The sequence below is a fragment of the Saccostrea cucullata genome, unplaced genomic scaffold (assembly GCF_032062105.1).
Source record: "Saccostrea cucullata isolate Sc308-1 unplaced genomic scaffold, CSIRO_AGI_Scuc_v1 ctg172, whole genome shotgun sequence".
Lineage (NCBI taxonomy): Eukaryota > Metazoa > Mollusca > Bivalvia > Ostreida > Ostreidae > Saccostrea > Saccostrea cuccullata.
The window spans coordinates 253,674-542,031 of NW_026932814.1; the positions used below are offsets into that span (position 1 = coordinate 253,674).

Below are 288,358 nucleotides of genomic sequence, written 5' to 3' on the forward strand. Positions count from 1 at the left end.
TTAGGGGTGGGACCCTAAAGCAAGGGGAGATGATCACGAAAATAAAACCAAAAGTACTGGTTGCTAAAAAATCTCCAGAGCCACCAGGCAGATTTTCACCAAACTTACAAACAAGGGTCGGGATATGTTGAAATTAAAAATTGTTCAAGGCATGACCCTGGGGCAAAGGGCGTGGTCTCAAGGTCACTTCAAAGTTGACCAAAAGAATGGAGGCATACAAGGCGAGGACAATCCCCCGCTCTGAAAAAAGACCTTTCTCAATTCTTAAAGTAGTTATAGTTTATATCATCTTTTACATATCAAATTCTGTACTTCATTGTTTTAATAATTTATTTTAATATATTTTTCACTCATGTTTTTAAGACATTTAAAAACAAAAAAGAAAAAGCTTCATGCATGATTCGAACTCTCTCCACAGCGCAGGTTTGGTCCAAGACCACTACGGTACGAAGTATATGCACTATTGACGTCTTTCAATGTGATTTAAATGAACGGGTTTTGAAGCGTAAATTTTTTCAGAAAAGTTCGATTTTCATATAGAATGGGTTCAGATTCCATTTTTTGGACAAATGAAATAGAATTCACATTTACATTTCCATCATTTAAGCGTTCACGAAGAATGGAGACTTGACCCATTCATGTTCAAAATTCGTTTTTTATAGCTCTATTAAACCAATTTTCCACTAAATATGCTTAACTGTCAACTTTGAAATAAAGATTATCAAATGATAAGTCGTTAAGTAAAATGAAATAATAAAATGTTTTGAAGATGACATTACTGAGAACACAATTTTAGAAAAATGTAACTTTTTGTGAATTTTAAAAATTGAGAAACATTTTGTATCAGAGCGGGGGATTGTACACGCCTTATACGCCCTCTTTCTTTACACTTATTAAAAACATTGATATTTTGCTTACTATAAAGACTAGGATCATCAAATCTTGTAACTTGATGCATCTCAGGACTTGACATCATGTTAAATTTTACGGGCTTTTGTTTTCAAATTGATTTGGAGGCATATTTTGGACACTTTAAGGCCTCTGATCAAAAAACTTTGTCAGTTGGTGCATCTTGGGTCCACAAACAACATCAACTTAAAATTAGGTCATTGTGACCTACTTTTTACATTTTAAGTACCAGTCCATATAAAAATCATGCAAAAGGTGATTCACTCAGGTTCTCAGAATTCAATGATTTTCCATACATAGATTTCTCTTGACCTATGATCCATGTATGTAAAATAAAAAATGTGTTGGATCATGGTTACTATGGAAACCTGATCAAAGTAATTTCCTTAGCAACCAGCCAATTTTTCTATTTGAAGGCACTGAAAATCACTGATCTTTAAAGCCTGAAATGATATATAAAAAACTTTTACAATAATTCTCATTTACTGGTATGATAAAGACACACACTTTATTTGTTGAAAACACACAAGACATTGCTATTTTATCTGAAGCTAGTACTATGGTAGACATTAGAATATGTGTATGTTTTTGCATTTTTGCTGATTCAGCATTTTCCTTGTTTTCGACAATATTCAAGGTCAATTTAAAAAAAATACCAAGCTAATACAGATTTTGCATGACTTTCACATAAAAGTAGAGAACTTTCTCTTTTACAGATTGACTTTGAAAGCGTAAGTTTTTTGAAAAATCCTATTCGTTGCCTAGCAACAAAATTGGATGTTTTGATAACTAAAAGTGAAAAATGGTAAAGGGTTGGGTCAAAAATCTTATAATTTTTTATCTTTTTGTGGCAGATACAATTTTTCAAGTGATAGAAAATAACTCTCATATAATTTTGAAATGAAAGAATAATTTATAATCATTTATCTCCATGGCAACAGGATTTTTTCCCTAGCAACAATGCAAAAACAGTTATTTTTTAGCCCTTTTAAAATATGTATTTTAAAATAAATCGACAATTATTCTCAAAATTGTAATTGGGCAAATTGTCAATTTAACATGGGTTTGAAATAAGTAAATTTTACTTTATTAACCCATGGCAACAATTCTGAATACCTAGCAACCAATTTTGTAACCACTTTACCTTTTTACATACAGTAATTTATTTTGTAAGTTTAAATGAAATTTTCCAAAAATGGCCTTCTGAATGAAAAATAAAAACAAATAGATACAAGTTATATATATAAAAATATCTCTGTTGATGAAAAGATTCCACAGAGTAACTAATTCTTGGGTTGCCATGGTAATAAGTTGTACACTGGCCAAAAAACAAACTTTTTGTTTGCAAAGTACACTACAGCTGTACCTGGCCCCCATCCAGTTTTTGCTTAATGGGCTAAACTAAATGGTTATTTAAGTACCTCTAGCATTTGTTTTTCTACAGAAATTATATTTTTTATGATTACCATGGGTATAATAAAGTGATATTGAATTATTGTAGCTTAGGTACTATTCTATTAGCTGCAGAACTGTAGCTCTCTGCTTGAGAAAATTCGGACAGATAAAGCAGAGAGCTATAACGTTGTAAAAGCCTTCGATTTACGCCGACGATTTTTTGTCGCTCACGTCGGGTATTTTTGCTTCTTTTTTATACTTCCCTCGGCTTTAAAATATAACTATGATTATAATCATACATTTAACTTAAATGCTTGATAGTTTACTTACCTCTCAACGCTAACAAATTGCTGTTTTTGGTTACGGACGTCAAAACGGAACTCTTTTAAACCGACAAACTATGAAACTACAAAACTATATACAGGACTGTTCGGACTGTTAAAAAGTAAATAAACTTTAATAAATTATTTTTTTAAAAAAATAAGAGTTAAAAATATACATGTAATTAATTATAGGATACAATTCTAAAAGCCAGAGAAAGTTTAAACTTCACAAAATAAATTACCTGAAGTAGCGACAAAAAAAAAGGCGCCGTAGAAAAGGTTTTTACAACGCTAGGATCAGTAGCTCTCTGCTTTATCAGTCCGACTCCGAATTTTCTCAAGCAGAGAGCTGCACTTCTGTAGCTACTATTCTATGTGAAAGATAAAGGCTCTCATAAAGCTTTGTTAAATTTTACAGGCAAGAACCTATAGGAATTTTTGTGAAACCCGTAAAGATTTCTCTAAAGGTTGAAACTTATTTAAGACATTTTTTGTGAAAAGGTCTATTGGTTTTGAAAGTATCTGGAAATCAATCGCTGTACTTTGAAATGGAAGATTGATTGATTGATTGTATGTTGTTTAACGTTCCTCTCGAGAATTTTTCATTTTTATGAAGACGCCACCACTTGCTGTCTGTTTGCCTGTTTGTCCGCAAAAACTTTAACCTTGCCCATAACGTTTGATTTAGTGGAGCTATGACTTTCATATTTCACAGGTGTGTTCCTTGTGATAAGACCTTTCTTTTTGAGTACCACCAAATTTGACCTTGGAGTTTGACCCGCTTTTACACAAAAATTTCAAACTTTTACTTTGGCCATATCTTTTGAACAATAGATACCAGAACTTTTATACTTCAAATATGTATTTTTTGTGGAAAAACCTTTCATTTCATTGGATACGAACACCTTGGCCTTTTGACCTTGATACTATACATTTCCATACTTATGAAAAAAACTTTTATATTTCACTACTGTAATACCCCTCTTTGGATACCAATATATTAAATTTGCATTTAAGAAAAGTTTAATCTTCGTTATGTTGCCATATGGGGGCATCAGTGTTTCACAAACACATCTTGTTGTACATGGTATAACAGGTAAGACAACAAAACAGGGAACTTCAGATAATATGTATTTTCTGATGATATAACAGAATTTACATAATACAGTTTATTGTAAAGTAGTATTATCAAAATGCAGTATTTTGATGCTGAGGATGTGTATCCTTTTAAAAAAGACTATTGTAATTGCTAGTGCTTGCTTGAGAGGGCTAGCAGCTGAAAAGATGGCTCTTTATATAGCGAGGCAATAGAAGTTCCTTGCTGCACATCTGTAGCTTGCTGGCCTGAAGAAAATTGGGATTGATGACTCCAGTTTTTTTTTATGCCCCCGTAAACAAAGTTTCGGGGATATATAGTTTTAGTTATGTCCGTCCGTCTGTCTAGCTGTCCCTCTGTCTAGCTGTTTATGTATTTGTCCACAAAACTTTAACCTTGCCCATAACTTTTGATTTAGTGGAGCTATGGCTTTCATATATCACATGTGTATTCCTTGTGACAAGACCTTTCTTTGGGTATCACCAAATTTGTCCTTTTGGCCTTGACCTTGGAGTTTGACCCACTTTTACCAAAAATTTTAAACTTTTACTTTGACCATATCTTTTGAACAGTAGGTACCAGGACTTTTATACTTTATTATTTGCATTTTTTGTGGCAAGACCTTTCAATGAGTACCAACAACTTTGACCTTTTGACTTTGACCATGGAGATTTCCGTACTTATGAAAAATCTTTATTCTTGGTCATAACATTTGAACAGTAAGAGATTTTATACTTCACATACATGTATGTTATCCTTGTGATAAGGCGCTTCATTGGATATCAAGAACTTTTGCCCTTTGACCTTGGAGTTTGACCTATTTTTCAAATACAACTTTAAACATAATTTTTGAAAGGTTAGAACAAAGGCTTTCATAATTCAAGTATTCAATCCTTGTGACAAGACCTATCTTTTGATATCAAGATTCTTGACCACTTTACCTTGGAGTTTGACCTTATTTTACACAAAAAATCCAAAATTTTACTTTGGCTGTAATTTTTAAACGGTAGTTACATGTACTAAGAATTTCATATTTCAAATATCAATTCTTTGTGGCAACACCTTTCATTTCAAACCAACAATTTTGACCTTGACCTTGGACATTTCCATACTTACGAAAAAACATTGGACATAACAATTGAACAGTAAGGGCTAGGTCTTTCATACTTTAAATATGTAATCCTTGTGGTAAGACCTTTTATTGGATACTAACAACTTTGACCCTTTGACCTTGGCCTTGGATTTTGACCTACTTTTTACAAACTTTAACCTTGGTCATAACTTTTGAACAGTGAGGGCTAGAGCTTTCATTCTTTACATATGTAATCCTTGTGACAAGACCCTTTGTCAAAAAGAAACAAATTTGACCTTGACCTTGGAGTTTGACCTACTTTTTACAAACTTTAACCTTGGCCATAACTTTTGAACGGTAAGGGCCAGCACTTGCATACTTACCATATATGTAATCTTTGGAACAAGGCCTTTCTTCAAAAACCAACAACCTTGACCCTTTGACCTTGACCCTGGATTTTGTCTTACCTTTAAAAATATTAACCTTGATCATAACCTTTGAACAGGTGGTGCTAGGGTTTTATATTTCACAATTGTATTTTTTTTAATATTTTACCTCAGAGAACTACATTAGCTCAATATGTACTAATTACTCTCTGTGCCTTGTAAAGGAAACATAGAAAGATATGTTTGATTATTTCTTAATTTGATAATTATATAAAATTAATTCGTCTAATCATTTGTGTGATTATTATTGAAAGCGATACTCAAGATATCTATTCATGCACTGTCATTTTCAATATGCATTTTGATTTCATATTAATTTCTTCATTTTTAGGAGAGAGAAGTGTGTTATTTTGTAGTAAAAGGAGCCAATAGGCCCACATTACTCACTTAAGCACATTGCCTTGAAAGAACAGAAATCAGATCAGTTTGAAATGTCTATGGGGGAGAATTTTGAATTTACACTACCTGAAGATGCTTCCATTTCAATATTACTAATCACAGTTTTGTTGTTCATGAGGGGAAGAATTTTCAAAATACTTTTTCCCAATATATTCTTTCGTAAACTTTCACCCCTTGTTGTGGCCCTGAACTACCCTCGGGTGTCATTAAATCTACACTACGTAAGGATACTTCTGTATTAATATGACTATTAATGGTTTTGCTGTTCTAAAGAAGAAATAAGATATTTCTTAGATATTCCTATGTAAAACTTTGGGCCCCTGTTGTGTCTGTGCCCAACCCCAGGGTCATGTTTTGAAGAAACTTGATTTTACACTACCTGATGATACTTCTCCAATTATGGCTTAGCGGTTCTTGAGAAGATTTTTTAAGATACATGTATTTCCTATATATTTCAATTATATACTTTAACCACCTGTTGTGGCCCTGCCCTACCCACAGGAGTCATGATTTGAATAACATTGAATATCAATAACCCGAGGATACTTCTATACCTAATCATGGTTTTGCTGTTCTCGAGAAGAAGAAGACTTAAAAAGACATTTTCTATACATTCATACGTTAAACTACCGTTCACGGTAGCTCAGTCGGTAGAGCGCTTGCTCCGTGATCGGGAGGTCGTGAGTTCGTATCTCGGCCACGACTGACCTAGTCGTTAAAAAGGGTAGCAACTGTTCCTTCGCCATGCACTCGGCACTTTGAAGTGAAAATTGCAGGTCCTTCGGATGAGACCTTAAAAACCGAGGCCCCATGTCAGCGGCAGGCGTTGGCACGATAAAGACCCTCAATGTTCAATGGCCCTGAGTGCCGAGTAAAGGTCAAAATTTGAAGCCCTTATCCGGCATACGGTGACGTCTCCATATGAGTGAAAAATTCTCGAGAGGGACGTTAAACAATATACAATCAATCAATCAATCATACGTTAAACATTGAACTCCTCTTGTGGAAAGTTATGATGAAATGGTTCTTAAGAAGTAACAAATGTAAAAAGTCTACAGACAAACAGACAGGCAGATACCAAACAAAATGTTAACAGAAAAGCATTTATACACTAATGAAATTTTTCTAGAATGTAAAGCTGTAGAATTTTTTAAATAAGAATTTTTAAATGATGAATTGATCTCAATGATAATAATTTTTTTAAACCTGAAACATTAGAAAATTTCAAAATTTGGTTTTATTACGCAGTTGCTAAGCAACACTAGCTTGTAAGCGTACTCATGGTAACCATAAAAATATACAGTTTCTTAAATTATGAATTTTAAAGCTTTTTGAGTGTTTGCTTATTGCAATGCTAGCAAAAGTATTACTAGTAATTATTTATAGAAGCTAAAATTTCAAATATTTTGACCACATATACTTTGCTTTCTGGTCATTGTGCATTAAGTTGCCATGGCAACCCAAGCATAATTTGATTATGGGATCTTGTCATCCATACAAATGTTTTGTTACATAATAATATTGTATCTGAAGTTATTTATTTTTCATTTATAACGTCTTTTGTGGAAGATCTCATTTCAGCCCTAAAAATTTACCGAAAAAATGCCTTAAAATGCTTGAATGAAAAAGTAAATTGTAGATACAAAGTGGTTGTTAAGTGTTCAGAATTGTACCCATGGGTTTATAAAGTACCAAAATAACTTTATCAGACCCATATTATATTGAAATTTATGCCCGATCGCATATTTAAGAAAAAATATCTATGCGTATCTATCAAATCTATACCAAAAAGGCCAAAAAATAACTGTTTTTGCATTGTTGCTGGGGAAAAAATCCTGTTGCCATGGAGATAAATGATTATAAATTATTCTTTCATTTCAAAATGATATGAGAGTTATTTTCTATTACTTGAAAAATTGTATCTGCCACAAAAAGATAAAAAATTATAAGATTTTTGACCCAACCCTTTACCATTTTTCACTTTTTAGTTATCAAAACATCCAATTTTGTTGCTAGGCAACGAATAGGATTTTTCAAAAAACCCACGCTTTCAAAGTCAATCTGTAAAAGAGAAAGTTCTCTATTTTTATGTGAAAGTCATGCAAAATCTGTATTAGCTTGGTATTTTTTTTTAAATTGACCTTGAATATTGTCGAAAACAAGGAAAATGCTGAATCAGCAAAAATGCAAAAACATACATATATTCTTATGTTTACCATAGTACTAGCTTCAGATAAAATAGCAATGTCTTGTGTGTTTTCAACAAATAATGTGTGTGTCTTTATCATACCAGTAAATGAGAATTATTGTAAAAGTTTTTATATATAATTTCAGGCTTTAAAGATCAGTGATTTTCAGTGCCTTCAAATAGAAAAATTGGCTGGTTGCTAAGGAAATTACTTTGATCAGGTTTCCATAGTAACCATGATCCAACACATTTTTTATTTTACATACATGGATCATAGGTCAAGAGAAATCTATGTGTGGAAAATCATTGAATTCTGAGAACCTGAGTGTATCACTCAAATATCACTTTTGCATGATTTTTACACGGACTGGTACTTATGACTAATCTGTTCTAAAACATATAATCCCATTATTTCATACACCAAGAGGTTTAGAATCACCAAATCTTGTAAGTTAATGCATCTAGAGGCCTTAAAACATATTTATCAAAAAGTAGGTCACTGTGACCTACTTTTTGAGCTTTGCAGGCATTTGTTTTCAAATTGTTTAAAAGGCATATTTTGAATACTATTAGACCTATGATCATCAAATTTTGTCAGTTGATGCATTTTTGGTCTTCAGAAAATGTCAACCAAAAAGTAGGTCACTGTGACCTACTTTCGACATTTTATGGCTAGATTTAAGTATCTCGAGTACTAATTGGCTTAGAATCATTAAAATTTGTCATTTGATGCATCTTGGGTTTTCGGAGATTAACGACCAAAAAGTGGGTCACAGTGACCTACTTTTGACATTTTATGGCTATATTTTAGTATCTCAGGTACTTTATTGGCTTAGAATCATCAAACTTTGTCATTCGATGCATCTTGGGTCTTTGGAGTATGTCTACCAAAAAGTAGGTCACAGTGACCTATTTTTGACATTTTATGGCTAGTTTTATGTATCTCAGGTACTAATTGGTTTAGAATCATCAAATTTTGTCATTTGATGCATCTTAGGTTTTCGGAGCATGTTGACCAAAAAGTAGGTCAAAAAGTAGGTCACAGTGACCTACTTTTGTCATTTTATGGCTATGTTTAGGTATTTCGGGTACTTATTGGTTTAAAATCATCAAACTTTGTCATTTGATGCATCTTGGGTTCTTGGAGAATGATGATCAAAATATAGGTCACAGTGACCTACTTGTGACATTTATGGCTATATTTAAGTATTCTAGGGTACTTTTTATGCCCCCCTTCGAAGAAGGGAGGGCATATTGCTTTGCTGCTGTCTGTCGGTCGCTCTGTTGGTCCATTTAGTTTCCGTTCATTTTCTTCATAACCGTTGCACATACTGAAATGAAATTTGGTATACAGGTATATCACATGAATATTTAGGTCAAGTTCTGTTTTGAGTAGGATCGCATCATAATTGACAGAGTTATGCCCCTTGGACTTATTAAAATTACAATTATTTGCAGTTTCCTTTCATTTTCTTTGGAGAGGTTGCACATATTGAAATGGAATTTAGTATACAGATTAGTCAGATAAATATCTAGGTCAAGTTCTGTTTTGGGTATGATCGCACCATAATTGATAGAGTTATGCCCCTTGGACTTAGAACAATTCCATATTTTTGCAGTTTCCGTTCATTTTCTTTGGAGAGGCTGCACATATTGAAATGGAATTTAGTATACAGATTAGTCAGATGAATATCTTGGTCAAGCTATGTTTTGGGTATGATCACACCATTTTTGACAGAGTTATGCCCTTTTGGACCTAGAAAAATTCCAATTTGTGGGGGAGGGGGGCATAAGTGTTTTACAAACATCTCTTGTTGGCTTAGAATTGTGAACTTTGTCAGTTTATGCACCTTGGGTTTTCGGAGAATGTTGACCAATAAGTAGGTCACTGTGACCCACTTTTGAATATCTCAAGTACTTATTGACTTAGAATCATCAATCTTTGTCAATTAATGCATCTTGTGTCCTCAGAAAATTTCAATCAAAAAAGTAGGTCATCATGACCTACTTATAGTATTTTATAGTTACATTTAAATATCTTCAGCCCTAACTGGCTAAGAATCATCAAACTTTGTCAGTTGATTCATCTTGGGTCTTAGGATAGATTGTATAATTTATCAGAAGAGCAAATCAAGGCCCTTGGGCCTCTTGTTATGCCCCGCTATGAATATTACTGGGGCATATAGTGTTTGTCCTCTCCGTCTCCCGTCCTTCTGTTGCACTCTGCATTTAGCTCAGTTTCAAAGAAACTATTCAAGATATTTTTATCAAATTTCATATGCTGATAGATATTGATGAGAGCTGTGTAACTGTAACAACATTTTTTGACCTTGACATTTCCTTTGACCTAGACCTCACTTTTCCTAAACTAGTGTTTAGCTCAGTTTTCAAGATACCATTCAAGATAGTGAAATCAAACTTCAGATGTTGATGCATACTGATGTAAACTTACATATTGTGACCTTGTCGTTTCCTTTGACCTTGACCTCACCTTTTTTAAATTATGAAAGTCAACCGAGTAAACAAAGTTACTCAGGTGAGCGATGTGGCCCATGGGTCTCTTGTTTGAATTAGTGTTTAAGTTTAAAATGAGGGTTGAATTCTCTCAAATGCATGTCAACCTTTGAAAGGTCAAGGTAAAAAATGTTGGTACCCAAAGAAAGGTCATGTTACAAGGATAACACCCGTGAACTAGAAAAGCCCTAGCTCCAACTGTTTAAAAGTTATGGCCAAGGTTAAAGTGTGGGGGTATTTTTGTAAAAGTTGGTCAAAATCCAATGTCAAGAGGTCAAATTTGATGGTGTCCAAAGAAAGGTCTTGACACAAGCAATACACCTGTGAAATAGGAAAGCCATAGCCCCACCCACTCAATAGTTATGGGCTAGGCTTAAGTTGACAACAGACAGCCAGAAAAATAGACAGGACAAAAACAATATACCCCCACCCCATATCTTTCGATTCAGGGGCATAAAAACATGATATTTTTATCGAATTTCATATAAGATACATACTGATGTAAGCTTTTCAACTACATCAACATTTTTTGACCTCAAGTTTTCCTTTGACCTTGACCTCTCTATTTAGGTCACCTGAGTAAACCATTAATACTAATGCAATCTTTAAATATCTTTACTCCTGTACATCAGTCAAACTGTTGGCATGAATATAATAAGCATTGAGTCTTCTACCAAAATTGTGAAATTCATGGCCCAAGGTCAGGTTCTAGTGCTAGAGCGGGGCTATATATATTATATAGTGAAAATGCATTTTTTCTGTAAAAATCTCCCAATCTGCTACTGGGTATTAAACAAACAAATTTAATATATAGTTGTGATGAATACGGATGCCTCTTCCAATATTGTGAATTTTATGGCCCCAGGGTCAGGGGTGTAAGGGTGAATATCAACTATTTATAGACATGTATCTATGATGAGCAATGGTTCTATTTGCAGAATTGTGAATTTCAAGGCCCCTGGGTCAGGGGTACAGTACGGGGTTCTGGTGTTAGGACGGGGCTCTAATAATATACTAAAAATGTCAGAATTAATGCTTTGAAATCTGCTCCTTGGTATTAATCAAAAATGTAAAATGTGAGAGGGTGAAATGGGCAATCTAATTAAAATTAGATGTTAGATCCACTCGTGTACTCGCTACACTTCCCATAGAGGGTCACGTCCAGAGTTCAAACTCTATCAACCAATCAAATCGTCGCCTGCAAAAGCATCCTTTGTTGTTGAAGCGAATAAGTCTAGAGTTGTTCCATCGAATTAGACCTCTGACGTGACCCTCCATGGGATGTTGTTAGGTGTTAGTGTAGCGAGTATGCAAGCGGATCTAACATCTAATTATACCCCCGCTTGAAAAGTGGGAGGGTATATAGTAATCGGTATGTCCGTCCGCCCGTCCGTCTGTTACGCTTTGGGGTACCCATCTCTTATCCGCAACTCCTCTCATACCACTGAAGGAAATTTAATGAACTTTCACAGAATCTTTATTACATATTGCCATTGTGCACCTCCTATTTCACTTTTTGATCTGACATATACTTTGGATTTTCCAGAGCAAAACATGGATACTGCCATTATATTCATATGGGAGGCGGGGGTATTATTTAGTGAGCTCATTGCTCACAGTGCCGCTAGTTTTAATTAGATTGGTGAAATGTGTTGCTCCAGGGTCAAGTGTCCCTGTGAAGTTGGGACACTACCGATTATTGCTGAATATTACTGATTAGTCCAAATGCATTTTTTGTTCCCCTTCTATGCCTATGGGTATTAAGTAACCAAACTAAGCATGCTAAGTGTCTAGTTATGATGAGCAATGGTTCCTCTGGTTTAAAGCATGAACCAAATTCAATGGTTGGAAAGTTGTTGCATGATGATCAGGTGACCTATAAGGCCCATAAGCCTCTCATATTCATATATTACCACAGAACCCTGGCTCGAATTATTGCAACAAACAGCGGCGGGGAAGGGATGGAGGGCAACCAGTCTTTCAATTCGTAATTATTTGAAAAAAGAAATGGGGGAGCCTCTGCCCCCTTGATATGACGTGTTTGCAAGCTTGACCGGGGTAGTGGCATTAATTTGCACGTAAATAAATTACATGTACAATATATCCGCCACTGAGTGTTGAGTGATCAAGATAAAAGGTATAATTTCATGCTTCAATTCATCTTTTGATCTTCTTTGGCCCATGCGTGATAGCTCAAACTTCCGGCATCGTGAATAGTGTTCTTAGTCGATCACACCTTTGATCCTATGGTCGGATGAATACTATTTTCCGCTATCTCAACGAATCTTCAAAAACTGAGTGTATCGTGAAAGGTAGTGTTTTCAAAGTATATTTAACAATATTTATTGTATTTATTGCTTATAAAACAATTGCTAACAACGCTGAAATGGGCTCAATGGTAACATCCTGCGAACAGTCAGACTCAGGTAGAGTTTAAGTTTAAGGGGGTTGGGTGGTTGTGGCCATTTTTAGACTATTTTGATCTCCTTTAGAAGAAGAGCTCCATATAAAGATATAACAAAATGATCAAATTTTAAAACTAAAATTTATGAATTTTTCTTTGCCAAATGATAGTTGACAGCTTAAGATATCATATCCCGAAATTTAAGTTATATCTGGTTGTTAATAAAAAAAAATAATTTGTTGACCCCCTAGCCTCCTTAAGATACTTTATACTCATCGAATTGTAAGATTTCTTTTTATCCTCTAATATCAAAATTTTCATTAACAATTTGTTAATATGAACCTATGATCACCTGGGATAGGGTAATATGGGCCCCAATGTGAGGTGGAAGTTTTATATTGGAATATATAAAGGGAAAAAAGGTCAAAAAAAGTAATGACGAGTCATTTTATTATGAAAGCATTCTCAGGAAACCTCACATGTGCTTATGGACAGGACCCCCCCCCCCCGAAAAATAACGTATAATTAATGTTTACTTAAAAATCTTACCACTTTAATGAATTTAATGAATACTTACATTTGGGGGGGAGGGGGGTTCGTATGGAATACATTGTAAATGTGTACTAAAAAAATTAATCTATGAAAGAAGACAAAAATATTTTTTGACTTGGGATGTATATTCGGGGGAGGGGGAGGGGGGGGGTCTTTCAACAAGGAACCGTTGCCTTCCCTGCCCCTTGGTAGGGTTCGTCAATTATAAGATATTTAGGAAAAATTCAATAGAAGAAAAATACAGCGGTCAACAAGCACTTAATTAGCAAGTTCAATCACCAGATATGCACAATCCCTTGCTTTAGATATACATTGTATATTTGCTTGAATTAACTCAATAGATTAATTTACAGTATTTGGTTGTTCAAAATACATGTACTTGATCAAATTCTTGGGTTAGGTTTCTACAAATGAGAAAGAGACAAGCAGTTAACCATTTTATGACTATATATATAATAGTCATTTTGTTGCTACTAATTAAATTGAACAGTTCTATGTATAAAAAAGATGTACATGTATTTCTATTGTTTTGTTACTGAATGCACAACTGTATGTGCAGTGAGACATGGCTAAATACTTTAAATTGTGCTGAAAAATTACCATTCAATTGTCATTGCTGACCACAATTGACCCCATTTAAAGTTTCATTAAAAAAGTAATCAGTTACAAAAAAACAAAAACTGCATCAAAGTGAAAGTGCAACTATTATTGCATGCTAAAGAAATGTTTAAATTAAGATACATAAATGAAGATACAATACATAGAGTGTTCCAATGTAAGATGTAAATGAGTGGTCAGACTATTTATTTTCAAAAGCTACAACCTTCGTATATGTGCTATTTGAGCTATTTATCACAGACCGTGCCTCGCAAAGTAAAAAGACATTAGGTCTAGTTAAATTAAACTGTCTGGAGTATATATTTTTTTCGCAAATTAGCTCAAAGGTCAAGGTCAATTGGACTGTGAATTCAAATCTATGTACATATCTTTAAAGTTTACCTATCCGACTATCTGTCCATCTTTCTATTCTCTACAAGGTCATTTTCCGGCCTACGATGAAATGATTTAAAAATGTGATTTTACGTAATTTTAATCTCTTTATTTTAAGATTTTGGTGTTTATTTTTCAACTTCGATCACATTAGTCATGTGATACATGTATAGAGATAAAATAAAACAATATTTCTGAGTGAAAATAGCATGGCTTATATTCATTCTCTTTTACACGTACCAAGTAGAAATAGAAGACATGCAGGCATTCTTAGTAACGCTTAGAAGAGCAAAGTATACACACTATCCATTACCCTCTACAAGTTTGTTATGCCGTGCCTTGAATATGGCCGGGGCATATAGTGTTTGACATGTCCATCTTCCGTCCTTCTGTCTGTCCTTCCGTCACGTTTTGCGTTTAGTTAGTTCAAAGCTAAGTTTCTAAGAAGCTATTCCAGATATTTTAAACGAACTTCATATGTTGAGAGATATTGATGAGAGCTATGCAAATGCATCCACATTTTTTGACCTTGACCTTCCCTTTCCCACTGACCTCATGATTCTTTAATTAGTGTTTAGTTCAGTTTCAAAGATATTATACTAGGAATTGTAATCAAACTTCATATGTTGATAGATACTGATGTAAGCTTTTTAACTGTATCGACATTTTGACCTTTGACCTTGACCTTTCCTTTGATGTCTCTTTTCTTAGATAGGTATTTAGAACAGTTTCAAACAAACCATTAAAGATATTTTTATCAAACATGATAAAATTTTGCTTATACGTATTAGTGGGAGCTATTCAACTGCATCAAATCTTTTGACCATGCAACTTCCCTGTAACTCCCTTTCTTTAAAATGTATTTTGCTCATTTAAAAAAAAAAAAAACTATAATCATTATCTAAAAATGCACTTATACATAATTTGGTGAGAATTTAGTTTTCAATTTCAATTTAAAGAAACTGTTCATTCAAGATATTTTTATCAAACATCGTATTGCTAATATACTAGTACACTCGGCGGGGCATTCATGTCATATGGACACATTTCTAGTTAATGCATTTTTAGCTCACCTCAACGAAGTTGATGATGGAGCTTATATAATACCGTCGGAGTCGGCGTCCCATGTTAAGGTTGAGTTTTTTAGAGCAGTTTTGTTTTTAAGTACTTCTATGTCCTATATTGATTATAGATGCATGGAAAATGTTTCTAGTGTGTTTCATTGTATCAGTCAAAGTTTCAGATGCTGCAATTTCAGCATACCAAGTTAATGTTTTTGGTGCAGGTTAACAGTTTTGGTGCAGTTTTTGGAGTAGGTCTCATTTCCGAGTAACTATAAGCCCTATGTTGACCAAACTTGCATGTATGATACATCTAAGAATGCACACTACCAGACTTGCTTCGGATGCTGAATCTGACCTACAATTTCCGCATGAGTGAACAGGTTTATGTTTTTGGTGCAGGCCTCATTTCCAAGTAACTATGAGCACTATAATGACCAAACTTTTATGGATAATACATCTAAGGATGCATACTACCAGACTTGCTTCGGATGCTGAATCTGACCTATATTTTCCGGATGAGTGAACATGTTAAAATTTTTGGTGCAGGATTCATTTTCAAGTTACTATGAGCCCTATGTTGAGCAACCTTGCATGGATGATAAATCTTAGAATGCATACTACCAGACTTGCTTCGGATGCTGAATCTGACCTATATTTTCCGTATGAGTGAACAGGTTAAAGTTTTTGGTGCAGGACTCATTTTCAAGTAACTGAGCTTTTTAATGACCAAACTTTTATGGATAATACATCTAAGGGTGCATTCCACCAGACTTGCTTCGGATGCTGAATCTGACCTACATTGTTTGGATTAGTGAAAAGGTTAGTTTTTATAAAGGTTTCATTTCCAAGTAACTATGAGCCCTATGTTGAGCAAACTTGCATGGATGATACATCTAAGGATGCACCCCAATGAACTTGCTTCAGATGCTGAATTCGATATACATTTTCCAGATAATGGACCTGGTAAAAGTTATGGGTGCAGGTCTATTACCAAAAAACTATGGGGCTTATATAAACCAATTTTGCACAAATGATGCAACAAGGGATGAAAACTCCCAGACTTGCTTCAGATGCTGGATTTTAATCATGTTTTCATGATAAAGAACAAGTTTGAAGTTTTTATATAGGTCTATTCCAAAATATCAGATCAAAATTGCATAAATGTTGCATTTTTGGATATACACTTTTTGTTGGTTAATTGTGTGACTGCTTACTCAACGACAACATTCGTTGAGGTGAGCTCTGTAATCTCTGATTACCTTTTTTTTATAAGGTACTAGAACCAAATAATTTTTACTTTAATTATAATTACAAAAAAAAGTGTATATTGAACATGTTTATCTTACTGACAATTGAAAATTTGAACTACCCATGAATAATAAAAAGAGATAATTAATTATTTACAGTGAAATAAATGTAAATTACTTAAAAACAAAATTGAATTAAAATTTTTGTTATGCTTGAATCGAAGTGGTTGGATGCATGCTTATGAAAATAGTTTCAACGTTTTAAGGGGAGACAGGGCACATGTCACATGAGTAAAAAGACATATTACGTCATAATCGGTGATGATATACATGTTAAACGTTGTTAAAATAAAAAGTTCTTGAGTAATTTTATTCTAAATACTAAAATTGTTTTTTAAACATTTAATTTTAGACATTTTTATTAATAAAGTTTTTAATGATCTTGCCATCATTTAGATATTGTGAAGTTGTCCAATCCACACATTTGTTTCTCTTTACCCTGTAGTCTGACGTCAGTGACGTCATAGACGTAGTGTTTGAATTCTCAGTGCAGCGAGATCAAGTACACACACCCGTCATGATCAGTTTTATTTCATAATAAACAGGTCACAGTCAATGTATCAAAATAAATTTTTGAAGCAGATTTTTAAAAAATATTTTTTCGTGTTTAGTAGCAGATGTTCTCTCTATTTAGATAATTTTGAATGTTTATATTTTCGTGTGACGTCACAATTGATTTCCCGCACTCGGAAAATACAAACGTGAAGCGTTTTTATCATGCTTACGTCTAATTCAACGATGTCCTGTGCGATATTGAGGTAAGCTTCACCCTGTGATATTTATGCAGTAAATAATTACGATGAAGGACTGACATTCAATCATAAATTTGGAAATATTTATTGACAGAATTTTTTCCAAATGAGGTTTTTGCCGTTGAAGCTGCCTTGAAAAATGCAGAAATTATCCCACCCAAATACTATATAAAATTAAAACAATTGCTTTCAAATAATTTAAACACATGAATATTCTGAATATTTGAGTATATAGTGTTATCTATCATATTTATCGTTTGTGCGTAAAAATTCGCATTATGGACTTCGTTATGGGCCCGTAAACATGAAGTATCTAAACTCCATAAAAACTCTAAAGAGGTCGGTATTTGTGGGGCGATATTTTCAAATTAGTCAAGAAATCCCATGACAGGACCGTTTTAAAATGTTAAGTATTGAATTAGTAATATAAAAAATACGAAAAAAATTCATTGACAGGAATTTTTTCAGCTAAAGGTCCTGTTCCTCCTTAAAGGGACCAACTGGAGTTTCTATTGCGCAATATTTCGTGCGTCATAGTAAACTAGAGTGTATTTACTATTTTAAATACCTTTTTTACTTGATTAATAAAATTCAATAAAATTAAGAAATAACAAGTTGAAATATTTTTAAACTTACAATTTTTATCATTGATTTTTAAAACGATTTTTCATCTTATATATTAGTAGATAGATTGACGTCGTAATAGTGTTTTTGATGTTTTGATTAACTGACACTATTTAAGACGGGTTAATAAAATTGTTATAAATTTTTTTTTGTATAAATCTTTTGTACATGTATCCGTCATAATTGTAGGTATCAAAACAAAAAAAACAAACCAAAAACAAAACAAACAAACAAATAAACACACACACAAAAAAAGAACAGGACAATTCCTCATACTAGCAAAAGTAATGGTAATGTAAAGCATTACTTTAAAAATTAGAGAAATGGTAATTAAATGCCCAATTCTTTGGAAGTAATTGTAAAGTGAGGCACTACTTTACAATCCTGTTTACAACCCAAGCCTGTTAAACATTTAGGTAAAAAAACAATAAGTGATATCAATGGGATCAGGGTAATCGTGGGATCAAGTCAATAATTATTTGGCCTTAATGAAGATTTGGTTTTTTTAGCAGTTTCTTCCATGATATTTGAAAACTTCTGTCTGATTGGACTTCATCGTTGGAGATGTATAGGACTGGAACACCACGCCAATAACGCTGGAATGCAGGTATTTCTTAGTCATTAAGAAAAAGCCAAGGTAAGATCGTTTCATTATTATTTTGGCACTCCTACTAAGTACTAACATTTCCCTCCCCTCCCCCACTCTCAACACATCTTTTGTAATAGTTTCTTTTGTATTGTTTTCTGTTATGTTGTTTTTTTTTCTTTGTCTTTTGTCTAATTTCCTCTGTTCTTTGTTTGCCGGGACTTCATCAATGGAGATGGTGGGATAAGGACTTGGAGGAGGCTGGGCATATTGGATTGGAACAGCATGCCAACAACGCTGGAATGCAGGTATTTCTTAGTCATTAAGAAAAAGCCAAGGTAAGATCGTTTCATTATTATTTTGGGACTCCTACTAAATGCTAACATTTCCCTCCCCTCCCCCACTCTCAGCACATCTTTTTTAATAGTTTCTTCTGTTTTGTTTTCTGTTGTGTTGTTTTTTTCTTTGTCTAATTTCCTCTGTTCTCTCTTTGCCGGGACTTCATCGTTGGAGATGGTGGACTTGGAAGCAGCTGGCAGTTCATCGTTGGAGATGGCGGAATAAGGACTTGGAGGAGGCTGGGCATATTGGATTGGAACAGCATGCCAACAACGCTGGAATGCAGGTATTTCTTAGTCATAAGAAAGAGCCCAGGTAAGATCGTTTCATTATTATTTTGGCACTCCTACTAAATACTAACATTTCCCTCCCCTTCCGCACTCTCAGCACATCTTTTGTAATAGTTTCTTTTGTTTTCTGTTGTGTAGATTTTTGTCTAATTTCCTCTGTTCTCTCTTTGCCGGGACTTCATCGTTGGAGATGGTGGACTTGGAGGCGGCTGGCATTTCATCGTTGGAGATGGTGGGATAAGGACTTTGAGGAGGCTGGGTATATTGGATTGGAACAGCATGCCAACAACGCTGGAATGCAGGTATTTCTTAGTCATAAGAAAGAGCCCAGGTAAGATCGTTTCATTATTATTTTGGCACTCCTAATAAATACTAACATTTCCCTCCCTTCCCCCACTCTCAGCACATCTTGTGTAATAGTTTCTGTTGTTTTGTTTTCTGTTGTGTAGTTTTTTTCTTTGTCTAATCTTCTCTGTTCTCTGTTTGCCAGGACTTCATCGTTGGAGATGGTGGACTTGGAAGCGGCTGGCACTTCATCGTTGGAGATGGTGGGATAAGGGCTTGGAGGAGGCTGGGCATATTGGATTGGAACAGCATGCCAACAACACTGGAATGCAGGTATTTCTTAGTCATTAAGAAAAAGCCAAGGTAAGATCGTTTCATTATTATTTTGGGACTCCTACTAAATACTAACATTTCCCTCCCCTCTCCCACTCTCAGCACATCTTTTGTAATAGTTTCTTCTGTTTTGTTTTCTGTTGTGTTGTTTTTTTCTTTGTCTAATTTCCTCTGTTCTCTCTTTGCCGGGACTTCATCGTTGGAGATGGTGGACTTGGAAGCAGCTGGCAGTTCATCGTTGGAGATGGCGGAATAAGGACTTGGAGGAGGCTGGGCATATTGGATTGGAACAGCATGCCAACAACGCTGGAATGCAGGTATTTCTTAGTCATTAAGAAAAAGCCCAGGTAAGATCGTTTCATTATTATTTTGGCACTCATACTAAATACTAACATTTCCCTCCCCTTCCCCACTCTCAGCACATCTTTTGTAATAGTTTCTTTTGTTTTCTGTTGTGTAGTTTTTTCTTTGTCTAATTTCCTCTGTTCTCTCTTTGCCGGGACTTCATCGTTGGAGATGGTGGACTTGGAGGCGGCTGGCATTTCATCGTTGGAGATGGTGGAATTAAGGACTTTGAGGAAGCTGGGTATATTGGATTGGAACAGCATGCCAACAACGCTGGAATGCAGGTATTTCTTAGTTATAAGAAAGAGCCCAGGTAAGATCGTTTCATTATTATTTTGGCACTCCTACTAAGTACTAACATTTCCCTCCCCTCCCTCACTCTCAGCACATTTTGTAATAGTTTCTGTTGTTTTGTTTTCTGTTGTGTTGTTTTTTTTTTCTTTGTCTAATCTTCTCTGTTCTCTCTTTGCCGGGACTTCATCGTTGGAGATGGTGGACTTGGACATGGAGGGGGCTGGGCATATTGGATTGGAACAGCATCCCAACAACGCTGGAATGCAGGTATTTCTTAGTCATAAGAAAGAGCCCAGGTAAGATCGTTTCATTATTATTTTGGCACTCCTTCTAAGTACTAACATTTCTCTGCTCCCCCACTCTCAGCACATCTTGTGTAATAGTTTCTGTTGTTTTTTTTTCTGTTGTGTTGGTTTTTCTTTGTCTAATCTTCTCTGTTCTCTGTTTGCCGGGACTTCATCGTTGGAGATGGTGGACTTGGACATGGAGGAGGCTGGGCATATTGGATTGGAACAGCATGCCAACAACGCTGGAATTCAGGTATTTCTTAGTCATAAGAAAGAGCCCAGGTAAGATCGTTTCATTATTATTTTGGCACTCCTACTAAGTACTAACATTTCCCTCCCCTCTTCATTCTCAGTACATCTTTTGTAATAGTTTCTTTTGTTTTGTTTTTTCTGTTGTGTTGTTTTTTCTTTGTCTAATCTTCCCTGTTCTTTGTTTTCCAGGACTTCATCGTTGGAGGTGGTGGACTTGGACATGGAGGAAGCTGGGCATATTGGATTGGAACAGCATGTCAACAACGCTGGAATGCAGGTATTTCTTAGTCATAAGAAAGAGCCAAGGTAAGATCGTTTCATTATTATTTTGGCACTCCTACTAAGTACTTACATTTCCCTCCCCTCCTTCATTCTCAGTACATCTTTTGTAATAGTTTCTTTTGTTTTGTTTTTTCTGTTGTGTTGTTTTTTCTTTGTCTAATCTTCCCTGTCCTTTGTTTTCCAGGACTTCATCGTTGGAGGTGGTGGACTTGCACATGGAGGAAGCTGGGCATATTGGATTGGAACAGCATGTCAACAACGCTGGAATGCAGGTATTTCTTAGTCATTAAGAAAAAGCCAAGGTAAGATCATTTCATTATTATTTTGGCACTCCTACTAAGTACTAACATTTCCCTCCCCTCTCCCACTCTCAGCACATCTTTTGTAATAGTTTATTTTGTTTTGTTTTCTGTTGTGTTGTTTTTTTCTATGTCTAATCTTCTCTGTTCTTTGTTTGCCGGGACTTCATCGTTGGAGTTGGTGGACTTGGACATGGAGGGGGCTGGGCATATTGGATTGGAACAGCATGCCAACAACGCTGGAATGCAGGTATTTCTTAGTCATAAGAAAGAGCCCAGGTAAGATCGTTTCATTATTATTTTGGCACTCCTTCTAAGTACTAACATTTCCCTCCCCTCCCCCACTCTCAGCATATCTTGTGTAATAGTTTCTTTTGTTTTTTTTCTGTTGTGTTGTTTTTTCTTTGTCTAATTTTCTCTGTTTTCTCTTTGCCGGGACTTCATCGTTGGAGATGGTGGACTTGGAGGCGACTGGCACTTCATTGTTGGAGATGGTGGGATAAAGACTTGGAGGAGGCTAGGCATATTGGATTGGAACAGCATCCCAACAACGCTGGAATGCAGGTATTTCTTAGTCATTAAGAAAAAGCCAAGGTAAGATCATTTCATTATTATTTTGGCACTCCTACTAAGTACAAACATTTCCCTCCCCTCTCCCACTCTCAGCACATCTTTTGTAATATTTTTCTTTTGTTTTGTTTTCTGTTGTGTTGTTTTTTCTTTGTCTAATTTTCTCTGTTTTCTCTTTGCCGGGACTTCGTCATTGGAATGGTGGAAAGAGCCCAGGTAAGATCGTTTCATAATTATTTTGGTACTCCTTCTAAGTACTAACATTTCCCTCCCCTTCCCCACTCTCAGCACATCTTTTGTAATAGTTTCTTTTGTCTTGTTTTCTGTTGTGTAGTTTTTTTCTTTGTCTAATTTCCTCTGTTCTCTCTTTGCCGGGACTTCATCGTTGGAGATGGTGGACTTGGAGGCGGCTGGAAGTTCATCGTTGGAGATGGTGGGATAAAGACTTGGAGGAGGCTAGGCATATTGGATTGGAACAGCATCCCAACAACGCTGGAATGCAGGTATTTCTTAGTCATTAAGAAAAAGCCAAGGTAAGATCATTTCATTATTATTTTGGCACTCCTACTAAGTACTAACATTTCCCTCCCCTCTCCCACTCTCAGCACATCTTTTGTAATATTTTCTTTTGTTTTGTTTTCTGTTGTGTTGTTTTTTCTTTTTCTAATCTTCTCTGTTTTCTCTTTGCCGGGACTTCGTCATTGGAGATGGTGGACTTGGACATGGAGGAGGCTGGGCATATTGGATTGGAACAGCATGCCAACAATGCTGGAATTCAGGTATTTCTTAGTCATAAGAAAGAGCCCAGGTAAGATCGTTTCATTATTATTTTGGCACTCCTACTAAGTATTAACATTTCCCTCCCTTCCCCCACTCTCAGCACATTTTGTGTAATAGTTTCTGTTGTTTTTTTTTTCTGTTGTGTTGGTTTTTCTTTGTCTAATTTCCTCTACTCTCTCTTTGCCGGGACTTCATCGTTGGAGATGGTGGACTTGGAGGCGGCTGGCACTTCATCGTTGGAGATGGTGGGATAAAGACTTGGAGGAGGCTAGGCATATTGGATTGGAACAGCATCCCAACAACGCTGGAATGCAGGTATTTCTTAGTCATTTAGAAAAAGCCAAGGTAAGATCATTTCATTATTATTTTGGCACTCCTACTAAGTACAAACATTTCCCTCCCCTCTCCCACTCTCAGCACATCTTTTGTAATATTTTCTTTTGTTTTGTTTTCTGTTGTGTTGTTTTTTCTTTGTCTAATCTTCTCTGTTTTCTCTTTGCCGGGACTTCGTCATTGGAGATGGTGGACTTGGACATGGAGGAGGCTAGGCATATTGGATTGGAACAGCATGCCAACAATGCTGGAATGCAGGTATTTCTTAGTCATAAGAAAGAGCCCAGGTAAGATCGTTTCATTATTATTTTGGCACTCCTACTAAGTACTAACATTTCCCTCCCTTCCCCCACTCTCAGCACATCTTGTGTAATAGTTTCTTTTGTTTTTTTTTCTGTTGTGTTGGTTTTTCTTTGTCTAATCTTCTCTGTTCTCTGTTTGCCGGGATTTCATCGTTGGAGATGGTGGACTTGGACATGGAGGAGGCTGGATTGGAACAGGCATATTGGATTAGTCATTAAGAAAAAGCCAAGGTAAGAGTTTCATTATTATACTCCTTCTAAACTAACATTTCCCTCCCCTCCCCCACTCTCAGCACATCTTGTGTAATATTCTAATCTTCTCTGTTCTCTGTTTGCCGGGACTTCATCATTGGAGATGATGGAAAGGAGCATATTGGATTGGAACAGCAAGGTAAGATCGTTTCATTATTATTTTGGTACTCCTTCTAAGTACTAACATTTCCCTCCCCTCCCCCACTCTCAGCACATCTTGTGTAATAGTTTCTTTTGTTTTGTTTTCTGTTGTGTAGTTTTTTTCTTTGTCTAATTTCCTCTGCTCTCTCTTTACCTGGACTTCATTGTTGGAGATGGTGGACTTGGAAGCGGCTGGCACTTCATTGTTGGAGATGGTGGGATAAAGACTTGGAGGAGGCTAGGCATATTGGATTGGAACAGCATGCCAACAATGCTGGAATGCAGGTATTTCTTAGTCATAAGAAAGAGCCCAGGTAAGATCGTTTCATTATTATTTTGGCACTCCTACTAAGTACTAACATTTCTCTCCCCTCCTTCATTCTCAGTACATCTTTTGTAATAGTTTCTTTTTTTTGTTTTTTCTGTTGTGTTGTTTTTTCTTTGTCTAATCTTCCCTGTTCTTTGTTTTCCAGGACTTCATCGTTGGAGGTGGTGGACTTGGACATGGAGGAAGCTGGGTATATTGGATTGGAACAGCATGTCAACAACGCTGGAATGCAGGTATTTCTTAGTCATTAAGAAAAAGCCAAGGTAAGATCATTTCATTATTATTTTGGCACTCCTACTAAGTACTAACATTTCCCTCCCCTCTCCCACTCTCAGCACATCTTGTGTAATAGTTTCTTTTGTTTTTTTTTCTGTTGTGTTGTTTTTTTCTTTGTCTAATCTTCTCTGTTCTTTGTTTGCCGGGACTTCATCGTTGGAGTTGGTGGACTTGGACGTGGAGGGGGCTGGGCATATTGGATTGGAACAGCATGCCAACAACGCTGGAATTCAGGTATTTCTTAGTCATTAAGAAAAAGCCAAGGTAAGATCGTTTCATTATTATTTTGGCACTCCTACTAAATACTAACATTTCCCTCCCCTCCCCCACTCTCAGCACAACTTTTGTAATATTTTCTTTTGTTTTGTTTTCTGTTGTTGTTTTTTCTTTGTCTAATCTTCTCTGTTCTCTGTTTGCTGGGACTTCATCGTTGGAGGTGTTGGACTTTGAGGCAGCTGGCACTTCATCGTTGGAGATGCATGGAGAAGGACTTGGAGGAGGCTGGGTATTGGATTGGAACAGCATGCCAACAACGCTGGAATGCAGGTATTAGTCATTAAGGAATAACAGAGGTAAGATCTAACAACTCTAACAAGTCTTTCTAACAGACTTCAAATAAATTACTCTTAAAAACTACTTACAACTCATCCTAATAAACTTACAAATCATCGTAACAAGATACTAAAACTACTAACAGTCTGCTTAATGTTGTGTGACGCGTCTAGTGTGTTGATGTTAGTGACTGTTTGCTTGTCACCTCTTGCTTTCAGCCAATCACCACTGGCTAGCAACAATGCGAAAAGGGAAGGCATTTTTTTTATGTCTTCCCCTGCCAGTGCATAGCCTCTCCACAACAAGTCCTATGTGATTCCTCCACATGGAAGCAGACGGATACTGGGCACCTTTCGGTCCCAGGCTAAGTTCGCAAGGGTGCACAGTAAAATGAGTCATGAAAGCCTTGGATGGCACTTAATTCATCTAGAGGAGAACATTGATAATAACCACAAGCAGGAGACTGGATTGATATAAATGATGGCTATCTATCTTTATTTAAATAGAAGTGAACCATTGTCCATTATCTGGCATCGTCATCTTTCCTTCAGCAGTATAAAAAATGAAATGATTGTGCTTTCATTTTTAAGCAAAAATGTTTCTGAGAGGTCGTATTCTGAAAGAACTGTTTGATAATGTCATCGACCGTGATTTGTATAGCAAATTCTTGGCTCCAAATTAAAATATAAACAAATTACTATGCAGTTAAAAGAGTACCGACTGGAGGAGTCAATTATGTCTTGTAAAGTCAAAATATCAGCCTTGCGATTTAGATTACATCTACATCATTATAAACTGTTTCAGTGTGGGTTTTTGTCGTATTTTTGTTGTGTTCTGGCAGACTTGAACAAGTAAAACTGGACAGTTTTTCAAAACTTTAATTCATAAAAAGGGATGTTCCGTTCTTTATCTCTGATTTGGCAGAACAAAAATGACGTACCGCTACATTGGTTGCCATACTGCAACAAAAAATATGGAAAGCCAGTAAGAACTTTCAAAGAAATTTTAAATTGACAACAAATATAAAAGCTTCTCAGAATATGCAAATTCCTCGCACTTTTGGTGTTTTTGTGGTTGAGATATCATTATTAATAGTATATTGTGTCAGATATGAACGCCATATCTTACGCTATTCAAGAGTTTATCACAAGATTTTTTTTGGGGGGGGGGGGGGGGGTAGGTCAAACATGAAGGTCAAGGGGTCAGAAATCATAGCATGCTCGGAAATATCTTGCCACAAGTAATGCACAAATATGAAAGCCCTATCTCTTCTAGATCAAGTTATAAGGAAGAAATAACATTTTTGAAAAGTAGACCAAACTTTAAGGTCAAGATCGCATGGTCAAAATCATAGTCACTGTGTATGGATTAAGGAAGGACTTGTTACAGGTAATACAGTGTACATATGTATATATGCAAATGCTATCTCTTTTCATTCAAAATTTATGACCAATTTAAAGTATTGTTTAACTTTTTAAAAAGAAGGTCAAACTTTAAGGTCAGGTTCACGGGGACAAAAATTATAGTGTGTTTAGAAAAGTCTTGTCACAAGTATACAAATGTATAATATGAAAGACCTAACCCTCTCCATTCAAAAGATACGACCAAGGTTAAAGTAGTGACAGGTCGACGGACAGACTAATTGACAGGGAGACGAGTGTGCTTTAATGTCCACTCGCTTTTGCGAAAGTGGGGGACAAGAAAGGAGAAAGGAGGCAGCCCCCTTCCCCTTGCCTAATGAAAGCAAAATTTGTATTATTGGAGGATATTGTCATGTTTCATACTTTATGATGTTTAATTCCATGAAAAACGTATTGCATCATAAATCATGGGAAAGAGGATGGATGGGTAAAATTTTCCTCACATGCCAAGAAAACTTGTGCGTTAAGATGGAGAAGAGTACTAAATGGGTAGACGTTACCTGATTGGCTATGTAAATATTTTCATTTTGAAGTAAAAATATTAATGATTGAGATAAACGATGGAATATAGGAATATTACAGAGAAAACAGAAATATCAGGAGAGATCGTAGGAATGGGGCTTGGTATTTTTTGGCAGTGTCATTTACTGCCGATCGCTACACTATACATTTTAAACTGCAATTTTGCCCTATAAACGCCATGGGACCCTATATTTTTTTCCTGTGCTGTTTTTTTTTATAGTGCTTAGAATAAAGTATTAAGGTATTGTACCGGTAATTGACCAAAGAAATCGAACTTAGGCAATTGTAGTCCCATACTTAAATTTTTTCCTTTTGATTTTTTTTTCAATTTCCTTCCAATCTAGTTTTAAAATTTTGGTAGCAGTACCTGGGATATTTTCTGTAATTTGTAAATCAATAAAGGTTTTTGCCGAACTTATCCAGATCCAGGAACTTTTCTCAGGGCAGAAAAGACTAGCTACCTCCTGGGGCCCGTTTTACGAAAGAACTTACAACTAAGACAAAAATTTATTCTGCATATTACTTTCATATTTGCAATGAATGGAAAATAGTTTTAAACTTTTTAAAAGTAATGTAAAAAGATATTTTCATCTTAATAAACTCAATCATTAATTTTGAAATAAAATTACAATTAAATAAATATTTTGGTCTTGGTCGTAAGTTCTTTTGTAAAACGACCCCATGTCCTTGGGTTGCCTAGCTGAAGTTTATTTTTCTTGAACTAAGAAAGCTGAAAACCTAGGATCCACTCCTGAAGTCTGCTGTCGTAAATCGTCTTGCCAGCGTTTGGGGAATATGGGTGATTTGATTCAATTACACTTTTAATGAATCCATCGCTGTGGAAAACCGGACAGGATTTCTCGGCATGCATTCATCTTTTTTTGGGGGGGATAACGTTAATGTTTTTAAAAATTATTCATGAAAAATCAGTGTAATATTTTTTTCTATCTAGTTGCATTTCGTACAAAAAGGTGCATTGTCAAAACAGAAAACTTCAATGAATCTCAAACATTTTTACTACAAAAACGGCATATTGTTGGTAATTGTACTCGGGTTCGAGGTACGTAAACAGTTGGTCATAGGTGGCGTCGTCTAATAAACTTCCTGTAAATAGCAAAAAGCATGATCGGGGGATCCAGTCCAATCATTGTTCTGAGTAAGTTTTTTCTACCTCGCTTACTTTTTCTGTGTATGACTAATCTAAATATTTGTTAAAATATATTTTTTCTTTTCTTCAGACCAGAACACAAAGCGCGAATCTGGTCGCAAAGTCCAGATAGGGAATATTGCAGCAGGCAAGGTAGGAAAACATGTTTTCACATGGTCGTCGCCATGGTGGAATATTCCAGATCTATGAATTTTTTTTTATTAAACAAATATGAAGATTATTGTATATTGATTGCTTCAATTTGCATAAAATTACTTTTTAGAAATCTTATTTCTGTTCAATATTTGTACAAATTCATAAATTAAAATATAGTTGAGAAAATTCGGTCTATATTGCAGGCAATTGCAGACATAATAAGAACATGTCTTGGACCAAGATCAATGTTGAAGGTATGTTTTAAGCTTTTGTTCATTGAATATTTAAGAAAATTAAATAAAATTTATGCATGATGCCATCAATGAAGCTGACATTCTTTCAGTTGTCAGGTATTTTCAATCTCATGATAAATTGTACAAATTGTGCTTGTTGTGTGTTTGTAATAACAAAAATGGAAGACAAAATGGAGAAATAATTTATTCAAATATGACAAAGTTTATAACTGAGTTGAATTTTAATTTTTGTTTTTATTTTGAATATTCAAATGCACTGAAAACCATTATGCAGGGCATATTTTGATTACCACAAGTAAGTTTTCATGTAAAACACATAAGAATTGTACTTCATAACAGCCCCAAGATCCCCTGTATTCCAACACTGCAATACAAGGGAACTCTTAGACTTGTCAAAAATTTTTAAATCACTGTTAGACATTTGGTCTGACAAAGTCAGATGTTCTGTCGGATCAGTCAAAGTTTTGTCACACCAGATACATAAACCTTATTTTGACGCTGAGAGAGTAATATGATTAACATCACCAAAATGCCATGGATTAACTTCAACAGCCTTCAATCTTACAAACTTACTTCCTTTGGATAGAAAGTCTTTAATAAAAGATATGAATTACACGTTTTATGACTTTGCTATAACAAACTTAATTGGCTATCAATCATCAACACATCGCATATGTGGCCATTTTTTCAGTGTTAGTAAGCTTCAGCTGGCATCCTGATTCCGACCTTTATTTAATTTGCATTAGGCTCAATTTTTTTCAAGCAGTCATCTGGACGGACGATTTCTTCAAAATTATCAGTCCAGACAAATTTTTACTATCCTTGCCGACAGGACCGATGGATTTAGACAAGTCTTCACTCCTCAGTTCAGAAAAAAAGGCTTCCTATTTTAAAAATTTTAAATGAAAGCAAGTTTTGAAAATAATTTGCTACTAAAAGTTAACCCCAAAAAAACCCAAAAACATGGAATGCATGTACATGTTTTATGGAATTTATTGTCAAGTTCATAAAGAATTTATTTTTTCTACTTTAAAATAGATGCTTATGGATCCTATGGGAGGAATAGTGATGACAAATGATGGAAATGCTATTCTTAGAGAGGTAGGTTTATTTAACGATGTTCGATCCTGATATTTAAAGTCTTAAACTTTTTTTGCCAAGTATATTTTTAGTTTCTACAAACATAGCTTAATTAAAATTCAAATCAAAATATGGGGGTCAATACACTTCTTTTTGCGCTACAGTACATTCAATATGACCTTTTTTGCACTGAAATTTGTGTCTTAATTAAAAATTAAATTTTTGATGTTTTCCCTCCAATATTTTTATCCGATTAAAGCATGAAACAAAATGAACTCTAAGTTTGTTTTAAAAAAAGACACTTAAAAATTGTGACTAAGAAAAGTTTCAATTTGCTTTGCACAATCAATTATTTGACCTTTCTGCACTAATAAAAAGTGATTTTTCTGGCATTGAAAATTTAATAAGCAAGAAAATTATTTTAAAGTCTTAAACTTTTTCTGATTTTAAGCAAATAGGTCAAATTTATCTTGAATATTTAGAAAAGAATATCAAAAGTGGGGGTATATGATGTAAGTTTTTAGATATTACTAAAAAAGTGTTTTCCCAGATTTTCAGAATATATTTACTATATTTGTCACACTTTGTTGATAGAATTCATAAGAAATAATTTAATAGATATTTCAGAACCAGCATAACACATTTCACTGCAAAAAACAGCTTTGTGTGCAACCAGGATGGAAAAATAGGAATCCAAAACTAGGAGACTTATTGTTCACAGAACAATAAGAGGTCTTTCCACCTTTTGAATTTCAATTTCATTTAATATTTATCTATTTAAAATTAAATTTCATTAAAAAGAAACCAGGAATGGCTTAAAAGAAGAAAAAAAAAATGAAAATGAAATTTTTTTTTTTAGGTGACCTTGACCTTTGACCTTCAAGTCAAATTCAAGGTCAAAGGTCAAGGGTCACATTGTAATTAACCCCATGTCTCTATGACTTATAGTTTTCAAGTTATAAGGTTTAATATTAAGCACAAAAGCATTTAAGGGCAGTAACTCATTCAAGGAGTCACCAGATCCTTTTGCACTTGAACGTAAAAGTTTTGCCTAAATTCCCATAAGACATTAGAGAAGGTTTCGTGTCTTTGCGGTTTACGGTTTTGGAGCAATAGCAATAAAAATGTTTTTCGTACAAGGGACAATAATTTTTAATAGGGTCAATCTTAAGGGACGAGAATAAAATCTAAGACAGTTTTAAAAGTACATATTAATGATGCATAGACATTATGCATATGTTGAAAGACAAAAGAGATATAAAAAGAGCTAAATTTCTCAGTTTTGGAATGACCTTGACCTTTGACCTTTACATGAATTTTATGCTCAAAGGTCAATGAATCTTATGCAGTTGGTCCCATGTCACTATCACTTCTCGTTTTGAAAATTTTTAATTATTTCTAAAATTCAAAAAGTTTCAGGGGCAATAACTCATTGAAGAAGTCACCGAAGACTTTCGCAATGAATAGATTCCAGAATCCTCTCAATTAGTCGAAGACTTTAGTGAAGGTTTCATATTTGTACGGTTTATGGTTTCGCAGTAGTAGCGATAACAAGGTTTTCCGCACAAAGGGCGATAACTTTTAATAGGGTCAATGTTACGGAATACGAATTGAATCTTTAAGATAGTTTTAAGAGTACATATTAATGATGCTCAGACAGTTTGTATATGTTAAGAGACAAAAAAGATATAAAAAGAAATTAATTTCTCAATTTTGGAATGACCTTGACCTTTGACCTTTACATGAATTTCAAGCTCAAAGCTCAATGAATCTTATGCAGTTGGTCCCATGTCTCTATCACTTCTCGTTTTGAAAATTTTTAAGTATTTGTAAAATTCAAAAAGTTTCAGGGGCAATAACTCATTGAAGGAGTCACCGGATACTTTCGCAATGAATAGATTCCAGAGTCCTCTCAATTAGTCGAAGACTTTAGTGAAGGTTTCATATTTGTACGGTTTATGGTTTCGCAGTAGTAGCGATAACAAGGTTTTCCGCACAAAGGGCGATAACTTTTAATAGGGTCAATGTTACGGAATACGAATTGAATCTTTAAGATAGTTTTAAGAGTACATATTAATGATGCTCAGACAGTTTGTATATGTTAAGAGACAAAAAAGATATAAAAAGAAATTAATTTCTCAATTTTGGAATGACCTTGACCTTTGACCTTTACATGAATTTCAAGCTCAAAGCTCAATGAATCTTATGCAGTTGGTCCCATGTCTCTATCACTTCTCGTTTTGAAAATTTTTAAGTATTTGTAAAATTCAAAAAGTTTCAGGGGCAATAACTCATTGAAGGAGTCACCGGATACTTTCGCAATGAATAGATTCCAGAGTCCTCTCAATGAGTCGAAGAATTTAGTGAAGGTTTCATATTTCTACGGTTTACGGTTTCGAAGGAGTAGCGATAACAAGCATTTCTTGCGAAAGGGGCAATAACTTTTAATAGGGTCAATCTTACGGAATATGAATTGAATCTTTCAAATAGTTTTAAGAGTACATATTAATGATGCTAAGACAGTTTGTATATGTTAAGAGACAAAAAAGATATAAAAAGAGCTTAATTTCTCAATTTTGGAATGACCTTGACCTTTGACCTTTACATGAATTTTAAGCTCAAAGCTCAATGAATCTTATGCAGTTGGTCCCATGTCTCTATCACTTCTCGTTTCAAAAATTTTTAATTATTTGTAAAATTGAAAAAGTTTCAGGGGCAATAACTCATTGAAGGAGTCACCGAATACTTTCGCAATGAATAGATTCCAGAGTCCTCTCAATGAGTCGAAGACTTTAGTGAAGGTTTCATATTTCTACGGTTTACGGTTTCAAAGGAGTAGCGATAACAAGCATTTCTTGCGAAAGGGGCAATAACTTTTAATAGGGTCAATCTTACGGAATATGAATTGAATCTTTCAAATAGTTTTAAGAGTACATATTAATGATGCTAAGACAGTTTGTATATGTTAAGAGACAAAAAAGATATAAAAAGAGCTTAATTTCTCAATTTTGGAATGACCTTGACCTTTGACCTTTACATGAATTTTAAGCTCAAAGCTCAATGAATCTTATGCAGTTGGTCCCATGTCTCTATCACTTCTCGTTTCAAAATTTTTTAATTATTTGTAAAATTGAAAAAGTTTCAGGGGCAATAACTCATTGAAGGAGTCACCGAATACTTTCGCAATGAATAGATCCCAGAGTCCTCTCAATGAGTCGAAGACTTTAGTGAAGGTTTCATATTTCTACGGTTTACGGTTTCAAAGGAGTAGCGATAACAAGCATTTCTTTCGAAAGGGGCAATAACTTCGAAAGCGGACATAGTTCATACGCGTTGGGTCAAATTTGTTCATAACTTTTAATGACCTTTACGATGAACAAAAAGTCTTTTCGATAAATGTCGAAACAAAAAATCAGCGGAAGAAGAATAATAATAATAATAATAACTAGGAGACTTACTGTTCACAGAACAATAAGAGGTCTTTCCACCTTCTTTGAATTTCAAATTTATTTTATATCTGACTCCTTGAAATTAAATTCCATGAAAAAGAAACCAAAATTGTCTTAATGGATAGAAAAAATAAAAATAAAAAAATTGAATGACCTTGACCTTTGACCTTGAAAAAATCTTCAAGGTCAAAGGTCAAGGGTTACAATGCAATTGACCCCATGCTTCTACGACTTATAGTTTTCAAGTTATAAGGTTTAATAGTAAGTACAAAGAAGTTAAAGGGCAATAACTCATATAATAGGTCATCAGATCCTTTTGCACTTATACAGTGAAGTTAGGCCTAAAGACCCTTAAGACATTAGTGAAGGTTTCGTGTCTCTACGATCTACGGTTTCGGAGGAGTAGCGATAACAAGGTTTTTAGCACAAGGGGCAATAACTTTTAAAGGGAATAATGTTAGGGGACAAGAATGAAATCTTTGAAACAGTTTTAAGAGTGCATATAAAAGATGCATAGACATTATGTATATGTTAAAAGACAAAAGAGATATAAAAAGAGCTAAATTTCTCATTTTTGGAATGACCTTGACCTTTGACCTTTACATGAATTTTAAGATCAAAGGTCAATGAATCTTATGCAGTTGGTCCCATGTCTCTACGACTTGTCGTTTTAAAAAATTTTAATTATTTGTAAAATTCAAAAAGTTTCAGGGGCAATAACTCATTGAAGGGGTCACCGAATACTTTCGCAATGAATAGATGAAGAATCCTCTCAATTAGTCAGAGACTTTAGTGAAGGTTTCATATCTCTACGGCTTATGGTTTTGGAGAAGTAGCGATAACAAGCATTTCTTGTGAAAGGGGCAATAACTTTGAAAGCGGTCAAGGTTCATTTACGCAGGGTCAACTGCAGTAATCTTTTATGGAGTACATTCTTATGGACTATAAATCTCATATTAAAGATGCTAATATAGATTGTGTATGTTAAAAGACAAAAAAGATATAAAAAATGCTTAATTTCTCATTTTTGGAATGACCTTGACCTTTGACATTTGCATAAACTTTTAGACCGAAGGTCAATGAATCTTATGCAGTTGGCACCATGCCTGTACGACTTCTTGTTTTCAAAATTTTTCATTATTTGTAAAATTCAAAAAGTTTCAGGGGCTATAACAGAAGGTGTCAATACCAATAGTAGTCTTTCCACGGTTTATGGGAAAGGTGGAAAGTCATAGTTCATATGCGTTGGGTCAAATATAACTTTTAATGACCTTTACGATGAACAAAAAATAAATGTCGAAACAAAAAATAGAAGTCTTTCCACAGAAAGGTGGAAAGACCTAATAATAAACAGAAGAAAATCAATAGGTCTTTCCACAGAAAGGTGGAAAGACCTAATTAACAGTACTGTTATAGTTCAAAATAGAAAAACTGATCATTTTCGTCTAAAAAACCTTCCGCCACAAAATATAGTCCCTAGCTTAATTCTACTTGAATGGAATTTAATCGCGGTTTTTTCACTGAATATAGTTAAATTTGCACTGTAGAATTCAAATTTAATGTTAGAACTTAAAAATGATGCAGAATTTTTTAAATAAAGGACCTGACCAAAATACGCTCAAAATCTCAGGATCGAACGTCCTTAAATGTTTGCATTTATGTGACAGTATTTAAAACTTATCCAAGATCCCTCTGATTTAGACCCTACCCCCTTTTATATTGTGATGTATGCTGGGAAAGTAAGATTGGATGCCATATACTAGTAAGAGGTGTTAGTATGCTTATCTCAAATATTTAACTTCCAAAATGCAAGAATTCAGTTAATGAGTAAAGATAATATAAATGACAAAATATTTAAAATTTTTCTTCAGATCAACGTCCAGCATCCAGCTGCCAAATCCATGATCGAGGTTGCTCGCACACAGGATGAGGAAGTGGGAGATGGAACAACATCCGTCATTATACTGGGTGTGTAGTTATATAAGAAAGAAACGTTATTATCTAGATACCCTCTTCAAGGACAGTAATTCAGCTAGTAATTTAAGAAGCAGCTCTGTGAGGAATATTTGGTTGATACATACAGATCTGTTTATAAAATAAGTATCACTTAATAGCAAATTTTAACAAAAACTTCTTAAATCTGAGGTGAACAAATTTTAAAAAGCAGTAAAAATAACAGTTGAATCTGATTGATGAATCAGTAATTGAAGATACAATCTTATCTTTATATTGCATTTCATATGATAGATTTATCTTTCATATTTTTAAATACCTCTGCTTACTTATTGTAGGAGGAGAGATGCTGTCAGTGGCTGAGCCTTTCTTACAACAACATATGCACCCCACAGTGATCATTAGTGCTTTTAGACAGGCCTTGGAAGATCTGGTCGAAATCCTCAGGGACAAAATCAGGTAAAAATTTGTATTCTTTTGACAGATTGAGATAAAACCAGGTTGAAAATTGTATTGTTTTGAAAATGTATATGAAATGTTCATGACACTTTAAAAAGTAAATCTAAGTTGGCTTACTTCCAAAAGATGACAAAGTTGTGTTCAACATATAAACATGTATAATATTTGCATCATCTTAAGTTTGGGCTATTGATTGGTTTCTTAACAACACCTGATTACTGTTTCTTGCAGTGTTCCAGTTGACATCACAAACAGAGATGAGATGATGAAGATCGTCAAAAGTTGTGTAGGAACAAAATTCATTAGCAAATGGTAGGTGGTTTGTAACAATTTTGATGAAGTAGATATTCAAATAACTTTTCAAAGATATGTCTTACTGTGCATACATGTACATGTGGATGTTACTGGTAAATCCTAGATAGCCAAGTTTGAAGTTAGCTATTTTGTGTTTCATTTAGTATTTTTGTATTTATTTTAGGGCTAATTTGGCTTGTGAGATTGCCCTGAAAGCTACATCTACTGTCCTTTTAGAAGAAAATGGAAGAAGAGAAATTGATATTAAAAGATATGCCAAAGTAGAAAAAGTAAGTGTTGTAGATTATCTTACCTTAAAGAAGAATAGTTAAATGAAGTAAACTATTTTTCATTATCCTTCACAACAAAACGGATCAGACTTTGATAGCAGGATGAACATGCTACTGTACATCTGTTTGAATACATTGGACTTTCAAATCTTTTAAAATCTCAATGGAAAAATACCTTCTTTTCATATGGTGTTGTGTTATAGAATATGCTAAAATGAACATGTCCATGGATTGAAACTTGACACCTTATCATAATAAATTAAATTTCTTTTTACAGATTCCTGGTGGTACAATAGAAGATTCCAAAGTCCTAACTGGAGTCATGCTTAATAAAGATATTGTTCACCCCAAAATGAAAAGGTTTGTCAAAATTAAAAGAATTTAAAGAAAGTAAATAATGACTACACAGATATAAATGTATAATAGAAAAAATACTCATATATTTTGGAAATGTTGAGTGAAAGATGATTATTTTGCAGGAGAATAGAAAACCCTAGAATATTATTGTTGGATTGTAACCTAGAGTACAAGAAAGGAGAGAGCCAGGTAATTAAAAGTGCTGCACTGATAACCAACTTCCTATTGTGTGCATTTAAAGTGCAATGAATGTAAAAAATTCTATCTCAAAGAATAGTTTAATTTGTTTGTTCATTTTGGGAAAATAGAGGACAACTATTACTTTAAATAATTTAATTAATTAATTTAAATTCAAAAATATTGAATTACATTTGAAATGAAAAAAAAAACAACAATTTCATGAAAGTAGTAGACTTAAAGAATAGTGGATTTTTGTACCACCTCCCTGCTTAATAAATGAATAGTAATTATGTTTTTTGGGGTGGGTGGGGGGATGAGCTTCATTATAGACGTACATGTAAATAGCTTTTACTCAAAATATAAATTTCTACCCAAAACACTGATTTCTTTTTTGCAGACTAACATTGAAATTACAAAAGAAGAAGACTTCTCGTAAGTATACAGTATTCCTGAATAAAGTTGTGAAATTCATGTACACATTTCTGTTACTTGAGATCAGATTCATGAATAATAATAGTTTCATATAAAAAAAAAAGTAGAAATTCCTAAGCTCTGGAATCTGGACATACAATTTTGTTTTTCAGTAAGATTTTGCAAATGGAGGAGGAATACGTTAAAAAGATCTGTGATGAAGTGATCGCCGTCAAACCAGACTTGGTCATTACAGAGAAGGGCGTGTCAGATCTGGCCCAGCATTTCCTGGTGAAGGCAGGCATTAGTTGTATCCGAAGAGTACGAAAGTCCGACAACAATAGGATAGCACGGTACTTAAAAGCTATGTCTGTAGAGACAAGTCTCCATAGCTTGATATCATTGTATTTACTTGAGCTTAAAAAAGACTGGGTAGATCATGAATTTTTATGCTGAAGTACCATTTTTCCTTCAGTTAAAAAATTTAAATGAATATCATTATGCAGGAAGTTGACCAGTGAAAGAAATTTTAAATCCAAAGCAGGTATGGAAAAGCTAGGGATAATAAAAAAGTCCATGTCAATTAAAGTGAATACTTTCTTGTGCTTTCAGTGCTTGTGGAGCAACCATTGTCAACAGAACCGACGAGATCAGAGAAGAAGATGTTGGAACAGAGTGTGGACTGTTTTACATTGAAAAGATTGGTGACGAGTAAGTTTAGTGTATATCAATCATTATGAAATGAAAAAAGGTCATTATAAAAGCACAAGAATTTTTAAAATGTGTATAAAGGTGATGGATATTTTCTAAACTTGATTCAAGATAATTAACTTATGCTTTTTGCTTGAATACACGGATGCCTTTTTTATTACAGAAATACAAATTTCTGTTTTTTTAATAAGGTATTTCACATATTTGGTGGAGTGTAAGAATCCCAAGGCCTGTACAATCCTGCTCCGTGGAGCCAGCAAGGATATTCTGATGGAAGTGGAGAGGAACCTACAGGATGCCATGAATGTGTGTAGGAATGTGATGCTGGAACCTTACCTTGTTCCTGGGGGTGGGGCAGCAGAAATGGCACTGTCTCAGGTAAGACGCATGTATAGAGCTACACGGACTGATATTTATTTCCAATGCAGCTTTTAACTACTTTGGAAATTACTTTTTGGTTTACAGACCTTTAAATTTTCCTTAAAAATGGTTTCATGATCTTATCTCAACTCTGTTCAGCACACTCACTGACTGGACTGAAAATAGTTCTTCATTCTGAAATCTCAGATATTAAAATTAATTTTACTCGAAATTGGAATACAGTTTTAATGCATTATGATTTTGAGAATAATTTGTTTCACAGTGACCTCCCTCGAAGCTTATGATTTGATTTTTTCATCTGTAATCAAGAATATTAAAGATTGCTATGTGTATGAAATTAAAATTGCACCCATAAATATTTAAATCATCTACTTAGAAGAAGTGTGCAAATGCTATTTTATGTTTGGGGGGCACATCCTCCATTTCTTTTTTTTTGGAGGGGGGTGGGGGGTTAACATCAAAATGTTTAGATATACCTGAATCAAGATCAGACCTTGGTAGACTTAATTTACTTATAAATCAATTTTTCAGGCTTTGAATGAGAAAGCCAAGAGTATTACTGGGGTACACCAGTGGCCCTACAGAGCCGTAAGTCGAGCCCTGGAGGTCATTCCTAAGACTCTAATTCAGAACTGTGGAGCCAGCACAATTAGAACTCTTACTGCCCTCAGAGTAAGTCAACATCTTTATTAGACTGGAATTTTTGTAGCAATTTTTCTGCTAAAAGGATTATTAAAAAGCTGCTGTTTCAAGACTTTGCTGAAAAAAAGAATTTAACTGATTAAGGTAGGAAATGAATTTCGATGTAGAATGATTGTAACTAATGATTTTCTTTCAACTAGGCTAAGCATGCCACTGCCAACAACACCAGCTGGGGTGTGGATGGAGAGACTGGTAAAGTGGTGGACATGAAGGATTATGGAATCTGGGAACCATTTGCAGTCAAAGTCCAAACCTATAAAACTGCTATAGAGGTAAAATAGAATATCTTTCTGTACATTTCCATCATTGTACTGTTTGATGGAGAATTTCAGCATTCCTTCAGGATTCTTATTCACACATAAACCTCGCTTTATTGGTTGCTTCTTTTTTCTTGCAGACTGCTGTATTACTTCTGAGAATTGATGACATTGTATCCGGAGTGAAGAAGCAGGGAGACATGGGTGGTGCCCCCGGAGGAGGTGCTCCTGCTGCCCCTCCAGAGGCCTCAGAGGGACCAGAGGCATAACCATACCTAATGATTAGATTCACTGTGCATTATGACAATGTGTTCACAGATCGCTGAAATCAGTCCCCTCATATTGAACAAATGTGAAGCTTGCTGTTTTATGTCAAGATTATGTTTTTGCCTATTTAGAGACATTTAATGTATATGTATTTTGTAATTCATATTTATCAAAAACTAAATTTTGAAGTAAAGTCCTACTTAAATCTATATTTGATTTTTTTTTCTGTTTTTGCAAAACTAGTTTGTGCATATGTTGAGGAAATTTTGAAATATATATAGAAAAAAGTGGTAGATTTGTTAACTTTATAAAGCACTGATGCCCATCTCTGGCAACTCACTTTCTCTAACGAAAAGTCAAGGTTAAGGGACCAAAAGTCTTTTTACTCAAGGAAATTCTGTCACAAGGAATATACCTGTGAAACATGACCAAATGCTCAAAAGTTATGGCCGATGTTCAAGTTTACCAAAAGTAGGTGAAACTCCATAATCAGAGGTTCTAAGATTTTCTGAACCCAAGGGAAGCTCTTGTCCTAAGAAATATACCTGTGAAAAATAAAAGTCTCGGCTCCAATTCAAAAAGAAAGTTGCCAATTATTTTAAGAAGTTTTAAGTTTGGTAAAATTTTGAAAAAGTGGGTTAAAGTCCAAGGTCAGATGTGATGTTACCCAATGAAAGAGCTTGTCACAAGGAATACTCATGTAAAGTATGCAAGCCATAGCTCACAAAATAAGGTAAAGAAATTTTTTTTTTCTGGATGAACTCGGACAGACAACCAGGGATAGACAGGACAATTGTAAAATATAAATTAATACCCCCAAATCTTTGATAATGGGTCATAAAGATCACAGTCACTTTTTGGGAAATAATTTATTTAACAGCAGTATAATAATAAAACATACTATATGCATGGTTTTAAAAAATTATTTCTGAAACAAGTGCCTGTTTAGGAATTGGATATATACTTCCAGTGTAGCCTTATGTTTAATAAAAAAAAAACAAATAAAATATGTTTATATGACAACAAGCAATGAAGCTCTCATGCCCTTTTATCATGACATATGTAATCCAGTTCAAAGCAAGACTTGGCAAATTATATTTGTAAGACATTAGAGAGTTATGTGCTTGCCATAAAAGGGGGGCTGATTTTGTAAACTGGTCCTACTTTCATTTTCAATGCGAGGACCAGTTTATCGAAAGATGGCTGCCCCCAGTGGAAAGGGGTTTCCAGATTTTCAACGATTAAAAATCCTCGCTAAAGATGAACTTACAAGCCTCTTGGATGATGTAATATGTTTACTATTGTTAATGAAATTTAATTGATAATGTTCAAGCACTTTAGCATGACATTATGTCCTTGTTGTCGATATCATTTCCAAAACGGTTTCGGTAAAGTAAATTATAAACATGTAGGCCTAATAAGAGTAAATCAACCATCCACCTACATATACTTTAATCATAAAAAAACCATCTATCACGTTCACTGAACGGGAATATACTTTAAACAAAACCAGGCAGCAAAAGTGGGCGTGGTTGTATTTACATTTACTACAAGTCACCGAGATTGAAAAAAAATATCATGAGTATTAATTAAAATTATATATACATATTTATTATATAGTCTATTTATATTCCCTATATAATGTATACAAGCGCAAACAGTTCATAACACTATATATTCACTGGATTTGAGGTCGTAACCGGGAAGTTCGCGTGTAGTGGCATTGTGTCACAATCAACATCAAACAACGTTGTAAACAATGGTTGCAACGGCCGCAACGAGCTACGTATATGGAGCAGGAAAAATAAACAAAACCAGGATTATTAAACATTTGGACGTCTTACACATAAAGTGAAAGGAAAACACGGAGGTGGTAATCTCGACATTTGTTTTCAACGACGGAAATTTGTTAATGAAAATGGTGTCGTCATTCAGCGTTCAATGTTTTATTAATTCAAATTCGGACTGTATAATAAAACAATTATGGACTCTTTTGGTGTTGAATATGATTTGTTAAAAAAAATATCATGACCTCGGCTTCGCCTCGGTATTGATTAAAATTATATATACATATATATCCATTGGGGTTCTCCTAATATAATAGAATTGGTTAGAGATTCTCTTATTTCCGAAGCATCACTTTTTTAATTTTAATTTTTTAGTTGCCTGGGAAAAAGGACTTGGTTATTGATGGAGACCTCATGAAACCACTAGACAGAATTGCTAGTATATCTCTTCTCAAGGTAAACCATGTGAAAATCTTTTATAGAAATACTTTTTAAAGAATCATGCCAAATACTTCTCAGTAAGATTAGCATATTCAAACAAGCAACAAGCCAACAACTGTACACTTCAATATGTAATAATTACTGAATACTGTATACAGGGAAATTTTCGCCTCTGTTTTATTTTTGCCCCATTTGCCCTTGTTACATTTGGGCAAATTTAATCTGGGGCAAAATCAAAGATCACTGTATAATTTCTTAAACAGAACTGGGAATGGGCAAATTTAAAACTGGGCATAATAGTTAGCAAGTGTAAAAGAGTGAAAATAACACTGGGTGAAAATAACCCTGTATACAGAAGCTAATATTTGGCTTTAATGAAAAGTGTGCCCATAACCAAAATAGAAAAATAATAATACTGTGCTTAGATGGGTTACTTTTTTTGTAATTTAAAAGTTTATAAGTTTTTAAAGTTTCTACAAATTTGTTCAATTCTGGAATGAAAATAAACTAAACAACTATCTTCTTTATGAGGTTGTTCTTCAATATTTCAGCAAAGAGGAGTTGAGAAAATCTACAAATTTGACAGTACCTTAAAGGCTATGCATGGCTGTGAACAGTAGGTGTTTCATGCAAATTATATTAAAATGTATCTTTGTATTTTGCAAGACATAGTTGTCAGGTAACATCTAATTAGATATACAGTGTACATTTTACCAAGGACACTACTTCAATAACAATAGAATGAAAGTCCCACCTCCATAAACTTTAAGACAAGGAGCATTGACTAGGACTTGGCTTTCTAATATTTCTCAACAGAATTTGAGAAAAATATGCAACTGTCAATATTGAGAATTTGAGCATATGTCATGAAAATGAATATGGTGTTTGGTTACAGTTTGAAAACCGGACTGCTAAAAAACAAAATTTCAGCATGCAAGGAGACAGGCTCATCCAACTGACTTCTGTATTTATAATGTAATAAATGACACAATAAATAAACATGTACTTCATGCTGTAGGAGGATTTACTTGGTCCGACCCAGGATGACCACAATGAAGGCTATTGCTGACCACATCAATTCCGATCTAAATATCAACTTCAAACGAAAATATAACATTATATTTGTTCCAAGAAAAGTAAGAAGAGTTTTTTTTAATCATCAATGTCATACATGTATATATACTTTGTATACTAGAGAACTATTTACAAAACAGTATTTACATGTCTAACAGATTGATAAATTTTGGCTTGAATATTACTAAGGAACATTTATCATGCAGTTCTTCCACTTAATCAAAACAAAAATGTACCATGATAGAGTTCTAATTTATAATATATAAATAAATTATATATAATGGTTATATATATGTATATTATTAAATACATGTTAATATATTTTTTTTATTATTTTAGTTACATACCTGCCTGTCTGTTCTGGAGTATGAAGGGGTAATTGGTCATGTGACTTTGAGTGAATTTCAATTAGACTTCCTTCCTCTAGACAAAGATATTCTATCTCTGGAACTACCAGAATTCTTCAAAACATTTTATCTTGTAAGTAGACATTTATACACATATATGCACATTATTGCTGATACTAAATAGAGAATTAGAAAGAATATTTAATTGAAACTACAGAATACCATACCTGTTGACATGCAGTGTGTAAATTCAGACATATTTATAGCCCGCAAGCTATTTCTTACTATCTTTACAGGAAAACGATCAGACTTGGATACATACTGTAGCCAAATCCCTTGTGCGGATACAAGCTCTTACTGGTGAAATCGGCCATGTACATTGTATAGGTAAAGGGGCTAAGGTAGGTCAAAGATAATTTGCCATGGGAATTTTTTAATGTGATCAGGGAATGTAAATAATGCTGTTTATAAAAGTTAAGATATTAAATAATAATAATTTTTAGGAGCTTTACAGTTTTAAGTTAATTTTTTGGATATTTTATAGATGACAAATGATTTGATGAACTTTTTGATGAAAAGAAGCTCATCTGACCAGGATTTTAGTAGACATGAGATAGGCACTCTTATCCTTATAGACAGGGGTAGGTAGCTTATCCTGATAAACAGAGGTAGGTTGTTTAAACCTGATAATCAGAGGTAAGCACACTTATCCTGATAGTGTATTGAAAATGTATAGGTATGAACCTGGATTATAGTATCTGATGATTTGTGTTTGATTTGTAGATGTGGATTATGTAACTCCATTGTGTTCACAACTTACATATGAGGGCCTCCTTGATGAAACATTTGGCATCAAGTGTGGTAAGATATAACACACTCGTAGCTAATTTACCTCTGTACAAATGTCAATCTAACTCATCGTCGCAAACCACAATCCTCTCCCATTCTGGCCGTGGTTGAATGAGAAGAGAATATTTCGTACTTCATTAAAATATTGACCAATGCGAGTAAAGCATAGTTGGTAGATAAACTTTGCCAAGACCTTTCAATAACCAATAGCAGTTTACAAAATATTTTTGTGTTCTGATGATGTCAGTGTTGATTTCAATTGTGATGGAAACAAATATTGTCATTGGCTGAACATGAAGTCACAGCATAGAGGCTTAAATATTCAAGATTAAGACAATTTATGTGATCAAGCAGCCACGAGTAGGAGAGAGCTGTATGCAGAGTCCGAACCGTGGCTTGAAACTATGAGTCTAACTTTACTTCTTCGTTAAATCTTTAATTTATATGTCTTTAACTGAGGTAAATATTGGGGATTACTTAAGTTTATATTTTTTGTAGTTTTGATCAAATGTTTAGCACAAGGTATTCTCTTTTTAGGTGCCATTGAATTTGGACCAGAAGTTACTGGGAAACAACAGAGTGCCAAGTTACTACTTAATTCAGATGATGTAGTTAGTATGAAATTTAATGTTTTTATGGACACATTGTACATGTACATTGTATATATATTGCTATTATGTCAGGGTGAAAGAAGATTTTAAAAAAAAAATTAAGACTCAGTGATATTGCAAGTGATTTCAAGTAATTAGCAAAATTGATATGCCAACATAATAAATCTAGATGTTTTCTCTCTGTAGATATTTGAAGACGTCAGAAATCGTCATTTTTCCCATGTCCTAGGATATTTAAGTTCAAAGGCCAAGCTACTCCAGCAGGATTTTGATGTAAGTAAAAACACTTTTTGCTGTAAAATGTCAAACAATGAGGCATTCTGGTAGTTTAATGTTTTCATTTACTGATCAACAGATGGGTAATTGTTTTTGTACTGCCTTTAAAAGATTTTTCTCAGTCAAATTGATTATAAATAATTCATACCAACCTTTGTACAGTATATGTATGTTGATGATGTGCAAATATTGATACATATCAAAAAGAAATGTTTTAACAATCATAACTAGACATTACATCATATCGATGTAGGAACAGGGATTCCACAAAGCTGCTGGCAACCGTAAAGTAAACTCCAGATTAAGATTAATCGGTTACTTGTACCACCTGTTCGAAAGGAACAAACTCTAGCTTTCACAGAAAATATACAAAATACTAAATTCTGTCACAAAGAGAATGATTTACTGAGGTTTTAAGTTCACAATATAGATCACCACATTTTGGTAGGACTTTTTTTCGGAGGTACATGTTGTTGTTTGGTATATATTGAAATGTGAGACAAAATTTCAGATTCCTTATTACGGTATGGATTATCTTTACTGATCTGAGCTGAAAGAGCAATTTTTCAGTATCTTTGATTGTGTCTTACAGAAAAGACATGGACTCAAGTCTGTTGGAGATATGAAGGACTTTGTTGCTAATGAACTTAGAAGACTCAAAGAACAAAAATCTGTGTTAGCCAATCGTAAGTTCAACTCCAGTTATCCATAATAAATTTAAATAAATCAAGGAACTCATTGTTACTATGTAGAATATTTGAAAAAGCTTGCTTATACTGTAAAACTTGTTTTAAGTAAGAACAAGAATTCTCAGGGATAACAAAGTTATCTTGGATCTCCATATAACATGGTATATATTTCAAGGAATTCCTTATACGAAAATAACGAATTACGGATATAGCAAAGTAATTTAATAGATCCCAGTGACTTCGTTATAAGTTTTACTGTAGCCCTGAATGTACATGTACATATTGTAGTTCATTTCAAAATTTGAAAAAAAATTCTTTTATTTGTTTATATATATAGACATTGGAGCCTGTGAGCAGATTCTGGGGAAGAAAACTAAAGGAGGATTTGAGGATTATCTACAGACAGAACACAGTGAGTTAGTTAGGGATTATTTTTTTAGTTGTCATTTTCCGTACTTCATGTTATGTGTATGTACTGAGTTTGAGTTTAATTGCAATCATCATTAATACTATATACTATGTTGCATGCAAAGGTAATAAAACTGGAATAAAAAAATAAAAATGAAACTGGAAACTTTTTCTTTACAATAGGCCTGCTGGAGAGTTCCAGTGTGAGAGACAACATAACATACATTGAAGAACTCATCTATAAACAGGTAATGTACTTTGGTCTAAAGATAATTACAGCACTAAAATGTAAAATGTCCAAAGTAATTGTTCTGGTACTAATAGTGTAATTATGTCAAAAGAAAACTTTGTAAATATTTCCATTTCCATTTTTTCTCTGTGATAACTCTTTGAAAGCAAGTTACACCAGAGTTGATTTCTTGATAATTCAACTAGAATGTAAATTTCGCCAAGCAGAGTTGTGGAAAACTGCCGGTCATGCCAGCAAAACCGACAAAAAATTCGCATGACCGGTAAAAATTCTATCAATGTCTGTCCAAATGACCGGCCTTTTTTTTGTTAAAGTTTTTCGTTTTTCCATTTATCATCTGTGCATTTCCCGTCTTAATTATCGTACCTTATATGCGATTGCGTAATACCTGTTCTTTAAACGAGATCAAGGCTGTAAATGAAAGCGAAATTAGCATGATTCTTGTGACCTATTAAATTTACAACTGGGGCAGAATGAGGTAGTTATCCAAGAAAAAAGTAAAGTTTAGAGGAGCTAAATATGAAAAATTTCAACAGAAATAATTCAAGCACAGGTTGGGAAAGCAGTAAATCTAGTACTTCCGACTGCCCCGGATTTTCGTTTTTTTTTTTTTACTGGTCGTGTTGATATCTTTATTATGATAATTAAAAGATAAATTCATATATCTGTATTCCATTCACTTTAAAAAAAAAATACCAACACAATTAGCACACCTGTGCTGACATAACAATTGTTGAACAAAAAGAATATAAAAACATCCAATTTCTTTAATCCAAAAATTAGTAAGGCTACACTAGTGAAAGTAATAGGTATGAATCTAGCTGAAACCTGCACAAATTATTAAAGTTTGGAGGTATGATTTTTTTTACCTGCTTGGACTGTGTTATTTGTGTACTAGTACAGTCAATTAAAACATTGAAAAAAAATACTTTTTTTCCAGGGATGGGGGAGGGGCATTTTGGAAAATACATGTAGAGACCATTCTCTTTACTTGGAAAATATTCAACCAACATGATCAAGTGTGTTTTATTCTACTTTCGGTTTAAAAAAAAAAACGATCCTGCTTTTAATTAGTTAATAGCTTACAAGTTAATTTATCTATGGTCTTGGGCTAATTCTTGCATAATCAATGCAATCAAATGACAGTCTCTCAAGTTAAATCCTCTACCCTGACAGCCTGAGGCATGTTAATTAGCCAGGTGGCTGTGTGCGTACTATATTCAACCGTCAAAAAGTGATTTCCTGTCGTGATATAAACAAAGGGATTATCAGCATGCACTGAATAAACAGAGCACCTAAGGAATATTACCTCAACTGGGCATATTTATTAATTTTTGGTTAGGAAATAAGGGCATGGCGCTGGAAAAAAGGGCATGGCGCCGAGAAAAAAGGGCATGGCGCCGCGCCATGCTAGTTTGCTTTTGATTTAACACTAATTATCGATGCAAAGATTTTTTGCAATTTCTAGACCCATTCTCTAGGTTTATATAATTCCAAAATCCATAAATGTTTTTTTTTTTTTAAATATTATTACACTCAGTATGCTGAATTAGCATTGTGACCTGCCCAAAAGCGTTGGAATCTAGTGCAAAAAATATTGTTATAAATGCAAAATTAAAAGAAAACGGAAGAGGACTTGGAAATGGAGACTGAATTTTGTATCATTATTAACATGATTTATTAAAAAGATGTTATAAAGTGAATAAATATTAAGGGTTTTTTTCATTTTGTGACTTACTATTTCGGACTGACAAAAATCACTTCGGACCGGCTTATTTTGTTTTCTTGCCGGTCCAAATGACCGACTATCTGAAAAAGTTTTCCACAACTCTGCCAAGTGAAAGGTCAGGAGCTATTGTCCAATGTATGTGTCTGTGGAGATTTAAGTACTCTATATTTAAAGAGTCTATTTTTTAATTATGAATATTAATATTGTGATATTTTATACAGGATAACATGTTGAAGACATTAAAGCTCATGTGTCTTCTGTCCCTCACTCAGAATGGAATACCTTCCTCTACATATAAAACTCTCAAGACCCACTATCTACAGGTAATATTTGAATATTTATGCAGGCATTCAGATATTAATCATAAAAAATGATTTGTTCAAGTGCATACATATTGATATTTTCAAAGATCAATTCTCCTGTAGTTTTTCATGCATTAATATTAAAGATCGCAGCCAATTTATCAATTCCCAGGCAGCTGACATACATGCATGAAGTGTAAAGATTACACTGTACATGTAAAATATATGGCTTGTAATGCTTCTATTTTTAGAGTCATGGTTTTGAGCAGCTGATCACTTTTTCCAACCTGAAGTTGCTGGGTATCCTGACAGAACAGGAAACAGGAAGTCAGGCCGCCACGCCTCTCAACAAGGTCACGTCTGGTATGGCTGCCATTACACGAAGAAGTACATTCCAAAGTCTTTGTAAAAAACTCTCTTTGGTAAGTGCCTGTTATCAGGGAAGGGTAAAATGTACATGTATTACTAGGAACTTAGTTTACTCAATCTGTTATGAGATGCATTTGGCTAATTCATATACAAATAGACAATATCCCACATCTTTGTATATACATGTAAATGTTAAAATCATTTCAAATTCTTTTCTCAAAACCCAGAAAATTAATCATATATAGAATTGGAAAAGTCTAGACATTTAAATATCAAAGCCTAATACATGTGTATGTATATATCTATAATGTTAAAATCTTTTCAAAAAATTCTTTTCTTCAATCCAGAAAAATTAATTGTATATAGAATTCAAAATGTCTAGAGAAACAAAACTGTAATTGTCTAATAAAAGTGTAATTATGATTCAATTAAGACAGAAATTTTTTTGTTTATTGATTTTGTTTATTAATGACAGATTCCCAAGTCAGATGACATTGATCTGAAAAACCCTACAGACATGTCATATGTGTTTAGTGGCGCCTACACACCTTTGTCCTGCAAACTAGTCGAACAGGTATATAAAGATCTTTCTTCATCGAAATTTAATGAAGTCTTAGATTAAAGATAAAAAAAATTATGACTAAAATTCATTTTAAGGTAATGATCATTTGTAAAGAAGTTATATTATGAAATTAGCACTGTCCATTTTTATCTAGGTTAGGTAAATTTTTCATAGTTATAAATACAATGTATGGACCATAGTTGATGACGCTGACTATTTGACACATTTCTATAACTTTTGAATCACATTATACTGGTATTGATTGAACCTTTGCAATGTTCTCTTAAAAGTTGATGAGGTACAGTGTAGGTTTAATATATTTTGGCAGGAACAAATAAAAATGACAATTCATTTGAAACTTTTGAAACCTGTAGCATTGTATGAATTTACAGATATTAACCAGAGGGAGTTTTGCTGGTATGGAAGAAATCACTAAATACCTGCCAGGAGGGGTTCACAGTGAAAACCATGTCAAAGCATCAAAAGGTATAACCAATGCTTCATTACAAGTCCATTCATATTCAGTGCTTATAAAGCTAGACACTAGGTTTTCATTATTTTCCATTAATATTAAGAAAATCATCAAATAGGAACAAGATTTTTTTGATCCCAAAATTTGTCACCTTGTGCAACATATTTTATGTTTTTCTTTATTTTATTGTATTTGCTGCCTCTTCATTTATTGGTTGTAGTTTAAGTAGAATGCTTCTATCTTTTTCCTCCTCTGCTTTAATGAAATTTTTTGTCGCACTAATAGAACTGATCACATTTATAAATCAACCACAGTATAGATTTTTATTTAAAGTGTATTCCTTCATGTTCTGTTCTTTAGTCAGAAATCAGATTATAACTTCAATGTTCAACAGTGTTGCAATAAAAATGATTTCTTGTTCTCACAAATTTATAGGTAGATAAAAGGAGTACCGATAATTTAATTGTGGCAATAAAAAAATCTATGCATCATTCAAAATAAGGATGGAAGGTGGAATATTTGCTAACCATTCACCAATTTCAGAAAACAAATGAAATATTAATCCTTTACCTGGGTTTATTTTACAAGTCAGCTTTTCGAGAAATTAGATAATTTTGGTAACCAACAAAAATGTACTTCATATAATTTTGCATGAACAAACATGTATATGATATAATTTTGAAGTGATAACTGGTTCCAAAAATTCATCTACAATTCCAACACAACCATTCACATTATTATACATACTTTAATCCAGACAGCAGCACCACATCAAAAGACAGATCAGGTATGAATTGATATTTTTATAGTGTTACAGAAGTTGCTTTTTTAAATAGTACATGCATACTAAAAATCCTATTTACCAATTTTAAATTTTCCATAAATATGCATTGTATTTTGCACTTATTAACAACATATTTACAGCATAAAGGGCCTACATATTTATATATACACCCCTGAAAATATCAATACTGCATTCGAGAACAGTCAGCCTTTTATTCCTGCTTATATAGTTAGGAATACATTTACCTGGCATTAGAACCACGGTGTTTAGGTGTGTGCAAACCTCATGTTTATTAACCTTATGTCAAATTTCTTGGTTTGTGGTTAAGGTTCCAAGATGTTTTTGTTTTTTATCTTATATTGTGTAATTGCTGCATGATAATTTGCAAACAGCTTTAATTATTACTGTTTTGGTAATTTTTTTTTTTTTCAATGTTAAGTTCACTATCATTATCTAGATTAAAACTTAAAGCTTTTGTAATCCATGTTTTAAATATTGAAGGTAAAAAAAAATATGACAATAAAAAATTATTCAGTACAGGTATTTATTTAATCTCTGGATAAGAAGATGGGCGCATTTGGCGTGTGATCTGCAGGAATCATTTGTACGAAACATTTATGGTTTAAATGTCCATGATTTGGTTGGCTGAACATAGCTTGTCAGATTTTACAAACACGTCCATAGGTTTTTTTCAATTAGTTTGAAAGTGTGATATTGTAACATTTTTGTCCGTTTTTCCTAGGGGGTACTATAACCTAGTAATGTTTCAAAAAAAATAAACACCTAAAATATTTAATGCATATAGATGCATGATGCGTGTACAGGTACATTATATAGAATAGAAGATTAGAATTGATTTCACTCGAGAACCAAACTGAACCAAAATTAATCTAATTCAAAATTTTAATATATCGGTACATAAAGCAAAACTGACAAAATAAATGGTTGTTTGCATGAAAAAAAAAAATTAACGCCCTATGCCAGGCTCGAACCAAAAACTTTTTGATGCCAGTGCACTGGACAGTTAGCCCACCTTAATTATCAAAAAAACAAACAAACAAACAAAGTCTGATGGCAACTTTTGTATTTGTATGGAGAACATATTTCATTTTATTTACAGTTGTAAAATCTTGACAAAGCTATAATACCTGAAATTTTGATAATTTTTTTAATTAATTAATCCAATTAACAGGTAAATCCGCCAGACAGGACCGCCCAGTCAGTAAAGTTGTCCTGGTATATTTCCTTGGAGGCTGTACTTATTCCGAGATAACGGCCCTCAGATTCCTAGGTAAACTCAAAGGTAGGATACTTTAATTAAATCATAAATTTGTTATAAATAAGATTTTTTATGTTCTTCTAAACAGAAATTTTGTGTAACAGTCAATCACTTTGAATGTGTATGAGTATGATTTTTTTTTTCAGTTAAAATTTACTAAAATTTTGGGAAATTCATGTTTTAATTAATGCATTTTCTTGTTACAGGTTACATCTTCATCATAGCTACCACTGCAATCATCAACAGCTCCACCATGTTAGAATCAGTGATGGAGAGACCACCTATCTAGTTGCAATGAGTTTTATTTATGTTATTTATTTATAATATTGCTGTGACCTATGAAAATTTATACCATACAACATATTGACAATATGATTGAGAAAACATCAAAGAGAGAGAGAACCATGCATGTTTTCCAACAGCCACAAACAGTGTTTGGTAACTATGGACTCTGCACTCCCATCTCATATAAGTGACTGCAACCTTAAAATAACAGTTTCACTTTAATTCAATCCATGGTGGATGTAGGAAAATGGGAAGTTTCTGATTAGATCAAGATGTAACATGAATTTTATGTACTTATTATTGGAAATGGAATTAAGGGAGTGCACAGTATAATAGGAAAGGGTAAAAATGCAATGGACCAAACTAGGATTTAAACTGGCGAGCCTCAAAATCTCCAATCAGGTGCTCTTCCAACTGAGCTAAATGAATGTGTCGGATATGGCACGCCAAATTCACAAAAATGAGATAAACCTAGTTTCACAATTGATAAACTAGGTTTATCGACTGTAAACTATAGTTTACAAACCGTAAACTATAGTTAACGATTCGTTAAGTATAGTTAACGAATCATGAAGTATAGTTTTCATCTGTAAAACTATATTTAACGGTCGTTAACTCTAGTTTACGAATGCTAATCTAAGTTTATCTGTCTGAATAAAGCGTTAACAATAGATTTTGTTGATAAACATAGATTCACGTTTGTAAACTATAGTTTACAATCGTAAACTATAGTTAAGAGTTGTTAATCATAGTTTCACAAATCGTGAAACTATATTTATCAGATCGTTAACTATAGTTAACGGTTTGTAAACTATAGTTTACAAATCATTAAACTGTATTTATTAGATAATCTATGTTTTGCAATCGCAAATGATCGTTTTCGGTGTTAAGTATAGTTTACGGTTGTGAAACATAGATTATCGCGTTAACTATGGTTTACAGAAGTAAAATATAGATTAACGTTGTTAACTTTAGTTTACAGTCTGTAAACTATAGTTTACAACCGATAAACCTAGTTTATCGACTGTGAAACTATGATTAGCTCATTTTTGTGAATTTGGCGTGCCATAGTCGGACTATCTGGCTATGGACGATCAAACTTTCCTCACCACCACATATCTCCTTCCTTAAAGTCTTAACCCCTAAAGACACCAACTCAGGCTCTTCTGTCTGGAACATTATGTTACTGTGTTTATGTTGACACGTATAAGTGAACCAATCAATAATGAACATCATCAATTTGCCGTCGGAACCCATTCAATTCAGTGTAACGGAGAGAAAAACCCCTGGGTTCCGCCAATGCAATTTGCTTATCAAGAACGAGACAAAACCAGAATTTATGATGCACCTCATACCAAGTAATGGCATTTACATGCACAACTATAGGATTTTTTGTTGAATGACCTTTGAGTGAATCCAATCAACTGATCTGAATATATTTTCATAAAAGATACAAATTTTACTGATAGAGTTTTATAAAGGATCCTTGCTCATGTTTGCTGTTAATAAAATCATATATATTTCTCATCAAAGTGTAAAGATGTGAAAAACTTATAAAATGGACAAATTGAGTGGTTGTTATGTGGAAATGATTAATTTTAATGAATTTAATTGTATGTGATACTATTTTAAACATGACTACTTTCTTTAATGATGAATTGCAGTACAGCCTATAGATTTAATAGGAAGTATTATACATGTACTTGTGTATATTGAACAATTTACAAATAAAATTTTCATAACATAGTATTTGAGTTTTATTTTATTTTCTCATATTCTTTTTGGTCAATCCTTGGTCATTTTTCTTTGCATTAAATGTCAATTAATTAGCTCACATCAACGAAGTTTGGGGAGCGTATGTGATTCTCTTGAAGTCAGCATCCCAGGTCAAGGTTTTTGGAGCAGTTTTCTTTTTAATTACTTCTATACCCTTTACTATAATTCCTGCTGCAATTTCAGACATGCATGGATTTATTGTGTGTTGTTTAATGTCAACAGACAACATTTGTTGAGGTGAGTTCTGTAATCTGTGATTACCTGATTGAAATTCTGTTTGAAAGTCAAAATGGGAAAAAAAGAATGGGCTTATTTTTATATCTGTACACTTTTTGCATTTTAAACTTCTCCAATCCCTTTGGGTTATTTTCAACTTACCGTGGTAACTTCCAACAAAAAATAATTATAGGAAGGAGAAAATTAAGCAAGATGAAAATTCTGAATGAAAAAAACATCTCATGAAAGACAGTCAAATATCAAACTTATATGAATGCTCATTATACAAATTATACAGTGCATTAAGTTAGTTCTTTATTTCAAGGCTTCCACAAGTATATGTAGGTTTGTATGGAGGGTAATAGTGCAGACATGTACATTTGTAAATTCCAACTTGCCATAAGGCCAAAAAAAATTGTTTATCAGGCCAAAAAATTCAATGCGGCAGGCAGTTTTTAGCTCTACTGGTCAGAGACCAGAAGAGCTTATGCGATAGTAATGCGTCCGTCGTCCGTCCGTCTGTAAACAATTTTTCAAAATGCTACTCCTCGTACAGTTTTGGTCCGATTTCAATATAACTTGGCACACAAGTAGACTACACTAAGATACATAATTCTGTGCATCGGTTTTTGATTTCGATGAACGGTGTTGCCATGGTTACTAAAAATAGAAATTTCTGTGAAATTCTTTCAAAATGCTACTCCTCCTACAGTTTTGGTCTGATTTCAGTATAACTTGGCACACAAGTAGACTACACTAAGATACATAATTCTGTGCATCTGTTTTAGATTTTGATGAACGGTGTTGCCATGGTTACTAAAAATAGAAATTTCTTTGAAATTCTTTCAAAATACTACTCCTCCTATAGTTTTAGTATGATTTCAATATAATTTGGCACACAAGTAGACTATACTAAGATACATAATTCTGTGCATCGGTTTTTGATTTCGATGAATGGTAATGACATGGTTACTAAAAATAGAAATTTCCGAGAAATTCTTTCAAATTGCTTCTACTCCTACAGTTTTGGTCTGATTTCCATATAACTTGGCATACAAAAAGACTATGCTAAGATACAATTATTCTGTGCATCGTTTTTATTTTGATGAGTGACAAGGATCATTTTTCTATTTATTGCTGTTTTGAAGTCTCAAGTCCCAACTGCTACTTTTCTCTTCCTTTGTTTTAAGTATAAACCAGTAGAGCTACAGTCTCAACAGAGACTTCTGGGTTTGTTTGTTTTTTTTTTGTTTTTTTTTTGAAGCATGTTATACCTTTTGTAAGCCACCTGTTCAATAAAATGATAATATCCATTAATTCTTAATTTTTTGTTCCCTTGAATAATTTTTTTTTGCCTCATATCAGTTTTATGTCTACCAATCTCTACCCAGAGTTATCGTTCCACTTATTCGTGTTGTAGTGAAGCGAACGACAACTCTGGTAGAGACTGTATGTCTACATGTACATATGCAGGTAAGTAATTCTGACATCCTAGCAGGTAGTTTCCAAAAATGCATTGGCGTTGACCTTGTGTATTTTTGATGTAGTAAACTTTACTTGATACTTTTCAGAATCTTTATCACCATACTCTGAATAAAATGAAATCCATGCAATGACTATTTCAAAATTGTAAAGACAAAAATTGCTATTGGGATTTGATTGCAATTTTTGTATTTAGTATGCCCGGCGACCATGATGGTAAACAAGGTTCAGTAAAGACGCAAAACATGTAAGGTGGGACCAATATATTTTTATTATGGTTGCTTAACCTGAAATGAAGTCTTAATGAATATGTTCAACATGTACAAATATTTAGTGTCTAGTCCTAACATAACCATGTAGAAAAAAAATCTCCTTTTTTTCCCAAAAGGATAGAGAAGCTTACAAAACTGTAAGAAAGCATTTTCGTATGTGATAACTAAATTTTTATCAAACATATTACCATGTAGTCCAAAAACATAAAATTAAATATTCCACCAACATTAAAAAAATTTGAAATGAAAACTAATTTCTGAAACAAGTGTCAGAAAGTTAGCAAAAGTTGAAGCTGTTTAAGCAAAAAAATTAAAACATGATTTCTTTCATGCATTGTCTTTATACACATTCCTTTATATCAATTATAACTATTCAATTGAATAAAATATTCATCTATATGGATGCAGTCCTTGGAAATGGACAAAAGTCACAAACTCATTCTTATTTTCATGCATTGTATTGAAATATTTTGACTCGACCAGATTCCTCACCAACAAAAAACTGATTATTGTACTCCTGAAAATTGATGCACTGGGGTTTTCCCACTTCATTCAGAATTCTTAATTGTTTTCCTTTCGGTGTCAGAATATGTATGTTACTTTTTCCCATGCTATTCACGTATATCATCCCAAACCTGTCCACTGTTAATCCATATGGGCTTTTTAATTCCTCATGGTTGTATGTAAACAAAACATTTCCTTTTCTGTTTTCTTTTCTGACGAAGTTATCATTGAAACTGGAATAAATGATGTTTTCCTCCATATCCACAGCTACATCATATACACGGTTTACATTATTCGTTTTTCTCAACTTCTGAAAATTCATATCCAATACTTCTACTGCTGAGAGACAACCTACTGCAATAGTATTACCTGACTGTGAGATTCCAAAGCATTTACAGTCAAAGGTGATCCGTTTTACTATATCGAGTGAATCAGTTTTCATTAGCAGAATCTCTTTGATTTCAGGAAATGTAACAAAGATGTGATTCTCACTACAAAGAGAAACATCCCATGGGTTGTTTTGGAAAGCTACTTCTTTCAAAATAACCCCATCTGTTCTACAGCGTATTAGTTTCTTCTGCACATGGTCAGTCAGCAAAAGTCCATTATTTCGTAGAAAAACTCCACCCTGTAAATCAGCACCTTTGATTTTAAAGTCAGAAATTATTTGAACTTTAGCATGTTTCATACTAAGATCCTTTAGAATCACAGATTCTTTGCACTCCTGTAGAGAAATTTCAGTTAAACAAGGTAGATCAATCAGTTCTCTGACATGATTATGCATCGTAGACTTCATTCCAATTTCTAACTTTGACATTTCAAGCTTTCTCACTTTTTGAAATATCTGTTCCAATTTGACATATGACAACACAAAGGCTGATTTGGATGATTCTTGACAAGATAAGTTTTTCCCAGTTGCTTCTTTCCAGTATTGTAGATAACATCGTCTTTGCTCTAAAGCTTCAATAGATTTTTCAAGTTTTGCTTTAGCTTCTTTGGACAACTTTGCTACTTCATTCAGGTGTTTTTCTCCCAACCTTTTAATGGATTCTATAATTTTATCTTTTGTTTTAGTAATATCATTTACAATTTTGTCAGCTATATCCTCGATATCAGCAAGATTACTTTTTTCTTCTTTAATTACTGTTTCTAAAAGATCGTCTAGCACATCCATGTCACCTTGCAAACATTTAACACGTTCAGGACTTAGTTTTTCCGCAACTTCTTCTATTGGGCACATACTTTGACAACTTCTATGCTCTTTTGTAGCACATAATACACAACATGGTGTGAAATGATTTTCACAAAACATGTCAATTTTTCGTCCTTTGTGAATTTCGCAGATGTCCATATTAAAGTTGGGAGAGGGCTCAATAAAATTTTCATGTAAGGGAATTCTTTCATGGTGAAACGAGGACTTGAATTTTTTGTGACTCGTAAAACAATCTTCACACAGGGCTTCGGTGCATTCCTTGCACAAGCTTCTTGCTTCATTCTCTTTTCCTTCCCTGTTGCATGGGTTACAAAGAATTTGAGAAAAACTGTCGCCTTTCCTCACTAAAGAACTCAGATGCTCATTTTCAGGAAATTGACTGACCCATTTGTCCAAAGGAAACTGGCCAATTGCTCCCGGCGCGGGAACGAATGCTCTACACAAGGGGCAAGGAAACCCGAGTGGCTGATCATCGTTTTCCTTTTTCGAACATGTAGCTTTAATGTGAGTTGATAGGCAGATTTGACAAAAAGTGTGTGCACATGGTAAATATATCGGTGATTTGAAATTCTCTAAACAGATAGAGCATATGGTTAAATCCAATTTTTCATGAAGAACTTGTGTTCCCGCGGTTGCGGTGGCCATCACTGAAAAATGAAAGTTGAACTTTTCGGGAGCCCGAGCCCGATTGATTTAATCACATGGGTGGCAGGGGTACCATTTAGTGATTTATGAGCTCTGCTTAGTAGTCCCTGCAAGTGGTTATTTTATTTCATAAACCAAATAGAACTCTTCTAATCTTCTATAACATATATATCACACACCCAAATTATCGGTATTATTTCGGTTTGATGGGAAGATCATATTGATGATGCATAGCGTCGGAAGCAAATTGAAAGGGAGGGGGGGGGGGGCTAAACCAACAAAAAAGTTAAACCTCAATTTCTAATGCCTAATATTATGTCTATCTTTGAAAAAAAAAACCGGGGTGGAGGTGGGGGGTTACCCCCCTCCCACTTTTTTTTTCAAAGACAGGCAATTACTATAACATTATAAATTGAGGCTTACTTTTTTCCGTTGGTTTAACCCCCCCCCCCTTTTGAGTTTCAACTAGCCACCCCACTTCCAATTTGCTTCCGACGCCCATGCAGATATAGAGATTGTTATGAATAGTGAACAACTAACCATTATACTATAATGGATTTCGGAACATAAAAAATACAGTTTCTATGAGGGTAAAAAAAATTACAGAGAGAGTACTCCAAGTATGTCACAATGGTCACTCCACAGTATAAAGTTGCCACAAATATTGCATGATTTTTCTCCGCTTTCGCAATAAGGGAAGAGATGTGGATTTCAAATTAATTCCACATGCACATTACTTGTGACAAGAGCTTTCTAAATATGCCATGATTTTTTTTTTTACCATGTATTCTCGATCTTGCAATTGGATCCATTTTTCAGAAATATTTTTTTCTTACAATTCAACTTTTGACAGAGAAGAGATGGGGCTTTCGTATTTGACATATGCATTACCTATTACAAGATGTTTCTAGTTATTTAATGATTTTTGATCCCTTGATCTTCAGGTTCGACCAATTTTGCAAAAAAAAATAAAAAAAATTGGTGATTAATTTTGAATGAAATATGATTGGATATTCATAATTGACAACTATGGCATCAATAATAGCATTACACCCACTAAGTCACCGAAAGCGGGGGGGACCACAATTCTTCTAATTTGCTTGTTATGAATTAGATTAAGTAAAATACCATTCAGACAAATCCATCGTATAAGAAAATCCACAAATAAGCAACTACAGTCTAAACTGATGTACAAACACCGGTACCATTTTTATCATTTAGAGAATTCGACTCTTACCTTAGATTACAAGTACGCATATTCCGCACTGGATACTTACTTACAAGGTCATTAAGTAGAATGAGTGCAGTAAGATACATGTATATTTTTAGACCCTAAAGAAATACACGTAGATCACCCAAGGAATTGCAGTGATCAAAGTTCACAAAACGAAACCAGAGGTACTGTGAGCACTGAGCTCAATAAATGATACCCCTCGCCTCCCATATAATGGCAAAATAAGAATCTGTGAAAATATCATTAATTTTATCCAGTGATATAGGAGGAGATGCGGAATAAGATGGATGGGTTCGATGAAACTAGCTACAGCCAATTGTCAAGGCAGGGACGTAGCAACAGGGGGGCCTGCCCCCCCCCCCCACTTTTTCCCTCAACATTACCTTAACTATAGTAAATGTTTATTGAAAGGATGGTTGCCCCCCCCCCCCCCCACTTTTTACCTTAGTATAGTGATATCAAGGAATTATATGGAAAAAATTGGAAGTGAAAGTAACTTGGCTTTGAAAAAGTTGGCTACTAAATTAATTTAATTAAAATGGAAAGCAGCTAATCTGAATTTATTTTTCTTTAATTTTTAGGATAATATTATTATATGCTTCCTATATTTAAATTTTTCTTATTTTATGGTAAAGTTGTCACATAAAGATTCAAAATTATACAAAAACAAAAAAGTTTTGATCGTTTACATTTATTCATCGATTATGTAATAAAACAATTATTCCTATTTTTCAGTCAATACTTTGATTTAGTCACCTTTAAATAATAATATTTACCTCATCCTTCGGGCTCGATGAATGGCTAAATTGCCTCAAAAACAGCAATAAATTTAATTATAACATTTCTTGTCCATCGGTACACAGTCGACAGACTGTAAATTGCAATGTTCGTAGTCTACAACAAAGAATTAAAATAACAAACGAACTTGGCAAAGAAATGATCAACATTACAAATTCTTCAAAAGATTTACATTGGTATTATACTCCTTGTTGGGAAGTTAGTCTTGTAAAGACAACTCCAAATGAGTTTTTGTAAATATTTTTTATGAAGTTTGCATGATTTAAAAAATGATAAAATTACATGTAAAAATACATTTATATACTCATTGAATTGTGGATCCAGAATATATGTATATGTACATGTCATAACATGATAATATGAGAACTTGAAATGGAATGGAGAATTAACTATACCAAAAATTTTTAAGAGTTCTGTCCCTCTCCTTGTAAGTGCAAAAACAAAATCTATTTTCTATTCAAAAACATAAAAACAACAGTATTTACTTTTTGGGACAGGAGCTTTGCTCCTATGAAGGATTTTGTCAGTTTGAAGGCTGCCTTCAACACCCAGGTCCCCATTAAAATCCTGACTTCACCATGTATTCATAATGTCCTAAAACATGATGATCAAAACTTTATACAGTAAATTCAAATATTTTCACAGTACCCCCAGTCTCTGCAACAAAGAATCGGTTACTATTCTCCTGAAATTTGATACACACAGGCTTTTCAACTCCTTCCAAAATTCTTAGATTTTCACCATCTGGTGACAAAATGTGTATATTATTACTTTCGTAACCATTCACATAAATATTTCCATGTTTGTCTACTGTTAGTCCATATGGACTTTTTAATTTCTCATGGTAGTATGTGAACAACACATTTCCTTTTCGGTCTTCTTTTCTGATGATATGATCAATGTAACTGGAGTAAATGATATTTTCCTCCATATCTACAGCTACATCATATATACCGCGTAAATCATGCGAACTCCTTAAGTTTTGAAAATCCTTGTCCAATACGTCTAATGTTGATTCACTACCAATTGCAACAGTGTTACCAAACAGTGACATTCCAAAACATGAACACCCAGATTCGATATATTTTACTTTATTCAGTAAATCCGTGTTTAAAATAAGGATCTTTTTCACATCTGGGAGTGTAACATATATGTGGTTTTCATCATAGAGAGAAACATCCCATGGACTGTCTTCAAGGGTAACTTTTTTCAAAATGCGCCCATTTGTTTCACAGCGTAACAGTATTTTCACTGCAGAATCGGCCAGGATGAGTTCATTGTTCCTCAGATAAACTCCACCTTTTAAATCAAGTTCATCAATATTGATTTCAAATTCAGAAATTAATTGAACTTTGGCATGTTTTATAGTAGTTTCATTAAGCATCAAAGATTTTCTGCCCTCCTCTAAAGAAATTTCGCCTAGGCTAGGTAGTTCAATCAGTTCACTAACACTCTTGTGTATAGTAGACGTTATTCCAACATCTAGCTTTGAAACATCCAGTTTTCTCAAATCTTTAAATATTTGCTCTAATTTTACGTATGACAGAACAAACACCGATTTGGACGATTCCTCTTCAGGTGATAAATTTTTTGCAGTTGTTTTTTGCCAGTATCTTAGATAACACAGCCTTTGCTCTAAAGCTTCAATAGATTTTTCAAGTTTTGCTTTAGCTTCTTTGGACAACTTTGCTACTTCATTTAACTGTTTTTCCACCAATCTTTTCAGAGATTCTATAGCTTTTTCTTTTGTTTTAGTAATTTCATTTACAATTTTGTCAGCTACATCATCAATGTGAACCAGATTTATTTTCTCCTCTTCGATAACCATTTCTAAAAGAGAGTCTAACCGACCAACACCATTTTGCAAAAAAACTACACTATCAGGACCTATAAGATTTTCAGTAACTTCTTCAATTGGGCACAGCCTTTGACAACTTCCATGCACTTTCGTTGCACATAAAACACAACATGGAGTGAAATGACTTTTACAGAACATATCAATTTTCCGTCCGTTGTGAATTTTGCAGATGTCCATATTGAAGTGCTGATAAGGCATAAATGCATTAAAAATTTCACCAATTGGAATTTGTTCATGGTTAGATAATAGTTTGAATTTTTTGTGATATTTTAGGCAATCTTCACACAGAGCCTCTGTGCATTCTTTGCACCAGCTTTTTGCTTCATTCTCTTCGTCATCCTTGTTACACGGGTTACATAGAATTAAAGAGAGACCGTCGCCTTTTCTAACTAAAGAACTCAGATGCTCATTTTCAGGAAATTGACTGACCCATTCGTCCGAAGGAAACTGACCAATTGCTCCCGGTGCTGGAACAAATGCTCTACAAAGGGCAAGGAAACCCGAGTGGCTGATTATCGCTATCCTTCTTTGTACATATAGCTTGAATGTGAGTTGATAAGCACAAGTGACAAAATGTGTGTGTACAGGGTAAATACCTCGGTGATTTGAAATTCTCTAAACAGATAGAACATATGGTGAAATCCAACTTTTCTTGAAGAGTGGCAGTGGCCATCACTGAAACGCAAGTGAAATTTGGAGCCCGAGCCCGATTGATTGTCCCCTGCAAGAGACAGTGTTTTTAATACATTTGTATATTCGATCTGTGCTTACTTTTATAGTTCAAGATAGCAGAGAATACGTAGAGCATTCTTCGATTGATATTTTTTCACCGATGAAATGATTATAATATGTTTTACGGTGTGACCGTTGAGGCGAGCGCAGTTGTACGATCAAAACACTTAAAAAAATTGAACAGCCACTTCAAACATCAAGTCGCACGAGACATCTCGTCTAGCTGTGACGTCACACGACGTCACGGAGCTCGTCGGAGTTTACGGAAACGGCCGAGCGATTTTTGGTTTAAACTATTATAGCACAATTTTGGTCGAAAAACATTGCAGAAAATTTTTTGTTTCTTTGAAAGATTTCTACAAACTGAAAGCTTTATTATGCTTTAAGTTATTGTTTATTTATTTATCTATTTCACGGAAGCAACCGACATGACTTAATTAGCATATCGTCAAATTTCGTAAGTTATTTTGTCATATGTATCATTTCCGAAGGGCAAGGTGAAGGCCAGTGTTGTGGCACGGGGGTATTTTTTGAATAAGGCAAGGCAAAATCATTTCGTTAATTTCTCGGTACGAAACAATGTTCCTTTATTTTTTTAATTATTTTTGATTTATTTGCGCAAAGGACATTGGGTAGTGCGGGAATTCTGGGAATGTTGCACAGAGAAATTTGGCTGACGTATGTACAGATTTCAATCCGAATTTCCATCTTTCTTACAAAAAACTTTGAGCTCGCTTTGCGAGCGTGTAACGGGAACGCTCGCTGCGCTCGCTACTATATCAACAATCGTATTAAGTTCATGTTTATTGTTCGTAAATTATCATATAATTTCCTCTTAGAGAAAAAAAAAATATTATTCTGTGTGTGTGTGTGTGTGTTTTAAGGAATGTTTTTAAGTTTTGTGTGAGTTATTGGTGTTGGCTTAGTAGAAAAACACAGCGAATGTAAATATATATTAATGACGGAATTTTCAATCCCTGAGCAGATTTTGCACGTTGTGTAAACTGTGGGGAGCGCAACTATAAAATGTGTAGCAAACCCGAACTGGGCCGGAGATTTCTAAACTGAAAACCAGGTTCAGCATATTATGCTCAGCATATTATCAAATATAGAAATTGAATTATATAAGTAAGTTACTTGACGAATACATTTGTATATTTCAGTAATTTTCAAAAAAAAATTCCGCAGCCCATTTTAAACACACTTTGTGTTAGAACAAATGTTCAGCAGGGACTGTATAATTTTTATTGATCAGAATTCGTATTCATATGATCTAATTAAGAAAAAATGTTTCTATATGAATTTTCTGGAATGTAATAAAATTTAAAGTTAAATGAATAATTTGTGAAGAGAAAAAAAATTCATCCGATTTCTACGCAAGTGAAGCGTCATATTTCCGCCACATGCCAAGCTACGGTGATGAACTCGGCCTATATTTTCGTGTTGAAAATTCAAGTAAATTGAAAAGTCGAATTCTTAATTTCCAAAATGGTTATACAACACCAGACCCGCCATCGTAACTTCTCGGCAAAACAAACGGTGTTTCTCTGAGCACGTGTGTAGACCAAGACCAACTGGTCTTGCAGGCACAGGTTTTTGCACTGTTTTCTAGTAGACTGTGGGCAGTAATGCTACGGACTCATGAACTTTACACCAGTTCCATGTCAAGACACTGCAGCTTTTTTTTTATGAAAGTCATTAAACACTGTTAAATCTAAAAGTCGAATACCTTTGGATATGGGGTAACCCATATCTATTCTTGCCATATTTGTTATGTGCATTACCCGTACCGTTTTGATAGGAAGATCGTAGTTGATATTGATGATGCTTGAAACGAAATATTTTGTGACTCGGATTTAGAGAATGCTATGAATGCTATAAATGTATCAACTAACCATCATTTATGGATTTCAGGGGGAGTCACACTCCTATAGCTGCAATAAAAACTGCATGATTGTTTCCTGCTTTTGCAAAAGCGGGAAGACATGTTTCATTCATGTGTCTGTGTATAAGTCTGTCCATCTAGCTGTCTCAAAAAACTCTATCTTTGGTCGTATTTGACCCAATATGGCATAAATAATGGAATCTCACCTATTAAGACACCGGAAACAAGGGACCCAACAGTTCTTAAAAGCTTGCTATGAATAGGATCAAAAGTAAAATATCATTCAGACAAATACATAGTACTATAACAGTTTCCACAAAATAATTAACAATACTTAATAGCTAGCTCTAAAAACATCAACTGGTTCAATAACATCAATTTCATTATTTAGAGAATTCGACTTTTACATTAGATTGCTAGTACACAGATTCTACATTGAACCCTTACTAGCACTAACAAGGTCATATACATCAAGTAGAGTCAGTGCTGTAAGATATATTTTTAGACCCTTATATCGCACAAAGAAATGTAGTTACCACAGCTCACAGAACAAACTAGTGGTACTGTGAGCACCGAGCTCAGTAAATGATACCCCTCGCCTCCCATATGATGATACATGTAATGGCAAAGTCCATGTTTTCCTCTGAAAGACCAGAAATAAGTGTCAGGTCAAAACGAAAAATAGGAGGAGCAAAATGGCATTATGTAATAAAAAATCTGTAAAATATCAGTAATTTTATTCTGTGGTATAGGGAGAGTTGTGGATAATAGATGGGTACCACTAAATCACGAGATTTTCAATCTTATGTGAGCAGCTACCTCAATTGCAACTTACTCAACATCTACATTTCGATTTTGAAAATCCGTAGACTTGCATTTCAAAAGAGTTTTGAGAACTGGTACTTTTTTTTCTTTGTAAAATTTTCTGATTTTTTATGCAAAAATTGTTGAATTGAATATCTTTCGACCATGGAAATCAACTTTAACTTTCAAATTAAAATGATCTATATCACATCAAACTTATGATAAAAAAAAACCCGGCTATAAAGTTAACATCATCAAAATCAAATAAACAAGCGTTTAATATAAGATATTTATTTTCCTGCAAAATATCGTGTAATTCTATAATATCTAGCAAACAAGTAGCCCCTCAGGCTTGCTTCAATTTAAAAAAAAAATCGGCAATTTAAGCATATAAACTATGAACAAAAATTCAATAAATTACAATTTTCGAATGTCATGAACATAAAGATACAAAAGAAAATGTATTGTTTAAACTGGGATTGGCACTATAAAGTGGCATTTTTTATAAGCTGTTGCAAATTACACATGTATATATATTTTTTACTTTATAATTCCCATTACGTACTAGTCCATGATTCGAGTCTCAGTGCTGTACGTAGGCCTAAAGTATTAATTCACGTCGACATTCCACAACACAAGCATGAGATACTTCAATTTCTTTCCTTATAAGCAGGGATTTATATCCACAGTTGAATGGCCTTTGCAGCAGCATTTTTCTGAGGAACATTTATTCTATTCTTCTTTGAAGACAGTCCTGTCTGCCCCATTTTCTACCAGACTTTTCAGCTTTTTAGAATATTCCCAAAGCCAATACATTACGATCTATTTTCTTTTCTTTTAAAGTTACAGGTTTCTGTCGTTCATTTGAAGTGATTTCTGAGAGACACTTCAAATCAATAAACCTCTTAACATCGTCATGCATTTTGGTTTGAATTTCAGCTTCGAACTTTAAAATTCCCATTTTTCCAAATATTTATATATCTGCTCCATTTTAGCATAAGACACTGCAAGGACTGTTTTGGGTGATTCATTGATTGTTAAATTTTTCAATGTTTCCCCTTTCCAGTGACGTAAATAACATCGTGTTTGTTCTAAAGAATCTATTGACTTTTGTAGTTTTGCTTTAGCATCTTTGGATACTTTTTCTATTTCGTTTAAATGTTTGTCTTCCAATCTTTTAACATTTTTGATAATTGCTTCCTTTGCCTCCGAAATATTTTTCGTAAATCTGTCACGTACATCATCAGTATCAATCATATTAGCTTTCTCATCTGCAATTACTTCATCAAGAATGACTTCAAACCGATAAACATCCTCTTGCAAACATGTGACTTTCTCAGATCCGATTAGTTTGTCAGCAACTTCCTCTATCGGACTAAGCTCCATACAACAGCCATGTTCCTTTGCAACGCAGAGGACACAACATGGAGCAGAATGACTTTCGCAGAACAATTCAAGTTTTCTTCCATCGTGATCTTCACAATTGTCCAGTGCTTGTTTCACCGGTAAAAGATCACTTATTTTATCCAGAGAGACTCTTTGGTGACCACGAGAAGGTCTGAATTTTAAGTGACTCTGAAAACAATCCTCACACATAACCTCGGAGCAATCTTTACACCAAATGCTCGACGTATTCTCTTCTCCGTGTAAATTACAAGGAGTGCACGGAATTGAATTCAGAGTTGCATTTACTTCTCAGAAATGGATCTCAGAAATTGGTTTTCTGGCAGTTTACCTGCCCATTCATTAGGGGAAAACTGACCTACTTTTCCGGGAGCTGGGACAAATATCCGACATATAGGACATGAAAACCCAAGCTGGAATCCGTCAGAATCACTACATGAAGATTTGATATGAGTCTCTAAACATCTTTCACAGAATGTATGTGTGCAAGGTAAATACCTTGGTGATTTAAAATGTTCCAAACAAATAGAACACACCGCCAAACTGCCAAGAGGAGTTGAAATTGCAGTTGCCATCCCTGTGCTCTAGAGAAAGATCTACCAGCCAGTAATCTGAAAACATCGAAACTTTCTTAATTGAAGTCAAAATATATTGGAATTCTTACGTCATATATTTACCTTTGATTTTGAGTGTCAGTCAACAATTCAGTTCAGTCTATAAATGGCAAAACATTTGAAAGGTTTTGATAAGATATCAGAGAAGAAAAAGCCGCACTAAGTGGGGTCTTTAGTTGGAAATTGAATCTTTGGTGGGGGGGGGGGGGGGCACAGGTTTTTGGATTAACAGATGTTTAGTTTCACATGGTGTAAAATGTTGATTTTCAACTCATTAATGTTCATTGTATTTCTAAGTTGTATAATTCTTAGATTGTTCTTTTTTTTATTAATTATTTATATTGTAATGTTATCTTTAAAATATTGTTTGGTTTCCCTCTTCCTACTTACTGACTTAAAATGAACCGACTCAAAACTTGTTCATACATTCCAAACCACGATTTTTCTTTCTTTTTTTTATCCCTCTTAACTCCTCATCAAATATGTAGAAATTTTCTGGAAAAAAGTTCCCATCTTCCTAATGACCCGATAGTTCGAGTGAACCTCAAAACTTTGATGAACTTTTTTTTTCAGAAATACGAAAAGAATATCAAGATAAGTATTCAGTATTTCTTTTTAGTTGACAATATTTGCCATCGTTTTTATACCACAGAGGGCCTTCAAACTTACACTCTTTAGGCTTATTTTCAAATTTGATCCTATAATTTAAAAAAAAAGCAAATTTATTTTTAGAAAAAAGTGATTATCAGTTTTTAAAGGTATTGGTGATCCTAATTTTCCCACTAAAAAATTCTTATCAAATTCTTTACAGAAATGGAAATAAGCAGAAAATATATGCTAAAAAAACGATTTTGTTTCTTTTTTGGATTTTTACCATTAAATGCAGATTCCTATAACTTTTATGATTGATAAATTATGAACAACAAACATGACTTTTGATTATCCAATCTCTAACTGGACGTAAAAAGCTGGTACATTGGGTTTAACATTGATGTACAGCTGTTAGACTCCTGTCTCAAAAGCTAGTATCGCTCGGCATTATTTAATACTTTTATTTATAATATGCAAAAACCTGCTCTTAAAAACTGTTTAATATCTATAAAATATAAATTGCTAATCTTGAATTTTTATGTTTTTCTTCAAGACAGTGGCATTAACCCAATCTTAACCACTAACTTTGCTTGATTACATTGTGTTACCATGACAACAATAAACGTTATTCATTGAAAAATATTGCTTATAATGTTTTGAAATCAAATATTTTCATTCTTTTTATTAAATTGTTGATCGAGTTTGATGACGAATCGCATAAGTGGCAACAAGGTGTCATGTTGTTGTGAGAATGCTTTATTTCCTTTTCCTAGTTTTTATTATTAAGGTCTTCCGTTTCCAACGGAAGACCTTCTACTGATTCTGATGGTTAAGATTATTCTTATTCTTCTTTTTTTTTTCCTAGACGCCAACTTTGAGACCTCGTAACTCGCTCATTTCTCAACGGATTTCCCTCAAATTTTCAGAGGTTATAGACGTTTATGAACTCTATCAGAATGCTGACTAAAATTTCAAAAAGTCACTTCCGGTTTTGAGTTATTTCACTTTTAACGAAAATTTATAGGCTTTTGTTTCCAGACAAAGGCTCAGAGACGGCTAAAGCTGGAGCAGAAATTCTACTGATTTTAGATAATAGAAGGATTGAAGTTGTGCACATCGCTTTTTGTTTTTCGATTTCTCTATTCAAAATGGCGCTATATAGGGGTCAAAAATTAGAACGCTTAAAAGAACCAAAAATTACTCATATTTTGCTTCTTATCTTCTAAACTAAAAATATTTTGTTAAAATATATAGAACATAATTTGTGCAAAATTAGAAGATCTTTCAAACGATATGTCGGAAAAAGGGCTGACCCCTAAATTAAGGGATCTAGAGGGGCCAAAAGTTTTTTCCAGATATCTTAAAAAGTATTGAGAATTTGTTATACATCAAAGAAGCAAAGTTGTTGAAAATGTCAAGAATAATCTAATGGAGTCGTCAAAATACGTCCAACGTCGTCACTTCCTGCCAAACCGGAAGTAGTCAAAAACGCGTATTTTTGCCGTTTTTAACAAGTTTTTGGGCAACATGTGTCTCTGGGAGCTTAAAAATTAATTTTTCATGCGTCGTCGTCACTTCCGGTCAAACCGGAAGTAGCAAAAAATGGCTTATTTTTGCATTAATTAACATAGCTTTAGAGGATTCAAAGCATTTTTTGGCGTTATTTCTCATTTTTGTTAAAAATGAAAGCTACTTTCGGTCAAACAGGACGGAAGACCTACTTGTTGCTTTGCAACGAGCTTTGCTCTAGTTTATTAAGGCTCAATTTTTATAAAATAATATATCTTGCTTTTTTAATATCTTCTACAAAAAAAGATCCATGGGCCATAATGCTCATCTGAGACATTAACTTCTTTAATGATTTTGTTAAACTCATAGTATAATAATAATCACAAGTTATACTAGAGGTACTGTGAGTGATGAGCTCACTAAATGATACCCCCGCCCCCATATAGTTATAATGGCAAAGTCCATGTATTGCTGTGGCCGTGAAACCCAAAATATGAGTCGGGTCAAAACGTAAAATAGGAGGTGCACAATGACAATATATACTAGAGGTACTGTGAGTGATGAGCTCACTAAATGATACCCCCGCCCCCATATAGTTATAATGGCAAAGTCCATGTATTGCTGTGGCCGTGAAACCCAAAATATGAGTCGGGTCAAAACGTAAAATAGGAGGTGCACAATGACAATATGTAATAAAGATTCTGTGAAAGTTTCATCTAATTTTATTCAGTGGTATGAGAGGACTTGCTGATAAGAAATGGGTACCCCAAAGCGTAGCAGACGGACGGAAGGACGGACGGACGTACAGACGGACGGAATTAACGATTACTATATACCCTCCCACTTTTCAAGCGGGGGGGTATAATAACTTGGAATTATATGTAGTATACCCCTCTTACGAATCATAGCCATTTACACTTTAGAGGAATTGCATTGACAAACTGCATATTGCAATTCTTTTATATGAACATTAATCGACACAATAAACGACATACTTTACTTTATTCTTTTGATCTCCACAAAAACGTTAAGTCTATTCTTTAAATTTAATGAATATGATCAACTTATGAATACAGTATATTTGAAAGCAGAATATGTAGATTCCAATTTTTTTTTTTTTTTTACCAAAAACAACAAATAGATGATAATATTATATATGATATATTATATCTTTATATAAATACGAAATAGATAATAATTAACACCACTTTGTGTAAAATAACTTCGCTTTCCAAAAGACATACACAAACAACTTCTTTTAGTAAATAATGCTTATTAAACGAAATGGATTTTTTAAAACTTAATTTACTTATCAACAGATCAATTACGAGAAACACCAATTTTACAAATGTATTACAGCTCTTTGTAATGATCAGACTATATCGAAAGAGAAGGAACACGGACGTTGATGGGATCGCTAATCGTACAATGTAATTAAATTATTTGATTTGTTGTCGTAAAAAAAAACCGTTTTCAATGTATAATATACTATTCTGCATATCTGACTAAAAACATTTTTAAAAAGTATTCAGTTACATGTATTTCTAAATATTTCTTCACTTTTAAGTGGGCAGCGGCATTTCTATGTATGTCCCATTTATTTATTTTTGTTTTTTGAATGTCAGTTGTGCTAACGACTATTGAGTCATGTTTATAAATAATAAAAAAAAAATTGAAAGACTGATAAGATATCAGTAAAGAAAATGTTGCAATAGGTGTGGTTCTTAGTAGGAAATTGAATCGCTTTTTAGGAAACACGGGGCGTTGGTTTCAACAGATGGTTAGTGTCGCATGGTGTAAAGATTTTGATTCTCATATCTTTATTGTGCATTGTATATTTTTTATTGAGTTGTATAGTTCATAGATATTTTTTTTTATTTTGTCATTTACATTGTTGTCTGGTTGTTTTATATATTTTTCATTATATTTTTATAATGGTTCGAATTGTATTGTATTATATTGAACATGAATTAAAATTTTGAATTCAATAAAAGAATTATTTATTTAATTAATATTATTTTGTCATCACCTTTCAAATAAAAAGTTATTTAGAATGCAAACTGAACATTATAGAAAACAATAAGTGTATACTACATGTAAAATAAAAATAGGAATTATTCAATGAAAAACGGAATTCAAATGGAAAAGTATAAAATAGAAATAAAAATTACCGAATACAATACAATTTGACAGTTAAAGAATACAAATAAATGTGTGGGTACAAACATTGCATGCTTGTACTTTACTTTTTGTCTGTCCCATTTTTTGCTCATTGTTACTTTTTGGATGCTGGATTGTTAATTTGGATATTCTAAGTTTAATTTGATATATTGAGGAAATCAATTAATGTTTTGTGTTTACACATAACTTTTTCAGTGATGTATTGTGTAAGAGTGATCTCCTCTTTATCTGATTTATCTTTTAGTGTATCCGACCCATAGTAGGACATAATTTTCGAACGTTAAATATCCATCCTGTATTGAATACTCTGAAACTAATTCAAAGCAGTTAAGAGTAGAAAAGGATTTAAGGAGAAATTTTCAAAAATATAATTACCCGAGCAGTAATTAATCAATGAAGAATGCATTGAAGTCTATGGGAACAAGCACATTTTTGAAAACAAAAAATTAAATACCATGAATATCAAAAAATGCCATGGTGAAAAGATATATATAATTATTAAGAATTGATTAAAGTTTTAAAAATAATTTTTCACCAAATAGATTTTTAAAAAAATGAATTTCATAGATTAAAAGCAAAGGGGGATAACTCTTCAAGGACGGGTCAAGGTAAAAAATTAGTACACATTCCGCTCCTACATATTGATACTGAAATATGAAAAGTATGTCTACATATACTGAGTATTCAGCCAATATATATCTGTTATGCATTCAAATTCATGGAATCTGAGGCTATTATGGATCGGATACCTTAATTTTCTGTCGTTATTTATATATGTATAATAAATGACAAATTCATCCATCAAACCTGGTGTTACTTACATAAGATATATGAACTATAAATTGTTAAAAGTAAACGCAAAAAGCTAGCTTCAGTGAACTTTTAAAATTACACTGGACAACATAAATGTTATTCAATACCGATGATGAAATAAACAATACAAAAAATACTTAATAAAAACAGAAAAGATCGAAAAAAGCATCGTCTGACATTTCATAATAAAGACATTCTGCTGAAGATGTAAATTACTTCAAGTAGTTCGAGTTATTTTCAAACTTTGATGAACAGCTTTATAAGAAATAAGATAAAAAATATTATAGTTACTGCTGTAAGTATTTATCAGACATAAGACCAAATTTGCTAGGTTCTTTGAACTTGTGGGATATTCAGAAGTCAAATCTTCGCCCGTTTGGTGCAGTGGTAGAGCACAAGCGTGAAAAATTCTCGATAGGGACGTTAAACAACAAATAAGCAATTCTAAACTCATGGGAATTTACGTTAAACATTTGAGGTTGTCTGATTCCCTGAATTGACGTTTTTCTACAAGTTAATGTTTTTTTATACATAAATATCATTATTATATTATTAGTTTTATTAAACCCATCTTCCTTTCTATCCCTCTTACAAATGTGATCGTAATATGTTTATATAATATATGTACCTCTGACGATATCCTACAATTGTTTTATGTTTTTCATGCATGTACTGTTATACCATAATGTTTAGTTTTAGTGAATAAATGGACTGGATATTAAATGATACGAATGTTAAAAAATAACAAATAAAATTTGAAAGAACTTGATTAGTGAAGTATGTATAGCAAATATGAAGTCTCTGTCTCTTATGATTCAAAAGTTATGGCGATGGTATGGGTCACTGTCAAGGTCACAAGGTCAATGACCTTAGTGCCATTTGATAGAACTTAAGGTAATTCCACCCTCCTATGATGTCATAAGTTTTTGCAAAAACTAATTAGTTTAAATTCATACCTAATAGAACAATATCTTATAATTTACAATAGGTGTAATGATAAATATTGTTAAGTAAAAGAATTTTTAAAATGCATATTTTCTTTATTTAATCAATTATTCAATCTTTGAAAATGTTGATATTCACAATTTAAAAATTTCTTATAAGTAGGATTGGTGTTTAACGCCGAACACCAATCCTACTTATAAGAAATTTTTGAATTGTGAAACTATTTTACAAGTAGGAAGTAATAGGAACATATGCATTTTAACCACGTTTTTTACCCCATATTTTTCATAATACTGTTTGCAAAAAAAATGCGATTTTTTTATGTTGACATACAATTCTATTTATCTGTGTTTCGCATCCTAAATAATATGGTGACCTATACATTTTTTGCAATAATTGGAAAATTTAAAGTATATGAAATGAAAATAAATGCAGTTTTTGTATTTTGAACCATTAAGATTGTGAGGATGGAAACACCTTAATTAGTGGAGTTGGCATACCAAATATGCAGTCTCTATCTCCCATGGCTCAAAAGTTCAAAAGTTATGGTGAAGGTACAAAAAAGCTATTTATATCACATGGGTCACAGTCAAGGTCAAAGACCTTCCTGCCATTAGAAAGAACTTAAATTAGTGGAGTTTGCATACCAAATATGCAGCTTCTATCTCTAGCATATGGGTCACAGTCAAGGTCACAAGGTCAATGATCTTGGTGTCATTTGAAAGAACTTAATTAGTGGAGTATGCATACCAAATATAAAGTTTCTATCTCTCAAGGTATGTTGAAGATTCAAAAAAGCTATTTTTAGCATACAGGTCACAGTCAAGGCCACAAGATCATTGACCGTGGTGTCATTTAAAAAAGCTTAATTAGTGGAGCACGCATATCAAATATGAAGTCTCTATCTTTCATGGTTCAAAAGTTATAGCGAAGGTTAAAGTATGCAAACAAAAAAATATTTTTAGTATATAGATCCCAGTCAAGGTCACAATTAAGGTAACTGACCTTGGTGTCATTCGAAAGAGCTTGATTAGCAGTTTACCAGTTTACTTTCTAAGACAGGACTGCTGTGTGTGTACCCATAAAAAATAAGTCTATAACAAAAATAGGAAATGCATTTTACCGCTTCAGCAAAGATGGCTTTTATCATTTCTAGAACATGTACAGTACTCGTAACAAAATACAAAGAATATATGTATTGCTCATAAGGGAATTCAAAGAAGCAGCATATATAGATAAACTAAACTATCATTATGAATATTCAAAATCATGAAAGATAACTCATATTCACGCCTTATAGCTTATAAAAGGTTTGTATTTCTTAATTTTTATCAGACATTTCAACGAAACGTCTTCACTTGTAATTTCATGACATCCAGTCTTCTCAATCCTTTGATTTTAGATTTTTTAAGTAAAAAGTTGACTTTTTTAAAGTAAATATACATGGCTTATATAAATTCTTAGTAAATCAACAGAAACTTGTACTCTAACCAAAAGTTCATAAAAAGAAATAATCTACATAAGCTGATATCCTTCATTGTGAATAGTTAGCTATTTCTGCAAATGAAGCGAAAAGTTTTCATTTACATGTCATAACCACCTTTAACCAAATTCATAATTTGGTGTAGTCACTTTTAATGTTTTGGTATTGGTTAAAGGTGGTGATGACATGCGTAGGAGTTATCTAACACAGCCACCCTCATGATTTTTCCCATTACTAGTACTCTAATGCTAATATGGTCCGATAGTACCTTACCTTCTGCATGAGCCTATATCATAACAAATACTATTGTGACATTAATCAACCAATATTTATCGTTGAATTGGAACATAAGCCTACTGATTCATGCAATATTTAAGGGAAAAAATACTTCCTTTCAAATGTAGAGAACCCTGATTAATTCAAATATTTTCACTCTGTTTTTGTTTTTATTAACAAAAAATCTGTTGGTATCGTTTTGAAATTTTATGCACATGGGCTTTTCAACTCCTTCAAGAATTCTAAGATTCTCGCCTCGTCTAGACAATATATGAATATTGTTGCTTTTGTATCCATTTACATAGATATTTCCATTTCCATCTATGGTTAATCCATATGGCATTTTCAATTTCCTGCTTTCATATGTAAACAATACACCTCCATTCGTATCTTGTTTTGTGACCGTATTCTTACTCCAACTTGCGTATATGATATTATTTTCGTTGTCTACTGCTACTATACGTCATCAGTGCATTGTAAATCTTTTAGAGATCTGACTTTTACAAAATTCTCTTGGAAGATTTCTACAGAATCACGAGAAGTAACGGCAATCGTGCCTCCATGCTTCGATATTCCATAGCAGTGAAAACCAACGTCTATAGTTTCCTTGATTTCAAACGAGTCGACCATGAGTTTAACAATTTTCATTTCTTGTGGAAGTGTTATAAGAACTTCATTATTACCGTTGATGCATACATTCCATGGGGATCCTGTTAAGTTAATCTCTTTAAGAACAACACCATTTATGTTACACAATATGCATTTGTCCATGTCTGTTAAAAATAATTTGTCCATGCCAAGAAATATACCATCATGAAAAAAAGCACCGGGAATTTGAAATTCAATCAGCTTTCTAACTATAGCATTTTGCATACTGTTATACCCTCTCGGTACTTGTATTTTATATTCACGAACGAATATATGTAAAGACATATCAGCAGGGCGACATAAATCCAAAAGTTTTTGCATATTGTCAGGTAATTCGGTTTCCATCGAAATGGTTAAGCTCGAATTCTCTTGTTTTGCGAAATTATCATGAATCTGTTTTAATCTACAGTATGTCAAAGCCAACGTAGTTTTTGATGAGTTGTCATGTAACATATTCTTGTGCAACAATTCTTTCCAGTACTGAAGGTAAAAAAGCCTATGCTCAAAAGAATCTTGAAATTTTTTAACTCTTGATTTTAATTTTTTGGATGTTTTTGTGAACTCATTTAAATATTTTTCCTCCAGATCTTTGACAGCTTGAATAATAACTGACGACATCTGTGAAATTTCCTTCGTAAAATTGTCAGATATATCATCAATCTCATCAATGTTAGTCTGTTCTTCTTTTATTATTCTTTCGAACGAGGAACACAATTCTTCTACATCATATTGCAAACCTTGAACCTTTGCATACCCCATTTTTGCGAGGTTCTCGGACAGTTCCTCGATCTGACAGAGGCTTTGACAGCCAACGTGTTCTTCTCGTAAACACAGGGAACAGCAAGGGAGAAAATGAGTTTCGCAAAAGAACTCCAATCGTCGACCATCATGATTTTCACAATTCTCTAATGCAGGATACTCACGCGTAAGAGTCATTGGCTTCGACATATCAGAGAGTAAAGCTACTTCATGATGACGAGATGGGCGTACTTTTTTGTGACAGTTGAAACATTCAGCACAAAGCGCTTCAGCACAGTCCTTACACCAGCTATTAGCTTTTACTTCTTCTCCATCTTCGTTACAAGGACTGCATAGAATAGCCTTCAAACTCGAATAATTTTCAGCAACTGTAGCGATAAACTTATTTTCAGGGAATCTGACAGCCCAGTCGTTATAAGGATATTGAGCCATTCTACCTGGTGCTGGTATAAAGACGCGACAGAGAGGACATGTAAATCCAAGGGCTGAGTCACACCCGGAACAGGTCGATTTAATATGAGATGATAAACATTCCAGACAAAAGGTGTGTGAACACGGTAAACATTTTGGAGATTTGTATTGTTCCATGCATATAGAACATATGGCCAACACGAAAATGTCCTCCTCTTCTGGGTTTGCAGTTGCCATCCTTTCTGTGATATTGTTGAAACAAAAGTTAAAAAAGTAAATAAATAAGTTTTGGTTTGTTTTTGCAAAATCCAGTTATGCGTGTCAACATATCATTATAGACGTTGACTTTTAATTTACTGCATTCCCACTTATGCATGACTGCATCCTGTTTTGTGTGCAGACATGTGAGGCTTATTTCAATATCTTTACAGATACAGCTTGTTTACAATTACTAAACTGACCTTTGGGTTTTACTATAAAAAAATTATAATACAGGCAAAATGGTTGACATTTACGTACAGTATCCTATAAAGCAATAATGTTTTTTATTACACCAGTGCTCTCGGACTGCGCATTTCCACAATTACATTCCTTTTTTAATACCTGGGTCGGTATTGAAGACCTGTAGATTATGTTCTAAATTTTATGACTCAAGTACTTCACATTAAAAAAAAATCCCAGCAATTTAAGAGAACTCTTGCTTTAAAAACTACAGATATTAGTATATGCGTCCTGTTTCATGTGTGTCAATTTTTTTCAGTAATACAATATATATATAAATTACCGGATATAATTATTATTTTCCAAATTTGAAAAAAAAAGAAAATTTTCAATCAAAAGAGGCCTTGGTTTGTGTTAGTGAGGCCCTTTTGTCTTTTTCTTTTGGAAATCGGTATTGGATAAAGTATTATTATTATTAAGGTCTTTCGTCTTCAGCGGAAGACCTTCTTGTTATTCTTAGGTTTCTTTTCCACTATTTTTATTAAGGTCTTCCGTCTTCAGCGGAAGACCTTCTTGTTATTCTTAGGTTTCTTTTCCACTATTTTTATTATTATTAAGGTCTTCCGTTTCCAACGGAAGACCTTATTGTTTTCGTTCGTTTTCTTTTTCCCTATTATTATTAAGGTCTTCCGTTTCCAACGGAAGACCTTATTGTTTTCGTTCGGTTTCTTTTTCCCTATTATTATTAAGGTCTTCCGTCTTCAGCGGAAGACCTTACTGTTATTCTTAGGTTTCTTTTCCACTATTTAAGGTCTTCCGTCTTCAGCGGAAGACCTTCTTGTTATTCTTAGGTTTCTTTTCCACTTTTTTTATTATTATTATTGTTTTTTTTTTCTTACCGATTTTGTGCACGCGAGTTCTCGGAAACGGCTGGTTCGATTTTCATGAAACTTTCAGGACTGATAGAACATCAAACAAAGCTGATATATAATTTTTTGTTTTGATGACGTCACTTCCAGTTTGGAGATTTCCGCGATTTAGTGATTTTCAGAGGGTCAGTTTGTCCGCGAGTTTTCTCAGAAACGGCTTAGGATAGAAACTTGAGTTTTTCAGCAATGATAGAGCAATATATGTAGATGTGACATACGTATTTCATTTTCACCGGAAGTGCTGCACGTCGGCGCGCGCTATGGCCAGAAAATAGACCTAGGTGTTAAAAATTTTGCGAATTTCAAAATTTTTAACACTTTTTCTACGATATCTTTTTACCAGGAAACATTTTGTTAAAATATATAGAACAAAAGAAGTGTAGAATTTCACGATCTTTCAAATGATATCTCTAGAAAAGGGCTGGCCCCTAAAATAAGGGGCCTAGAGGGGCCAGAAGTTTTTCCTTTATATCTCAAATTGTAATACGTCAAAGAAGCAAAGTTGTTCAAAATGTCAAGCTAAATCTATTAGAGTCGTCAAAATACGTCTGTCGACGTCACTTCCGGCCAAACCGGAAGTAGTCGGAAAACCCGTATTTTTGCCGTTCTTGACAAGTATTTGGGTAACATATGTCTCTGGGAGCATAAAAATTAATTTTCTGTCCATCGTCATCACTTCCGGTCAAACCTGAAGTAGCAAACACTGGCTTATTTTTGCATTAATTAACATATGTTAAGAGTATTTAAACCATTTTTGGGCGTTATTACTAATTTCTTAAAAAAAATGACAGTTACTTCCGATCAAACAGGACGGAAGACCTACTCGTTGCTTTGCAACGAGCTTTGCTCTAGTTTTATTATTATTATTGTTTTTTTTTCTTACCGATTTTGTGCACGCGAGTTCTCGAAAACTGCTCACTTGATTTTCATGAAACTTTCAGGACTGATAGAGCATGGAAAAAACTAGATATAAATTTTTTTTGTTTTGATGACGTCACTTCCGGTTTTGAGATTTCCGCGTTTTAGTGATTTTCAGAGGGTCACTTTGTCCGGCAGTTTTCTCAAAAAGCACTTAACATATAAGCATGAAATTTTCAGTGATGCTAGTGCAACCTTTGGAGAAGTGAATTTCGTATATCACAACCACCGGAAGTACGAAGCGCTGACGCTCGCTATGGCCCGAAAATAGTCCAATCAAGAATTTCAAAATTTTTAACACCTTTTCTACGATAACTTTTTACCTAGAAATATTTTGTTTAAGCGTGTAGAACAAAAGAAGTGTAGAATTTAAAGATCTTTCAAATGATATCTCGAAAAAAGGGCTGGCCCCTAAATTAAAGGGCCTACAGGGGCCGAAAGTTTTTCCTTTATATCTCAAAAAGTATTGAGAATTTGTAATACGTCAAAGAAGCAAAGTTGTTCAAAATGTCAAGGTTTATCTACTGGGGTCGTCATATTACGTCCGGAATCGTCACTTCCGGCCAAACAAGAAGTAGTCGAAAAACGCGTATTTTTGCCGTTCTTGACAAGTTTTTAGATAAAATATGTCTCTGGGGGCATAAAAATTAATTTTCCGTCCGTCGTCGTCACTTCCGGTCAAACCGGAAGTAGCCGAAAATAGCTTATTTTTAAGGTTTTGATGCAAAATTGAAATTATATAGTCATTGGAGATGACTTAGCTCATTGCTTTCATTTGTTCATGTCACTTCCGGCACTTCCGGTCAAAACTGGACAGAAGACCTACTCGTTGCTTTGCAACGAGCTTTGCTCTAGTTATTATTATTTTTCTTCCAACCGATTTTGTGCAAGCGATTTCTCAGAGATGGCTTGTCTGATTTATACCAAACTTTCAGATCTGAAAGATATTTAATTGATCTTGATAGGATTTTTTGCTTTTTGATGGTCTCACTTCCGGTCGTGAGATATGGTCAATTTTCTGATTTTCAGAGGGTCAGCTTGTCCAGGAAACTCCTCCGAAACGACTTAAGATATCGACTTAAGATTTTCAGTGAAAGTAAAGGAAGGTTTAGTGAGTTGTAATTGGGTCTCCAAATCTTTCTAGCGCAAAAGGCGCCGGAACTCGGTAGGGCCTGAAAAAATGTCTCAGAAATATCTCACAAAATTTGACACATTTTGTTTCATATCTTCATACCCGTTCATAATTTGTTAAAGCATATTGAAGAAAAAATGTGCAAAATCATAAGACCTTTCATTTGATGTCAAAAAAAATGGGGCTGACCCCTAGAACAAGGGGCTCAGAGGGGCGATAAGTCTTTTATCTATAACTCTCTAATTATCAATATTTTATAATACATTACTGAAGCAAAAGTATTAATCTTATCAATTTGCAACAATATATGATAAAATTTTGATCATATGTTACGTAATTAGGGGTCACAAGGGGCCAGAATGTCAAATCTTTGACGCTTTCTATCTCAAAAAGGGGGAATATTTCAATATGCAATATTGAACAAAAGATGGTCAGAATTATGTTCTAAACAATATGCATACTTTGAATTTTTGTCAAACGGACCCGTTAAGGACTTGTAGGGGTGGCCCCTAAATATTTCCATTCAGCATATCTCCACAACGAATAAAAATCTCTGAATAAATACTGAACAAAAAATCTTCAAAATCATAAGACCTTTCATTTGATACCAAGAAAATGGGACTGACCCCTCAAATTAGGGGCTCAAAGGGACCAAAAGTCTTTTATCTATAACTCTATAGTGATCAATACTTTGTTATGCATTACTGAAGAAAAAGTATTCATCTGAATGATTTGCAACAACATATGATAAAATTTTGATCATATGTTACGTAATTAGGGGTCAAAAGGGGTCAGAATGTCAAATCTTTGACGCTTTATATCTCAAAAAGGGGGAAATATTTCAATATGCAATATTGAACAAAAGATGGTCAGAATAATGTTCTAAACAATATGCATACTTTGAATTTTTGTCAAACGGACCAGTTAAGGACTTGTAGGGGTGGCCCCTAAATATTTCCATTCAGCATATCTCCACAACGAATAAAAATCTCTGAATAAATACTGGGCAAAATATATTCAAAATCACAAGACCTTTCATTTGATACCAAGAAAAAGGGGATAACCCCTCAAATTAGGGGCTCAGAGGGGCCAAAAGTCTTTTATCTATAACTCTCTAAAGATCAATATTTTATTACATATTACTGAAGCAAAAGTATTCATCTTAATGATTTGCAACAATATATTATAAAATTTTGGTCATATCCTACGTAATAAGGGTTGCAAGGGGCCAAATTGCTTTATTTTTTATGCTTTACGTCTCGAAAAGGGGCAATATTTTATAAGCCATATTGAACAAAAGATGTTCAGAATATCGTGATAAAAATCAGAAACTTTAAATTTAATGAAGAAAAACTTAATGTCATTCTCTTTTAACTAATATCTCAGTCAAAATCACATCTCATCTTATCGAGAAATTCAACGGAAGACCTACTCGTTGCTCGCAACGAGATCTCATCTAGTTATTACTATTATTCTTAACGATTTTGTGCACGCGAGTTCTCGAAAACGACTCGCTCGATTTTCATGAAACTTTCAGGACTGATAGAGCATGAAAAAAACTAGATATAATTTTTTTTGTTTTGATGACGTCACTTCCGGTTTTGAGATTTCCGCGTTTTAGTGATTTTCAGAGGGTCACTTTGTCTGGCAGTTTTCTGAAAAACCACTCCACACAGAAGCATGAAATTTTCAGTGATGCTAGAGCAACCTTGGAGAAGTGAATTTCGTATATCACAACCACCGGAAGTACAAAGTGCCGACGCTCGCTATGGCCCGAAAATAGTCCAATCAAGAATTTCAAATTTTTTAACACATTTTCTACGATAACTTTTTACCTAGAAATATTTTGTTAAAACATGTAGAACAAAAAAAGTATAGAATTCCAAGATCTTTCAAATGACACCTGAAAAAATGGTTGGCCCCTTATATCAGGGGCCGAGAGGGGCCGAATGTTTTTCCTTTATATCTCAAAAAGTATTTAAAATTTGTAATACGTCAAAAAAGCGAAAGTTGTTCAAAATGCCAAAGTTAATCTATTGGAGTCATCAAAATACGTCCGGCATCGTCACTTCCGGCCAAACCGGAAGTAGTCGGAAAACGCGTATTTTTGCCGTTCTTGACAAGTTTTTGGGTTACATATGTCTCTGGGGGCATAAAAAGTAATTTTTCCGTCCATCGTCGTCACTTTCGGTCAAACCGGAAGTATAAAAAAATGGCTTATTTTGAAGGTTTTGATGCAAAATTGAAATTATAAAGTCACTGGAGACTACTTAGCTCATTGCTTTCTTTTGTTCCGTCACTTCCGGCACTTCCGGTCAAAACCAGACGGAAGACCTACTCGTTGCTTTGCAACGAGCTTTGCTCTAGTTATTATTATAGTTTTTTTTCTTACCGATTTTGTGCACGCGAGTTCTCGAAAACGACTCGTTCGATTTTCATGAAACTTTCAGGACAGATAGAACATGAAAAAAACTAGATACATATTTTTTTGTTTTGATGACGTCACTTCCGGTTTTGAGATTTCCGCGTTTTAGTGATTTTCAGAGGGTCACTTTGTCCGGCAGTTTTCTGAAAAACCACTCCACACAGAAGCATGAAATTTTCAGTGATGCTAGAGCAACCTTTGGAGAAGTGAATTTCGTATATCACAACCACCGGAAGTTCGAAGTGCCGACGCTCGCTACGGCCCGAAAATAGTCTTTTCAAGAATTTCAATATTTTTAACACCTTTTCTATGATACCTTTTTACCTAGAAATATTTTGATAAAACATGTAGAACAAAAAAAGTATAAAATTCCAAGATCTTTCAAATGACACCTCGAAAAAAGGGCTGGCCCCTTAAATTAGGGACCAAGAGGGGCCAAATGTTTTTCCTTCATATCTCATAAAGTATTTAGAATTTGTAATACGTCAAAGAAGCAAAGTTGTTCAAAATGTCAAGCTTAAACTACTGGAGTCGTCAAAATACGTCCGGCGTCGTCACTTTCGGCCAAACCAGAAGTGGTTGGAAAACGCGTTTTTTATCGTTCTTCACAAGTTTTGGGGTTAAATATGTCTCTTAGAACATAAAAAGTAGTAATTCCGTCCGTCGTCGTCACTTCCGGTCAAACCGGAAGTAGAAAAAAATGGCTTATATTGAAGGTTTTAATGCAAAATTGAAATTATAAAGTCACTGGAGACTACTTAGCTCATTGCTTTTTTTGTTCCGTCACTTCCGGCACTTCCGGTCAAAACCGGACGGAAGACCTACTCCTTGCTTTGCAACGAGCTTTGCTCTAGTTATTATTATTATTATTATTATTAGAAACTGGTACAGATAGTAATCTGGTTTGACATAAGGGATTGAAAATTTAATTATATGTTAGAATGAATTGGATTTTGCTGAAAAAATTTTATAAGGAGAATACAATGAACTTTACACAAGTTTACAATAAATAATATTTGGGGATTCTTGGTACAGTATAATATTTGACCTGACGATTCAACTGCAATGCATTTACATTTGTGTACATTTTATCTAGATGGTGCAATGTGCATGTGACTGGTTAGAGAAATGCTTCCTGTTCTATCTTTACTCGATCCTTTGACACAGTAATTTAAACAGTTGTCTCAAAATTATATATTTAGAGGTGTTATAATTTCAACTATGGGTGTGGTATTTTTTTTTTCATAGGTCTAAATCAAGGCATTGAATTTATCAGTTAATTAAGTGATGCTAAATAAAACCAGACCAACCATTGTTTTAAGAGATTTTCACTACAATTGCATACAGTGAGTCCTATGTATAATAGTAATAGAGGATAAAGAAACATTCTTGGAACTGGTGTAGAATGAAACAAAATTTAATTACTTTCATATCTAACATATCCAGTATTTTTTATGTTGAGCAATTTCATTCAAGTCTTATTTCCAGTGCAGATTTTGACCTTTACATTTGACATTATTTTCAATGTGAAAAATGTTTTAGCTCACCTGAGCCGAAGGCTCAAGTGAGCATTTCTGATCACATTTTGTCCGTCGTCCGTCTGTCCGTCAGTCCGTCTAGCTGTCTGTCTGTCCATCTGTCTGTCCGTCTGTTAACTTTTCACATTTTCGACTTCTTCTCAAGAACCAATGGGTCAATTTTCATCAAACTTGGTACAAAGCATCCCTGTGTTAAAGGAAGTTTAAATTGTTAAAATGAAGGGCCAAGTTTCCTCACAAGGAAAGATAATCAAGAAAAGACAAAAATAGCGTGGGGTCATTAAAAAATCTTCTTCTCTAGAACCACTGGGCCAGAAAAGCTGAAACTTATGTGAAAGCATCCTGGGGTAGTGTAGATTCTAAATTGTTCAAATCATGGCTCCCGGGGGTAGGGCGGGGCCACAATGGGGAATCGAAGTTTTACATAGAAATACCCTGGTATAGCAAAAATCTCTTAAAAATCTTCTTCTCAATACCTATCTGGCCAGAAAAGCTAAAATTTATGTTAAAGCATCATGAGGTAGTGTAGATTCTAAATTGTTCAAATCATGACCCCCGGGGGTAGGGCGGGCCACAGTAGGGAATCGAAGTTTTACATAGAAATACCCTGGTATAGCAAAAATCTCTTAAAAGTCTTCTTCTCAATACCTACCTGACCAGAAAAGCTAAAATTTATGTTAAAGCATCCTGGGGTAGTGTAGATTCTAAATTATTTTAATCATGACCCCTGGGGGTAGGTTGGGCCAAAATAGGGAACCCAAGTTCAGTATTTATTTGAAATATATGGGAAAATTCTTTTAAATTCTTCTTCTTGGGAACTACTGGGCCAGAAACGCTGGAACTTATGCGAAAGCATCTTGTGGAAGTGGTGATTTTAAATTGTCCAAATTATGATCCCCGGGGGTAGGGTGGGGTCACAAAACGTATTACAAGGAGGAAATTTGGTAAAGAACTGCATTGTCAAAGCTATTCAGGTGAGCGATGTGCGCCATGGGCCTCTTGTTTGGAAATTAATTTGGATGGTTGTGTATGCATGAAGTTATCATAAAATAATATTTTGGCGTATATGGGAATTAATATGACGTGCCATTTTATGACTAATTAATTAACATATAATTTGGACAACTTTCATGGCCAACATTTTGTTTAAGATCTCACAAGTAAGTTTCTGCTTCGAGCAAAATTATTAAGAAAGATGCGAACTATAATTCAATTGTCATTCTAAAAGGTCTTTACAATATTTGTATATTATTTTAAAGATAAGATATTGGTCCCAATTAACTTTAAGGAATTGAACTCTATTTGTATATATCATTCTTGAAACATTTTTGTGACGTAATTTTTTAATCTGGTCCAGTATTTTTTTTATTGCCCTGCATGTTGTTACCTGTTGTTTGTGTAATAAAATTTAACTTATTGAGCGGCTGCAGGTAATATTGAAATGAAAACAAACGGGCAATACAGATAAATAAACAACACTGGAAAGATTTTGCTAGATTAATCAAACAATTTAATATGAGTAGCAAAGTAAATAAATATTTACTTTTTGCAAACGGGCAATACAGATAAATAAACAACACTGGAAAGATTTTGGTAGATTAATCAAAATTAAACAATTTAATATGAGTAGTAAAGTAAATAAATATTTACTTTTTGTTTGTAATGTATACGCATATTTTGCAATTCGTTCTGTTATTCTTGCATTATTTTCTAATTGGGGAGATCATTATACAATGTACTTTACTTTGTTATGTAAATGATTATTTGTATAATTTTTTTTATCTCCCCATTCATTGTATTATTCATACTCAATGTTATTTTCAATAAATGGCATTTCACACAAATATTGTTTTGCGCCAATTTTTCCAGAAAAGAAAGCTGTAATTATATTCGGAACTTTGTAATATTTAAACGACATATACATTATTACAATTTAACAAACTACTCCATATGAAATTGGCATTTTAAAATAATCCATTCCACACTAAATGTATCACAGGAATATGGGGGTTCAATAATTCATTGTTTATTGAAAAAACAACATCTTAAATTTTGTAAACGTATCTTAAATTTGAAATCATCTACCCCTAATTTAATGGTATATTGTGAACTGGGAAGATATCCATTTTTATTAATATTTAGGTTAGAATGATTACTTTTGGGCTAAGTTAACTGCATCAAGCAATTCAAAGGTATCTTCAAAACCTCTGACATTAAATATGAACCAAAATGAAACACTGTGGTGAAAATTTGTACAAAAAATTTAAATGAATGTGGTTTATCGTATATATGGAAATGTAATACGGTTAATATCAAATCGTTCGAAAACAAAGTACGTATATCATACTCTTATAGATCAATTTTAACAATCATAGTATAGTGAAATGTCCAATTCATCAAAGCAACTATGGTTTGTTTCATTAATATTTGTGGACATCAAGTTTCGTTGATTTAGTAGAATCACAGTTTCGAGGATACGTAAATCCGAGGACAATGGTCCTTCAAGAAAAAAACTGTCTGTCATCTTTTCATATTGTCTTTCACCGTATGCTGTAGCGGGAACCATCTTGCCATTTACAATATTAAGGGTACGTTAATATTTTTTTTTCACAGTACTAACAGGTAAAAGCTCTTTCCACCCTCACGATTCTAATGGTTCAAAGTACAAAAACTGCATTTATTTTCATTTAATGTACTTTTAATTTTCCAATCATAACAAAAAATGTATAGGTCACCATATTATTTAAGCTGGGAGACATAAATAAACAGAAGTATATGTCAACATAAAAAAGTGCACATTTTCTGTGAATAGTATTATCAAAAATATGTAAAACTAGTTAAAATGTATAATTCTGATGCTGAATGTTCCTAAATACTTCCTCCTTATAAGATACTTTTGAATTGTGAATATAAGGGAAACTATTTAACATTAGAAGTACAATAAAGCAAATGTCTGAATGAAGAGACCTGAGAAGGAGTTATTGCCCTTGTCAACATTTTTTAAAGATTGAATAATTGATTAACTAAAGAAAATATGCATTTTTTTAAATTCTTTGACTTTACAATATTTATCAGTGCACATTTTGAAAAGCATTCATCTAAAAGATATTGTTCTATTAAGTATGAATTTAAACTAATAACAGTTTGTGCAAAAATCTATGACATCATAGGAGGGTGGAATTACCCTAACGCAACTGGTTATTCAAAAGTTAGAATCTTCAAGCTTTTACAACGCAGTGTTACATGTACCTTCTCCAATGTAACACTGTGGGCTGGAACAGAGAGTAATTAATAATTTCTGTCAGAATTTTTATTTAATGATAATTTATTGTTTTCATTGTGCATGTGATAATGGGGGTTGGACCCTTATATTGTTTGTTACGCCTGATTATCATCTTCTAGGAGGGATAATACCCCACTTATTGGTATATGTATATGCTGCGTTGAAAGCTCTACGTGTTTTTGTTCATCTCCGTGCAAAATATTTAAACATCTTTATACAAAAAGTAAATTTTTAGATGATTATGTACAAGTATTTCTTCATCTATTTTGATATTCTTAAAATGATTGTCTTTAAAGTCAATCTGTTGGAAAAGGGGGTGGGGGTATATGATACATATAAACAAAACACGAAGTGAACTTTTTAAAAGTTTTAATAATCAAAATGGAGGAACCAAATTACTATGAATTTTTAATTTCGTAGATCGACTCAACAACGAAATCCACGAAAATTAATGTTCCATGAATAATGACGAAACCACAATAATAACAGATTATTTAAATATACATTATCCTTTGAGAAATATACTTTTATTTTATCGTTAAAATTTCTGAGGATTTTTTTGTAAATTTAGAACTTGTAATGCCAGGCTCCCTATTGAAACAGAGAGATGGCATGGTATTCATAGAAAATTAAGACTCTGTAACCCATGTAAGTGTAAAGAAACTGGTGATAAGTTTCTGTATTTTTTCAATTGTACTGAACAAGTTTTAAAACAAGGTTAAATATTATACTCAGTATTTATCTAATTATTATAATGTAAATCCAAATGTATATAAATTTGAGAATCAGTTTAAAACCACAAAGAAGCAACAGTTGATAAAAGTTTGTAAATGTATACAAAAGATTGAGAGAGTCCCTCTCCTGATAAAATTTTCCCCACCCTATGTGCATTGTCTTATGTATTTGTATTAGTAATTGTTCTCTACAACATTAACAAGTTTTATAAGAAAAAATTAGAGTCATTTTAATTTTTTAGTAGAATCAGTGAAATCAATCTTAAATTTTGTTTCTTCGTCATGATAATTAAAATTGATTGATATATTGAATCAAAAGACTGAAAATACGAAGCATTTTTTTTTATAAACTAGTATTAGTAGATTTTATTTGTGTGACAAATTGGTGGTTGTTACTATTGAAAAGTGGTCGTCCTTCATGCAAGCACAAAATAGCACGGGGGAAAAGACATTAGAGTTCTTTCTTTTCACATACTTTAAAATAAATTATTTGTCAAATTTTATTTTTTTAAATTCAATAACGGGATTAAAGGAATCAAATATGAACAAGATAAAATTTACAATACATTTTGTTTTAAAATATAATTTTTAATGAACGTTTAGAATTGCGAAATTTGTTTTCTCTCAGAGCGGGGGATTGACTTGTCCGTGCCTTTTACACCCTCATTATTCGCAAAATAATGACTGGACCGCTAATCGATCTCATTTAATCATAATTCCATCGGACAAGACGTTAAATGGTGCCCCATGTCAAAGATGAAACCCCCCTTGGCACGTGAAAGATCTTTCTCTGTACTTCGAAAATGAGTAGACTCACTGGAGACCGCCAGAGAAACCAAAATCTTTCAAAATCCGATTATTTTAACTGATAATCTGCCGAACATGGCTGAAAAATTGCCGACTCGGCGTTAAAAAATATACAATCAATCAACAATTTATCATCAATTTATTTATCAATAGACTAATTTGAATAAATTCTTCCTACACAGAACACGTATTTGCATATCGATTTAAGTGAGAAGCATGAATTTATACGATGGTTTACACATTTTGCCACAAATGTTGTTTAAATAGGTCAAAATTCCACATTTATTATTTTCAAAACAAACAATTTTTATGAACAATTTCATGATTATCAATTAAGCACATGGAAGAAGTACTTGTTACGGTATATGCTTAAATGAATTCAAATATTTTCACTCGACCATCTTCTTCACCGACAAAAAATTTGTTGCCGTCTACCTGAAATTTTATGCACTGTGGTTGCTGTACTCCTTCCAGAATCCGGAGCTGTTCACCGGCTGGCGACAGTATATGAATATTATTGCTGTCTTTGCCGTTTACGTATATATTTTCAAATTTATCGAGTGTCAAACCATATGGTCGTTGTAGTTTTTCATGTGTATATGAGAATAGAACGTATCCCGTTTTGTCTTGTTTCCTCACTATGTATTGATTATAACTAGAGTAAATAATATTTTCTTCCGCGTCCATTGCTACATCATAAACCGAAGACAAGTCAGACGAAATTCTCTGTGGTTCATAATTTTTATTTAGGACTTGTAATTCGTCTTTAGATCCCAGTGCTATAGTACTACCTGATTTCGATATTCCACAACACCTGAATGAGAGGTTAAAGTTTCTTTCAACTGTAAAAGTCTTAATTTCCATAACTAGAATTTGGTTTGCATCATCAAGTGTCACATGCATGTGATTTTCTCCAAAGAGTTCCATGTCCCAGGGTGAGTGTTCAAGGGACACTTCTTTCAAGACAGTCCCATCTGCTTTACATTTTATAAGTCTTTTTCTTCTATTGTCAGCCAAGATAAGTTCACCATTTTTTAAGAAACACCCTCCCCTAAAATCAGCACCATCAATCTTAAATTCGTATATCATTTGAATTTCTTGACTTTTTAAAACTGTTTCATTTAGATTTACAGGTCTCTGTCGTTCATTTGCAGTAATTTTTGAAAGACAAGTTAAATTAACAAGACTTTTAACATCGTCATGCATTGTGGTTTGGATTTCGGCTTCGAACTTTGAAATTCCAATTTTTTGCAAATGTTTACATATTTGTTCCAATTTAGCATAAGACAATGCAAAAACTGATTTTGATGAATCAGTGCTTGTTAAATTCTTTAATGTTGCTTCTTTCCAGTGACGTAAATAACATTGTTGCTGTTCTAAAGAATTTATTGACTTCTGTAGTTTTGCTTTGGCATCTTTTGATACATTTGCTATTTCATTTAAATGTTTTTCTTCCAATCTTTCAACATTCTTTATGATTGCCTCTTTTGACACGGAAACTTCTTCGGTAAATTTGTCCTGTACATTATCAATATCAACCATATTAGCCTTTTCTTCAGCAATGACTTTTTCAAGAATGGATTCAAGCTGATTTACATCCTCTTGCAAACGCTTGACTTTCTTAGATTCCATTAGTTTATCAGCAACTATCTCTAATGAATTAAGGTTCATACAACAACTATGATCTTTTGTTATACAAAGGACACAACATGGTTTGAAATGAGTTTCGCAGAACAATTCTAATTTTCTTCCCTCATGATCTTCACAATTTTCCAGTTGTTGCGTTAGCGGTAAAAGATCACTTATTTTATCCAGAGACACTTTCTGATGACTACGAGAGGGTCTGAATTTTAAGTGACTCTGAAAACAATTCTCACACATGGGTTCGGAGCAATCTTTACACCAACTGCCCGACGTATGCTCTTCTCCTTGTAAATTACAAGGAGTGCACGGAATTGAATTCAGAAATGCACATTTTTCTGCGATGGATCTTATAAATTGATTTTCTGGCAGTTTATCTGCCCATTCATTTGAGGAAAATTCTCCTACTTTTCCTGGAGCTGGGACAAATATTCGACATAACGGACATAGAAATCCAAGCTGGAATCCGTCAGAATCACTACATGAAGATTTAATATGAGTCTCTAAACATCTTTCACAGAATGTATGTGTGCAGGGTAAATACCTTGGTGATTTAAAATGCTCCAAACAAATAGAACACACCGTCAAATCACCTTGAAGATTTGGAAGCGCAGTTGCCATACCCCCTGTTGGTGTTGTGTTGTTTAAAACGAAAGTACAATTCTTGATAATGATTTTTTATCTTTTTTGTAATGCTGAACCCGATGATTTTTTTTTCCCTCTGACGATCATTTGCATGCGAATTCCTATCAAAAAATTCTATTGCCTTATAGAGCAAAGGTCACTGTGAAAGGTAACATTTGAGCAAATTACAATATCCTCCCCGCTTGTGGGAGGTTATATAGTGATTGAGGTGTTTGTCCGTCTGTCTGTACTCCGTCCGTCCGTCTTTTACGCTTTGAAGGTACTCATCTCTTATCTGAAACTCCTCTTTTACCACTGAATGGAATTTAATAAGAGTTCTTATATAATGCAATTGTGCACCTCCTATTTTACTTTTCGATCTGATACATCCCGAGTTTCCATAGCAAAACATTTACACTGTCATTCTTTCTATAATATTGAAGGGCACCCATCACTTATCCGCAACTCTTCCTATACCACTTGAAAAATACTTTCAGAGATTCTTTAATACATAATGCAATTGTGCATCTCCTATTTTACTTTTTGATATGGCACTTATTTCAGGTCTCCCAGAGCAAAACATGGACTTTGCCATTACAATCAAATGGGAGGCGGGGGTATCATTTAGTGATATCGATGCTCACAGTACCTCTAGTTTCATACAAACTTTAAAGATTTATAATCATTGCTAATAAAGAAGCAGACTAGTCCATATTCACCATCCTGACCAGAAAGAATTCCTTCTCAGTTTTATACAAGCCAAAAATTCTCGACAATTTTCCACAGCAATGGAAACAATAAAAGTTTGCTTGTTGCAAGTCACGCCCCCTCCCTTTCCCACTACGCTGGAGATCGACAATTACAGCTAGGCAGCTTGATCCAAGTTTCTATTTTTTCAGTTAAAGAAAAAAAACTTCTACCACATGTACAGCTCTTAATATGTCCTGAAGATCTGTGGAAGCCATTATTTATCTAGAAAGTACATGAATTATTCTAGGCGCAGGTATCAACAGTTTAAATTTGACTGGAAGAAAATATAAAAGAATTCTCAAAAGAAAGTAAATACAGTGCAGTAATCTTCTCAATAATCGTGCCCGTTTATTTTCACGATAAAAAAATTTTTTTTTTAATTTGAGCCCATAGTGCCGAGTGTAGAACTACCTTAAGTAACATAGTTGTGTATGAAAAAAATTACATAAATTAACATTTTACATATGGCCATAAAATTTCGAAAATAGGTCACCATGACCTACTTTTTGATTGATGTTCTCCAAAGACCCAAGATGCATTAACTGACAAAGTTTGTTGATAAGAAGCCAATTATTACCAGAGATATTTGAATATAGCCATAACATTTCAAAAGTAGGTCATAGTAACCTACTTTTGATTGACATTGTTTGAGGACCCAAGATACAACAACTGACAAATTTTGATGACCATAGGTCTGCAAGTATCAAATTCAAGCTCTTTAAACAATTTGAAAACAATGACTGCAAAATTTAACCAGAAGTCTCTGTTGAGACTGTAGCTCTACTGATTTGTACTTATAATAAAGAGAAAAGTAGCAGTTGATACTTAAAACTTTACAAAATCAATAAATAGAATAATGATCCTTGATTAAGTCTCTTTTTGAGGCAAGATTGCAAAAAGACTACAACTGTATGAGTAGCTTTTAATAAAATTTTACAGAATTTTCAATTTAAATTTCTAAGGCAACATAAATCATCAAAATCAAAAACTCACTTACAATGCACATATGAATTTACATGTATATATATGTGCGTTACTTGGATGTTATGTTTTTTATGCTTGTGAATGTAGATTTACTCTTTTGTGCTTAGAAAAGATGTACAATTATGTTTAAGTTGTTGAAATTTCCACTATGGATATAGGTATTGTTAGGAATAAAAGAAATAATCGGTTGAATTTATCACTGAAAGTGATACTATAAGAACCAGACCACATGGTTATAAAGAGATTTTTACTACAATAAGAGAAAGTTGGACCTGTGTATACTGGTGGTAGGTAAAAAAGACACTGGAACTGAAGTATCTGAAAAACCAAAATGTAATATTCATCTTTCATATCTTATTAATTCTGATTAATATTTATTTCAATCCCGTGACATACTATTTCAAAAAAATAATGATCGTTTTTTTTAAGTTGGATAATTTCATTCAAAAAGTCTAGTACTTCCCAGTACATGTGTTGACCTTTCCTCTTTTTTGACCTGATTTTTAATTAGATTTTTCTTTTGTTAAATTAATTTGGCCAGTTGCGTATGCAAGAAATCGTCATGAAATATTATATTTTGATGTACGAGGGTTGTCCCAAAAAGTCGAAGACAATGTTAATAACTTTTTTAACACGCAACCAATACTAACCAAATTTTGCAGATACAAAATACTTTCTATTTTCTTTAAAATAGTAAATTCTTAAATATATATCTTTCATTTTAATTGTATTGGGACGATTTATATATTAATAATTCATGATATTTGTCTATAAAATATTAGTATGTATCTCTGATACCTTTCGTAAATTTGTTTAATGTTTTATGTATCTCGTGTACCATTAAACCATTATGTTTTGTTTGATCAGTTGGTCAGTTTAACATTTTGAGAATGTTTTTCCAAACTCATGTTTTTCTTCTAGATCTTAATTTGACAGTTTGAATACTTAATGACATCTGTGAAATTTCTTTCATAACATTGTCAGATATATGACCAATATTTGTCTTTTCATCTTTAATTACAGCCCAGAGGACCGGGCTGTTCTATGCATATAAGCTTAATTTTTGGTGTATGGAATTGAAGTGGGAGAAGCTATTTAGAATTAAACGTTATTAATACATTAAATAATATACTACATCAGAATTTTCTTTCCCTTTATAATTACGAGATACACAGTTTATTTATTTCCATAAAGTGCATTTTTGAAATGTTATGTTTTCATATTAAAATATATCAAGTTGCTTATCATTAACTATTAAAATCAAAGTACTGAAAGTACTGAATCGAGGTGACGTCTTCCAGAAAAATTTGAAATTCACCCCCAAGTAACTGGCATATACAAAAATTTTAATCTAGGAGAAATCCCAATGAAAATCACTGGAAAGAAAAAAGTGACCAACACGACAATGCATTTTGTAACTTATATGATGTATAAAAAGTGAACTTAACTATACTATACTAACTATACTAAAGTGAATAGTTATCCTTCAGTACCCGTCACCATAGGAGGAAAATACCTCGCATTTCTCTTCAAATTATAGTTTGATTTGTTTCTTGTTATACAGTAGCTGCAGATCTGTAGCTCTCTGAATAATTTGACAGACCGGAGAGCTACAGTGCCACCCATTGAAAAACTGTTTATTTATTGCACAAAAAGAAGTGCGCTGTTTCTCTGTTTATTTCTCCGTGTTTTTAAACTGTCATCTCAAAATATTACTAACCATGTGTTCCTAACATATTCTTTCACTGTTTTCACAACAAAACGTTCCTTAAAATTATTTTTAATAGCCCTCCTGGTCCTGAAATTGAGATCATCAAACATATCGTCTATTTATAATGCAATTTTCGTTTGCAAAATAATTCAATCCAACGCAGTTCGTGCAGATGTCAACTACGAGAGTACTTCATAGAGGAGTAAGGAATTTTTTTAAAATGTATCTTTTTTGCGATTGAGGTAAGAATTTGGAAGAACTAATCCAGAACTAAGCACAACTTTTTGTGCGCAATAAATATACAGTTTTTTTTTTTCAATGGATGGCACTGTAGCTCTCCGGTCTGTCAAAATATTTTTTTGAAGAGATACAGATTTACAGCTAGTTACACAGTAATAAGGATGAACATTATATTTATTGATATTAACAAAAAAGTGCAGACACTGGGCTTACATAAAACACTAAATAAAATAAGTATCCTGCCAGTATCATTTTGTCCAATGTATCCTAACTCTGTCACTAAGGTTCTCTACAATATGCCAACGTATTAAAGAACCCCCCTTAGTTAAACTTTTCATGAACTTTGTATGAAAAAAATAATGTACGTGTCATATATTTTTGAAATTGCAGCATGAAGGCTCTGGGGCCATAAAACTTAGATGAGCTCACTCTTGATCTCAGTCTCACTTTTCTACAAATACATGTACTAGTAATTCTTTATAAGTAAAAGTGAAATTAGATCAAAAGTGCCCCGGAGCAAGGAAACAACATTTAACATTGATGCAGCTAGCATTTCATACGATCAAACACCCTCTCTTTAGTATTTTTTTTTGCCAAGAGCAGGCCCAGTTTGACATTTTAAAGAAAAGTATAAATTCTGCATTTTAAAATTTGACTTTCCAAATAGTAGATTAGGGGATTGAATTCGCCCATCAAATCAAAATCTATATTATTAGCTTTAAGATTTAAAATATAACTATCAAATTAAAATACTTAGCATAAGGTACATGTATAGTTTAAAAATATATTATTTCAAATTTTCCAGTTACAAGGCATATAAATGTCTACTGTAACAGCTTGAAAACAAATTATTCGCTATTATCAATCTAAAGTGTTTACATCCTCTTCAAAGTTCATTTTCAAATTCCTTATAATAACTTTCTTTTTTGTAAATTCTTAAAATTATGAATACCGGTAACAGAAACCACATAATAACAACTTTATTACAAGTATAAATTATAATGTAAACTAAATTAATAGCTCTAAAATTTACATGCATGTCTCTATTTACAGCATGATTCAATCGTTTTAACAATAGAAATGATCTACCTTCGGTATGACATCAATAGATGTTTAGCTGTGTTAACGTTGCGTTTTGTCGTGAATAACGTGTAACAATGTAATTTTTCATATGCGGAATCCTAAATTCTAGAGGAGTTCCAACAGAGTATTCGATGAAGTGGTCATTACTCATTAGCATGTAGCGAAATAGGTACAGGTGCCCCGCTGTTATTCACCTTTTTCAACAGTGATAGCACCAAACAGATTTATAAGATCGGGACGATATTTTTAGGTTCTAAACAGATTTTTTTAATGAATTACAAAAACAGAAGGGTGAAAATAACTTCGCTTTTGTGATAATTTACGGTGAAGTGCGAAAACAACTTCGTTTTTATAATAATTTACGGTGAATTTTGGAGCTCAATGGGGACTATTGCGCCGCAAACGCCTCTATGTTAACCCCAAATTTATTTAATTGCATGTTTCAATTCAAGCAGAACGCTTCCTTCTGTTTTGTTTCAGTGTATACTGTTCTGTTCTCTCCCTTGCCTGCGATCGACTTTCAATACACATACAGGTAGGTCACGATCCCTGCTGCAGCCAGTTGTTTACATTTTACCCTCGCTAAAATAGTTCAGAGCGTAGGGATACTTCATATCTTATTCCCACTCAGGAACTTGTATTTAGTTTTTGTAAATCCATAAAAACACTACTTCCTGCTTGGAAATTAAATTAAATGCATTGTAGATCTTGTTTTGCGACTGAAATTCTGATTTTAATACATGTATAATCAGGGGACTATATTTCTTAGAGAACTGATAAAAATTAACGTTTTAATATTTCCAATCAATCTTGCAAGTGCTATTGTTTACATATTAGCAACCTATCTCTGATTTGATCCTTGCCTTCTAAGGTATCATATTTTAACAACAAGATTACTGATCTGTCCCAAAGATCGAAGATCAATAACAAAATGTAAATGGTAGTGATCAAAGGGGTCCGCCATTAAGCTATAGAGCAGCTATCGAGGCTGACTTACGTCACCTCGAAAAACGACAGTTCCCTCTTTTTACAATATCAAATTTTACAGATCGCATTAGCTAGTCTTCGATTTCTCTTGAATTGCAGCTCAAAGTTATTCAATCAAACAAATGAAAATCAATTATCAAGTTATTTTATAGTTTCAATATACTTAGTAATTGTATTTTGTTTTTTGGCAAAGAGACCGATCTCATCACTTTCCTTTCGAAAATTTTAACTAAAATTAGAGTAAAGCGAATCCTGAAATTATAAACTGATGGAATAAGAACAAAGACATATAGTAAATATACAATTTATTTAATTAACAAGTTTTTTCCATAAATAATTAGGCCTATTTTACTTCACAAGATTTTATACTTAATGTATACAAGATAAATGACAAAATGAGGAATACTTTGGTCTCTTCGGTATGTACGTGTATGCTAGAATGAGTTTATTAGTTTACTATATTATTCAATATTATCAAATGTAAGAACTACTGTAAAATCACTTATTTCATAGGGACGAATTTTCGAGGTTTGAGGAAAAAATACATGTATTAGTTTGTGAGGATTTGATTTCGATGTTTAAGAACGTTTAGAAGTAAAGCATACGAAATTTTACTTTTCGTGGTTGTCATAAATTCATGGGTCTCTTCATACCTTGAAAACAACAAAAATAACCCCCCACCCCCACCCCCCCCAAAAAAAAATTTCACAGTATTTTACTCATTTATCGAGAAGTTGTTAATTCAAATATCTTCACTTTGCCTCTACTTTCACCAACAAAAAATCTGTTGGTACCGTCCTGGAATTTTATGCACCTTGGGTTTTCCACGCCTTCTAGAATTCTTACCTTCTCACCACTTCTGGATAATATATGAATATTGTTGCTCCTGCTTCCATTTACATAAATAAATCCTGCTCGATCTATTGTTAATCCATAAGGGCGTTTCAGATCCTTATTTTCATATGTGAACAAGATGTTCCCTTCCATATCTTGTTTTGTGACTGTGTCTTTTGAGTAGCTTGTGAAAATGACATTGTTCTCACTGTCTATTTCTACGTCGTCAGTATTTTCTAAATAGTTTATAGACTTGTCTTTTGCAAAGTTTTGAAAAATTTCCACAGAATCACGAGCCCCAATAGCAATCGTGCATCCAAGCATCGATATTCCATAACAGTGACAACCAACATCCACAGTTTCCTTAACTTCAAACAAATCCGAAGCAAGTTTTACGATTTTCTTTTCTTGAGGAAGTGATACAAGTACTTCTTTCTCACTGTTGGAACACACATCCCACGGGGATCCTGGTAAATATAACTCTCTCAAAACAACACCATCAAAATTACACAAAACACACCTTTTCATGTCTGCTAATAATAATTGGTCATCTTTATAAAATATACCACCATGAAACCTAGCAGCAGGAATCTCAAATTCCGAGATCTTTTTTACCGTAGCATTTTTCATGTTGTAATAATCTTGCGGTACTAATGATTTATATTCCTGTACAAATATTTCAGCAAGTTGACATGAATCGAGCAGGTTTCGTAAATTATCTAGTAATTTGGTTTCTATATGAATATTTAACTTTGCATTGTCCAGATTTATCAAATGTTCATGAATTTGTTTCATTTTGCAATATGACAAAGCTAATTTATTTTTTGACGATTCTTTATCTGACAAATTCTTCTGCAATGACTCTTTCCAATATTGAAGAAAAAGTGGCCTCTGCTCAAACGAATCAATGGATTTTTGAAGCTTTGATTTAGATTCCTTTGAGGCTTTTGTGAGTTCATTTAAGTGTGTTTCTTCCAGACATTTAACAGCCTCAATGATTTTCGAGGACATCTTCGAAATTTCTTTTGAAAAATTGTCAGAAAGATCATCGATCTCATCAATGTTAGTCTTTTCTTCTCTTATTATTCTTTCGAAAAAGTCTTGTAATTGCTCTACATCATCTTGCAATATTTGAACCTTTGAAGACCCAATATAATTTGTGAGTTCATCTGAGAATTCCTCTATCTGACAGAAACACCTGCAGCTAGGATGTTCTTTTGCTACACAAACGGAACAACATGGAACAAGATGAGCTTCGCAAAACAATTCCAATCTTCGACCATCGTGATTCTCGCAGTTTTCTAGAACTGACGCAGGATACTCATACATATTGGACATTGGCTTTTGCATATCAGTGAGTAAAGATACTTCATGATGACGAGATGGACGTGCTTTTTTGTGACAGTTAACACATTCAGCACAAAGCGCCTCAGAACATTCCTTACACCAGCTATTAGCTTTCACCTCCTCACCGTCTTCGTCACAAGGACTACACAGAATGGCCCCCAAACTCGAATAATTTTCAGCAATTGTAGCAATAAATTTGTTTTTAGGGAATCTGACTGCCCAATCATTATAAGAATACAGAGCCATTCTACCTGGTGCAGGTATGAACACGCGACAGAGAGGGCAAGGAAATCCAAGTGGTGAATCGCGCCCAGAACATAAGGATTTTATATAAGTCGATAAACAATCTTGGCAAAACGTGTGTGAACACGGTAAACATCTTGGTAATTTGTATTGTCCCATGCATATAGAACATACCGCCAAACCGAAATTTTCTCCCTCTTCCGTGTTTGCCGTTGCCATATCTTTTCGGTGAAATTGTTTAAACGAAAGTAAGAAAAACATTCGTGTATCATGAACCCGATTGAAAATTAATACAAAAAACTACATCTGCAGAACTATAGCTCTCCGAAAAAATATTTTGACAGACCAGATAGCTACAGTGCCACCCATTGAAAAAAACATATATATATTGCGCACAAAATTTGCGCTTGATTCTACATCAGTTTTTCCAAATTCTTTACTCAATTGCAAAAAAGCTAAATTTCAAACAATTCCTTACTTCTCCATCAATACCTCTCCTAATTGACATCTGCACGAAGCACGTTAGACAGAATTATCTTTCAAACCAAAATGGCAATGTAAGTAGACGAAATTTTCGATGATCTCAATTTCAGGGCTAGGAGGGCTACTAACATCAATTATAAGCAATGTTTTGTTGTACAAACAGTGAAAAAATATGTTAGAAACACACGGTTAGTAATATTTTGAGATGACGGTTTAAAAAACACTAAGAAATAAATCGAGAAACAGCACACCTTTTTTGTGTGCAATAAATATACAGTTTTTTCAATGGGTGGCACTGTAGCTCTCCGGTCTGTCAATTTTTTTTTCGAAGAGCTACAGTTCTGCAGCTACATCAAGAAGAATTTGCTCTTTCTGATGAAAATTTATATAAGATCGATAACTGACCCCAGTTTTTATACGAAATTAGGGGGAAAACTTTGTTTTTTAATAATTTGATAGCATTTATTTGCTTTACTTTGTATAAATGTAAGATGAAAAGTAGAAAACAACATGAAAAATTCTCCGAAAAAAATGTTCTACATAGACGGTACTGAAATCTATGCTTTATATTTAAATGATGTCCTTAGTAATATTGCTCAGATAAGAAGTAATATTTATCACGGTTTAGCTGATTTTGTTCGTTATTTAGTAATATTTCATGTAAATTAGTTGAATCTGATTGGTCGAGAAACATTTGTTAAAAAACACTATCACCCGCTGAATAATGAAGCCGCGTCCTCCAGTGTAGCAACAGTCAACACTGCTTGACGACGGGTATGGTTGTCCGTTCTACTCACAATTATTTATTTTCACTCCACTAAAATTATTTTTACTGCAGTAAAAATAAAACACTGGTCATTGCTACTCACAATTAAATATTTTTACTCCAGTAAAATTATTTTTACCCCAGTTAAAATCATTTACTTTGTCACTGAAGTAAGAATACTTTATGGCCACATTACTCACAATTAATTCATTTTACTGCAGTAAAAATATAACACTGACCATCTAACTCACAAATAAATTATTTTTACTGCATTAAAAAATTAACACTGGCCATTTCTACTCACAATTAAATATTTTTACTGGAGTAAAAATCAACCAATAGCAAAGTATGTTATGAAACTTAAAACAAGGAAAATAGAGGCATGACATACGTAAGACATCACAAATAAAAGGAAAATATGAAAGAGGAATTTGTAAGAAGAAATAAACACACAGTCAATGACTGTGTGCGTTTAGCAGCTTTTTCCTTCTTATGTGTCTTTTTTCTTTCCAAAGTTATAGTATTTTTAGTCTAGATAATTTCGAATGTATCGTATACAGTGTAGGTATTGTAGACATATGTTCAAACAAGATAAGAAGATATAGATCAATATCAGTTACTTTCTGATATCTATATTCTGTGCAAAAACGAGGGGAAAAATAATATGATAAAGTAAAAATTTAATCAACGATAATACACCTCTAGGCTTAGCACACAATACTGTGTATACATGTGGTGTAAATGTAACTCAGGCTACATTGTAAATATAGTCTTTAGGAAAATTGAATAAAGAAAGATAAGTATATAAAGACCAAGTTAAACCTAAAGGATTTCTTAAATAATTATGTATTTAATCCAGGATTTCTCTAGTGGTTTCAGGTAATTTGTATTCTCACTCAATAATTCTCCCATTTACCCCAAAAGGTCTTCTTTGAAATGAAAATAAAAAAAAATAATTGTATTGTAATGGTGAAATTTGTATTTGTTTATAGCTAGATTAAATATTGAAGTATGGCTTAAATGTTTGTAAATGAACTATATTTTAGGTCAATTTCGTTGTTGACCTGTGGGTCACCGAATTTCTTACATGGACTGTGATTGGTTAATTTTTACTTCAGTAAAAATATTTAATTGTAAGTAGATATAGCCAGTGTTATATTTTTACTTCAGTAATAATATTTTTACAGGAGTAAAATTAATAAATTGTGAGTTAAATGGCTACATTGCATTTTTACTCCAGTAAAGGAGTAAATTATTTTTACTGGAGTAAAAATATTTTTACTGGAGTGAAAATATTTAATTGTGAGTAGCAATGGCCAGTGTTCTATTTTTACTACAGTAAAAATAATTTTAGTGGACGAAAATAAATAATTGTGAGTAGAACGGCCAACCATAGAAGGGTGATATTCCAAAAAATAGCGACTGCGCAGAATTTATGCGCGCACGGTTCACTATAATATGTATTTGTATTAAACATTCAGTATAATATAATAAATATTGCATGTAAGTTGAGTGTAACATTAACAATTTTCATCCCTCCAAAACCATTGTCAACCCAGGCTGCGCCTCAGTTGACAATGGTTTTCTTGGGGTGAAAATTTTCAATGTTACACTCAACTACATGCAGTACTAGTATTTATATACTAATATCTAATGTGGTGTTAATATTGATACTGTGATATGTTTGCAACCTGTTATGATTAAAAAAAAAACAGAAAAAAATTGAACCGAATGAATTGGCTGTTTCTCATATACATGCATGTATAGATGTTTGTAACGTAAAATACCAAGATAAATGACAATTTCTTGGTATTGAAATGCATTCAAATTGAATATGAAATAAATACTTATGAAACGGGTTTGGATTCTATTCTATTAAAATTGCATTTTATATTGGGGTAATAAGCAGTCAATTTTAACAAAGGAGTATATAAGACATGAATCTGAAGAACAACAAAACCAGTATTTGTCTTATTTGTTCGGAATCATCTTCAGGTTGTGTAGTTACAAATTTGTTTAAATCATACAGTGAAGGACTTTTAGGTAAGTGTTGGATAGCTTAGATTCAAATTTGTTTAGACAAAAGGCCATTGGGAAGAGGTAGAGGCTGCAATGGGAAAGTTTAACAAGTGAGATATACAATGTATATATATATAGAAAGAAATCCTTTCATAAGTTACAAGTCCACTATAATCAATTAAATCACCTTCTTTAAAATGATTTTTTTTAATGTTATAAGCCCCGGAGTTAATACTGGTCTAAATTTTACATACTGCATTTTCTCCAGAACAGCAGGGTCATGTTGATTGTTTTATTATTAATGCATCCCGATGCTGTGTGGATTCAACTTTGATTTTACCACGGATCCCTGTTGTCTAGACTTTAGTGTACGATATGGAGCTAATCTTTTGAAATGAAAGAGTGATCTTTTAAATAAAATCTATTTTATTGAGAACAGAATAGCTGGTCCCAAATTCACAGGTGAACGTTGTAACCATGGGTCTTTTGCTCTTTGGTATGAGGGAAACTCCCTAGTAAATTCATCCCTGGAGTTATGCTTTTTAGACGTACATAGACTCTCGATTTATCTGTTGTAGCTGTTATTACAAAGGCAAAAGAAAAATAAACGTTAAAACAAAATATATTTTCAGAAACTTTGTGGAAATATATTTTGTTGCAGATAAACCAAATCAATCATGGCTATCTTATTTAATTCTTTGCGTCACACGAGGGAGAACACATAGACTGAGATTTCAGAGATAAAATGTTTACTTACAAGACAGTATTTTCATTATTTTCCATGGGTGCCACTTACACTTTGTTGCAAAAATTAAGAATTAATGAGATGGGAAAATAAGTAACATACTCTTTACTGACTTATTTTTTCAGTTTTAGTTATTTTATATCGCAATAATCGGGGGAGCCACACTATAAAAGAGGCACAAGTTTCTACTGAGGGTAATAGCTTTTGCCTCAATAACAATTACGACGTCAAAAATTGATATCGATTTTTTGAAATAAAAGACCAAGTGTAATCAATAAGCATCAATAATCTTCAACCGACGAGCAAGATTATAAAAATATGAAAGATCTTATCAAGGTAGCTAGTCTCGGATCTCTCTTGAATCGCAGATCAAAAATAATTTTCAAGAGATAAAAATCAAATTTAATACGAATGTAAGTCTTACTAAAGTCTTTAATCTATGTTACACAGAGGAGATCGATAATCTATCATTTTCCCTTGAAAGGATGCAGGTTTAATTAATTAGAATGTAATTAGTATTTTTAATCTTTTATCTATATATATAAGGTATCGTATTTTTCTGCGAATTCCACATGGACGAATAATTAGTTTTACTTCAATGCAATAAGGATTATACAGGCTTTTTTGTCCTTTTTCAATCAAATCTTTTTCTTCATGTAGTTCCAATCCCAAGTTCTTAGTCTCCCAAATTCTTATTCTCCATTGTAAATTGGGAATGTGTTTCTATATTCATGACATTCATTACATGTATAAATGACTTGAAAAGTAACAAATAAATTACTGCACTCGATTTTTGTTTGATTGTTCGTTTTTTAACCTCTGTTTTTCTCGTATCTGTACATTGTTTCACTTGTATAGTTTATGCAAAAAGCTGGCAGTTCGCAGTAATTAAGCAGTTGCCAATAAGCAGTTGGCTGTCGTATATGGAATTCTATAATTAGGAAATCTTTAAAATTTTAACAAAACGTTTGACTTTCAGTAACAAACTTCTCAACCCAGTCGTAGATGGTTATTAGTTTACTCTTATCAAGAAATCCCCCCACACTGCATACAGGCGCGGATCAAAGAATTTTTTCCGGGTGGAATCCACCAGAGTAAAAAAAAATTCCAACCCAGAAAAAAAGGTCCAAGCATTTCCCAAACGTGAAAAAACTTATTTGAAAATTCAGGGGGGGGGGGTCTCTAGATTCGTGATTGGCATATTTTCCTTAACTTACCATTAGCACTATTTCAGTTTCCAGTAAATTAATTACTTTTTCTATATATACTTAAAAGATATATTGGATATTTTGAAATGAACAAGAGTTTCTTGTTTAAAAATGTATCAAATCTGTATGTCTTCTTATTTGTTGATTTATTTTTATCTTCTTACGAATCACCAGCAGATATTACAATTTTATAAATAATTTTTAACATTATTGCGTATAAGCTGCATTAACGTTCATAAAATAAAATCGATGAAACATCTTCACTGCATGTGTAAGATATGTAGCCATTTTATGTAATACATCGTATTGTAAATAGGCCATTAGTTGAGTTTCTTTTCTATATAATTACATGTATTTACATTCACTGAGTTTACTATAGCCTGTGAATGCTTTATGTATGATATTTCACCTGTCGGATAGAATGAGTACTTGTTGCTAATCTCCTTTTCATAAATGAATTAATCTATTGATATTCACATCTCCCTGAGCACAAAGTTAATCGATGCGACATTTTGTATATAATATCAATATATTAATTTCTTTAATTCTCCATAACGCTTGGATAGATGAAACATATGGAGATAATGAACAGTATTCCACATCAAAAGTCCATAAAACAATACGAAATAGGAGCAGAGCAAACACGGAGCTCCAAAACGTCAGAGGTGGGATCAGGTGCCATGGATATAAAAATTGTAAAGAGTGGTAATTTCGACGTTTGATAAAATATATTTATATATATTTGTTAATAGTATTTTAAAATATATCTTCAGTTAAAGAAATTGAAGAAAAAAAAAATTATATATGCTTTACTCCATTCGACAAAACAAATTTTAAAAAAACAACAGCCGCATATAAAGTACCACTAGCTATATACTGTTTTTGAGAATTATTTTTTGCTCCCTGTTTTGATGAAATTTATTCATTGTCTCCCATATATTGTAATACAGGTAATATTGGTTTTTGGCCTCCCAGTAATTGTATCTCTTAGATTTTTAGGTAACATGAATCACTCCACTAAAATTAGTGCAATCTTTAAAAATCTTTTTCTTGGACATCAAGCAGTCAAACTGTTGGTATTAATGCAATGAGCATTGAGTCCTCTACCAAAATTGTGAAATTTATGGCCCCTGGGTCATGGGTTCTAGTGCTAGGGCGGGGCTATATAGATTATATAGTGAAAACGCATCATTTCTTTTAAAATCTTCTCTGCTCCTGGGTATCAAATTAACTAATTAAGAACAAAACCATGATGAGCAAGAGTGCCTCTTCCAAAATTGTGAATTTTAATGCCCCAGGGTCAGGGTTCTGGTGTTAGGGCGGGGCTCTATTGATTATATAGTGAAAATGCATTAAATCTTTGAAAATCTTCTCTGCTCCTGGGTATTGAATAAACTAAGTACATATGAGCAAGAATACCTCTTCCAAAATTGTGAATTTTATGGCCCCAGGATCAAGGGGTTCTGGTGTAAGGATGGGGTTCTATTGATTATATAGTGAAAATACATGAATTCTTTGAAAATCTTCTTCTCTGCTCCTCGGTATTTATCAAAAATTTTTGATAAGCAAGTGTGCCTTTTCAAAAATTGTGCCTTGTGTGGACCTAGGGTCAGGGGTTCATGTGTGGTAGGGCCACTGCTGATTATTGCTGAATAATATTGATTAATTGAAATGCATTTATTTGTCCCCCACCCTGTCTATGGGTATTAAGTACTCAAACTAAGCGATTGCGAAGTGTACAGTTTTGATGAGCAATGGTGCCTCTTTCAAAATTGTGAATGCCATGACATCTAGCTTACAACATGAACCAAATTCAATCATTGGAAAGTTGTTGCATGATGTTCAGGTGACCTATAAGGCCCATGGGCCTCTTGTTTCAGATATTAGCCCTACTATATATACAAAGCAGAAAAAAATTAACACAATTTTCATTACATCTAATCATATCTTATCATATTCCTTGGCTTCTATAGTTGAAAGGGGTCGTCTTGTTTCAGTTCTTTATATTGTGTGTTTTAAGGCTCCATCCATTAAAAAATTCTTTCGTTGGATACCTGTGTTTTATAATATTCAGTTGCATATTAAAAAAAACAACAAAATATACATTTGATCATGTTACTGAATACTCGTATCAGACTCAGAATAAACTGCTAATAGAGAAAAATTAACACTGCAACAATTAAGTTCGAACAGGACAGAGTTCGGACTTTTAGGTACCCTGGATTTTGGTGAGATTTTTTATCCTGGCCTCATCATGTCAATCTTAAGTTCCACAAGTTTTCTTACATGTATAACTTTTTATAAAACTAAAAAAAACTAAAAATCCCATTGGAGAATTTTTTATCCCACCCAAAATTCCAACCAAATCCCATTACATGCCAAAACATAGGACATGTTACATCTTGTTTTGGCACTAGAAATTAAACATCATTTTTTAAGGTTAATTATCTTAATTTCTTATTTATTTAAGAGGTGATTGTGGGATAATTTCTCTTATGACATGCAAACACCTGGGATAAATCCTAGCTTCATCAATTAGTGGGATTTTTGTCCTGCATGGGAGAAATAATCCCATTTTGAAACAACCAAGGGATTTTTCTCATATGGGACAAATTTTCCCACAGTACTTTTTCTCCCATGGGATTTTGGTGGGATTTCAGGTGGGATAAAAAAATCCCGTTATTCTCCAATGGGATTTCAAGTTTTGGGAGAAGTTAATAAGAAAACTACAATATTGTGGAACTTAAGATTGACATAAGGTCAGGATTAAAAAATCCCATCAAACTCCAGGAAATATATGTCCTTTCAAAAGTATACATAAACTTCCTGACTTATATGTCGCAGTGTTAAATTAAATATCAGTGTCCACGGAAAAGGAAGAAACCACTTATATAAGTATCCTTGCAATGCTAAGAAACGACATTGTTATGGTACTAGGTTAAAACAATTGGCATCACTTGCAGTTAATGAAGCGCTGGATCCATAAAATGAGGTTTATTATCTTTAAATAAGACGTACTGTCTTACATCAGAACACGGAATTCTCTTGCATGAACATGGTAATAGAAGCAATAGATCAAAGTCACTATCGAAATTTATTCAGCCAACCAGGTCACTTCATCAAGAGAGACAATTCATTGCAGTCTGAGAGGGCCCATTTTGTGGAGTTTTAGAATTCGTTTTTTTTTCAGAGAAGATGGTGAGAAAGATCAATTGAAATAAATTACGCCACGCCGGAATGAATTGCCAATCACCGTTTATTGACGTAAGGTATAGTCAGGAACAGTGAGTACCATACATAGTGTAAGGAAACATACGATAAATACGGTATTGTTTTACGCAGTTTACAGGGATGTCGACTTTTAATTACATTGGTTCTAGTATGGAAAAATAACTCATATATTCGGAAACATTTTTTTCCGGGAGATCAAATGCACCTCTTCCTTTTTGGTGTTCCGTTTTAGATATTTTCAGGAAATACCATCTAATGAATTTTTAGTAATTGGTTCAAGGATTAATTATATATCGGCTGTACTCGTGATGTAATAGAGTGATTTTGCTTGGATATACAATAGATGCAGTGATAAGTTCTCACAATGCTGCAGGAGAGAATCTTAAGAAAGCGCCTATGGTAAGTGTTTGTTATCTGCCATCGTGTGTAATTGGTTGTTCATGTTCGCGAGAAAAGTGAAACAAGTGTGGGTGCAATAGCAAAGGCTGCAAAAGATCTCTTACTAGGTGAGTACATTTCTCTCTTTTGAGAGTCTGCCATTGCTATTTAACAAAATGAGATGTCTCTAGATATATATAAGTGGTTTATTTATATTTTTTCATAATAAAAGATTATGGTCGAATTATTGATCAAATATTTTAAGGATGCCTTTTTTTAAAAAGATACTTTGTTAAAACATCTGTTCTTATCAAATAATTATATATATGCCAAAAGAATTACCGGGTATTTTAATTTGTAAAGATTTGAAAATGTATGTTTCATAGATACTTAAAACCACTAATACAACCTAAGAAAAATAATAAAAGTAAATTCTCATTTGAAAGAAATCCGAAAAATCAAATACTAGTCATGAATTGACCTTTCTTTGACTTCATGATGAGGAGGCAAAATGCCGAATGAAATGTAATAGATTTATATAAATTGCATCGTAGCATGATTTTATTATTGGCTAAGCCTGGGGTGTATATACGAGATCAGATGTTGATATACTATTTGTCTCTTCTTTCTAATATCGGATGTTCACTCAGCATCCATCATATATGAGAAGTGAAAATCTTATACACGGCATTAAGATGAAGGTGGCATACATATACAAATAAAATTTCGAGCGCTTTGAAAATTCAATAGGAAAATTTTTGAGAAAATACAGTTAACTAATTCGTATTTAATTGGCAGTTTAATTTTTTTGGCAATTTACTAGTATGGTTTATTCATTATTTTAATAAAGACAACAGCTTTGAACTTGTACCTCATGATTTTTTATTTTCTAAACAGATACTTCTTTTAATTAAGTAAATATTTTACATGTTTCTATAAATTATCTTTTTTTATTTACTTTATGGAACACACATGTAGTTTTGTTGAGCGATAAGACAATTATTCCAGATGAACAAACTAATATGCAATGTTGGTAGAGTTCCGGACAAGAGTAAAACGATCAATAGATATTCATTGGACAGGCTAATAGCCACTTACCGATTGGATAATTCTAATCTTCTAATCACTGATGCTTCAATCTATATTGTACTGTAACTGTTGACAAGGAATATTGACATTTTAGACTCATAATGGACTTAAGGTTAAACATGTAATGTAATGAATAGTGGGGCTTCGCTGAGCATGCAAAATGTCTTTTACCGTTCTCTCGGAGGGAAACCTAATAGTGTTGTCGTAACATGGTTATTATGTCTTCGACAAATTAGTTTGCCTTGATTCATTTTATTAATTTTCAAGTTTACTCGTCGGAATATTGATTGAAGCTGGGTTTCATGACAGGCATGTCCGTTTCGGGGTGACGTGAAATTTTCAACCCTGACAATAGCATGTTGTTGTAATTATTCAATCCGGTGATCATATTTTTTTACGCTTAAAATATTTCTTTTCCATTATATTGACAAAAGTGCATTCTCGAACCTAAGACACGTAGTTACCAGAACACAATATTTTATTAGAAGTTCTTATAAGACTAGAAGCGAAACCTTTGAAGGAAATGTTATTTGCTTCTCATATATTCAATACTAATGAAATTCATCAAACGAAATATCAAAATTATTTTGTTATTTCATTTCATGCAAAAAGGAAGGACTAAAAAAGGAAATTTTGAAAGGCGGAAGCAATGATTTTTGAAAACTGCAATTTCCTTTTCAGTATTTCTGTTTTTCATTGTGTATTTATGACTAAAACTTTGATGAAAAAAATATTATTTCCTTCATTTCAAGAATTCAAGCAGTTGGAAAAATCACGAATTCATGACAATGTCGAAAAAAAATTTCAGTGCCTTTACTTCAAATAAAATGGCCATGCCTGTTAAGTTTATTCAAAACACTAATTTACTAATACCAAGAGGATTCAAATCCAATTAAAAAATCTGGAGAATCAATTTTCAATTACCTGAAAATAATACTTCATTGTAGTTTGCAGGCGACTGACGTCAAGCGATTTCTTCCACAATAAAATTGTGATTCACTATAAAAATGGAATGCCTCCCTACTCACAATTATTTGACTACAGAATAAGAGTAAAAAGTGGGGAGAACGCTTCGGACCCTTAATCGCCCATCCCGCTCTCTACTGTCAAGGTCACCCACCTTACTCTAAAGAAGTCGCCCATCCCACTCTACCGCCAAGGTCGCCTACTAACTCTACCGTCAATGTCACCCATATCACTCTACTGTCAAGGAGGTCGCCGATCCCTCTATACCGTTGAGGTCGCCTCTCCCATACTACCGTCACGGTCGCCCTATCACTCTACCGACAAGGTCGCCCACTCACTCTACCGACAAGGTAGCCCACATCACTCTTCCGTCATGGTTGCCCACTCATTCTACAGACAAGGTCGCCCATCCTACTCTACCGTCAAACCGTCAAATCGCCCACATCACTCTACCGTCAATGTCACCCATGTCACTCTACTCAAAGAGGTATCCATCCCATACTACTGTCAAGATCGCCCACTCACTCTACTGTCATGGTCGCCTACTCTACCGTCAAAATCTCTCAGTCGACAGATCGTTCGCCTAGAGATCAGCTCCTTCTCGCTTGACACTTAAAGAGAAACTTATGGGTCTTTTGGATGAGATTCTAAAAACCGAGGTGGCCCCGGAGCGTTGGGGAAATGCATATTATCCTACACGAACGTAATATTTAGCCTAAGGGTGATAGAGGTTTTTTCATTGAACCAGAAAGAATATACAGGGGTCTTGTTTTAAATTTTATCAGACGAAGATTACACAGGAGTATGTGATTGACACCTCTCCTTTATGGATCACAAACTTTTGAAATAAATGTACAAAGCAATGTCTCCATTTTCGTATTTATAATTTGAAAAATATGATTAAGGAAATATTTTGAATTTTATATTTTTAAAATAGATTGTAAAAGCCGAACTACATACTACTAAACAGCAACATTCACATGTTCTAATTCATACAAATTCTGCAAATTTCTAACAAAACACACACGGACTCGTATGTTATCTAATTTTAAATCTAGATTGTTTATGAGAAATTATGGATTTATAGAAAAACAAAATTCGTGTTTCTTGAGGTTTTTTTGAAAATTCTTTCTAATGAGAAAGCTCTCAAAATCTTCATTAAGAAAAATGATATTTTAATGGAAACCATTTCATCAAAGCTAAGAACGCGAATTTCTAAGACTAGAAATAATTCCAAAAATAAATGATAAGTTGACTTGTTTAAGCAGGCTCAGCATTTTTACAACGTAGAACACAGATTTACATTTTATTTATAACCCTATAATTGTACAATATACTTAAATTAGTTGAAGCTTTACCTCTAATTAGCGTCGAGAAAATGGCTTTAATGGTAACCAAAGAAATTTAACGACAATCGAAACACTCGTAAAACAATTCACAACGAGGAATCATGGACAAAGCGTCTGACATGTCTATAGCAACCGCCTGATATGTAATGGTGAGTGCAGTAAATGAGACACCTTTACATAAGAGTCCTCATTCTTCATCGATCAGGGCCCCTATACGTTTTTGTCCCCCCGCATGACAAAGGCAGGGATGAATAACTTTAACGCACTTGCCATTTTCTCACATGAAACCTCTTCCTCAAAACATTTTTTTTTTCTAAAAAAGGGTTTGCATTGTATTTTTAGGTTTAAATGTTTCTAGAATTTACATTTTCACGTTAATGCCAAGATGAGAAACAAAGGCACTGGAATGGAATTCGATAATATTAATTCGTAAATTGAGAATAAATTAATACAAATGTAGGTCATGGTGACCTACTTTTCTGTTTGTGTCTGTTGTCAAAAAGTCTGCGCTACAAGACTTGTACATTTTGAGGTCTAGCATCAAACCGTGTCAGGTAATTATACATCCTGAGTGTCAGCTTGAAAGCAGTAATATACATTTTTAAACTTTTTTAATTATTTGGCAAATTCTATAACCTGCACGATATGAGCCATGAATATATTATTGCTTGTGGGGGTGTGATACAATTTGAAATTAAGGTTGTTGCAGCTCATGCAAGAGTTGGGTCATGATAGCTCGCCCCATTTCTACTCTGTCTTTTTTCTTTAGTATAAAAGGTCTAAAATAGCAATATTGTTCAATATGCGGTCAAGGTTCATCATCTGTTGTCAGCTAATGTCCCTTGAACGCTATACATTCTCTGATGTAATTTGTTTTAACCAGTGTAGCAATATATCAGAAAAGAGTTTCTAGGCATCTGAGCCTCTTTTATGTAAATGCGACTATGAGGTCGGTGTATCTGTGCTCTCCATAATCTAATTTTTTTTGTTTGCCCCTGTTGCTAACATTTATTTGATGCCGGCTATGAAGCCCTAGTTTCTTTGTTTCATGAATATGTAATCATCTGCTTGCATCAATGTTTCAAAGATACATGACAGAGTACGAAAAAGTCATATTACTTCATCTATTTCTTTATGTAAAACAAGAACTAACAAGTTTCAGAACAGGAATTGTTAAAAGAGGCAATGAAATCTTCCCATATATATGGAAAAGAAAATGATATTGTATAAAAAATATTTTAATTAATACTGTATAAAAAATATTTCAATTAATATTGTATGAAAATATTTCAATTAATCAACTTCAACACATTTCAATAAAATTTTTACATTATCTAAAACAGAATTTAAAGACACAGCTGAGCAATTTTTACCCTTCGATAACCATCCACTAAAAAAGAGAATTCTCAAGTGTAACATCATTTGTTAAATCAAATTTCGCTTGATTTACCAGTTTTAAACTTTTGTCTCCAAAGATTTGTAATCTATGTATAGATCTAACGCATGAAGCCTTTGTAATAAACAACATCAATCAGCAAAGTTTAGAGGTAAATTAAATTTATTTATTCACAATAATATAACTATAATTCATTGATCAACACATGTAATCATTCACTTCAACTAGAACATGTAATAATTCACTAAAACTAAAACATATTTAATCATTCACTTACATCTAAAACATATAGTCATTCACTTTAAACAAAACAAAAACCCCAACAAATATCACACAATCAAAACAAATATCATCAACTTTTTACATTATATATAAAGTATACATTACCGTGAAATTTAATTGTTACGATTCTTTCATAAACATAATTGTATCCTTTACCAGTAGTATCAAGCAGAAAAACCTACATTTTGGTCCAGTAAAAAGTTCTTGAATAAAACATTAATTTGACATGAAGCCTTCAAAATTCTGCGGGGAGCATAGACTATTGAAAACTATTAGAAAAAAAAATTTAACAAGCTAATTCAGAGAATTTGTGTCCCCCGCTTAAGGAAAAAGTAAAACATGCGCAGTTCGGGGGGAGGGGGGGGGGGGGGGGGGGAGTCGGATCCCCCAAACTGAATTTGTAGAATTATTAAATGTATACATGCATGTATACTGAAGCAAATAAAATATACCATTATGGATATAAAGATTTAATTGCTTATTCTTTATTATGTGTATAGAAGATTCTTTTTATATGGAATATTTATCACACTGTAATGATGATTTTATGAGTTTGTACAAGCCAGATCTCGTAAATTTTTTATTTCGCGTGCTGAATACTATTATTTAGTTTTAAAAAAAGTATTTCTAAAAAAAAAAGTGCCCCGTCCGGTACTTGAACTCCTGAGAACCTGTTTTATACGCAATAACTCCTCATGCCCCTGTGCTAAAAATAGCGACATGTAATACTATAAATACTAATAAAACAAACGGGGCGGGGCACTTTGAGAGGGGTGAGAGAGGTCCTAAGGAGTTTTGGTATAAAATTAAATTGCATAAGCTCAAAATCTTCTTGAAATATCGCCCGGAAATGATAGTGTTACACACTGACAGAATGTATAAATTTACGACCTTGAACTTTGACTTTTTGACCTCAAAATCAATAGGGATCTTCATTAGGCCACAGGGAGTTATGTAAAATTTCATTGCAATAGCTTAAATGGTTCTAGAGATATCATCTGGAAACGAAAGTGTTATAACAGACAGAATTTGCTTATTTATGACCTTGACCTTTGACCTCAAAATCAATAGGGTTCCTCTTTAGTCCATAGGGAGTTGCTATGCTAAATTTCATTGCAAAAGCTCAGAGTGTTCTCGAGATATCGTGTGGAAACGAAAGCGTTACAGACAGACAGAAAGACGGACGGACGGACGGACGGACAAACCCAAATTAATATCCCCCACTTTTCAAGCGGGGGGCAAAAATCTCGTTTGGTGCTTCGAACAAAAGTTAGTGTCATTTTTAAGAGCAATGTTTCAAACGTACGTACAGCTAAAATATTGGCCTGTTTGACAAATCTATTAATTAGAGATATTTTGAATTCTTCCCCATATCACGTGTATTTTTAAAATCCTGCAATCAAAATTTGCTTTAAAAAGATTGTTCGGTATCTCTCAGTCAGTAAACAAGATGTATTTATTTGTGAAACACTGATGCCCCCGTATGGCAACATATCAAAGATTAAACTTTTCTTTGATGCAAATTTGATATACTGGTACCAAAAGTAGGGTATTCTCATTGGAAATACAATTGTGAAATATGAAATATGGCCAAGGTTAAAGTTTTAGCATAAGTACGGAAATCTTCAAGGTCCAGGTCATTGGTATCCAATGAAAGGTCTTGCCACAAAAAATACATGAATTATGTAAAGTAGGGAAGCCCTAGCCCTAACCGTTCAGAAGTTACGGCCAAGGTTAAAATTTTAAAGAGTAGGTCAGACTCCAAGGTCAAAGGTCTTGCTATCAAATGAACGCTAAAAAGTAATGGTCAAGGATTGCTTTTTAAAAGTAGGTCAAACGTTGAGGTCAAAGGGTCAAAGTTCTTGGTAATGAATGATCTTCTCACAAGGATTGCATAAGTATGAGATCACTAGCCCTTAGCATTTAAAAGGTATGGCCAAGGTTCAAGTTTTTTCATTAGTTCAAAAGTCTCCACGGTCAGGGTCAAAAGGTCAAGGAGGACTTACCACAAAGAATATATATGCAAAGTATGAAAGCCCTAGCCCTAACCGTTCAGAAGTTATGGCCGAGGTTAAAAAATTTTAAAAGTAGGTCAACCTCGAAGGTCAAGGGGTCAAAGGTCTGGCTATCAAATGAAATGTCTTGTCACAAGGATTAAATATTTAAAGAATGAAAGCACTAGCCCTAACGCTTTAAAAGTTATGGTCAAGGTTTGCTTTTTAAAAGTAGGTCAAACTCCAAGGTCAAAAGATCAAGTTTCTTGGTATCCAACAAAACGTCTTCTCACACGGATTAATGAAGAATGAAAGCCCTATCCCTTACCGTTCAAATGTTATGGCCAAGATTAAAGTTTTTTCACAAGTACGGAAATCTCCAAGGTCAAGGTCAAAAGTTCAAGGTTGTTGGTATCTAGTGAAAGAATACATATGTAAAGTACAAGTGTTCTGGTTTCTACTGTTCAAAAGATATGGTCAAAGTAAAAGTTTGGAATATTTGTGTAAAAGTGGGGCCAAACTCTAAGGTCAAGGTCAAATTCGGTGGTGCCCAAAGAAAGGTCTTATCATAAGGGATACACATGTAACATATGAAAATCATAGCTCCACTAAATCAAAAGTTATGGGCAAGGTGGAAGTTTTTGCGGACAAACAGACAGACAGACAGACGGACGGACACCACAAAAATATATATACCGGCATAAAAAGCCTTTGTTTTGTCGCTTTTCTTCAAATTCGACAACGAACGACTATCAGAGGGTTAAAAATTAAAATATTTTGTATCTCCCTCGATAAATCCAAAATTTTATACCATGACACTTCCAACAAGCTAATTCAGAGAATTCGTGTCCCCCGCTTAGGGAAAAAGTCGGCTCCCCCTGACTGAATTTGTAGAATTATTAAATGTATACATGTATACTGAAGGAAATAAAATACATGTATGTCAATATGCATATAAAGATTTGATTGCTTATTCTTTATTATGTGTATAGATTTTTTTATACGGAATATTTATCACACTGTAATGATGATTTTATAACCTCATAAATTTTTCATTTCACATGCTGAATACTATCATTTAGTAAAAAAAAAAAAAAAAAAAAAGGTATTTCAAAAAAAAAAAAAAAAAAAAAGAAAGGAAGGATCGACCGAGAATCGATCCCGGGACCTCTCACATTCGAAGCTAGAGACATAACCACCACACCACGGTGTCGCTTTACTGAGTGTGAAGTATATGCAGAACTGAAGTCACATACATGTATATATACATGTTTTCATGTTCGGTATTCTCAAAATTTTACACAATCCATGGTGTTTGATTTATTTAGCCTTTATTAAACAGTTCTAATAGATGTAATAAGAACATAAAGTCCGCTGAGAACCTGTTTTATACGCAATAACTCTCCTCATGCCCCTGCGCTAAAAATAGCGACAAGTAATACTATAAATACTAATAAAACAAACGGGGCGGGGCACTTTGAGAGGGGCGAGAGACGTCCTAGGGAGTTTTGGTATAAAATTACATTGCATAAGCTCAAAATCTTCTTGAAATATCGCCCGGAAATGATAGTGTTACACACAGACAGAATGTATAAATTTACGACCTTGAACTTTGACCTTTTGACCTCAAAATCAATAGGGGTCTTCATTAGGCCACAGGGAGTTGTTATGTAAAATTTCATTGCAATAGCTCAAATGGTTCTAGAGATATCGTGTGGAAACGAAAGTGTTTTAACAGACAGAATTTGCTTATTTATGACCTTGACCTTTGACCTTTTGACCTCAAAATCAATAGGGGTCTTCTTTAGTGCATAGGGAGTTGCTATGCTAAATTTCATTGCAAAAGCTCAAAGGGTTCTCGAGATATCGTGTGAAAACGAAAGCGTTACAGACAGACAGAAAGATGGACGGACGGACGGACGGACAAACCCAAATTAATACCCCCACTTTTCAAGCGGGGGACAAAAATCATCGATCTCTAAATCAACTGCCCAAACTCAAGAAGGTGAACCTTTGGTATTGTGTTTGATTTTCATTTAAAATTGTTGTTGTTCATTTAAGAAACTTGCTTCAAGGAACCTCGCTGTTGTTTATAAGTACATGTAAAGCTTCAGGGTTGGTTGTCTTTAATTACTGGCTTCTACTTTATATGCTCCTTGGCTGAAGCTTTATAGCCACGTTAATAACATGCATCACTCATGTAAATGTTTGTCTTGTATGCATGTGGCTGTCATAAACACATGCCGTTTTGCCGGGTCATACCCTGTCTATAACTGTTTATATGTATGATTAATTGTTTTACTGTTTTACTGGATTTAAAATGATCACCTTAAACTCAAGTGAATCGTAAGATATAAAATTAACATGTTGTTTTTGATATCAAAATATTTGTCATAATCTTAACCAAAGACCGTTCTCGACGTTATACGTCTACAAGCATGGTCACTGCAAAATGGTGCAGAAAGGAATAGGACTTAGGTGAACTTGTTTGTTATCCCCTCGCAACAAATGCAATAGTGTGTTCTTTTGTGAGCGAGTTAGCACTGTAAGAAGCGGAAGTGACGTAATTTGCATTGAGATCGTTATGCGAGGGAATGTTCCGCCTTGCGGTGTCCTTGTTTAACGTTTGAAGCGACTTGTGCATCCAAGAAGTTTTGGTTATGATACATTGATACCAATATTTTACGATCATTTACCTTGGAGTTCTTCCTTTGTTCTCTCTTCGTGTCATTGTATATTATCCATTTGCAATAGAGAACTCGTACGTCATATCATTCCAGTATTCTCATTAATATTTCCGGGGAAAACAGTGAATATCAATCATCAGAGACTCTTCAAATGCTAATCACTCATCATATCGCTTGACTTGTACAGAAAGCTTGAAAAATGTATGTGTTGACGGCAAAAAGAGCATAAATGTTTCTATCTTGGAAATGTTCATCATTCTGAATATTATAAATATTATTAATAAGTAATGTGTATCGCTCATCAGTGTGCCACTAGTATCTGGGCACGAAATTTCAAATATGCAAAGTGTTAAAATGAATTTTGGTATGATTTATATTGTTGCCGGTGGAGAGCTGCAAATTTTGTACTATACTCGGCGATTGAGCTGGGAGGGATCTTTTTCGTGCCAGCACCTACTGCGACACGGGACATCGGTTTATACGGTCCTATCAGAAGACCCGGCGTCTCCATGTTCCACAGTTGGATTCGAACCCGCAAAGTAAGGATCAACACCTACTTCGCGACTCTAGAGCAGCCAGACGCTCTAACCACCTTGACTTGTAATGTACTGTATTTTAACTAACTGTTTTGGACTTCGATTGAATCCCATGACCATACATGTTTCATGGTTCTCTCTTCCTTTCTGCCAGGTAACAACAGACTTTCACATTGCAGTTTAAAATCTTATATCAATTTATGAAGCTTAAGGTAATTTCATATAATTATGTTAATGTTTAGGTCAAGGTAAAATACTGGTACAAGTATATCAATGCCTGGGAGCTTGGAATGCAAGATCAATTTTTTTTTTAATATAGATAACTAGAACAATATAAGTTTAGATGCACTAAATAGCCCAGTGTGCAATTAGTTAAACTCCATTGTCGAAAAACCACAAACTGGTTGTAAAAAAGTTCACTCCTCTTCAGTTGCAATATCTTCAACCACTTGTACACATGAACTTGTACGTCTAGCAGTGTAACTGTGATTACATAGTAATAGTTATTTATATTCACAACTTTTCCACTAGTAATAATAAATCCCGTAATGTGAAATGCCTTTCCGCAGCTTGTTCTTGTTGCTTTACCCACTAGAGAAAACATGAGAAATGAGTTGAGTGAAAACATGTCATTTATTAACTAGATAAATGACGCAAGTGAACAAAAGCACATAAATATACAATATTACATATAATCTTATAAATTATAGCTGGGATAAGGACAAATAATGAATAGTTTCAACTTAGATATAATATATTGCGACTTATTGCTTATCCCAGCTATTGTTATATAATGATGACCAAGTTTGTGTAACAAGAAGGTGGCGTAAAACAAGAGGCCACAAGGCATGTTATATGCTAATTTTTGTACAATAAAGAAAAATCTATATCACAAAAATTGAAACAATTAGAATTTTCTATTTCAAATGTTGTTAATAATTGGGAGGAGGAGGGGAGGTGGCGGAAATTTAATCACAACCTCGTGTTTCCACAGTCAAATATAATGGCCGATCACGCTGAACCCGATCTTAACAGGAGTTCGATCCCGATGTCAAAACAATAAGTCGAGAACAACTGTAATTTCATCTTTGTCAAACAATGTAAAAAAGATTGCATATAAAATATTTTATGGAACATAAAATTTTATTTATATTCACAACTTTTCCACTAGTAATAATAAATCCCGTAATGTGAAATGCCTTTCCGCAGCTTGTTCTTGTTGCTTTACCCACTGGAGAAAACATGAGAAATGAGTTGAGTGAAAACATGTCATTTATTAACTAGATAAATGACGCAAGTGAACAAAAGCACATAAATATACAATATTACATATAATCTTATAAATTATAGCTGGGATAAGGACAAATAATGAATAGTTTCAACTTAGATATAATATATTGCGACTTATTGCTTATCCCAGCTATTGTTATATAATGATGACCAAGTTTGTGTAACAAGAAGGTGGCGTAAAACAAGAGGCCACACAGCATGCCTAATGCTTGCATGAGGCATGCCGCGCCACCCAAGGAAAGGGCATTTCATAATTTTGTTATAGATTGAAAAAACATGTACCTGCATGGACTTACTTAACCCAAGCATAAGACCATATTTAATCATAATCATAAAGTTATATCTATAAGAGTAACATATTTAAAAGCAAAGTTTGCCAATTATATGAATGAAACAAAGTTAAATTAGAAAAAGAAGGAGCAACTGCTGCCTCGTGAACAATATTTAAAAACAAAACTCAGTCTCATGACTGATTTTTACAATCATTTTTACAACCAGGCTGACTTTATGTATAAGTTTCAAACAAAAACCTTGCTAAGCTCCAACTACCATGTACAGTTTTTATAACCAACCATATGCTTATCTCATACACAAATTTATGCAAAAAACTTCTGCTGAGCTTGTAATTTTACTATAAATACATGCTGATCTCCAAATACAAGTCTCACGTACCCGTTCGAGGCTGAAATACCAGTTCACTTTATACAGTTTCTTTGTAGGCAATCGTACGCTGTCTCCATGTATATTAGCTCGCAATTTCGCTGACTTCACGCACAGTCTCAACACCCAATTTAAGGCTGAATTACAATTTCCATAAGCTATATGAGCAACCGTATGCTGACCTCCTGTAGATAGCTTGTACTTTGGGGGCAAAATTGGGGGGTAAATTGTGATCTCGTAAATGAGCTAACACTTTTCAAAATAATACCTGCCAAATTTCTAACCGAATTACTGTTTTATATAGGCAACCATATGCTGACCTTAGTAATTCCAAATTTTAAAATTTTGTAATCTGTCTGAGCAACCATAGTCTGACCTCGTAAATAATTTATATGCTTAATTTTGGACTTGACGCTAAAAATTTTTAATCAGATCCTATTTACGTTCTGAAGAGAAAAAACCACATGCTAACTTCTCTTTTGATAGTCGGTGGCAGTACCTGTATGAGGGGATCATTTAGTTTGAAATTCTCATAAAGGGTTGAAATTTAGAACTTGAAAGCATTTATTCTAATGTAACGTCTGCTTGCATTTGAGTGCCAACGACCCAGTTGTTGAATTACATTTCCAGATAAACCGTTCTTAGCTGCCTCTGTGGCAGCACCAATGCGAAAACTATGACCGAGGTAAAGTGATGAATTCAAACCAATAAAATTTATGGCATGTTTCAAATGAGATGTCACAAAGTTGTGCGGAACTGGTTCGCCAGATTTAAATGTGAATAAAGGACCTGATGTGTGTTTATGTTCAGCAATGTATGCTTTTAAGGCATGAACTGGACAGAATTGACATTTTAAATTATTAGCTGTCAGAGTAATTATTAATGGCTGCCTATCATTCATGGTTTTTGAATACCTGAGTGTGATCTGAACTGAATTATCGTCATTGAACATTATGTCTTGTCTTTGAATTACTTTTGAGTTAAATGTTTTGTTTCTAGGAACGAGTTCACCTAACCGCATAAAGGCATGAAAGGCAAGAAGGAAAATTGCTGACAGCAGAGTTCTTGAGTCTGCTTCTTGAACAGTGTGATCTAAGGCAGATAATAATTTGATAAGAATGGGTTTTGTAATTGGAAGTCTAGTGTCAACAGTTCTTGCTAGGTTTTGGGCTCCTTTGATAACTTTTCTCACTATAAAAGAGTGGGTAGGGTCATGAAAGTCAAAAATCTTATGAACGAAACTAATTGCCGAAACATGTGAAGTGATGGTGGATGGGCTTAAACCCTCAGTGAATAATTCACCAATAAAATTGCAAATAATTCCTTCTGCAAATGGGAGAGAAAAGGGTATACTATGAGTGTCACAAAATTTCTTTAACAAATTCCAACTTCGAAGGTATAACTGCTTAGACGATAAAGACAGTGATGCCTGAAGTAACTGCTGACTTGGTTGGCTTATATGTAAATCAAATGTTCTGGTACTGCTGTTGGCTTGAGGTCCAACCAAGGGGCAAATTTCTTGGCTTCCTGGAATTTAAAGCGGGAAAGGTAATCTGCAAGTACATTGTGTTTCCCTGGAATGTGTTTTGCTTTAAATAGTATGTTATATTTCATTGCTGCAACAACTAATCGGCGTACAAGTTTCATCAATATTTTGTCTCTGCATGACTGTTTATTAATAACCTCAACAACTGCTATATTATCAGTGAAAAAGAGAATTTTTTGATCGCTTAAATAAGGTCCCCAAATTTCTACCAACAGAACGATAGGAAACAGCTCTTTAACAGAAATGTGATAATCTGTATGAATATCTAGCCAAGATTGTGCAAACCATTTTGAACCATATACAGCTGCATAACCCAAGGCACCAGATGCATCTGTATATATATGTAACTTCTGTGAAGACAACCACTCATCCTGATGAAATATTGACTTGCCGTTGAAATGATTGATAAAAAGTTGCCATGCTTTAATGTCCGCACGTTCGTCAGTAGTTAACTTTATATAATGATTTGGTTTGGACACACGACGAGTCAGATCTATTAACCGTCTCAAAAATGCACGACCAGGTGTGACTACTTGACAGGCAAAACTGAGAACACCTATCAAAGACTGCAACTCTCTTAACTGAATTTTTTTTTCTATGGACTGTCTTTTCCAACAATTGTCTCATATTAGTGAGTTTGTCTTCTGGGAGTCTACTTTGCATGAGAACAGAATCTACCTCAATTCCATAAATGGTTAAACAAGTTGTTGGTAATACAGTTTTGGATTCTTTAAGAGGGACTCCTACTCTCGAACATAAACTTTCAAAATTTCTAACATCAGAGAGACATTTTTGAGATAAAGCTGGTCCAATGAAGAAAAAATCATCAATAAGATGAGACATACCAGAGGCCTGATATTTATTTAACATAATCCATTGCAAAGCTGTGCTTAACCTCTCGAACAACTGACACGATGAACTGGCGCCCATTGGTAAACATTTATCATAATAATATTGATTGTTCCAAAGAAAACCTAAAAAATGATAGTCTGAAGGGTGTATTGGGATGTTTCTAAACCCATCTTCTATGTCTAACTTAGCCATAAGTGCCCCTTTCCCAAATTTCTTAATTAGCTGTATTACATTTTCAATAGAATCATAATGCACAACCGCATTTTCTCGCGAAATGTGTTCATTTACTGAATTACCCTCTGGAAAGGATAGATCGTGTATGATTCTAAATTCTCCGGGTAGCTTCTTAGGCACCAGCCCTAATGGCGAACAAATGAAATTTTCAAAGGGTTTAAGTACATGAGGACCTGAAATACGATTGAGCCCCAATTCCTTATTCAACTTATTGTTAACTACCAATGGACTTCTCCTAACAGATGAGTGATTGCTCTTAACAGAGGTTGGCAGAAATTCACTGCAGCCCAGTTTAAAACCAAATTTAAATCCATCAACAAGAAAATCAAGTAAGACCCTGTCATAACCTTGCAATTCCTGACAAAGAACTTCATGTTTTATTGTTGTTGGTATTGTTTGGTTTCCTGATAGGATTGTTTCGGACCCATTTGTTACATTTCTTTTTGGGATGCTGCTCGCCGCAGTGTTGGCAGATGTGCATGTATTTACATGGTGAGGTTTTACAAGGTTTACCGTTGTTGTAGCTGAAGCAGGCCAACTCCCACTGTTTTGTTTTTGACTGATTGAAAAGGTACTGGGAGGAGCGAAATGAACGAGTTAAAGTGCAAGCTTTCACCATGTATTCAGTAATGGGAAGTTGCCAAGGTATCTTATTTGATTGTCGGAGTTTCCGAAAGTTTTCATCGTAGTATCTCCAGGCCCCATCCCCATTAGAACTCCCAATTTCCCTAACAGTGAAACAGTATTTTAGTAGATTGGCATGTTCTTGGGGAGACTTCTCGGTGTAAATTGACATGAATATCAAAAATGCTGATGTCCACTGATGAAGTGACATCACTGACTGTTTTGTTGACTGAGGATTTAATTGAATAGCATTATTTTCTATCTGAATTGATATGTTTTGGTCTTTGTAATTTGGAAGTAGACATTTGAGGTCAATGAATTGATCATTCCAGATTTTATTTTTTATGCGAACTGGAACGTTAGCACCCAAAGGAATACCATTGTCAACTGATAATGGGGTAGAATATGTGCTGTTGCCATTTAATGTATCTGCCACTGACTCACCTGAACCTGAAAATAACTGTTGCAGGGTGTTTACCAAATTTAGACTACTTGGATCGCTAGAAGAGGTACTTGATGCAGAGGGTACAGCCTGTGAAGTAGAGGGAGTATCCTGAGAAACGATATTATTTGAGGAAGCACTGCTTGGTGTCAAAGCCTGTTGTTGTCTAAGAATTGCTGCTGCAAGCTGGTCATAGTCAATTGGAGGGTTGTTGGTGCAGCTCGCTTGAGTAGCTGATGAACTGGCATCAACTGCGTTGCCCAATGCCGAGTCTACAGGGGGTGCCTGAGCTGGTTGGCTGCGTAGTTTCATCCTCTTTTTTGGTGGCATATTTTCTACAATAAGTCTGAGCAGTTGTAATTGCCATAGGTGTTAATATAATCATGATCAAAGTATTAATAATGTTAGCCATTCAGCTATAAGCACATGTTATGCACCAACATGTTACATATTTTCCATCTTTGTCATTTGTAAATAAATTGTTCATAAGGCATTTGAGCCAATCATATCACATAATAATTGTCAGCTTGAAAACAGGTCAGTATCCTGGTCAAATCAAAATTCATCATAAGTTGCAGCTCATAAAAAGGAAAAACAAAAACAAAAAACCTGTGCTCATTCCACTAACAATAGAAATGCACTAGAAAAAACAAACCTAGCTGCATTTAACATCATAGTGACAATGACAGCCAACTCTCTTATGTTATAAATAAATAAATTCCTCCCGACCTTCATTATATATCGGGAAGGTAAAGAAAATTAAGCTGTCACCGTCATATGCATAAAAAACATTGGAAGGCAACCACTTTATAAATAAATAAACAGATCTTCCCAACCTTCATTAGCTATTGGGATGATTAAGAAAAACAAACTCCTTTTTTTAAATAAACAAAAGATCTTCCCAACCTTCATCAGATATTGGGAGGATTAAGAAAAACAAACTGGAGCCTTCATAAACATATGGTGGAATCATTGACGATTCCCAAGGAATCACTGAAGATTCCCCAATTCTGACCGATACTGACACTGACCGCATGACAATAAATCAGGCGACATAATGTGCAGAAACAAGTCGAGGTTTACATTGAAATTAAATAAGCATTCAAGCAATTGCCAATATCATATTTATATATTGAAAAATATAGCAGAAACATATTGCAAAATTTCCATCACATGCACAGTCATTTATCAACATATGTGCATGTTTTACTTATCCTTATTCTCCCACCCTGGCAGATGGGAGGCATAGAGGACAGCACTCTTAATGCTCTGGAGGTATTTCCTCATGACCCGGTGATCGTGACTGCTGTCTTTGAGGTGGACCCCATCGCTGGCCAAGAATTTCATTTCTGGATCCCAGAAGCCGTGATGGTGCCAGAACAAAATGTTGCTGGTAGATCGGTGGCACTGATCATGCAGGAGTTTATTAGTGTCAATCACTTTAAAATTATAGTGGTCCCCTACTTTGGATGGATGTCTGCGTAATAACTGTCCAATTATTACAAAGGAAAATTTGTTAGTTAACAGTAAGAATTGCGCTAACGACATAATATTCCGAGCGACCTCGTTTGGTGTTGCTTGTGGATTTGACAAATCATTCCCGCCAATTTGCATAAAACAAATGGCGCCCTCAATATGTATGCCCTGAAAGTCCAGCAATTCTCGAGAGTTGGCTAGATCTTGTGTCTTGAGGCCGCCCCTGGCTCTAATTAACACTTTAAATTTATCTTTATATAGTCGTAAGTTATCAAAATCTGGTTCATTCTGCATCAAAATTCCGAGTCTCCTGATGAAGGAATGACCTATCACCACCACTGTGCGCGGTTTTGGATCATCAGTACTTGCCGCCTCCATGCCGACTTATACATTCAGACAATGAATCAAAGGTTCAAATAATTACGCACCTTAGATAGTGTCACAGCAAAATATAAGTGTATATTAAATCGATGAAATCGATATCCTTGTGTTTCTGCTGTTTAAAAATTTAATCACAACCTCGTGTTTCCACAGTCAAATATAATGGCCGATCACGCTGAACCCGATCTTAACAGGAGTTCGATCCCGATGTCAAAACAATAAGTCTAGAACAACTGTAATTTCATCTTTGTCAAACAATGTAAAAAAGATTGCATATAAAATATTTTATGGAACATAAAATTTTATTTATTGTACACCTATTGCTTTTAGTTAAATGTTGAAACACCCATTAATTATAGATTTCAAGGCATGATTCCTTATTGTTGCTCTCCTTTGACCTTTGATGCTGACCTTTTCCTGCTGACATGTAGCTTTCTAATTCTTAGAAAAATGTACTTTATCAATCATTAATGGTTAACAAAATAAATTAATGACGGTATTGGATTACAGAAACATATCCATTTGCCATGTACATGTAAACGAATCCATTTTTGTGGACGAATAGCCAAAATCATTCTCAAATTTATCTTCACACACTAAGTTATAAAGGTTTCAATAGAGTGTTTATCGAGCTATTTTAGCAGACATGTACAGTTTGTACATAAATACAATAAATGTAGGAAAATATTGATATTCGAGACATATGGTTTCTACATATACGATTGATTCATTCTTCCCTTAATATTCATGGAAACAATTCAGCTTGTCAGTGAGATCCGTCTGTTTATTACAAAATTGATTAGGAAACAATATTATTATTTCTGAAAATGAATATCAGTTCATCATTTTTACACGGACAGTTTTAATCCATATAAGCAGATGTTTTTTTTTAAATAAATGTATACATCTACATGTTAGAACGAATATCTCTCTTTCTATATACGTATATATATATATATATATATATATATATATATATATATATATATATATATATATATATTACTCTCTCTCTCTCTCTCTCTCTCTCTCTCTCTCTCTCTATATATATATATATATACATGTATACGAAAGTTCACACATTCTCCCATATCTCGAAATTGTCAACATGAAACAGAACGCCATTACAAAGCATGCCAACGTTCGCAAAAAACGGCTGAAAACTGTAATCAACATGCGCATTTCCTTATCTACCTTTTCCCGTTCCTTGCTGAGTCTAAGGTCTTTTCTGATCCTGCCCCTTTCGTGTCTCCGTCGTCCCCTGCGTATGCTGAGCCCACGTCTGAGTTGGTTTTCCTGACGAATGAGTCTTGGCAGAATACTGACAGCGAACAATCCCCCAGAAGAGCTGCACTCTCAGCTTACTTTTTGTAGCCTGGGTAAACAGAGCCTGTATCAGCTTGGACTTCAGACTGATCCTTGTAAATTGATCTTGTGTCAACTAAATGAAGAGACGTTTTGGTAACAGATGTACCAGACTGTAAAACAGTACGGGATTTAAGGACAGAGATACATACAGAGGAGAGGATGATAATATCTATGCTTATAATCCGTTTAATTTTCCTACAATTCTCGGGTGTTGAACGGTTATTATTATTTTTTTTTTTTGAAATTGGATTATATCATTTGTCGGTAAGTACCCTCAATAAAAGAATTTACCTTTTTTTCCCTGTTGGATTGATTACATATATGCTATGACTGAGCGCTTGAAAACAAAGATGACCTTTGCTACTATTGCTCGGCGAAACTAATATTAGTTTCTTAGTAATTGATTTCTCTCAATTTGTATTAACATCTTCCAAAAATATTTAATTATTGAATTGTCTGTATACTGTTTCAAATAGTTATAGTTTATTTGGGTAAATTATTAACCGAAAGAAAATGTAATACAACAATTATTTTCTTACGAATCAAATTCATAAAATTCTTTTTCTATAATTTTCTCCACTCTTTAAGAATATTTCAGATCAAGTAGATATTTTTTCAATGGACGGGAGTTCCGTTTTCCATTATGCCCGTTCGTTAATTTTCTTATATGTGGGATGTAAGCAATTATTTTAATATATACAAGTATATGTAAAGGATAATTAAAAACAAAACGCTTTTCAAGCACCACAAGCCTGGCGCAATGGTTAGAGCGTCTGGTCTAGAGTGACGAAGTAGGGAGTTGATCCTTACGTCACGGGTTCGAATCCAACTGTGGGTCATGGAGACCGGTCCTTCGGATAAGGCCATATAAACCGACGGCGAGGTCCCGTGTCGCAGTAGGTGCTGGCACGAAAAAGATTCCTCAGTGCTCAATGGCCCTGAGTGTGCCAAGAGTAGGACAAAATTTGTTGCTCTCCACCGGCAAGTGGTTGCGTACGTCTCTATATGAATGAAAAATTCTCGAGAGGTATGTTAAATAACATACAATGAATGCACAATAATTAGCCGGGCTTATTGCTCAAAGAGCAATTGCCGGCTTATGTGATCCTGTTCAAGGCAGGATGTTGACCCCATAGTCGCCATTTTAAAGTTACGTGCAAAAATATAGTTCTTTCTCTCAACCGCTTTTGAGAAAATACAAACGCTAAATAAAGGAACAAAAATAAAACGAAGTTTTATCTATATAAAATAAACATTAGTAGTAATGACTCTGAAAACTTCATAAGTCAAAGAACATAGTTCATTAGCGTAAGGATTTTTGACAATCAGTGTTACCGTAGTTCTCTACACATACGAGGTAGAGCAGGAGAGGGAACCAGACTGGCCTGTTTGTTTACATTCAGCTGCGCGGTACAAGATTAATTCTGATTCTGACAAAATTGGACCGTGGTATTAGGATGGAAAAATTCACTGTCAGTGTTTTATCATTTATATTGATAGTTTTAAAATAATTTTTTCATCAGAATATAAACGTGATTCATGTAAGAAATCCATTCTACTCTGTAAATGAGCCCGGCTCCCTGTAATTCTGAGTACTTTGATTTTAAAATTTGCTTTAAAAATCACCACCGGGTCCTGTCTTTTTGAGCAACTCATGAAACCTTCCAACTTCTTCAATGAATGTAAGCTAATTTCTTGGGAGTGCATTTGGGGCGGATTCTTACTTAGGAAACATAAGAATTAAGCTATAAAATTCTTCATCTTAAGAACGACAGGACCATTTATTGTTAGATCGATCTTCCTGTATATCTATCTACATGAAAGTCAGCTCATAAACGAGTTCCTTGTTATTTAAAACGGATAGGACATTACTTCTGGAATTAACAACCGCCCGTCGTAAGATATAGATATAATTTTGTCTGATTGTGTGTACAAGATAAAAGTAAACATAATAAAAATGGTACCCACAACAAGTATTTCTGTATGTATAGTAGTCAACCGTACCCATAATACTAGAACTAATTTCAGCTTATAAAACACGAACAAATCCTACCCCACCCACCCCTTAAACCCTGTAAGTCACATTGTTTAATTATATTTTACAACAGTAATTCCTAATGCATTATTATGTTACAGCATGCAATGTTTAAAGTCAACATTTCACAAAGCATAAAACAAAGGTTTATGAGATGCATGCTTTGTTTGGTCGAATGTTGGCGGACAAGTTTCTAGGCCATTACTTTTGTTGTCTATATATAATTTGAATTATCCATGGATTACTCTGTTTTCCGCTTTAAGAAAAAGGGTCGACAAGATTCATAATCCTCCATGACATCTGATTCAACATCTGATGTTTTTATTGGCTCGTATTTGCTTGGCCCGCGATTTGTATTGTTAGTTGGACTTTAAAACATGATTACTCTTTGGTATCTCTACATTCCATAATGCTTTCAACTGAATAGAATCTGCATCTAGCTACATATAGGAAGGAATTGTATGAAGAAAGGTCTTATAGCATATATGATATATGAAGAAGTGGCCAGTGTGTATGATTAATTTTTGGTATAATGCCACAATCTTAAATTGTACTCTTCCAAGCTCCTGCAACCATAAAATACAGACGCATACTCACCTGTTTTAGTTTTCTACAATAGTCAAAATAAATATCATTTCTTAAACTACATCATATGAAAAGGGAATCATTTGTTTTCCTTACAAAACCCCTGTAGCTATACATAGTGCTAACGTATGTGTCGGTCTTCGAAATAAGTATCTGAATTTTAACTTCAATGAGCAAGCGTGCTTTGGATTCTAAGAACCCCAAAAAGCTTAAAATTTTCTCATCGTACAGTTTGTAGTCTTACTTGTATCTTGATTAGCCAATTAATTGTAAAACTGGACTCTTATGCATCAGAAATACTAGTTACTTTATATAAATTTCTGTAGTGAAGAAAATAAAGTTATACATTCAAACTATAGATCTTGTCACGCCAAATCAATTTACCCGAGATTATTTAGGATATTTGCAATCTAAATGAGGTCGCTCCCTGAACGGAAAGTCGTGGGTTCGAGTCGCGACTGACCTAATTCGTTAACAAATACTCAGCAACTGTTCCTTCATCGAACGCTAGGCACTTTGAAGTGCAGGTTGTGAGTCCTTCGGATGAGATCTAAAAATCCAGGGCCCACGTCATGGCAAATCTTGGCATGATAAAGATGCCTCACTGCCCATGAGTACCGAGTAAAGGTCTAAATTTGAAGCCCTTCACTATTATACATGATGACGCTTCCATATGAGTGAAAAATTCTCGAACAGAACTTTAAACAAAACACAGTCAATCAAGCAATCCCTTTGCATTGCAGAAGTCATCATTTAGGGAAACCAACAAGGAAACACAATTCTTAATTATTTTCAAATGTTTCTTTGGCCAGCCGATTCTCTTGCTATGTTTCCTTTACAAAAAACAAATAAAACAGTGGAAACTTCCAGCAATATCTGTGAACAATTCTGGTCTGCTGTAGCTGTTTTGTTTCAGTTGTATCTTTTGTAAGAGGAGGAGAAGAGTGTGTGTAAATTTTTTGGTATAATGCCACAATCTTTAAATTGTACTCTTCCTAGCTCCTGTAAGGGGACGACCATTTGATTCTGAGGGGGGGGGGGGGGGGCTGGCAAATTTTTTTGAGACGGATTATTTATTTTCATTCCTGTCAAGGACAGATTATTTATTTTCAAGATTATCGCGGACAGATTATATATTTTCTTCTTTGTCTTACGTACCTTGATCGATTGATTCTAAAAGACTAATCATTTATATACCATAGGCGGATTCAGGAGGGGGGGACGTGTATAACTTCGTTCAAGCAAGAGGTCTGGGGCCGCCTTGAGGCCCCCAGTGGGTCCTGGGTGAAGCACTGGTGGAGGCCAAGGGAGGGAAATTGCCCAGAATCTCTTGGGTTTTCGGGTATTTTAAGAATAAAACCAGGACAATTATACATGTAGTGGTATTGGTTATCATGTACCAAAGTATGGCATTATTAATATTGGTCATGTCATACTTTGAATAAAGGGGGTCCAGGGGGTGAAGCCCCTCTGAAGCTCGTGGGTTTTTGTGTATTTTAAGAGTAAAACCAGGCACAATTATGTAGGAATTAGTTAGTTATGTTCCAAAGTATGACATAATTAATACTAGTCATATCATACTTTGAATGAACGGGGCCTAGCCCCCTGAAGCTCTTGTGTTTTTGTGTATTTTAAGAGTACAACTAGGCACAAAAATATTGGTGTTGTACTAAACTATGGCAATATTAATATTATTCATATCATGTTTGAAATTTTAGGGGAGGGATCATACACATGTACGCCTTCCTTAAATCCGCCACTGTATACTTTGTATTAATTTATCGGGAAGTATACTTCTTTGACAAGAAAATTTATCTTTTGTGGTGTTTAAGAATTGGCTTGTATTTAAAGTAATTCATCACATCTACTGAGTGCACATTGCCATGCTGATCAACTAACTACAAGTATCCAGTCTGGTAATATGATTTTAAATACTATTTGGTTCTAAAATGGCGAGCGAAGCGAGCCTAAAAAATGCTGAATTGAAGATTCTGAGGTTAAATTGAACGTAAATAAAAAGGTATTTTTCACAATATTTAAATATCATAAGTCAAGGTCAGATTATTTATTTTCTTTGCAGAGGAGGACAGATTATTTATTTTCAATAATCTGTCCTAAGGGGACGACCATTTGATTCTGAGGGGGGGGGGGGGGGCTGGCAGATTTTGGAAATAAATAATCTGTCCCTGAAAATGTTGAAAATAAATAATCTGTCCTCCACTACAGAGGAAATAAATAATCTGACCTTGACTTCTGATAATTAAATATTGTAAAAATACCATTTTTATTTACGTATGATTTAATCTCAAAAGTCTTCAATTCAAAAATTTTCTTGGCTCGCTTCGCTCGCCATTTCAGAACAAAATAGTATCTAAAATCAGATTACCAGACTGGATACTTAAGTCAGTTTATCAACATGACAATGTGCACTTAGTAGGTGTGATGAATAACTTTAAATACAAACAAATTCTTATACACCACAGTAGATAAATTTTCTTGTCGAATAATTATACTTTCCAGATAAATTAATACAAAATACACTTAAACACTGGCGGATTTAAGGGGGACCTACATGTGTACGACCCCTGGCCCTCCCTTAAAATTTCAAAGTATGATACGAATAATAATAACAATGCCATACTTTAGGACAATACCAATATTTTTGTGCCTAGTTTTACTCTTAAAATACACAAAAACCCAAAAGCTTCAGGAGGCTTCGCCCCCTAGGCCCTTTTCAAAGTATGGTATGACTTAATAATGTCATACTTTGGTACATATCTAACCAATTTCTACAAAAGTTTTACTCTTGTACATATTGAAAAACCCAAGAGCCTCAGGTGGCTTTGCTCCCTGAACTTACTTCATTCAAAGTACTGTATGACCAGTATTAATTTTGTCATACTTTGGTTTATAATATTAAATACCACTATAATAGTGCCTGGTTTTACTTTTAAAATACACGAAACCCCCAAGAGCTTCGGGGGTGTGGGGGGTGTACTCCCTTGGCCTCCACCAGGGATTCGCCCAGGACCCACTGGGGCCCTTACGGCGGCCCCAGACCTCTTGCCTAAACAAAGTTATACCTGTCCCCTCCTCAAATCCTGTATCCGAATATGGTATATAAATGATTAGTCTTTTAGAATAAATTGATCAAGGCACGGTAAGACAGAAGAAAATAAATAATCTGTCCTTGATAATCTTGAAAATAAATAATCTGTCCTCGACAGGCATGAAAATAAATAATCCGTCTCAAAAAATTTTGCCGCCCCCCCCCCCCCCTCAGGATCAAATGGTCGTCCCCTTAGTGTAGTCTACTTGTGTGCCAAGTTAAATTGAAATCAGACCAAAACTGTAGAAGGAGTAGTGTTTTAAAGGAATTTCACAGAAAATTCTATTTTTAGTAACCACGGCAACACTATTCATCGAAATCAAAAACCGATGCACAGAATTATGTGTCTTAGTGTAGTCTACTTGTGTGCCAAGTTACATTGAAATCGGACCAAAACTGTAGGAGGAGTAGCATTTTGAAAAATTGTTTACAGACAGACAGACAGACGGACGACAGACACCTTACTATTGCATAAGCTCTTCTGGTCTCTGACCAGTAGAGCTAAAAACCGATGCACAGAATTATGTATCTTAGTATAGTCTACTTGTGTGCCAAATTATATTGTAATCGGACCAAAACTGTAGGAGGAGTAGCATTTTAAAATAATTTCTCAGAAATTTCTATTTTTAGTAACCATGGCAACACCGTTCATCGAAAGCGAAAACCCATGCACAGAATTATGTATCTTAGTGTAGTCTACTTGTGTGCCAAGTAATACTGAAATTGGACCAAAACTGTGGGAGGAGTAGCATTTTCGAAAAAATTTCACCGAAATTTCTATTTTTAGTAACCACGGCAACACCATTCATCGAAATCAAAAACCGATGCACAGAATTATTATCGGCCGCAGCAGCGGCCGATCTATTTGTGATTGTGTTTGAAAGTGCACATGGGGAAATGAGACGTTATTTTTATATTACTTCAATAAAATGATAACAAGTAAAAATCATGAGTAAAATATTTTAAAAACTTGCTTAAACTTAGTATTAAATGTTGTTATTAAATTTCAGTTTCATTATCATTTCTCATCAGATCATCGATAATTTATGGTAAATATAAAAAGAGTTTACATTAGCTACTCCCCAGCCTGGGAGTGTGTAAGATATGAAAAGAAATCGTCAAGATTTTCCGGATAATAATGATGTGGTCCCAAGTGCATAGTGAATGAAAAATTGAGGAGTTTTTCAACTACTAATAAAAATTGTTTTGAATGCATTTGGTCTACATCTACAAAGGACACATTTTTTTTTTTACATTTTGCACCGCGACCTGCAGAAACCATGGGCATTATCACGTGACCAATATCCAGGGTATCAGCACGTGTTTCATCTTTACAAGCCTACATCTTTGTTTTGATGACAATAGATTCTTATAATTCATCAACGAACATGATTTTTTTTACATCGATAAATCTATTTATTAGCTAATGTGGTAATGTCTATTTAGGCTGTTTAAGATTAATTCTACGTTTAACGTCACCCGCGCGCGTAGGTTTTGGAGAAAATCGTCTTTGAAAAAAACAAACAATTCGGAATTCCGTATTTCCGTTCCGGTTTGGTTCTATATTTAGCGACTCAATTCTGCATCCCGTAGTGACAGAAAATGTGCTTTGATACCTCAGTAGATGGTGTTTGTGTTTATTGAATTAAACAGTATGGGATCATAAATGTAAGTAAAAAAAATTGATGTTTTTATGATTGAAGTTAATGACAAAGTCTAGTTTGTTGATTTTTTTTTTTGTCAGTCTTCGAATCATATGTACCATGTGTAAAGACTGTGACAATGACAGACTCAGTTCGTGATTATTTTGGCTGAACTTTTCATCGTATTTTGGAGAGAATTGCAGAGCTTTTAACTGAGTGCAAGATGTGTAAAAAAAAATTATATACAGTGAGATGCATCATCTAAATTTTATCAAATACTTTCATATTAAATATTTGTAAAAATTCAAAGGAACAGTAATGAGTAAGATTGATTTCTTCATAATTCAGGTACGTACCTAGTATAAATACCTACATGTTTTTGGAAAGATAATACTAGTCTTTGCCATTTGAGCAGGGAGAAGCTTACAGAAGATAAGCCTTTCAAGTGAAGGAGAGTAAGGAAAGTTGTTGGGTATTTTAAGAAGTGAAGAACCATGTCCTGTATGTGGAATTGAAGGTATTTAGAATAAACTACATGTAATACACTTTCAAATCTAAATTCTAATAGATCTAGTACTGTGAGAAAAAAATACAACATAATTCAATTTCAAGATATTTCAATGTAAGAATGTATTAAATATTGTCATCATAATCTTTATTGTAGATATTGATCAACTATTCCCACAAGAAGAAGCATTTCCTTACAGGGCACCATGGATGTGAGGCAATATAAATCCAAAGGACAAGCAACTTTCCTGCATATTGCTCACAACAGGACTCAAACCAATTAACATTCTAAGGAAAAACTCTGCTAGGGAAATTAAACTTAGGTGTCACATCCAATACTCTTATTACTCAATTCTAGTTAATGTACTGAAATGGTTTATTTGAATAAATTCACAATTGTTTGAAATTTTTGTTTGTTTATTTTTTTCCTCCCTCCCTCGTAGGTTTTGAACTTTAGATGTGACGTTAAACGTAGAATTAACTTTGAACAGCCTTATTTAATTCTTTAAAAATATTTATTGTGCTTTGAAGACTGCATGACTGAAATAAAAATGATTCAAATATTTCACATTTGAATATCTTGATGTGCATTCCTTGATTGTGAAAGAATTTTTTTAAATGCTTAATTTTGTTTGCGGCCGATTTGATGCTTTGATCAATTCAACTTGTGTATCTTAGTGTAGTCTACTTGTGTCCCAAGTAATATTGAAATTGGACCAAAACTGTAGGAGGAGTAGCATTTCGAAAGAATTTCACAGAAATTTCTATTTTTAGAAACCACGGCAACACCGTTCATCGAAATCAAAAACTGATGCACAGAATTATGTATCTTAGTGTAGTCTACTTGTGTGCCAAGTTATGCTGAAATCGGACCAAAACTGTAGGAGGAGTAGCATTTCGAAAGAATTTCACAGAAATTTCTATTTTTAGTAACCACGGCAACACCATTTCTTCGAAATCATAAACCGATGCACAAAATTATGTATCTTAGTGTAGTCTACTTGTGTGCCAGGTTATACTGAAATCGGACCAAAACTGTAGGAGGAGTAGCATTTTGAAAAATTGTTTACAGACAGACAGACAGACAGACGGACGACGGACGCATTACTATCGCATAAGCTCTTCTGGTCTCTGACCAGTAGAGCTAAAAATTTAAAGAGTGGCTTTCTTCTTTTTTTAAATCAATTTTTAAATAATAAATTGTCCTCAGTTTTCCTCAGAAAATCATATGTTATTTCTATCTGCATTAAAAATACCCGAGAAAACGGACTGAATTTTGTTACATAATACCTTTGCAATTACCGCAATTAATGTAGCTCAGTAAATATAACAACAAGAGCTCGTAAAAAATACATTTCACTAATGAAGATGTTTCGTTGGGCTAATGGAACATCGCTAGTTAAAACTAGATCATCATTTCAGAGGAAATGTATAAATATATTTTCTTAATAAGCTTGTTTAAGTCGATCTGTATTGAAAAGGTAAGTGAGCATTGTCATTTTTCTGAAAGAAAATTTCTTAAAATTCTGATTTGTATGATTTATTTCGCCATGGATCGATATCCTGACCTTTTCAGTAATGAATGTGGTCCCATTGGGGAAATTCTTTTAATGTTTCCATGTAAACATACCACATCACCAAAGAAACTTATAAGCTAATTACAAGGAAAAAATCTTAAAGCAAAATTTTTAAAATCTTCATAATATGACGATGCAACATTACAATTGAAGGATCCCCATTGTTGAGGCAATATTGTTTCTGTACATTGAAATATGTTTTCTCCTAATGGACGAAGAACAGATGTTTTTAACGTTCATGAAATAGACTGATTTGTTGACTTAATGAGAAGTATAGATGTGTTAACAAACAAAGGCTAACTGCTGGTACGAGAAGGTAAATATATACTTAATCTACTCACTGTCTTTCGTCAGTTTGCAGAAAGTGCGCCATTGCTTTCAATTGCTAAACATGATTACAATAAATTCCAGATTTCTGACTGTTCCTTACAAGCAGAACAATTAATATAGTTTGCCTTGAAGAAACGTCTTTTAACATTACTTTTTTGAGAATTTTGTCCTTCATTTTTTGATAAAAAGAGCATTACAAATGCATTCAATATGATAAATGTATTTTGTGTATATATTTCTTTTGCGTATATTGAATAATATTTCATTATTTGGTATATGTTTGTTGGAATATATGCTAAGTGAATTACATAATCTTTTCTTCCTTTGAAAATTATTTGTTTAAAGGTGTGAATGCACAAGCGTGCGATATCACTGATTTATGTTCACATGTGAATATTTGTATGTTTTTAAAAGCAGAATTAATAAATACACTTAAACCCTGGCACTAGTCCGTATTGCATGGGTCTTTCAATTTCAAAGTGCGAACAATTACCGTATTGAAGTGATTTAATTCAAATGTTTTTATAGCTATAAAAATGACATTTTCATTTCAGACCTCTCATGAAAACATAAAATACACACAGTTTTCATGTCTTTAAATCATAAGACCTATAGATTCTCTTTCCCACTTACATATTTTCATATCATTGCCAAGTCTCAATACGACTGCTTTGGAACGTTGGAACATCATTACAGGCAATATATCCCCGTAACAAATGTAACGGGCCTACTTTTTTTCTTGCAATTTCTTGGAAACGATTAATTGTAGTCTTGGCAACAAATAACCTTTAACTAATTTCACGTCCCCTGGTAACTTGAAATAATTACCACTATTTTGTTTTTCTTGCAGGTGAACGATAAGGCAACGATTTTTGATAGACACCTGTAGAAGTTCCCAAATTTTTCACTTCACGGACAACAATTTTGAGATACAGCATCCATGATGGAGTTAAAAACAGGAAATGCAGTTGACCAAATTAGTTTTAGAGCGGACAACCACACGGGACATGTTGTCATTCAAAGTTGCATGTATGTGTGTCCGGTTGAGTAGATTACATGGTCCGTGTTGAAAATTGTGAAAAATAAACATTATAAAAATATGTTTGACAGTGAATGGATTAATCTTGACCAAAACGAGGTACGTTCCTTTATCCTAATCTGACAGTTGATTATTTTAATGAAAATGTTTGATATCCTATTTTAAATAATAATACTATTAATTCATTAAGGCGCTTTTCTTGGTTTTAAAACTTTTATAAATTAATTGAAAAAGAAGATTTTTATCAATAATATTAACAAATTAAACTGAAAGCATTAAAAAGTTATATATTGTTGACATTTTCTTAAAAGCTTTCATTTAAGAAATTTGGAGTAGGCATGTGTTTTATCTTCGGATTTTCCATATATCCTTAATATAAAAAAAACACAGAAAAGAATGTATTTTCTGAAATGTTTATTTTATCAGCAGTAATATCTTATCAGACACTTTAATTTAGACTTGTTTGAAGATAATTTTTTATAAGTAATATTTATCAAATTTAATATTTATCAAATTTATTAAAATTTATATATTCACATGATGATTACAGGGAAATGAAATAACTTAATTTCATCTTATATAATTTGTTTACTTTCCCTTTATGGGATTGGGATGCCCATCTTAAGTTACAGTCTGAGGAAAATATAGCTTAACATAAAACTTTATCACAAAAGAATCAAGAAAGAACACAAAACTGATCAGGATAAATAAGCCAGCGTTTGAATTATATTTTTACTCTTACTTTCATGAACAACCGACGTTAAGAATTAGTAATGCATACTTAATGAAAATCTGCCCATTTCGAACCAATAACACACTCATCCAACGAAATCCCAGCGGAGGAATAAACTCGATAGAAAGCAAGCATTTTCTAAAACGTTAACTGTATTGTTCACGGAGGCGAAAGCATAAAGAATAGGTCTCTCTCATGCAGAATGAAAGTTAGTCTTAGAACTCGTTGGCAATCAACAAACGATATACCGAGGGCACGATGGTCATTTATATTCTTGCTAAATGTAGCTCTTAGAAGTTTCGAGGGCGCCTGCGAGGTTTATATAATGGATTGACATTAAATGAAAAATTGTATTCTGCCTCAGTGCAGGTCAAATCATCTATCTATAAAACTTGGTATATGACGTCAGTTAGGGCTAAAGGATTCTGATTCCTTGATTCAGTTTGGAAATCATTTTACTAAATGTCATTTTGTGCCATACCCTATGAAAGTTCTCATTGTTACTTGATATGAAATTATGAAAATAAAACATTTCTGTGACATTTATTCTTTTATGGTTAAAGTTTTTCGATTCTGTTAAGACTTAAAGTTTGCCAAATGAATAAAAAAATCCAGAAACTCCTTATTCACAATGAGTATGGTCCGTTAATGGTGTCTTCAAATGCGAGCGTGTGCTCTAGAATCGCGAAGTAAGGAGTTGATCCTTACGTACGCCGCGGGTTCGAATCCCACTATGAGACGTGGAGACCGGTCCTTCGGATATAATCGTATAAACCGAGGTCCCGTGTCGCAGTAGGTGCTGGCACGAAAAAGATTCCCCCTGCTGAATGGCCCTAAGAGCCGAGTATAGGACGACTAAATTTGTTGCTCCCCACCGGCAAGAGGTGGCGTCTCCATAGTGAAAAATTATCGGGAGGGACGTTAAACAATATACAATCAATCAAGTTATTAAACGCGATTTAGTCGCCCACATGACGCAGAGGGTAGAATGACTGCCATAGAGGAGTTGATCCTTTAACAGCGGGTTTGAACACCACCGTGTGACGTAGAGACCGGTCCTTTGGATGAGACCATGTAAATCGAGGTCCCGCTTCTCGCAGTACGTGCTGGCACGAAAAAAAGATCCCTTACTGCTCCATGGCCGTAAGTGCCAAGTACAGGGTTAAATTTGCTGCACTCCACAGGCAAGTGGTGGCTTCTCCATACGAGTAAAAATTCTCGAGAGGGTCGGTAAACAACATACAAATGCGAATTATGTTGACCATGCAACTCATAACACTTGTCATTAAATATCGTTTCCGATGTGAGCATTGAATGAATGAATTACAGATATTTCTATGAAAGACATTGTGTAACAAAACTATCATAGTACATGTAGTGTTTTTTAAATCCAGGTTTTATTTTAGCAACCAAAAAAAAAATGCATGGAACCGCGTCATGTAACTGGTAATTTTTTCAATATTTTGCAACCAAAAAAAAAAATATACAAATTGAAAATATACATGTATGCATTTTGAAAAAAGAAAATTAAGTGGAAACCCACTTATACGGGAAAAAATATCTATGTACGCCAAAAAAGTCATTTTTGCCCATTCTATTTTATGAACAAATACTAGCACATGTATTTTCAATGCTTGTGAGGTTGTAGTAGATATTGTACATGAAGAGTTTTAGTGTCATGATAACTGGTATATCAAAGAAAATTTCGTTATGATTGATTTAATTTTTCTCGACCATGTTCTTCAGTAAATGGGAGTTTTAAGAACCTTGTGTCCAGGGTGCTTCGGATGAGACCTTAAAATCCGAGGCCCTGTGTCAAAGGAGGTGCTGGCACGATAAGGATTCCTCACTGCTCAGTGACCCTGGGTGCAGAGTTAAGGTCAAAATTTGAAGCCCTTCATCTGTATAGGATGACGTCTCTATATAAGTGAAATATTCTCGAATGGGGCGTAAAACAACATGCAATCAATCAATGCTTATGACATTATGTCCATAATTACGGTTTGCTGTTCAACCAAATCTGTCTACAATACTTTGGCGTCAGAGCTGCAGCAAACATTTCCTTGTTATGCAGAACCCCCGATTTTTTGTATTTTTGAATTGGTACTTAAAGATATTGTTTATAGTACGTAGCATGTCCAATTAAATAGGAATATGAAGGTCGAGCTAATTAGCAAAGTCCACATACGTCTATTATATTCTGGTTAATTTCAATATAACATTGGCACACAAGTAGACTCAAAGATATAAAATTCTGTGTATCATTGATTACGATGAACGGGAAACCGTGATGTTCGCTAAAATAATTTCTGTCAAATTCTTTCAAAATGTATCCTTTGTTATAAGGCTTCTGAAATAGCTGTTTTTCCAGGTTAAAACTTGGCACACAAGTAGACTCGCACTAAGATCACATAATTCTGTGTATCGGGAAATTCGATTGAACGGTGTTGCCGTGGTACAAAAATAGCCAAATTTTCTGTCAAATTCTTTCAAAATGCTACACTACCTAAGTTTTTGCGCGATGAAATCAAAAATGGTAAAAAAAAAAATTAAAGGAACATAATTCTCTGTATCGGTTTTTGATTTCGATGAACGGTGTTGCCGTGGTTACCTAAAAAAAAATTTCTGTCAAATGCCACAATGCTACTCGGCCTTCAGTTTTTGCCCTTCGGATAATGGCACACAAATGACGTCACCGGAAACTTACATTTTCTGTATATCGGTTTTTGATTTCGAAAACATGTTGCGGTGCATAGCAACATAGTGGCTAAAAATAGCAACAATTTCTGTGAAAATTCTTTAATGCAATCTCTTTTCCATAAGTTTTGGCCTGATTTCAGTATAACATGGCACGCAAGAACTTTACACTAAGATACATAATTCTGTGTATCGGTTTCTGATTTGATGAACGGTGTTGCCGTGCTTGGGAAATGATTTTTGTGAAATTGTTTTGTTCCTTATTCTTTTTGCTTTCGATATAACTTGGCATGAATGCTAGACAGTACATAATTCTGTGTAGGTTTTTGATTTAAATGAACTGTGTTGCCTTGGTTACTAAAAATAGAAATATCTGTAAAATTGTTTCAAAATGCTACTCCTCCTACAGTTTTGGTCTGATTTCATATTTTGGAACGTAATAGACTACAGAAAATATAATTTATGTACTGGACATTTTTTTCGATGAATGTGTAGAACCTGGTTACTAAAAATGAAATTTTTGTGAAATTCTTTCAAAATGCTACTTTAACAAGTTTTTTTTTTCTGAATTTTTTTTTGGCACACAATAAGACAGTTAAGAAAAATTCTGTATATCGAATTTAATTTTGATGAACGAATTTGCCATGGTTACTAAAAATAGATATATATATAAAAATTGTTTCAAAATGCTGAATTCCTACAGTTTTTGTCTGATTTCAGTATAACTTGGCACACAATGATACACTAAGAAAAAGAGATTTATCAACGATCATTTTTCTATTTAGTTTCAAATCCCAGCTGCTTAAGTACTTTTCTCTTCCTTTGCTATAAGTTCAAACCAGTAGACCAGTACCACGTTCTGGTTGTATTTTTGAATTGGTACTTAAAGATATTGTTAAGAGTACGTAGCTATATATAGCATGTCCAATTAAATGGGAATATCAACGTAAAGTTAGTATTCGAAAGTCTACATACGTGATTATTTCTTTTTCAAATCCACAAATTAGCACCTGAATCAAAAGCCTATATAAAATATAGCGTATTTCTTTTTGTCATTAAAATATACTTATACTTCAGCATTGCATTGCCGGTTGGTTTTCTACTTGCCTTTGGTATTAACACATGTAACACACACAAGGCTTCTGAAATAGCTATGTTTTAGAAATAGTTATTTCCAGGTTTCTACTCATATAAGGTAGACAATCTATATGTGTTGTTATGACACATGATGGAGGGTATTCATATTTTTTATCGTATATGATTGAGCAGAAAATATAATTTATTTACTGGACATTTTTTTCTTACTGATGTGTAGAACCTTTTACTGCCCTGCATTTTTTTTTATTTTTCACATATTTTTGAATTTAACAAGTTTCTTTTTTTTCACTTATTTTTTTTTATCCATCGTATAAAACAGTTTGGAAAAATACTCCATACTTGCATTTACGAAACAGAATTATCGAATTCATAGAATATATATATATATGAAAAAAGCTTTCAACACATTCTGAATTATACTGTTATTTGGTGAGATATCCAGAGGGACAAATGATTTTTTAAAAAACCGGATTTTCAAATCAGTGCATCGCCGGACCAGATACCACGATCAATACGTATCTTTCCCCTCGGGAGACGCGATATCAACGCTATAACTTCGAATTCTATTGTAAATGCCCTGAATTCAACGTAAAGTTAGTATTCGAATTGGGTACTCGTGATTATTTAAACTTTTTCAAATCCACAAATTCCGAATACCAAGTCCTCTTTAAAAGTACAGCGTATTTCTTTTTGTCATTAAAATATACTTATACTTCAGCATTGCATTGCCGGTTGGTCTCATTCTACTTGCCTTTGGTATTTAACACAAATAAAAAAACACACACACACCCCTCCGCAAAAAAGAAAGAAACGAAATAAAGCAAAAAGCAACCAAACAAACAAAACAAATAAAAATCATATGTTCAAACAGTATTAAATATTGTTACTTCGTCAATGCCATTTAAAAACATTTATATGACACTAACAAGATAGATATGACATTTACAACGAATTTCTCTTAACCATTAATAATTTAAATCTAGATCTATACATTCAATTAATCAAACAACATTGAATGAAGAGTTACTCCTTTATCCGTGTATACTGTATGTCTTGGCTAATGCTACCTATTTAATTAAAACAACTGTAAATTCATTAATATCTGACAAGATGATTTTTCTGGAAACAAATATTTGTAACCTTTAATAACAATTTCTAATTAAGCTAGAATAATGTATTTTCCGCAAACCATTAGCTTTTAATAGAGTGGTCCAACATAGTCAATAAAACTTCGAGCCGTCTCAATGTGTACTTTCTCGAAATTGTTTCTAGATTAATCTTTAGCGTTGAAAATTCCGATTTATTGATACATGGATAAAAGAGCTCTAACTAAAGATGTAAATAAATCGAGGATTCACTTTATTTACTTAGCACTAATTCATTTTTATATGAAGCATTGATATATGATTCTCTTGTACAAGTAGATTTTAATGTAGTTTGCAATATATTTGATCTTGGCGTAGACCTGTACCTGAGTATGCGCAGATGATATTGCAGTCTCAGAGCAACTGCAATGGAAGTTCGAAGAGAGGCAATATTCCATACGTTTGTTTTTTCTGTTAAGCTGTTGCCTTCTTGCGCTGGTTATTCTCATATTGTATAGCGCGTCAAAAATACAGTAAAACACTGTTATAATGAAATGCTATGGACCGACGAATTTGCTTTGGTGTAGACGTATATTCGTTAAAAATCACGATATGTTTTAAAGACATGGGGAGGAAAGTCACTTCGCTTGAATTATTATGTTTTGCTGTATAGGAAGATATTCAAAATTTAAAAAGAGCCCTTTTTCATAATTGTCGCCTGCGTGGCGCAGTGGGAAAAGCGTCTGCTCCAGATTCGCGAAGCAATGAGTTGATCCTTACGACGAGGGTTCGAATCCCACTTTGTGACGTGGAGACCAGTCCTTCGGATGAGACCGTATAAACCGAGGTCCTGTGTTGCAATAGGTGCTGGCACGAAAAAGACCCCTCACTGCTCAATGGACAATATTTGCAGCTCTCCACCGGTGAGTGGTGGCGTCTCCATATAAGTGAAAAATTCTCGAGAGGGACGTTTAACAACGTATATATATGCATCTCAGTGAGATGGTAACACATTTTAGCTCATTCCTATGATTGGGCAAAGGTATGGGCAGCGGAAAGGGCAAAAATTACCATAATGAGAAAACAAACAATTATTTTAATATCAATGATCATAAAAACTTAACAAATGATATACAATGCATAATCAACAGACCTTTTCGCAGAACAAGTATACGTTTAAGCTTAACAAACGAACAAGTACGTAACAAACATACATGAATGCAAAACCAACGATCATCTTTGCAGTACAAATCATAAAAACACGACAAGCGAAAAAAACTTAACCAACGTGCACGCGGTCATATTTTCAACGGTATCGGATTTTTTTAAAATTTATTTGTCGGTGCCCAGAAACTCTTCAAACTTCTCAGCACATTTTCTTTTTAAATGAATTCAATAATATGTAAAAACTTAATCAAATTTGCGTATTTATTACTGAATCATCAGTATCACCTTCAAAAAGCGGTAAATGTAGTACTCCTTTATAAATATGAAAACCAAAGACGGACATCGATACAGAGAAACGTAAGTGTCGTTGATAGTAAAGGTGCATGGGCACAGATTTGAAGTAAATATTTTCTGTATAATATTACGACATATATATTTTAACAGCATTTCACACAAAAAAATATATTAAAAATCTTTCATCTAAAAGTTATTAAAACTTCAAATTTTTAGACGGGTTTGATTGACACATCCTTGCACTCTCACAAATTTTAATTTTAAATAGACAAAAGGTGGCAATCTTTTTCAATAACTTTAAAAATAAATTAATTTCAAATCTGTGTCCATGTATCTTTTAAGGTATTGATATTGAGAAGATATTTCTTCTCAAAAAGATTGAATTAGTATTTTAGTGAAAATTGGTGGTGTTAATAAAAAAAATGAACAATTAAATTCTAAAAAAAATTCATAACATCAAAATGATTTGATTTCAAAAAAGTTTTTATCAAAATCTTCATAAAAATAGCTAAATCTAGCATTGTACTTATGGTAAAATAATGCAAAATGAAAGTACTGCATTGTTATACATTGACGTAGGATCGTTTTTAAAAGGAGGGGGTAACCAAAGAAAAAATTTCAATCTAGCTGAAAAAAAAGATTTTAAAAACTTAACAAGCAAAAACAAAAAGGAAATTTAAATGATATAAGAAAATCTCGTGTGTGTGTGACATTAGGTTCAACTTCTTTCAGTGCCAATTTTTTTTCCTAATATACATGTACTACATAACCCTTTTCTGACCTTGCTCTTAAAATTGGGAATTGTTGCTACGTACCTGTCATACACTGTATGATATGCCACTGTAATGTAAAGTTATCGTAATAGATTTTTGTAATATTTAAAGAATTTGGGAAAACCAACTTTTGTAACAAGAACAACAAAAATTGACGAAACGGCCTTCAGGAGAATGATATATTTTTCTACATTTTATGTAAATTCTTTTCTTTTGTTTTAAATTTTTAAGATGAATTAACCCCCACCCCCCAAAAAAGTAAAAAAAAAAATAATAATAATAAAATAAGGGGGATCCGAGGTAGAACCACGTCCAGTTTGTATAGCCTGGGAACATAAACATAATGTGCAAAGAGTTCTATACAAAAAAATGTGTGGGGGAATTTCTGTGCATACAAATTATCTTGCGTGTAAATGAGGGTTTTCATTTATTAAAAAATATAAACTGTACCTCAGTTTGTTGTTTTCAATCGCGATTTTACGAAAACATTTGTGTCCTTTTTTCAGTGATTTTCGCATTTATAGCTGAGTACTAGATTTACTGCTTTTGGCAGATGATACTGCTGATTCAGTAATAAATACACCAATTTGTTAAAGTTTTTATATATTAATGAATTTTTTTTAACCTAGAAATTTGCCTGAGAAGTGTGAAGACTTTCTGTGCGCCGACAAAAAAGAAATCGGCAAGGAAAAAAAAAAAAGAAAACGGGACCGTTTGACCCGGGAATCAATATAGATTTACCGCGTGCACGTTGGTTAAGTTTTTTCGATTGTCGTGTTTTTTATGTACGTTTGTACATCAAAGATGGTCGTTGGTTTTGCATTCATGTATGTTTGTTACGTACTTGTTCGTTGGTTTTGCTTTAATGTATATTTGATCTGCGAAAAGGTCTTTTGATTATGCATTGTATATCATTTGTTAAGATTTTATGGTCATTGAAATAAAATAATTGTTTTCTTATTATTGTAATTTTTGCCCTTTCCGCTGCCCATACAAAGGTTTATACAGTAAAATATTTGAAAATATATATTTATTAAAAACATCTTAACATGTATCTTAAGACCAAGTGCTTGCAGTGCACGTATCAAACTGGTGTGCACGTCACATCTTTGAAATTTAAAACTTAGGTAACCTCATGAATCCAGTTGTTTACTTGTACATATATCATATAGGTATTCCTTTAAAAATAACAACAAGAACTTTTAGATAACATTGTAAAATTAGTGTACTGATTTACTTCACCCGCATGTATTATGAAGTTTTTTTCGAACCATGGCCCTTTTGCAGTTCATGTAAGGGGCCTCGATAGGCCTTGTCCTTTACAGAAAACAGGACGTTTATAAACTGTTGACTATACAAGCAGGATCAAATTAAATTAAGTATAATTATATTCAACTTTATTCATAACATAGCCTGATATTAGAGTATGTTGATTGGGTTTTAATGTTTAAAATTGAGAAACTTTATGATTATGAAATAAAATGAAAATTGAAAATGAAATTCCAGCCATAAACGCAGTCTTTCAATGTGCAGATGCAATTGTTGGAAGCTGATCACGTGAAGCACTGGTCAAGAGAAACATAAATATACATGTAATTCAGTTTCGAGCCCTGTACCTGTTTTATATTAGTAGTAATCGATTCATGATACAATTTCTTTGACATTTGTTCATACTTTAATTATTCTTACTGCAAACTACAATGTACGTGTACGAACGAAAGTGAATCACTGTTGATTATAGTAATTTTTAAACGGATTCACGTAGGTATAAGAATCCTGAATAGATAAAATGAACGGGTAGGGTATATGTGTTCCCAGAGGAACATAATTATAATTATGACTTATAATTATGATTTCGTTTCTAAAGTACTTTTCGTTGAAATTGATTTTTTGTTTTGTTGTATTTTTTAAATTATTGTGCCATCGCTTATAATATTTAAGTTTTACTGCCGCAATAGGAAAATTAAATTTATAATTGAATTCTTTAACGTTTACCAAATACACATACGAAGTATTTTTTTTTCATTTAGCGTACACAGGTAGTTTGTACATTCACAAGTCATTTTAATTTCAAACGAAACTGGAAATATTTACTTTGATTTCAAATATTCGTTCTTTTATTTATTGTATATTTGAGATGAACGTCCAAATAATGGATTAAAGCTCAGATTTTCTTTTTAAAATCTGTTGTTGGTGGTTGTTTAAATATTTCAAGCACTTAGGGGGGTACACATTTCGTCCAGACATTTTTAAATTCTGTTAAGGTGGTTGATGTATTGTCGTTAGATGCTATCTGTAAACAGTATATGCAAATATTTTAAATCGCATCCCCTTGAAAGTAAAAGCGTAATGGAACGATAGGTGTAAATACTTTGTTCAGGTTTATTATGAAAGTTCAACAATTTTGATACGTCTATCATACTCAAAGAGGGATAACTCGTGTAACTCGTGCTTCTTAGCGTGTCAAAAACTTGATGTGTATTGTTGCGACAAATTAAATGTCTATGTTCAAGACTATAATGCGTTGTTGTATGCTTAAGAAATAGCCATTCAGTTTAGGTCAACTGATTATTAATGCTGATTGCAATGGTTTAGATAAATGTTTAGATAATACTCAGTTCGCACTTGTCTAAGAATCTGTAGATTTCTGTCATGGTCCCTAATCAAAGGTTTATAATAATGTTTTAAATCCGAAGACTGCAGGAAACTTCGGTCTGTTATTAAGATAAATTCCTTGTTAAAGGTAGGACATATTTAATATACATTTCCCTGTAATATCAGTGATTTTGCAGTATCGTAACACAGTTGTTGAAAAATAAGCAATTTTTTCCAGTTCTTTGCCACACTTTTCTATTTTGACGAATTTTTTTTGTAAATATAAATAAAGAACTTAGTTTATCATCTTCAATACTTCTTCACTAAAAAGATTAATGTAAAGAAGAGAAAAACCAATTAAACCAAGGCAGTCAGATTTTAAATTTTCTGAAATTTATTTGGCAAAAGAACGTTTAATCCTATAATACCCCGATATTATAAATATTTAAAAAAAATCATCCCCCACTAAGAGATGTACACAAAAACTGTGTCACATCGCCATATTCAATTTGTCATTTTTAGCAAAATTGATTTATGATTTAAAAAAATTCTCAACTCCAGCTGTTGTGAAGCCCCACGGGTCGATAACTCCCACTCGCACTCTTAAAATATTGATGTATGTGTTTATTTTGAGCCAAGTATATGATTTTGATAAAGTTTACCACTTTTATAAAGAGATGGAGGGACGCCTAAAGGATAAAATATTCATGTTATTGCTATGTTGTAAGAAGCAGGTCGCTATGGCAAACTTTAGTTGAGGGTGGTGTAGGAATCAGGTTATTAGTTATCTATTAAAAATTCTTTTTTGTATAATTATTGCTTGATGACTTAATGGATAACATATGGACTTGCCTATTTTGTTCATGTTAAAGTACTCTTTATCATTTAAAAAATGCATTTTTTTACGCTAGTGTAATGTAAATTTGGCATTTATCGCCAACCCGTAAAATGGAAAATGCACACGTATGAAATACAGACCTTAAAAATATAATCATACCTCGCACTAGAAGTGACTTTGATTGATCAATTCCGCATGGTACATAAGAATATTCACTTAATGGTTAAAATTACCAGTTGAGGTTTTTTAAACTCATCCCCATCCCCCCGAAATATACAAGAGTGAAAGATCTTGGTATGCTTGTTGAACAAACTTCAACATTTTTAGGTCTAACAGATACAAAGGGCTATCGGCATTATATACATTTATGTTCCTGTCAAGATAGATTTGACTGTCCACAGCCATTGAAATCCAAATCTGTTGAATAAAATCTACTCTTATCTCACCCAAATTCGAGCCGAACTTTCGTTTCACCGGATTCTTGGTCATGATTCATATAGGTGAACAAACTCCAAGGCCACGGTACATATGCAAGGCAACACTAGGTATGTGCCACTGCAGAAAATAACACCCCCGACTCCTTGTTTCCTTGTTAAATTATGACTTATTGGAACTGATTCATGCTGCATGTTTAGGTAATGTATTTCGGTCAAGTGATATAGCTTCTCTAGTTCAGACGCCGTGTTTACTTCTTATATAGTGTGCGTAAAGCATTGGTCCATCAAGGAATTAATGAAGGACTAAAGTTCAAGCGCTACACGTTTATCAATATTATAGTATTGAAATTGGAATAAGAAGAATATTTTTAAGTTCACATGGTATTCTTAATGCAGAATTCATTGAAATTGAAAAAAATCTATCAAAGGAAACCGTATCGAACATACATCACAGAGGGTTGTATGTTAATCAAAGTACTCAGAAGTACTGAAAGCCGGGCTAAAGGATATGTTACACACAAAAATATCTCAATGGCAATTATAGTATTAGAAGTAAATAAACACCGATGCAGCAAGATTAATTAAGGTCAAACGACTATGCACTGATGTGTCCTCAGCGGGGAGTTTTGCATCAAGTCATTAATGATGTTCACTGCATTTGTGTTAGCCTGATAGTACAACCTTTGTTTATAGAATATGACGCAGACAGGGATTCCTGATGAAAACCTTTCGCACCTTTTGAATTGCTTTGTAAAATATTAGTCAAAGGAGCCAGAAAAAATATTAAACAATTTAATATTTTGATAAAAATATTTGACTTACTATTTCGTACGTACTATCTTTTTACTCGTAAACTCAATTTGGCGGTGAAGAAGCAGCATTTCCTGTTGCTCACCGTCGCAATAGCCGGGCATTGCTCTACGAGCAATGAGCCCGGCTAAAAACGAGATATGAGTTCGAAATCAACGTATATATGTAGACTTTAAATCCATCAAAAACTTAAACATGTTAAAAAATTAAATGGAGGTACTGTGAGCACTGCACTCACTAACTGATGCCCCCTCCTCACGTATGATTATAGAGGTAAAGTCCATGGTTTGCTCTGGGAGACCAGAAATAAGTGTCAGATCAAAAAGTAAAATGGGAGGTCCGCAGTGGCATTATGTAATAATGAATCTGTAAAAGTATCCTTATATTTTATTCAGTCAATTCAGTGGTGTAGGTAGAGTTGCGGATAAGAGATGGATACCCTTTAATATTATAGAAAGTATGGCAGTGTCCATGTTTTGCTTTGGGAAACCTGAAATACTTGTATCAAAATGTAAAGTAGGAGGCGCACAAAGGCACTATGTAACAAAGATTCTCTTTAAGTCTCATTAAATTTCATTCAGTGGTATAAAAGGATAGGTACCCCAAAGTGTAACAGAGGACGGAGGTACAGACAGGCGGACGGAGGTACAGACGGACATCCCCATCACTATAAACCCTCCCACTTTTCAAGCAGGGGGTACAAAAATCGTCCAGTATGAAAATAAGACACTCTTTCACAAATATTTACAACAATTTACAAAATTTGCACGCGAGCAAAACAATGACCATCTATAAACATGGAGAGGATCATTATTTCTATTCTTGTGAAGTCTTTAATTTTTAAGTCATGTTCTTATAATATATTTTGTAAATATCATTCTTCATTACTTAGCGCGGCTATTGAACTATTGTAAGAAATGAAAATAACAATGTTTTTATGACATGGAGTAACAGTACATGCACGTACAATATGTTTTAATGGAAGTAGCCATGGTTAGGGTGAATGGGGTTGTTAAAGAACGTGAAGGTGAGGTTTTTTTCTTTCCAAACATCGGATTTTTTTTTTTGGTTTATATGAAGGTTATCTGATTCTCAGTTAATAATTACATAAATTAAGGCTATGCTCAGTTATCGAACCTCTGGGAACACATATACCCTGCCTGTTCATTTGATCCATTCAGGTCAGTGAATCAGTTTTAAATTATTGCTCAAGCAATGCCGAAATATTTACTTCTTATATATGAGTACAATATCCATGCAGAGAATTATCTTATTGTTGTAGAAAAAAGGAAGATTTTTACAATTATGAAATTTATTCTAAATTCATTTAAAAACAAAAACAAAAGTCCTTAACATGCTGTACTGAGACTTTTTTCTCTGAGAAAATGTTTTCAGATCTTTGGAGGAACATTTCAGAATTATTCAAGGATTATACATATATATTTGTATCGATTTTAGTCGCGTAAAATGTGCTGTACAAAGGGTGAAATACAAAACATATATAGAACTGATAGAGATTCTTTTCAATGCCAGGTACAAATTAGCATATATAAAATCAATAATGACTACACCTAAAACACCATGGAAACAACTTTTATTATTATCATTATTAATCACGGCTCGAAGGAACAAACCGAAAAAGCTCAAATTCAAAAGAAGAAAATTAACAGCTTCTAATCTTTGCAATTTTTACTGTTAATTTCTTGCCTCAGAGTTCTGTAATAAAAAAGAGGTTCTGTAATTAAAAAAAAAATAATGATAATTGTTCTTACTAATGGAAAGTTCCCTTTAAAAGGCACTAAGATGCTGATTAAAAGGAGAGAGAGAGAGAGTTGTTGATGTTTAGAACTTTTAACTGATCATGATTTTCTACAGTTACATTTCAAATGTTGAGAGTAATAGAACTTTTCTTTACGGCTGAAAAATCATTTTTGCTCAACGAGATATTATACACTCAATGCAGACTTTTTTACTTAAAAAAATTAATTGATTTTTAAAATAAAAAAAATATCAGAGGAGTTACAGTCGGCACATGATGCTAAACTGTATTCCTATTATCATTTCGCTAATGATGTTGATTATCTGATCTCCTCAAACTTATTTTTAGAGAGAGAGAGAATTCATACTACAAACAAACGACAGCTGGCGTCTTTAATTAAAATAAGTCCGGTATGAAATATGATATATTTTTTAATCACACAGCACGCACCCGTCGATAATGTGAAATTATTACAAGCTATAACGCTAAGTACAAGTATGAAGTATAGTGTAAAATAAAATATAACAGTACCTCTTTGCACATTTCTGTTTCCTAGACAACAAAATGTTAGAATTAATCATACTTTTTGAAAAGAATTTTCTATACAGAGGTAAAAGGATATTAATCTTAAGAGTTTAAGGATATGGTCATTATGTAAATTTTTAATATACTGGTAAAAAATTTATACCAAATCACATGTACAACATGAAAAGTGTAACTTTTGTATATACTTTCACCCAGTAAATTAAAAATTGACAATATGAAATTGTCTGAGGTCGGCAGCTGCATGCGTATGCACTTTATTCACCTCGCCAGTATCTGCTTAGTCAAGATCCCTTAATACGGATCCACAATGTGCGTCAATGACACCTTTTCCTCGAGAAATTCCAGTTTTCCAGCCCAGTTAACCCTTAGGCTTAGCAAATCATCTCATAATTCTACAATCGTTACCAAATACACGCATCACCAACTTTAATATTCCTAAAATAGCAACGATGCTTCAACTCAAAGCTGCGATTTCCGCCGAGTTTAATTATGCATTTTATTACTACATATTAGCTGCTAATTGAGGAGCTCTCCCCCACCGAATAAAGACTTTAAGAATCAACATTCTGTAAGCTTTTATTCATGTTAGAGTGCACTCTTCATTAACTTCAATAGAATTTTTTATTTGTGTAAAATTCCCCGCTAGGAAAAAAGTTCTATGCGGAAAACTTCTGCAACAACCATGCAGTCGTTAAATTACCACCGGCGGAAAGGTTCGATTGAAAATCGCAATATTTGGAGAGGGATCCTCTTTTGTATTTCAGCATTTGTCACAAATCAATTTGTTGGATCATAATTCAAAAATTAAAATCCGATAAGAAAGATTTTGGTTGGTTAAACAATGATCCCTGTTCAACCCTTGCCAATCAATAGCACTGCTTAACATTACTGCTCTGACGTAGCGTTGAAATTCTCCTCACAGATAAAATACTATTTTACACACCATAAAGATTTGCCATGATAATAAGGACATACTTGTGGAATACTGTAATCATATTTGGAACAAGAGTCACTTGAAAGTCATGAGTACGAATCAAATTATATATTTTTCATATATACTAGTATATGCCGTATAGGCCATGTACGAAAATTAGAAACTACATACATACAATCATGTGTAAATATATGAAAAATTGAGCATTTCGGTGTATTTTCATACCCCCGTAATTGAAGATTCGGGGGATATGGTTTTTACCCTGTCTGTCCGTCTGTCTGTTTGTCTTCAACCTTGCTCATAACTTTTGAGTGGGCGGGGCTACAGCCTTGATATTTCACAGTTGATTCCCTGTGACAAGATTTTTCTTCGGGTACCATCAAATTTGACCTCTTGACTTGACTTTGGAGTTTTACCCACTTTTCCAATAAAATTATCACACTTTAACTTTAGTCATAACTTTTCAATAGTTGGTGCTAAGGCTTTCATATTTAATATGTGTATTCATTGTGACAAGACCTTTCAGAAGGTATAAATATTTTTAGTCTTGACGTTGGAGTTTGACTCACCTTTTTTATTTAAATCTTTAACGTTGGTCATAACTTTTGAATAGTTAGAACTTTTTTTTTTACTAGAAATGAAACTCTTTTATGTACTTGTATTTTTTAGGGAAGTGTTAAAAACTGCAATAAATTGTCTTTTTGTCTAAAAATAAAACCGTACAAACATTGTTTATCCCCCTACGCAGCTTAAAAAAACCGAAAAAAATATTTTCTACTTTGAATGTCTAATTTATGGTTCTAAGGGAGTTGATTTGACAAAAATGTTACTAAAGGGACATATTAGCCGTGCATAACACGTAAAACTTGTAACCGTGTATAGTCTGAGCCTCTCGTCTTCTGCTATAATTGAACGAAATATCGAAAAAAGCTTTTCAAAATGTCTACAAGAGAATGTCCCCATGTCCCCAAACATATAAATTAAACACAGAAACTAGACTCAATTAGCGTTTTCCGGTCAATCGCATTATTGGAGAGAGAGAGAGAGAGAGAGAGATTTCCAACAACTTGAATTGTGCAAAAAGTGAAATATTTAATGTATTAAAGAAATTATTTTATAAAACTGAATGAAAAGTTTGTTTTTTTTTAATCTTATAATGAATATTATTTAACATATAAAAGTGAAAAATACAGTTAAATTACATGAACTAAGAAAATTAAAACATTCTACAATCTCTCTTATTAATAAAGGAAATTCATTATAACATACATGTACAGATAAATACATCGTTAAACGACACCAAAAATATAAATATTTCAAAAAATCATCTTTACAGGATTTGTGACCCCCTGCAAACTTATTCAAGCAACCTTTGCTTTGAGAAAAACTTAAATTGAGAAAATATATGATAAACGAGAATTAGACAATCGATGATTAATGCGAGCATAAAAAAAATTCTTATCTTCAGGACATCTAACAATAAATTTTATAAAACAACTAAGTTTTGATGACTCTACCAAGATCGAAATATGATCTATGTATTTTAAACCTTTGATACACTTGGAATGTACATCAGAAGAACGGTTTTTTACAATACACGACAAACCTTTGTAGTCATAATCTGAAAATTAAGAAGTTGGTATCAAATTTTAAATCATGCCAAGATGAACCGCTTTTAATCAAGATAATGCTTTAGGATTAATGCTTACGTCCCCTGTCCTGACCTACTGGGTAAACGGATACGGTATTATATTCCGGCTAATGTAGGACCTAAATGATATCTATAGGGACCTTAGTTACAAAACAGACACTATTCTGGTAAGTCGTGATTTATTTACTTTAAAATGAAAATTGAAACATTTTTACAAAAAGTATTCAAAACTATAGTTCAGTAGTATATTTTGCGAACAAAGTGGTTCTACAACTGTCCTTACCAGACGATTTTATGAATATGACTTGTTGCATCGATATCTTAAATCAGATATTTTTTATTTTAGATTATCTAATATAGATTTGCCACAAATATAAACTCTGGTTTTAATTTAAGGAGGCTAGGAGGTCAACAATTTAACTATTGGATATAACTTAAATTCTTAGGTATGGTATCTTAAGCTGTCAACTAACATTTGGCAAAAAGAAATTTCATACATTTTAGTTTTAAAATTTGATCATTTTTGTATATCTTTACATGGAACTCTTCTTCTAAAGGAGACCAAAATAGTATGAAAATTGCCACAACACCCCAGTCCCTTTAATTCTTTTTTCTTGTATAAAATGAAAAGATTGCGAAAAAAAAATGAACAAAACAAGATTGTCTTTAAGGTAACTTTTATTATATATATGAAGTGGCCTATTTCATATTGAAAATATAGTGGATTTGATCCAGAGACGATTAATTTCATATTCAATTTCTTTGAAAAAAAATAAGGATAGCAATTAGCATCTTTAGTTCAGGTACCTATAACGAAATGGTATTTTTATCTTTCCTTTGCCTGCGGACGCATTCACTTTGCGTATAATTTTAAAATTCTCGGTGACATGTTTAAGTGACCTCCTTTATGATTCTTTTTTCCCTGGCTTTTGCACCAAATTTCTCCGGAGAGTCGTAGATAATTGAAAAAAATGTATGGTATATTACGAAGTGTTAATGTAATTATGGTAATTATTGTAGAAGGGTTCTTATGTCTTTGGGCACTTTGCTGAAAGGCTGGTCTGGGTTATTTTTAAGAAATTCCACAGAGTAAATACTTTGAATGCCTGATTCGATTGAACCCGTTATATTATCCATCTATGTATAAGCTTTTAAAGCTTGCATTAAAGCATTCAATATTCATAAATATACTTTCGAATAGCCAGATTTTATTTGATCAGTTTCTCACGTACAAATAGTTTTAACAAAAGTCTTTTAAGAATTGTCTTTAACATTTAATGATTGGTGATTTGCTCTGACTTTTTTTGTTCTTGTAAGTGCCCAGACTTTTACTCGTTGGGTGGTTTCAACTACAATATTAAGTTTACATTGCTGAGGTAGAAAGTGGATAAGGGTTGTCTTTATTCTAACCCATTTTCAAGACGTCTATTCTAATGTTGAATTTTTGAAACGCACATTTCTTACTAAAATTTTATAGTATGCCATGGTGTTTTCTCTTAGCTAGCTTAATCACACATTTTGCTTGACCCAGTGCATTACGTATATTTTTAATATGTTTGTATACCTCATTTACCATTTACATGGTTAATTTGAAAGAATAAATTGAAATGAAATTGAATTTAATTTTCAGTAATTATAAATAAAGGACAAGCAATGATATAATGTTTAGTTTGTAACGATTCAAACGATCCGCAAATAAAATTGTAAATGGTCTCTAAGTCGACATTTATCTGGTCCACTTAACAAGTCAACATTTGTATATTGAAATTTGATATATATAATAATTTATAAAATCGAACTGAAGTTTACTTTTTTAATTTAAAAAAACAATATTAACTTGTGAGATTAAGCTTTGTAAGAGTTTGTTCCTCTTTAATTATAAATTGATAAATAAAGACTTAATTTCCAATCATGTGAATAATTTTTAATGAGGCAAATTTTTACCGTTATAAATAGATATGGTAACTTTCACAACTCGTGATGTTGTCTATGATAAGAAAATTTAACAGAAAATTAGCTGTAATATTACATTTTATATCCTTTGATGACGCAAAATATTAAGAAGAATTAAGTCTATGTAAATGTTTTTCTTTGTAGAAAGGATCCAGCTAAGGTGTACGTAACTCTAATGCGAGTTTTCAACAACAAATCCTGGCGTCTAACAAGCTGATGAATTCTTAGTGTCTCCTTTCGCACGCGCATCCATCATATGTAACCATCTCTATTCTATTTTTTGGAGCAATACACAACGTGCAGTCTGGCAGCTCGATAATATACTGTAATTATTCACATAATAAAGTGTTTACATGTGTTCAGATGTAATAGGTATTCTCCAATAAATAAAAAAAGTGATTAATTAAGTTGATGAAGAGAGAAGACAATGTGATGGAGATGCCTGATATGTGTTCCATCTTTGGTGTCACGCTTTCCTTCTAGTACCTGGAATGAATGACAGCTCTGTGATCGATACTTTGATTGAATTTTCCTTCGTATTTGAATATGTCAGGTCTCGTCATGGTTGAACCAGCCAATGAAAAAACTCGTATTGATTCTACGGAGCAGCTCATACACCAAGTGCCAGTAGCATTCGCGGATCCAAACGATGAAACCAGTGGAAATGTCAAACGTCCTAATTCATTGCCGAACAACCTTGATAAACATTCGGAACGTGTCCCCGAAAACAAACATAATGCTCGGCATTTACAGGATTTAAATTTTCAAGAACATGGAGAAATTGACGGAAGAGTCAATCAAGCATATTCTTCTCCTGACATCGAGTTACAAAACTATAGCTTTGATGTAGGTGAGAAAAAAGACAGAGTTGACCAGAGCAGTCAAAAAGAGGGAGAGAAGGGTAAACAAAGCTCCCAGATGAGTCTTCAAAATACTTCCATTCCACACACGCGGTTGCCGCAAATAGATTGTGCCATCATCGCCGAGGAGGATACGTCGCGAAGCGTTCTGTTGGAGGATGGTGGGGGGAAAGAGGAGTCGCGAAATAACAACAAATCTACAAAGGACAACATTATTTCGGACATTGGTGCCGATATAATGAGAGTTAATGGAGCCATTGGCTCATTTAAACAGTTACAGAAGCCGACCTCTATGCAGTCCCTGCCCACTTCCTCCAAAATGAGTTTTAATGACGAAACCGGAGCCGGTACAGCTTTAGTGGATAAAGGTGACTCCGGAAAATATGTGGAAAATAAACAGGACAAAGATAATAAACCCAATGTGGGGTACAGACTCGGGAAACGAAAATCCCTGTACGAACGTCGACGGAAAATCTCGGACTATTGTCTCGTTCTTGGAATGGCCGGAATTCTTATAATGATTCTTGAGACGGAACTTATTATGGCGAAAGTTTACACCAAGGTGGGTTGTTTTGTATATCATATTTCACAATATTTAATGTTTCTTGTGGAAACATTGTTTGGATAATGGTAAAGAACATTTGTAAGGGTAACGAATGAGTAATAAATAAGTATATAGAGAGATCCCCCACGTTATACCTCGCATGCAGCACTTGCAAAACTTTCTGTGCACAAAGCATACTACACCGAAATAATTGCCCTTTGAGCAATTACCAATTGTAAATGACTAAACCATTGGCATAAATCCTGCTCTGCACTCTCGACGATTCGTTATTGTAACTCGCCAACTGAAGACATCGAAAATCACTTTGTCATTAAGACATTTGTCATGCAATTCGATATTTTAAACCTGTGAGTGTCGCATTCCATATGATTAGGCTACACATTACATGAAACCTGTTGACAGTGAGTTTAAACATCAGAAACACATTTTATCAGATCATTTAATACAGTTGTAATTAATTTGAAACGGTTACATGATGAAAAAAAAAGTTAGTGCACCAAATCATTCCACTCAGGTGTTTTTCGTTAGGTGAGTACAATGTTCATTGCATCAATCCATCATTCTTTCTAGGCATGTGTCTAAAATTAGCTTCCATGTGAACAGAAGTTTATAGGGCTATTATTCCGGTGGTTTATTGTTTACACCAAAGCTAGTAATGTCATGTCGTGTAAAACAGTTTGTCGTCATAGAATACAGACCCAGAAACTGTTTAGTGTTATGCTTGGCAAAACTATTTCCCACACACGCTCTCACACCCTTACACACACACACATACTAATTTAATGCACTTTGAAAAAAAGATAATTACTGCACGCAGTTGCTGCATCAGAAAAAGTGAGCTTTAGGCTTGTAAATCTCTACGGGAGTTCTGTGTTCTACGTCATCAAACCAATTAACACAGATCAAGTTCCCCCTGATGGCGACATTATAGGTGAAAAAAATACTCTGCGAGGTAACACGGGGGAGAAATTCATAGAGCGTTGAAAAAGTAAAAGCATTGTTTGGGGGAAAAAGCATGTACTATCTTGTCTCATGATTATTTTGTACTTTTACCGTTCGATATTTCGCAAATAAAAAAGTCGGCTTTGAGGATTGTAAATTGATTAGTTTTAATGAATACTGTTTTAATGTAAATCCGGAGCTAACAGAAGAATCATATAGACCTTGCCAATTGATCATACGGGTCAACTGTTTTAATGCAGGACATGAAACAGTATTGGGTTCCATTACGGAATAAAATTTCATATTGAGCGCTTCGAACGTTTTGTCTTTGTCAAATTGAATGAAACATCAACAATTGTTTGATGAAGTTATATATGTGAATTAATTACTAAGCTTTGTAATGTTCCAAAATAAGTATGCGTTTGTTCATAGAACTTTACTTGTTGTCATGTAATGCTATATATGCCTAAAGAAAATAATCAGATATACATAAATAATAGGTGAATATACTTTAATGTTTTTTTTTTCAAAAGATTCAAATGTCTTTTAGTAAAAGACTTTTACCTCTTTCTGTGGTAATTTGTAACCATCTTGATGTGGTTACTGAATATAACTCTGGTAAAACCAAAGCAATTAGTCAACTGTACAACATTACTGAATAATTTACAATGTAGAAGCAAAGTCATAGAAAGATAAATTGCACTAAAAACGTCATTTTTTTTTCTTTTTTGCAAAACAAAGGCCAAGGGCATATTTTAGTTCAGAATATGCGGAGAAATTTTAAACAATCTTGAATTATTTATGCTCAATTTTTCCCTGAACGCTATCGAGCCTCGCAATGTCTACAAAGTGATGTGAATTATTTCATATGTTAAAGGACTTGAGGGAAAACGGTGATATTGTTCATATACACTGCATGACAAGCCATGATCTGATCTCGGGGAAAAAAGCAAAGAATTTTTTAAAAAAATCAAATTGTCAAGTGTTGGAAGGGGGGGGGGGGGTGTCACTTAATAAGTTAGCATAGGAGGTACGTAATTCTTTTTACAAGGCTTGAATACGCAGAATTTATATGCACAAATTAAGGCATAAATAAAAATGTTGCATTAATGCTTTCAAATTTACCTAATTAATTTTATAAGATAAACTTCGTAAACAATAACAATTTCCTTTTTCGTAAGGAAGTCAGTTAATAGTCCATCTTCATTCCCCCGTTCACCTGGTTTGTTGTAATTTCGAATCAACGATGTATAATATGCTCATTATGGATTTTCTGAATATTATTGTTTTATGTAGTATTTCATTTAATGAGCTCAAAAGATCAATGACATATGTAACACCGTATCTCCTGGGTAGCACAATTTTACGACAATAGCACAATTTTACGACAATAGTGTTCGATATTTAATGTGCCACTTCCACTGAACTTGTATAGAGACCTTGCGCGAAGAGAATATTTATGTGATGTGGACAGTTGATCCATTTATTCTATGGACATTCTTTTATCGAAAAAAAAATTCTGGTACACGAAACTTGCACAATGGAGCTTGACCCTGTATTGTACTCTGACAATGCTAAACCATTCTAATGGAATGTACGATCATTGAATGTTACGTGTTAACCGATTCGTTATTGTTTAGACTGCTTAATTAATCACCTGATATTTATCAAGTTCTTAATTGTGTGAACAGAGGGCGTGTGTAATCAAGTTATAAAGGTTGTTTTAGATGTTCTCATAGATAGGAAGGTCTAGAGTAGGAACCAAACATTATTATGCTGAACCAAATCTTTGTTATTGAAATATAACACTTGCTAAATAAGCACTTTTGGATTATGAATGTATCAAAACTTTGATGCATAAAGCACAGTTTATACTCGTTTATACATGTAAAAGTTATACTTATATGCATTTAAAAAATTATCATCTGTTAGACGATAGAATAGGCCCACTTCGCAAAGTTTGCTAAATTTTATTTTTCTTGGTTACCAAACTGACCATTGGAAGTATTGAACTCTTTAACTGTATATATTGAATATGGATCAATACGTGACCAAACCCATGTTTTTAACATTGTGATCATATAGCTCTTTCCAGCAATTGAATTAAGTAGTGGACAATTTCATATAACTATATGTAGTGAGCATTTTATATTCCAGGTATATCTTTCAAACCTTCAAACACCATCAACATTTTTGCTAGCCTGCCTTTATTCAATCTTAACTTCATTCTTAAACATTATAATTATTTTTTCTAACTCTAAAATAACCATATTTTCCTTCTTCTCACAGTGTATACACGTACAATATTCTGATTTTATCCATGTTCCTTCTCCTTTGTTGTTCTCTTTCTCTGTCCACTCATGGTTATAATTTGGTACAAGTACTCACATCTTTCATGAAATTGATGAACTATATTATCAATTATGGTGGTTGGTATTAACACAGGACAGTAAAAACTATAAAACTAAAGATATGCAGACATTGGGTGTCATTTCGTTGAGATGATATACTTGTTTATTATCAGATGATTATATTGTGTACAACATACACATTTTTACTATGACAAAACAATCGCCGTAACAGTCAGTCATCAACCAGACAAGAGTATTGTAGTGCTTGTATATGCATACAACTAAGACATTTTATTGAAAAGAACATTTTTTTTCTTTTATAATATAGTAGGTAAACTTGATCGATTTTTTTATTTCAAGCAAATAGCATAAATATTAATGATTAGTTTTGAAATATCTTATATAGGTTCTTCAGTTACATCTTCAACTTTGAATAGATATGTTTTAGACGTAATTTGGATAAATAGGCATATAAAATTCCATTTAAAAAGTGCATTTGAGGAAAAAAATAGAAATGATCTCCAATCATGCAATGTTGTGCATATAAGTGCATGAAAGCTCCATCTTCGTTGCAATATTGATGGACTTCTTTCAGCCACTGTCCTTTAAGGTGAGAAAACAATAATCCATGCATATAAATTGCCTTAAATCATGCTCATGCATGTGTATGATATAACCTTTGCATTTAGTTTGATTCTTCTTGCACCAAGAGCTTGATTCATCTTGCACTATAAGCATGATCTTCTAGCTCAGCTACAAGGTAGACGCTTAGTCTCCCTGTGAATCTTTGACTTGATTTCCTTCACCTGTGTACTTTCGGCATTAAAAATCCAAACATACACCTTGAAGGAAAGACGGGTTTATGGTAGGTGGGGGTGGAATTAGAGATTGCTTTCTTATCTATTAACTAATTACATGTGTATCTTTTGAATGACAGTGGTATTAAGATTTTTTTCTTAATATCAAGCATAGGTTGAAAAAATTCATATCTAAAAAAATACAAGTGGGAGTTTGTTTGAAGATAATTAACCAAAATAACTTAGGGTAAGCAAATATATACACCAAGGTATTTAAGCCAACTTCAATTGATGAATTTTCAATGTTTTATTTATATAATAGGTAAATATGATTTAAATTTATACGTATGTTTTTTTTTCTCTTAACCTATACATGCATAACTTAGGTTTCTTGAAATGTTTCATGTTTTGAGCTTAATGCACATTCAAAGGATTTTTGTGCTACGAAGGAAGGTCAACAAATTAAAAAAAAACTTTTCATGCGTTGCAGTTCCATGTGTTTCTAATCTCCGATTTCTTTGTCGAGTACTCTTCAGAACTAGTCATGGTGGATTTTGGCCTTGGAATATCCGACTCTTAGAATCCTTTGTCAAGCAATATCAATAACAAACAATGAAATTAATCTTCAGACGAAACCTTCTAACACAAGGTCGGTTGAATGTACTAAACACCAAATATTCCATCTCTTCATTCTATCTCTCTTTCGCTCTCCAACTCCATGTACAGGATAAGATACCTGAAAACATCCAGGACATGCATTTAAAATTCAGCTATCAGAAACTGACGAGATTGAAAGACAAAAGGAAACAACAAGAATGCAATATAACATAGCAACTGTGCAATTAAAGTACAACCGACACAGCCTTGCATATTTCAAAAATATCATGAAGGCATATTAACTCTGATAGAAATTAGGTCAATGACAGAATGCAAAAACAGCTGCGCACTTGCGGGGGAGTCGGACACGTTACCGATAGTTAGACCGCCGAGGATTCCATGTTTCAGCTTTTATACAAATTAAAGCAGCATATTGCAGTCAATTTGACAATGTAATAATAGCCCTCATTATTTGGGAAACATATTGCCCATAAGCACATGCCCCCATTATTTGAGTTTCCAATATCAAACCTCGTTATAATGGATCTATAAGATCCCGTCTTTTCTCCAGATATTTTGCGTTAAAGGAGTTTGGCATCCATTTCACCTTATGTTGAACTCTTGGTTCACAAAGTGCAACGTTTTCGGGGTTTTCTCCCGAAAGTAAATACACTATAGGTGCACATGTGAAGTTTTACGATATCGTCACATTATATTTTGTAATTTTCTTGGCTTAGTGTTCATTAGACCTACGAATATTATGACGTTTAGACATATACACATCATTAGTGTATTATGTCTGTCTGTTCGAGAATTCTTTCGTTATTACGTATAGATTGCTAATCATGATCGGAATTCCAATGAGTTACAATATGTATATCTCAGGTATTGTTGAAATGAATGGTTCAACTACTTTCATGCATTATAAACAATTGTTAACAGTATTTTATGGTTATAAAATTACCAACAGTTGTTGATATATTTCAGAGTCATGATTTTTAAACAATAAAAATAAATACAGAAAATAAAATAACTTGCACGGATTTTATTCATTAAAACTATTTTCTGCAATACTTTACAATCTGTAAAAGAAAATCGAAACACTCAACACATCAAATTTCACATCATGAGGAGTCTCCCACGTGATGTAGTGGTAAGAGAGCTTGCTCAAGTTCATCCTTACGTCGCGAGTTCGATCCAACTGTAGGACGTAAAAACCGCCCCTTAGGATGAGACCGTACATGTTTAAAGAAAACGTAGGTCCTGCACAGCAGGGACTTCTTTATTGCAGAATGACCTTGACTGCCGAGTATAGGTCTAAAGCATTCTTTATGCGACAAGAGGTGACTTTTCCTTAAAAATACAATATTCTCGAAATTTAAAGGAACGTTAAACAACAAGAAACGAAAGAAGGATCTCTCAAAATCAGAATCAAGATTTCAGTTTCATGCCTTAAAGCAATATGTTTTAGCTCTACTGTTCAGAGACCAGAAGAGCTTGTGCGATAGTAATGTGTCCGTCCGTCCGTCTGTCTGTCTGTCTGTCTGTAAACAATTTTCAAAATGCTACTCCTCCTACAATTTTGGTCTGATTTCAATATAACTTGGCATACAAGTAGACTACACTAAGATACAGTGAAGTCGCCAATTCCGGGTCACGTCAGGGTCTTTCGTTGATGTTTTGCAAATCTGTTCAATTTATATGTTATGCAATATATGTATTGGAAGAACAAATAGTAAGTCACCCAAACACCTTTTTGTTTTCAAAGTAGCTACACGGGAACAATGATTTACTATGGTGAAAACTTTGGTATTTACAGTAAACTATAGTTAACTATAGTTACAAATCATTTTCTCCATTTCCGGGTCATGTGACTTCAAGGTCGTGTAATATTCATGGAACGTTTCAGAACATGATTTTTATGATGTTGAAAAATAAAACAATTAATGCAGCTTGAGGAAAAAATAAAACAACAACAGAAATATGTTTAAATTTTTTTTAAAACAATTGCAACAAAACAAATTGCAGTATGGAGAATTAAAAAATGTATTAGGATTTTAAATAATACAATTAAATTCATTTATTTAAAAAAAATCCATTTGAAGGGTTAACTCGATTTTAATTTTTAGAAAAAATATTTTTCAGTTAGAATGCTTTTGATAATCAAGTAAAATACATGGTTGTCGATTGGTTTTATACATAGAATTTTAACATGTTCATGCCACGAGATTACGTGACCCGCAATTGGAGAAACTATTACAGTTTGATTTAATAATCATTTTATTTTTATTTGAGCAGCATTATGATTGAATTTTTCGTTAAAACTAAATGCATTTGCCATACTTTCGAGCTCTTATTATTTATCTAGAACTTTTATATCAGCCTTTCTGCAGCGAACAAAAACGAAAGTAGCCTGTCACCGCAACAGAAATATCCAAGTCGTTAATGCGTGCGTTTCAGAATTTCGATTGTCGGATGCTCTCTTAAAGTTTATATTCAAATTTTGTAATTAATTACATACAGAAAGACCAGTTCTTCATGACCAGCGTATTCATTAAGTTTAGGTTGTTGCGCTTAAATTTTAACATTAGACATAAAATACACGCGAGTGACCCGGAATTGCAGACGACCCGGAATTGGAGACTCCACTGTACATAATTCTGTAAATCGGATTTTGATTTCGATGAACGGTGATTACTAAAATTGAAATTTCTGTGAAAAACATTCAAAATGCTATTCCTCCTATAGTTTTTGTCTGATTTCAATATAACTTGGCACACAAGTAGACTACACTAAGATACATAATTCTATATATCGGTTTTGATTTTGATGAAGTGTTCCCAAGGTTACTAAAAATGGAAATTTCTGCGAAATTCCTTTAAAACGCTACTCCTTCTGCAGTTTTAGTCTGATTTCAATATAACCTGGCACACAAGTAGACTACACTAAGATACATAATTCTATATATCAGTTTTTGATTTCGATGAACGGGTGTTGTCGTGGTTACTAAAAATAGAAATTTCTGTGAAAAACGCTACTCCTCCTACAGTTTTGGTCTGATTTGATTTCAGTACAACCTGGCACACAAGTAGACTACACTAAGATACATAATTCTGTGTATCAGTTTTTGATTTCGATGAACGGTGTTGCCGTGGTTACTAAAAATAGAAATTTTCGCGAAATTCTTTTAAAACGCTTCTCCTCCTACAGTTTTGGTCTGATTTCAATACAACCTGGCACATAAGTAGACTACACTAAGATACATAATTCTGTATATCAGTTTTTAATTTCGATGAACAGTGTTGCGGTGGTTACTATAAATAGTATTTTCTGTGAAAAAATTTCAAAATGCTACTCCTTCTACAGTTTTGGTCTGATTTCAATATAACTTGGCACAAAAGTAGACTACACTAAGATACATAATTCTATATTTTGTAAACCAACTTTTATTTGCGACAATTTTATTGATGATTTACTGGAGTAAAACTAGTTCGCAAGAATTAATTCTTGCGATCAAGCCTTTTTTAAATCTGTTTTTAATAGACACAGAAATCTGTTTTCAATAGACACAGAGACTTTAAGGACTGGTTCGCGGCAAGAAATATTCGCGATGATGAGGCTCTCGCGAACTTCGCGAAAATTTCTAGCACGCGATTAAAAGTTGGTTTACATTATCGGTTTTTGATTTCGATGAACGGTGTTGCCTTGGTGACTAAAAATAGAAATTTTTGCGAAATAACGTATATACTTGCCTATAAGTCGGCTTTTTGGAGTTAAACTTTGGTCCAAAACTCTATTCCCGACTTATAGGCGAGATATAAAAAAGATTGGTTTCTTAGAAGGTCAATCTTTCTACCATAAGCTTAAAAAATACAACCAACTTATAGGCAAGTATATACAGAACTTTCAAAATGCTACTCCATATACAGTTTGAGTCGGATAAAAATATAATTTGGCATGCAAGTACATGTAGACTACACTGAGATCCATAACATCAGTTTTATGTTTTTGATTTTGATGATTGATGTTGCCATAGTAATTTAAATTGAAAATTCTATAAAATTTAATAAAAGCTACTCCTACAGTTGTGGTCTTATTGCAATCTTGCCACAAAGAGACTTAATCAAGGATCATTATTCTTTTTATTGCTTTTGTAAAGTTTTAAGTCCCAACTGCTACTTTTCTCTTCCTTTATTATAAGTACAAACCAGTAGAGCTACAGTCTCGACAGAGACTTCTGGTTTAAAAGTACATCTGGCGATACAGTTCCCAATTAGTTAAAGTCTATGAAATGCTGTTATCTGAACGAGATAGAGATTTAATGGCATTTCATAATGCAAATAGCATATTACATCTATCACAAAGCACTTTTCTGAAGTAAATAAAAAATGAAGAATTAATGAAGTTTTACTATACAGTTTCCCATTTATATCTAATACAATTCACGTCTCTGAAATATATTGAAAGTTTCCTGATATAAGCACTGCCAATGACACGGATTCAATTTCGTTCAAGTTTACAGCGAAGGAAATGATCGTTGTACGCCTTATTAAACTTCGTGTACCTAAAAACGCTTGACTTGAACTATTAATTGAAATTTAATTATTCCTCTTAAAAGACCTTGATTAGTTAAGTAATAGGGTTGTGAAGCGATCCATTTGGTCCTCTGTTTACCTTAACCATTAACTAGACTTATTTTTCATCCAATATTGGCAAATTTGATTAGGTTCCAGGAATAAGATACTTGAAATCATACTAAATTCGTATGCAGGTAGGAAGCGTTTTTAGCCATTTTATCGGCGGTGAATTAGATGCGGGAGGCATATTTTTATGCCATTTTTTAAATATAAAATAACAATGAAAATTCTTTCATAATAATAACAGTACAGTCATTCTGTGGATGTATAATAAATATACTTTTCACAAAATTATCAAACATGTGCAATATGCATGCCTGGTTTTAAAAATATTTTTTCATTTTTTCGCGAACTACGAATGGCTGTTGATGTTTTGAAGAAATGGCTACCGGTCTTGTAGAGTAGCATTTCCCACCGGAAAATGGGCTTTAAAGTAGGATTTCCCCATAGAAAAATTACTCTTAAGTAGGATTTCTTCCACGAAAATCACACATCAGATGCAATTTTCCGGGAGAAATCCTACTCGAATGCGATTTTCCCCAGAACAAATTTCTCCCACTAAAAGAGATTTTTTTGTTTAACCCCGTAAGTAAAATTTTTAGGTCGAACTCTTTTTTTTTTATTTTAAGCTGAATCTACATGGAATGCAAAACAGTTTTTGGAAATTGATTTTAAGGACATTTATATTAAATTTTGAAAATTTTTCCATTGCAGGTCGCTGCATTAACTATAATTTTAACTTTTTACCAAAATATATTTGCTGCGAATATATTGTGTTAAGGGAGGGAATTCTGCTGGTGGAAAGAAAGAGGGATTTGGCTTAGGTGTCTGATTCCCCCAAGTGAAATCCTTAGCTTCCGTGGGGAAGTGGATATGGGGGAAATTCTACTCTATAATATCGGAAACGGAAAAAAAAACTACGAGAAAATGAGTAAGAGCGAAATGTTTTCCCGGATTTGTCCCCACAGTAACATTTTTTTTTATGAAAAATATAAATTCTGTGGATGCGCGCAGTCCCGAGAACTGTAATTTCATTTTATGTAGCCTAAATCTTCTGTACGTTATGTCAGGTCCTGTGAAAGTAATTTTAAACCATTTTCAAACCACTGACTTGTGAGGAAATAAAAGGTGTTTACATCGCAGATCAATATCAGTTACTTGGGTGTTAACTAAATTTGCGGACATCTTTTTGCGACACTTCTATGCTGTCTCAAGCGAAAGAATTTTCTTTATACTGTGACGGATTTATGTTGATAGAGCTCCGGTCTCCCAATATGCCCTGTCGAACGGAGCTCGGTAATCATTAATTGAAAATTCAATGGCGCTAAATGATTGAGAGTGATTACAAGTATTTGTCATGAGCTACTCTTGACGTCCATTATCTCGCACTAAGCCCGAACAGACACAGACGAGCGGGTATATCGATTTTCAGCTGCTTCAGAATCTTGCTTAAAATAGAATGGGTCTTTAGAGACTAAAGTCTACACCTTTTATGGACGATTAATATTTGATTGAGGAGGCTGCACAGTGGACTATATCGGATGATTTCTCGTCAACATATTGCCTACACCAATACTTGTCCGAGACACTCATTAAATTCCCATTATAACCAATTCCGATTCATCGGCTGCCAAAACCCATAAATGAATTACGACGACTTTTATATAAATGGATGTAAAAAAAAATTACTTAAACATTGACCAAAATGGCAACAAGTTCATAATCAATAGCCCTTATTGCAGCATGTTTTATCTTTTATTCCTAACGATGGGACTTAGCACTTTATCACCCAGGATCGATTCGAACCAATGTTGTGGGATAACCACCCCCGGGGAAATCTCATAATAGTCGTGCAAAAACATTCTAATTAATCTCTGAAATAGAATTTAAACATTTGCATATTGTGTATCGCGCTTTTATGATAGCTCGCATAATGTGTTTTAATACGAGATCTATCGACCGAAACAACTGGGTTTATATCAGAGTTGATTATCAATTAAACTTTGTTGATATATACTTCATACTATAAACAGGTTAAAATATGTTTTAAAAAGCTCTGAGAAACCGTTAGCTCAGAATGTAACCTTTTCTTAGGTAGGCGTTTTATTTTAAAACAACGGAGAAATGCAGCAGTGTTATGAGTTCGATAAATAAATTAACGTTTTTTTTTTACATATCTGTGTGGACGAAAGGCATTTTTGATTATGCATCTAAATAAATACCAAATGCCTTGATTGTTGTACATGTACCTAAAATTTGAGAAGACTGGGCATGAAAAGTGTATACAAGTTATCATTAATTATGCCATACATTAGACAAATGTCATCAAGTAAAATTATAATTTAACAGAAGAACAAACGAACACTGTTGACATCTACAGAGATCGTGTCTAAAAAGAAATAAATCGACATCCTGAAATCCTCTTCTTTATTTCCCTCACCATAGGAATAACATCCAACATAACCGTCATCAAAACACACAAAGTTCTATTATTATTGTCTTAGTGTTTAGGTTATATTGTTTTATATTGATATAGGCCGTCTGTTGAAGAACAGTATGTATATAAATTATGTCCATCTGTTGGCATATATTTAAAGAGTTACAATCAAACACCCCGAGTCTTTATATCAAATAAAATGCAACATCATCGACCCCTTTAATGTTGTTATTCAAACATAGAAAAGACCAATATAGTCTAAAACTTTGCAATAAAGATAGCGACAATCCTCCAAGCAAAATGTGAGTATATTTATCATCGTAATCTAATTATACCATAACAAAGTAAGAGTTAAAAAAAACGAAACAGAAAGAATTTATAAATAGATACGTTTGATCAGATGATCAAATATCCAATCTATTTTCAACTGCTTTTTGAATTTAAACCCACAGAAAAATTCATACAGCATAATCTTTTAATACTTTAGGTTTGTAGAATGTAATTCTTTAACAAATATTCTTCATAGAATTTTTTTTCGAGATTAATACAGAATTGTAAAATATATGAGTAATTTCAAATTAAAAAGAAACTCTGAAGTCTTTTAAATATTTACCAGGCATTGTGAATTCTACATAAATACAACAAATAAAACATGAGTCTCAAATACACATGTTAACCTCTTTACGATATGTAGAGAAGTCTGAACGCGACACAGCTGCTAATGTGTTGGAAGTCGCAAATAGATTTTCAGTCTTAGTAAATATTCTTTTGAGACTATTAATTCCTGGCAAATCTGACTTTAGTTCTTCCATAAAAGGATGGACGCTGACTAGGAAAATTCCTTTTTTCTTTTATAATCTTTGCTGAGTTGATGAAATATTTGTCCAGTAGTTCAATATTAATTTTGTAATTGGCATTTATTTGATTGGAACATCGCCATATGACGCACGTACAAGCATTGTCCGACTGAGATCAAATATTTAATTTCATTAAAGCCTTTGCCATTTTTTCTTTTGTTTTCTTGTAGTTCTTGTGCGATATCATTTAAAAAAACAATTAAATGATTTTTAAAGCAGCTACATGTACCTTTACTTTAGTTGGCTTCGTTTTATCTTAATGCTTTTAAGATTTTAGTCCAAGGTTTATTGCATTTCGGTAATTTATTACCCTGTCCTTTGCATGTGAAAATAGCTTATGTTAAAGTTATGTGTTTTATTAGTTTCTATGTTAACGTTTTTAAAGAATTCCACTGTCAAATCCCCTAAAATGCCATCTTTTTGAAATCTAATTTTCAAATGGGTGTCCTACAGCTGATGTGCTTAATTTTGCCGTTGGCCACACTTTATATAATTGTGATTGTGAACGGGTTATGTTCATTGCTATAAAGATAACAGTTGCCCTTTGAAGCTAACCTATCTATCAGACACGATGAATCTATATTGGATATTTTTATGCCCCCCTTCACTTCGAAGAAGGTAGGGCATATTGCTTTGCTGCTGTCTGTCGGTCGGTCCACCATTAGTTTCAGTTCATTGTCTTCGCAGAGATTGCACATATTGAAACGAAATTTGGTATACAGATGTATCATAAATATATCTAGGTCAAGTTTTATTTTAAGTACAATCGGGCCATTTTGGACAGAGTTATGCCATTGGACTTAGAAAAATTCCAATTGTTTGCCGTTTCCGTTCATTTTCTTTGCATAGGTTGCACATTTTTTGAAATGAAGTTTAATATACAGATTTATCATAAAAATATCTAGATCATGTTCTGTTCTGGGTATACGATCAAGTCATTTAGGACAGAGTTACATGTATGCCCCTTGAACTTAGAAAAATTCCAATTCTTTACAGTTTCCGTTCATTTTCTATGCAGAGGTTGCTTATATTGAATTGAAATTTGGTATACAGATTTATCATGAGAATATCTAGGTAAAGTTATGTTTGTGGATAGAGTTATGCCCCTTGGACTTAGAAAAATTCCAATCATTTGGGAGGGGGGGGGGCATAAGTCTTTTTACAAACATCCTTTGATTAGCATTTGAAATTTGTTGAAACTTACTTCTTTTCAAGGGGAGAGATCTTTTTGTTGTTTAGAGATAGTTACAAAACAAATCAGTGCAGTGCAAGAGTTGAAGCGAATCCGATTAGAAAATATATGACTGTACCTATGTAACAGCAAGAACTTCCTAAACAGTCAGTCAATCAACCCTGCCTTTGAATGGCTCTCGTTTTCAGTTTCTCAGATATGAGTTGCCACTGGTCACCATGTAGTATGTGAGACAGAATTCCTGATTTCCGTTGCATAAAATCTCTTTTATCAAAGTTTAACGCGAGAACAAAATCTTTGCGAAAGAACCGCCTCGTGTATTACGCGAAATTAAATGTGATCTACAGTAAATGTTTTATGAATTTGGCATATTTTCCCAACGTCTTATTTATGCGTTTTACGAGCGTTAAAAATTGATGTCTTATTAAATACGACTGGGGCAAATCAATAACAAATTGAACGCTAATTTGTGTTGTAAAAGAATACTTTGAAGCTCAATTTGTTGCCAACATCAAGTAGTTAAGTTTCAAAGAATCGTCTGCGTGCCTTGTCCTACTTCTGTTTTTATTCTGTGATTAGAAATCCGTAAACGTAATGACCATATTAGAAAGAAGCATGTTCGTTTCCTTCAGTACTTTTGAAGCCAAAATTAATCTTCCTAAGGTCAAATAAGAAATTGTCATGCACGCAAATTACAGAAAGTACCGAGGTCAGGAAATTTATTTCTGGTTTTAACCTTCTTTAAATGGCTGGTGTCAATCATGCCATTCAATTTGAGGCACGCAATATTTCAAGTAAGAATGGTTATCATGTTATTTGATTAAACGACGTCTAGATCTAATAAAAAGGCCTCAAAGAGTTTCCGAGTTCTCAATTTAATAAATCTAGATTCGGACACTGATTGGTGTTGATCCAACTATTTCCGAAAAATCGACGCTTTTTACAAGCACCATCAATATAAAAGAAACGAATCTTGAAACAGTAAATTTTAGATTATAGCATTTTTTAAAAAAGATCTATTGGTCTTTGAAAAAATTAAAATCGTTTCATAACATATCAAGACAAGTACATGTGAAGATAAGAAGACTGCGTGCAAACGGACGATATTCTAGTTTCTTACTCTGTACACATATTGATTAAAAAGAAACTGCAAAACTTATTATTTTCAGAAGCTTTCGGTATTCTTGTTGTATTTTAAGATGGATTTTTGATCTGAGGTCAATGCTTGATATACAACATTCTTTAGTTTCAAATATCTATACTTATAAATTAAAAATTTCTCCGAAACGTCTGCAACAGAGTTCTTACTCATTCCTCTAGGAATAAACTATGTATAAGCTAAACTATGATCAAATTTCACTCGCATAGTAATTATCGTAAATTTAATTAACAGCCAACTTTCATTTTCGGTTAGCAGCGTCGAATTAGCAAAAAAAGAGAGAGAGAGAGAGAGAGTATGGTGTTGGTCCCGGTTGGCGGATATAAGATAATGAAAATGACAACAAGCAAGCGTTCAATCATTTCATAAAACGTCATTATAATATAATGACGAACTGTTGGGATCAGTTTTAAGGGAAAAACATGAGGGGTGTATATCTTATAATTATCTACATGTATATTGTATATATGTATCTGTTCCTAATCTAACTGATTTTGAAGAATTCTGTCACGTTATAAGGCTGTATAATTTAATGCCACTAGAAACTAAAAGATAGGTTTTGGAATATCATACTAGTATATAGTTATGTTAGAAGTCAAAAATTTCAAATCACCCCGCGCTTGCACGGGATTTCATCTAGTAATAAAAATAGGAAGTTACAAAAATTCATTTGTCAGATCACCGTATTAATTTTTAACAAAACGAAAGTTTAAACTATATAAATATATATACTCTCTTTTTTCCAGGATACTTACTATTCACTGGTGTTGAAATCTCTCATCTCACTGTCCACTTTTATTCTGATTGGCCTTATACTCGCTTACCATGCAGTTGAAATCCAGGTATGTATTAACCTTTATGTTTCGACTTCTATACGAAATAATTGTTGGACAAGCTACTGCTTTTTAACAACATTTCTTTGAAAAGCAGACCTAGTAACCTAGTAATTATTAATCGGCCGCACAATTAATTATACTTAAATATTAATCTGTGTGTAAATGTACATGTATATATGACAATGGTCTGTAAAACTTGTGGTCTGAAGAATACGTCTACTGTTTTGTAAAAAAAGCATCAAATCTGTAGAGGATACATCTGAGTCGTCCAACTTGTAAATTTCCGACTTAATTTTCTACTGTAATTTTAAAAAATTGCATACATTTCTAGCTCTTAACCTTTACTATTTCTGTTTACAGTTAATGAATATTCTTTTTAAAAAAATACTTCGAAATGAAATAAATTAAAATTATTTTCCTACCTATCAATCTTTTGTTTAAAATGTTATATTTACATGGGAAGTCTTTTAATTTACAGATACTTGTATGTCTTTTCAAACAGATAGACAATGCAATAACCATTTTTTCAAAGTATTCTAAGAAAAGACTCTCTATGAAACTTTTCGTCTATGATAACTACTAGCTAATACTTCTGATAGCTTTTCATAATCATTTTGTTTGCAACCAGACAATGTTATTACGCTTGCAGTGCTTTAGAAAATTTGGCAGTTTCTTTTGTTATTTAGCATCCTTTACGACATGTTAAAGCAAAATTATACCTTTTTGTGTCGTTAAAATGAAAAGGTTTGGAATATTTGAATTTGATAAAAAAAAAATAAGAGAAGAAAATCAAATGTCAATAAATATAAAACTGAATTTGTAAAATTTGCTCATTGATGGCGTGATATTTTTGTACTTTCTGGAAATGCTCTTCGTTGATGTCATTTTTCTTGGGTAGATTAAAGTAAGTAGATCACGTGACTTTAAAAGTATGGACTTACGCTATCCTTGTATTTATTTGTGTGTGTTTCTTTTGCGAAAATAATGTTTTTGTGCTGTTTTATGTATTTTTGATGCTTTTCACATGCCTTTCATAAACTCCTACATGTAAATGAATTGTTTCTCGATTTTGAATTTTATTTTATTTACATTTAGCTTTCTAGTTCCTTGCTTTTCTTTATACGCAATTTTAACACCATACAATCAATTATAAAAGTAAACCGGGAAAATATGTTTACAAATTGTCAATAGAAGGACGTTATTATTGTTTTATTTTAAATTAGTAGGATGCAATAACTCATAAGGGTAATCACGTGGTGTTGGTTCTAGATTAGATCACTTCCGCTGTTAAGGTGATAAGCGAGATTTCTTTGGTCAGATAATATTGATCATGAAACATATTATTGGTCCTTATTGAAATTCACAGAACTGTTCCCGGTTTCAAATGGTACCGATAGAACTGTATATAATAACGCAGAATGAATTTATTTACATGATTGAAAGAAAAAGATTAAAACTTGGATGGTTTTAAATTTGACACTTTATAATTGTATACACTTAATAGCTTCTCGATTTTGTAATATATAGATTTCAACGAAAATAGCCCTAAAATACGTATGTAAACAACCCCCGAATGCCACCAATTATTTCTATTTTGCCAAATCAGGAACCATACAATGATGCTAAAATTTCGACATTAACTTGACACTCGTATTTCTTATTATGATACCTCGGTCAAAGACTGAATATAGAATTGACACTTAATTTGTCAGGAAGCCCAATTGCTGGGCTTGTGCCTTATTTAAAAAGGCAATTTTTACAACAAAGTTGTATCGATTGGAAATAAAGTGAGCATTTACTGAACAGCCCTTTACGGTAATTTCCCTGAAGTCGGTGCCCCTTGATCGACATCTTTGTACAATCTTGGTCGTAATATCATCCAGTAATAGCAACAGGAATATAATAGTCTCTGTTATTAACAATGGCCTAATCATTTTCAGAGAAAAATTAATGGACAAATGTCAGTAGCACCTGCCTTTTTATATTTATGAAATAAATGAACTCGTCAGACTGAAATTTTACCTCAAAACACATATTTATAGGATAATAATTTCAATAGAAGAATGATTAAGTTTACATGTTCTTCGACTGTAGTTATTGTGTTTTGCATAACAGCTTTCTGTATTTAATATACATGTATGTGTCCTTTTATAGAAGGAAACACAAACATGTAGTAGAAATAAGAAAACACAAGTACGTCTAAATTGAAGCTATGCATGAAGAAATAAATGTACCCAAACTCCTTACACTACTTTATCTTTCTTAAACAGTTGTTTGCCATCGACAATTGTGTAGAAGATTGGCGGATCGCCATTTCTTGGAGGCGTTGTTTTCAACTGGGCCTTGAAATTCTTGTCTGCGCAGTTCATCCAATTCCAGGGGAATTCTTTTTCATATGGAAGACCGAAATCTACGACGGAGCGTCCGTGGTAGAAGAGGACGTTCCGGTGGATATACTTCTTTCTATTCCAATGTTTATGAGACTGTACCTCATAGCCAGAGTGATGTTACTCCATAGTAAACTTTTTACAGACGCTTCCTCGCGAAGTATAGGTGCGCTGAATAGGATTAATTTTGATACTCGTTTTGTGTTAAAGACTTTAATGCACATTTGTCCCGGGACTGTGATGCTGGTGTTTACTCTCTCAATGTGGATTATCACTAGCTGGTTACTACGTGCCTGTGAAAGGTAAAAAAAAGTCAAAAAAAAATAAATTAAAAATCAATTTTTTGCAACAAATGTTATTTAAATAAAGGATTTTACTTCCTTTTCCAAAAGTGGGTGCAAATGCAAAGCTTCCAACTTTTCTTATTGTCCTATATAATATGTAAATAACTCATGAAAAAAGTAACCCCTGGGAGATAACACATGTAACCCTACTTTAAAGCTGGATTTAACATTTTAAAGGTCACTTAAAGCATTAGGTTCTGCTAACGTCCTCGCTGATAATGTCAATTCGTCTCCATCTTTTTTATCTGCAAATTTTTCCACTGTTTAATATAAAATTGAAAGCAGGATGGGATATTCACTTTTTTTGTACCCATGCTATTTTAAAAATCGGAAAATATATATCTACACATTCTATGGTCATTATACAATTTTGTGTATCCCTGTTGTGTGCATGATAGTATGAAGAAACTTTTTCCATTAGAGCTTTTCTCTCTCTCTCTCTCTCAGTGACCTTGAATTAAATCAGATGACTGGTCAAGGTCATTAGTGCGACAATGCTCATAATAATTTTTATCCCCTTAATGTGTTTTCCATTACAGAGTAATGGCCTGTACATGATAACAAACAGACGGACAAAGACATTATCATCCAACACATAAGGTTTTTGCGGGAAAATGCATCTTTTCTGAAAAGCAAACAAATCGTTTTCTCTTGCAATTTTTATGTTTATTTGATTCAAAATTTTCATTTGCTTATTCTTATCCATGATTTTAAATGTTGAAAATTAACTTTTATTATGTCACGTTGATACCGGCGGGGTTTGATTTTACGTATTGTTCTTTCATTGTATAGGAGAAAAAAAAGCAATAACCATCTTTTGAGAAACGTTATAGGAATTAAAACGGTTGTCATAGCAACTAATATCAGACTCAAATCTAGAAGAAACATTAGCGTGATGATGAACATTAAATGCGTGGGTTTTTCTGGATTATATCTGCCGGTGATCATGACAACACGTATATTAAAACTCTTTTTGGTCAAATTAAAAAAAAATAGCTGCAACATGTAGCAAAAGGTATGAAAATGTTACCATTAATAAACCGAGTGGCGGATCCAGAGTTCTTGAAAAAGGGACCGAATCAGCTGAGGGTCGTAGTGGCAAATTTTTTAAATAATGCTCGACTCATTTTAGCTATATTTGAGGTGCGATTAATTTACGTATATTTATGATTTTGTTCAGTGGTCACAGAGGGTAGGGGGTGGGTTAATGCGCCACTAAAACTGTTTTGTAACAGTATCCAGTATTTCATCATCGTTACATTTTTTTCCTTCTAGAATAACAGCAAATTACCTTTCCTTACTTTTCAGTGTTCATTGAAATTTATATAGAACATTGATGTTGGAGTTATAGATATCCAAAGCAATGAAACATTATTTTGAACGTTTCAGTTTTGACAGTTTAAGACCCGGCATTGCGATAGTAATTTCCAGTCGATGAAGATTTTTTTCACCTCTGATTTCAAAATGTTTTAAAGCTCCGTTTTTCCGATTTGAAAAGGAAGAACTTGAAATCTATATATCAATTTCCAGGAATAAAATAAATCAAGGGATTTTGTTTTTGGTAAAAAGCATCAAATTCCTGACAAACTTCACAGACTTAATGTAATATGGTTAATAAATTTTTAAACAAAAGTATTGCTGTCTTTACACTTGGAAAGATAAAAAAAGCAGCTGCTCCAATTCGTGCGTAATTTTATTTTTGGTTAACAAAGTAGAAAATTCCATAAATTACTCTGTCAGGCTAGCAGCGATTATTAAATAACATTCATTAGCCCGAAACAGTTTCCAGCTACAAAGACTATATATTTATCGGCAACTTTCTCTTCTGTAAAAACTCAGATATTGAAATTTGCTAGCTGTTCTTAATGAGCTTGAAGGAAATGCTAATATCTGTTTTGGGCAAACATAAATAAGGATCTTCTTCTAGAATAAATATAATCTTACAATGTACAAAAGAGAAAATCTATATACTAAATAAGAACTCAATTTCCTAGAAGGGAATTAAGAAAAATAATTTGGAACAAAATCACCAGCGTTTTTAACATATGTCATTTTAATTTTTAAGATTCTTGTCGGAAGAGTGGTTAGGAGATTTATAGTATATAGACCACAGAGGGACAGCTTAATGAAGTTTTGATTTAAACATTTTATTGAACACAGTCAATGCGGTTGGACGCAAGTTACACCAATGAAACATATGGAAATAACGAACATTAATGAAGATAAGAAATCCATAAATAAAACAAAATAGGATCAGAGCAAATACGAAACTCCAAAACATCAGAGGTTGGATCAGGTGCCATGTAGGAGTGAGTATCCTACTTAGATTGTCCTCTCCAACACAAACAAAAAAAACCCAAACTTATATACGCATAATGTACAAGCAACAAAAATACAATACAAAAAAGAAGGGAAAGGATGCCGAGAAATAAGAATGGAATTACAATTAGGATAGAAGGTTTTGTGTTATGTAAAAGATACAGAATGGTTACGCTGGTTATTCATTAAATCTTTTCGAGTTTTGATATATTTAGGTGCGGCTTTAACAATGTTGATATTATTTTGTTGACCTAAGTTTGGGGTATATCACGTATAAAGGTTTTGTGTTATGTATGGAAGGTGCTCCTAGAAATGTAGCGATTTTTAATATTTTTATTTAATCAAATTTCTTTCATTTGATGAGAGTGAACTGCTTCATGAATCAGTCGTCAGTAAAATGGTGTAATTCAAATGAGCGCAGTGACCATGAATCTATTTTTAAAGCCTTTAAGCATAAAAAAAGTTCATGATATAAATGCAGCCCTCCTCCTAGGTATCAATACACTGCACTATTTAATGAACAAACAACTTTTATAAATTTACCTTTAGAAACAAATAAGGATATCAATGTGTCAAATATTTGCAAGTACTAGGTCTCGTCAACTTAAATTAATTTAAATTTGTTTACCTATACACACCAAAAAAGAAGAGATTAAAGACTCACAACTCTTCTTACTTTAGCAGGTCTCACATCAGAAGACGTCATTTTTCTTTACAAACAACTCTTAGTTTCTAAAATCAACACTTAAATCAATGTATATTACAAACTTGGAGCCAGGTAAAAAAAGGATTATTGACTTCTGCAAAGCAAAATCATTTTACCAATGAGAAGATTCAATAATATAAGGATGATAAAATAACTTCTTTTGGGCAATTTCATGATAATTAGTTTATTAAATTAAATATATTCAATGGTAGGACAGTCTCTAATTAAGATGTATAAATTATTTTTTGATAATTTGTTGCATTGAAAGGCAATATTAACTATTCAACTACTTTATGCAGAAACTTTGGACGAAGAACAAACAATTCCAGGCCAAAAATTAAAAAAAAATTATTTGAAAAATATTGAAAAGTAAATATAAAATATTTTTTAAATAAATGAATCAACTTGGAAATCAACTTAAGAATTCTAAATGATTTTACTTCGATTTATACAATTTTGCATGCAGCATTCGATTTATGAAGTTCAACGAAGGAAATATCTCAACATGCACCAACGCAATTCAGATAGTCTGTGTTTCTTAAAGATTACAAAATCTGACGTTGGGCTCAAATCTTTTATTCGCAGACATGGCGTAGCAATCACCTATGAACTTTAAAATTAAATATGGGAATCCTTGCGTCGCGGGTACGAACCCCACTGCGACGCAAGGATGAAGAGACTGGTCGCAGTAGGTGCTGGCACGAAAAAGATCCCTCACTTCTCAAAGGACCTAAGTGTCTAGTACATGTCTAAATTTGCAGCCCCCAACTGCAAAATGGTGGCATCTTAATATGAGTAAAAATTTCTGGAAGACCCTTTTACAGACATATGTCAGCACGAAATAAGCAGCCCTACATGTATATGAGACAAATATATGCTTGGCTGCCTCTAAAGAGTTAGTAAAAACCTAAGTGTAACAGACAAAAACCGCATACTGGTACTAGTATTCGAGAACTTTGATTATTTATTATTGTCTATTGAGTGTGCTCTTAGTAATTGATTACTGGATTAAATAACCTTATATGGTTATATCACCTTAATCTATCCATAGAAATTGACATTCAGAATTACGTAAATATACAAATGAATAAAAATAGCCAAAAAGACGGAAACACCTTAACAGTAGTCTCTTTGATCCCAGTCTTGCAGGGCAATGTCAATACAGGTTTTCTAATGAAAGGCGATATATATAATGCTTGATGAAACTTGCACTGAGAACTTATTTCTGTACTAAGTGCTCAATGTTTATGTTAAATGTTGGGGCGTTGACTTGAAAGAGCCTTGCATTCCGTAAGAGTACATGTATATCCGACTATAGCGCAGATTTCATTAGTGATTGCTGATTGAATACGTCAGGAGATGAATCCGGTATAAATTGAAATTTTCCCACAGGAACAATGAGATATCATCCGATGGAAAAGCTAATCTCTCGTGTTCGGTATCTCGACCATTTAACCCATTCAGTAAAAACTGCCTGAAGCATATGTTAACGATCCTCAACAGAACCAAAATACCCATATATATTACTGAGTCGATATAGGGATTACCTTTTTCGTTCTCAGAAACACATTGGTATCATCTTCAAAGACGACATCATTGACACAGAACTGGAAATGGTTGCTAAATTATGATTGTTGTCAAGTGCTATTTTGCTGATTCAGAGGCCCCATCGATCCAATCACTTAAGATTGCAGATTTATATCAATTAGTCAACTTAAACTCAACGTATCTTACAGTATGTGACAAATCACTGCAGCTAGATCGATAAAAGTTAAAAGAGAAGCTTTAAGCTCATTTTGAGATGATATTTGATAACCTAGCTCCGACGTCGGGTCGATATATTATTGTAGGAAGTGTGTCTCGCAATACGAAAGCCCATATGTTAGTTTTCCTTTGAAAATGGAAGAGAAAATACCATGAGCCCTTTACCTTAATAAATGTTGCTTGATTTCGTTAAATTTTACTTAATTTTTTCTTACCACTTTTAAGTGGCAAATAAAATAGCACTGTTTAAAGTTGGCTTGCAAATAGGATAGCACTATTTAAAGTTGCAAAATTAATACTGCATTCATTATGCAATCTTACGGTATTTATTTATTATTATTTTTACAGGTATTTTGATCACAGACACGAGAACATTCTGAATGCCATGTGGATGATATCTATCACGTTTTTGTCGGTCGGGTATGGTGATATCGTCCCTAACACTTATTGTGGTAGAACCATCTCCATAGCGGTAGGCTGCATGGTAAGTGGCAAACCATTCATCTTTAATATAAAGCCAAAGTATGTCAACCCGTTAATGTTGATCTTTAATATAATGCCAAAGTATGTCAACCCGTTTATATAACCATCAATATGACGTCACTGGCTTTTTAATATTTAAGATTCGTAAATTCGGTATAAGACGGAATGCATTCATTACCACAGAAAGCTTTATCAATTTTCGTACAGATGGTGTCAGTGATGGCTTATGTGTTACCGATTACGCTAAAGCCAATCCCTGGCCTTCTTTAAACTAAAAAAAATGTTTCTTCAAAATCGATGCTGATCACGAATGTTTGTTACATATCATTTTGCGTTAATACCTTGTGGTGTGTTGTTAAGAAATTATTCTTTTGTTGCCATAGAAATAGATAAAAATATTCGGAACAGATTCAATGACTATTGTTGACGTTTTCTGCGTCGACTTCTTTTTAAAAAATAAAACCAATTTTGCGTAAGACATCAGCTTCTAGAATATACTTTAATGTAGATGGTCGACCAGAAATCAATTCTACGTTCAAAAGAAATGAATTTAATTAGAAGAAGTCTTGTAGAAACTCATAATTTATTCTCTATAGTGTGATTTACAATAAAGTACTTCAAAATCAGCATTGCTTTCTCTATTTTCTAGGGTGCTGGTATTACTGCTTTGATCGTTGCTGTTTTGTCCAAAAAATTAGAGCTTAGTCGAGCAGAGAAACACGTGCATTTCTTTATGATGGATACCCAACTGTCAAAACGAGTAAGTTACCTTAGGGGGACGATAATCCGGTTATCTGTCGTAACCGTAATGGTTGTAAATAGTGTCTGAATATCCCTATAACTGAACACACTCAAACATGCTGTTTTTTACGTGGATTCATTTGAGCAATGCCACATATGTACATAGTGTAGTTAGAATACTAAAACACAGGAAACCTTTGGTTTAATGTCTTGGAGACCAACAAAAAAAGATCAAGAATTAGACATTGATATTTTGGTTACTTGCATTTTGGGAGTGTAAGGACATTTTCTTCCAGCAAAGACAAGGCAATTATCCTCATCAATTCAAATGTTACATTATAAGTACCTTCATTTATTTTTTGGTGCATGCTATTGTAATATTCTTCAACAAAATAAGTTTGAAAAACTTGTGTCCAATTCCATTGATAATGTTTTAATAAAATACGTTTAAATCAATATTCATGATGCTTACACATTTGTGGCTAGAATATTGTGCATTGAAATTTCCTCTGGGTTAAACCATTGAACTCTGTCCTCCCAAAAGTGGAATGCAAAATCTAATTAAATAAAGTAGAGCACGTACAGACTAATGCCCTTTTTTTATCTATTTTATTTCTTAAATAATCTTGCAATATAACTCAAGTTGCATGTTTTATCTCATAATTGATAAATTACATATAAAAAAGGACAGTAAGCATTGTGCCATTGAGTAATATTTTCTTAAACAAAAAATATCCTTATATAAATTTTTATTCTTATACAAAAAAGAACAAAAAACCAGTAAACTAAAGGAATTACGGATGCTGTACTTACAAGTTTAAGAATTGGCATTATCTGATTTTTTTTTTGTGTCATTGCTTTTAAATGACTAAATTCTGCGCTCTATTTTAGTTGAAGAATGCGGCAGCTAATGTTTTACGAGAGACTTGGTTAATTTACAAATATACAAAACTCGTCAACAAAATAGACGCAGGCAAAGTCAGAGCCCATCAGAGAAAATTCCTACAGGCAATCCACAGGTATGATTAAAAGGAGCATTAAAATGGGTAATCAGTAAATGGGAGATAATTAATGAAATATCTATCAGTTGATACATTTGATTGATTAGATATCAAATATAATTCATATTAAATTTTTGTTGTAGCATGTTCATTTCAAACAGAAAGTCAACTTTCATTAATTTTAGTTTCTAGTATTCGTAAAGAGGAAACTATAATTAAAAAGGTTATATTCAATATATTTTTGTGAATTTAATAATTGAAATTTGACCTTTTACAATAATTTTTATATTAGAAATTTCTTACAATAAAACTTTATGATACAATAAAATAAACCATGAATCGTTGGAGTACGATTGCCTTTATTATCTTTTAGTTGTGAAATGACTCAATTGTTTACAAGTTATTTAAATGCCCTACATGGATTCCCAAAGGTGTCTTGTTAATAAATAATCAGTGTTCTCATTTTCTAATTCAGTTGCATTTCCTTTATGGGGGTGTATGAATTGTATGCAAATTAATATGCGATAAAATAAATCGACAAAATGTCAACAGAGTTTGAAAAAAAAAATCATTTCAAATAGTGCGTATAGAAACAGACGCAAGGGAACTGCTGTTCATTTTAAATTATTCATGTTGCTGAGTTTTAAAGTTATTTGGCTCTAATTACTTTCGAAAGTCAACCCAGTTTTATGATTCGTATATGAAATTAGAAATTTTGACGTTAATTTCATTCACCTGCATTGCGGGTTAACTCTGTCAATTCCACAACTGTCAAGCACAAACAAATAATACATGTTTGTAAATAGATCCCAGATCCCGATTACGTCCAGAAATATTGTATAGTGACATAGAAAACGTCATAAAGGTCCAGATATCTTACCAAACGGTCCAACATTTCTACGAGCGTATAACATGTGGTTTTGGACCGCTCAGTAAAATATTGGAAAAGACCCCCCTTTATGTACAGATTTATATAAGAAACAATTTCTAAAGGTATGAATGTACCTTTTAGATTTTTATTAACCTTTAAACTTTTATACTTTGAGGCCCACTGCTTACCCTTTTTTGGCAATCAAAGTACCATGACTAATGAATTTACATTTTTAAGGAAGCTCTGAACACTGTACGTCAAAAATTTCTATCTACAGCTGTATATATTTATAGGGTAGATTTATGCAGTTTGAATGATCTGCCCTTAGAAGTAAGATAGAAAAAATGGTTATTAACAGTTAATTACACAATTTGTAATACTAGACTAGTATATCGAAATATTTTCAGCATTATATTAGCATTATATAAAATCAAGAATAAGTAAATCAATTCATTTTCCCCATTTATTTTCCCTATGTAAGTAAACAACAGCTCATGAATAGTCTGTTGTCTTTGAATTTTTTTCCTGCAGAAATAAGGCAAGTTAAGAAAATTAACTAACTAGTCATAAAATGCACACATTTATATGATATATTTTCCCCAAGTCCAAATACCACTTCTTATTAGTGTTTAGAGCTTCATGAACATGCATCTAATCCTGTATACTTTTTTCAGCATTCGTGACATTAAGTCGAGCCAAGACAAAGTGGATGATGAGAAATTTTCTATTGACGACATGTCGCAGGTAAAATGGGGTGCCGTCACTAACCAACCTTAATTTTTTTCTTACAGTTTGCGCAAAGTAAAAATGGGGCAAAGGAAATTGGCCGAAAATCAAAACACACTAGTTGATATTGCTAAGGTATAAAGTTACTCTGTTGTTTTCTTGTAATGTACATTTAGATATACTCTTGTTGAATGTCTTGGTCATGTGCACGTATTATTTCGTCAATTCTGTGTTTAGAATCCCATTTAAATATCTCTAAATTCCTGGAAGAACAGAACCGCATGTCGATATAGTTAGTTGACTGTAAAAGAATGTCACTCTTTGGGTATACATTTTTTTCTGACTAGTGTCTACTGCTTGATAATTTGGTTTTTCAAGTAGTAGGGAACACAAATGCACGGTTTGATTTACATATTAATTATTTTACAAAGAGAAGCTGAATTAATTGCATGTGATTTCCTTGTATATGACAAAGCATGTGTGTTTGGACTTTAATGTTGTTTGGTAGATTACCTTTTCCTCTTAGTGAGCATGTTTGTTTAGACTAGGATTCATTGCATCTTCCATAGAAAACCTTTACCTCTTGGTGTATCATGGTGTTTTGTGATAAATATTGTTGGACACCAGACGTTTCCATCTTCAAAGTGTTCTGTATCCCGAGGTTTCATTTTATTTTTTTGGTACAACTGCAAAGAGATTGAATCCCGGCTAACTGTCAACTGAACTGTGCTTGCGATTAGAACCTTTTCTTTTTATTCAAAGTGAAATATTTACCAATACATCAAATATGCTGTTAAAGACATTTGATGGTTTTCCTCCTTATTCTAACATGTTGTTGCTCAATGAAGGAAATTATTTTTTACAGCTAGAAATGTCATGATATTTTTTGTTTCTGCGTCATGCAAATAATGTCTAAAGAAAGTGAACTTCAATACTTAACCCTTTGAGCTCATATTTTGTGGGTCTTTTTTCAATTAAGCAGTTAAATCTCAAAGTCACAGTCACTGCTATAAAACACATCGTTCAAGGACATGTACTTCGAGAGGCATTTTCAATCCCCTTTAGAGCTCAAGTCACGATAGTCTTGGAGATTTTTTGGTTTAGAAACAGATGCAAGAGCTTGGAAATTGGAAAACATTGCTTTCATTTGATGTCGTCGCAGTGTGGGTGGAATACTTATAATAATACCTGTAGCTTCAATCTTATAAGAAAACAATGGAATGAATTCTGATTCCCCCCATTTTATATCCTTTAGTCAGTTAATTGACTTTATGTGCAGTACAATTTTGTCTTTCATGTTTTTATTGTTAGTGTGCATATCAGCCACTGAACATACGTGGGTAGATTTTTTGGTTTAACACTCTCCTCCCTCAAAAAAGGTTTGACAGCTCTTGATGAGTAAGTCCAAAGCTTGTAAGCGAATTTATGAAATCAAATTTTAAAGAAAATGATACCGTTCACTTTGGATCACAGGCCTTTGGATCACTTAATTCTGACTTACAAAAGTTTGGTTGAAAAAAAAACAAACACCCAAAATGTTTCGTAAGTCGGATTAAAGCGATCTAAATGCCTGTGCTTTGGATACACATGTAATACAAGGGCTAAAATGGTACTGAAGTTCAAGACACATGTTTCTAAATTTCATAAATTATACAGGACAACTAGGATTAATATTTATATGCGTGGCTTGGAGGAAACATTTTATGAATAAAAAAAAATTCAGACAATAATTGTTGCTACTTCAACATTATCCTATAACCAGTTTGTTGCAGATTTACTTTTGCATTTAAGTAAAATGCCCCCAGTGTTTGATAATACTCAAAGGCCTCCTTTATATAACAAGTTTAATCTGAAATATTTGATTTTATAAAATTTGTCAATTACACGGACAATTGTGCATGAAGGTTATAAAATTTTAAACAATATTTTCCCTTAAGTTTAGATTTCTAAGATTTTATATTTGGTAAACATCTAAGTTTATTTTATTTTTAAACATTTATCATATTTACTCGTTCGTATAGACTTGAGTATCGTACACGTATAAGTTAATGGTCTTTGGAGAATAACACTTCTTGCTTACGTCCGCGAAAACGTAATTAAACGTTACTGTCAAATATCAACACCTGCTTTTCCCTAGCACCCTATTACTTCTCAACCATTTCTTTGTAATTAAGTTACTAGAAGTAGTTTCGTGGTGAAAGTGTTAGAATTGCCTGCTGCAATGGTACTTTGATTTTGTCTTTTGCTGCTGATGGAATATGAAACACCCTTTCCCCCTCTTTCCTATATTTTATTGTTGTCATCCTGTTGCACATGTCCCCTCCGCAAGATCCTTCTTTTTGTATTCATTTTAGCTTTGGTTAAGTCATAAAAAAGACGGACAAGGAAAGGGACAAATCCAGTGCCCTGCTTGAAACATAAAATAATGCTTAAATTTGCTCACATTTGTCGCCACAAGCAGCAGGCTAAAATGGATACAAAAAGATTACATGTAACAGACGCCGGCAATTGTTATGTTTAATTAACAAATCATTTTGATCAGATCTGCTCTTTATGACTATTTTAATGCTGCTCACATTTTGTAGATTTTTTTTAGTCTGAGTCAAGCAGGTTCGATTATCCCTTTCCTTTCTTTGTAGAGTTTAGGTCGTACAGGCCTGGAACCGCCTCACAGTGTGTATATTTCAATACCCCACGTGCAATTCAAACAGGTTTGACCGCATAAAAACTGCACACCGTATTTATACATGTGTAGCAGCCAAAATGCATCATGCTCTGTAGTTGTAGTTAGATTTGTCCCTTATATCACGCATGAATGCGGGGCACGATGTCTGTCGATAATTGTTCAATGTGGCGTCTAAATTACATGTAGTTACGTGATGGTATAAATGAATCTCTTCAAAATGGTTTCAGCTGGAACAATTGCTTGCGCTACTTATATACTGTAGATCACTAAATTTTCGCGACACCTAATTTTCGCGAGATAGTCATTGATTCTTGATTAGCGAGACAAAATTTTCGTGAGTTGTGGTTATTGCTTTATATATTCTTAAGGAATGATATTATACGCGAGAATTAAATTTTCGCGAGCACACTGTCTCGCGTAATTACGCGAAAATAAAGTTCTCGCGAATAAAAAGTGATTTACAGTATATAGAGTTGCACGTTTTATCAATATTAGGTGGTATTACTTTGTCTGGTCTATCTTTTCAGTAATGTATATTGTCTATAGTTGTGTTTAACTGCAATAATAACAAATTAGCATGAGGGTGTAGGATTTATTCAAGTACTCTAGAGCTCCACACGCTCATATGTCACATATTGTATATTGTAGGATTTTTTTCAGCATGGCTTTTTTGCTGTACTGTGTTGCCTGCACAGTAGTAAAGGCTTCAGCTTTAGGAGGTGCATATTGTGATAACTAGAAGCGCATGTTGTACGAATGCTATTATGATATGTGTCAGCCTCCTAGCTTATGCTGTAAGGAAGAATATTATCGCCTAAGGGAAAAAAACTCAAATTTACCATCTGAAATTGTAAATTCATGTACATCATATAGAATGAAGTTCTGGGTAATCAAATTGTCTATAAAATTATTTACAGTGCAATTTGGTGTTTTCGCATATTTACATGGTAGAGCAATTTTACATTTATAATGTTTTTTTTAATTCCTCGAAATTGGCAGATTAATTTGAAGAGAGTATATTTTTGGCATAGCCAGACATCAACCGTGTTTATTATACTCACTTGTCATAGCATAATACAGAACAATTATTCTCTTCCAATATGATTCTTATTACCCTCGACCTCGTCAGCCTTGCAGCTTAGTGTTGACTTTCGTTGCGTTATTGTTATCATAATCATAAAGAGTAAACACAATTGTACTCGTTAACTACCATCACGATGGCAGAACGTTAAAATTGAGAAGCATTTGTGAACTTGTGAAGCTCAAATTTCAAACCAAAGTACCAATTTTGAAAATTCAGTAAATAATTTTGAGTGAATTAAGTTTTGCAGATATTGAGGTAAATCGTTTGTCTGTTATACTGCGTTATTTTTTAATTAAAACAAAAAATTCAAGATACTGAAATATTACCAACGTTTCTTTTGTTCTCACAACCAAAAAAATAGTAAGGTAAATTTGAAAGTGCAAAATTATAATCTCGAACTTATACAATTCCCTGTTCCAAGAGACACGAAACTTTAAAAATTGGTTAACAGTAAAACACACTTTTAGCGAAGTGCCAGAGAAGATGGATTTTGCTTTGGTAAAACGTAATTTGTAACATTCGTTACGTTTACATGTTTTAGTCCCCTTGGAATATAAATCACTTAGCTGCTGTGTAAATTCATCATAAGGATACATGCATCTTCTATATAGCGTGTTTTACTGTATATCAGAATACTGATATGAGTTTGACCTGCCATTTTATTTTTTTCTACCTTTACCTACATGTGCTTATTTAAAGAGGTCTAGGATACAAATGGTAATCAAAGATGGGGATATAATTAATTCTTGAAGTATATGTGTGGTTTTCTTGTGGAAGTCCGAAATCTTTAATGTTTATGTATTTGACACTATATATACAGTACTGTTTGTCCTCTATTGACTCTGCTACTTTGTTTATACAGACTATACAGGTGAGGAGTTATGTGGATTTCAGGTGTCGGTCGCTTTATTTTGTTCTAATATATTGTTTGAATTCAAAATTTACCCGAAAAAGTAAGATCCACCCCATATTGGGAGATATGTGATAATAATCAAAACGATTTTTGAAAATTCTTAAAAGGATTTTTTGAAATTCTTACTTGAACTAGTAAATTGACAATTTCTTATACTTTTGAAAAGTTAGTCTAGCTGCTCGATGAATATATTTCTTTTGCGAAAAATGATGCTCTAAGGTATTCTTTTCATTTTACTTTTTTTTAAAATTCTCATTTCTTTCTGCAATATTCCCCAATGCTCTTTTATGTTGTTACCTTAATAAACAAATGACTCTGTTGTAAAATTAAAGAAACGTATTTGTTTCCAAGGAAACAGAGTAGTTTCTCATACATGTTCATTCGCCATAAATGGATTTTGCTATATAAGCTATTTACCTCTCTAAAAGGCATCAAATTGTATTGCAGTTTTGCATGTTTGAGAGTTGTCGAATGGTTATGCTTACAGATTCGTCTATGAAATTTGACAGAAATGTTGTATAGTTGTTGTTTTTTAGATTTTGTTGATGCTTTTTCTTGAAGGATTTGAAAATTGAATCAAGCTTACAGCGTGACGTGAATAATTAATTATGCTGAATATTTCAGCGTGACTAACACGACTAATTTATTTATTTGAATAAATGTTTTCAGTGGGAATCGACAAATTCAAATTTCATCAACAAATGTTAATTTTACATATTTCATATTTTTTCAAATCAATTGATCAACAAATGATAGATCTAGAAACATTTTAGTTGAAATTTTATTTGAATTTAATTTTTTTTAATTTAATTTACTTTTAATTGAGTTATCCCTAAGCTTTTCATTGCTCAATAAATAAGCAAGATGAAAAGAATCTCTTCAAACAGCACGTGGTATTCTACTGTAAAAAAAAAAGGCTATACCAAAGACTGCATTTTAGAGAATTCACTTCATACAACAATTGGGGAATCTTGTTTTTCAGACGCAGGGACAAATTCATGACACCGTTTCAGACGTATTTACAAAGACTTCTACTCTGGAGGATCGAGTGAACAAAATAGAAAACACCCTTGTATCTTTACAAGTAAGTAAACATTAACTAGCTTTGAAGACGTCTAGAAGATCCCACATCGAAGTGATGAAACGCATTCCTTAGAATCTGAGTTCCAGAATAAGCTGGTGAATAACTCAAGCTAAATTTTCATATCAAGGAATACAGATACCGCAGGAATACGTTTTCTGACAACAAGTTCTATTGGCTTTTATGCCCTTATGAGTGTATCAGGTGTCGAATGGCAGTATGTATACATCTGTTCTCGTTCGTTGTTTCCGACAGAAATGTACATTGTACAATGTTTCTCTTCTCCTTCAGTTCAAAAAGAATATTATATGAAACGGGTTAACGAACAGTATTCAAACATGAAAGGTCATTTAAAAATTATAAATCTGGTGCAGAGCAAACACGTAACATTCAAAAACATCAGAGATGGGTTCAATTGCCAAGAAGTGAGCTGTCCCCACCAACCGACCACACCCGCCATGTGTTCCTTGTCTTGATCGGGAAAAATGGAAAACTCCGTCAACATAATGGCCTAACAATTTGAATGTTAAATGTAACTCGGCATTTACTTCATGAAACATGTAGATTGTATTTGATGGCAAGGTCATTGTATCGACCTTAAATTCTCGAAACTCAAGCGAAATTGTCGATATCTCTGATTCATCAACTTGTTTGTCAGTACCTTTTCATCGTCTTAAAAATTGTTCATACGTAGAGTATACTCTTGCATTTTGAATCAATAGCTGGAAGGCATAAATAAGAGGAGTCGATAGAAAAATTGAAGTTATCACGTTTTTCATATTGTAAGGTTACATATGCATTTTACGTCTTCTTTTTGTAGATGGTGCTATATTTGTCGTATCCCGAGAAACTACTGATGAAGCCCAGCTGCCCTTCTGAGTCTTTTACTATATATACGAATCACAGATATTAATATTATTTATATACCTATGATTAAATATAAATTTATTTTTTAGATTTGTTGCCATCCATTTAATTTATATGCTTAAATTAAAATTGAAACCATTCTTTTTCTTCAAGGAGCATCTTGAAAGACTTCCAGTACTCATAGCGGATAAAGTATCTTCACGTAGAAACGAACCCCAATACACACTACCTCCTGTTCGTGATTTGGACAGGGATCGAACTTCGCGGGAAGTAGAACGTGAAAAGCATTTGGAGGCACGTGATAGACTGTTTGAGCCACGTGATCTTGTTGAACAACGAGAGCGGGAAAAAAGGACTGGAGATTTTAATTCGGACCTTCCCGATAGTGCAGAATCTACAAGGTCGGAATTTAATCAACTTCGAAAAACTTCGCCACCTCGTCGCCGAAAACAATCTGCTCCATCAACAAACACTCTTACACAATACCCACCGTCTCAAGGGAGCATGAGTCAAATCTAATATTGACCTGGATTTTCCCTAAGAACCCCCAATAAAATGGTTTTTACGGAATCAAAATTGGTGCCAGTAAAGTCATTCCAATACTGTTGTTTGAATACTAGAATCTACTCGACTTCATTGATTTCTCTATAACATATATCAACGATTAATGCTAATACGTACACTATAATCGCTAATGATGAAAGTGTCATATGTGATTTTTTTTGTATTGGCGTATAGCATTTAAGTGATGAATGTTTGAACAGGAAAGCGACTCCTGTGATTTGGTTGCTAAGTGACAGATGTTTCATATGACTATAACCGTTACTTCTTTCTGTCTTACTAGACTGGCAAAATCTGTGATATACACAACGTTATATTGTGATGTAGGATCTTGTTTGATGTGCGGTAGAAAAGAAATTTGGCGTGGTCCCAGTGATGACCTGACAGAGTGATTAATTATTTAATAATTAATACCGTGTCTTCCGTTCGCAGGGCTCACTTCCTGGACCCGCCTCGGACACATTCCTCCCGCTTAAATTCCTTTTATATCCATATAGAAGTTTTCAGTCATGAATTTCTACAGTGCCTCGACTTTTCTTTTAAATACTAATTGGTTAATCCTTTTGAGTTTACTGTCGTATAATCACATTAATATTAATGCAAAATTAGACATTTTACGCCCAGAAAATTTACCCTTTTTCTTTCCTCGTTAACCAGAATTTTTTGGAGGTTGAAACGCTATGGTAATTTTTGAAAAAGGGTACTTACCTACAAGTGTAGAACTGACAATGTTCTAATATTACCTCATCTCATTACCTGCCTAGCCCATGTGTATATTGCTATCTGTTTATGTCCATCGTCCTTAAATATGGGAACATTTCTAACATTATATGTCTAGGAACAATGAGCTTAATCCGTTTTAACGAGATTTGTAAAAATTTATAGTATTTACAGATGGCCCCTTTCTCCCCTTTGGTAAAAACCTTAAATTCAGACCAAAACAAAACGTTCTTCTACCAAATTATTGCAAACTGTTTAATTTCAAATCAGTTCAAATCACATATGAAAAGTTAATAAAGGCTCTCGTATAATACAATATGATAAGAACCATTTGGACATGGTGATGGTTAGGTAATAATGACTGGTAGGGAAAAAGTCTGAAATTCATAGATTTATAATTACGATTCAGTCATGGGGAGTAGATATGTATCAGATATTTTATCAGGTTTGATACTCGGATGTCTGTCAAGGTCCTATGGCCTGTTACATTAACCAAAGAACTATAACTCCTCTCACTTACATTAAACTTGGTTTTGTTATAATATTCATAACTTTTCTAATAATAATTAGAAGGGAAAAAAATCCAACATTTTTAAAGTTTATTAAAGCAAGTTCTATTTCTCTACATTTTTTCCCAACCTTTTTTGTATTGAAAGTCACAATTTAACTAATCCTTAATTTATGTATATTTAAATTTTTTTAGACTGGAAAGTTTGAGGCTTTCATCTGTTGGTGAAGACTAAATAAACTTGATATATTTTTGTAAAGTGTAAATATATAGTTCCTAATACGTATAACGTCTTTGTTTTGTTATTGTGTCGACATATGTTTGTAATATCATTCCCACATGCTCAACAGTTATATATAGAGATGTTATGATTTTCTCCCGTTATTTTATTTGTATATATTAAATAATGAAATTGTAAAATTAGGGTTTTTTTATTTAATTTACATTATTGAATTTCCACTTTAATCAAAGCAAATGTGCAAAATGTTTAAAAGAATTCTAATTTTAAAAGGACCTACGCAATACAGTGAAAAAAAATGATATAGGAGAAAAAGTAAAAAAAAAAACTTGTTTACTATCCAATAAAGACGAAGTACTTAATCGTAAATCCTCATTCGAGAATTTCCTGGGATCACTCTAAATATTGATCAGTGTGAAACTTTTGTGAATAACCTTTTTGTCTAACATTTATGTTATTTTCTCTTAATACGTCTCATATTTAAAACTTGTTTGCGTTGTGTTATTTAATGGTGCGACAATTCCAACCCTTTTTCTTGCTGCATTTTTTATACACTAAGAAAAATATGTGAATTAGTTGGTGTTCATTTATGTATAGTAATTATAAGGATTGGGACATCGCTAATTTTCTTGAAATTATAAACTCTTGTCTTTTTTTACGGTTATTTACCTTTCCTCTCCTCACATGAACATAAAGAATAATAAACAATATGGTAAACATTTCAAACATTCCAATATTTCAAATTGTAAAATTACTCAAATTATTTGGAACTGAAATACCGGGTTTTAAAAAAAAAAAGTCTTTTTTTTTTATATACTTATATTCACTTTTTTACGCAGAACATGCATTTACTTATATTAACCTGCAACAACAATTTGTATTCAAAATTCAGGGTTTTTGTTCAGAAAAAAATAATTCTCAAATTAATAATATGAGATTGTATGAAAAATTATAAGTTGTATAAGAACTGCTTGTACTGTATCTGTTCTAATGTCGTTGCCTTCTTTTTTAACATCAGCGGACCCTGATATTAAAATATTGCACTCATAGTCATTGACATTATATGGTTTGGAAGTGATTCTGCGAAATAAAATAAAATGTAACACAAATAGTTTTGATTTGTTTTTATTTCAAGACAATTGGATTCTGTTCAATAAATTTCTGATAAGTTATGAGTGAACGCTTAAACAGTGCTGTGAATTCTAAACTGCAATCCACTGCAGAAAAAAACCCATATTGATGTCCTCAGATTTATATACTACATACTGACCAGATGTTTCTTGCAGAACGATATACTCAACCTTGTACATAAAACCATATTCTCAAAGTCCCATTCCTTTAATGACTACGGTTAGCGAACATTGCCGTTTGTTTTGCTAGTTGGATCGGTATACAAATTGATTCTAATTCTTGTGTTTTTCACAAATATAAGGTAATTTGAGTTCCATTTTATGTTTGTTCTTCCAACTTAGTGTTGAATAGGTGCTGATAAAAAATTTTATTTGACTCGGTTAAATGTTCCTATTTAACAAAAAAATGTTAGTCGCCTGCTAGTCCGAATTATCTGACGTGTTCCATATTCAAGATTTAAATATTTTACTTGCCAGGAAAACATCAGAACCGGTGTCATTGTGCAACTGGAAATTTCGTCATAGAGCTCAAACCTGAACTTATTTTCGATACTTGCAAACCCAAATCAATCCGAACTCACAATTTATCAATAGCACAATGCCTTCAGTACTCACTAATATCGATGAAAAGAAAATGTCTCTCCACATTTCGAAACAATCTTGCAAGATTTGAAAATGCATGAGTTGAAAACAAAACTCGGCTGACTAATGAAATGTTTCTATCGGGACTGTAGATATAAAACGATGGTGAGTGCTAAAAGTATTGTATCTTAAGATGTAAATACAGCATTCAGTTTGTTAGTATATAAAATCAAACCAAGAATTCCGGCATCCGCCTCAAGTTGGAGGTGGCGTATTTCCAGTTTTCGTACTGACACCGGTTCTGACGTTTTCCGGGTACGTAAAATATTAAAATCATGATTCATTGTATGTTGTCATTAAATTAATCCAGATAAAACGAAGCACTGAAAGTGACCTTAAAAACTTGAAAAGAAAATTTATGAACATATTCATTTATAAAAACTCTGAAACAAACCACAAATATCAAACATATTATTAAACCTGTAAAATTTAATTGATGGGGTGTAAAAAATGTTTTTAGATTCAAATATATTATAAATATTACTATTAAACTGGTTTGACTAAAAAAAATAACCTTTGATTCATTCTTGAACTATATATAATCCTTCAGTATTTAACATGGATCTTGGAAAGTCCAGTTTCTTCGGTATGAAGAATTTGTCTATAAGTTCGTTATATATTTCGTCTTTTCTAGACAAACCAGTCCTTACATCAGAAGTGTAAAGTAAAAAAAATCCTATTACATGTATAGAAATAGATCATTTGAAACCAGAAGTCTCTGTCGAGACTGAAGCTCTACTGGTTTATACTTATAGCAAAGGAAGAGAAAAGTACTTAAGCAGTTGGGAATTGAAACTTTACAACAGCAATGAATAGAATAATGATCCTTGATTAAGTCTCTTTATGTTCTTAGTGTAGCCTACTTGCAAGCCACATTATATTATAATCAGACTAAAACTGTAATTGGAGTAGCATTTTGAATGTATTTAACAGAAATTTCTATTTTTAGTAACCAAGGCAACACCGTTCGTTGAAATCAAAAACCAATACACAGAATTATGTATCTTGTGTAGTCTACTTGTGTGCCAAGTTATATTGAAATCAGACCAAAACTGTAAGAGACATAGCATTTTGAAAGAATTTCACAGAAATTTCTATTTTTAGTAACCAAGGCAACACCGTTCATTGAAATCAAAAACCAATATACAGAATTATGTACCTTAGTGTAGTCTACTTGTGTGCCAAGTTATATTGAAATCAGACCAAAACTGTAAGAGACATAGCATTTTGAAAGAATTTCACAGAAATTTCTATTTTTAGTAACCAAGGCAACACCGTTCATCGAAATCAAAATCCAATAAACAGAACAGGAACCCCCTGAAACCCCAGTTTTGATACATGTGCTTGGAAGCCTTCGAGAGCATCATTGTTCAGGACATTTTTCAAATTTTTATTGGTATGTAGCTAGTAATCGGATGGTGACTAAGGTAATCGGATGGTGACTAAGGTCATCGGGCGAATCGGTAGGGGTCATTGGAAGAAAAATGAGTTGTAGTTAAGGATTTAAGGATTGGCCGATGTAGGGCCGATATCGTCGAATTATGTATCTAAGTGTAGTCTACTTGTGTGCCAAGTTATATTGAAATTAGACCTAAACTGTAGGAGGAGTAGCATTTTGAAAGAATTTCACAGAAATTTCTATTTTTAGTAACCACGGCAACACCGTTCATCGAAATCAAAAACCGATAAACAGAATTATGTGTCTTAGTGTAGTCTACTTGTGTGCCAAGTTATATTGAAATCAGACCAAAACTGTAAGAGACATAGCATTTTGAAAGAATTTCACAGAAATTTCTATTTTTAGTAACCAAGGCAACACCGTTCATTGAAATCAAAAAACCAATATACAGAATTATGTTTATGTATATGTGCCAAGTTATATTGAAATCAGACCAAAACTGTAAGAGACATAGCATTTTGAAAGAATTTCACAGAAATTTCTATTTTTAGTAACCACGGCAACACCGTTCATCGAAATCAAAAACCGATAAACAGAACAGGAACCCCCTGAAACCCCAGTTTTGATACATGTGCTTGGAAGGAGAGCATCATTGTTAGGACATTTTTCAAATTTTTATTGGTATGTAGCTAGTAATCTTTTTCACAGAAATTTCATTGGAAGAAAAATGAGTTTTTAGGATTTAAGGATTGGCCATGGCAACGAATTATGTATCTAAGTGTAGTCTACTTGTGTATCAAGTTATATTGAAATCAGACCAAAACTGTAGGAGGAGTAACATTTTGAAAGAACACAGAAATTTCTATTTTTAGTAACCACGGCAAAGATTTATGTAAACAGAATTAATGTTGTCTACTTGTGTGCCAAGTAATATTGAAATCAGACCTAAACTGTAGGAGGAATAGCAGTTTGAATGTTTTTCACAGAAATTTCTATTTTTAGTAACCACGGCAACACCGTTCATCGAAATCAAAAACCAATATACAGAATTATGTACCTTAGTGTAGTCTACTTGTGTGCCAAGTTATATTGAAATCAGACCAAAACTGTAAGAGACATAGCATTTTGAAAGAATTTCACAGAAATTTCTATTTTTTAAAGCAAATCGAAATTAAAAACCGATATACAGAATTATGTACCTTAGTGTAGTCTACTTGTGTGCTAAGATATATTGAAATCAGGCCAAAACTGTAGGAGGAGTAGCATTTTTAAAGAATTGTCTACAGACAGACAGACAGACAGACGGTCGGACGCCGGATGCATTACTATCGCATAAGCTCTTCTGGTCTCTGACCAGTAGAGCTAATAAAAACACACCACTGCATGGATCACTCATCTGGCTTCGTCAAGTAATAATGACATAATATGTATAACTATTAATGTCAATGAATGGATAATCGAAAACGTACTGTTGCCATTCCATTTTGACTGAAAGCATTCATTGTTCGTCTAGTTAAATGTTCTTAAGATTAACAAGTTTTTTTTTCAAGAAAAACCACTGGCAACCTACTCTGTTTTCAGCATGCTAATTTGCTCCAAAAAAAAAAAGCAAAAGCAATATCAGAATTTAGCATGATATCCTGTTCATTTGACTCTGTTCTGATAGGTTGTCAAGATACGCCCCGTCTTGTACCCATCCAAGTAGCTATTTCTGTTTATCAAAAGATGCCCTAACCTTGGGCCTTTATACTAAAGATAACAAAATACTTCTATTTAATTATTTATATTTATTTGGCGATATAGGCCACGGCTGCATTAAACAAAAAGGGAGCCCGGCATCAATTCTTGCCTTTTTGGCATCCCCACAAATAAACAAGCATGAATGGTGAGCCCTGGGAACAGATGCTCGCCTGCTTGGACAATAATTGCAAAATTCAATAAATTGTGCACCAAGTCATATATTAAAAATCTAGGTTAGGCACTACTGGTGAGCCAAATATCCGCCTGGGCAATATCTTCCTCCAGGTATGTGATTTCAGCCGTGACAATTTGGACGAGACCTTGCTGTGGACATGGATTAAGGCTTTATATTATCTGAAAAAGAAAACAGAACAAAACACGAGAAAGCAGCAGATAGTTTCCGTTAACATATTATTTTATTAGGGGTGTGGTTGGGGGGTTGAAATTTTGCAGAAACTTGATTTTTGCGCTGGATGTCACAGGTTTTAGTGCTTGGGTTTGGCTAATACCCCAAAAACCCCGAGAACAGGATGGCACTAATACAAGGCCAGGACTGGAAGGATACCCCCAAAAACCGAAATATTAATAGCTTGATGGCACTTTGATAAACGGATTTAACCTTGAGTGGTTAAATCACATTATCAAAATATGCCCTAACCTTGGGCCTTTATACTAAAGATAACAAAATACTTCTATTTAATTATTTATATTTATTTGGCGATATAGGCCACGGCTGCATTAAACAAATAAGGGAGCCCGGCATCAATTCTTGCCTTTTTGGCATCCCCACAAAGAAACAAGCATGAATGGTGAGCCCTGGGAACAGATGCTCGCCTGCTTGGACAATAATTGCAAAATTCAATAAATTGTGCACCAAGTCATATATTAAAAATCTAGGTTAGGCACTACTGGTGAGCCAAATATCCGCCACGAGCCTATGCTTAGAGCATTGGCTGCGCCACCAGTAGGTCAGACGATAGGGGGGAAAAAGGGGGATTGATATTATTAAAATTGATAATTGCATAACTCATGTTTATGTCTTCAAATAGTGTAATTTATGACAATAATCAATTACTTGGTAAAATAAAATGACCAAGAAAATAAGCAGACTTTATGTCAATACAAATACATAGACCCTCAACAGTCTATGGGCAAGAGCAAAATTGACTTGGTGCATGACAGTACAAATACATAGACCCTCAATAGTCTATGGACAGTAAATAAAATAGTAACCATGACTAAAAGGCTTAGTCATGGCGCAGCCATGGCCCATTTTCCCTATCTCTTGGGGACACGTGAACTGAGTTGTTAATCAAGAATACTTGAAAAGCCTGTTGCAACCTATACAAAAACAAGTTATTACCCATCTCGGAAAGGTGAACCTTATCTTTACAAAACATGTCTGTGTTGACCCTATGTAACTCTGGGTACCTGATGTACTTCCCCCCAGACCTTAACAAGTGAGTGGCCACATGGCTATTTACTCTGACTCTTATTCTCTCCATAGCAGACTGGTTGATACCCCCCCCCTCTCCAATGAAGACGTGGCAGTATTTGTGACCATATTAAAAAAGTTGATGGTAGCAATTATGCTAATTTTTGTAACACTTCTTTTAATCTGAAACGTAAATCAGCTGACTTACCCCCACTATACCATGGAATGTTATTTCCCCCGCAATGAATAACTAACATGTGAGGAGCATTTTTAGTCTAGTCAAATTATCAAATTTTCCATCAAAATGTGAACTAATTGCAACAGTTTCAAAACTTAGTTTTAATCAATCTATGATATGATCTGAATTTATAACAAAAAGTTTAGAAAAATTTATACATGGGAAAATTGAAAAATTGAGGTCATTATTTGGACGTATTGTGTTCACTCTGATTAAGTGTTACACGAACAATGTAAAGTGGAAACTTTTATACTGGTTAAAAAAAACATGTAAGTAGGGAAATAAACTTAACTGAATAAACTGAATTGGAAAATATTAAATATTGGTTACTATATGTGTTGGTTGCCATGGAAACAGTATAAATTGAGAATATCACCTACTTTTGAACAATGAACCTTTACAAACGCGAATACAGTCACTACGTTAGTTTACACACATACTCAAATTGCATTCTTTTGCCATAAATGCTTCAAAGAAATTATTTAGAAGATTTATGTAAATAGGTGGTAACCATGGATACATTATAAATGAATTTTACATGAAAAATTTCGGTATTCAGCAATGCTAAGTATAGCACGAATATACTCAATCACCAAAAGTTAAGAAACAATAAAAATGTTTTAATTCATACGAAAGGTAATATCCGAAAATATAGAGAGGTCAGGGGACATCCCCCAATAAGATTTTTTTTTATGAAAAAGTAGCAGAAAATGCCCCCCCCCCCCCCCCAAAAAAAAAAAAAAAAAAAAAACTAAATCCCTCCTGTAACTGAAAGGTTTTCCCCGTATATGAAGAAAATTGTGGGAAGATCTCATAGAACCCCATTCCTCCCCAAAATAGATTTATATGTTTTTATTCTGGATTAGTTAGGTTATTAGTTTTTTTTGTCAAAAAATATTCTGAAATCTGAATTTTTTTACGCACAGCAAAGCTGTTCCCCATAGATTACATTGTAGCTGTTTTGCCCACCCTTCAGAAAATTTTCTTTCAACATGTGACACCAGTTTTTGAGTCCCTCCAATATGATTGGTTGGTAACTTGTATAAAATGCTCAGTAATAAAAAAAAATACTCTGATTACATCAGTATCATAAAATGCTTGTACACTATAATGAGTATGATGGTTCTTGCTTGATCAGAACTTGAACCCACCCCACACCCGGGTACCCTACAGGGTATTTCTTGTCATAAGTTTAATAAAAATTCTATCTTAATCATATCAAGTGGATCAATGTATTTTTTTACCCTCCATAAAATGAAACCACGCCCTACGGTGTGATAAGAACATAGCAACGTTTAATGTTGCTTCATGGATGGTGATATTCCAAAAAAATTTCAAGATTTTTTTTTTTTCAGTGTAACCCTCAACTACATTCAATAATATGAAGATAAGACACGTTTTAGGATAAAATCTGAAATTGTTATCCCTTGAAAATGATCATTGTTGACCAAGATGTAGCCGAATCAACAGTAATTAAATTGCATTGAGTACAAAATATCGTGAAATGTGCGCGCAAAGGTTCTGCGCAGAATTATTATATTGTTACCCTTCTTAAATCTTAATGTATTTCAAACCGTTGCTATGTAATGTTACTTGAAGAGGGTGGGGGCAATTGAAAGCACACAGTAGATTATTTCATTCTTAATGATCAAAAAAATCTAAGGTCTAATTAAAGCACTTACACAAATGGAATGAAGTAAAAGAGAGCAAGCCAAGTATTTGATTCAAGGAAGAATTAAATGTTAAACTCTTGGTAGATACTGGTAGTCAATTTTTACTTGTTCAAATTCATTATGTAAAAGTATTATTAATGTTTGTTATATTTTCCCCAAATATTTTTATCCTAACAGTAATAGAAATTATAAGACTTTGGCTTTAATCTAGGAATTCACCCGCATGGTGCAGTGGTTAGAGCATATGCTCTAGAGGTGCGAAGTAAGGAGTCGATCCTTACGTCGCGGGTTCGAATCCCACTGTGGGATGTGGAGACCGTTCGGATAAGACCGTATAAACCGAGGTCCCGTGTCGCAGTAGCCACTGGCGCGAAAAAGATCCCTCACTGCTTAATGGCCCTAAGTGCTGAGTATAGAACAAAAAGTGCAGCTCTCCACCGGCAAGTGGTGGCGTCTCCATATGCATGAAAAATTCTCGAGAGGGACGTTAAACAATATACAATTACAGTACAAAGATTCACATCCATCTACTTTTCTTTTTTCAATGTTGCTCTAATTAAGAAGTGACTTTGAAAGTGTTCCAGATTGTTCACATTCTAAAGCATGTTCATGGAAACGCCGTTATCACCAGTCCCCATTAAATTGAGCTTCAAGTGCCGCATCAGGCATTTTACTGTTGCGAAAATGACCATATGATCTACAGGGAGAAGTTAGGTTTTTTAAAAATGGGTTTAAAATATTTTGTTAAAAAGTTACATTAAGAATTTAAAAAAAAAGAGCATTTAAGCATTTAATTCTGTCTAAACGATTCCATTTGAATTATTTCCATTACTATAAACATAATGTAGCTTTTGTACATGTATAGACTATAGATGCATGGTGCAGTCTTTATAGAGAAAAAGGTCAATATCAATTGGCTTTTTATACAAAGCAATAAGCAGTAAATCTGGAGAGCAAAAAAAAAGTGTTTGAATCACACAGTTCAAATTTAAGTTCCGGAGATGCCTGAATGGAATTAAATATTTGATTTTTCTAACTTGGAGACCTTCAAATCAAATCCTGTTTATGTGATTCCATAAATTCTGTACTCTTTATTTCAAAATGATAAATTTCTATAATTTTTCTAGATATTTAATAAAAATATATTCTGTGATGATGCAACTGTAACAACTCTGATATACATTGTACATGTACTTGTCTGATAAGCTTCGATCCTTGCAGAATTCTTTAGAAAAGGCTGTTTTGACTTATTTTAATTTGTATACAAACTGTGTTCCATACATTTTTTGTTTCTTGTGTATAAATTCCAAAACTACTGGGGTATAAATGTCCATCAGGTGTTTACAAATAAAATGAAAGTAAACACATTCACATTTAGGAATTTCACATGGTACATGTATATTGTTAATACAAACAGCGTTCCATACTTTTTTGTTTACATGAATGGTAATTGCAACCATTATATATATGTAGGTGTGGAAGACAAAACTTGACTTCTTTGAAAATCAAACTATATAATTTTTTTTATTTAGTTTTGATTGCATAACAAACTACAGGTTAATTGGCTATTGTTTGCAGGCTGTCTGTCATAGAAAGCTCATATAGAAAAAAGTACGGTGTGCAAATGGGTAATTCTAAATCCCTAATTTTAATCTTTCGATTTCCCAACTTTCCCCTGAGTGAATTTTTCTAAACTTTTTATATGTGAGTTACTGATAGCTTATCTACAAATCTGCATTAAAATATATACTGTTGCAATTAGTTCTCATTTATCAGTAGAATGACTAGACTATTTCTACCTTGAGTAGAGTTCTAATTTTGGGTAAGATGTCTTCCAACTTCATACCCCCTTTGCCTTGCCAGAATATGGTAGCATTGTGCCGGTCTAATTCTAAGTTGGTGCCAAATACTGATTTTCTGGCATAATAAAATGCATGTTTAACAATGGAAGACCCAATGATCCATATTCTCTTTACACCTACAAAGATTTGACAACAGAAAAATTAACGAGATGTATAATGCTAGAGCTATTAACATGTTAATTCCTGATGTACTTGTACAGACACTGAGATTTCCATCTATCTCTACTGGCAATGTCTTTTTCACTGGCTCCATTGGCCCAGGCCGTTGAAGCTGCGCCTATGCGAAAGGAGTGTGTTTTATAAGTTTGCTTGCTTAAACCCAATTTTTCTAAGGCCATATTGAAAAGAGATGACATCTGATACCTTGTCACAGGACTACCTGAGATGTGGCAAAAAAAATGCTGAAGGGATGCTAGGTCTTAAGCGCATAAATGATAAAACTAGGCGCACTGGGCATACTGCCTGCAAAGTGGCCGTTAGTGAAATTGTTGCCCCCTTCCCCTCTTGATCAGTTTTGGAATGTTGAAGGACAATGAGGACTTTATTGGTCTGTTTGTGATAAGATACATCCCCGGCTTGAATAGCGTGACCAGGGTCATGTGCAGAATTTTGAACCAGCTCCCCCATTCTAAAATAACCAAAAAAAGCTGTTGAGAATATGGTTAGAGAACAGCACCGTTTCATAATGGGATTTGCATATTGTGGGCAGCAACTTAAGGATGCTGGACAAAATTGTGAGAGTGACTGGTTTACGTTCATCGACGTGGACATTTTTTCTGCCCAGCCCTACCAGGGTTTTTCTGAGTAAGAATGATTGTGTTGGATCAGGAAGGTTGTGAAGTTTACAAAAATAAGATATCCCAGAAATGTACGACTTAACTGTGTTTGGGGAATACTGCTTAAACGATAGGTAGGAGACAAAATCGACTAATTGATTGTAATGGGGAGGCCACTCTTCTGTGTCAAAGTATTGTTTGCGAAAATCATTGAAAACATTTAATGCAGTGTTATACAACTTCTTGGTACTGTCGGAGATGGAATAGCTTAAGAGCTCTCGAGCTCTATGTCGCAGATCACCTGCAGAAATGACTGGGGTATTAATGTTGGGTGATCCTCTGCCTCTGGGAAGCTGGCTGGAAACGTGACCACTGCTGTCGAGAGATAGAATCTGCTTTGATATTATGCAGGCCTAAGATATGTGTTGCCTTAAACTGGATGTTATACACTAACCCTGAAGAACTAACTTCCTGAGCAAACGCATGACCCTTTTTGATTTTGATGTCTTAGAATTAAGAATTGATACCAGAGCCTGGTTGTCAGTGTGAAGAATAACTTTTTTGCCAGTCAATTTTTCCCCCCAGATGTCAAAAGCCATTGCAATTGGTACTAATTCTAAAAATGTAATGTCTTTAATGATCTCTAACCCTTTCCACTGTGATGGCCATTGGATGAATGCCCATTGCTTACCTAAAATAGCACCACAACCTAACTCAATATTCCCTGCACTATCAGTAAACAACTCCATGTCAAAATCATTTGACCAATCTACAGTTCTATAAGAAGTGACTCCATTAAAACATTCAAAGAACAGTAGCCAAGTTTTAATATCTGCCCTCATTTCTAAACTGACCCTGCGCTTGTGATGTGGTTTTGACAGCCCACAAGTAGCGTCATAAAGCCTTCTAACAAAAGCCCTACCAGCTGGGATAGCCCTTGTACAAAAATTCAGTAGCCCTGTAAGAGCCTGAAGCTCCTTCAATGTAACCTTCTTTTTGGATAATATGTAAGTTAACTGGTCCTTAAGCTGCCCCAGTTTGTCTGATGGTATGCGAATTGTCATTTCTTGAGTGTTAATTTCTAACCCCCAAAAAAGTCAAAATGTTTGTAAGTCCCACAGTTTTTTCATGCGCTAAGGGGATGCCCAGCTCGTGAAAAATGGAACAAAACACCGACATAAGCCTAGCACAATCTTTGCTACCGTCCCTACCAGCTACCAAGAAAGCATCCAAATAATGAACCACATTGTTGCTTTTGGCCTGCTGCTTAAGTACCCATTCTAAAAAGGTAGAAAACTTCTCAAACTTGGAACAGCTTACAGAACATCCAAATGGCAAGCACTTATCTACAAATATCATGCCCTGAATTTTAAAGCCTAATCATTCATAATCTGATCTGTGAATTGGCAATAACCTAAATGCATTTTTTATGTCTAATTTAGCAATTTGTGCGCCTGGACCTAATTTTGCAAGCATGTCTAATGCATCATCAAATGAGGAGTAATTAACTGAGCAATGCTCCTTACTAATAAAATCATTGACGCTAGACCCTGTGGGGTAAGACAAGTGATGAATTAATCTGTAAGAACCCCCCTTTTTTTGTACCATGCCCACTGGAGACAACCTAAGGTTCGGTAGAGGGGGCTGATCAAATGGACCTGCAACTCTGCCTAACATGATTTCATTAACGACCAACTGAATAGCTTCATACTGTAACCCAGACATGGATTTAAGATTATTACAGTCAGTGGCCACTCGAGGCCCTTCGTAACACAACCTAAAACCTGCAAAAGTTCTAAGGCTACCAAGCCAAGTGGGTAATTTGCTAATAATTTGCCTAATCTCGGTACATTAATAGGGCTTGCTGCAATGTTACTGAGGTCTAACTGATTGGGTATAAGGTGCTCTAATAGCTGAACTTGATGCCGTGGGTCTCCTGGGTAGCTGAGGCCGCCATGTTGTTTGCAGACCAGTTGACCTAAAATTCAAACTAGAACGTGATGATGTCTTGTGTTTAATGTAGGGATGGTTTTGTGAACATATCATACATTCGTGTTTGTATTGACATGCGATTTTATTACATATGCCCTTGTAATTGAATTCATAACACTTAAGAAGGGGGGCTTGAGGTGAGGAAGTCTGGGTGCTAGGGGCACTGTACATATACAAGAGCCAAAGCTCCTGATCGACAACAGCAAATGAGAGAGATGGGTTTGCCTCCTTCTTCAGTCTGAACTGGATGTCGTAATCGCGCCATCCGAGAGTCTTAACTCTGTTTGCCCCTAACCTAATAGTATGAATATATTTGAATAACTGAGCTCTGCTCTCGGGATGGGCTGAGGTATATATTGATGCGTAAATAAGAAAAGCATCTGTCCATACTTGTATGTCATTAATTACCTTTGCTTTAGTTTTTGGGGCCAGGGTGAGGCTACCCTCTTTCATGGAAAAATATCTGGTCTCATCGTTTGGATCGACCCCATGTGAATTTTCAACCAACAAGCCCAAATTGATGTACTCGCCATTAACAATTTTCAGTTTTAATTTATTTGATACTTTATGGCCTAAATCGTTATCGTAGCTTGTCGTTAATGAAAGGTAATTGTCATTTATTAAAACGGGTTCTGTACCTTGACTCTGTTCCCGTGTGGCCATGGGGGTTTCCAGTGGCTCTATGGGCATTGGTCTCACTCTGCTTGCTTAGGATGTTTGCTACAGCTTCTGACACCTGCTGCAACTGCTCATTAGATAAGCTAAAGGATGGCTGGCTCATGCTTCCACTGGTTTCAGTTTGACCATCACCTTGACTGGCTTGGGCGCCATCGTTGCGCTTGGCGCGCCTTCTTGGTAACGGCGTCAGATCACGCTTTCTTTTTGGCATTGTCGTTGACTTGGGGTGCTCGTTATGAAATACACACACAACAAACAAAATATTAATATTAAACTCTGACAAAAAAACAAAACAATCGGATTGTGGTAACGAACAGTGGAATTTGTGCCTATGTATCTAAGGCCACGTGTAGCTAGGCAAACGGAGGCAAAAAAGATATAATAAATTAAATCTAATATTGAAAAATTCGGATAATAATACTACCAAAGACTATGTTCAAAATAATTAACTTGGAGTGAACACTATCTACAATTCTTAGAAAGGCAATCACGAAATTTCGCCAATGGCGGCTGAGCAAGTGGAAAAAGAATCCACTGATAAAAACACGTCTAACCTCGTTGAAATTTTGCAGAAACTTGATTTTTGCGCTGGATGTCACAGGTTTTAGTGCTTGGGTTTGGCTAATAACCCAAAACCCCGAGAACAGAATGGCACTAATACAAGGCCAGGACTGGAAGGATACCCCCAAAAACCGAAATATTAATAGCTTGATGGCACTTTGATAAACGGATTTAACCTTGAGTGGTTAAATCACATTAATGTAGGATATGCTTTATTAATACTCTGACATAATCTCTCACATCCACTAGTTAGGTATGGACATGAAATTTATTTTATCATCAAGTTTAACACTAATTTTTTAAAAGGCTGGGTTGGGGTAGAAGGAGCAAGAGAGAATATTTGGACAGATGCATTCATAGAGATTTAGTCATTTATCCTCTCCTGAAAGATTTTAGATTTTTTTTAACATACCTTGTAGGGTTTTCGAGGGGAAGCCCCCCCCCCCCCCTCCCCGCCATCAGGACTTGGAATGCATTTATGGTTTGCTTGGTTGCTTTCTCCGCCGCAATTGACACCATGTTCTCTAATATGTGTTCCTCTGATGAATATGAGAAGGTAAAACATCAAACATTGAATAACTGTACCACCTCCCCCACTGTTAGTGCCAGCATTATATCATGACCGGTCGCGTACGCGGATCGAGAAGAGGGGGTCGGGGGGGGGGGTCCTCCCCTCCCCCCTGGAATTTGCAAAGAAAAATATTACAATATAACAATTTATAAGAAAAATGACTCGACTATTATTATGTTATTGATATTTCTGAATTTACTTTTTAAGTATTGTAATCAAATGTCATTATTACGTAGTTAGAGTCAAGTCACAAATGTTATTCGAGTTGCGAAACGAATTTAAAACGATTTGAATGATTTGTTAAATGTCCTATTACGAGACATTGACGTCAAAATCTTGTCATAATGCTAAAGCATCGTCATTAACTAAGTCATCGGCTGTAGAATAGCGCTGCTTAAGACTCAATGAGACAAACTGTCTCTCGAATTCGATTCCAAGTGAATATTAATTGAATATTTCTCTCAAAATAATCTGACTATCATTTCCTTCCATGTTAAATACTTGCTGGCAGTTTACTTATAGATGCAATTTAAGATATCATGGGTGAAAGGAATTTTGATCTTATGCAAGCCTCTTTGCTGAAACCAGCAGCAACAGGCTGGCAAGCCTTGCAGTTCGATGTATATTTGAGATACACAAGTTTGAAGAAAGACTACCCCTATGATCTGAGTAAAATGAGGTCCGATATATTGCACAAAGATGGTAATCTGGACAAAATTGCCGAGGTGAGTTATCCAGAAGATGGACAGGACCTGAAAATATTTGTCCTTTGAATGTGTAGGGGTGGTAATTGCTTCTATAGGGCCCTATCTAAGGTCATATTTGGTCATGAAGACAGACATATCGAACTTCGTGTCATGACCGTATTAGAACTTGTAAAAAATTTGAGAATATATGCATCACAGGCAACTTACGACAAGATGTGTTCTCATCCCACAAGTATACAATATGTTGTGGAGACATCAGTATCGGACTGATCACTTGTTTCGCGCAATTTTCTCAAGTCGATTCAGAATGAAATTCTATGTTCAATCAAATCAGGGGAATATTGTTCTTTAATTCATTTTTTCGCTGCGGCAAATCCAATATATAGCATCTAGCCAACAATACAAAATGTTGCTGTAAACAGACATCTTCATCAAGAAATAAGACCATTTTCAGATGAAAAGATACGTCAAGGTTCCCCCATCTATATCATGTGCTGGTCACTCTGCACGAAAAAAGCAACCCACTCAGAAAGACTTCATCATTTCAATCTTCTTTGATGAATCAGTTTCCATGGTTGACCTTCAGCAAACTGTGAAATCGCGGTCTGTGTAAATTTTGCGTCACTTCTCTCAGTCAGATGACCAACATCAAACTACATTTGTTACGCAACCTTTTACTGCGTATAAGAAAGCCTTTGGAAAAACATCTGCCCTTTTAAAGCATCAAAATTCAGAACACCACAAGAGTGCAAAAATCTGTTTATCACACAACCAAGATGACATCCGAAGTGCCATCTTCGTCTCTTCCGTATCAGCAAAATCGCACAATATCAGCACATTAAGTTGCTTGTGGTCATTCTTTGTGGGAAACAAAATATTCCTCTCCGAGGACACATAAATGATATCACAAGTGATTCCTCAAATAAAGGTACTTTCCTGGCAATATTACAGCTGTTGGCAAAGCATGATGAGGTCTTGTCTCATCTAAAAACAGCAAAAGAATGCCTTATACAAGTATACCATCAAAACCATTCAGAATGAGGTTATCCAACTCGTAGGTAATCACATCACAGGTAAAATTTTGAAGGGTTTACAAGGGAAGGGTTTTTGTTCCATCATAGCCGATGAGGTAACTGACAAATATGCTAATAATTGTGTCTCAGATTTCTTGATACTAGAGAAAACCCCACCACCATTAATGAGGAATTCCTTGACTTTGCAAATATAGGCAGAACTACTGGGGAAGCGATTGTGAATTGAACTCATTGAAATCCTCTGCTCGCTTGCAATTCCGATTGAGAACATGCGAGGACAAGCATACGATCATGCAGCAGCAATGGCATCGGAAAAACGGCGGTGTCAGGGAGTCTCTAAACCAATCAGCTTTGTATACCCATCGTCGGAGTCATGTATTGAATCTGAGCATTGCTTCAGCCTGCAAATTACCCCTTGTGAGGAATATGATAGATGCCCTTAATTCAGTGTTTATTTTCTTTGACAGTTCCCCTAAAAGACAAGGGATTCTTGAGAATATCATTGATAATGTTGGGTCTGTAGATTTTTCCAGAAAGAAACTAGTTGGACTCTGAAAGACTAGGTGGGTTGAACGTCATATTTGCTTTGATGTGTTCTACACTATGTACAAGTTCGTCATCAAATGTCTGCAGCACATTATCAGTCAAAACCTTGATGGAAGTACCAGTGAAGACTGGTCTTAGGATAGACAAACTAAAGTGAACACAGGTACTTTTGGCCTTCTCTGTGTTGATAACATTTGTGTTTGTAAGGTATGTCCTAGATTCAATAAAACCTTTGACTCTCAAACTTCAGAAAAGAGATATTGACATTTTCACTGCAAGTAAGTTAATCGAGGAATACGTTGGTAGGATCAAAGAAATTCGTACAGCAGTAGATACCGAATTTGATTCTTGCTTTGAAGACGCAAAACAAATTGCAGATGACCTTGATCTGTCGTGGCCATTCCATTTCTGGACTCCCTTCTCAGTGAATTAAATTCGAGGCTTCAGAAAGACGATCTGGTGGCATATTCAATATGCTCTTTGTTGCCTGTCAGTATGACAAATCTTTCACACGAGGAATTGTCCAAACTTGCCTCAGAACTAATATTTTGGGGGAGCGACCTTCCTGGTCTTTCTGTTAAGGACTTAGAGAAAGAACTTGCAGATTGGAAACGTTATTGTGTTATCATGAGCAAAGAAACCTCAGACAAGCTCTGCAATTTGATCTTTCTTTTCAACTTTGTAGATGGGGATGTTTTTCAGAACGTGAAAATTCTTCTGCACATTGGATGTATGTTACTTATCACAACATATGAGGCTGAAAGATCCTTTTCTTGATTAATTCGCATCAAGAGTTACATGCACAGTACTATGCAAGAGGACAGATTAAATGGGCTGGCATTAATGCATCTTCACAATTCATTAGAAAATTTGACCAAAAGAAAATTGTACTATCATTTATCAGGCAAGGGAAACGAAGATTACTTCAGTACAGTCTTTTTAGCTAAATGACTCTTCCTACCTTAAAACATCAATACACAAAAAAGTCGCCTGCGTGATGGAGTGGTTATAAAGGGCGTTTCGTTCCAGAGTTGAAAAATAAAACGGGTGAACATTATATAACGGGTTCGCTTTTCTGAAAAGGTTCGCCCCCCCCCCCTTTGGAAAAAAAATCTGAATACGCCCTGGGTCGTACTGTCTATAGAGGATTTTCCAACCACGGAACAATCGGTGCATTTATTTTTCGTTTCATGATATCTCGCAAATATATCATTTAAGGTGGTAGCGCTTGAAAAAGTTATTACTCTTGTCTTTGTGTCCCTGTGGCGACACCGTCTCAAAATAACCGAGAGCACATGAGGCTGGCCTCTTCCAATGGCCGCCGCCATTTTGTTTTGTATTTATGACAAGGGAACCGATAATGGTGACAGAACGTCAAATTCCGGAAATGTTCCGATTTATTATTTTTTTTCCAAAACCGAAAAAAAATTTTGAGGGTCGGCCCCCAAACATTGGGTCGGTCAGGTAGCAGGAAACAAGACTTACCATGAAAATTTATTCAAGTCTGATGATTAAAAGTTTTAGCACATACCTGAAAGGTGGTACTAAATATGGCTAATGAGAAATTCAGAAAAAGACCGAACATGTGACTCTCATGGGATGTTAACCAGTCCCTACTTCTCTGCACACGCCCAGAAGTAGCTCTTTAGCGCTGGTCACAGATGAAGAATTCGCTCTATAAAATTTTCAAGGCTCAACAACCTTGTGCTGCTGTAAAAATCACTAATTTAACTTTTAGGGTACCCCTTGTTATCCCCTCGCGCAACTAGTTGCGGAGGGGATATAGCATCGCGAATGTGTGCGTGTGTTTGTGTGTTCGTTACACCTTGTGGGCAAGATTGACAGAAAACCTTTGCATTAACCATTCTCAGCGTTTACATACTTGTGTGGCAGTATAAAAGGACGAAGCCTATTCATTTTAAACTTCTTTGTTGAAATATTTCTTAAGATATCGCATTTTTACTGTCTCGAAACCCTGACATTTTATGTACGAGTTGACAATAATCATTTGTGGGCAAGATTTACAGAAAACCTTTGCATTAACCACTCTCAGCGTTTACATACTTGTGTGGCAGTATAAAAGGACGCAGCCTATTCATTTTCAAATTCTATGTTGAAATATTTCTTCAGATATCGCATTTTTACTGTCTCGAAACCCTGACATTTATGTACGAGTTGACAATAATCATTTGTGGGCAAGATTTACAGAAAACCTTTGCATTAACCACTCTCAGCGTTTACATACTTGTGTGACAGTATAAAAAGATCAAGCCTATTCATTTTCAAGTTCTATGTTGAAATATTTCTTCAGATATCGCGTTTCCACTGTCTCGAAACCCTGACATTTATGTACGAGTTGACAATAATCATTTCCGCTAGGGAACCAGTTTAAAAGCCAATTTTAAAGTTTAAAAGGCTTGTCGATTCTGCGGGAAGCAGATTAAAAGCAATTATTTTATTAACCATATTCTTATAGAATTATATATATATATATATATAATTAATATAATTATATACATTACTCAATTTGTCTTATCCCAACGCCAGGTCACTTGTCCGTTTGTGAAGAAATAATCCAAAACTCGTCACGGATTTCCCTTGTCCCTATACTTGTTCTGTTTCCACCTTGACTTGACAAAGCAATAAAATTACCCTGGGCAGTTGGAACCCTACGCCAATCCCCTTGGATGATACTGCTATTTTCAAAATCCTCACAGTCCATACTTCCTGTGGGCATATATATATCCTGGGACTTTGTTCTGAATAAATTATGAAGTGCACATGCTGCCAGTACAATGCCTTCAACTTTTTCAATTTCTAGTGCAATAGGTGTCTGGAAAATTGTAAACCTGTTCGAAAGTATACCAAACACATTTTCTACAATACGACGCGCTCTAGAGAGTCTATAATTAAAGATTTGCTTGGCCGGATCATCAAGTTGTCGTGACGGATAGGGTTTCAGTAAATAGGGTTTCAGGGGGAAAGCCTCATCACCAACAATAATATACGTTACATCATTCCGACGTCCTGGCAGTGGCTTTGGTGGTGGTACAGACATGGTAGAATTTTCCAGGCGTTCGTGAATTGAGCATCTCGCAAAAATACCCCCGTCACTTATTCTTCCATTGCAGCCAATATCTATGTAAATAAAATTATAATCGGCATCAACAACAACCATTAAAACTATACTATAGAACCCTTTGTAATTATAAAAGCGGGATCCGCTCCCCACAGGATTTCTAATGGTAATGTGCTTCCCATCAATTGCCCCTATGTAATTCGGGAAGTTTCATTTCATTTCAAACTCCTTTGCAATACGCTCCCATTCTTCTGGGGTTGATGGGACCTAAAAAGAAATTAGAAAAAATTGACAAATTTGTTTTGTAGGATACCAGCAATATCTCCCAAAGAAATGATGAATAGGATGAGAAAAGTGATGACAAAGAACTGGAAACCACGGCTTCAAAAAAGAAGAAAAGAAACCTTCCCGAGGAAGTTATTGAGAGGGCTGTTTCTGCTTTGTCGAGCATTCAAGAGCGGAAAATAGAGAGTGATGATGAGTTTTTGCAAAACTTATTGCGAATGAGCTCAGAAAAATTAAAGATCTCAGAAAAAAATCTTGTTAAAAATAAAAATTCAACAATTAATTTTTGATGCACAATTCAGCAATGTTGCTTCTTCAAATTTAGCATCAATTCAATGAATCCACTGCATTAATGGCCACAAAATTTGATCAATAAAGAAATAATTGTAATTGATTTGAACTTTTCTTATGTAAGAAGTGTAAGTATTGTTGTTGTTTATTTTTCTTTGGCACAGGGGAGGTATAGATATTTTATTTAAGTAGAACAACAGTTGTTGAATAGCTGTGAAGTCCTTAATTCTTCAAGTTATATCTACTTTCAGCCTATATACATACAACTGTGTACACTTATAAAGAAACACTTACTTTCAAATATCTTTCCTTTAAAACATTATAAATGGCAGTACATGTTTCAGGAATTATTGTAGACAAAGTCTGCTTTGGGATTCTGTACAAGTACTACAGAGATTGATAAGTGTCACGTGCAATATAATATCAAGAGAATTATCATTTCATTTCTTCAAAATACCTTTAGAAAAAAAAATAACAAAGATTCATTCTCTATTAAGTCTAGTTTCCGGCCTACAGACTTAAAAAATTCTAGTATTTTTTTCTCCTTAAAAATGCTTGAATCATCAGACTCATAATCCAATTTACCAATAAATGTTGTTAAGTCAAGACCTGTATATAGGTCCGTGGTTTAGTTAATGATTCTGTAGTATCTGTCATGATATAGGATCACAAAGTGATGTACTAGTATTGACCCGTATGAGTATTAGGCTACGGGAAACTCGAGAGGGTAGGTGCGTTTAACAACTCCTGCACTTTTCATAACGACTTTTAAGGTGAGACGACACGTTCCTAAAAAATATATAATTTTTGCTAGGAATTTTTCATTGAAGTAAAGGTACTTAAACAGGTTTCCTCACCAAAAATTAGGGTACCTTACCAGGCATTTGGACAAGATACCACAGGGTCATATTTCTTATATATCCCTTATACATGTAGGTAATCTATTGAATGGCCTATATCACGATTTTGGGTGTACTTATATCTAAAAACATTTTGAAAACAATGTAGAAATCAGAAGAGAATGGCAAATGTAAATAATTTTTTATACAATACCAAGAGAAACAGGACATATATTTGAGGAACGTGTCGTCTGACCTTAACCAACAACAAAACTTTTACGCAAAGTTTGTATTTTATATTTTGAAAAAAAATGACCATCAGCTTATGAACTACGTGGTGATGACATCTAAAGAAAAACTTCCATTTTAACGGTAATTGTACAAAAATCTTTCTCATAATGGAGACTATTGCTTTGTTAAAATTATTTTATATTTAAAGTTTCAGTTACAGTACAATATCTAGTTTATAAAGGAAAAAACATAAATCAAAATTAATTTCTAAAAATGTGATCAGTTATTTAATTCACATCGTTGATTGCCCAGTCTTGATTAAGACTGATACCTCATTTCTTAAATGGGCATGCCATATTGATGCAAAATGAATCACGCATTTAAACATTATTTAAATAGACCTATCCTCATTTTTTTTCTTTATTTGATCGCCATATTTTATCTCTATATCCCATAATTAATGTGATCAATGTTGAAAAATAAACACAAAAGTCAGGAAACAAGGGATTAAATTGATACATTGTTTAACAATATTGGTATATTTTCCTTAAGAAATGCTGCACTTTTTAATTTAGTGATGGAACATTTTATGACACATATATGTAAAAAAAAATATTTAACCTGTTGCAAGAAACCTTAATGTGATAGAGAGTCTTTCTGCTAGCGGAATGACATCTCTTATGACTGTGTTTCGTCTCTTTATGTGTGGAGTTACTAAATTTAATAACTCCATAAATGAGTCTTCGTCCATGCGGAGGAAGTTTCTGAAGGCACTGGGATCTTCTAAGCTTAGTTCCTGCAAAAGTGCATTATGTGCACCATGAAGAGATCTTGTCTGTATCCAGGGGCGCGTCCAAACTATTCAACCTTTTTTTTTAAGGAGCACGAATGCAGTTGCAAGTAAAACTACTGCTACTGCACCAGTAGCTTCGTCTTCCATTTTGAAAATTTTATGTACTGTTTTGGACTAAAAACACGTGGAATTTATGGTAATGTTGTTGATAATCTTATAAGGTTTGCCTTAGCGTGTGTACAGGACAGCCGTACGGCTTGCAAAACTTAAGTTTTAACACTTATAAGGCAAGCCTTACCGTGTGTACCGGCCCTTAGGGCGGCTTTAGGGCCGGTACACACGGTAAGACTTGCCTTATAAGTCATGGAACTTAAGTTCTAGCCTTACCGTGTATACATCCTTAATTCACGTTTTTTCGAGCCTTACAATTCTGACTTAGGAATAGAACAATGCTCCATTACTTGGCTGACATTTATTTCTTTACCAATGAAAACCACTTACCCAAAGGTCAGTCTATTTTTATAAAACCATACACGTTGGTATATTGAAGTAAACACAAAGTATATTCGAATAAGATAATGAAAATATCCGGAAATACTTCAGTTAACCTCCTCTTCTTTGCTATGAAGTGTGGATACACTTGGTGTTCATGGTAACTCTGATGTGTTGATGATGTGATGACGATGTCGATGATGATTACGACTTAGACGCGGGAATCGCTTGTATTTGGGAACAACGCTGGTCCCAACCACAGTCTAGGACTACAGCACCAGAGGTTTGAAGGACAGTGTTTGGCTGAATTGACTCTCATATTGATGTGGACATTACTACCGTAGTAATAATTCGTTCGGTTTAAATTGAAATCAGTAAATTGAGAACACGTGTTAATACAGCTGTTTAAATATCTTTTGATCATTATATTTTTTTCTCATTGTAAACAAGAAAATATTGATGTAACCATCAATTGTCGCCCGGGAAATATATAAAGTAAACAATGGAAACAATGTAATTAAAATCAGACTTCTTAGATCCGCGCCGTATACACTCTGCGTAAGAAGTCTGATTTTAATTAGATTGCAATGGAAATAACTTCAAATAAGTCTTGATCATCAAACCGCTTCGATATGTGTGAAAAGACGTGCGTCTAATTGATGGAGACGATAGTCGCGAATATTTTGAAAACTTATAGTCGGATAAAAATCAAACAAAAACGATACCATTTAAAACTTGATCAATTCCTCAAGTAAATGTTGGCTGCATAAAATATAAATTGAAATTAGACACATGCATCACCTATATTCAAAAGTGTATAATTTTTCAATTTTAGAATGTAAAACACGAACTGTACATATATAGTACGTTTTTATGCGAGTAAAAGTAAAATTCGTTTTTATGATATAAATGATAAGCAACTTTATATATTAAAAGAGGGGCCTGCAAACCAATTAATTGTTTTTATGATAGTAAATGATCTATTTTTAAAATATCTTATATTTATAAGTAACAACTTCATATATTATATATATGAAAAACATATATATTTTTCCAACAGTATAATTCACTTTATGGAAGTAAATACATTATGCAACAAATATTGCTTTCTCTTGTAATTTATAAAGGGAAAAACATTCTGATTAACAATGTTGAATTAACAACATATTTTTGAAAATGTTTATATATGTGTGTACACGTCATTTTAAAAAAATCTTACGTACAACAAATCCTGTTTAACTGAGAAAGTAAAATTGTGTAATATACATAGCACGTTCTTTGCTTTAGACTATGCCCACCCCTCAAACATGTCCCCATACACCAACACTAATATAACATATTAATGTTAAATATTTTTTATTTAAATACTTCAAACTTTCATATCATATAACCGACCGCCTCCTGGCGGCCGGTAAAAACATATATATTTTTCCAGATTCACTTTATGGAAGTAAATACATTATGTATCTTGTCTGATTAACTCTTTTCAACGTTTAGGCTGCAATAACAGCCCGGTCCTCCGGGCTGCAATAACATTTTTTTGTACGATCATTTGAGTGAGTGTGTGATTTATTAGCTCTACTGGTCAGAGACCAGAAGAGCTTATGCGATAGTAATGCGTCCGTCCGTCTGTCTGTTTGTCTGTAAACAATTTTTCAAAATGCTACTCCTCCTACAGTTTTGGTCTGATTTCAATATAACTTGACACAGACTAAGATACATAATTCTATATATCGGTTTTTGATTTCGATAAACGGATTATAAACAACATTACCATAATTCTGTATATCGGTTTTTGATTTCGGTAAAACGATGTTGGCGTTGTTACTAAATAGGGAAATTTCTGTGAAATTCCTTTCAAAATTCTACTCCTCCTACAATTTTGGTCTGATTTCAATATAACTTGGCACACAAGTAGACTAGATACATAATTATGTGTATCGGTTTTGATTTCGATGATCGGTGTTGCCTGTGAAATTCTTTCAAAATGCTACCCCTCCTACAATTTTGGTCTGATTTCAGTATAACAAGTAGACTACACTAAGATACACAATTCTATATATCGGTTTTTGATTTCGATAAACGGTGTTGGCGTTGTTACTAAAAATAGAAATTTCTATGAAATTCTTTCAAAAATGCTACTCCTCCTACAGTTTTGGTCTGATTTCAATATAACTTAGCACACAAGTAGACTACACTAAGATACATATTCTTTGTATCGGTTTTTGATTTGGATGAACGGTGTTGGCGTTGTTACTAAGAATAGAAATTTCTGTGAAATTCTTTCAAAATGCTATTTCTCCTACAGTTTTGGTCTGATTTCAATATAACTTAGCACACAAGTAAACTACACTAAGATAAATAATTCCGTATATCGGTTTTTGATTTCGATGATCGATGTTGCCGTGGTTACTAAAAATAGAAAATTCTGTGAATTTTTTTCAAAAAATGCTACTCCTCCTACAGTTTTGGTCTGGTTTCAATATAACTTGGCACACAAGTAGATTACACTACGATACAGAATTCTGTATATCGGTTTTTCACTTCGATAACCATTATTGCCGTGGTTACTAAATATAGAAATTTCTGTTAAATACTCTCAAAATGCTACTCCAAATACAGTTTTAGTCTGATTATAATATAATGTGGCATGCAAGTAGACTACACTAAGATCATAAAGTGACTGAATCAAGGATCATTATTCTATTTATTGCTGTTATAAAGTTTCAATTACCAACTGCTTACCAGGTAAATACTTTCTCTTCCTTGCTATTAGTACAAACCAGTAGAGCTTAAGTCTCTACAGAGACTTCTGGTTAGTTTATTTGTCTTTTCTTTCTTTCTTTATTATTTTTTTTTTTTTTTGGTAATAATTTTTTTTTTCTCTTTGAAGAAATTCCTGTTTTTGATTTAAAAAGGAAAGCTTAGGTCATTCCACGTTACAGCTGCAATGCTTCACTATTTTCAGAGGTTCAACATCGGCAAATTCTAAGCTTCAGAAAAAATTTCTTTACGTTTGGCACTTGGATGGAAATGATAACATATATCCAATAGCAGATCAGGAAAAGTCTTGATACCTGCTAGGGCACAAAGATTTGCATGGTGACAAACACATCCTAAGTCATGGACCTCTGTATTTTACTTTCGAATTCGAGAAAGAACACTTGAATGTATTTTTCAACCATAACATTAGCATCGTCAGACATGCTGCCTATGCAGTTATTCCTTGGAATTTGTCGTTCTTTGAATAAAGTGTTGATGCAGTTCAAAAGATAAACTGCGGCACTGAAGTTATACATGTATATTTGTATCCTAAAAATCATTGTAGCAATGGAGACTATATTCATATCATACAGCCTGACTAAAATGACCATGCATTTATTATCTCCTTTGTCATTTAATTCATCAATCATAAAACAAAACTTTTCAGTCTGACATAGCTTGGTGTCTGGTCATGGTAGAAAGGGGTGGTTGCATTATACAATTATGGACTATTTAGAAGGGAGACATCATCAATTATCGGGTCTGAGTAGGGTTGTCACCCGAGGGCGCTTGCGCCCCAGAGTGACAACCCTACTCAGACCTGATAATTGGTGATGTCTCCCTTCTTTACAGTCCCTAATGGTTTTATTATCCTGAAGAATCTAAATTATCAATTAGATAGAGTAGAAAATAGTAATTAATCAAACCTCTTACGTTGTCCAACTCTGCTCCGATCCCATACTTTCAAAATATGAAAACAGACAACTTTGACGTCATCGTTAGAATTTATTGTTTACCGATCCCGCATATTTACATTTATAAATATTTATAAATAGAGTTATCTCGCTTAAACCACTGTAATTTCATTCAAAGGTCGACAACACACTTTGTAACCCTGCATGCTCGCTTACGGTATCTCATTGTCATCTGAATGGTGACAACAGGTATCACCCTGCGCGTGAGGGAGACGTCACGAATTGTCACACCTCACGTGACGTGCTCTAAACTAATCAGATTGACTGTAAAATTCTGAATATTAATAATACCTGTAGAGCAAATGAGAGGTTTTGTCCTTTTACATCTCAAGTTTTGTGCAGTCACAGAATCAGAAAACATTCTTTTAACAAGATCTGTAAAGTGGTCTGCGACAAGAAATGGTATATTATGTTCAGCAATAAAGTTAGTAAATAAAACTTCAGCTTTTGTTACATCACTTTCTTTCTTTGAAACACATCTGAAATCTTTCTGTTAATCTGTACTGTCCCTGTTGCTCTACCATGTTTTTCATTCTTTTGTTTCATATCATGTCTTCCTCCTTGAAAATCATGCGGAAAACATCTGTACCTATACGTTGAAGAATCCAATAATGGCTTTTTAAAGAGAGGTACAGAGAGCGCCGGTTGTTATTGGCGTCGATGTTCTTGTAGGGCTGTCTTAAATCCCTCTAGTTTTGGCATGCACGACAGAGTCTGGTAGATGGTTCCAGTGTATACATGTGTCGACAAAAAATGAGTGTTGTTATTGTGTTCTGCTGGGGGGATTAAAACTAAACTTTCACTGTTGTTACACTCGTGTTTTTGGAATATATTTGTTGTATGATGGTCCTTGTATTGTCTTGCTTTGATCTAGCATTTTGGTTTGGTTCTATTCTCTTTGATTTCTGTGACGTACCCACAGGGGCCTGTAACATACTGTATTTGATTTTACGTAATCACTATATGTATACAAAAAGAGAAAGGGAAACAACGTCAGCTCGAATTTACACAGGGTCGATCTCAGAAATGACTCGTGTTTTCAGTAAAATACCTTGCAGTTAGTTAAATAACGTCTGGGATCATTCAGTAATAATCACTCTTTAATAAACATACCATCGCGGTCATTTAAGAATCGTGTAAGTCGTGTTTTGCAGATCCGATATCCTTTCATACAAGTGATGTAGTTTAAGTCGTCCACTAAATTCGCTAAACATAGCTCCAATGTTTAACGCGAGATGTGATTGGTCAATGGTGCTTTTCTAGAACAGATCAGACCAATCACGCTACGCCTTTTACCAATCATGGGTTTTTCCAAAATGTCGTCTGTTCTAGGCTCGAGCCTCTCCGTGAACGAAAAAAGTTACCGTATTTATTCAAATCGGAGATGTTGTATCTTTTAATTGCAATTAACAAAAGAAAAAGATGATTTTCGTGAACGTTGGATCTTTACTTTGTGTTTTCCATCTGCGGAAAGACTTCAAAACTGGAGAATATGTGCGAATTTTGCCTCGTTTTAGTGGACGACTTAAAGTACGTCGACTCGCACAACGGGATATCGAGTTAGTATTACCCAACTTAAACGCTATAAAAAGTAACGAGGTTTCTGTTTTATGAAAGAATATTTATTGTAGTATGATTTCTAGTTATAATTTAATTGGTTACATTCTTTTTAGCTCTACTGGTCAGAGACCAGAAGAGCTTATGCGATAGTAATGCGTCCGTCGTCCGTCCGTCTGTCTGTCTAGCTGTCTGTAAACAATTTTTCAAAATGCTACTCCTCCTACAGTTTTAGTCCGATTTCAATACAACTTGGCACACCAGAAGTCTCTGTCGAGACTGTAGCTCTACTGGTTTGTACTTATAACAAAGGATGAGAAAAGAAGCCATTGCCATCAGACCAAAACTGTAGGATGACTAGCGTTTTAAAGGAATTTCAAAGAAAATTCAATTTTGAGTAACCATGGCAACATCGTTCATCGAAAGTAAAATCCAATGCACTATTTTATATATCTTAGTATAGTCTACTTGTGTGCCAAGTAATATTGAAATCAAATCAAAACTGTAGGAGGAGTAGCGTTTTAAAGAAATTTCAAAGAAAATTCTATTTTCAGCACCATGGCAAACCGTTCATCAAAATAAAAAACAAATGCACTATTTTATGTATCTTAGTGTAGTCTACTCCAAAACTGTAAAAGGAGGAGCATTTTAAAGGAATTTCAAAGAAAATTCTATTTTTAGTGGCAACACCGTTTGGCACCATTTAATTATTTAGATTTTAATATTGAAATCAAATCAAAACTGTAGGAGGAGTAGCATTTTAAAGGAATTTCAAAGAAAATTCTATTATTAGTAACCATGGCAACACTGTTCATCGAAATCAAAAACCAATGCACTATTTAATGTATCTTAGTATAGTCTACTTGTGTGCCAAGTAATATTGAAATCAAATCAAAACTGTGAGTAGCATTTTAAAGGAATTTCAAAGAAAATTCTATTTTTAGTAACCATGGCAACACCTTCATCGAAATCAAAAACCGATGCACTATTTTATGTATCTTAGTGTAGTCTACTTGTGTGCCAAGTAATATGGAAATCAAATCAAAACTGTAGGAGGAGTAGCGTTTTAAAGAAATTTCAAAGAAAATTCTATTTTTAGTAACCATGGCAACACCCTTCATCGAAATCAAAAACCGATGCACTATTTTATGTATCTGAAAGTCTACTTGTGTGCCAAGTAATTTCAAAACTGTAGGAGGAGTAGCGTTTTCCTCCAAAGAAAATTCTATTTTTAGTAACCATAGCAATTTCGAAAATATAACTTGGCACACAAGTTATATTGACCAAAACTGTAGGACAGTAGCGTTTTGAAAAATTGTTTACAGACGGACAGACAGACAACGGACGGACGACATATCGCATAAGCTCTTGTTCTAAGATACATAATTCTGTGCATTGGTTTTTGATTTCGATGAATGGTGTTGCCATGGTTACTAAAAATAGAAATTTCTGTGAAATGCTTTCAAAATGCTACTCCTCCTACAGTTTTGGTCCGATTTCAATATAACTTGGCACACAAGTAGACTATACTAAGATACATAATATGAACGGTGTTGCCGATGTTACTAAAAATAATTCTGTGAAATGCTTTCAAAATGCTATCGGATTTTATTTTGAAACATAATTCTGTGCATCGGTTTTTGATGAACGGTGTTGCTGTTGTTACTAAAAATAGAAATTTCTATGAAATGCTTTCAAAATGCTACTCCTCCTACAGTTTTGGTCCGATTTCAATATAACTTGGCACACAAGTAGACTACACTAAGATACATAATTCTGTGCATCGGTTTTATTTTGATCAGCAGCAAGGATCATTTCTATATTTATTGCTGTATAAACTAGTAGAGCTACAGTCTCGACAGAGACTTCTGGTTTCTATGAAATACGAAATATTTCCGAGATCGACCCTGTGTAAATTCGGGCTGCCGTTGTTTCCCTTTCCTTTTTTGTATATATATAGTGATTACGTAAAATCAGAAATAGTATGTTACCGGCCCCTGTGGACGTACCCTCTTTGTTTTTTCCTCCACCGGAGAAACCATAGTCGAACAATGACATCGTCTATGTGAACAAATTGATGGTTGTGGTAAGTTGGTTTTTATTAATACTGTGAAATCACAAATTTTCGTGGGGGTTTAATTTTCGTTGTTTTCGAGGTATTAAGAGATCCACGAATTCATGTCTTCCACAAAATGTAAAATTTTAAATACATAACTACTCAACAATTCTTCATCCAAGAGTTTTTACTCAAACCACGAAAATTTGACCCCACGAAAATATGTGATTTAAGAGTATTCAATTATATATATATTTTTTTAAACAAAATTATTCTAAGTAATTTCATATCGAATTCAAAATTTATATCAAAAGAGAGATGGGTTTTATTTTATCGATTTAAAAGACCTGAAATCATACAACGCAGATGTGACGTAAACATGTAGCTGCAGCAGGAAGAATAACTCCTATATACAAGATACAAGATTTTATTAATCCAATTTGGGCCCCCGGAGGAGCAAAAAGATTTACAAATAGGAGGAGGAGGATCCAAATGATAGAACAAGCATGATGATGATATTACAAATAAAGAGCAATTGGTAAAAAAAAAATATGTAAGTAGAGTTAAGTATGTTATAAACAGAAAGTCTAAATAGCTAAAATTTTGTTCGAAATAATGATAAATGTAAAATAACACTAGTGATATAAAACAAAATCCTAAAAACTATTTTGATGGTGTTAAAGAAGAAGTAGATTTTCCCTTCATTTTCCTTTTCAGGAACTTTTATATCGTGAATAATTTTCATCGTGATCGATATCGAAAAATGAAACGGGATATCGGTAAAACAAATAAAACCAACTGTTTAGAAATGTGCTCATGGATATTTTTACACGACCAATCGGGCTACCTTGACTCGATAAACACTATACCGGACTGAACTTTTACTAGTCAGAGTCGGTCGGACGTGCCTTAATGTTGAGCCCTGTAAAATAAAACGTATACTTGCAAGCAAGAATTTTGTTTTGGTCACAACTTGGGTACAGTTTGACAGATCATAGTAACAAAGAGAAAATGCACTTCCACTTTATATAACCAGTTTTGCACCTCTTCCCAATGGAACCACTGACCCTGGGGCCACATATTTCAAAATTTTGCAAATTTTATCATAAAATGATTGATTAATACCAAAGAGCAGATTTCAAAGCATTAATTTATTTTCAGACTATGTAACCCCCCCCCCCCCCGCCCGAAGGGGGGGGGGGCATAAAAATAACCATTTTGCTAGATGCATCTTTCTTCATCATAAATAGATATATACTTGGATCATTGGCATAAAACCCAGGAGCAAAGGAAAAGATTTTCCTAGAATTAATGTATTTTCACTATATAATCAATTGAGCCCCACCCTAACACCCAAACCCCTGACCCTACGGCCATAAAATTCAAAATTTTAGAAGAGGCACTCTTGCTCATCTTAACGATGTGCTTAGCTAGCTTATTTAATACCCAGAAGCAGAGAAAAGATTTTCAAAGAATAAATGCATTTTTACTATATAATCAATAGAGCCCCATCCTAACACCAGAACCCCTGACCCTGGGGTCATAAAATTCACAATTTTGGAAGAGGCACTCTTTCTCATCATAACGATGTACTTAGTTAGTTTATTTAATACCCAGAAGCAGAGAAGAAGATTTTCAAAGAATAAATGCATTTTCACTATAAAACCAATAGAACCCCGCCTTAACACCAGAACCCCTGGCCCTGGGGCCATAAAATCATAATTTTGGAAGAGGCACTCTTGCTCATCATAACTGTGTACTTAGTTTTAATACCCGGGAGCAGAGTAGATTTTCAAAGAGATAATGTATTTTCACTATATAATCTATATAGCCCCGCCCTAGCACTAGAACCCCTGACCCTGGGGCCATAAAATTCACAATTTTGGAAGAGGCACTCTTGTTCATCATAACTATGTGCTTAGTTAGTTTATTTAATACCCAGAAGCAGAGAAGAAGATTTTCAAAGAATAAATGCATTTTCACTATATAATCAATAGAGCCCCGCCCTAACACAAGAACCTCTGACCCTGGGGTCCTAAAATTCACAATTTTGGAAGAGACAGTCTTGCTCATCATAATAGTTTATTTAATACCCAGAAGCAGAGAAGAAAATTTTCGAAGAATAAATGCATTTTCACTATATAATCAATAGAGCCCCGCCCTAACACCCAAACACCTGACCCTGGGGCCATAAAATTCACAATTTTGGAAGAGGCACTCTTGTTCATCATAACTATGTACTTACATAGTTTATTTAATACCCAGGAGCAGAGAAGAAGAATTTTAAAGAAATAATGCATTTTTTCACTATATAATCTATGTAGTCCCGCCCTAGCACTAGAACCCCTGACCCTGGGGCCATGAATTTCACAATTTTGGTAGAGGACTCAATGCGCAATACATTCATGCCACCAGTTTGCCTGCTTGATGTCCAGGAGTAAAGAAGAAGATTTTTAAAGATTGCAATAATTTTAGTGGTTTTGGCCCCTAACCCCCAGGCCCCATGGGGGCAGGGACCATGAAATTCACAATTTATGTTTCCCTTCACCCAAAGATGCTGTATACCAAATTTGGTTGAAAGTGGTTCAGCGGTTTCAGAGAAGTTGAAAATGTTCAAATGTTAACGGACGATGGACGACGACGGACGAAAACGGATAGCAATAGGTCAACTGAGTTTACTCAGGTGACCTAAAGAGGGAACAAATGCAGATATTAGAGGCAATCGGCAAGAAAATAGACTGCATAGCTGCTCTTCCAACCGGCTACGGAAAGTCTCTTCCGTTCCAAAATGCCATTTCTGAAAATACGATTTTTACATAGCTATGATGCAGACGAAAAAAATCGTTGTGTGTTGTTGCCAAATCGCTTTGATGCAGTACCAAGTGACGGGACATTAAAACAAAATTCAAGGGTGTTTTATGATTTAAAGTCAAATATTGTACGGTTGTACAACTTACTAAATTACAAACTGCTTAGGAGCACTAAATAACCTAAACTTTTAATACGTTGGAATGATTCTTGATCGATCTAGAATGGGGATGTCCGGACCCCCTCCCCTTTCAAAGTTGTTACTTGTGCATAGTATTAAAGCTAGCGAAAATAGCCATTCCCAAATCCTTCCCAAACAAACCCATCTCTAGCTATTCCCTACCCTGGTAAAATTTCGTAATCGGCGCATGAATTTGACATTTCTAGATAAATAATTCAAATAGATGAGATTCAACAATTTAATTTGGAATGTAGATGTATTAACTTAGAAATTTAAAGTACTACATGACCATCATATCGTAACAGATTGTATGATGTGTAGACCTACAATATTTAAATATAGGCGATGAAGAGACAGAATGTTTCATTTCCAGTGGAAAATTGATTATTTGTTTGCTTCTTCTTAAAGATAAGTTGGTGATAAATTCTTCAGAACAGTTCTCCAGAATTCTAAAGTGTCAAATGTTGTCATTGATGAATTCCATACAATCTCAGCTTGGTAAGATAATACAAGTAACACAGAAATAAGTTTAGAAATAGAAAAAAATCTTCTTGCTTAATTTACCCGCTTTTCGTGTCCATGCATCAAAATCTTAGTTTATTGCTGAGTTTATATACAGAGGATAGGCCTTTCAACTGCCGCTAGGGTTTGCTGTTATGAACGATAACTCGTTCCTGAATCTTGTTTAGAGCAGGTCCTAGGTATCGAACTGTTTATAGACAGGTCAGTTTTTTAGCATTTCCGAAGTGTTCCTCTGCTGTCAGTAGAATCCAGTGGTTTTAAAATTTAGCACTAATGTTAAACTTATTTACTATATAGTTGCAGACACCGTTAAATTACATATAAGTAAATTTTTAATTAAAATAAAAAGTGAAGTCTACCCTCTTTCGTAGTTTTAACCTAATTTCATTTTTGTACTCAGTCTTTCTTCTTCGTGCTTAGTAACACAGGTAAGATAATTAATTGCTGCATTTACTCGTAAAAATATATATGTTCATATAGGAAGCGCAAAAGCGCGAAAACAAAAAACATGACATTATATTTTCTTATTCATAACAATCGTCAAAGAGAGTTAAAAATGTTGAATATAGTCTGCTCCCCATTCATTTGACCCTGTTATTTCAGGTAGAGTGAAGACATTCTCCTTCTTTTGATCAATACTTTTGTGTACAAAACAATGTAAGGAACCGGTTACCCTTTTGTGTACGTATCAATACCAATGCTGAAGCAGCCTATATGGTATTCCTATAAACGATAACTCATAAATCGGCACTTAGTTGGTCAGTTTTCACACCTGAGTTACTTGTCCTTAAAACACAACATCGAAGTTGTCACTTACAAATAATTAAATTTTTTAATGATTTAATTAGAGACGTGCATAAGTTATTTTCTTTTTTGATAATTTCATGTACCTATAAATCAATCTCTGAAATGTTTTATAACATGTGCAACTTGAAAAATTAGTTGAAAGGCCTACAGAGGAGATGAAAACAACGGAAAAGAAGCCTTCCAAAGATGATTCCAACATGTTGGAGAGATTCGTTCTTTGTTTTCATGCGTATCAATAGTGGCATTGAGTGCTACGTGAACAAAGAGGATTTCTAAATAAAAGTAATGAAAATTTCCACTATAGTCTAGGATGCAGTTCAAATATTTTCTTCACTATATAAACAAAATATTCAGCAGGTTGTTGTAAAAATCTCTAATACTCTTGAGACTGCTACATGTATGCCATGGCTTATAGGAATCCTTCGCAGAGTCAACTGCTTCTAAAAGCACTTGTAATGATGAACAAGACTGCTGTTGACCAACTCACCCTTTTATTAAGAAATGCGCATTTTATTGCAAAATCGGGTAGACCGTACACAGACTATGCAACGCTCTGTTTGATAGATCAAGCCAAAGGTCTGCAGATTGGCAATACATATTTAACAGAGAAGTATTGTCAGAAGTTTGTTTCATATATGTACGTAGAGAGCTACAGAAAAGGCACATGGAAAGTAATTTATTGATACTTCCTCTAAGGAAACATAGATTGTCTACGTCAAAGCATCTGTGAACTGTGTCATAATGATATTATATATATATACTAAAATTATGTTAATAAATATCTTCATGAATTGATAAATAAATACAAGTTTACTTTCTACAGGTGTGAACATACTTTGCTAGGTTAAAGCATGCAAGTAAAGCAGATGCCGAAGGAATTTCCAGAGCTATTTCCGGCTTGATGGATGAAAGATTTGGATCCCTTTGGCGTTTCAAGGTTGCTGCCATGGGTACTGATGGAGCCTCAGTTATGGTGGGCAAGAAAGGAAGTGTGGTTAGGATGATCAGTGACATGACAGAACGTTTTTTTTCTGCAATTTTTCGATATGTCATATCGAATAAAAATTTATACTAAACTATTATATGATGTATATTCATGAATCCTACACATCCTTAGAACTGGTACGTGTCCATAAGATGGTCTATAAAATACATACTAACTAGACTAAAATCCTGAGGATCCATTTGAACGTTTCGTGCAATTTTTTTTATATGAGAAAAAGATATTGTCTTCAAATGGGCAGAAGGGGAACAAAGACTGCTAGAATGTATATAGACAACCAGAAGTCTCTGTCGAGACTGAAGCTCTACTGGTTTGTACTTATAGCAAAGGAAGAGAAAAGTACTTAAGCAGTTGGGAATTGAAACTTTACAACAGCAATAAAAAGAATAATGATCCTTGATACAAGTCTCTTTATGTTCTAAGTGTAGTCAAGTTATACTGAAATCAAACCAAAACTATTGGAGGAGTAGCATTTTGAAAGAATTTCACAGAAATTCCTATTTTTAGTAACCACAGCAACACCATTCATTGAAATCAAAAACCTATACACAGAATTATGTATCTTAGTGTAGTCTACTTGTGTGCCAAGTTATAATGAAATCAGACCAAAACTGTAGGAGGAGTAGCATTTTGAGAGAATTTCATAGAAATTTCTATTTTTAGTAACCATGGCAACACCATTCATCGAAATCAAAAACCAATAAATAGAATTATGTATCTTAGTGCAGTCTACTTGTGTGCCAAGTTATATTGAAATCAGACCAAAACTGTAGGAGGAGTAGCATTTTGAAACAATTTTACAGAAATTTCTATTTTTAGTTACCACGGCAACACCGTTCATCGAAATCAAAAACCGATGCATAGAAATTTGTATCTTAAAATAGTCTACCTAAGTGCCAAGTTATATTGAAGTCAGACCAAATATAGGAGTAGTAGCATTTTGAAAAATTGTTTACAGACAGACAGACGGACGGACGCCGGACGCATTACTATCGCATAAGCTCTTCTGGTCTCAGACCAGTAGAGCTAAAAATAACTAGTTTTGACATTCAGATTAGGCAAGCAGTGGCAAATCCAGGAATCTTATAGGTAGGGGGCAGTTTGGGGTCGTGGTAGGCACCCTTGCTCATCATTAATGTTTGATTAATACCATCAAAAAGCAGATTTCAAAGCATTAATTCATTTTCAATATATAATCATCCAAGCCCCGCCTAGGCACCCCTGCTCAAGGTCCTTGAAATTCACAATTCTGGAAGAAGTACCCTTAACTTGCTCTGACATAATACATTGTAGGTATGTACTTAGATCATCAGTATAATACCCAGTAACAAGAGATTTCTAAGAATTGATGCATTTTCACTATATACTCAATACAGCCCCACCCTAACACCGGAACCCCTGATCAAGGAGCCATGAAATTAACAATATTTGAAAAGACACCCTTCTTTATCATACCGATGTACAGAGTTCATTGCTTTAATACCCAGGAGCAAAGAAGATTTTCAAAGAAAGAATGCATTTTCACCCTAACAATGGAACTCCTGACCTAGGAGCCATGAAAATTGCAATTTTGGTAGAGGCAACCTTCTTCATCATGACAATGTACACAGTTAATCAGCTTAATACCCAGGATTAGAGAAGATTTTCAAAGAATTAATATCACGGTATAATCATTACAGTTCCGCCCTAACACCCGACCAAGGAGCCATGAAATTTACAATATTGAAAAAGGCAACCTTCCTCATCATGACTATGTACATAGTTCATCGGCTTAATACCCAGGAGCAGAGAAGATTTTCCAAGAATTTATGCATTTTCACTGAATAATCATTCAAGCTCCGCCCTAACACCAAAACCCCTGACCCAGGGGCCATGAAATTCATAATTTGGTAGACGAAACCTTCATCATTATAACAATTCATTTAGTTTGTTTTCATGATACCCAGGAGCAGAGGAGATTTTCAAAGAATTAATGCATTTTCACTATGCATTCATCAGAGCCCCGCCCTAATACCAGAACCCCTGACACTGGGGTAATGAATCTCACATATTTGGTAGAGGGCTCAATGCCAACAGTTCGGCTGCTTGATGTCCAGGTGTAAAGAAGAATATTTTTAAAGATTGCATTAATTTTAGTGGTTTTGTCACACCCCTCTGGTCCAAGGGGGGCAGGGTCCATAAAATTTACAATTTTTGCTTTTCTTGAACCATAGATGCTATATGCCAAAAGTGGTTGCGTGGTTTCAGAGAAGAAGCTGAAAATGTTTAAATGTTAACACGCCTGACTTACGACGACGGATAGCAATAGGTCACCTGAATTTACAAATAAAAGTTTCTCAGTTGATATGGATTTGAGTCCTTGTATTTGTTCCTTGCTGAAGTTTTGCACGGCTGCCGTATATCCAAAGTATACGTTGACGAACTACTTCATCCACGTCTGCACAATCTCGGCATCCCCATTAAAGCAATGAAGATAGATCTTCTGATTTGGTTGGCAAACAGATTTCATGATTTTCAGGGCTCGAGAATGTACATCCATACCAATACGATCATCTTTGGGGCCACGACGTTGGAGAATCACCGGCTTGGAAGGCATGCATATTCCAAGAACTTTTCGGAAGGTTTCATTTTGTCGACGCTATAACTTCGGTGGAATAGGTCGTATCCAAACGTATCTAGCCCAATTTCTCTAATTGCAGATACTTCAAGCAAATGTGCAGCTCTCTGAAGGAATAGGAATCTATCAACCGTCGGGTCACTGATTATGTTTTTGGTGCACGCCATAAGCTATCTCCCAATTACCCACAGAAATTTTCTTGTGGGTATGACTGAAGTTCAGTGTAGACGATAACACCACCAACAAGCTGAACAGGCAGGTTTGGATGACCTGTTGATTTAGAGTGTATTATATGTTCCACTGTCTTAACTTGCCTTAATCAACGGTTTAAGAGATTGATACTTCTTTTTCAAAACCACTGACTCCATACTTTTCTTCTCCAAAAAGAAATAGCAGATGTTTCTGATAAATGTGTCTTAGTTTTTTTGTCCGTGGATTTAGAGGTTGGGAATGGACAGAGAGGCATAGATTCAGATGCAGTGGTAGGAACTTCTTTTATAGCTTGACCACTTGATTTTATAGTTACATTGTTCAGAAACCTTAGTTTTCATCTCTGAGCATGGATCTCCAGAACTAGGCACCTCATTTGATTGAGTATCGACTAAGGAAACAGCCAAACACTCTGATTGTACTTCTGCAGCATTTTTTCTGAGCACTGGTATTGAAGGATCTCTTTCCAGTCGTACACAAATCGCAGAGTCCACTGTACATGTAACTGATAATCACTGTCGTTTCAAGTTCTCCCTTTCTTGTCTCCAATCTCGTTTTGAACCTTTATCATGCTCCATTTCTCTTGTTTTTCCTTGATCAGAAATATTCACTATACAACATAAAATTATTTAAGAACCATCACAACAATTCTTGGCTGATATGTTCCGAAGTCACATATAAAAAAAAGAACACAACTATATACAAGTCTTATCAGATTTATCAGATCTTGGACACAAATAAATATCAATGTTGCTTTAGCCTAATCAATTTATACAGACCAATTCTTACATTCATCGCACTGGCATACACAGTACTGATCTGAATTGGTTGTAGATGCCAAGCTACGCAAGGCATGTTCATCAGACACTGCACTTTTCTGCATGTTAATAACCCAGGTAGGCAATTCGTGATCATTGCACAATTTAAATCTATCATGAATAATTGTGACAAGCTTCTACCTAAGTTTAATTTTATAAACATAGTCATGCAGACAACTCGCGATTGATGACAACAGGTCATTTCCACGTAGGACCTAGCTAACAACCACACCTTATGTCTTCCGTGTCAAAAACATACACTGCATAGCCTATCTTGTATGCGTGTGCAAATGTTTTCAAGTCATAATCCCTTTTCATTAATGCTTGAGTTGATTTCAAGTCTGATCTTGCAATTTCATGAACTGATTGCATCTTTTTCAATAAAATCATTAGATATTGCTCTGTATTGTTGTTATTTTCTGCCTCTGGACAAGGAAACATCAAATGTACTGGCATACTTACTTCTCTCCCTAATAAAGCATGTTAGCTGTAAAACCTGGACTTCTGTTCTTGACTGATCCTAATGCACTTGCTAATTATGGTACATATTCATCCCATCGAGTTGGAGTGCGGCTTACGAAACAGCGCAAAGCATCCCATTAGGGTTGTATCTTTCTACTTGCCCGTTTTCTGATGGTCTATCTGCCGTCGTGTTCACGAACAATTAGTTACCAAAATATCACGCACCAGTTCATGAAAAGAGCCGCAGCGCCAAATTATAGTAGATTTATTTTACTATAAAGAAGAGAAAATATATAATATTACCAATATTTAGACAAAACACAATGGCAAAACATGAAGTAAAACAACGTGTAACTGTATGGCCGTCACTTGGTACCACAATCTATTCTAATTTCTAGTATACCGATGCTGATGTACAAATAAGATTTTTTCGTTACTACTTATACTACACTTTATGACAGACAGACTGTGTGTCTGACATATAAACAGGGTATAGTAGTATGCATATGTACATAAACTAAAAACATTGATTTTGTGCACGTTTTGTTAGTAAATATCGAATCTGTGCATTTGTGTTCAAACGTACTGCATGCTTCCGTTCATTTTAAATATTCGGCTATTTTGTATATTAGCAAAGATATATTTGATGTATTTCATTATGAAATAAATCCCTAAAATAAAACTTTTGTGTAAAATGCTGCTATGAAAAAATGTTACAGATCTATAAAAAAAAATATCACTTATTGAAGGAAAATTTGTTCTTAATTCTTTACTTACTCGATCTCCCTTGTCTTTGGAATAGCAATACATTTGAATGACATGGAAATCTACTCAAATTAAGCAATGAAATGAAATATATATATATATTATATATATAATAAAACTGTAGATAGATGCCATCCATAAGTTCAAATAACAAATAGCCTTAGGTACATTGCCAATTCGTACAATCCTCAAATCTCTTCATTTCAAAAATCCATCAAGTAAATTTTTCCCAGAGCGCACTGAAATGTCGGGCTCCGAAACACTATGTTGCTTGTGAAGATTTGCCTGCAATAAGTATAATTCATAAAAAACGTTGAAATTCACAACTTTAGAATTATTCGTAAGGGACAATGTAATTCACGAAAACTTTGAAACATGTTTTTTAGCTGTACAATTTTACTTACGTTTCTATGCAAAGTTTTGCTTATGTCTTGAAAACTAGGTCGTTTTTCTTGATCGTGTGCCCAGCACTTGCGTATAAGAGTCTGAAAAATGTTTTAATTTACACATAAGATATCACATGCCGTTGACCATATGTACGAAAATATTTTTCAAATGCATGTTCAATGACAAGTATAATGGAAAAGCTTTTAAATCAAGAGCTATATTCATTTTAATTTTTTTTAGCTCACCTGAGCCAAATGCTCAAGTGATCTTTTCTGATCAAAATTTGTCCGTTGTCTGTCGTCGTTGTCGTAAACTTTTCACATTTTCATCTTCTTCTCAAGAATCACTGGGCCAATTTCAACCAAACTTGCCAGAAAGTATCCTTGGGTGAAGGGGATTCAAGTTTGTTCAAATGAAGGGTCAAGCCCTCTTCCAAGGGGAGATAATTATGAATTAATGAAATATTAATGGCATCTTTTAAAAATCTTCTCAAGAACCATTCGGCCAGGGAAAGATGAAACTCATGTGGAAGCATCCTGGGGTAGTGTAGATTCAAGTTTGTTCAAATCATGACCCCCGGGGGTAGGACGGGGCCACAATGGCTGATTCAAGTTTTACATGTGAATATATAGGAAAATTATTTTAAAATCTTTTTCTCCGAAAATTCTGGGCCAGGAAAGATGAAACTCATGTGGAAGCATCCTGGGATTGTGGCTGATCAAAGTTTTACATAGGAATATATATAGGATTTTTCAAAAAAAAATCTACAGAACCATTGGCCAGGAAGATGAAACTCATGTACAAGCAGCCTCAGGTAGTGTAGATTTAAGTTTGTTCAAATCATGAAACCCAGGGGTAGGGCGGTGCCATAATGGTTGATCAAAGTTTTACATAGGAATATGTATGGTTTTTAAAAATATCTTTTCTCCAGAACCTTTGGGCCAGGAAAGATGAAACTCATGAGCAAGCAGTCTCAGGTAATGTAGATTTAAGTTTGTTCAAATCATGACCCCTAGGGGTAGGGCAGGGCCACAATGGTTGATCCAAGTTTTACATAGGAATATATAGGATTTTTGTAAAAAAAAAATTAAATTTTCTCCAGAACCATTGGGCCAGGAAAGATGAAACTCATGAGCAAGCAGTCTCAGGTAGTGTAGATTTAAGTTTGTTCAAATCATGAACCCCGGGGGAAGAGCGGGGTCACAATGGTAGTTCAAAGTTTTACTTAGGAATATATAGGAAAAATCTTTTTCTCCAGAACCATTGGGCCAGGAAAGATGAAACTCATGTGGAAGCATCCTCAGGTAGTGTAGATTCAAGGTTCAAATTATGACCGTCGAGGGTAGGGTGGGGCCACGATGGCTGATCAAAGTTTTACATAGGAATACGGAGAAAAAATCTTTTAATAAAATCTTCTCAGAATCAGCAAAGCCATGATTGATGATATTAATATGGAGACATCCTCGGTTAGAGTAAATTCAAATTTTGATCATACCATGACCCCTAGGGGTAGGAAGGGCCATAATGGGCAATTAAAGCTTTACATAGAAATACATGGGAAAAATCTTTTCAAGAGCAGCATGATTGGTGATATTTATATGGAAGCATCCTCAGGTAGTGTAGTTTTAAGATTGTTCAAATAAGAATTCTTGGGGGTAAGGTGAGGACACAAAGTGGGATCAAATTTTACATAGGAATATATGCTAAAATATCTAAAAATTTTCTGGAGAACACAAAATCCATGATAAGTAATGGAAGCATCCTCAGGCGGTTTAGATTCAGGAATTGTTCAAATTATGACCGTTGGGGTTAGGGTGTGGCAACAATGAAGGATTTAAGTTTTGCATAAGAATATAGAGGAAAAAATCTTCTCCAAAACAGAAAAGTTTTGTATAGTCAAATTGACATGTACGCATCTGCAAGTAGTGAAGAATTAAATTTATTCAAATAATGTCCAACTGTGCATCTTTTCAAGCATGGCAAAGTTATAATTATATGCTTTATTAATATAGTTACATTCTCAAGTAATAGAAAATTCAAATCCCCCTCCTCCAACAAGTGACCTTTTCAATACTGAGCTGATTTGTTTTTTTCACAAGCCCATCTGCTCAGGTGAGCGATGTGACCCATGGGCCTCTTGTTTTTAAGTATCAGCACCCTGATGAGCTGGTTATTTAGTGAATTAATGCGTTCCTACCCTGGGTTATTCAACGATGATTGGAAAGTTCATCTTCGCAGAATGTGCTTTTTAGTTCACAACCAAGTTAAATTAGGCAAAACGAATATTCGGCATTATAAATAAAGTTCAATTTTGCAAAATGAGCGTAATACACATAAAATGTAAAGACAATCCTTATAGAAATCAATTCAGCAATTATGGCTAAAAATTTGTATGAAAATCGTCAGTCGTTTAATTGTTTGACATAATTTTCATAATCAAATTAATTGACTATAACATTCACTAGATTTCTCAAAATTGATTATGTGTCAATGAATACATTTAAAATTTTGCCATAAATATTAGGATATGATACTAAAATATTGGTTTCCTATGTAGAATACAGCATGTATAATGACATACTAGTAGTTTTTGGTATTCCTAAAATATTTATTAAGCAAAATTAAACTGTTACTGAAGTTAGAGAAGACGCATGATGGAAAGGTAAAAATAAAAAAAAATATAAAATTGACGAATACTTATAAATATTAAAAACTGTGGATCACATTAACCTTCTCTTATCTGGTTTACAATGAACATTTGATAATAATTGTTTTCACTTGATTAATTTTTCAATAAGTAGGCTACATTAGGAGTTTTACCAATTAGAATATGCGCAGTAGTTTCCCCCGCGTGGTGCAGTGGTCAGAGCGTCTGCTCTAGAGTAGCGGAGAAAAGAGCTGATTAGATCCTTACGTTGCAGGTTAGAATCAACAGCGGGACCTGGAGACCGGTCCTCCGGATGAGACCGTATAAACTAAGGTCAAGTATCACAGTAAGTGTTGGCACGAAAAAGATCCCTCATTGCTCAATGGCCTTGATTCCCGAGTATATGTAAGGTGTAGCCCTACGCTGCAAGTGGTTGCTTCTACATATAAGGGAAATATTCTAGAGAGAGAGATGTTCAACAGCAAATAAACTAATACAAGAGGTCCAAGGGTTTCAACGGTCACCTGAGTATAAAACTACAATCCAAAGAGTATAAAATGAACTGATAGAAGAAGCTGTGTTGCCAAAAAGCAAGAAAAATATGATGATCAGGATCATGGATATAATTCGTTTAGTATTCAGTAACAATTCATAAATTAAGAAATAAACAGTGTAATATTCATCAACAATTCTTAAGTTACAATCTGTCTCCCATTTAGATTTGTTTTCTTTTAGTTTTATTTTTAATTATGGCCCCTCCCTACCACTGGACGTCATGATTTGCATAATCTTCTTCACTACTGTATACATGTATATCACTTTTTGTTTATGAGAATTTTATATTCGCGTATTTACGGTATGCCAGACATAGTGCTGACAAAAATTTCATTCTCGGGTTATTAGTACCGATCACATCATGTTCTTAAAGATTATATACAGAAATAACAATTTGTGAATATTCTGTCTCGCTAATAAAGAGTAATTAAATATATCACAAAAAACAAGAGGCCCATGGGCCACATCGCTCACCCGAGTAACTTTGGTGATGCAGTTCTTTACCAGATTTCCCCTTCTTATATCTATATCTATTGTGGCCCCTTACCCCCTCCCCCCACCCCGTCTTAATTTTTATAAGTTAGAATCAACACTACCCCAGGATGCTTTCACCTAAGTTTCAGCTTTCCTGGCCCACTGGTTCTTGAGAAGAAGATTTTTCCTGTATATTTCTATGTTAAATTTGGATTTCCTATTATGGCCCCGCCCTTCCACCCAGGGGTCATGATTTGAACCATTTAGAATCTACACTACCCCAGAATGCTTTCACATAAGTTTCAGCTATTCTGGTCCAATGGTTCCTGAGAAGACGATTTTTAAAGATTTTTCCTATGTATATCCATATATTATATATAAAACTTGGATTCCCTATTGTGGCCCCGCCCTACCCCCGATGGTCATGATTTTAACAATTTAGATTCTACACTACCCCAGGATGCTTCCACATTTATTTCAGCTTTTCTGGTCCACTGGTTCGTGAGAAGATTTTTAAAGATTTTCCCTATATATTTCTATGTAAAAATTCGATTCCCTATTGTGGCCTCGCCCTATCCCCCGGGGGTCATGCTTTTTACAATTTAGAATCTTCACTACCCCAGGATGCTTTCACCTAAATTTCAGCTTTCCTGGCCTACTGGTTCTTGAGAAGAAGATTTTTAAAGATTTTTCCTATATATTTCTATTTAAAACTTGGATTTCCTATTGTGGCCCCACCCTACCCTCAGGGATAATAATTTTTCTTTTAATTTAGATTCTTCATTGCCCCAGGATGCTTCCACATAAGTTTCAGCTTTTCTTGCCCACTGGTTCTTGAGAAGACGATTTTTAAAGATTTTTCCTTTATATTTCTATGTAAAAATTGGATTTCCTATTGTGGCCCCGCCCTACCCCCGGGGGTCATGAATTTAACAATTTAGAATCTACACTACCCCAAGATGCTTCCACATAAGTTTCAGCTTTCCTGGCCCACTGGTTCTTGAGAAGAAGATTTTTAATGACCCCACCCTATTTTTGTCTTTTCTTGATTATCTCCCCTTGGAAGGGGACTTGGTCCTTTATTTTAACAATTTAAACTCCCCATCCCCCAAGGATGCTTTGTACCAAGTTTAGTTAAAATTGGCCCAGTGGTTCTTGAGAAGAAGTTGAAAATGTGAAAAGTTTACAGACGGACGGACGGACTACGGACAAAATGTGATCAGAAAAGCTCACTTGAGCCTTCGGCTCATATGAGCTTATAAGGTTTAACAAATATTTAATGATCTTCAGTACATTGTTCCTGAAGATGTTTCTGTAAAATGAGTATCAGGTAATCGTGGCTTTGATGTTTTTAAAAAGTCGTTTTCATGATCTTTCTTTATTTTATTTATTTAACTAAAACTTTGATAACCCACTGTCCCTTTCCTTTCCCAAATGGTCATGATTTAAACAAATTTGAATTTACCCAGAATGCTTCCGTATAAATAAAACAAATCAACGCTTTGCTGTTCTTGAGAAAAAGTTTTCTTATGTACATCTTTTATCGTCCATTGTGGTCCCACCCTTTTCTTCAGGTTCATAATTTCTACATATTTGAATCTTTTATACCTGATGATGCTTCCATGTATAAATAACTAATAATGGCTATGCTGTTCTTGAGGAAAAGAGCTTTTTAAAGATTTTCTTTATTATTCCTATGTAAAACTTTGATCGTCCATTGTTCCCCCGCCTTACCGCCAGGGGTGATGATTTCCACAAAACTGAATCAACACAACCTAAGGATAATTCCACTTTAATTTCATCTTTCTTGGCCCATTGGTTCTTGAGAAGATATTCAAAGATTTTTTTATTTGTATTTCAATGCAAAACTTTGACCGGCCATTGTTGCCTCGCTCTACCCCGGGGTCATAATTTGAACAAAGACTTTTACATATTTTTCCTATGTATTCTTATGTAAAACTTTGATCAGCCACTATGGTCCCGCCCAACCCCCAGGGTCATGATTTGAACAAAAATGAATCTACACTACCTGAGAGTGTGTCAAATATAAGTTTTATCTTACCTGGTCCAGTGGTTCTTGAGAAGATTTTTTAATGACGCCATTAATTTTTCACTAATTCTTAAGTATCTTCCCTTTGAAGAAATTGTGACCCTTCATTTGAACAAACTTGAATCACCTTTACCCATAGAGACTTTGTGATAAATTTGGTTGAAATTGGCCCTATGGTTCTTAAGAAGTTGAAAATGTGAAAAGTTTACGCACGACACCTGCCCGAACGACTATGGACGAAAACGGATAACCTGAGTGACTCAAGTGACCTAAAAATCCAAAAGGAATAAGATACCATAACATGATTGAAACTATAAATGGTTAAATTAAATCTGGCGCAAACAGTCATAATCACATTAAAAATAGAACTTTTATGAACTCGAATGATAGCCTTTTTTTACGATCTGAACACCATTGACTGAAATTGTAATTATTGACTCAACATAGTAGTTCTTTTATTAAAATAATGGACACACATGCGTTAAAGAGAAATAAGAATCAACTCTTAATATTTTTTTATATTAAAAAGTCCCCTCAACCAATATATGATGATAGAGTCGTAAAAAATTCTTATTTTTGACACAAGCCTTGTATTTTGAAATTCCTTCTCACAGAAAGTTTCGAGATAAAAAAAAAACAATGACAATGCGAAGTTATTCCTCACCTAAACAAGAATTTAAAATAAGAAATGTCCTTTTCGAATTCGGTGGCTTCAGCATAGTTTAGGTGATGTTTGATTTAAGATGGGCATCCCTTACACATAATCATTTAAGAAATTGTACATTTTACCTCAAGAATTTTCATGCTAGATTTATTTGGAATTCCTCGTTTTTTGTCCTTGCATGTTTGCCATATAACAAACTCTGGACATTTTCCTTGATATGGACAATGACCTGTCAGCAACTCATATACAACAGTCCTACAAATGAAAATCAGAAATCCGTCTTAATTTTGCAACATTATTTAAGGATGTGACATTTGCATTCGTTGTTTCATAATTGGTGTGGGTGTTCCCATTTATTTTGATCATAAAACACAGGGGTTTCATATTTTTTGTAACCGACGACCAGAAGAAAACATTTCAAATTTCAATTGCATCTCAAATAAAAGATATTGACGTCTCTTGTCATTTTCCCAGGAAAAACAGTCGGAAGGAATTAAGAATCAACGGAAGCAAGATCCGATTTTATTATACTCATTGCATGGATGAAGAAACGGTGATATTTGAATTTGGCATTTATGGATTAAGAAAAGGTTATTTCCATAAAGCAATATCGCAAGCTTTGCTATATGCTTTGAAAACACTATACGTGTATATGTGATAAAATAACAGCTTTTACAAAAAATACATATACTTTAGTCCTCTTACTACTCAGTGAAAAGTAGAAAACGAACGGTATGAATAGTGTACATTAACTTTTGAACTCGACAGTAAATGTACATTTTTTTAATCTAAAACTTACCCAAACGCAAACACATCTGTCTCGAATGTGTAGGGTACACCTGAAACAAGCATAGGAGGGACAACACACATGGAACACAGCACTTCTGGTGCAATGTACATCAGATCACCACGTGGCAAGCAGGCATATCCTGGCCTATGAATAGAAATAAAATTTAATGCTATTTTTTATTTATTGTAAAATGCAATGAAAACGTCAACATCATACTTTATTTTCATAAAAAATTGATTTTGATTATGAAATATAGTTATCATTTTTTAAAGTTTATCGAAATATAAATACGGGTTGGTCACGTGATCAAATTTCATAATCTGATCACGTGCCAGCCCGTATCCATACCTGTCATACTTCACTTCAGCCAACCCATAATCAACGACACTGATTCTGACATTAGGACACAAGAAAATATTTCGGGTTGTTAACCGTTTATGAACTATTTCTCGGGAATGTAGGTATCCCATGCCATATGACACCTGACGAATGTATTGAAGCTTTGAGATCGGTGAGATTTTTTCCCTCTGGATGTGGATATGTTCATACATGGAAACTCCGCCTTGACAACTAAAATAAATACGATATTATAGACACGTTTTTCATATATCATCCTGTTTAAGTGTGACTGAATAAGAAATGAATTAATAAAGAGACTTAGGTATATTGTGTATATTTCTTTTTCATTCTTCGTGATTTACCTCAGTATTATTGCTAAATTACATTCTTCTAAACAAGCTCCCATAAAAAGCACCAAATTTTCATGACGTATACGGCACAACTTTCTGACTTTATTCCAGAAGTCATCAGCTTCGAAAACAGCATGGTAATTGTGAATGTTAACATCGCCATGCCAACGCCCTCTGAAAAAAAATCTTCGGTAATTATTTTTTGTTATTTTTCGTCTTATAAGAATGCTGTAAGCGATTTATCTTTTACTTGACAAATTGATGCTACTCCTCCATTAGCCTAACTATTAAAATCATTTTATCATTATGTTGACTGTCTCGGTAGGCTATTTATGATGGTCTGTCTTTGAATGCGGGCTTTGTTGCTTATTATTTCGTTTGAGGCGACCCCTTTCAATTTTTTTCCCGTTGCTTTGGTACTACTAGCATTTAAAACAAAATTGGCTTCAAGAGTGGACATTTACATGATTTTTGATTATGCATTTACTCTTCGATGTTCCTACATCATTTATTTTATTTTATTTTATTTTATTTTTGATTTTCACACCTTCGTGGCCTACAGTAGATCTGTATTTACAATTAAAATTAAACAAAAGTAAGTTCATTAGCTTAAAAATGAGTTCGTTTCAGGTAATTTGTTCTTTTTTTTTCCTGCCATATCCTAGCCTTAAGATGATCTTCATTTGATAAAACAAGTGTGTTGGGATGATATCGTCTTAAAATAGTCAATCCCTTGCACTTCATTATAAGTGTGTTCTAAATTTATTTTAATTTTATCGTCCACGGTAGCTCAGTCGGTAGAACGCTAGCTCCGTGATCGGGAGGTCCTGACTTCGAATTTCGGCCGCGACTGACCAAGTCGATAAAAGATGGGTAGCAACTGTTCCTTCGCCATGCGCTAGGCACTTGAAGTCAAAGTTGCAGTCCTTCGGACGAGACCTTAAAAACCGAAGCCTATGGAAGGGAATTACCGCCAAAAGTCTATGTATATTGCTTTTATTCTTATTCTGACTACCTCTTTATGCTTTGTTATTATTGTAATTATATGTCACTTTATTGTTTTCATATTCGTCTTTATTACATTTCACTTTGACTTTTATCCTTCTTCATTTTGCCCTTACTTCTATTTTGCTTTATTCTTGTAAATTCATTTTACTTTCTTTTAAATTGATACAGTTTCTTAAATGATTATCTCTATTACAAACATGAATTCAATCACACAAAGAATGAAGCATATTCAATGAAGACGAATACAAGTTGTCAAAATTTAGTGCCGCATTATAACGCTAGGTGGCAGGGGTGTTCGCTACGAGTGTTGGTAAAACTAGGTAAGCAAACCCGGGCCGGGGTTATTCGAGATTTTTCAATTTTCTGCCTTAATACTTTATCAATCGAACTTAAATTTTCAAATGATGTTTGTTATAAGTTCAGGTATGTACCCGATCATGCCATTCCCTCGGAAGATGGTAATATTTCCCCTGGAATACTGACTACATAGTAATGCTTCCTTCGGAAGACTATACAGTGAGACTTCCCCCGGGGAAGTTTCAATATATAGCTAGTCTTCCGTGGGAAATCTCGCTGCATATAGCAATTCGCCCCCCCCCTTCATAACAACCCCTCCCCCGAATATTTTTTTTTAATTGTAAAACAATGTTTATATACTAACGTTTTCAGTTTTTGAAGAAAAGTTATCAGTCCTATATGAATAAATGTTTAAATGATATCATTTTAATAGTGGTTAATAATTAAATCATTTTAACCATTTATTTAAACATAGATAATCTTCACGAGTACAAATGGATAATGACTTCCTCCCCCCTGGACGCAGCCCCCCCCCCCCCCCCGCCGGGGTGCAGTCGCCCGCGTGGCACTGTGGTTACGGCGTCTGCTCTAGAGTCACGAAACACAGTAGTAAGTAGTCGATCAATACGTCGTGGGTTCGAATCATTGTCCCACTATGGGACGTGGAGTTCGGTCCTTCGGATGAGATCTAGACCGTATTATCCGAGGTCCCGTATCGCAGTAGGTGCTGGCCGGAAAAAAGATCCCTCACTGCTCAATGGCTATAAGTGCCGGGTATATAGGACAAATTTGCAGCTCTCCACCGACAAGAGGTGGCTTTTCCATTTGAGTTAAAATTCTCCAATTTAAAGGGACGTTATACAATGTATAATCACACCCCCAAGTCTCAGTATATATACTGACTTCTGTCTGTACGACCTCCTATGGGGTAAGTTTCACCGCATGCGCGGATCTAGAGGGGGGTCGGCGGTCAGCACCCCGAACCCCCCCCCCCCCCTGGAATTTAGAAGGTTAAGAAATGTATATACTAAAGCAAGAAAAAAATTACCTTGGAACCCCCCCCCCCGGTAAACATGAATATGTGTGAAATGGGAATGAAAAGTGAAGGAATTGAGGCAATAGAAGTCATAGACTACAACCCCCCACCCCACCCCCACCGAAATAGGATTTTCAAGTTTGGGCGAGTTTAGGTTTTTTTGTTTGTTTGTGTTTTTTTTTTTTTTTTTGCTTGTCAAGAAATGGGATTGGTTTTTTTTTTTTTGACAAGGGTGGAAACCCCCCCCCCCCTAGAAAAAATTTCTGGATCCCCGCCTGCACAGGTAGAGGGGAGGGTGAACATGAAACATTTTCCTAAACGTAACAGACTTTTTACTACTGGCAAAGTTCAGCGAAAGGCTTGTTGCCCCCATCCCTTACACTTTTTGTTGCAGCACTAATAGTCAATTTATATTTTAAAAGTCATGTACTTAGTGAGTAATATTTGGTACTGAAAAAAGTTGACGAAATCCCCCCCCCTCCCCTTCACCACCAAATAGAATTTTCAAGTTTTAAGATTTTTTAGCTCTCCTGGCTGATGTAAAATACGGTGCGTACTAAAGATATTTCTTTTCGTTATTGAAAAATACTATTTCAATATAAAATATTATAGCAGAAAAGAAGACCGGGGAGTTTCTAGTATGCTTGGGGTGTAGCCTGGTTCCGACTTCGCCTACCCATAACGCTCCTCACTCCTTTGCAAAGCCCCGTCCCTAGAATCACACGCATGAGCAGTTACTATTTGTCGTGAAATAAAGTTCAGTTCAGTGGAAAGTCCTGAAAAACAACTCAATTTATAAGGGGTAACTAGTATCAAAATATTTTACATTTTTATGTCAATTAAACTGGAAGAATTCAATTATCCAACAAATAACTTTAATAGAGTTATATTTTTTCAGGCGAGAGAACAGTGACGTAGCATCGTTTATATGAATTAAAGCTACCTGGCTGAAAACAACTTGACAAGCAAAAAAAGAACCAAACAAGGAAATTGTCCAAACTTGAAAATACATAGGCGTCGGAACCGGGGAGGGGGGCTTAGCCCCCACTTTTCTTTCCAAAGATAGACTTAGTACAGACATTGAACATTGCTGCGTAGGTTTAGCCCCCCCCCTTTCCATGGACACGATGCAGTATAGGTTTAAAATGGGGAAAGTGGTGGTGTTTGAAAAAAAAATGGCACTGAAGTTCAACTCCCCCCCCCCCTCCACGAAATAGGATTTTTGTGTTTGGACAGTGGATAACTCTTTTTTTTTTGGCTTGTCAAGTTTTTTTTTTTTGAAGGTCTAAAAATAATTTCTTACACTTTGCCCACCCCCACCCCCACCCCGGCCCCAACTTTCACTTTGTCCGACACCATTGAAATCCTATTTCGGGGGCGAGGTGGGTTTTGGGTTAGATTCAACTTCTTCTATAGTATCAAATTTAAATTTTTCCCTACTATACTACATTAACCTTATTTGACCCTTACCCTTACAAAAAGTGGGTCGGCCCTTCAGTGAACATATTCAGTAAATTATATAAAGTTATGTCTGAAAAAAGAGGCCGCTATTCCTGTGTGCCCAGAGAAAATAAATATGGAGTTTCCATCATTGGATCAGTTCAGAAGTTCGATTGATAATTAAGGCAGAAAATTGAAAAATCTCGAATAACCCCGGCCCGGGTTTGCTTACCTAGTTTTACCAACACTCGTAGCGAACACCCCTGCCACCTAGCGTTATAATGCGGCACTAAATTTTGACAATTTGTATTCGTCTTCATTGAATATGCTTCATTCTTTGTGTGATTGAATTCACGTTCGTAATAGAGATAATCATTTAAGAAACTGTATCAATTTAAAAGAAAGTAAAATGAATTTACAAGAATAAAGCAAAAGTAAGGGCAAAATGAAGAAGGATAAAAGTCAAAGTGAAATGTAATAAAGACGAATATGAAAACAATAAAGTGACATATAATTACAATAATAACAAAGCATAAAGAAGTAGTCAGAATAAGAATAAAAGCAAGATACATAGACTTTTGGCGGTAATTCCCTTCCATAGAAGCCCCGTGTCACGGCAGGTGTTGGCACGATATATATCCTTCATTGCTCAATGGCCCTGAGTGCCGAATGGGACGTAAATTTTATGTTGTTTTACGTCCATTTCGAAATTTTTCACACAAAAAGAGACGTCAACATATGTACCTGTGAAGGGCTTCAAATTTAAACCTTTACTCGGCACTCATGGCCATTGGACAGTAATTAAGGAATGCTTATCGTGCTAACGCTTGCCGGGACACGGTACCCCGGTTTTTAAGGTCAACCAAAGGACTCGCAACTTCCACTTCAAAGTATAGAACGAATGGCAAAGGAACAATTGCTACCTATTATTTAAGGACTTATGTCAGTCGTGGCCGAAATTTGAACTCACGAGCTTCCGATCACAGAGCACCGCAATTTCTTACCAACACCTCTGTCAACCTAAATGCCAAGATTAGTGGCAATACTTTCTTTTACCTATTCCATTATAAATATAAAACTTCTATATTTTTTGCCTTAAATCTTTTAACTTTATTTATGAAAATTTGACACAAATATCCCTTTTTTCAACATATCTTACAAAGGATAATTTCTTGGCAGTAAAATCATTGCCGATAAATATCAACATGGTTTAGTTTTTATAGACAAACAACTTACGGCATTAGCACATACATGTATATAGAAAAGTAAAGGTTTTAATCCTTCTGTGGGCCAATTTAAACAATATTTGAAAAAAAAATTCACGTGCCTCCGCTTTCCGTCCTACTTTTACGACGTTGACAGAGCTCGAGGTATAAGTGGAACGATAACTCTAGGTAGAGATTGGGAGCGCGGGTTTACCGGCTGAGCTACCGTGACGGTCACATGGAATGGAACGGAAAATTCAAATTTCTACTTATTTAAAAAAAAAAGTCAAACACTAGAATCAATTTTAGGAATTTTCAATTAGAGCTCTTTGTATTTTAACACTATTAAGGAAGGCCCACACTTTTACGGATCCGGTTCTAATTTTACACATCAATATAAAATTCTTATTTTCACTTTTCTATTGATATAAATCTTTTTAGGTGATTGAAAATGATTTAGCAAGTATATATTTGTTTATTATTGTGTAATTGTGCATATGAAACATTTAAGCGATTTTATGTATTTCCAATTACAGCTCTTAAAATTTGGCTATCAAAAGTTAAATTCGTTTTTCTGATTTAATCTCAATGACAGCTTAATTAACTCTCTTCTAAAATGTTCTTAACCTTACAGAATAAAATCTTCTTACATATCTTCGATACATAAAAATATATTAATCTTTACTCCGCTTACTTATTCTTATACACGTTTAAAGGTAATACATGTATCAATCTGTGTTATGACTTTAGTAATGAAAAGAAAACGGCAATTCCTTGTGATAGTTTCTGTATTTACAAATTCACAACTTCCAAATCTCTATCACAAAGAGATGAAACATCTAAATGATTAAATTTACCATAGAATGGATATGCCACAGGGGCCGGTAACATATATATACTATATTTGATTTTAGTAATCACTCTGTATACAAAGAGAGAGAGTTATATATAGTGATTACCTCAAATCATATAAAGTACGTTACCCGCCCTGGGGTATGGGGTATGCTTTAAAACTAAATAACGCGTTGTTTTTAGAAAATGCATGTACGTCGCATCCAGTATCTGTTTTAATGATTTTAATGTTATTTTATGTCCAACTGAAGAGTTTTTCATTCATTTTGAGATGTCACCATATGCCGGTTAAGGGATTCAGATTTAGACCTTACACTACTCGATGCTATGGACCAATGAGCTGTGAGGGATCTTTTTCGTGCCAACGCCTGTCGTGAAACAGGGACTCGGTTGTTTTCAGTTCCCATCCATTACTCGTCAATCACCTTACTCGTCAATCAACTTACTATCATAATTTTCTTGTTATATTATGACAACTTATGTAGAGAAATGATTCTTACTTTCTGCAAACCCCTTAACCTGTATATGGTCCGGTGTCTTCCCACGCGTAGACAATCACCAAACTCCAAATCTTTATGAGCGATGGAAAAATCTTCAAGGCGATCATGCTTCTCAGATCTAAATGAAACCGAAACATTTATTTTACGTTACTTCATTCTTCTATTCAAGGAACACGAATGTAAGAATTTATAAGATTTAAGGTTGCTTTGGTTATTAAAACCATAAATTAATAAAATACACTGATTTGTGAACATTAGCGTACTTATGCTGAGACGTTTCTCTGAAAAAATGATGAAATCTTTTATGTAAAACTTGCAGTGAGTAAACATTAATTCTTCGTAAAAGGCTTTTCTTAAAGTTTTGAACCTTCGTTTTTACTGGATAACGATGTGAGCAAATATAAACATCTGAAGAAGTATTTATGTATCTACAAATTGTTAAGTTTTCTTTCAATATGTTACATATTTCTTACTTAGAAACATTGGTTATGAATGGATTAAATATAACCATGATATATTTGCCTGCACTATATCTTAAACATACTAACCCTTTTGCAGAAAGGACGGACATTGAACAAAGTTTTGTTTGAAAGAATTTTTCATAACTTTCACACTGATCTGAGTCTTGTCTAAGTTACCAATATGATCATATCATCATATTCTGAAGTGTTATTGTCTACGTTATTCTACAAGAAAATTCTGCTTACAGCATGAAATCTACCTATGAAGTCCTAGTAACAATGTAGGTCTGAATATGTTTCTAAAACATATTACTTTGATCTTTCAAAATCATCCTCGGGTATAAACCAAGTAGATCTTGCACGAACAATCCATATTATTCAATAAAATCTGCCACTGATTAACAACCCACCAACCCCCCACCCCCTTTCCCGATTTTTTTCCTTCTCCAATCTGGAAGAATCGTATATGAAACACAGCCGTATAGCAATTATCTCGATAGAATGCTTTTTAGTCTTGTAGCTCCTGAATGAGGCAATTGTGAAAGAGTGAGGACAGTTAAACTGAACGTTTTAAATATTTAATAACATTTAAAATAACCTTTAAGTTAGTTTAAATCTTATTTGATATCACTTCTATAAAATTTGCAATTTCCCATAGAAACCCAAAATAAAATTTTACTTTGTTTACGTACTTTACCACAAAGATGACAATGAATATTGATTAATAATTTATATTCAGGGCAATTGTTTGTGTACATATTTTTTCAAAGAGAATCGATTAGTTAAACCTTCGTCTGTCTGACCTAATTTTTCAAAGCATAAATGCTTGTCAGCACATTATTCAATGTTCCTTATCAAAATATTTCATAATGAACATTTCTTTCTATATAAAATACAGGGAAAGTCTGCAGAGTTATTCATTCAAAACGTGCAATCACGTGCCGACTTCATGTCATTTCCAATTGCAAAAGGATTAATTATTTCATCTCTGATAGCTATTTGTGTTACAAAGAGAGTAAAGATGTACTATAACTCCTATTGAAAAGTAATAAAAAATACACGCATGCATGACGTCATATGACGTCCAGTCTACACTTTCCAAATATCTCGTGTGGGTAAATTAACCAATTTTATGTCCAAAAATATCACTATCCATTAATATAATTATATTATGACAATTATATGCTTGCTTAACGTCCTTATGAGAACTTTTCTCTCTGATCGAGATACTACCACTTGCCGATGGATTAATTGTATGCTGTTTAACGTCCCTCTCGAGATTTTTTCACTCATATAGCCTCGTACAATGTAGAGACGCCACCACTTCCCAACGGAGAGCTACAAGTTTTGGCCATTGAGCAAGGAAAGATCTTTTTCGTGCCAGCACCTACTGAGACACGGGACCTCGGTTTAAACGGTAGAAGGATGTGGAGATAACGAACAATATTCAGTCTCAAAGTCCATAAAACAGTACAAAACAGGAGCAGAGCAAACACGGACCTCCGAAACATCAGAGGTGGGATCAGGTGCCATGAAGGAGTGAGCATCCCCTGCTGACTTGTCACACCCGCCGTGTGCTCCTTGTCATGATCAGGAAATAACGGAAAAATCCGTCGTCAATTCAGTGTATAAATAATGGACTAACAATTGGTATGAAAAACTTCAATCAGCATTTGACTAAATGATGAATTGTATTTGCTGACAAGGTCATTGTATCTACCATAGAACTTACAAAATGATGACTTTAAAAAGATTGCTGATATTGTTTTAGAAATTTGTTTTTCAATAACTTACCACGTTTTAGAAATTGTTCATACGTAGAGCATGCTGTTGCGTAACGAATCAACTGAGATATATATACTCCGTATGCAGGTGATGAAGGTAGATTGCTGCATAAGTAAGGGAAGTTGACGATAGAAAAGTTAAAGCCATCACGTTTATCATATAGCTTGGTTGTTACGATTATTTAGTCAGCTTGATTTCATCGTCAGGTGTCGACCAAATAAATTCCTTCTTGCAAATGAGGCATTTATACTTTAATATTTCCATTTCTATTTTTTTTTCCTCTGTGATAACTCTTTTAAGTTAGCGGAGTTGATTTCATGATAATTCTACCGGAATGTAAATTAGGCATGTCGATAGGTCAGGAGCTAAGGAGGCCTAATATGCATGCAAATCTCGTGCGCATGTCTTTGTGTCTCACGCTGAGTAGGCCAAATATGCATGTATACTGAATTGGCATGGGAGTCCTCGTGTAATTGAAATATATGTCTACATTTTTAAAATCTAAATCTACAATTTTATTTCACAATGAAATGGAAATGGAAATATAAGAAATCACTGTCTAGTTAGTAAAGTATGCCAGGGACATCAACGATTGTGGGAAACACGGGATAAATTTTGCATAACGGGCTATGCAAATTATCCCATGTTTCCCACTATCGTTGATGCACTGGCATACTATACTTATTAGACAGTGATTCCTTAAATCATTTAAGAAAACATCAGACTGGATGGGTGGACTAGGTGAAACTGAGAAACAGTTATGAAAGACTGCATGGCTCAACGAGGGGTGGTGTGTGAAAAGTTCTCAGAGAGAGAGAGAGAGCTAAAAATAGAAGTTTTATTTAAATGCAAACAAAACGATATTCCTTTGTCAGTTTTGATTGGATTTCCATATAACTTAGAACACAAGTAAACGTCTAAAGATATATAATTCTATACATCGGTTTTTGATTTCAAAGAACAGTGTTGCTGTGGTAACAAATGTAAAAAGAATTCTGTGAAATTCTTTCAAAAAGCTACTCCACCTGCAGTATGACTGATTGCAATCTTAATCAAGGATCATTGCATATTCTTTATATACTAATTGCAATCTTGATCAAGGATCATTGTTCTATTTATTGCTGTTGCAAAGTTTCAAGACCAACTGCTACTTTTTCCCATAATTATTCAACGATGGAGACTTCCGATTAGTATAGTCGCCCGCGTGGCGCAGTGGTTAGAGCGTCTGCTCTAGAGTCGCGAAGTAAAGAGGTGATCCTTACGTCGCGGGTTCGAATTCCACTGTGAGACGTGGAGACCGGTCCTTTGGATGAGACCGTATAAACCGAGGTTCCGTGCCGCAGTAGGTGCTCGCACGAAAAGGATCCCTCACTGCTCAATGGCCCTGAGTGCCGAGTATAGGACAATATTTGGAGTGGTGGCGTCTCCATATGAGTGAAAAATTCTCTCTCCAGAGGGACATTAAACAATATACAATCAATCAATCTGATTAGTAAATCCTTCTTGATAAGAAATTAGTTATGCTCCCGGATCGAAAGATCCCGAGGGTATATTGTTTTAGTTCTGTCTGTCTGCCTGTTTTCAATTTTAACTTAGCCCATAACTATTGAGTAGGTCGGGCTATGGCTTTCATATTTCACAGATGCATTCCTTGTAACAAAACCTTTAATTGGGTACCACCAAATTTGACCTTGGGGTTTGACTTACTGTTACAAATTACCACACTAAACCTTGGCCATAACTTTTGAAAAGTTGGAGCTATGGCTTTCATACTTCAAATGTGTATTTATTGTGACAAGACCTTTCAGCTGCCAGGTTTAAATATTTTTTTTACCTTGACCTAAGAGTTTGACCCACTTTTTATAAACTTTAACCTTGGTCATAACTTTTGAACAATTAGAACTAGGGCTTTAATATTTCACAGAGGTATTCATTGTAATGAGACCTTCCTTTGGGTACCAACAATTTTGACCTTTTGAATTTGACGTGCATTTGAGAGAATTCAACCCTCGCCATAAGCTGCCATGGGGGGCATCAGTGTTTCACAAACAAATCTTGTTTAATATTAAATGGTATATGCCCTTGAACCGACGTCGTTTTGTTGATGTGTTTTATTTCCTTGAGTGGAAAAGACCTCGTACAATGACGTCAAAATGTGCACTAGCTTTAACATGCTGAAAAATGTGATTATAACTGACTATGATTCGAACTTCGCATGTCCGTATTTGATCTGATCCTAATTTATATAGGTTCAATGGACTTGAATACGGTTTATAATCTCTTTACAATCGTATGACTGGGATATTGCCGTCGCCCGCGTGGCACAGTGGTTAGAGCGTTTAATCTAGAGAGTTGATCCTTACGTCGCGGGTCCGAATCCCATTGCGAGACATGGATACCGGTCTTTTGGATGAGACCATATTAACTGAGGTTCTGTGTCGCGAAAGGTACTGGCACGAAAAAGATCCCTCACAGCTCAATGGCCTCGAGTATAGTTCAGAATTTGCAGCCCTCCACTTGCAAGTGGTAGCGTCTCCATATGAGTGAAAAAATTCTAGAGATGGATGTTAAACAACAAACAATCTAATATACCGAAGTGTGACATTCATGACCCAGAACTTTACAAGATGTCTGAACAAGCCTATAGGTCCTTTTTCTCTTTTCTTCTTGGGCAACAACTTCGTCTGTTAGTTTGCTTTTCTTCTTAACAGCAGCCTGAATGAATCCTGTATAGTCTTGTATTGTACTCATGTTATCTTTAGATCCCTTAATAATCCTCTCATATCAATTTTTTTTTTGTATATGTTATTTTAAAAAATCTTAATTTCAAGATACTAGTATGTATATATTTCATAAGATTGATTTTGGAAGAATTATCGTACTTCCTCCATTAGAGCACATCTCTGCGTCAAGTAGATGCGTCTGGCTCAGTTATTTCAGAGAAAACACAAGGTAGTAAAACATACGAATGCAAATCACTCTTCAACCAAAAAAAGTTCATGAGCAATGTGACATTAAACACAATTATACCAAAGATTTTTTTCTTTTCTTTCTCTCTTTTAAATGAATTTGACGAAATGACCAGACTTTGGTGTTCCTTATAGCATTGTGGAAACATATCAAAATTAAGTATGTGTAATTTACTTTTCAAAAAGGTAAAAAAAAAAAAAAATTAATGACCACCATACGCGTTATTATACCCCCCCGCTTAAAAAGCGGGAGGGTATATAGTAATCGGTATGTCCGTCCGTTACGCTTTGGGGTACCCATCTCTTATCCGCAACTCCTCTAATAACACTGAACGAAATTTGATAAAACTTTCACAGAAACTTTTTTACATAATGCCATTGAGCACCTACTATTTTACTTTTTGATCCGACACATATTTTGGGTTTCCCACTGAAAAAACATGGACACTGTTATTATATTCATATGGGAGGCGGGGGTATCATTTAGTGAGCTCATTGCTTAAGGTACCTCTAGTTCTTTACAGTTTTTCAATATTTACACAGGAGTTCGCGTACCTATCAATTTTGCGGAAATGTTCGGTAAATAAAAAAGATACGTAATACCTATAATATATGTATTACGTATTTTTTTTATTTAATGAAAATTTCGGTATAATTGATAGGTACGCGAACTCCTGTGATATTTAGTATGCCTTTTTTACTCATTGAGATGTAACTATCAAAAAGTGTATGACCTTTGTGGAAAGGGTTTCTTCTGCAACATTGCATTATTCTTTGAAAAATTCAACACTCCTGTGAATGCTTTTTTCCTAGAATTAGCTGGGATTGACGTCAATAAAGATATTTTGCTGTTCAATCAATTTTTTACACAAAGATAAATATAATATACGAGGTTTGAAGAATATAACAACATACCAAGACAAAAATAAAATCACATTATTTTTTTTTGTACATGTATAATTATGTAATATTTATGTTATACATTTCAAAGAAAAAAGCTAATAATAGTAATTTTACTTTCACCAACCTTGCGTCTATAATGAGTTTCTCGAACGAAGGATCGCACTCTTCCTCTGTAATTAGAATGTCAATGATACATTCACATAGATTATTTATAATGTGGTGCAATAATATTTCAGTTTACTGCCTGCTGTATTCTTTTTTCACATTAGAGCTGATTTATTGTGTTTCTATCTTATCCTATTGATTTGATTCAGAGGTGGAAAAAAATGCAATGCATTCACTGCAAGCCCTTCTTATTACAGTAACTTTGTTTAATGTACAATATTGTAGCAAACCGTAACAGATTCCATTTAAAACATCGTGATAACGATCCTTAGATAATAGTGTATGAATAAATAATAACATCTTAGGGGAAAACAATCCACTGATAATCTATAGTTCTCATCAAATTTTGTAAAATTAATAATTAATACATTGAAAAATTATAACCTTTATTATTCATACCACTTTGATATAGATGTATTTGTTCGAGCTATGTACGGTATACAGTAAATAAACCGGTTACCAGTTGTCTTGTTAGGTCTTTAAGGATTTGGGGGATTGGAGTCCTTGGTGCATCTTATATTTTATCAGATTTACTGACGATTCCCCTTTTCAGGCATTCAATAAATTACATGTAGTATTATTACTCTTTCGTCTTTTTCCGATTTTTTTTTCATATATGTAGGAGAAAGCAGAAGCGGAAAGTGTAAAAGGCCTATTAATGTAATTAAGTTTACTCTTTCAGTTGATTACAGTGTACGTCATACCGAATTTCCGTTTGTTTGTGCAATTATATATTTTCATCATGGAAAATTTTAATCATTTTTCTAAATCATCGCAAATTAAATATTGATCCTTAAAAGACAACAGAAACAGAGGAATGCTAAAGGAGAAACTTACAATGTTAATACATCTATCGGAGAAATTCGTAATTTATGTTACAGAAATGCTTTGGGATTAAAAAGACATGTACACAGATTTCGTTCCATATGGTATCGGAACTCAACGAGAGTCCTGTGAAAATACTGGCACAAATAATTTTTTATCAATATTAAAATATAAATTTTTCGTTTGAAAGAAAAATCACCGACTCAGAAAAGCATGCACCCTATATTCGGTATATGCATTTATAACGCGGATACATATAAATGTATAAATTTCAACACGTTTTTCTAGTATAAATTGTGAAAGAAAAGAAAAGGATGAACAAGGCGTGAGAATAGCATACAAAATCTAATGTATATCATATTCCATTTGTGAATTATATAAAGTATTTTTATAGTTGAAATACATAAATTCGTTACAAACTTTTCAAAAGGATTTTTTCAGCTAAATTTATCAATCTCCAAGCTTAAAAATTGAATCACTGTAGATTTCCTAATTAATGTACGTGAAGAAATAATTATCGCTTATAGAAGCACCTTTAATAAAAACTCATTTTAATTTTTATGCCGCTAAATTCATGCAAAATTTCTTATAATTAACTGTTCACTCGCTAATTACTAATATTGTTCTCGTGACTTGATCTCTAAGAGCCATTTCACGATATCCGGGGTATTAAGTATTCACCTAAAATAAAGAATTAACAGTCTTCTTGGTTGGTTCGAACCCAAGTAGTAATATTAATTTCTACAGTGTCGAGTTTGTTTTTCATGGTGACCAACTTACTAACTTCTATACGCTACACAGATCGTGACAAACGAGAGGCATTATACTGTAGTTATACTTGATTAAATGGAAATCAAATATTTTCAGTTAAATACGACGGTGTATAATAAAAAGTGTATTTTTCAAGGATAAAGAAAACTCGATGCTCCCTCCATGTATTGTTAACTAAAATATAAATAGTTTTGCACTTACTTTGAGTACAATCTTTTTTGTAAAAAAAAAAAAATATGGAGCAAATATCAATCCATATGGGAAAGTTCTCTTTTGTGTATATATTATTTCGAAGATTATAATTTCAATGTTTCAGATTGTTGCGAATTAGGGGACGACCATTTGATCCTGAGGGGGGGGGGGGCCTGGCAAATTTTTTTGAGACGGATTATTTATTTTCATGCCTGTCGAGGACAGATTATTTATTTTCAAGATTATCAAGGACAGATTATTTATTTTCTTCTTTGTCTTCCCGTACTGTGATCAATTGATTCTAAAAGACTAATCATTTATATACCATAGGCAGATACAGGATTTGGGGAGGGGCGTGTATAACTTCGTTTAGGCAAGAGGTTTGGGGCTGCCGTAAGGCCCCCAGGTCCTGGGCGAAGCCCTGGATGAGGCCAAGGGAGTACCCCCCCCCCCCTGAAGCTTTTGGGTTGTAATTTAAGAGTAAAACCAGGCACTATTATAGTGGTATTGGTTATTATGAACCAAAGTATGATAAAATTAATACTGGTCATACCATACTTTGAATGAAGGGGGTTCAGGGGGCGAAGACCCCTGAAGTTCTTGGGTTTTTCTGTATGTAAAAGAGTAAAACCAGACACAATTGTGTAGGAATTGGTTAGATATGTACCAAAGTATGACATTATTAATACTAGTCATATCATACCTTGATGATAAGGGCCCAGTGGGCAAAGCCCCCTAAAGCTCTTCAGTTTTTGTGTATTTTAAGAGTAAAACTAGGTACTAAAATATTGGTATTGTCCCTAAGTATGGCATTATTATTATTATTCGTTTCATACTTTGAAATTTTAGGGGAGGGGTTGTACACATGTACGTCCCACTTAAATCCACCAGTGTATATTTTGTATTAATTTATCGGGGAAGTGTAATTCTTCGACAAGAAAATTTATCTTTTGTGGTGTATAAGAATTGGCTTGTATTTAAAGTACTGTTATTCATCACACCTACTAAGTGCACAATGTCACTCTGACAAACTGACTAAGTATCCAGTCTGGTAATCTGATTTTAAATACTATTTGGTTCTAAAATGGCGAGCGAAGCGAGCCAAAAAATTTTTTGAATTGAAGACTTTTGAGATTAAATTACATGTTAAGAAAAAAGGTATTTTTCACAATATTTAAATGTCATAAGTCAAGGTCAGATTATTTATTTTCTCTGTAGTGGAGGAAAGATTATTTATTTTCAATATTTTCAGGGACAGATTATTCATTTCCAAAATCTGCCACCCGCCCCCCCCCCCCCCCCCCCCCCCCCCCCCCCCTCAGAATCAAATGGTCGTCCCCTTATAGAGATTTTTATTTTAAAAAGTTTACATTAATTTTATTTGATATAATTAAAAATTATTGAAATATTGTTTTTATTTCCCTGTTTGACGTCGCCCGCGTTTTACAGTAGTTACAGCGTCTGCGGTAAAGTCGCGAAGTATAGAGTCAATCCTTACGTCGCGGTTTCGAATCCCACTATGGGATGTGGAGACCGGTCCTTCGGAAGAGACCCGAGGTCCCGTGTCACAGTAGGTGCTGGCACGAAAAAGATCCCTCTAGGCTCAATGGCCCTGATTGCAGAGTATAGGACAAAATTTGTAGCTTTCCACCGACAAGTGGTGGACGTCTCCATATGAGTGGAAAATTCTCGAGGGACTTTAAACATCATACAAGCAATCAATTCTTGTTTGACACACATGACATTTTGCTCACATTGTTCGCCCATTTTCTTTCTTTGTTTTCATTTTTTAAAACAAAATTTGCCTAGATTGTTCGATATGTGTGTATTTTGATTTCAGAAAGGTTAGCAAACCGATATCTTGATTAAATTTGTGAGGAAATGGTCTTGAAGTAAAGTACTTGAAGCGTTATCTTCCCTTATTTTTAAAAAAAAATATTGTTGCTTTAATCAAACTAAGCATGCTTTGCAGTCTGTTTTGCATGTGACATAAGAAGCTAAATCGACTGAACTTTTATGACCGTAAAATTTGAGCTAAGCTTAAATAGTTAATGATCTTCTCTGATATAACAGAATTCACATAATGTAAAAATCATTTGCCAAGCTTTAACACTGTCTGCTAGCCCGATTACGGAAACTATCAAGACGGTGAAAATGCATAAGAAGGATATATTTAGAAAAGCTTTCTTTTCTCCAATTCGAGACTGGAATTTAATTGGGTATTTATCGACTGAGAAACAGATACGTATTTCAAACACGAATTCGATTAAAAGACGATCTGCAGCTCTGAATCAATTTCATCCAGATTAATGAACTAAAAATGTGTGCGAATGAGAGAAAAATGAATATTACATTTGATATTTAGTATCTACTTGTATTTATGTGACTCTGTGGTGTCTTTCACTTTCAAACTCACCGACATATATCCTGTCAAAATATGAATGATAAAGGCCACAGGAAGTGTTTTCTTCTTTTCACGTTTAAGATTTTGAAAAAAAATTTGTATTATATAAATACAACCAGAAGTCTCTGTCGAGACTGAAGCTCTACTGGTTTGTACTTATAGCAAAGGAAGAGAAAAGTACTTAAGCAGTTGGAAATTGAAACTTTTCAACAGCAATAAATAGAATAATGATCCTTAATTAAGTCTCTATATGTTCTTAGTGCAGTCTACTTGCATGCCACATTTATATTATAATCAGACTAAAATTGTATTTGGAGTAGCATTTTGAAAGAATTTCACAGAAATTTCTATTTTTAGTAACCACGGCAACACCGTTCATCGAAATCAAAAACCGATATACAGAATTATGTATCTTATTGTAGATTACTTGTGTGCCAAGTTATACTGAAATCAGACTAAAACTGTAGAAGGAGTAGCATTTTGAAAGAATTTCACAGAAATTTCTATTTTTAGTAACCACGGCAACACCGTTCATCGAAATCAAAAACCGATACACAGAATTGTGTATCTTAGTGTAGTCTACTTGTGTGCCAAGTTATATTGAAATCAGACTAAAACTGTAGGAGGAGTAGCATTTTGAAAGAATTTCACAGAAATTTCTATTTTTAATAACCACGGCAACACCGTTCATCAAAATCAAAAACCGATACAAAGAATTCTGTATCTTAGTGTAGTCTACTTGTGTGCCAAGTTATATTGAAATCAGACTAAAACTGTAGGAGGAGTAGCATTTTGAAAGAATTTCACAGAAATTTCTATTTTTAGTAACCACGGCAACACCGTTCATCAAAATCAAAAACCGATACAAAGAATTCTGTATCTTAGTGTAGTCTACTTGTGTGCCAAGTTATATTGAAATCAGACTAAAACTGTACAAGGAGTAGCATTTTGAAAGAATTTCACAGAAATTTCTATTATTAGTAACCACGGCAACACCGTTCATCGAAATCAAAAACCGATACACAGAATTGTGTATCTTAGTGTAGTCTACTTGTGTGCCAAGTTATATTGAAATCAGACTAAAACTGTAGGAGGAGTAGCATTTTGAAAGAATTTCACAGAAATTTCTATTTTTAGTAACCACGGCAACACCGTTCATCGAAATCAAAAACCGATAAACAGAATTATGTATCTTAGTGTACTCTACTTGTGTGCCAAGTTATATTGAAATCAGACCAAAACTGTAGGAGGAGTAGCATTTTGAAAAATTGTTTACAGACGGACAGACAGACAGACAGACGGACGGACGACGGACGCATTACTATCGCATAAGCTCTTCTGGTCTCTGACCAGTAGAGCTAAAAATAGGTCTGCTTAATTACGGGGCGCAATAAGTACCCAGGGGAATTCCAACAGATTGTTGAGAGACTTGGTCTCCAAATACCACATAGATATTATTATCAATAAGAAACTCCAACATCTTTTTGATATCAACTTCAGAATATTTTTATCTATAATCAGAATGATTTTAACAAAGTAATTTTATAAAATTTAATGATCAATGACATGGTAATTTAATTTACAAGATCCACCTTTAGCGAAAAAGCGGCTGTCATTGGTGTCAAAAAGCCTGGACTTTAAATTTATCGAGGAATTTAAAGAACCTAGTTTTGTTCATTTGTTGACTTTTGTTTCTTTTAATTTTAAATCTGATCAATAAAGTTTTTTTTCAGTGTTTATACAGAATTCGCCAATGATCAAAACAGTAGAAACGTTCTACTTATTCCACGCATTTAAAGAATATCTACAAGTATAAAAATGTTTTGAATTCAAAGAATTTTTTGATAAAAATTTATTTCGCCGACTTTTTTGTTGTTTTTTTTATACAAAATATGACCGATGATGAAAGATGTACATTAAAGTGCTCTTCACAATAGAAGATGTAAATGGAGCTTTAATTTTCTTCCCCATATATTTATTTCCATATAATGATGGATATCCTAGTTTAATAATCATGCGATATTTTTGTTGTCACTTTGATGTTTTCTTGAATGATTTTTTTCCTATTTTAATGAATATCAAAGAGTCAAGGAATTAAACCACAAATAGGGCAAAAGTGATCGTTTCTACGATACTTTAAATCAATTCTTACACAAGAGATTCTTCGCTTCTTTTTATGTCGCTTGTAGAGCAGAGCGGCACTTAGGGGTCACTTTATACGGGGGCTTCAGACTGTCTGTCTGTCCGTCCGTCTGCAAAACCTTAAATCTCGAGAACTGTCAGAGACATTAATTTGGTATTTAGCACATATGACTTTTTTATTTTACCATGGTTACCGACCTAGCTATCCTTGTACTTGACTTTTGACCTTATTTTTAAAAGAGGTGACGGTGCCGACATACAACTTCTTTTAGAATCTAAGATGTAAGGTCATGCCATTTAGCATGTGCACTGCTTTTTGTCCCCCGCTTGAAAAGTGGGGGATATTAATTTGGGTTTGTCCGTCCGTCCGTCCGTCATGTCTTTCTGTCTGTCTGTAACGCTTTCGTTTCCACACATATCTCGAGAACCGTTTGAGCTTTTGCAATGAAATTTAGCATAGCAATTCCCTATGGCTAAAAAAGACCCCTATTGATTTTGAGGTCAAAAGGTCAAAGGTCAAGGTCATAAATAAGCAAATTCTGTCTGTTAAAACACTTTCGTTTCCACACGATATCTCTAGAACCATTTGAGCTATTGCAATGAAATTTTACATAACAACTCCCTGTGGCCTAATAAAGACCCCTATTGATTTTGAGGTCAAAAGGTCAAAGTTCAAGGTCGTAAATTTATACATTCTGTCTATGTGTAACACTATCATTTCCGGACGATATTTCAAGAAGATTTTGAGCTTATGCAATGTAATTTTATACCAAAACTCCCTAGGACGTATCTCGCCCCTCTCAAAGTGCCCCGCCCCGTTTGTTTTATTGGTATTTATAGTATTACATGTCGCTATTTTTAGCGCAGGGGCATGAGGAGAGTTATTGCGTATAAAACAGGTTCTCGGCGGACTTTATGTTCTTATTACATCTTTTAGAACTGTTTAATAAAGGCTAAATAAATAAAACACCATGGATTGTGTAAAATTTTGAGAATACCGAACATGAAAATATGAATATATACATGTATGTGACTTCAGTTCTGCATATACTTTACTGCCTGTAACATGGGCAGTGTAAAGCGTTTCTGTGGTCTAGTGGTTATGTCACTCGCTCCAAATGCGAGAGGTCCCGGGATCGAATCTCGGTCGATTCATTCCTTTTTTTTTTTTTTTTTTTTTTAAATACTTTTCTTTTTTTTTTACTAAATGAAAGTATTCAGCATGTGAAATGAAAAATTTATGAGGTTATAAAATCATCATTACAGTGTGATAAATATTCCATATAAAAAGAATCTTCTATACACATAATAAAGAATAAGCAATCAAATCTTTATATGTTGTTTTGGGCATATTGACATACATGTATTTTATTTGCTTCAGTATACATGTATACATTTAATAATTCTACAAATTCAGTCAGGGGGGATCCGATTTTTTCCCTAAGCGGGGGACACGAATTCTCTGAATTAGCTTGTTACAAACCATTTTAAACAAGATGTTTTTGTGAAACACTATGCGCCCATGGCAACAAAGTTCAAAAAGCTATTTCACAGTCAAGGTTACGAGGTCATTGACCTTCGTGTCGTTTGAAAAAAAAATATTAGTAGAGTAAGCATACTAAATTTGAAGTCTTTATCTCTTATGGTTAAAAAGTTATGATGAAAGTTCGAAAAAAGCTTTTTTAGCTTATAAGTCAAGGTCACAAGGACCTTGGTGTCATTTCAAAGAGCCTTATTAGTGGAGTATGCATACAAATATGAAGTCTCGATCTCTCACGGTTCAAAAGTTATGGCAAAGGTTAACGTTGACAACAAACAGATAAACAGACAGGACAAAAACAATGTATGCCCCCGATTTATCTATCCGGGTGCGTAAAAAATACTAGCGTCACAGTCCACTTTACCTTTGACCTTCTTTGCAAAATATACTGCATAAGGTAAAATTCAACTTGTGTCTTGAATTTAGAGAAACGGGGATTTGATAATTATCATTTATACACGTTTGTCAGCTCATGACAATGTACTTTGACACAGTAAATAAAAAACAGTAACCACTAAAACTGAAAATTAAGTACTTTTCAAATACATCGGGATGGGTTTTCCAATATGGATTGATGTAGACTGGCAATTTCAGTAAAGACAGACTGGGATTTTTTTCTCGAGATTGTTTGAAATCACGTATTGATAGATTAATAATTATTTATAATAATTTAAACTTTATTAATATCCTTTTTACTTTTGAGGGGTTGCACACATGAGTCTAAAGTTTTTATCGTCCAAAAAAAAAAAAAAATCTTCAAATTTTTTTCTCACCCTCAACTAAAAATAACACCAGGATGGCAAGTTTTTATCGTCGGGGTTAAATAGAAAAAAAAAAAAAAATCCGGAAATTTTTTTCCCACCCTCAACTAAAAATAACACCAGGATGGCAACGTGTTTTGGGCGGACCCGCCTTAGCAAATAGATCTGGGTTTGGTCAGAACAATTTCGCGACTTATTCAGTATCCAGAGAGTTTGTGCTATTTCTTTAAGCTAAAAGAAATCCAATCTACTTGACGACTATGGGCCGTACTTAGCCTTTTTTCCACCTTGACAGCTCATCTTGGACTCTATGCCACTAAACCGGAAGTGAATCTCGCAGTGACTATTTGACGTAATTGAAGTAAAGAAAGAAAAATGCATTTATAACTTTATGTAAAATATTAAGATACCATATGTGATAAATAAAAAAAATTGAAATAAAATAATGCTTTATCAGGTCGCTAAGTCTAGCTGTTTGACTTGTTGTTGACTGGTCTTTTCAATAATTTACATTTGGCGCCTTGTAAACACTAAATTATCTGCCCCTTGTGCATATCGTCACATAAGTAAGAAAAAGAATTGATAATCTTTTTGGGTTCTCTTAAATATATTTAAAATAGCTGAATCAAATTTCGTTGAACTATTTTTAAAAAAATCTTATTTGAACATGTTAATAAAGATGTCAAATATTAACTTCGGGATTCATTTCCGGTTAAGTGGCATGGAGTCAAGGATGAGCTGTCAAGGTGGAAAAAAGGCTATGTACGGCCCGTAGTCGTCAAGCAGCTTGGATTTTTAAACTTGAATCAATAGCACAAACACGTCGGATACTGCCCCCTCCCCCAAGAAAAAAAAAACCGTTGCCATCCTGTGGGGTTTTTTTAGTTGAGGGTGGGAAACTCTTTTCCGTTTTTTTTTTTTTTTTTTTTTTTTTTTGACGATAGAAACTTCAGACTCCACTGGGGTTGGGGAATTGTATTTAATTGCCAGATTCTATCGCAGTCTTACTATCCTTTGATTTTTTCCACAAACTAAATGGTAGTAGCATATAAATAGCTGACCAATCTTAGATTTTGTTATATCTTTAAGTTCCTTGGACTCTCTAACTTTTCAAATATTATACTCGAAGTATTTATCAAATTAAAGTTCCATTCTTTGGTTAAGAAAAATATTGAGCAACTAAAAATTGAGCAAAGACTTCACTTGAAGAATACACTTTTATGATGCAATATTAGTATCATTCCAAGAAAAATTAAAGGTCATAATACTAGCATGATTAAAATGTCGATTGTGTTACAACCGGTAAAGCATTTTTGTTTGAAGATGCATGTAGTCTCGGAAGGAAAATTTATACTGTATTTTGATTATTGGGTGAACGTCTCAAGAATACCATACATATATTTTTCTAGAATGGTTGCCACGAGAACATTTCTACTGAAAAGTTTTGTTTGTCATGGTTAAATACTTTTCAAGATGGGAACTTTACTTCTTAAATAAATTCACAAACTGAATTCAACTTTCACATATTTGAAGCGACACAATTTATGCGTTTTGCACGCCTTTTTGCCAATCTTTGAGTATTAAACTTACTCTCAGAAAAAAACTAGCTAATGATAGAAAGGTGAATTCAATATAAAACAAATTCTTGACATTTAAATACGTAAATGCAGTTATTTTGCTAGTTGTGTAAATTGCCAATTTTGTCCTTTCAGTTTTTAAAAGGAGTATTAAATAAATTATTATAATCCTTAAATTTTAATATATTTACCTTTTTCATCCAATTTTCTTCTCGTCAGTGGCCATGTCCCATAAAAATTTATATTTAAACAACCAACACCACTGCTTTTTCTTGGGGGACAGCTGGAAGTAGCCCCTAATGGCTGTCTTTCCGGAGAAACGTCCTTAACTCGCACATGTATTGCTGATACATGAAGTGTATTTGAGTGACCTGGTCGTATGGGGGATAAATCACCCGATTCATTCTTTGAGTGTATTGAAACATTTTCCGGTGATTTATTACATATATACACATAATTCACATCGTTCCCCACGGGCTCTAAGTGGATTGTTTCTTCATAACGAAAGCAGTGCGTACGATTGTTTTCCTCCTGGGATAGCGTATCAACTGCAATGGTCCTGGTAACATTTCGATGAAGATTTGCAGAATTTTCATCAATGCGACTTTTGTGTCTGTTTTCTATACGACATTTGGAATGAACCCATATGTAAAACCTACGAAACAACGATGTACGGGACTTCTGAACTTGCTTGTTTTCTTCCTTTAATCGAGTTTTCCGGAATGGAATTTTTAAGCGTTTCAAGGATCGTCGGAATGAAAGACGATGAGGCCTTGAATGAAAAATAACGGGAGATTCGTTTGTTGTATGAAATTTCCTCCAATGCTCATCTCCTACAGTTACAAGAAAACTTGAAGTGCCACACATTATATCAATATATTTAGATTAAACAGTGATCAACGTTTATTTAAGTTGACCGAAAGCTAAATCTAAGCAAACTTTTTACAGTAAATTCAAGCAGTTGATTAAAACGTTTGACTTATCAGTATTCCAAGTAAGACATATTTCTGTGTCATAATAGTCACAAGCGGGGGATAAATATAACTTTCAGATCTGGGGGGGGGGTAATTTTGTGCCCCCCCCCACACTTTTTAATGAAGAACAAAATCACAGCTATTTTGAAATATTAAACCTCCTTTTATGGCATTTTTTCTATGTTCAACAACTGAGTAAGCATTTCTGTTGAAGTAATATAGTTGTATAATGCGGGTCAAAAAATTGGAATTGAAAGTAACTTGCCTTTGAAAAAAAGTTGTCTTACTACCCCCCCCCCCCCCCCCCCCCCCTAAAACTAAAAAAAATACTTTTGCTTTATGTCATTGGTAAAAAACTGAAGGAAACGTGAAGATAGTTAACATTAGATAGAACGTCCTATCGTTAAAATTATTTTGTCCTACGGACCCGGTTTAACGATAGAAATCGTAACCTGTAATTGCGGGATATAATTCGGAACTCAATGCATTTCCTAAGAAAAATCCAGAGATCCGAATGTAAACGTGGCTTGTAAAATTGAAGCGAGAAAAAACATTGAGAAATTTAATAGGGGGAGGGGGGATAAAAGGTATATACAATCTCAAAAGGGTTTGTTTTGATTAATTTGGTAGTTAATGTCAACGCAACCCCTTTTGTATTCTTCGAAATCATTCTGGAGCGGATCCACTCCAATTTGCTACATTGCAAATATATGGGACGTATTTTAAATGTGGTGAGGGCTTGAATTGAGACTCAATTAATATTCTAAAAATAAGTGATCATTAATCTATTTCAAATTAAATTCATTGAAACAAAACTGGGTGAAGGGCAAACCCTTGAAAACATCAGAGCTTAGAACAGTGCCAAAGAGGAGTAAGCATCCCCTGTCGACAATCACCCCCGCATGCACAGTAATCCACGTCATAGATGGTCCAAGGGAAGAGTCCATAGAATAATAGACCAATAATTTGTGTGGAAAATGTCGGTTCAAAATCAACTACCAAATATATTGTATCTGCTGACAAGGTCATTGAATAGAACATTAAATTGGCACAATTGTTTAACTTTAAATTTGAAATGTCGTCAGAAAACTAACGGTACATATAGACAAAACGTCATTACCAATGTGTTCTTCTGTTTCATAAAAATGATATGTAATGATTCACATTTCTGTTTGCTATTTAGTTAATTTTCTACAAAATATTTAGTCTACCTGAGCTTACTTAAAAGAGCTTACCTTAACCAATATCATACCTGATATTTTCTTTGAAAGCTTTCGCTGGCATGTTGATTTCTCGTCAGATGTCGAAAATCTGTTAAATTATAAGCAAAGCAAAGTCAGAGAGTCATTGGTTGGGATGCAGTGATTCACAGCAAATTGTAATGCCCTTTAAAACGAATGCGACTTTAATTTATACTTTGCAAACTTATACGAAGTAAAATAGCTCAGAAATCACGAATGCGACTTAAATTTATACTTTGCAAACTTATACGAAGTAAATTAGCTCAGAAATTAATAAGAAGGTTGAACGTTTCCTGGGAAATGAATTTGGATGGACACGTGATAAAATCCTGTAAAGCGCGACAGCCTTCTATGTAAGTTTAAGAAAGTGTTTTTCTGTTTGTTTGTTTTTAAACGTCTGCTTCGATAATGTGGAGAGCTGCAAATTTTGTCCTATACTCGGCACTTACGGCCATTGAGCAGGGAGGGATCTTTTCGTGCCAGCAACTATACTGCTGGTGATGTCTCTGTTTGGGACGTTCAACAACAAACAACCAATTACCCTTGGGACATTTCATTTCTCTGGTAACCGATATTTTTTTTAATATATTTTCTTGACCCTGGCGTTTATTCATTAATCGCCATAAAATGTTATAAGGATGTTTAACTAACAATTTTTTAGACTTGGTTTGGAAAGATTCGAGTTTTTCAAATACCAAGAACCCGGAGGGTCCTAAACAATACTTGCTTTCGTATATACGATTTTGTTACTGTCGCAGCTTAGATATTTTAAAGCCAGATAAAGTTTTGGAATAATGAATACAAACATTGTCTCTATACATGTAATCTTGTCAGAAAATTTTGCAATAAGCTAGGTACAGTATAAACATCGTCAGTAACCAGGCATAATAAGGTATATGTACATGCAGATGAGATACAGGCGATTCAAGTGTTCCAACGAAAGAAACATACTTCCTAAAATCGTGCTTTTGATGTTCAGATGTAATAAACATATAGTAACTTAAAATTAAAATCATATAGATCATGTTTTTTCAGTGCCGTCGTATTGGCAATTTTGTGTTTTATTCTTCAAGAATTTTACTTTTATCAAACTTAATTTTAAAATATAAATGAAATTCTTATCGGCAAAAATACGATCAAAGCTAATTTGAAAATACTCACATTGAAAACGTATGTCGCCGACGTAAAGGGGGCGATTCTTCGGCATCATCCAAACAATAATTACTTCCAAATCTCGTTGACATTAAGCCTGAATTCAAGCTAAAATGGAGATTTCACAACAGCTGAAATTATAGGTACTGTAACTGATTGCAATTTATTTATTCATATCGGTTAAACTTACATATGAAAGGTCGTTGAATAATGCGAAATACTAAGTTCATCAAAGACATTCTAGTCTAGCCATATTTGGTGTGCAGTAAAATTGTAATGTCGGAATTTTTCTACTTGTGTCCATAGAGAATTCCTCAAAAAAGTTGTTTTGAGCACGGAAGTTTTAGGTTCCTTATAGGAAAACCTAATTTTTTTTTGTATTTGTCTGCAATATCTAATTTAATGAGAGTTCTAGAGAAAACGGAAACTAATAAGTATCCTCTTTGATGGGTAATAATAATTCAACGTGTTTTCTAGAAATATTCCGATTGCAGACAGCGTTTTATGGACTAATTCATTAACACGCAACACGCTGCTTCAATCCTCACGGGAAGAAATGTTCGTTGCTACTTTTGTCTAACAGTGAACCGAAAACACTTACTGAAATTTCTTCTATAAGAGGAGAACTCTTTGTTGTGGAGGATTGAAAAAAACCCAAATAATCCAGGATTACTTAACATCCAATTGTTGTTAGTTTGATAACAAAGCAAACAGATAAACATACCTTGTAAAAACCGAGTATAGGTCTTTGGCTGCTGTGCCTGAGATCAATAAAGCGCGCGTCGGTTCCCGCCGCCGTGGTATGACAGTGACACACTCCTTCTCTCTCAGCAGCTCTCTCTCAGCACTGCACTGACGTATAACATTGATTACACAACCGATTTACCATCGACGTGCTAATAGAAAAATTGTCAAGTTTTCTTTGGTATTTTGATTTCTTTAATTTATTTTTCTGTCATTTTGTGTCTTGTGAAAATTGGTTTAATGGACCTACATGATATGGTTGTTGTGGTCATACATGAATATTTTACAGTTCTTAGATATAATTCCAACTATATTCAACTGTACACAGACATTTCCATTTAATGCTTGTCTTTGCTTTTCAATGTTTTAATAACCAAATTAATCAATCATTGATAAATTCTGAACGGTTTCATTTGTAACAATCAAATATCAGATACATACTGTTAGGCGCATCTAGCGTAGAAATCGTAGAATAATAAATTTATAATCTGATAGTGATCTAGTAACTGCTAAAATTGATTTCTAAAAATTTTTCTTGGTTTTATGTGAACTTGTTCAATACATTCGAGAAACAGGATATGAAAGTGTTACTAACAATGAATTTTATAAAATCTGTAACTCTCTTGTATCCTTTCTATATATAATCGTTACAAAAATATTTTAAAATATAAAGGCAAAAATACCACATAAAGGGCGGTCACTCTGAGGGGACGGGGATTTCAAAATACCGTAAATGATAAAGAAAATTCGAACAAAGCCTTTTTCTTTTTCTAAGGAAAAGGATTCGAATGTAATGTCTTCAAATTATTTTTCTGTCATTTAAAAAGTAATTCAGTCTTTAATTTCCAGTAAATACAGAAGATTAGAATTAATTATGCTTTTAAGAAAGAAATGAGATATAGATTAATGAAGAAAATATATCTCGAAGTTTACTCTCCCAAAATAAAAAATAAAAATAGTTTTATACCATAATTTTAATGGTTGCATCATGCTTAATTGAATGTTATTATGATGTCATGCGAAAAACGTTGACACTGTCGCCGACTTGACTTTTTCTTAAAGTGCATGTACTCACTTGGTTGATATTTAAGAGCTTTTCTCTATTACAACTCATGATAAAGTCTTGCACTGTACTTGTTTTAACACGCATGATCACCGAGTTTGATGAAACTTTGTTAATATTTAAACCTTAGCACCAGAAACGTACATGTAATTTAAAAAAAAATGATTGCTATGTGTCTTGGTTGCAGTGGTAACAGCCACAGAAGTTTGAATTTTTCAGAGACATTTTGCTATACTTTGAATAGTTATTAAGCTTTAATAATAAAGACCAAGAGAAACAAATTATACAGTTCCTCTTTAAGCTTCTTCTGAATCAATTATATATAATTTTTTTAATAATATACATGTATCTCCAAGTAGATGGTTACCATGTCTACATTTCCATACTTTTAAATGCTGATAAACGTTTATATTTCACCAGTGATAGGTGGTACATGATTTTTTTTCAGTAACCAACACAAGGAATGAAAAATATTTGATATTTCCTAAATAAGAATTAAAGTATAAAAATTACTGTCTTTGTTACCGTGGAAACACAGAGAAGCTTAATAAAATGGGTTGTTTAGATTTAAATAATAGTGCTATTGTAAGGCAAGAAGTTATTTTTTAAAGAGACACTATGACGCACAAATGCGATATTTGACAAACGTAGAATTTTTGCATGATCCTTGTAAATTTTGTTCAATTCCTGAATGTATTAGGTTTCAGAAAATTACAGGTTTTGGAACCTAAAACTTCTATTTTTATGGAGAAAAACATTTTGATTCAGTAAAAAATAATTTCCGTATGACCCATCACGAAACTATTGTCCCACTTCTTTCTTCAGAAATTCTGAATAAGCTACCATGGTCTCAAGTTCTTAATGAATGAATGTAAGTACGTAGATCAAGAATTTTTATACAATCTTTTTAAAAAAAGTTGTTAGAACATATTTCTCATCTTTGCATGCCCCCGTTAAATGTTCGTGACAAGTTTGAGCTAAAAATAAAAATGGCGTGACCTTGACATACACAAAAACAACGACGTGGTAGATACATTATTTTTCCTCAAGTCATTCTTCTTCATTATATCATTTTGATCTGATAAAACTGAAGGGGGCTCTCTACAACGTCACAACATGGCGTACTTCCGTTGAAACGCCATTTTTGATCCCAAATGATCTGATTCAAATTCACTTAACACCGATAAATCACTGAATATAACACAACATGCGATATTGTTGATGGAATGTACATTGTATCCTCAATTAATACAGTGCATTGCCTAATACGTATCCGTTCTTTAAAAATGAATTGTTTGTCAATTTATTCAATTTGTACTTATTCAATTATTAAATAATATATTTACAAACTTATTAGAATAAGATTTTTAAGTGAGAAAAAATGATATAAAAACATGGCTTTTCCATATGTTAATTCATCATTACGTGTCAAAACGCCATACACTCAGATATTTCTTTTTTCTTCAATAAACATATATGCTTTCCAGCAAAATATATCCCCCCAAATGCAAATTTGATAAGATAAGACATATGTATTATCTTCCCATTGTCTAGAGGACTGTTCACAATTTGTATACACCCGAATGAATGGTTATACCCGGTGAAATTTAAACTCTTCATGAAATCACCCAAATGTTTGGACAGTAAGAAGAATTTTGTATGACCTAAACGTTTGATGAACATTGATTATCAGCTGTTTGTATGGAAAACATGCAGGTCTTACACGAAGTGTGAATTTGGTTATAAGAATTTCTTTTACCCGCTTTTGGCCATTTACCATGTTTACATGTGTTGTTATATCTAGCACTGGATAACACATACAATTTGGATAAAAATGGTAAGTAAATCTACCTTTCTCAATACCATGAATTCACTAAATACATGTCTTTGTCATTGACTGGAAACGTGAACTTCTGGTTTTCGCTTAAACTCGTTTGAAAAACAACACATGAACAATACAAACTTCTTTTGAACAATGTCCTTGCTTGACATTTTTTTTCAATACTTGTGCAAGTTATAGTAGAGACTAGAACTGTTTATTTGAAATTTTTTAAAAACAGTACCAAGATATTTGAGCCCACTCTTGAAACGGATCTCTCACACCTGAATTTTTGTGATGTTTGAAATTTTTGACAGTTTTTCAAATTTGTTCAATTTCTTTTTTTCACTGTTTTTAACCTTTAATATTATATATCTTTTCAGATATTGGAGAAGATCCAACCAGCTATTCTCAAGAAAATGCTGTTTTAGTTTTTCTTTTGTTGTTTTTGTAAATTTAAATAAAAATTATGTTGATTTAATTTTTAACTTTGTTGGTTATTATTTCAATATTTTATAACATTAAACTTTGAAGAAAAATTTAAAACACTGGGCTTTTGAAAATATAGATAGGAGGGGTTTTCACAAAATAAATAAATATTTCAAATATTTCTAAAAAATAAATTGAAATACTTTGAAACCTTATTTTATCAGATATGGAGCCTATTATTAGAAACAAATGTATGCAACAAAAATCAGTTATACTTTATAGGTGTAGAGATCCTCCTTAAATTGGGGTAGACTTGAAACAAGAAACAATGAAATATCACACATCACGTCAAGTAAGTTGAAGAAAAGAGAACTCTTACGATGTTTATTAAAAAGGGAAAATGTTCGATTGTGTAAATGTGAGGCCTAGGTGGTAGCTTTTCGTATTCAGTTACAGATATTGCACAGCGCAAGAATTGGAAACACTGAATTTGTTTAGGGTCCTGCACACATCCCCAACTTTTGTTCTCATATTGCTAAGCATTTCTTTTAAAGCATATAAACCTTTAGAAACTGAAAAGGAATTAAAATTTAATTGAATCTGAATTTTAAAAAAAAATATATTCATAAGTTTCAAGATATTTTTTCCAGGGCGCTTTCATACGTAGACATACATTTTTTTCCCTATCGTATATTACTCGTATTTGGCCCACACAATAACCAAATAAAAAAAAAAAACTAAAGGAGTGTACTTAAGCCATGAGAGTTGAGTCCCGGTGCTTTGCGCGAAATAAAATTCCAAAACTCAATTTTATGTGTTACAGTTATTAAACAATGTCTCAAAAGTAGGTTTTGGTAAGTTTTATTACATGAAAATATTTCAAAATGCCGAGCGACACTAGCTTTTGAGACGGGGCCTAACAATTTTGTCACATTTCTTTTGTAATTATGTACATATTAATTTTCAACGACATTCTTTACATCGAGCCGCGACTTGTCATAGGGTGCGTTCAGAGTATTTCCATTGGTACCATCACCTGTTTGCCAATGGCAACAATTTGTACCGTTGGTACCATTGGGCCCATGTTTACTCTGAACGTTTTTTTGGGTACAATTGGTAGGAATCTCACCAATGTTAACAATGGTACCATTGGTGTACCATTGGTTACCATTGGCTTATTATTTAGAAGAAAATGTCCAACGAAGAAAATATAATAATTGCTTCATGCATCATTTTACAACAAGAGAGTATGATTAGAAATACTTTTTTAGTTCAATGAAGTACTTCTCCCTTCCAGATTATTTTCTCCTACAAAACTTGCGTAGATCTTCAGATGAAATGACTAGAGTGAGGCATTACTATGAGGTTACTATACCCTCGTATACACTTGATGAATTTAAAACCCATTTTCGTTTGTCCAGAGACACATGTGAGAGTACAAACTGTACGTGCCAGAGATTATCAACAGTTAACGCTTACAACAATCAAAAGGGCCCTGCCCCTAACCTTGAAAAAGAACTGTTGATGTTTTTGTGGTACTTAGGAAACCTTGAGAGTTTTCGATCTATGGCTGATAGGTTTGGTACATCTAAAGGAAGTTTTCACGCTAGCGTTACTAGAGTATCCTCCTCCTTGATAAGTGTTATGGCAGAAGTAATTAGATGGCCTTTATCACAAGCAGAACTAAATGAAACGTGTCAAACATTTGGAGAAAACTGTCAATTTCAAAATGTTGTGGGTGCTTTGGATGGCAGTCACATTCCGATAAAGGCCCTCAAACACCAGCCACAGGCCTACTACAATAGAAAGAAATTTTACTCTGTGGTGCTTCTGGCATGCTGCAATTCCAAAATGGAATTTACCTATGTTTGGACAGGAAATCCTGGAAGCACGCATGATGCAACAGTAATGCGAATGTCAGATCTTTTTCAAAAGAGAGATGAAAAGATTCCTGTTGGCTATGTCATACTGGGGGATTCAGCCTTTCCATGACTTCAGTGGCTCATAACACCTTTTCGGAATTGTGGCAACCTGAGCAACAACGAAAATTTAATAAGGAGCACAGCCGTAGCAGACAAGTCATCGAAAGATCGTTTGGCTTATTAAAGTGTCGGTTTAGGAGACTTTTGCGATTTGAGTCTTCAAAAATTAAAATCATAGTAGAGTCTATACTTGCTGCTTGTGTTTTACATAACTTATGTATTTCAGATACAGACTTTATCGAAGTACCAGATGAATTTGAAGCTTGTTTTGACATGCCACCTGCCCATGACGGTCATCAACTCCAAGGAATTCAAACCAGACAACAGATGATGAATCAATTGATATGAACTATCAATAACATTTTCTACAATTAGTAGACTGTTGATTTTGTTCAATACTTTAATATTATTTTAATATTCCATGTTCAATGCAAATATTCAGAACATTAAACATTTTTTTAAACAACTTTATTCATTTTTAAAATAAAAAAAAATATACAATTTCTTGGTATAGCTAAAAATAAATACAATTTCTTTGTATAGCTAAATATAAATAAAAAGAGTCTTAAATGTTTAAATTCAAAACATGAAAGACATCTTAATTAGTGTATCTCAGGATGTCAAAATAATAACAACTTATCCAAAGAAGAGGATGCTTACTTTAACCCTGACTAGTGTTTTCACTTGTGCAGTGATAAGGACTTATTACTGTACTCTAATTAGTTTTGTTAATATTCGTCAAGTTATACAGACAAAAAATTTGTAATGTGTGGTGTTGTGTACTCAGTCCCTATTTGCCCAATTTTTCAATTAATTTTGTCAAGAGTTCTTTATTGCTATTCTGCATATTTCCATTATGTCGAAGAATTTTTTATCTCTCTCCTCAATGTATTCTCTCATCTCGTCAATTTTTCTTTTCTTTGTCTTACATGTAGCTGTAGGAACAGGGGTTGATGGTCTTGAAGTTGAAGCACTGCTGGTGCTTGCATCATCATCTTCCTCAGGTTCATCTGACTCACGGTCAGCATCATCTTTTCTCAAACCAAAAGAGCTACAAAGAAATAATGGTTTGAACGATGGGTCCCCATCCAGTATACTCTGCATTTCAGTTTCGTACTTAAATGGTTTAGGGGTTTTATTTCCAGTTTTCTTGCATTCGAACAAAAATTTTCTTTAGCCTCTTTTTAATGTGTAGAACTTCTCACGACATTGACTGGCAGACGAGGGATTTACTTCATTTTTGGACAGCTCTTTTGATAGTCCCGCCCATATCTTTTTGTTTATGGAAAAAGAATCTGGTGCAACTTTTTTCTTTTCCTCTAATATATTTCGGAGTTTTCTAGTTGTTGTCAGTTTCCATTCATATCTTGATTTTGATCCTGACTCTTCCCAATCACTATTGTCATCTTGGTGCATGGGGAATTCTGTTTCACTCGGAGGGACAAGATCTGAGGCTTGATCACTCGCATGAACAAGATCCGAGGTGCTGGCTTGATCACGCGGAAGAACACGATCTGAGGTGCTGGCTTGACAGGATGAGGAGCTACTTTCACAATTATCCTGCGTTTCATCATTTCGGAATAATACTTGTGGAATGACTACTTCTCCACCAATACAATCAATAAATATTGGATCCTTCGGGGGGTCAGGAGGTAGTAATTTTTCTAATTGATTAGATCCACATCAAGATCTAGTAATTTTAAGAAAAGAAAAAATGTTAATTAAGGAATTACCATAAGATCATAAAACCTTAAGTTCTATCAGCATTTTTGATTTGTTCAATGCAACAAGCTGAACATAACTCAGTATTATTAATTTTTCATATACTAGGCCTAAAAAGATAATATTTGCATCGTTTATGTGACTATGGTGAGAAAAATAAACGGGTATTACAAGCATGTTAAGACTATATTTTTGAGACAGATTTCTAAATAATTTTTTAATTAAAAATTGGCGAAAACTGTTTTATTTGTATACATCAGAAATAAATAACTGTTTTTGAATATATTTAATTAATATCAGGGTAAAGTATCAATTAAGATTTACTATGATTAAAACATTGTCATATTTCTACCAAAAAATTTCCAACCTATCCGGGTATTCCCGATATATATAATTTGTTTAAGGAACTGGGAATGAGTTTAAAATGGTTTTTATTCCTTATATGATTATATATTTAAAAATATGCCAAATTATATATATATGGTTTTCAGTTTACGCTTTATAATCCGCGAAGCGGATTATAAAAAAGCGTAAACTGACCCAAACCATATTATACTCGATAATTTGGCCAAAAATTAGAGTCATTCCTTATAATTTAATTTTGAAATAATTAAACAACTGGGGGTGTAAAATTGTGTTGTTTTTATGAGTTCAAATTTACCGCGCAATAATACAACCGTAGTAACGGAAGTGATGGGAAGCGAGGGGAGGTAAAAACTGACAAATAGATCTAGCAGCCATGATGCTTGTTTACACGAGGTAAGATCGAGCTACTGTTTGAAGTTAAAGGTACATTCATTAAATCTGGAATTTTCCATGAATCCCAAGGACTGGAAGTGAGGGGATTGATGGATACAGATGATTCAGCTGGTTGTCAAAGGGGTGTGTCCCCATACCAAACCAGATTATACAAAATGTTATGCGTTCCTTTTTGGAAATCAACCAATGAGAGGCAAGAATACAAACAAAATTAAATTATATATGTTTAAGTAAGCAGTGCAAAGCGCCGCTCACACAGACTAACGTGTAAGAACAGAGGAAATTCCGAATGAAATCTGTTCATTCGTCAACGGTCACTTTATAAGACTATATAGCAGAAAGTGTGCATACTTACTGTCAGATATATGCTGAATGTTTGAAGCCGTTGTTAATATACGGTAATTTTTTCCAGCAACAACGAGGTTTAAAGGAAAAAGTTGAGATAAAAAATCTGTCGCTTTAAGAACATATGCCATACCCGCCATTTTTCGTGACGTCATAAAAAAAGTTACCATCGCTAACAGAGCTCTAGTTCGTCTGCAGAAAATTCTACCTATGGTAAATTTTTTCGGCAAACTTTGGTACCAATGGCATACCAATGGTAAAAAATTCTACCAATGGTAACTTTTGTCAGCCAACGGTAGTACTCTGAACGCACCCCATATTGGTCTCATTTGCACAGAATGTGTATTTTAATTTAAACTATATCCAGAGGACAATGTTGGACAAAATTGCGACTCGTATCTAATTGTTTGAAAAAGTCTCCAAACTACGGTCGAGTTCCACTAAATTAACAGGTCTCCAATTTCTACTGTGACAGTGTCTATCGGACATCCAACTATTGAAAAGGATGATGTGACATAACTGCTATCAGGGGCCCCTTTTTCCAAGAAGAATTATATGTATATTTAATCTACAACGATTTTGATCGTTTTCAAACATGAGTGAATAAATACGATGTTTATACTTAATAATACGCATGGATTCTCAGCATTTACGGTGTTGGGTCAAGAAATGCACATAAAACTTGTATTCACTGATACTCGGAAATACGTGTAGACCTACGGCTGGCGAATTACCCACCAAACACTTTACAAAACTTTAAAATATGCACATATCTATCAATCATTTGTAACTGTGATCTCGGAAATTGTACATATGTAGATCCGTGTCTAATCTATGGCTCGAATGCATAAAAATATTTATCAGAAACCAGGTAAAATAAGCCTTTTTTCCAAGCATGAAATTTCCGTAGTATTTTTGTTGTACTCACTCGTAACGCATCTCACTTAGCCGATTGGTCCTTTTTCATATGGGTCGATTTCAATAAAAGTACATTGACCAGCCAAAGGAGAAAATTGTACCCACCTGCGCGCGTATATTTTAAGTTTCAAAGAGTGGGACGGGGTCAAATTTCAATGGGAATTGGATGTAAACATGGTACCCCTACCCAAACAAGAGGCCCACCGGCCTTATAGGTCACCTGAGTATTGTGTAACAACTTTCAAACAATTATATTTGGTTCGTGTTTTAAACCGGAGGCCATGAAATTCACAATTTACAATTTTGACAGAGGCACCATTGCTTATCATAATTATTACTTAGCATGCTTACTCTATTTACTTAATACCCAGAGGTAGATCAGAGTAACAAAGAGAAAGTGCACTTCCACTTTTAGCTGCAATAATGTAGCCCTCTCCTTCTTTTTTTTTTTTTGGGAGAGGGCTACAACTCCTTCGGATCTCCGTAATGGTGCAGCTGCGGAAGCGATTCGCTCTCGCACGGATTTCGGCTCAAACTGTCAGTAAATGGCTAATTTATTACCATTTCTTACCTTGACTCAAAAAATGTGGTTATCCAAGACAGAAATCAATCCAAAAATATACAGAACAATCCATACATCAATTATTTTTCGTGTATGTCAACATCACAACTTAAATTTATCCGCCATGTTTACTGACCTTGACAGATTTTATTCTGGGACAGCCAATGAGATTAAGGATCTATAGGGAGCGGATTTCTTTGGAATTACCTTATTTTAAGCCTAAATATCGCTGTTTACGAAAAAATAACACATGGAATGATTTTATTTATCGATGTTTAGTGATACTATTCATCACAATTACTTATAAACACCGAAACCTGCTTTATTTAGTTATTCTAAATTTCAAGCGCAAGTCTCGGTACGTCACGCGTGAACTGTCATGGCTGTTGAAGATAAACACAAACTTGGTGAAGATTTATTTTACATGTTTTTCGCGTTTAACGGGTTATGTTGTCGACAGTGAATAAAAATCTCGTCTTATTAGATGTAAGTTGAATGTAAAAACTATTTTTTCTGCCTGCCTTCGCCCGTATTTAAAAAATACTTTTGCACCATTACAGAGATGCTGTGGAATTGTAGCCCTCTCCAGAAAACACCAGATTAAAAAAAAATCGGAGAGGGCTACATTATTGCAGCTATTCCACTTTATAACCAGTTGTGCACCTCACCCACTGAGCCATGGGCCACATATTTCAAAATTTTGCAAATGTAATCATAAAATGGTTGATTAATAGCAAAGGGCAGATTTCAAAGCATTAATTTATTTTCAGACTATGTAACCCCCCCCCCCCACTTTGACCCTGGGGGCATTAAAAAAAACCACTTTGCTAGATGCACCTTTCTTTATCATAAATATATATATTCTTGGATCATTGACATAAAACCCAGAAGCAAAGGAAAATATTTTCAAAGAATTAATGTATTTTTACTATATAATCAATAGAGCCCCGCCCTAACACCAGAACCCCTGACCCTGGGGCCATAAGATTCACAATTTTTGGAAGAGGCACTCTTGCTTATCATAACTATGTGCTTAGTTAGTTGATTTAATACCCAGAAGCAGAGTAGAGGATTTTTAAAGAATAAATGCATTTTCACTATATAATCAAAAGAGCCCTGCCCTACTACCAGAACCCTGACCCTGGGGCCATAAAATTCACAAATCTGGAAGCTATTCCACTTTATAACCAGTTGTGCACCTCACCCACTGAGCCATGGGCCACATTTTTCAAAATTTTGCAAATGTAATCATAAAATAGTTGATTAATAGCAAAGGGCAGATTTCAAAGCATTAATTTATTTTCAGACTATGTAACCCCCCCCACTTTGACCCTGGGGGCATTAAAAAAACCACTTTGCTAGATGCACCTTTCTTCATCATAAATATATATATTCTTGGATCATTGGCATAAAACCCAGAAGCAAAGGAAAATATTTTCAAAGAATTAATGTATTTTTACTATATAATCAATAGAGCCCCGCCCTAACACCAGAACCTCTGACCCTGGGGCCATAAAATTCCCAATTTTTGGAAGAGGCACTCTTGCTTATCATAACTATGTGCTTAGTTTGTTGATTTAATACCCAGAAGCAGAGTAGAAGATTTTCAAAGAATAAATGCATTTTCACTATATAATCAAAAGAGTCCTGCCCTACTACCAGAACCCTGACCCTGGGGCCATAAAATTCACAAATCTGGAAGAGGCACTCTTGCTCATCATAACTATGTGCTTAGTTAGTTTATTTAATACCCAGGAGCAGAGAAGAAGATTTTCAAAGAAATAATGCATTTTCACTATATAATCAATAGAGCCCCGTCCTAACACCAGAACCCCTGACCCTGGGGCCATAAAATTCACAAATCTGGAAGAGGCACTCTTGCTCATCATAACTATGTGCTTAGTTAGTTTATTTAATACCCAGGAGCAGAGAAGAAGATTTTCAAAGAAATAATGCATTTTCACTATATGATCTATAGAGCCCCGCCCTAGCACTAGAACCCCCGACCCTGGGGCCATGAATTTCACAATTTTTGTAAAGGACTCAATGCTCATTACATTCATGCCAACAGTTTGCCTGCTTGATGTCCAGGAGTAAAGAAGAAGATTTTTAAAGATTTCATTAATTTTAGTGGTTTTGGCCCCACCCCTCAGGCCCCAGGGGGGCGGGGACCATGAAACTCACAAGTTTTGTTCCCCTTTACTCATAGATGCTGTATACCAAATTTGGTTGAAATTGGTTCAGTGGTTTTAGAGAAGAAGCTGAAAATGTTCAAATGTTAACATACGACACACGACGGACGAAAACGGATAGCAATAGGTCACCTGAGTTACTCAGGTGACCTAATAAAAGATCTATATCTTTCAAATCACGTTTCTGCTTTTGTTAAAAATAGTATTCCAATAAGGTACACATATCAGTGATTAGTTACATGCAAAAATTTGAGTAAAATTTGGACATATAATTTTTTGTCAATTTACCGGGGGCCTTAAGTCACCTCATCCTTTTTGCGAAAGTTTTAATAGGGTTTGAAGAATATGTCTCTCATTTTACTTAGTATTTTTCGTTAGGGATGTTTTGAAAGAATTCTGATATTGTCAGTGTGATTAGTAAGTACACGTATAGACTCATGTCGTCTCTGTATTATGTTCTGCGGGTCGAGACACTACCTATCCCTAAACACCTGAATCATTTATTATTTGTGGACAAACATGAAACTATACCATTTCTCTCTTCTTCATTTACATTCATGTGTAGAATCTGATTGCCAAAAAATCATATGTGCTCATGTTTTCATTCCACTCTTATGCGATTTAAATGTCTCCGCCTATTTTCGGATACCTTAAATTCAAAAGTGGTCCAGTTAAAATTTTTCGGAATTTAAGGTGTATACCTGTTCTTTTCAATGATATTGTCTGTAATTATAAAAATATGTATAACGAAAAATTCAAGGCATTAACATCAAAAACACATGCTTGCATGATGATCATAGATTAACTTAGCGATATATTGTCAGTGGCGTAGCGTGCATCAAAGATATGTGTAGGCACTAGTAAATGAAGCCAACGGCTTTACTGAAGCGCCGAAAGGGGATAGGTGTGGGAGGGGGTCACTCCCTCCTGCAAAGGGGGTTTGGGGGACCTCCCCCGAAAAAATTTTGAAAACTAGACACAAAATTAGCACTTTTGAGAAAAGAAAATAGTTAATTTAAACAAAATACGTATGCTTGTTTAGTTATTTATTTGGCCATTTTGGGAATTTTGCCCATTAAACAGTCAGATCTTGTAAGTTTTTTAAAAGCAATCCCTTTTAGATTTCCAAGATATATGTCACCTCAATGTACATGTATTTTTTTTTAAGTTTGAAAGAATTTATTAAGCAGATTACTATATTTTTGGACACCCCTCCCTGTGATTTGAATATTTGGACAATGTGATGCATATAGGCTTTATATCCTGTTATCTGCAACGCGTTGCATTTAAGTTTTTACCACAGAAAATAATTGAAATAATAGTCATACCCGATCCTTATTAAATTAAATTCATTCAGGTATATTTGAGAAAATAATGCAGTTATACAAGTGTAGGGAAATATTTTTAAGACGTATAAGAATAATTAAAATTACAAGCATGAAGCAGATTACTACTGATATATTTTTGGACACCCCTCCCCGTGATTTGAATATTTGGACAATGTGATACATATAGGCTTTATTTTTGTATTATTTTTCATAAATTTAAATTATTATTTGTATAAAGTTGTTGTTGAAGTAATATCATTGTTTTGTTGAAACTGATAAAGATGAATTTTACAGAGAGAGAGAGAGAGAGAGAGATTCGGTCTTAGCTGATTCAGTCATAGTCCCTCTCTCTTCATATGCATGTACCTGTGTCAAACAACTTATTTTAAGTTTTAATTATTTAATATATCAAGAACGCTGAAAGATCGTTTTTAGGGATTGAAACTGCATTTATATTTGATACTAAATCGGTTTAATTTGAATGATAACACATTACACTACATTAACTTGGTTGGTATTAAAACACCTAAAGGTTTGCATTTTGTTGTGAGAAATTCGACTTTTTCTTTATTTGTCAAAGAGGATGGCAGGTGTGTCCCAGGGTCTTTAATCTTTACTCAATTTGACTGCTAAAGCTAGTAAAAGAAACAAGACTGTAAATTTATGTTTTACAGCCATAAAATATATATGTACTGAATTTATTTCTTCTTAATTTTCTTTATTATTGGCAAATGAATGTATTACATTAATTTATTTTGAAAAAAAAACATGACAGTAAATTTTGCTAAACATTATGTGTAGGCATTTGCCTTTTTGCCGTAATGGACGCTACGCCACTGATTAGTGTAAAGCTTAAGCAAGATGAATAGCCGAAAAGGTTCCAAATGACGTACTAAAGTGCACTTATTCTTTTATCGATCAACATATTTTTAGAGGAAATAATTTAATTAATAAAAAATAAATAAAACTCATTTTCTCTAGAATACATCTAAAGAAAAATCAAGGAAGACTCCTGTTGTATAGAATGAACATCAGTGAGTAAAATTACAACAGAATTAATTGAATTAAACCGAAATGCAAAGATGTAGAACAAATACTCTCAAAATCTTTGGTATCAAAGTACTTAGAGTTATCTTTCCTGTTGCCTTGGACTCAAAAGCTTAAATAAGTCTCCGCATACGTCACCATAATGCAATAGCCTAATTATTGGCTACTGTACTGGGCAGATATAAATGAATTAACGCAAACACACACAATGAGATAATACATTATTGAAACGCAAAAATTACTGTGAAAAAAATCCTTTCAACACAGACTCTGTAGTCGATATGGCAATGGGTTGATTAGACGGAAAGTATAAATTATAGCTTCAAATTTCTCGTCATACCGGCACCTATTGTTTACGAGTTACATGTACATGTATTATGCAACATTAACCAAAACCTCTGTTGTTCTTTTATTGAAAAAAGGGTAATCTTTTTCTAAAGGTCATTCTGTGATCATGCTATGTGTTCATCGTATATGATTAGAGTGTCGCTCTCAGTTTACTGCATACTTTCACTTCACCCTTCTCTCATTCATCTAAACGTTTGTTAGACCTTCTTAAAGGCGGTGCCAAACAAATCGCCAGTGCAATAACTGCTTAAAACCGAAAGTAATAGATTTTTTAGGTCAACGGAGTAAACTCAGGTGACCTATTGCTATCCGTTTCTGTCCGTCGTCGTGCGTCATGTGTTAACATACGAACATTTTCAGCTTCTTCCCTGCAACCGCTCAACCAATTTCAACCAAATTTGGCATAAAGCATCTAGGGGTGAAGGGGAACAAAAATTGTGAATTTCATGCTCGGCTATGTCAAGGACCGATATAGAAAATGTGATCTTAGCAACGATTTAATATGTATTACTTCTTTTAGAAAATTGTAACAATGCTACCAAATACCCGTAGAAAATGTAATATAGTTATCCATAATGGATACTGGACCACACACAGTACCAGTTGTATCAACTGTTTGTCACGTGACTTGTATAAAAATAGAATTGTTAATCTGGATGAAGGAAATGAGGATAGTGCAAGGGCATACGCTTGTTTTTCAAGAAAAAAATTGATACATGTTTAAAGATGTTTATTTCCTCTACCCGAAAAGTGCTGGGAGCTAGTCTGTGGTGTTTGGGAAGTACTGAAAACTTTGCTGAAAATGTGTATAATAGCTGAAAAATACCATTTCGCTTAAATTCTGTTATAAATTAAAAAAATGTTATGAAGACCAGGATAAGCTCCCAGCACTTTTCAAAATATACACTATATGAGCAATAAATATTCCATATTTCAGCTCAAACAAAATAGCCTATGTCCTTGCACTTTTGATGTAAATCGAATACGCTTATCACTCTAGCGATATTCTCTACATTCCCTGTCCCTATGCAGCTTCAATGCTACTAGATAAATTCATATTCTACACAAAATGTATTTAATAAATTATTTTGTTAGGTCACCTGAGTAACTCAGGTGACCTATTGCTATCCGTTTTCGTCCGTCGTCGTGCGTCGTGTGTTAACATTTGAACATTTTCAGCTTCTTCTCTAAAACCACTGAACCAATTTCAACCAAATTTGGTATACAGCATCTATTTTATGTGAATTTTATGGTCCCCGCCCCTTGGGCCTGAGGGGTGGGGCCAAAACCACTAGAATTATTGTTATCTTTGAAAATCTTCTTCTTTACTCCTGGACATCAAGCAGGAAAACTGTTGGCATGAATGAGCATTGAGTCCTCTACCAAAAATTGTGAAATTCATAGCCCCAGGGTCAGGGGTTATAGTGCTAGGGCGGGGCTGTATAGATTATATAGTGAAAATGCATTATATCTTTGAAAATCTTCTTCTCTGCTCTTGGGTATTAAGTAAACTAACTAAGTACATAGTTATGATGAGCAAGAGTGCCTCTTCCAAAATATTGAATTTTATGGCCCCAGGGTCAGGGGTTCTGGTGTTAGGGCGGGGCTCTATTGATTATATAGTGAAAATGCATTTATTCTTTGAAAATCTTCTTCTCTGCTCCAGGGTATTAAATAAACTAACTAACCACATAGTTATGAAGAGCAAGAGTGCCTCTTCCAAAATTATGAATTTTATGGCCACAGGGTCAGGGGTTCTGGTGTTAGGGCGGGGCTCTATTGATTATATAGTGAAAATACATTATTTCTTTGAAAATGTTCTTCTCTGTTCCTGGGTATGAAACAAACTAAGTATGTAGTTATGATGAGCAAGAATGCCTCTTCCAAAATTGTGAATTTTATGGCTCCGGGGTCAGGGGTTCTGGGCTTAGGGTGGGGCTATATTGATTTTATAGTGAAAATAGTATATTAAATCTTTGAAAATCATCTTCTCTGCTTCTGGGTATTAAGCAGATGAACTACCTATATAGCTATGATGAGCAAGGGCCATTCTTTCTGAATTGTGAATTTCAAGGCCCCTGGGTCAGGGGTACCATAAGGGGGGGGGGCTCTACTTATATACTGAAAATGAATTAATTGATTGAAATCTGCTCCGTGGTATTAATCAAACTTTTTTGATAAGCAAGGGTGCCTTTTCCAAAATTGTGAAATGTGTGGAGAAAGGGTCAGGGGTTCATGTTTGGTAGTGGCATTAATGATTATTGCTGAAATTACTGATCAGTCGAAATGCATTTTTTTGTTCCCCTTCTCTGTCTATGGGTATTAAGTAACCATGCAAAGTAAGCATGCTAAGTGTATAGTTATGATAAGCAATGGTGCCTCTTTCAAAATTGTGAATGCCATGACGTCTAGTTTAAAACATGAACCAAATTCAATTGTTGGAAAGTTGTTGCATGATGCTCAGGTGACCTATAAGGCCCATGGGCCTCTTGTTTTTCTATACATGTTACAACTTACAAGTCACAGGGTGTGGAGGACTCTTAATAGTATCGCTCAAAACTTTTTTTTTTAAGATTTCCCCCAGATTTTTATATGCACCTTTTCCCTTTAACATTCATGACAATTTGTAAAAAAAAAATTGACATGTTGAAATAGGAAATTGAAAGGAAAGCATTGGCATTAAAAATAAGATGTGTTTTTGAAACACTTTGCGCCCGGCGGCAACAAAATTTGAAGAAGCTATTTTTGGCATGTAGGTCACAGTCAAGGCCATTGACCTTGGTGTCATTTGAAAGAACGTAATAAGTGAAATATGGATACCATATATAAAGTACCTATCTCTTATGCTTTTAAAAAAAGTTATGGCAAAGGTTCAAAAGGCTACTTTTAATTTAGCATATACGTAGGTCACAGACAAGGTCACAAATTCATTGACCTTGGAGCCACTTGAAAGAACTTAAATAGTGGAGTATGCATTCAAAATACGAAGTCTCTATCTCCTCTTGCTCAA

At 34.0% G+C, this 288,358-nt stretch overlaps 9 protein-coding genes and 1 pseudogene across 14 annotated transcripts; 4 read left to right on the forward strand and 6 right to left on the reverse strand.

Annotated features, from left to right (window-relative positions):
* Positions 1-28,127: 28,127 nt before the first annotated feature.
* Positions 28,128-39,661, forward strand: LOC134236212 (T-complex protein 1 subunit gamma-like). Its single transcript, XM_062718372.1, has 17 exons — positions 28,128-28,260; positions 28,343-28,404; positions 28,611-28,661; positions 29,700-29,762; positions 35,062-35,158; positions 35,482-35,602; positions 35,834-35,914; positions 36,081-36,186; positions 36,464-36,546; positions 36,666-36,732; positions 37,121-37,155; positions 37,308-37,487; positions 37,747-37,845; positions 38,037-38,223; positions 38,758-38,898; positions 39,069-39,200; positions 39,326-39,661. The coding sequence occupies exons 1-17, from the start codon at positions 28,227-28,229 to the stop codon at positions 39,452-39,454; spliced, it is 1,668 nt and encodes a 555-aa protein (XP_062574356.1). The 5' UTR covers positions 28,128-28,226; the 3' UTR covers positions 39,455-39,661.
* A 956-nt stretch (positions 39,662-40,617) lies between these two features.
* Positions 40,618-52,250, forward strand: LOC134236213 (vacuolar protein sorting-associated protein 33B-like). Of its 2 annotated transcripts, XM_062718373.1 has the most exons (20): positions 40,618-40,738; positions 41,615-41,695; positions 42,232-42,296; positions 42,699-42,816; positions 43,094-43,234; positions 43,398-43,502; positions 43,646-43,742; positions 43,885-43,962; positions 44,488-44,561; positions 44,748-44,834; positions 45,430-45,523; positions 45,864-45,938; positions 46,118-46,182; positions 48,135-48,236; positions 48,467-48,637; positions 49,060-49,158; positions 49,539-49,632; positions 50,376-50,405; positions 51,595-51,705; positions 51,888-52,250. In XM_062718373.1, the coding sequence occupies exons 1-20, from the start codon at positions 40,628-40,630 to the stop codon at positions 51,968-51,970; spliced, it is 1,881 nt and encodes a 626-aa protein (XP_062574357.1). In that variant the 5' UTR covers positions 40,618-40,627; the 3' UTR covers positions 51,971-52,250. The 2 variants fall into 2 exon arrangements, with proteins under 2 accessions (XP_062574357.1, XP_062574358.1); XM_062718374.1 differs by lacking the exon at positions 50,376-50,405.
* Positions 52,251-89,346: 37,096 nt separating this feature from the next.
* LOC134236214 (uncharacterized) lies at positions 89,347-91,491 on the reverse strand. The gene has a single exon (XM_062718375.1). The coding sequence runs from the start codon at positions 91,486-91,488 to the stop codon at positions 89,596-89,598; it is 1,893 nt and encodes a 630-aa protein (XP_062574359.1). The 5' UTR covers positions 91,489-91,491; the 3' UTR covers positions 89,347-89,595.
* Positions 91,492-97,969: 6,478 nt separating this feature from the next.
* Positions 97,970-99,922, reverse strand: LOC134236223 (uncharacterized). Its single transcript, XM_062718385.1, has one exon. It carries the CDS (start codon positions 99,887-99,889, stop codon positions 97,970-97,972), a length of 1,920 nt encoding a protein of 639 aa, XP_062574369.1. The 5' UTR covers positions 99,890-99,922.
* An 8,165-nt stretch (positions 99,923-108,087) lies between these two features.
* Positions 108,088-196,208, forward strand: LOC134236221 (small conductance calcium-activated potassium channel protein 2-like). Of its 3 annotated transcripts, XM_062718379.1 has the most exons (12): positions 108,090-108,521; positions 138,309-138,596; positions 158,012-159,289; positions 175,008-175,103; positions 177,368-177,786; positions 182,966-183,101; positions 183,750-183,860; positions 184,733-184,860; positions 186,505-186,574; positions 189,079-189,150; positions 192,105-192,206; positions 193,224-196,208. In XM_062718379.1, the coding sequence occupies exons 3-12, from the start codon at positions 158,414-158,416 to the stop codon at positions 193,587-193,589; spliced, it is 2,376 nt and encodes a 791-aa protein (XP_062574363.1). In that variant the 5' UTR covers positions 108,090-108,521; positions 138,309-138,596; positions 158,012-158,413; the 3' UTR covers positions 193,590-196,208. The 3 variants fall into 3 exon arrangements, with proteins under 3 accessions (XP_062574365.1, XP_062574363.1, XP_062574364.1); XM_062718381.1 differs by lacking the exons at positions 186,505-186,574; positions 189,079-189,150 and adding an exon at positions 186,388-186,457 and having other exon boundaries at positions 108,088-108,521; XM_062718380.1 differs by lacking the exon at positions 189,079-189,150 and having other exon boundaries at positions 108,100-108,521.
* On the reverse strand, positions 119,308-126,496 carry LOC134236218 (uncharacterized). 2 transcript variants are annotated; one of them, XM_062718378.1, is made up of 3 exons: positions 126,352-126,496; positions 124,450-124,782; positions 119,308-122,276 (listed from the first exon to the last, which is right to left on the reverse strand). In XM_062718378.1, exons 2-3 carry the CDS (start codon positions 124,775-124,777, stop codon positions 121,297-121,299), a joined length of 1,308 nt encoding a protein of 435 aa, XP_062574362.1. In that variant the 5' UTR covers positions 124,778-124,782; positions 126,352-126,496; the 3' UTR covers positions 119,308-121,296. The 2 variants fall into 2 exon arrangements, with proteins under 2 accessions (XP_062574362.1, XP_062574361.1); XM_062718377.1 differs by lacking the exon at positions 126,352-126,496 and adding an exon at positions 125,658-126,345.
* A 5,276-nt stretch (positions 196,209-201,484) lies between the features above and the next one.
* On the reverse strand, positions 201,485-207,717 carry LOC134236204 (uncharacterized; annotated as a pseudogene).
* A 128-nt stretch (positions 207,718-207,845) lies between these two features.
* Positions 207,846-208,674, reverse strand: LOC134236225 (uncharacterized). Its single transcript, XM_062718386.1, has one exon. The coding sequence runs from the start codon at positions 208,672-208,674 to the stop codon at positions 207,865-207,867; it is 810 nt and encodes a 269-aa protein (XP_062574370.1). The 3' UTR covers positions 207,846-207,864.
* Positions 208,675-235,117: 26,443 nt separating this feature from the next.
* Positions 235,118-270,904, reverse strand: LOC134236222 (kinase suppressor of Ras 2-like). Of its 2 annotated transcripts, none has more exons than XM_062718384.1 (12): positions 270,815-270,904; positions 270,100-270,198; positions 268,950-269,008; positions 266,915-267,556; positions 256,471-256,516; positions 250,248-250,346; positions 243,903-244,064; positions 243,550-243,771; positions 243,211-243,345; positions 242,537-242,666; positions 236,039-236,119; positions 235,118-235,919 (listed from the first exon to the last, which is right to left on the reverse strand). In XM_062718384.1, the coding sequence occupies exons 2-12, from the start codon at positions 270,180-270,182 to the stop codon at positions 235,833-235,835; spliced, it is 1,746 nt and encodes a 581-aa protein (XP_062574368.1). In that variant the 5' UTR covers positions 270,183-270,198; positions 270,815-270,904; the 3' UTR covers positions 235,118-235,832. The 2 variants fall into 2 exon arrangements, with proteins under 2 accessions (XP_062574368.1, XP_062574367.1); XM_062718383.1 differs by lacking the exon at positions 270,815-270,904 and adding an exon at positions 270,281-270,478.
* Positions 270,905-275,483: 4,579 nt separating this feature from the next.
* Positions 275,484-276,458, forward strand: LOC134236205 (putative nuclease HARBI1). Its single transcript, XM_062718365.1, has 2 exons — positions 275,484-276,050; positions 276,354-276,458. Exons 1-2 carry the CDS (start codon positions 275,484-275,486, stop codon positions 276,456-276,458), a joined length of 672 nt encoding a protein of 223 aa, XP_062574349.1.
* Positions 276,459-288,358: the final 11,900 nt, after the last annotated feature.

Coding starts and splice junctions, on each gene's coding strand:
- LOC134236214 (XM_062718375.1), bottom strand. CDS start 91,488: ATGGCAACTGCGCTTCCAAATCTTCAAGGTGATTTGACGGTGTGTTCT.
- LOC134236213 (XM_062718373.1), top strand. CDS start 40,628: ATGCGAGGACCAGTTTATCGAAAGATGGCTGCCCCCAGTGGAAAGGGG. Junction 40,739..41,614: donor TTACAAGCCTCTTGGATGAT/GTAATATGTTTA, acceptor TTAATTTTTTAG/TTGCCTGGGAAAAAGGACTT. Junction 42,297..42,698: donor GCTATGCATGGCTGTGAACA/GTAGGTGTTTCA, acceptor TTCATGCTGTAG/GAGGATTTACTTGGTCCGAC.
- LOC134236221 (XM_062718379.1), top strand. CDS start 158,414: ATGTCAGGTCTCGTCATGGTTGAACCAGCCAATGAAAAAACTCGTATT. Junction 177,787..182,965: donor TTACTACGTGCCTGTGAAAG/GTAAAAAAAAGT, acceptor TTATTTTTACAG/GTATTTTGATCACAGACACG. Junction 186,575..189,078: donor CACTAGTTGATATTGCTAAG/GTATAAAGTTAC, acceptor CTTTCTTTGTAG/AGTTTAGGTCGTACAGGCCT.
- LOC134236218 (XM_062718377.1), bottom strand. CDS start 125,694: ATGCCTCCCATCTGCCAGGGTGGGAGAATAAGGATAA. Junction 124,783..125,657: donor GGGTGGGAGAATAAGGATAA/GTAAAACATGCA, acceptor GACTTATTGTAG/AAAATATGCCACCAAAAAAG. Junction 122,277..124,449: donor ACAGTTATTTTCAGGTTCAG/GTGAGTCAGTGG, acceptor TTTAAATTCCAG/GAAGCCAAGAAATTTGCCCC.
- LOC134236222 (XM_062718384.1), bottom strand. CDS start 270,182: ATGTCAACGAGATTTGGAAGTAATTATTGTTTGGATGATGCCGAAGAA. Junction 256,517..266,914: donor AAGAAAATTGGATGAAAAAG/GTAAATATATTA, acceptor TTCTAATTACAG/AGGAAGAGTGCGATCCTTCG. Junction 250,347..256,470: donor AAACTCATTATAGACGCAAG/GTTGGTGAAAGT, acceptor GGTTTCATTTAG/ATCTGAGAAGCATGATCGCC.
- LOC134236205 (XM_062718365.1), top strand. CDS start 275,484: ATGACTAGAGTGAGGCATTACTATGAGGTTACTATACCCTCGTATACA. Junction 276,051..276,353: donor GAAGCACGCATGATGCAACA/GTAATGCGAATG, acceptor TATGTATTTCAG/ATACAGACTTTATCGAAGTA.
- LOC134236212 (XM_062718372.1), top strand. CDS start 28,227: ATGATCGGGGGATCCAGTCCAATCATTGTTCTGA. Junction 28,662..29,699: donor GACCAAGATCAATGTTGAAG/GTATGTTTTAAG, acceptor ACTTTAAAATAG/ATGCTTATGGATCCTATGGG. Junction 37,488..37,746: donor GACAACAATAGGATAGCACG/GTACTTAAAAGC, acceptor TTGTGCTTTCAG/TGCTTGTGGAGCAACCATTG.
- LOC134236225 (XM_062718386.1), bottom strand. CDS start 208,674: ATGCCCATAGAGCCACTGGAAACCCCCATGGCCACACGGGAACAGAGT.
- LOC134236223 (XM_062718385.1), bottom strand. CDS start 99,889: ATGGCAACGGCAAACACGGAAGAGGGAGAAAATTTCGGTTTGGCGGTA.